Source organism: Rissa tridactyla, chromosome 1, assembly GCF_028500815.1.
Source record: "Rissa tridactyla isolate bRisTri1 chromosome 1, bRisTri1.patW.cur.20221130, whole genome shotgun sequence".
NCBI classification, from domain to species: domain Eukaryota; kingdom Metazoa; phylum Chordata; class Aves; order Charadriiformes; family Laridae; genus Rissa; species Rissa tridactyla.
In genome coordinates this window covers 209,019,475-209,281,659 of record NC_071466.1, presented here as the reverse complement: position 1 = coordinate 209,281,659, position 262,185 = coordinate 209,019,475, and the positions used below count along the sequence as shown (strand labels likewise).

Genomic DNA, 262,185 nt, shown 5'->3' with positions numbered 1-262,185 from the left:
GAAGAATGATAGACTATTTCCCTTCTGAAATTCTATATTTAAAATTCTGGCTTAGGTGGTTGCTCACAGGTTGCATTTATCAGTTACTGAAAAAGAAGGAACAGTAGCAAATTTGAAACTACCTGCTCACCAAAGATTTTGAAATATCTTTGTCCTGAACAATAGCAATTAGAAACACATGTAGGATAAAAGGCAATTTGTAACCAAGTGTGCAATAAAAAAAAATCACTCAAAAAGATCAGCTTTCATGCTTCACCTCACTGGATGTGCAAAAGTCCCTTTAGCAACTATCCTTAGTATAGTATATCCTGAAAATACCTTTTTTATGAGAACAGCAACAATCCCATATTTGTTCTCTCTCTTTCTTTTAGATCAGTTTTAGACAGGCAAGAAGGAATGATTTTCTGGAATAGGACTAAAAATATTTCCTGTATGAATCAGATTTCCTATGTTACTGTAAGCAAACCACTTACGGAATAAATAGTGGTCAAGTATTAACTAGAATTTTTTGATAGTGAGTGCAAGGTACATACCTCTTCTTTGTACCTTTGCAAATCACACCTTGTATCTCTCTTGACTGACAATAATACGGATCACCAACATGTTGCAAATATCCTGCACCAATCAAGTGAACTAAAATAAGAACCATTTTGTGTTTGCCATTCTGCTGTTTCTTTCTGCTCCCTGCCTGTAATACAATTTTGTGACATAGGGGAATTTTCTGGGGATCCCCAAACAGTCTCGTCATCCTCTGATCTCCTGTAGCAATTGGTTCCCTCACCCCCCACCCCCTGCAATGCCAAGCAGCACAGCAGCAGGCATTGACTTATTTCTTCATGCTTGACAGGAATTTTTCCTAGGATAAAATGTACTTCAAGAAAAATTCTGGTTATTTCAGACAGTCTCTAAACAATTAGTCATAGCTTTCTTGGGATGGTAACCAGACAAATATTCAAATCCTGTCTTCTATGATGATGGAGAATCCATAGTCAGCAAAGGTCTAGATCAACCAGGAGTCCTGTTGAAGCAAAACAGGAGGCTGACAAAAAGAGCCTTGCAGGCCATGTTGCCAAGAGGGGACTTGTTCAAACTACATTCATTGCTGGTGAAAGTCACAGATGTGAGGCACCGTAGGAACAGATGACAAGTAGGGTGATGAGTGAAGGTGCAGAAAGGTTCAAGCTCCCATAAAGTCCTACAGAAATAGCTCCTTAAGTAAAAATTTTGCAACATTAGCAGTCATCTCAAATCCTTAGGTGAACAAAGTCTTACTGTCTGAAAATACTGTCCTGAGCTCAAGATCTTCCTATTACGGACAGACAGTACTTAACCCCACTCCAGATAAGGATCCAACATTACTGGAGGCAGACTTGTTGTCCAGCTGGTTATTCTTTGCAGGTCTGCAAGGACTCTTTTTTCCTTGCCAGTCTCAGCCTGTAAGTAATAACATTTCCTACTGAGTCCCTGTATTTAAATATGTACAAAGCATGAGTATGTCACATTTGTTGTGGCGGTGGTGTGTTTCATTGTGCTTTGTCGTGGAGATGCATGGGAAGTGGCTGGATAGCACAACAAATTATCTTGTTCAAGCACAAGTTATCTTGTTCTCATCTGGTTCAACCAGATGCTGCTTCAGAGTATCAGGCAGCTACGCAACATATGCTGTGCACTAAATAGTCTAAGTGACTGGCCCATTGTGAAAGTGATCTTCTTCTGACCACTGGCAAACACATATCTTTTATCTAGTTCAGAAAGAAAGACAAGAAACAGTCATATTTACGTGGTAATTGTCTGTCAAGTCACTGTAAATAGCAATCATAAGATTGTCTTAATTATTACAACAGTAATTTTTTTCTTTACACCTGTTTTCTTTTCATGGGTCCAGAATCATTCAAGGGCTTTTCTTTTTGTGGTTGGGTTTTTTGTTTTTCCCCAGTTTGATCTAGCTGGAAAATTCTCTTTTCAAGATTGTCTCTAAGCAACTGGGTATTAAACTCACCAGAGAAACAAGTTTGCATCACCAAGTCAAAATGCATAATGAAATACAGCTTTCTCTTGAAACCACAGTACAAAACAAACCAGCTTTGGTGCACTAATATTTGTTTAGTTCAGACCCTGTTTGTCTTGGAGAGACAGCCCTGATCTTCTTGTCTGTTAAAAATAAGGTAACAGCAAATGAGATCAAAACAAACAGGCAGAAATATCCAAAGAAGAATTAGACATAGTCTGAGCGAGTGACATGGAAGTATGGTCACACTGTCCCAGCAGCCATCACCCTGCTTTTCTTATGTACCACCTAAGAACGGAGAAATCCAAACCATGACAGGTTACCAGAGCAGCAGGGCACATACCAAGTGATAACATCTTTGCAGATATTCTTCACAAGCGTACCAGTACATATCATGCAAGTGTAAACTGTATAGCTATACCCATGCACAGACACAATTTCAATCATATGTAGTGTATAGTCCACATATTCCATATATAACATTTATTACACATCTCCAGTGTTCATTAAAATGGGCTAGCTAAAATTTGTGCAAGTGTTTATGACAGGGTCAACAACATTTTTCAGTTAAACCATAATAGAACCCATAAATTTAGAAAAGGGTGAAGTTTTTGAATAAGAAAGCATTTAAGAGTGCTTTTGATGCAGTTAATGTTCCCTTTCATTACCATTCTTTCCTGTATCCTGGTACTGATTTACATCTTTAGTGACCCTTATTTGGTACAAGTCAGCTATTTCTTGCTGCAGCTGTCTACAGGAACTGTGTGTTGCACATCACAGATGTTGCATCACTTTTCCAAATTATGTATACACTGAAACTTAATGTCATATCAGGCAGAGGAGAATACATAGGAAATAGACTTCAGGACTCGAAATAGTCTTTGGATTCCTGTCACTCCATATAGCTGTCATGTTGATTTATCTAACACTTTATTTCAGATACTGTAATTTTTCTGCTTGCAAAACCTTTCTTCATAAGGTAGCTCAGCTTGATAGCTCAGAAAACTCAGACTGTTTGCACTAAAAAGGGCATAAGATGTTCTAACAAATCTTAAAGTCACAGCAGGAAATAGCAAACTTCAGAACTTTCAGCATTTGGCTTTGATTGAGGTAAGAATCAAAAAGCTTGGACAGACAACTGAACCAGTCTGACATCTTGAGTTAGTGATGTGAGGTTAGGAGTCTCCATTTTCAAGCTTTCTCAAAATATTTTTATCCCTTTGCTGTGTTCCTGGCAGAAAACTGCAAAAGAATGAGCTCTATTCATGGAAATGACAAGGCATCTGTGATTTCATTGCTACAAAATATTATTAAGGCCAAAATATTACATTATTTAAAACAAGACTAGGCATTTATATACAAAGCAGAAAAATTCAGAATGATTCCTCTAAATATTAACCCTAGTGTTCTGGAACATACCAAAAATTATAAGGAAGGTAAATCTTCATGAATGGCATAAACCATCCCTTTATAAAAAATGATTAGCAAGAGTTGCCAAAGGAGCCTTTAAGTAATACCACTAGGTTACACTGTAATTGCTCTATTGCAATACTTCTGTCTTTTTCACCACTAGTCCTGTGTTGAGATAGAGTTCAATGTGAGACTGTTTCTTACACCATTTTCCACCTGAAGCCATGGGGGGCACAGGGCACGTTGTTCTGCAGAGAAGCCCCTGTGTATAGCGCCTCTGTGGAAAGCTGAACACAGAAAACTGGCCATTGACCCTCCCTTCTCTTTTTTCATCTAGAGGCATCACCAAATTACGCATGTCTGTCCCTCATGGTGGCATACAGACACTGTACATTATTGACCTAGAAGAAAGCCAGTGATTATGATAAATGTAAACATTCTTTTTTTTTCCAGAAAATGGGCTTGAACTGTAAACTGTTCATAGAAGCTGTAGAAATGAGGGCTGTAGACGTACCTGGATGCAGAAATGGCAGACAAACCTGTCCATACACAGTATTCATTTTTCTCCTAGACATTTTCTTTCCATTTTTTTCCCGTTTTCTTTCTTCTCCTTTTTGATTGTCAGCTCCGCAATAAAAGTTCTGGTTGATTTAAACAAGTAATTGGATTAATTTAAGCACACAAAGATCTGGGATGAATATCCAGAAAAGTTCCTGAGAGCAAACCGAATGATCGGCAAAGTCTCCCAAGGGAAGCTGTAGAAACTCTGTTACTTGGGTATCTTAAATTAAAGCGTACTCTGGGGAACAGTTTTGGAAGATCGGCTTGATGACTTACTAGGACATTCCCATCATTAAGCCTGGAAAGGCAGTCATTATCACCAAGAGTAGAAACACGGTTCATTAAAGTTTATAACAAAAGCTGAAATACTTACCTGTGTGACATGAATGCTGATGAAACAGAAAATAATATAAAACCCACCAGACACTGAGGGAGTCTCAACTCTCCTTTAAAGAACTGGGGAAGAATGGTGCAATATGAAGTTTGGTTCTTTTCACTGGCCCATGTGGTTGCTGTACACCTCACGTACAGCCTGACCTGAGGGTTTAAGCAGTTGCATTCCATTCACCTTAGCGAGCACACAAGGCTGCATGTCCATATCATTGTATTTCCATGCTCCTTAAAAAGATAAATATATTTTATAACAGGGATTTATAGCCGGCTCAACAGGCAGTAAGACACATTGCAAAATTATGTGAAGGAAAACAGAAAAAAAAAAAAAAAAGCATTTATGAAAGCAGCTCAGTAAGTGAGTAAGTGAAAGTTGCGGAATGGCCATTTATATTTTTAAATTTACAGGCAACATTTTTCTGCTCTGCCCTGCCATCCCCTCTTCAGATTTAGGCTTCTCATCCAGGACAAATGAAGCTGGTGAGATCTGATGTTAGCCGACAAATAGTGGCAAGGGCCACTTTCAAGACAGAAGTCCCTTGTTTTGGCTGCTTTAAAGCACTCTACAGTATATCTGAACTAAGAAGGGTGGATAGGGCATTGGCTTTGCATTCAGGATAATACGCCCAGTCACAGCTTTTGTAAGAAACCCCATAAATCATTCAAGCATTGGTCCATAAAGACATTTAAGAGCATCACTTCTATAATTTCAGACAGAAGTGACTGGCTAACACCCTGAAGGATCAAATATTAGTTTCCTTGTGCCTAATTCTGTACACAGAATGGGGGTAGTAGTACTTCCTACCTCACAGGGTATAAATACATCAAGATGAAGACATTTCAGCACTGTGTCAATAGCGCCATAAGGTCCCTAAAGTAGTTAGGTTGCATAGCACACGCTGACACTAACGCACCAGGGACTCTAGCCCAGTGACTTTAATTCTGCATTGCAAACTGTGATAACAGGCTCATTTAACTCAAGGAGAATTTTACTTAGACACTGTCATGTGCTTAGCATACTACAGAAATATTAAGCAAGACTTAAAGAAGATTTAAAGAAGAAAATATTTCATTTTGCATGAATAATTTGAAATTAAAAAAATGATTAAAATATCTTAAAGTAATGACTTAGTCAACCCTGAATCCTTCACTAATCTATAATTATAGCTACCTGCCGCTACAAATTCTTCAGTGTCCAGGTACTGTTTATAAAGTACATAAAATCTAATTTTGATTTGATTAAAATTTCATTTTCCACCTTAATTATATCAGGCAGGGTTAATCTGACAGTTAGAAAGTCCTATGTGCAGTAATTTTATGTAGGGGATTTAATTAAGCCTAGGGAAATGGCGTTTTAATTAGCTACATAAGATTTATTCGAGGTGGAAATTCTTAGATTGACTGGTGCCAGAAGCTGTTTGACATTTGTGCTGTTATCAGCAGAGGAGGGCATGGTACTTATTTTGGAGCAATCCTCACTGCTAAGTGACTAAATCTAAAGTAACCTGAAATCTGAAGTAACCTGAAAATCTGCACAATGCTGGTTCAATGCCTGTGCCTAAAAAGATCCACTTACTTACAAAAAGCTTTCCTTACTGGTGGGACTCACTTCAATGAGGAGGCAAGAGAAGAAGAGAAGGGAGATTTAGCACGTGAGCGTTTAATTGTTAGCATGCCGAGACAATGTCCAATTTAGGTTATGGCTTGCACTAGGGACTATTTACAGTAAGCAGTATGAAAAAGGTTTCTGCACTGGTGTTGGCTGAAGGGAACACAGCAATGGCCACAAAGATGCACAGATGTGATCTGAGCCGCTTCACTTGCTCACAGAGCTGGAGACCAGCCCTTGGCCCATTTTCCTTACTACCATGAATGTATCCTTTGGCTCTGCTACCTGCCTTCTGTCACTCCTTCATCAAGCCTGGGGAAGGGGCTGATGACAGTAAGAGCATCTTGCTGAGTGAACCTGGCTCTTGCAAGGTCTTGGCAAGAGAGGAGACAAAACTGGCAGCAGTTGCAGCCCTGACTTCATTGCCTTTATCCCTTCTGAGAGACCAAGAGTGTAACTCCTTTCTGCCAGCAGTACACCTCAGATCTGTAGACATCCCTTCCTGCCATAGGTCCTCAAAATGTGCCTGCAGGACCTTGCTATACCACCTCTGTCAGGCGTTCCTTGTTTTCCTAATATTTCTCCAGTATTGCAGCAGCTGTTCCCGGAGCTCCCGGGAGCCTAATGCAAATGGACTCGTCCCCCATCATTCTTGGGGACTACTGACACCTACTCCATTACAAAGCTCTTCAGCAAGGAACAGGGCACCTGGAAGACATTAGTCAATCATTTTTAATATCTTTCTGTCGGGAGAGCTGGAAGGACTGGTAATTCAAGTTTATTTGGATACAGTAAAGGGATTCCTGCACAGATTTGCTAAAGGCTTTTAAAAATATATATATTTAACAGTTCAGCCTCAAGCTAAGGTTAAATACCATAAGCTGTTAAACTTATCAGTGCACTTATCTGCTGTTACCAGGTGTGTTTTTCAAGCGAAGCTCAACAACAAAATGTTTGGAGACTACTCATTAAACTCACAGTGACAGCCTTGACATGACCACAAAAGCCACATTTCTGCTCCGGATGTTGAATTTTACATCCAGCAATGCAAAAGGAGGTATTTTTGAACTTATTATCCAAGTATTCCCCTACTTAGGAAACATCCTTCTGTAGACTGTAAAGCCCCCATTTTAAAACACTTAGTGCAATTGTAAAAACGAAATGTATGCAGAACTTCGGAAAATCTGGACTGAAAAAGAGACAAACTTTGCAGCCACATTCAGCTGCCATCATTGTAGATTTCATAGTCTAAGTACAGTATTTGGAGAGATTTCTAAGATTTGAGTATGCAGGAAGGAAATGAGAGATTCAGTAAGTAACACTGTAACATTTTTTTGCAGTAGTTGCTAAGAAAACACTGTGTTTCTTGCATGTCATCTTTCAGAAAATATAGATCTTGACTGTAAGAAAGTCAGAAAACATCTCATAGGATCTGTTTGCAGAGCTTTTTCCTTGATGGCCTAGCTAAATTCTCTTTGAGTGATCACATTTTTCCTATGCAAAATTACTCTGTAATTTCATTGGTTTACATTACTCTTGATTTCCTTTCCTAAACATGGTATGTAATGCTGATGGCAGAGAGATGTCACATTCACTATCCTTATACATATGGAGAGATACATAAAACAACTTGCAAAGTGTTTTGTGGTTCTATAGAGTGAAAGGTATGTAATAAAAATAAGGTATTATGTTTTAATGAGATTCTCACAAAATGCAACTTCCAGGAATGATGTCACTTTTTTAGCTGGAAGATCTTGGCTGACCTGGTAATGCCATTTCTGGAAATCCAAAGGTAAGTAAAACATGCAAGACTACAAATAATTCAGCAGCATTCAATGGTTTTGTGATAGAGTAGATAGGGCATGCGTAATTCCAGTCTATTTCCTGCCAAATGTTAAGTGGTACTGATGGTAGGTAAGACACAACAATGGATTTTCAACTCATAGGATTATTTCTGTACTTTTTGTACAAGTTGTGTGTGCGTCTTTGTGGTAGACTTAGTTCCTGTGAAACGTTGCAATCGTCGCACCAGATATCATTAGCAAATCCTGCTGCATCCAAACAGTTCTGAGTTAAGTTTTCTGGACTATAAGCAAGCAAAGATGTTTAGGAACATAGTTCTGTGAAATGTTCTTGTGTTTGTACTGTATTTAGCATCTACACTTCCAAGATTTAGGATCTACACCCCCAAGCAGGAGTCGTCAGTGTGCAAGCAGTACAAATTACAAATAATAATAATGTTGGAACAGCCAGGGTGTCTGGGTTACTGTCACTGTCAATGACCACTGCTTGCTGCTTTTATTGATACTATAAAAAAAGCTCCACAGAGAATAATATTTAATAGTCTGGCTATGAAGAAATTTTCTTCCTGGTTTCCATTAGTTTACTGAAGCTTTAAAGATGGTACCCCACTTCTTCATTTATTTGGCTTTCATATTATCTCTTCTAAATAAATAAATATTTGTATAATATGTTTTGACTTTATGAGTTGGATTTGTTCCACCATAACTTAGGAAGAATAATGCAAATGCTAAGATTTTGGAGAGGTATCTGAGAGGTATTCTACTGTAGCTTGAGGCCTTATTTTTATTAGAAAGTGTGTTTTGTTCCTATCTGAAGAAGGATTTTTTTCTTCCTATTTGGTTTGGACATTTCATATTGTTCTGTTATACGGAAAGGATAATGTTTTTTCTTCTTATTATTATTGTTATTCAAAATAACTTCATGAAAAATTCTCAGCATGAACGACAACCTTATTTTCTCTGCAATAAAGTTGCTACTGGTCTGGAATCCTGAGCTGCTTCTCTTGTCAAAGGCCTCTTTCTCCTAACAGGAATTTTCCTTGTGGAAATACCATCTGATCCGTATCAAGCAAAGGACCCTGAAGTAATCTTTCATTTATCAATACTTACCATCACAGCCAGCTGTAAGAATAGGTAAAAAAAAGGTTATTCTTCTAAAAAGCAGACTTCTGTGAGCTGTAAAAAACCCCTGTGGTTGCTGCAGAGCTGGAGCGACAGGTCAGGGTTATCAAATAACCCTTCCCGAAAGCAACGTCCTCCTTCTTCCATACAGCATGCAGCACAGCTGGCCATATAGCTATACCATTGGGTGTAGTTGCACCCAGACCTACATTGGTACTCCATGCTGACAAAGCTGAAGCTGTTTCTGTCCAGATATTATTTTATCTTATTACTGCAATAAATGATTTGTGCTCTTAAAAGCCTAGCTGAAGAGGCAGAGTGACCTGTAGCAAGGTGCTGATGAAGACACTCAGCTTCTGTCTGCAGAGCCATAGTGAGCGGGGTGAGAGGCCGTGGCTCTCAGTGCCATTTTGAATGGGACATGGCAATACAGGGAACATGCTGGTCCTCACACTCACCAAGCTGGGGTCACAGAGGTGGGGAGGCAGTAAGGGTAAAATACACCACCACACGCCAAACAGGAAAGGGTTACTGTCTACCTGCCTGATGTATGACTCATGTCAGGAGCTAAAGCTGGCCTCTGTCTGTGGGCTATGAAAAACAAGAGAAAAACTGTCCAAGAGGAAAAGTTGCGTCATTTTGTTGGAGCAATAAATTGTTTTCTGAGAGTAGGGCCTGAAACAACGCTGGTTGTGGTATTGGTGCCTTCCTGAGTAAGTGTCCTTCCACCCAGCAGAGCCACAAGCAAGAGTCACTGCAGATTCACAGAGGGCATACAGGACGTGGGATGCAAGAGGGGAGGGGGAAGGAGAATGTTTTCCCTCTGCAGAGAACAGATTTATACATGATAATGTCAGAAACATATTGATAATGTCTGAACTCCAACCATAAACAAATGAAGAAGTCTAATCATGTATTTGTTCCTCTGAATATTTCATATGCTTCAATGACCTGAATAAGTTAGTGTTTACATAGTAAAACTCAGCCTTTTCAGCATATTTATGCTTCTGAAACCTTTGAGGATTTCAACAGAAGTGACCATGTCTGTTTTCAATAGAGGTCAAGAGAGCATATGTGTGCAACAAAATACTTTCGGGGGAATTGGTCTTGTACTTTAGTCTCATTGAATCTTGCTTGCTGCTTAGACTTCCCTTTCTCTTGCTTGCTGGTTAGACTTCCCTTTCTTATAACAGCCAGAAAGGTCCAGGAATTTAGCATTAAAATGTCCCCAAATTGATCAAGTTATTGAAGGCCTCTCCTTATTTTCCCTTCAATCTTCTTTTGCACAAGTGGCTTGGTCTCCCATACTTTTCTCTGTCCTGTCCTTGTCCCAACCATGTAACATGGGACTCCCAGTTCTTCAGGAAATCCTACCTAGGTGTCTGGCAGCTTCAGGGCCCTATGTTAGGGATCAGATCTTGGAGGATATGGGGACAGTAGAAGCTTTGGATTTTGCTGGGTTACTCTTTTCTGCATCATTCAATATCAGCATCCTAAGAAGACCATGGGGCTTCTAGGCAGAAATCTCCTGTTACTGGACCATAGCATGGCAATATAGATGTTTGAAAACATATAGCAGGACTATTGAATTTTTGGTCAAACACCTGCTGTAACCTACCTCCTCTGAGGAGGTCACCAAGCTAACAAATACGTCTTGTGAGCTGGATACGTGTTTATATCATCAGCAGGTCCACTTCAGTTTATGCTATCAGTTGTGTTACTAGGCCTAATATTTCCAGGGATTTTGGTATGGGTTATGCTTTCAGAAAGTGCTGAAAATTAGACTTCACGGTGAAAATTGCCAAAAAAATTTCAAGACACTTTTAAAAATCTTTGATACAGAGAACAAGAAGGAAGAAACAGCTTCCAAAATTCAGGGTATTGCAGTGGCTAGAAACAAAACTAGATCAAGTCATGGCCTTTGTGAAGCCAACAAGGAGATCATAGCAGACCTCCCAAGAGATTAGATGTTGTTAGTTGCAGCAACCTCTCTTGTGTGGATCTAGTCAGCCTTTACGCTGTCAGGCGAAAGAGGAGCCTTCTCATTGGAAAGGCCCAATGCAGACAGATCTACATTGCTTGTGTGTAACTACATATGGATTTAATCTTGCCACCAAACCTAACGTGCGTCTGTATCAGATGTTAATGTAATTTACCATATCAATTCAGAGTTCAGTGAAGCAAGTTACTCATGAAAACTTAATCTTCATCTCTATTCCCTTTATGTTTTATTTTCCCCCTTCCCCTACAATGATTTTTATCTGCCTCAGATTTCAGCACCTCTGTCAAGCAGTCTGCAATGTTTCAGGTTTTATATCATTTTACCTTTCAAATATAACTACAGGGGAGTCATGTATTGGGATTACCTCACTAGGCTTGGCTGATCTATGTGATTGTAGCTTTTCAAGTATCCAGTTAACCAACAGCAATACTAAATGGGTAGTGAGCTTTTTATTGATCCAGGCAGTTCTGCATTAAAAAAAGGGAAGCATATGCTTGCATGCAAATGTGTTCTGATACGGTCTTCACTTATCTTCTAAACTCTACAAATAGGGGACAAGCAGTAGGGAAAAAATATTTATTTATTTATTCAAATTGAGGATGCATTAATTGATTTGATTGAATGAAAGAACACGACTTGAAGATTTCCATAGAAAAGAACCAAATCCAAAACCCTTTTATTAAAAAAAGGTTTGAAAGCCTTCAGTTAATTTTTATTGAATGACTTATATTTATACTTTGCTATAAGCAGGAACTCGAGTTTCAGACTGCCAAGAACACAGGATGGGATCATGTGGTTATTGGCTGGTCTACCCTTCAGCACAACAAAGTAGTCATTGAAGCATTTACTTTTGAAATGGTTCAGTTTATCCGCATTGACCAACACTGGTTAGTGTAAATGGCTCAGCCTGCCCACACACGCCACTCACAAAATTCCAGACACATTTCCTCCTTTTCTATACTGTACTTGGCATTTTTCAGGATATTACCTTTTTTTAAATAGCTTTTTAAGAAATAAAATTCAAAAGAGGGGTGGTGTGTTTCTCTTAAGTGTTAAGTTTGTAAAGAAATTCTGAAGATTCTAAGCAAAAGTCTAAATAGCTTCAAAAGGCATCCAATAGAGAAGAATGTATTTTTACTCTTTGTTTGTTTGGTTTTTTTTCCTGAGTTTGACAAGTGCTTAGACATTTCTTTATGATTCGAGAGATGGAGGTTCAATTCTCTGCTGCAGAATATTTTGTGTGACTGTAGGCAAATCACTTAGCTGCGGTGAAAAATGAATATACAACTATAAATACAAATCCAAAAGAATATAAAGGCAATAAAATTAAGTGAGAATAATTATATCAAAGATTGTGATATATCTATCACAAAAATATTGCTGTAGTTATCAATATATGTCATGTCATACTGAAGACTATGTAAAATATAGTGATATTTATATCACTATATAGATATAGTGAAATATATGTAACTATGTGTTATAAATGAAAATAAAGATTAACACTGGGAAGTTATTTCAGTACAAATCTCTAAAATAATTTCTTGTGATCAAATAAGTTGCATCTTTCAAGATTAAGTGCGTCCAAAATGACTGATTTCTTATGAAAGCTGCACTGTACTGGGTAGTTTGAATTACTATCTCTGCTACCTGTTGAAACAGCTATTGCAGGGTGAAAACTGGTTGGTTTAGCATTGTTAATATTTCTGTTTAATGCTGCTTTTCAAATGATCGAGAAGCTCAGTTGGGGCAGACTCAAGACACCGTAAGGCTCATTCATTGAAATAATAATGCCTAGACTGCTTAGCACTGCCTGAGAACTTGAATGAGTGTGAAACATTGGCATGTCCTGTGTCTGGACTCCAAGGACAGGAATCATCTCTCCAGATGTGGACATCTTCTTTTGAGTTAGTCCTGCTCAGCCCCTTTCTGGTTAATGAAAAGACATAGACATTTCCATTTCATGCTATAATAATTTCCTACATCTTCTAGGCCTTTTTCTCCCTGCTGTCTTTACAGGATAATACCAAGCTCAGAGAAAAAGCCTACATTTTAGATACCTGAAGTGAAATTAATTAAATCCCATGCTCCCCTTGCTCACAGATCAGGAAAGAACAACTGGAGGTGATCATCAATAACAGCCTGAAACTGTCCTGCACAGAGTTGACAAAAGCCCTAGAGTTTATATACTTGCACTAGTGAAGTCTCACGTAAAAGACTTTCAGATGCTTTAACTGATGCTGATGGGATATTCTAAGTGGCAGAAATGTTACTAGAGAACAGCAGCAAAAAGCAGTTCTAAAAATGCTACTTGCTGCCTCTTGTGTATCTCATTTCAACATTGCGTGATAAGTCAGTGTTGCAACTCTTGTAGCTTCTGTTTTATCTCAAGCTATCATAATACTTTGTGACAATGGATTCAGTTCATGGGGACTGAGAATATGTCTTCCTATTTTATCTGAAGCATCATGTATTTGAAATCACTGTTGTGAACCGTGGAACAACCTACTAGGCAGCTGGAGTGCTCTCATGCAGCCTCTCCTTTATGTCTGTCTCCAACCGAATGTATCTGCAAGTTCCAGGTAAAAGACTGCCAAGGTAAGCAAACAATCCAACTCCATCCAATCTTACAACCATCAAGAGAGGTGCAGGGACTTCCTCTAACATGCCAGGAGGCTTCCTTCCAGGCTTTATCCGAATGTCTGGCCAACTGCAGCTATGGCAGTTTATGTTCTATAAAGTGGAATATCATTCCATCACCCTGACCTTTTTTTTTTTTTTGACTAAAACAAGTTCAACAGTTTAAATAGCAGATCTTTGCTAGCCTTAGGGTCCTTATTTTGTCTGAAATGAGTGAGTTCAGTTGGCAGTTCTGTGGAATGGAGAAAGAGCTGAAGAGATAGGCAAGTGGGAGCAGGCTGAAAGGAACATCTTTTCAGGCAGCGTGGGTGAAATTGAAAGAGAAGACAGAAGTAATTTTTTACTAACTCGTGACTTCAGCAAAACATTCTGCAACTCTTTTTGACTCATTTTTAGCCAGATAGGGAAATCAGTAGAGGTTCTGGCAACATAAACTCCCAGAGGGATCCCTCAGTGAAAATCGTATAGCAACTTAATTTTGTTCTCACTGAAATCAGTGTCAGACTGCTACAGGACTGCAGGGATGGGTTAGGATGGGTTCGTTATGCAGACAGTTATTCCATTGGCATGTTCAAAACATAACCTCTCCTTGTAAAGGGAAACCCTACTGAAGGAAATGTGGTGGAGTTTCTGTAAACTCCAAATAATAAAGAGTTTTCTCCATCTGTCTCCAGTGACTCACTTCTTCTATGTGCATTTTCATGAAGTGTAAAGAGAGAGTAATTTTGGAAGATCTTAAATTTAGCTAAGATCATCCCTTAAGGCTTTGAAAGACCTTTGAAAACCTGTACAAAAGTAGAAACACGAGAAGAGTTCTGATTCTTGAAACAAGCACAAACAAGGAAACCTTGATTTCTAATACAAACCTGTTCAGCAACATATTCTTGATAAAGAACTAAGTTTCTGGCATTTCTATTGAATTTCAGTTGAATTCCTTTTGGCTGCATTTAGTAAGTTTTGGGTCTGTATTTGTTTTTAAACAATATATTGAATGCTTCTTCGTTCTGTAGGTGTTAAAGGAATACAAATAATGAATAACAATAATAATTACCTGCCATCCCCTAAAAAGTCTTATGAAGCTCATTTTGTTGAAAAGACCTGTAAACAAGTCTCAAAGAATATCAGCCAGCATCCAGAATATGCCTGGGGACTGTGTCGTACGAATAACTCTTCAGTGAGTTCTAATAGCTGTTTTCTGTTTAACAGAACACTGCTGCTCTGTCTTCAAAATTAATTGAGCTTTCACTAACCCTGAGATTTTGCTCTTCATTTATCGTCAGACTAAAACTGTACTTTATTTCCTTCAGTATAAGGCATTGTCATTTAGAATCAGAACTGGATCAGAATTTTCTTACCTTGTCCATCTCTAAAATGAAGTTCTATGTCTGCCTATAGCCGTGGCATTATTTCTTGATCCCATGGTTAAAAAGCTTTCCACAGAGCCTCAACACAGCATGTAACTCAGAATCAATTTCTGAAAGACAAAAATATTGTCTGTAGCTACTTAAATCATTTCATTATGGCTGGTAAGCCTATAAAGCACCTCTAATTTGGCCTTTATCCGAATATCATTCTCAACCATGACTCACTTCAATACGGTTGAAAGGATAGACATTATGTTTCAGTGCAAGGTATTTCTTTCTCCCACATCTGAATTGTAGAAACATTTAATCACCCACAAAGTGACCATTCACTGGTCTGAAAGTTGATTCTGTTCTTATATTGCTATAATAGTTCTTCAGCTATATGAGTGTCCTGGAAAAGAAAATTATCCAGCTGGTCACATTTCACTTGGAGATGTAGTCTCAACATTTTGCAGAGTATGCTGCATGTTTTGGAGGAAAATGCCTTTTTATTCTGGAAATTAAACTGTTTTAAACTACTCTAGGCAACGTCAGCCTCTAAAAATATTACTGTCAACATATGAAAACCAAGGTAATTTGTTCTGTACATAAATTCATGGCAGAGCTTCAGAGAAATTTATAGGGGAAGTAAACATCCTCCTCCCTTATACGCTATCCTTCAGCAGTCTTTAATTCACAAAGAGCTCTTTCAAGTTTTCTGCCACATAGCCTTCTGTAAAGTGTCACTGAAAATGTCTTCTTTCTCTTATCTCATAAGTTCATGGATAATTTTAATGGATGGAATAAAGTTTTGTTTAATTTGGTTATAGACTTTTTTGAGTCCCAACAGGTATACATTTCTTTTTCATGTGCTAATCGGTTTTGTTTTTTTTTTCAATTATTGGTACTAAATTTAATCTATTCCTCCAAAGCATTATATACAATATGTTTCCTGTCAGTTCTGTCTGCTACTTTGTATGTCAATTGAAGAGACATTTCACAGGCATGTCTGTTAATTAGAATGCCCTGACAGAAACTTGTGACACAAAAATGTGTAAAGTCAGATCTAATTTCTACCAAAATCTTTGGGTTACTGTGTTAATGGCTGCAATAATCACTTAATTCTTATGTCGCATTCTTGCTAAGTCTTACTAGTTAAGTTTCCATATAACCTCAATGAAAAGTGATCCATGATTGATATCACTGTTACTCTCAATCACCTTTGGAGGAGCTAAAACTCAAAATATGCCTTGGGTATGAAAAAGAAATAAGAAAATGTTAACATATTGCCAGAGACTGCAGTATGAGGAATACTGACAGAGACTTAAACGAAGTTAGGACATTTTGCTTCAGTCTCATAATCTGCTTCTCCCATGAAGATGAAGGCAAAAGTGAGAGAACCAGAGGTGTAAGAAACAGCTGAGATTTAGATAAGCAGAAACCGATGTGTTAATGGTTTTGCCATTATTCTGCTTGCTGTCCCTTTGGTGAACATACCCTAGTTCTGAAAAGGCTTCTTTGAGTCACTTACTGAGATAATGTGTTTAAAGGATAAAGAGACTTGCTGTGTTAACTCAAGTGGGTAATAAGGGCTGCTACCCTGGGATCCAGTCCAAGAGCAGATTGCAAAATTGCGAAGGTGCAATCATACTCTGACAGAAGTGAAGGAAACCTGTCACGTCAGGGGGGCGATCAGGAGGATTAAATGGGATCTCCAGAAAAACTCATGAATGATTCACTTCTTGATTCATCAGGTTCAAATTCAGAAAGGAAAATACATCCGTTTGTGTTGGCCCTTATCCAAGATATTTCCCTACATTTTTTAATCAAAATGGAAAATAAAATTGATTTCAGGTTCAACAAAAGAAGTTAGATAAATTCCCCAGTGTACTGGGGAACTAACTTTATTTCCTTCTTTTCTGAAGATGTATTTCACTGTTGAGGAGTTTGCCTTGCTGTCATGTTATCAGGGGTCTATGTGGCCCTGCTGGAGCAGGGGGGTTGGACCAGGTGACCTCCAGAGGTGTCTTCCAACACCAACCTTTCTGTTATTCTGTGCTATGATACAGACCATTCTGCAGTGAATTGTTCATCTCTCCTCTTCTACTTTATGTGAGAATTTATCTATTAATTAGAGGAAAACTGAAAGCTATCAGTACAACAGAGACACCTAAACAAGAATCTCTAATTAACTATTCTAGGCTTCTAGCTGCTTTTTCAAAAGGGTATGTTTCTCCTATAAACTCTATATCCATATAATGGCCTCAAGAGATGTCTTTGATATGCTGTGAGATTACAAGCGGCCCTCAAAAGCTTAGTTGCCCATCCTGGGTATCACTTGCATTAACAAGTCTTTAACCTCACTTTTTATTTTCCCCATTTAATTCTGCATCTAAATAACTATTCAAGATAAACAAGTGCCATAAAAAAGATTGAGGGCAACCTGTCATTAAATAGTTGACAGAATCATCCTCAATTTGAATATAGCTATTATTGCTTTTCCTGTGGTCAAAACTTAAAAATCAGTCAGGAATGAAGTAGTTTTTTGATGACAGAGACAAGAGAGGAAGGATGGTTTAAGGCTCTAAGTGGTCTTCCTCTCCACTCTGTGTAAGAGCAACTGGTTTATATCCAGAATCCAGCACTTACCTATATTAATTTTTGCTTTCCAGCAACTTTATTGCCTACCTTTCCAAATCTTATTTCAAATTGGAAGCACTCAAAGGTACTGAAAAATCATGTCATTATTTGCTTTTCTTAATTCTAGAGCAAGAGGATGGCTAACTTTTAATAAAAGTCTTCTGACAAATGAAAATTTCTCTAGCATTTGATATGTCTTTGATTTTTTTTTCTTTTCTTTTTTCTTTTTTTTTTTTTTCCTGGAGCTAGTTGCTTAATAGGCTACAAGGAGGTTTTCCACCTGGTGTTATTTCTCATTTACTAAGCATGCTGTACCGCATATTGAAATCAGTAGAAGATTGAAATTGACATCAAGGGTTAAGTTGCACTGATGTGTAACCACTTATTATTTTACAGGTAAATGTACCAACTAGCACCCTTATCACAAAAGATATTACATTGTGCAACACATTTTTCAGTGTCTGAAAACATTAAATATGCAATTTCCTTACAAGAAACCTGGATGTGCAATTTCTGTGTTTAATTTTTAGTATCTTTTTAATTCCATAAGAAAACTTTATAGAAAATAAATAATCACAGTTTATATTGAGCAGAATTGAGTCAGACCAGGCTATCATTAAAAAATGAACATGTTGCTAAAACGAAGTCTCTTACGTTATTTTTTTTGCCAAATTCTTCTGGGGGCATTCCTAGCTTTCAACTTTCTTCTGCTTTTTAACCTGTCAGGACCAATTTCAGAGATATACACAAGCATAATCTGAAGTGCTGTTGCTATTACACTACAAAGTTAGTCTTTCTACATTACCGATGTAAAGCAAGTCTGAAAATTAGTCATATTGTGTATATTTCCTCAAATATACAAATACTTCATATTTCCACCATTCAAATTATAGATTAATAATAATTATAAACTAGCTTTGTAAAGTAACACAACTTTTTTAGATTAACCATGTGAAGCTCTGTTTCAAAAGACTTTCAAATAATATTCTTCCATGCCACATCCTGCTCAGATACTGAAAAAAACCCTATACTCTCAAAAATCTCTGGTGTCAGTCAGGTGGTATTGGATGTATTACTTCAGGTTGTAATCATATTTACTTCTTAAAGCATAGTTACAGTATTAAATGGACTGTTACTACTGCTTTCTTAGATACAAGTAATTGCTGAACAATAAAAATGTGAGGATATATAATAGACTGTATAATGTAGGCATCATGTTAGAGCTCCTGTGTTATATGGTGAAGATAATTCTATTGTTGGAGCTTAACTAATAATAGGAGTACATCAAATATTCTATAAATACAGTAGAGAGAAGTACCTAACTTAGCTCTTATTTATGAGAAATTAGTCTTCAACTCCCAATAATACCCCCATAAATCCTTAGTATTTAAAAGTTGACTTCCTTTTTTTTTTTTGTATTGCTCAATTCTAGTTCACTTGTCACTCAGTGCTTAAAAAAAATTAATTAAAAAAATAATTTCCTTTCCCTTCATTTTCCTTAAAATATTAAAAGCTGTGTACAATCATAAAAGAAATGTCTTAGGCAAGTAGTCTGGGGAAAAGAAGGAAATCTCATTAATGAATGCATTAAAAAAAAACCCAAAAAACCAAACCCAAACCTCAACAAAACCCCTCAAACTTCTAAAAAGCTACTGCCAGAAGTGAAAGAAATTGCTTTTGCCTAAGGCTGGATTTGCTGCTTAAGGCTTTTCTTCCTCCATCATTTCCTCTGCAAAGTGCAGATTATTTCACCATCAAAAGCAGCGCATAGTGTGTGATTTTACTTTTTTGGCATTCAGGAATAGAAATTTTACTACCTTCCTGAAAATGTTCATGTTTTTACTTGGCTGCTTCTTTTTTGTTAAAGTTCTGAAAAGTTTCTCAGTGGCGTAGGGCTTCTTTCCTGGATTTTTTTTCTATGCAGGTAGCAAAATAGTAATGTAAAGATGTGGGAGCTTTCATTATTTATCAAGAAGTTTTGATAATTAGTATTTTTTGGAGGTGTTCTAGAGGAAAATTATGGTCAAAGTACAAGTTTTAATATTATTGTTCAGCAAATAAAGTATGCTTCATCTTTTCTATGTTTGAAATAATCCCTTTTTGCAATTATACATCAAATGAGCTGTTTGGATTTATGATACCCAAGTGACCTGGTACCTAAACTAACTGGAATCATTGGAGTTTATGGCATTAAGTCATACTAGGGAAGAATAAGGACTAGACCCAAAAAGAGGCTAGAGACAGAGGTATACTGCACACCACCAGAGTTTCATGCATAGATCACCCCACTAAATCTGGAAGTGATAATAATACGCCTTACTATGGTGCTGCACTCACACAGACGCAACTGTGCTGCTTTTGGGATGTGACCTAGGTGAAGTCCTTAGATTAGTTTCTGTTGCAAAGCTATTTTCGGCTGCAGCATGAAGGAACTAGAGGATCTGAGCATGAGTCATTATTTGATAGGACACAGAAGTAACATAACAAGGAATAAATACATTTCACAACTGGTTGAAACTAAATCTTTAATAAGAGGTACCTAATTAAACAACATTTAGAATGTACTCCTAAAATACTATTATAGGTTTTATTGTTTCTTGATTTTTTAATTACCAATACAGCTCATCTGCTCCAATAAGTCTTCCTTGAAGTTTGGTCAACCTAAAGGTCTACAAGGCCTGAAGATTTGGCCAAATGTGGCCTAATCTGTCCCAGAGTGGGATTCATCCTATCATCTTAGAATTCCACACATGGATATTATTACTCATGATTGACATCCCTGGATCTCTTCTCAGTTAAAGGAGAGAAGTGGGGATCTCCAGGAAGGTTTCATCTCTTATCCTAAAATAGACATGCAAAATTAGCCTGATGTATTGCACTCTGGAGCCGCCTCTTTCTCTCTCTACCACCCTCTGGTCCTAAATTAAATTCTTGTCTACACATGTAGCTTGGAAGCATGTTCTGGCATTTCTGGGGTGAATTTTATCTGATCTGTCTTAGATGTCTTCTTCAGAGTGAGACGAACCATGCCCTACAAGTACCTACTTCACTCCATTGACTATAAACAAGATCTAAATGACTCCTTATGTAGGCTGCTACGTTTTGCCAGATGACTCCCATACATTCACTGTCTAATGTAGAGCGCATAGCTGGAGGCAGAGTTAGATCATTTCAGAATAATGAATATCCCCAGTGGTTTATATACCCTCTCTGGGGCTATATATAACTAAGCATTTGTTGAAGCTGTTCTGATATACGTTAGCAGCCAAACTGGCACTAAGATCAAGGGAGAAGAGAGATATCCTAAACCACATTTCATATTTCTGCTTCTGGCCAGTCCTGAGAACAGGTCACGTTCATTGAATCCATACTTCATGAGATATATATCTGAACTCAGGAAAAGCTTTATCCAAACCCACTTTTTGTCACAGGAAAAACTCAGTGTTGTGTGCCAGACCTAAATTTGATGGCATTCCAGCCTGCAGAACACAAGGATGATTTTGTGCAAGTTTGGCCAAGTTAGATATGAAAGCCTAGACGGTATAGATGTAATACTTAAGTCTGTGGTGCTTTGTGAGGTGATTTTAGAGGTGAGGAAATTTTAGAGGAAATCAAACTACCTTTTCACAGAATTGCTTGTAAAGACTATCAAAGAGAAATCTAGCCACTTGCTACTTATTTTCATAGTTTGGTAACACTAAGCTGTTAAGAAAGCTTGAGATGCTAACGTAATGACTTTTATTAGTCTTTTTATATTTTTTTTGGCTTCTCATCCCTCATTAACTTCACTCATTTAAAGCAGCATAAAAGAGAGCAATATCATCTTCATATTAGGCAGACAGAAAACAGAAGGCGTCAGAATGTTTCCTAAGGAATAACCAACAGGCCAGTGGAAAATTCGGAATTACAGAACCTGTTTTTTTAAGCTCTAGGACAGGCTTCTTTACATGAAACAACACCCCTCACACTGGAACTAATATAAAGCGTGTGCACATGCATTCAAGCATGTCTAAATCATCAGGATGTTGACATGACAGCATTTAATCTTCCAGACTAAATTATATTCTCTTTCCATTGCATGGTGCCTTAAAAGCCGGTAGAGAATATGTTCTCAGTCAATTAATTTGCTTTCAGAAATGTGGAGACTGAATATATTCCTGAAAAATTGTATCTGTCACAAGGGCACGCAGATCGCAATGCTGCTAGTTGGCCTGAGCTGTTGCTGAATTGTTCTAATCGGTGCTCAATACATTGCCTGGCACAATTCAATGCTATAGGCTACAACCTGATTAATTTTTCTTGATATCACATGTGTAGGCGCAGATACAAAATACCATAGTGTTTTGAACTGACTCCTCATTTTAGTTGTCGGTGTTCAAAAGCAGATAGAGAATGAAAACCCAGTTAAAATTAAGTGTTTAGAAATGAGTAGTTAATGAAGAAATAGATAGCAGGGCAACTGAGAGTGTACTCTGTTACAAACAGGTAGAAAAATTATTACTCTCTGAAGAATGAAATGATTCAAGAAAGAAATATAAGATATGAATTGTGTGATAGAGTGGTAATAAACACAGAAGATTACCTAGTAAAGGAACAGAACTTCAATAAACTTGCTGCATTTACTGGGCCCCAAAGCTTTGGACTTAACAGCTCAAGAGCTTTGTGTGTCACTTTTAGAGACAGCTGAACTAGTTAAAGGAAAGTTTGGAAAAACATATTCAAAGAGCATTTAAAAAACGAGAGCTTGCACATGCCAAGCATTACTCCATGGAGACTTGGAAAGGCCAAGAAACAGGCTCTGCAGAGAGGCCACCTTGCACTGTGGTTACTTCGCACTGCCCCCAGGCTCTGCACACAATCCAGGCACTGTCAGTGACAGCTCCACCGATCCTGGCTTGAGTAATGTGAACTAGTTTTGGCTGGAGCTGTAAATACTTCATTGCTTCCATGACTTTGTCTTGTTTGAGATACAGTAAAGCAACCAGGAGACGTTAGCTGTATTTCACTTGTCCATATGTCCTGGAGGAGTTCAAGGGGGATGAACAGAGGAATCCCCTCTTCTATACGTCTTCCGTGTTACAAGACTGTCATTAAAAAGTCACTTTGTCTAAGTTAACTTAAGATACAGCTACACTGTCTTTAAATTAGGCTTGCTTGCACTCAAGGTTTCATTGGAGATTCTAGACCCAAGTGGCTTAAATTTCTTTAACCATACAATCTGTACCACCAAGGTTTGACAGGGAACATGTTTGGCTTTCCCAGAGCAGAGTTAACATATGAACCAACACACGGGCAGTGGAATAATGTAGAATTTGTACTTGAATGTGAGCTATAAACTAACATGTAAATTAACATGATAAGGCAGATATAGTCTTAGCTCTTCTTGGTGACTTTTAGGTTTCTACATAACATCATTATGGAACGAAAATTTTAAAATCATAAATTTGTTATACAGAAGCTTTAGCTATGCTTTTGATCAGAGTTAAATTGTGTTTATTCTATAGAATCCAAAATATATACAAATATATATCTTATGTCTTTGTATCATAGAAACAATCTCTTCTATCTAAACCACAGAGAGCTTCCATCTGTGTCAGCTTTAGGCAGACCTAAAATAGATAAACAAATGTGTAGCCTCTCCTTCTTTCCCTCATCAATGTCATCCTTAGGAGCCCCATTTATCCGATTCTCCACTTTTTTTAACATTGCCTTCTACATACTGTGCTTTGCAAAGCCATCCACAAAAGCGCTGCCCTTTCTCCACTGGTTACTCAGCCTCTTCTGCTGTCCAGCCTAATGCTGCAATTGCTTTCCGTACTCAGTTATGCCACACAAAAGTACCCGTGGAAAGTGCACATAATGGTATTACTGTTTTTCCTGCCAGGTTCTCCACCCTTTCCATACTTTTTCCTGTCCTTCTTGATTTATGTTAGTGTTCTGCATTGATAGGTTAAAGATTGTGCCATTTACAGTATTGCTGACCTCAGACACTCGAAAGGAATGTGTTAGTCCCTGAATAATAATGAGCTTGGTTTTAAAAATACATATTTGCATGATCATATTTATACATTTTATTTGCCCTCTGCAATTTTACATGAGACTTTGCAGTTAACATTTTAACCATGAGGGCTAAGGTTGTTTTTAGGTTGTTTTCTTTAATATGAAAGCTGAGATTCTTATATACAAATATTACTCTAGGAGCTGAACATTAGAGAAAATATCAGATATCCCAAAAGCCATGATTAAATTGAAATACAGTATTTATTTGTGTTGGGAAGACATCTGTTTGAACACTAAAGTTTTACTGCACCGTTATTTATCCTCCAAGATCACAGATCTCAAAGCTCTCCTTTTGACTGAATTCTTTGTCTACTGATCAAGAGATGATAGATCCACAAAAGCTGATCCTCTGATGAAGTTCTCCACCCTTAAAGGAAGAGGGAAGTCCAAGACTATCACCCTTTCAAAGTTATTTTCTACTTTGGCAACTAATTATCAAAGGAGGTGTTCACAGCAGTTTACCAATCTTTCAACCTTTTTTTTTTCCTTATTGCAGCTGAAACAAGAACTTGAAGCTGGGTGTACAAAGAGTGAGAAAGAGGATTCCTAGCTAAGACTGAAAATTTTGTTGCATGAAAATCCTGTGATGCAGATCTCTGAGGGAAGACTGAGAGGTGGAACTGGACCTTAGACGTCATATGAAACTACTGTTTTATTTGGAGAGAATGAGAGTAAATGGGAAAACAAATAGCTGACATGCTTAATTCCCAATGAACATAATAGTAGCAGGTGTGTTCCATTAATGTGCGGTATTACCATTATATACAAAGGATTTAGTACTGGAAATCTGTTTTTCTGGTGCTACCAAGAAGTTCAAATCTGCTTTCATGGCTTTCCTTTTTAATGCATATGGTGGGAGGGTGGGTATCTAACACTGTGTGTGCCTGCAGGTGTCTATCTAAAAAGCGCAGCCTGGTAGATGTGATTGTAAGCAAATATATTTTATTAATACCTCTCACCCATCCAAATAATCATAGAATAGAATAGAATCATAGAATCTTCATGGTTGAAAAGGACCTTTGAGATCATCGAGTCCAACCATACACACACAAAAAAACCCCCTACAATCTCTGTCGCTAGAGCATGCCCTGAAGTGCCTCATCTAGATGTTTCTTAAACACCTCTAGGGATGGTGACTCAACCACCTCCCTGGGCAGGCTGTTCCAGTGCCTGGCCACTCTTGCAGTAAAGTAATTCCTCCTAATATCTAATCTAAACCTCCCCTGCCGCAACTTCAGACCATTTTCTCTGGTCCTGTCATTATTCACCCAGGAGAAGAGGCCAACACCCACCTCTCTCCAACCTCCTTTCAGGTAGTTGTAGAGGGCAATGAGGTCTCCCCTCAGCCTCCTCTTCTCCAAGCTAAACATGCCCAGCTCCCTCAGCCTCTCCTCATATGACTTGGTCTCCGGACCCCTCACCAGCCTCGTAGCTCTCCTCTGGACACGCTCCAGTACCTCAATGTCCCTCTTGTACAGAGGGGCCCAGAACTGAACACAGCACTCGAGGTGAGGCCTCACCAGGGCCGAGTACAGAGGCACCATCACTTCCCTGCTCCTGCTGGCCACGCCATTCCTGATACAAGCCAGAATGCTGTTGGCCTTCTTGGCCACCTGGGCACACTGCTGGCTCCTGTTAAGCTGGATGTCCACCAGCACCCCCAGGTGCTTTTCTCCCAGGCAGCTTTCCAGCCACTCTTCCCCAAGCCTGTAGCGTTGCTTGGGGTTGTTGTGACCAAAATGCAGGACCCGGCTCTTGGCCTTATTAAACCTCATACAGTTGGCCTTGGCCCATCGATCCAGCCTGTCCAGGTCCCTCTGTAGAGCCTTCCTACCCTCAAGCAGATCAACACTCCCACCTAGTTTGGTGTCATCTGCAAACTTACTGAGGCTGCACTCAATCCCCTCATCCAGATCATTGATAAAGATATTAAACAGAACTGTCCCCAAAACTGAGCCCTGAGGGACACCACTGGTGACCAACCGCCAAGAGGATTTCACCCCCTCAATCACAACTCTCTGGGCACGGCCATCCAGCCAGTTTTTAACCTAGCGAAGAGTACACTTGTCTATGCCATGATTCGCCAGCTTCTCCAGGAGAATGCTGTGGGGGACTGTGTCAAAGGCCTTACCAAAGTCCAGATAGACATCGTCCACAGCCTTCCCTGTGTCCAGAAGGCGGGTCACATGGTCATAAAAAGAGATCAAGTTGGTTAAGCAGGACCTCCCCTTCCTAAACCCATGCTGGTTGGCCCTGATCCCTTGTCTGCCCTGCACTTGTTGTGAGAGCTCACTCAAGATGATCCTCTCCGTGATCTTTCCTGGTACTGAGGTCAGGCTGACAGGCCTGTAGTTCCCTGGATACTCCTTCCGACCCTTCTTGTAGATGGGCGTCACACTAGCCACCCTCCAGTCACCTGGTACCTCCCCTGTTGACCAGAATTGTTGATAAATGATGGAGAGAGGCTTGGAGAGCTCTCCCAGCAGCACCCCTGTTGGGTGAATCCCATCCGGCCCCATAGGCTTATGTGCGTCTAGGTGCAGAAGCAGATCATTGACTACTTCCTCCTGGATTATGGGTGGGTTGTTCTGCTCTCCATCCTTATCTTCCAGCTCAGAAGGCTGAGCACCCTGGGGATAGCTGGTCTGACTATTGAAGACGGAGGCAAAGAAGGCATTAAGTAACTCAGCCTCCTCCTCGACCTTGATTGCAACTTTCCCCCTGGCATCCAGTGAGGAATGGAGATTCTCCCTGGTTCTCTTTTTGTTGATGTATTTATAAAAACTTTTTTTGTTGTCCCTTATGTTAGTGGCCAAGTTGAGCTCCAGCTGGGCTTTTGCATTCCTAATTTTCTCTCTTTATAACCTAACGAGATCTCTGTACTCCTGCTGAGTTGCCTGTCCCTTCTTCCAAAGGTGGTAAACCCTCCTTTTATTCCTAAATCCCATCAAAAGTTCCTTGTTCATCCAGGCTGGCCATTTTCCCCGCCCTTTGATCTTGTGATACTTGGGAACAGCCTGCTCCTGGGCCTTTAAGATTTCCTTCTTGAAGAGTGTCCAGCCTTCCTGGACCCCTTTGCCCTTCAGGACTATCTCCCAAGGGACTCTCTCAACCGGTGTTCAGAACAGGCTAAAGTCTGCCCTCCAGAAGTCCAAGGTGGAGGTTTTGCTAACCCCGCTCCTTACATCGCTACAAACTGAAAACTTGACTATGTCATGATCATTAAACCCAAGACAGCCTCTGACCACCACATCTCCCACTAGTCCTTCTCTGTTTGTGAACAGTAGGTCTAGCGAAGCACCTCCCCTGCTAGGCTCACCAACCAGTTGTGTCAGGAAGTTATCTTCCATGCACTCGAGGAACCTCCTAGCCTGCCTACTCTCTGCTGTGTTATATTTCCAGCAGATACCCGGCAGGTTGAAGTCCCCAACCAGAACAAGGGCTGGCGATTGTAAGACTTCATCCAGCCACTTATAGAATACTTCATCTGTCTCCTCATCCTGGCCGGGTGGTCTATAGCATACTCCCAGCACAACATCTCCCTTAATTCCCTTCCCCTTCATCCTTACCCATAAACACTCGACTTTATCATCATTGGAATCTAGCTCTATACAATCAAAACATTCCCTAATATACAGAGCCACACCCCCACCTCTCCTCCCTTGCCTATCCCTTCTGAAGAGCTTATAGCCATTCATTGCAGCATTCCAGTCGTGACAGTCATCCCACCACGTTTCCATGATGGCGACTACGTCATAGCTGTCCCGCTGCACAATGGCTTCCAGCTCATCTCGTTTGTTGCCCATGCTACGTGCCTTCGTGTAGATGCACTTGAGCTGGGCTACCGATTTCACCCCCATCCTTGGCCCTTTATCCCTAGGCTCATTACTACTGGGCCTGGTTTTATCCCCTTCCCTCTTCAATTCTAGTTTAAAGCCTTGTCCATGAGCCTTGCTAACTCTTGGCCTAGTACCCTGTTCCCCTTTCAGGATAGCGTTTTCCCATTCTTAGCGAGCAGGCCTGGTGTCCTGTAGATCAAACTATGATCATAGAACCCAAAACCCTGCTGGTAGCACCAGTTTTGGAGCCAGGTATTGATCTGTCTGATTTTCTTGTTAACCCATTCGTCAGTCCCCAAAACTGGAGGGACAGAAGAGAACACAATTTGTGCTCCCGAGCCCTTGACAAGCCGTCCCAAGGCCCTGAAATCTTTCCTCATTGCCCTCAGACTTCTACTCTCCAGCTCCTCACTGTCTGCTTGTAAGATCAAAAGGGGGTAATAACCTCAGGGCCGTATCAGGTCAGGAAGCTTCCTGGTTATATCCCGAACACGGTCCCCAGGGAGGCAGCAGACCTCCTTGTGGGAAGGTCCAGCCTGCATATGGGACCCCCAGTTTCCCTCAGAATGGAACCCCCTATGACTATTGCCCTCCTCATGCTCTTCACAGAAGCAGTCTTAATGCGTGGAACTGGCTGCTTTGGCAACTACCTGGATGGTGCTTTATCAGCATCCTTAATTCCCTTGTTGTCTGTCTCCAGAGGCCCATATCTGTTCTGTACGGGCACCTGGGGAGGCATGGGGGGTCTGGAGTGGGATCTCCTGCTGGCCCAAGCAGGTACCTGCTTCCATTCCCCCCCATCCTCTCCTAGCTCCCCTCCTTCTGCCTGGTGACAAGAGGGCAGGGGATCCTCTACCTCTCGTGGAGCCTCCTCCTGCTGCTTTTTCCCTAAGGATGGCAGGGTGTGGCTCCACCAATCAATCTCCCTTTCACACTCCCAAATGGTCCTCAGTCTTTCCATTTCCTCCTTAAGTTCAGCCACCAGGCTGAGCAGATCATTTACCTGGTCGCAGCACACGCAGGAGCTGTCTTTGCTGTCCTCCTGCCAGAGTGACAGACATTCCATGCAGCCCGTCACCTGGACAGCTGCATGTCTCTCCGTCACGTCCGTTTGGGCCGCTTTATTCCTTTTGCCTTTGGTTACAGACTGAGTGGAGACCATGTTTTCTTTGTAGTCAACCTAGCCTGCCTGCCTGTTTGCTCTCCCCTTGTTCCTCCACACAAATGATTAAAATAATTAATAAACACAAATGATTAAAATTTAGATTTGGATTTTTCTTTCACTTTTGTCAAACTAATCCCAAAGTCTTTCAAATACTCATACCTATGATTAATATATGTAATAATACTTTCATTAATTGTAGTGGCAGTATGCTATGCATAACATTAAATACCTGCAGGATTATGTTATTGTTATGTTATAGTTTTATTAGGTGCAAATGAATAAATATGAGAGGTCAAATCCAAACGTGCAGATTTCAATTCTTGGTCAGAAAAACTTACAGGAAAATCAATGTACCAGGTTTAACGTGATTGAAAATGTTCCGAATTTTGTAAAATACATTTAGGACCTTGTGTTTAGGACCTTGTTGCATTTGCTGCATTATGCAGCAAAGGTTAGTGGGGGATAGCTCTGTGGTGCAGAGCTATAGACTAAATATTTCCAAATAAAGATCAAAATGTGCAATTGGTGAAAGGCCTTATGTTCACCCCAGCTATCAAGTTGTGCAAGAAAACCATCTGTTTGAGCACTCTAGATGAAGCTCTGGCATGAGAACCTACACGTTACTCTGCATGATGAACAGTGAAAAGATTCACAGCAGCAGAAAGAACATCTTTATGTAATTTTCAGAGAAGAATGGCTAGCTGATGTTTTAAATGGTGATAAGACAAAATGATTAGATTGGGTGGAGGAAAGTCACTTTTAATATCTGGCAGTGGAATGCAATTTCAATTCAACAGCAGCAGTGCTCTTGGGAGATTTGACCAAAGGGGAGTACTGGAAAAAGATAAAGGTCAAGGGATGGTGGACTAGGCTGTGGGAATCGTGTAGATAAAATTCCAAATCTGGATGAGCAGTATCTCAGCTTTTTGGCCTCCTTTCATTCCATTCAAAATACAGCTGCAAAGATTTTCTATCTTGCTCTTTCCTTATTTCCTTACACATTAAGTTCAAGCTTCTCTTCCTCATTATCGAAACACTTCACAGGTCCACTTCTGGTTGCACCACTGCCCTCCTCACCTCTTCCTGCTCTCTGCAGCCTGCCAGCTCTCCTTTTCTGACTGCTCTCTTTGTCTTCCGAATCCACTGAACATTTTGCACCTTTTTTACTATGCCACCCTGTAGCTCTGGAACAGCCTTCTGATTATTCCGGGCCAAACTCAGTTCCTCTGCTGCCCTCAAAACCTTCTTTAAAAATACCTGACATTTGATGTTTTGGTGTATCAGGCTTTCTTCCCTTGAGTTGATATATAGAGGGATAACTTTCATGTGTAATTTCTGGCAGCCCACATCCACATACGGAAGAAGAGGAGATAATGAGCCAGATTTCATGAATGAAGGTATAAGGGGTCTCAGTACTTAGCAAACCACCGCAGCCTAGGAATGGAGGCAACTACAAGATTTTAAACATGTGGAGTTAAAACAAGCTGAAAGGGTGTAGGGACACTCTTATTCAGTTTGCTTCAGTCTTGATTTTAATTCATTTAAACCGCAGCTTACTTTGAAGCCAGCAAAAACCACACCGATCCATATGAGGGTGAAATATAGCAGCTTGCATGAATTAATAAATTACACTTTCATAGCACTTTTCATCAGCACATGTGAAAACACTTCATAGGGAATACGGCTGGACTGTTCCCACTTTGAAGAAGGAGAGACTGAAGTACAGAGACTTGAAATCCTTTTCCAAGGACACAACAGTCAGTAGCAGAGAGGTAGAAATAAATACAGGTCGCCTGAATTCCAGCTTTGAGGTCTATCCACTACAGCATGTGGCCAACTGTCTGTTGTATCCTACTTCTAGCAAAGCCTTATAACTGTAGGATACAATGAGAGAACAAAATTCAGTGGTCAGACCACGAGGTCACTTTTTCTCTCAGGTTATAAGATGTTTATGAACTGGGCCATAAGGTTTGGAACAGGCTTCTAAAGTAAAGCAAATAAAAGCTTTGTCTTATTTTTATTTTCAAGTAATTGAATTCACATTTTTGTTGCATAGGGGTAAGTAAATCGCCTTAATTGGGTTCTTTCCTCTAAGAATGAAAAAGAAGTCAGAAACATTTCCTCATAAAATGTTAAAAAACAAATATCCTCCTCTCCAAGAACGAAGAACCATTAACCCTGCCTAGTGGCTCGTGCCCATTGCTTTCTGGTTTGTCTGGCCGGGTTCAGTAGGAAAATAGTTTTGATTTGAACACTTTTGGAGTTATTAGGAAAAAAAATCTCTTTGGAAAATGAGAAAGTCAGGTAATGCTTAACTTATGCACTCACTTATATTCATTTATGAATTCCAGTAACATGGGCATAAGACTGAAATAAAAGCACCCATTTTAGACAGCTATAAATAAACTGGAAATGCAGTCCTGCCGACAGAAAGAGCTCATGGGGCTCTTTATTTTTGGTTTGCCACTGAAAAGAAGCTCTTGCCTTTCACATATGTTTTACAATGAAACTGTGTTCAGGCTAGATAGTGCTATAAGGTCAATATATATATTTGGAAAAGAAAACTTGCGGAAGACATATGAACAATTTCCTTTGTTTAATACAGAGGGTTGTGTTGGGATCTCCTAAGAGAATGTATTGGTGGTTTGATTCAAAAAATGAGTAAAAACACGACCTTTTGAGAACCAAAGGTTAATCTAACAAAACAGCATCCAGAGGAGATGTTATAACTACTCAGAAACCCCACAGAATAGCCTGAGGCAATAACTCCCAAACAGTGAAGAGAGTTTTCATCCTACCCAAGTAGGATAAAAACTTCTATTTTTGATAAAAAAAAAATATTCCTAGCTGGAATATAGACTTTAATTCAAGGCTACATATACTGTCAGCAAGATGCATATAGGTTCTCTGCTTCGGTCCCCCAGGCTCTCAGGCACTTTGGGAGTAAAAACTAGCCATTCTGTGAGTTTCAGGTTTTTTATTAAATTAAAAAAGAGCATGAATAATTTAGCCTACCTTGTGTTTTTTTTTATTTTGATGTCAAAGGCATAGTTATTAACTTTTCGCTGTTGAATGTTAGTTTGTAGAATATGCAATTTGTACTGTAATTCACACAGACCAGTGTGCAAAGTCCCTATAAAAATCGAGCAAATCAGAGTGTAAGTACAACAGGTAAATCCAGTGGAGTATACTTTTAACCAATGTTAATATTTTAATTAATATTTAACAATAAAAAGAGTTTGTGATTCTGAAACATAGTAACAGTAGTTTTGGTAGTGTGATGATACCAGCTAGCAATCTCATTCTCCTAACAAGCAGAGGTTGTGAATGAGGATAGTGTACAGTTTCCTCAGATACTTCTTAAAATGGTGATGGTATTTATTTACATATGCATTTTTTTAGGGTGCTCAGAAGATTATATATGTAGCCGTAGAAGTTTTTTTTGCACAGGTTTTCTACAGAGGCAAATTCTCTTACTATAGAATCCTAAAATATTGATGATTATTGCAGGATCTGATTTATGCAGACACAACAGAAACTGTATATCACATTTGTCTAAATAGATAGTTTTGAAACGACTATGATATGAATTTGTGTCCTGGAATTTTCTGGACAAAAACTTATAAAACTAAAGATTTCATGTGCCTTTGAGATTAAAAAAAAAAATCAAAACCTACATAAAGTTATCCTAGAATTTTCTGTGTAGCATAAAAAAATACTGTCTGTCCAGTAACCCTTTGCAGGCTATTTCATTACTAAGAAAACCAGTGGTTTCCAATCAGTATTTTTTTTCACAGTGGTGCATTTTACAGCCAGGCTTCTTCCATCCTTGCATGGGTTACCTCCAACTGAAAGAGTGCCACCTGCACTCCTGCCTCTTTCTCTCCTTCAGCTCTTGACTGGATACTTTTTAAAATTGCCACTATAGACTGTGATGTAAAAGAAGAGCATTGGCAAAATGATTAACTGTAAGTAGAGGAACAGATGTTTGCTCTCTGGAAAAGCTTAATCATTTGGGATTGGGTAAACCAATTATTATGTTTTTCAGTTTTGGCTTCACTGCAGTTCTTCATGAAACTCTGTGATTAGTCTTTCTATGTTATACTTCCCAACAGTAAAAAACTTTACTTCCTGACAGATGTTGACAGGAAGTACTGAAACATGAATACAGCCTGCAAGTGTCTCCTGCTATTTCTAGCAAATCTGTGTTAGACACCTGATTTCCCAACTCTTTTTTCTTTTTTCTTTTTCTTTTTCGTTTTTTTCTTCTTCTTTTTCTTTTTCTTCTTCTTTTTCTTTTTCTTTTCCTTTTTCTTCTTTTTCTTTTTCTTTTTTCTCTTTTTTCCTTTTTCTTTTCCTTTTTCTTCTTTTTCTTTTCCTTTTTCTTTTCCTTTTTCTTCTTTTTCTTTTCCTTTTTCTTTTCCCTTTTACTTTCCTTTTTCCTTTACTTTTTCTTTTTTTCCTTTTCTTTTCCTTTTTCCTTTTCATGTTCTTTTTCTTTTTTTTCCTTTTTCTTTTCTTCTTTTCCTTTTCCTCTAAATTAGTTTCTCTAAGAACTGCTTAAGAGGGTACTGGTGAATGTAAATGTAAAAATTTTATTAAGCACCTGCAATATGTAGTTTGGCTTTCAAAATTCTTCTTAGTAAGTATTTATTTTTGAATGTCCAAGAATAGTAATGCAAATTATTTCCAGCAGCTGTCCGAGTCTGCAACATCATGTTGCATATCTGGATCCATTAATGTTTAACAATGTCAGTATACAATGTAACTATGTAAAAATATATAACTATATACTAACAATGTTAGTATATAACTATAGAACAATGTTAGCATACAGTTTTTAAAAGCAAGCAAACGATTTATGATAGACAAACTTGAATGAATGCTGAAGCTGCGCACCAAAAATTCTTAAGAAAAAAAGTACGTCAGTTTCTAGTTTAACTTACCTAAAAATATACACTAACCAGCATATAGTAAGGGAATTTGGCATAGGATTTGTAAATACAAAAATAACAGGCTAGAAAAACTGTTCTTTTTGTGTGTCCCATATTCCTTCTTGCTCAGCTGTGTGTGTCCTGTAGGGCATTTGGAAGCAAAGCCATCTAAACAACTTGGACTTATTAAGAACGTATTTACTTCACAGAAATACTCCTGAACAATATGAGAAAATGGGATGTGTTTTGTGTTTGGAAGTGAAAAATAGCACCTGGTATGCAAAGTGACTGTCTGTTTATTGTTGACAAATCAAGGTAGATGGAGCACAGCTTTCCCATCCCTTCCGAAATAGCTCATTTACTGTGGTGTTGGGATTATAAAATGCACTCTGTTTCTCTCTCCACTCCTTCCTGGAGAGACACGAATCATGCTGGAAGTATGGTTCTTATGTCTAAGCAGTGTTTAGGGTCATCAGCCTCCTCACTATATTTAATTGTCTCATCAACAGGAAGGGGGCAAATGCACTTGGCTGCTCCATTTTTAATTAATTATCCAAATGAGTTAGTGCCTGCGAAAGAAAACCAGGCAGAGAGGAGAGTGAGAACCTCTGTTTATAGGTAAAAAGAGGCTTCCTGCAGCTCCAGGACCAATGCTGTCGAGCGGTGTTTCTGGTCTTCCAGTAACATAGATAACAGGAATAAAAAGAAATAGTAATAATTTCATCTATAGATTTACCATATTACTGAAAAGCTGAACCCTTTTTCTGGGTTTCATTGTAAAGGTTGTAGATCTCTACCAGACTGTCTTTCTGTACGAAGCCCATAGGACATCTTTAAAACATTTATCACACTGTCAGATTCAGTTGAAATTGGTCAATGTGTTCAGGAGCTATTTAGAGGGCACATAGGCAGACAGACACATAGAAATATCTCTTCTATTTCCTTAGAAATTAGCCTAAAAACAGGAGCTGAAGTTGAGTTCTTCACTTTCTCTTCTGTTTCAAAATAAGTGACCTATCTATCAAAAATGCTTGAGTACATAGCACCCTTCATTATATCAGAAATATGATGCCTGAGGAAAAAGCGTAAGAAATATTTCTGAAGCTGTTGCACCTCTAATTTAAAAGAAAATCCCTGTTTACCATCCGCAGTTAAAGAAGAGCTAAGCCTATCAGTACTGGCAAGCTAATTGCTTGGGATTTAATGTACCGTTAATGCTTTTAATTGTATAGATAATCCTATCTACCACATCTCGTTTGTTTTCTTCTTTTGGGACTCCTGGGATAAGGAGTTATTTCATCTTTCAATAGGCTGTGTAGCTATGAAACAGATTTTTATGTTTTTTCTGCAGTTATATCAATAAATCATTTATATTAGCAATGCAAAAAAAAAAAATGCCCTCAGCAAAAAGCTCTATGGTTTGGTAAATCAAACAGCAGAGTGAGGTTCAAGAAACAAAGACATGCTAGAATAAAATCCTAGCATTTGTTTCTCTCTAAAATGGGGATAATGATAACAGGATTTCAATGTACAGTGTATTGGTATTTATAGGTAAAGTGCAGTAAGAAAAAGTGATGCCTTATTACAAACTGATTTGTTAAAATTAATATGGTTTAATGTTCATAGAAAGTCACAGAAGATGGTTATGAATAGAAGTTGGTCCCTTCTGCCAACATCATTACTATAGACATATACAGACTCAGCAAGCTGGTTGAAAAAATCAAGTATCAAATACGTGAAAGGTGTTGCATTGCACAGTTGTGTGAAGATTAAAAAAGTTTTGGTCCTTCTAGCAAGTAGGAAAGGAGTTTAATAATCCGATATTATTACTCTTTAAACATGCATTCCATTGAAACCGTAAAGAATGACACAGGTAGCCTGACTGGACTAAGCTTTGATTATTAGTACTGATAAATTGGAATAGATCTGAATTCTTCCTGAATGAAAGATAGAAGGCTAATCCTTTTGCCATGTGGTTTGGAAACACTATTACCCTTACAGTCTCAGATGTTGGTCTCAAGTGATCATTATAGTTGTGCAATATAAACTATCCCCTGTGGCTCATTAATTAACTTAGAGGTTAGAGAGATAACTGAACTGTTATTAAAACAAAAGACTTGAGAATTGCCCAAGTAATAGCAAAAAGAGAGATCTGGAAGGAATAAGAAAAGCTTTCTGAAAGAATTGGTAATGGGATCTAACAACTTGAGAACCATTAGAAAGAATCGGGTTCTCTGCTAGAAAAACAAGTGGGAACAATTTTCCACAATTTGGCAAACAGTCATTAATTATACTGAAGAGACAGGAAATATAGAATAGACTTTTAACTTTATGTGGCTTATACTATGGTAACTTAAGGATGAATTGTTTAAATAACTTTAAGGCTTGGAACTTAATGAAACAGGGGGAAATGGTTTGTGCCCAGGGTAAACTTGACAGCACAGAATGCTGGGCCTCTGCTGACTTATCAATCAGACTTGCAGAACCAATATAAAATGATTTTCTGACATATTAATTTATCCACAGGTGACTGTTAGGGGATTTTGTATCTATATTACTAAGCACTCTCCACTCATTAATCTTTGTATGATATACAAATATAAAAGCGAGCCTTATGCCTCATAAGCTACTATTCTTCAACAATGAACTGTGAATAGATATTTTTCAGTGGAGTATCAAATACAAGAGATATTGTTTATGGGCCAAAATTTATTTTTTCTTGATTCTATTTTAGAAATAGAACTGACTTTCTACTCCAGGATGAAACTTTCCTCACATTTGACATCAAAGTTTTTAGTTGGCGAAAAAAAAATAATTCCACTAATAAAGAATAATAATGAATTATAGGAACAGTAACCTTTGCAACTGCCTTGGAAAGTAGTATTTCGTTTTAATGACACTTTAATGTGTTTCCAAAGACAAAGAAGAGAAGAAATGCATGGTTTTTTAGTGAGTTATTCCAAATAGGCCTTCTTGCAAGCCTGCAAACTAAGGTGTTCACTAAACTTTGTTCTTATCTGTGAAGGTAAACATTACCCTAAATACTTGTAGTGTTAGGACTTTACATAATAACTGCAAAAAGCCTTCCAAACATTCTAGAAAAACAAACCATAGAGCAGAAAACAATTTGAGGTAGGTATTCTTAGAACGCACTCACAAAACATTCCATACATTTCAAGGATTATACGTGGAATTTAGCTAGTACACACACAAAATTTCTACAGCTGAGTCAAAAAAATAAATAAATATGCCTTTCCCACTCAAAGCCATACTGGTACATTTATCAGTAATGTTTCCTTTAAGTCATCAGTGAATAATTCAAATCTTTCCTTTCATTTTTTGACCAGTGATTGTGTTTTTTATGATTATTTCATAGGAGTATCAATAATGATGGCAGTTTTATGCTATCTTTATATAATGATCCAGGAAACAGCGATACCAGTGACTAACCTCCAGTACATACCATGAATACTACCACCTTATTACATTTTAATGAGGATAATTTCTAACATTTTATTTCTGTTCAAATAGCTTTGAGAAATGCAGAGGGATATGAAGGGCCTTGCAGTCCTCCCATTAGCATCACAGACAGCAGTGTGTTCAGATTTGATTGTGGGACATGGGAGCGCCTTTGTGGTTGCGCACCTTCCTTTCCTAATCAGATTAAGCATATGTTTGTCTCCATTTTTATTAGGGTTGAAATAGGAGAAGTGTTCATAGTGAAAGCTTTGTACTTTCTAACCACGACATTCACCTGAAACTCAGTTCTCATTGAATTAATCACTGTAGTGGTAAATAATTTGAGCAGGTACTACTTTAGAAAACGTCAAGACAGATTTTTAAATTTATCTTGATAACCATTTCATTTTTAGGTATTTAGGAATGATGGAGTGTCCCAGTAGGTGTGCATTTACTTTATTAGTTATGCAAACAGCTTATTTTCTAGCTCCTCATGCAGAGAAACAAATCAGGAAGAAACAGTCAAAAAAAGATTACGTGACTTTCACAGGTGTCAGTGAATGACTGAATCAGGAACTACCAGAAAATGTATTTCTTTCAAACAAACTGCCTTGCTTTTTTTTTCATGGTCTAATTGCTAATGCAGCCCTCTCAGCGAAGCCCAGGAAATTCTAGGGCTGTATGTTTACCCCCGTGTGTAGTCATAAGCTGTACACTGGAATAGCAATAAGATACCATGAGATGGGTACAAGGAGTAGGTGAACTGGTTACATCCCAGTCAATGTGACTACGTGTACAGCTATTTGTTCCAATTAAGTGTAGGCATCTGAGACATTTAAATTAGCAGCCAAGTTTCCCGAAGCTCTTTCTATGATCAGTGGAGAGATGCAACCCTTTCCATGGCAATTTAGACTGAATCTCTAGCAGTTCTTTAAATCCATTATTAGCGGTACTGCCTTCTCGAGATGCCTGTTTCTTTTCCCCCAAGCACGGATAAACCGAAGGTGGGTAGGCTGTTAAATTAGCACCTGCAGCCGCAGGAACTAATCCTGCCCTCAGTGTCCATAGCAGCTGTGTGCTGTAACTCCGGTGGGACATGGAGAAGACAAGTAGCTGAAGTTTCCTTCAGTGTTTGAGTGGAGGACCTTTTTTCCCGTGTTTTTCCCCCAGCTCACTGAGGTAACTCTAGCCGAAATGCCAACAGAGTGTAACATGCACGATATATCCGCATCCAGGGAAGAAAATTCTTCCTATTTCACTAATTTCCAGAAGATTTTCCTTTTTGACTGATTTCCAGATTTCCAGAACATTTGTCATTGCTCTTGGCATTGGAGTTGTGCTTTCCTATTCACCCAAGAAATAATTAGGACAATAAACAATAATTTCCAGATTGTATTTAATTTTAATACTCTTTAGGTGTTTTAGACACACAATAAATTCAAGGACATGTTTTTCTTAAAGGAAGTTATGCCTGCTGCTTCTTAGAACCCTAGTCTGCTACAACAGGATATTTAAGCATGTGTTTTTAGACAACCCAGCTGCAAGAGCATCAAGTATCAAGAATCTGGGAGTAAATTTTTGAGAAATTGTTTTTATTTGATAAAAACAACAGTGGATTTTAGAAGGTTTTACAACCTGATTTTTCATCCTGTGAATGTATGAATAATGTAATAGGAAAATACTGTTTGGATTGATGAGCTTCCAGTCTGTAAGATTTTGATAAATTTCTAGCTTTGAATGTCAGTAACGTGTAATGGCAAGTAATACAACTACGTGGAAGTTGGAGAAAAATAATGAAATAACAAAAAGTTCATTCTGAAAGGAGAACTAATAATAGAGTCAGCTAGACCTGATACTTTATTCTACGAAGAAAGGACACTGTTCTGGTTCTCTGAACACAGGAAGAATTTAACAGAGTCATTCCTGAGTTTGTGTTTCTATGTGTCTCTTCAAAGGCTCACTGCCTCTCTTTGTTTAGACAGTGGTACCTTAACAATGGGTTTCTGTCAGGTTTGTGATCCCATTTTAGGCTTTGGAAGTCAAGAATCTTACAAAAAGTAAAATATTCATGCCAGTATTTGGTGTAATGAGCCTAAATTTTCACTGGAAATATTTGGGAACTGTTGGTCACTTCTTAACTGTCACAGTCTGACCTGCAACCATTTTATATTGTATTTGAAGATATGATTTTAATTGAAGCTGAGGTAAGAGATTATTTAGTACAGAATAAATTGCATTTCAGGGAAAATATAACTTCTTGTATAATACAAGCTTCAGTAAATGTGAATTTACAATTAAACGATAAATTTGATTTTAAATCTCTTAGCTGTTAATAATTGGAAGGAGACATCTAATTCATGCAGCTAAATTTACCAGTAAAATGAAGTGTCACTGAAGTCTTTTTAAATCTGTGAACTATATTATCCATCACTTTGAACTATGTTAACCATTACTTGTAAAAACCAAACAATGTGGCTTGTAGCATCATGCAAGAGGATTTCTGCTGTCTATCTTTATATAGAACAGAACAAGCCCAATGTAACCACGTAATTATTAGTTATGCAAATATGTAGAAACTTGATCCAAGGAGCAAACATTTCCAATGTTTGCCCAACAAATAAACCTCTAGTCTCCAAACCGGCTGAAGCCAGTTCAGAAAACATCCCCCTTTAACACTTTATTATATTCTCCAGAATCCCCCCAAAATTTTGATTCATTACCTTCACAAAACACACAGCTGAACCAACTGCTGCCGCAAGCTGAAGTGTGCACACACTTTAAAGGTGATTCACTGCTGGTGGCACTGAACAACAGTGTTTTTCCAATGGCAAAAGGGAGTAGGGAAGACTGCAACGCCGGTGGGCAGAGAAGACCAGAGGCCTTCAATTAGCAGAAGCGTATACATCCTCTGCGCTTTGAAGGCTGTGATAAATTGTATAAACTTGGCATTGAGGACTTGGCATTGCAGACTTGGCATTAGACGTATGCTGTCAAGTCTGAAAGGTACAGGCATATGGTAAGCACTCAAATATCTCCTGCTTAAGGGTATGGGAAGCAACAAGGAAGAACTGGTAGCACATGTTTCTTTAGGATGCATGTGTATTTAGGTCCTACGGAAGGACCCACAGCTTTAATGACAACTACTAACATTTAAGCTATGCAAGTTCCTTTAAACCTACCTCACCTGTAGAGCTTTCTGTGTAATCCAGCCATTTCCTCAACATCTCAAGATAACCTTGTCTTTTCCGTATAATTAGACAGGACAGATACAGAAAAGGTCATAAAGCTGATTCTCTAACCATTTAAAATTACAAGTTTTCTTAATAAAAGAGTTGGTTGGTGTAATTAAAATTATCCATTGATATTTTTTCTCTAAAACCTCAAATTAGTGACAAGGATCTGTAGAAAGAAATTGGGAAGTTTAGAGTGTGTGGCTGGGATAAAATAACTCCAGTTCGAAAAGTATCCTACGAATGAATATAATTACTTCAAAAATCCAGTGTGACTGTTTTCACTATTTCAGAAATGCAGACATAAACAATCCTGTTTCATTTATTTGGGACTTCTGTTGCAATATATGGGATTTCTATTACCCATTCACTGGTCTAAGCAAATTGTTTTGTTGTTGTTTTTTTTTTTTTTGATAAAATTTTTTACATATTTTATATAGTTGACTGACAGAAAAATGACATTTTTCAGGATCTGACCCTGCAGTTTCTACTCAGATGGCCTATCGCAGTGGACTCCTTGGAAATTTTGTCCTAAAGAGCTCAAATCATTTTTCCTTGTTTTTTTTTCCTTAATGTAGTTTATTATGCAGTTCTTCCTAAACATTCCTAAAGGCACGGATAGTAATTTGCACCTAGGGATGAGATGATACAACACGAGGACAGGTTATCATGGGAATGACAGACTTAAAAAGACAGTAGAAAAAAATTGCAAGACAATTCAGAAATTATTTTCTGATTCAAGTAAAGTTTTATGTACAAAAGCAGGTCATTTATTGCAAATTTTGTAACAGCATAAGTGGAATTGTTAGAGTCTAACTGTATACAAAAATATTTGCTACTAAAGTGATTAGAAATGCTTTTCTAATAATAGGGGGAATCTTTCTAATAAAGATAGGGGAGTATTTATCCTGTACATTTTTTAATATATTCCAAAATGGATGGAACATGACACAGTACATGGCGGGATACCCTGCCGCAATGTGATGCAAAATTCATTCAAATGAACAGAAAGATTCACAGTTATTTCAGTGTCTTCATATTGAGATCATAATAACTTAGCAGCAGGGTAGGTCTAAGTCAGATCTTTTCAAGTTATCAAATATCCAGAGGTTTATCCTGGACCTCCGTTTCCTTTTTTTCTCACACGTTCTCTCAAATGGTTGCCTGTTGCCTCCCAAGACTTTGGCTTTTTTCCCTGCTTTCCTGTCTTAGCCAGTGCTTGACACACTACTTATTTTCTTTCCTCAGTGTGGTCCACAAAACAGCTTTTTCCGCTACTCTTTCTCAAGGACCCTGCCTCCTTTCTGAATATTAATCACTCAATGAATTAAGTCACGTATAGGGAATGATCTGATCCTCCCCATATGTGCTGTGGTATAGTCTTAGTTTATTACATGTCTAATGGTGACCAACACCTGCAGAGCTGGAGGAAACTAAAAGACAAAAGAGCTGATGATACATATTTAAAGATATGCATACGTAAGAACAGTGAAGTAATATAAGGGAAACTATTACACTGACTGGATAATACAAAATTCATTGAAATAAATTGAAAGATTCCAAATTTACAATAAAATATTAATTATAATATCAATGCATATATGAACAAATGAAAAAAGTTTTAAAGAACAAGGATTATCTCTTATTAGAGAGATAGATAGATAATAGAGTTATTACTGAATTATTTTATAATGTAATGGCTATGTTGAATATATTTTATATTAATTAGGTGGGTTTTTTCACGTCCCATGAATATCCAAAACTTGTTATTGGGATTGAAATCAAAGTCTCCTATAATACCACCTTCTCTATTTAAAGATTAATGGATTTATGCCTAAGTGACTGGTTAGTGATCACGACCATAATTCATCTTTTCCAAACTTTACAGTTGTTATAAAGTTACCAGTATTTAGTGAAAATAAGATGACCTTTTCTAAAAATAGAAACACAATGTATGAAATGAGAGGCAGCAAAGATTTACAGCTGGAGGGAGAAAAAATCGAAGTTCTTAGTGCTGCAGTATGCCATTTTTGTTACACTTTTACTAGAAAACTCTAGAAAAGGATCAGATACAAAGGCTCTTATTTGGCAAAAATACATCCATTGATTTGCTTTTCTTTTTTATTGCTGTGAGCCAAATCCTACTCTGTCCAGCACATGCATGTTTATTTCTTGTCTGAACATAATACTCACGAAGTATTTTATAGTATTGAAGAAAGAGACAGAAAGGAACACAGTTCCAAGTGTTTCTTGATAAAAGCGTCCATAATTTAAGTAATAAAATGCATGCTGTAACATGTAGTGTGTGCTAGCAGATGTCTTGCTATTTATTTGCTGTTTCCCCTTGCCTTGTGAGAATCCACACACCTTGTACCTGAAGATGATCTTGTTCCTCCATGCAAAAGAACTTCTTACCCTCTCTAAATTCAGACACTCTAATAAGAAAAAAAAAACAACAAAACAAAACAAAACACCAAAACCAGGATTTTGTATGTAGATTTTTTTTTTCTGTAAGCACACATCAGGATTGAATCCCTACACTTAGAGATTGTTAAGGAACTAACATTTCTCCATGGACCTAATTGACCATTGTAAGAAATATAAAGTATTCAAGAGAGAAAGGGAATAATTTCTTCACCAAGATAACAAGTGTTATGCTGTACTTCCTCTGACTCTTAAGAGAAAAACTTATAAATAGGCATGAGAACCTATAGCATTTTTACTGCTCTTCATTCCTTACCCTTTGAGAGCTTTTCTTACATGGTAGCATGATGTAATCAGACTGGAAATTTCAGTCTTTGCAGAATCTGTGCTTAAAATAGGGCTATGACAAACAGAAGCAGCAACACTAGAAAAGTTTTAGTTTGGTAGAAATAAGATTGTATTCTAATGTATCTATTTAATGCCTAAGTAACAGAATTTTCATCTTTAAAATCATGAATGGTAAGAGAGTGAATGCTGACTGTTGTTCACCTTCTCTTCCACTAAGAAAACCAGGGAACATCAAACAAAATGAAAGGAAAGGTAACAAACAAATAAACAGGGGTGTTGTCTCTTAAATGAAATTATGAAGGCTGTAAACTATGGAACTTCTTGCCATCGCTTGTTGGTGGTAAATTCTACATGAATACGGAGGAAGGCTGAGAATGTTCATGGAAGTGAAAGCCATCAAGGACGTCATTTTTATCTCAGGAAGACCAAGAATCAAACTGTTGAAAGTATTATGGGTTTACATAGTTTTAGTTTTACTCTCTTTTTATGTTCTGTTTAGACATTGTCATCAGATTCTATTGGAAATAATGTGTTGGGTGGGCTAAATAGACTTTTGATAAGATGTAATACATCTGTTATATACTTTAACAAGTTTCTCAATGATTACAAAATGCCTTGGTAAAGCTTCTTTGAAATGATGCTTTTAAATGATATTAATTAAATCTTTTAGCAAATATTTTCCAACAGAATTTAGATATTGGACTTGCCTTCAGTCTGTGAATGGTAAAAAAGTCTTAAAATAAGTCATAATGAAAAACTAGAAAACTGATTGTCCCACTGTGGTAAATTTGCAAAAGCTATAATTTCACCTGAAGCCATAACAAGAGCTTGAAAATACAGGAATAAAACCTAAAGTGTAATGGAGAGGTTGTTTTAGGAGAAAACTTTGATCAATATTTCATAGGTGTTTATCTGTTTTGGTATTTCATGCCTTTTGTGCTGTGTCCTCCCATGTTAGTCTCTTCTTTGAAGTTCTGAGTTACACAACCAAGTGCAGAGGTCAGAGCGATGCATTCCCGTTTCAGTCACACCTTTGGCTTTCAATAATCCTCATTTCAATTTGTCTACTATTCATTGTCAAGATCTGGTTGAGATTCCTTCGGTCTTGCTCTGCAAGGCCAACTTTATTGCCACAGTGGGAACAGCTACAAGGTCTAAAAAGTGTGATATCAAAACCTCACAAGCCATTAAAAAGTTATAGACTCTGACTAAGGGATTAACAGTAATTTGCATTGTTTTTCACGGCAGATTTTCAGTTAGCCCAGGAGAAGTTATTTAGTTGAGATTTTTACTTAATTTTTTTTAATATTCATGGAAATAAATTAACAGAATGAAACCTGCAACTACAGTGGTGTATTTTCATTATCCTTCACAACTACATTTCTGTTTTTTTCCACTCCTAGATCTTTCCAGTAATTTAGCATTAGGCAGAGTTACGTATCTAAAGAAAACTATTGTTTCCTATTTGTATTGCTGATTTTTGGTTTGTATTTCCTCTTGGCGGTTATTGAAATCCATGATTCCTTTCCTCCATTCAAACAGCCTACTACGAGCTACTCTCTGCATTAGTGACACAGCACCTTGCAGCCAGAGGGCCCTCTGTACACAAGTTAGGCAACAAGGATTTCTCTAATTCACCTTCCCTCTTCATCTCCCAGCTGCACGCTGTATTACTGCCATTCCCCCCCATGGAAACAGAGCATATTATCTGTACTAGCCCTAGCACAGAATTTCCATAAGAATTAAATATGAGCTTTTGTCTACAGAAATACAGCCTTTTACACATTGACTTAAAAATAAACAATAGCTAAGACTTCTTATCCCCGAATTTTCAGTAAAGGCATAAGTATCAAAATTATTGTGTCACTTGTATGTGCTGCGTAGGAGACTTGGCTTGTTAGTCTGTGCGCAAAGGAATGCAAATGACGTATTTGCTACCCCGCGCCTCACCCAGGTCTTTGTAGCAACAGTAGGTTTTTATCCTGGGGTGGACCACACAGGATTCACAACAAAATTTCCCTGTTGCATAACACTGTTTCATCTTTCAGTAGGAAGCCAAAGACTAAATGAAACTCCATTTTAAAGTAAATATATCTTAATAAACTACACTTTTGTGAATGATTTGCTCGTGGGACAGGACTTTGTACCTCTACAGTTCAGGATTAGTCTGGAAGGAAACTGAAAGGAGCGGAGTGGTGTGATTTATATAACGAGCAGTAGGAAAAGAAAGGCAGTTCAATAATTAGTCTGGTATAAACTCTATATGGTATAAGTAATGAACTAACAGTTCTAATATTTTTCAGCTAGTTAGTTTCCTGATTCTATTTTGGTCTTTGTATGCATAATTAATTCCCCTGGGATCAGTTAGGCATCTCTGTCACCCTACAAACATTAATGAATGTGTCCTTAAAACAGACTGTGAAGTGGGGAAGTACTGTTAATTCCTATTTTAGAGTTGGGTGCTAGGGCACCAAAGAAAGGCAATTTATATAGACTCAGGAAATTTGTGGCAGAGCTGAAAACTAAAGGGGAATCTTACACTTTTTTTTCATTTTTTCTCTATTTTGTAGCCACAGGGAACCAATTTTAATGATACAAAATTTAGGCAAATTTGTTTCAACAGCTTATAAATTATTAATATTTTCATCAAAAGATTTCATAAGGTCGTATTGAATGAATGTCTAATTTAGTGTAGCCACTCATTATGCACCACATACTGTAACTGGTCATTATATCCCATATGTACTATACCCTATCCTAGGCCACGATTCACACCACTGCAATTGTTGGCAGCATCCCTAAAACTGGTAGACCTGGTCCCAGTAATGGTGTCAGACAAACCATGACCTGTATGAAGTTGTCCTTTCCACTATGCAAAGAAAAGGATTAAAATGTGTCTTCAGGAAGACACTGGGGATTCTTCTGTGCAGTACAAAGTCAGCACAGATGGATCTGTATTTCTCCTTTCACAATGAAAGGGAAATATCCCACAGAAGGAATAAGAAGAGGTGGCTGAGCAGATCTTGGTGGTCTCCAAGTTTGTCAGGTGAAACACACGCAGACAGCCCCTCTCCATTCCACGTAAATTCTCTCCACCGAGGAGTATAACTTCCATGTCTTCTTCACTTGTCATAAAATAGCTTCTAAGTGTTGCAGTTACAGTAACTTGCAATGATCAATAAAAGAAGCTGAGCCTCAAAACATAATTATCTCGACAGCTGTGCAATGTTCTTGAAGACCATTATCTTTATATTAGGTAAAGGAAGAATGCGATTCCAAATTTCTTATAAGCAAGATCTTGCTTTCTTGAAGTTGAAATAGTTTAGGAAGTATGAACTCAGCAAATATATTGCTGACTTATTGAGTTAATCATCCCACTTCAGATATACAATTCACGTGTCATAAACAGCATCTTCATCAGTATGTCTTTTGTATCTACTTTTTCTTAAAGGGCCTATGACTGACATTCTTATCTGATACATTTCTGGAAATAAGTTTTCCTTTTCTGGCTTTTATTCCAATAAAGGAGAACACATCTAGTTAGATTTCAAGTGCTTTTACATCTTGAACGTTGTTTCATAAGGTTGTTTGGTTTAAGAAAAGGAAAATAATACAAACATATTCTGACTTGATATTGTAAACATTCAATGCAAACAAAAACCAACAAAAAAAAAAAAAGGAATTTCCAGTGTTTTGTGAAGCTAATGAAGGCTGGATTTGTGTTCTCTCAAACTTTTCTGCAGCAGTAACCATGGCAGAACACAGGCAACAATTGGGAAAGATTTAACATGTGCTGCGGATAATCCAGAAGTACACACGCTCTTTGTTGCCATATTGGCAGGCCAGCCATCTGTCTGAGTGCAATATATAGTTCTGTCTGTCTGATCTATGAGTCCTATCTGTCTGAATTTGATCTGCCTTTCCCACAACGGGACTGCTAATTCAAATCTCTTTCCAGTAGGCAGATGGCTATTTTCACAAAACTTGTAGAAATTTAATGCTTTTTTAGACTTTCTCTTTCTTTCAAGTTTGTTTGAAATGCTCAAAGGTGATCAGGAAAAGAATGCAGGGAGACAAATTAACAGATGGATAGAGAGGCAGCTAATGCAAATGCACATACCTTAATTCATGGGGAAATAGTGGGAGCTCAACGATGGCAACAGAATTGACGGTCTTTAGTAAGATTAGAGAAGTACCCAAACTTGTACCCTTCAGATCATGCAGATGTAGGGAATGTCATAGTATGCAATTAGCAAGGCAAATTTCTAAATAAGTGCAGCTTACAGAATGTAGAGTCAAAATGTTCATACACTGAAATTGTACTGCACTGCTTAAATAAGAATTCAAAACTCCTAAATGTTAGTTTAATAGTAACATTACCTTTGCCTTGTAGATGGGTGCAGTGGGAGAGGGCAATCAGCCCTCTCTAGGGAAGTGATTTCCAAGGATTACGATACAGGACTGGTTTGCTCTGGTTTAGATGTAGCCTGGATAATGAAGTTGGGTCCATACAGAATCCTTAGAAAGAAAAATCAGCTGAAGGCAGTATTCTTCATCCCGCAGAGTCCCTAATGTAGAGAACTATGTAAAGGAAGGTGGATAATGGGACACATTGCTGGTATACAAGCAGACAACATCCACGCATTTTCTTCTTTATGAGAAGCCCTAGGGAACCTCTAGAATTGGAATCATCTGGAAAGACAATGTTTTTTTCTTGTAGAAGGTAATTTACTGATCTTACATCCTAAAAATGAGCTCTCTTCAGTCATTGTAACCTGAGGCAACTGGCTTTGAGTTCCTCAGCTTGACATGTATGCATAAACATTTAGGTGGTCATGGGAAAGAGTCTCTTAAGTCACATTGGTGACTTATGCATCTTACCACTAAGGTGACTACTGCTTTTAGGCCATTAAAATAACCTAGACATTTTTTAAAATAAGTCTTAGTCCTATTCATTTGATTAAAACTTTACCACATATAAGTTGATCTGTGTAGCTGATGCAACCTAGTTGTAAAAAGCTACTCTGCCTTTTCTACTGCTCGTCTTTTTTTTTTGGGTTTTGGGCTTTTTTTGGTTGTTTGGATTTTTTTACTTACACCTTAATGACTAATCAAAGGTCTAGAATGAAGTTAGAATGTAGAGGCTGGCATATAATTCTCCCAACAGATCCTCTTTCTTCTGTATTTGTTGGTCCTTTGGTTGCTGTCAGTACTGTCTTGGTCATTTCTGTGTCTTATTAACTAAACACTGTAACATATTATTGAAATCAGTTTTCGTATTTTGTTTGATGAAATAAGATAGTTGGCAGGCATAATAAATGTAACTTTCATCTCGGCTTATGTTGAAAAGCTTCTGTCCCTTTAAAATATTAGGTGTATTCAGTTAGCTAAAAATTGTGCTGCAGTAATATAATATATCATCTTTCTAATAAAACACAGACTGGAATGTATGTATCTGTTTGTTGTCTTCACAGTTTCACAGTTGTTGAGAAACAGAATTTCTCCTTTAGTTCCCAGTCATAGACTTCTGGAGAATATTTCCAGAACTATAGATTCAATTGTTTTCTGCTGTTCTTGCAGTGAACAAAAATAGCTGATTTTGATTATACCATTTCCCTTTTGATCCAAAGATTCAAAACAGAAGATACTTTCAGATTCAAGGGTGAGGGAGGTTACATTCCTCCTCATTATTTTATAGCTCAGGCTAGTTGGTGCAATCGATTGGTCCTCTTTAAAAATATCTTGGTCAACTTCTATGCTGGTGAAGACCAACTTTTAAACAGCAGCGTAGGATCTAACATAGTAAGGCACGAGCTCCTTAACATGGAAAATGGCTTTGACAGAGGCTCTTTAATTCAAAATTGTAAGAAAGATGGGGACAGACTTTTTAGAATGGCCTGTTGCGATAGGACAAGGGATAATGGTTTTAAATTAAAAGAAGGTAATTTCAAACTATATTATATGTGTGGCTTTTTATTTGTATTTGACTTCTTAATAAAGCATCTCTATCATCAGTTTTGTAGTGCCTTTGTATTTTAATGTACCTGAATTGACGCGAATCCTACCAGCTGTGGGGGAGCAAAAGCTAACAGGACAATAACATATATCCTCTACATAAAGCATTATAGGCAATAATTAATACTTTCTGTCACATGAAAGGGAAAAAAATTGTTGTCTTAAGGGACAGCTTAGGGTCAATTATTTAGGGCCTTGCTTATCATTACAAATCAACTGCTGTGGATCCAGGTGCTGTTCCCTTTTATACTTCTACATCCAGAATCTTACCCATAGACTCCATGGGGAATGCTATGCAAAATTTTGAGGTCTTTTTATTTAATGAAAAGTTTTCACAACTGGCCATTCCAGGTTCTAGAGTTATCATTTACCAGATGTGTCCTTAAGATATTTAAAAGATCCTTCTAAATACTCTACTTACTAAGATTGCAGAGAGTGGTGTTTTGAAATGACATTTCAGGTAATTTTTTTTTAATGAGAAATAATATATCCCATTATCAGTGCAGTTCTCAGTCCAGATGTGTTTCTCCTTTAAATTTATTGGGATTTTCCCTGAATAACGGGGTTTTTTTTAGTAGATCGGAGGAACACCTAAGAATAATTTCTTATGGCTACTTGAAATAAAATACTTTTACATATTAAAAGGAAGGAAGCAAGCCCAGCAACATTTATTTCATTATTTTTAATCTCAGTAAAAATTTTCTGCTGTGTTTTTTCCTGCTTTACAAAAAAAATTTCCATCTATCATTAGTCTTTTACAGAAAGATGAATGAATCTACAACTGTTAAACCCTTTTAAAGAGATCAGCTCTCATCCGAGGTCAATCGGAAGTCAAACCGGACATTTTTTAAGCAATTGAATAGGAGAATATTCCATTATAGATGTCAAGATGAGATGTGACTAATGTTATAAAAGTTAAAGGTTAGGGGCTAATCCACTGAGAAGTCATTCATGGATCATATTTAAATTGCTTCAGACACTTTTAAAAAGTGTATTCCCTCATAAGATCTCTGCTGTCTTACAATAGCTGCAGCTGCACGTGTAAGCAGACTTCCCTTACTATCTGTGTTAGCATTCAAATTGCTGAATTAGTCTTTTCCTTAAAAATAGAAGAAAGGCTTTGTTGATTAATTAAAAACAATCTCTTCCAAAATATATTAGTTTAGTAAGACCAATATTTTTTTTAAATCCATTCACTCTTTCTGGAAGATCTTCTAAATAAAAAGGCAACCCAAATAAAAGAGGTATCTGAGTGAGCAGAATTCTGAGTGTTAACGTGGTGAACAAATTCTAGTATAAGAAAGACTATTTGCTATTTGTAAAAGTATGTACATTTAATAAAACTGCTTTAAAGAATCTATTTTGATGGAAGAAGTTAAGTTGTATATAGCCTTTTTTTTCAAATGGAAGCTGCCAGAAGATCAAATTAAATAAACAGTTGAAAAAAATTAAGAATGATTTAATGAATTTAAGCTGTTCTTGGTTTAAGCGGAAAACGTGTCAGTGTTTGTTTATGAGCAGAAGGTACTGATGAAAAATAGCAGCATAGCAAGCATTTCAGGACTAAGCCATGCCCTTCGATGTCCTTGCACTACATACATGGAAGTTTTAGTGGGAAGAATGTCATTGTCCAAACTGGATTATGGCCAAATTACAATGAATCCTCCTTGATATATTGTTATAGTGATTTCAAGAAAAAAATAGTGTAATTCAATGAATAAATGTAGATGTCTGCTGTAGATGTATGATCTAGTCACCAGTGTTCTCTTTATAGACATTAAACCTATATAGACATATAATTTTCATCCTAAAATATTAAAATATATTAATTAAATCCAAGGTATCTACCCAAAATAATGATAACCAGTTTGGGTAGAGATGACGGAGTGCTTCAGTTGCTTTTCTACAGTCTAACATGGCAGAGAAAGAGAAGTTTCCTTTTCTACTACAACCTTTGCAAATCTGCCTTATTAAAAGATACTCAGATGAAAGACTTTGTGAAGAAGAGGAGGATTTAACTCCTGATGAATATCCTGCATATCATAAAGACACTGGAAATTGTTGAATTTCATCTGAGCAAAAAAGAAAATGTAACTGTTAATTATTACAGTCATGTCTGGCCAGACAGGTGTATACTGACAGCTCACATTTGAAATACACCTTTTGAGGAATACCTCTAGAGTTTCCATTTGGGAAAATAAAGAAAACACTTTGCTTATACTCTGTGTGTTGCTCTAATCTTTCGGGACTTTAAAAAGTTTTCTGAATCTATCTGTGGAGACAAGCTTTGAGGTTAAGTGCTTGAAAGACAAATAAATTGAACAAAATGTTTATGCAATAATAGCTCTGTGTATTTGATTTGGAAAGGAGGGGAAAGTGTCTATTTTCCCTTTGGGGATTTTTTGAACAACTAACTTTCTAACTATACTAATATTTGTGGCTGTTTGAAACCATACAGCTGGCTTTTTTGTTGCCTTTGAACTGCATTGTCAAACATAAGCTAAGAACTGTGTGATCCCTCATCTATTTTCATCTTCAGTCCCAGAATGTGTCATAACAGTGTTGGTAATTGTTCTGATTTTCACAGTTTCATGATGCTTTATATTAAGTCCATTGGGTAAAATACTTTTTGAAGAATCATAATTTATGACAGTTTCCAGCCCTTTTTCCTACAATCATATAATCAAAGGTTGGAAAAGGCCTTTGGTGGTCATCAGGTCAGCCCCAACACTCGAAGCAGGGCTGATTATAAACTGCGTAGCTCAAGATAGCAATAAGATGTCCTCTCTGCCTTCTCTTTCTAAAGATGAACAAGTGCAGTTCTCAGCTTCTGCTCACATATCACATGCTGCAACCCTGTAATCACCTTCATGGTCTTCTCCTAGACTCGCTCAAGTGAAAGCAAGAAGAAAAGAAGTGAAAGATTAACTTAATGTTTTCACTGTTTCTCAGATGCAAAGTGGTTGGGGAAGATTTCTTCATCCCTTAGATTTTAATTTCAATATACTTGCTCTCTTTCCCTTGTTGGAGATTTCAGTGCTTCCATGAGATAGGACGCAAAGCAAACAAGCAGTTGAGACACTGGTTTGGGTGAGATTCCTGCCTGTGAAACAATTCCTGCCTCTGAATGAAAACACATTTCCTCACGTGTTCCTCTTTGTGATTCCGTGTATTTCTTGTGCTTTTTCACTTGGACTGCAACTCTTTGGAGGTTAGGACTGTTTCATCCTGCCTCAGCAGCACCTAGTATAAAGAAGCCATGCTCTTGCAATACTGACCTTGATGCTGTGGCACTGCTTTCCCTGCCCCTTGTCCTTTGTTTCAGAGGTGGAATAAGTAATGCCTCAGAAATGTGTCCTCTCAGCCACGGTGTCTCCTGAAGCTCTCCTGACTTCCATGCCACACATTCCAAGTGCCTTAATGCACTTCCCAGCCTCAGCATACAATTAATAAAAGTCTACAGTTCCTGCTATGAGCAATTACTGAATCTCTCTGCTCAAAATATGCTCTGTTCAGCTGGAGTACCCCACTCAGAGTTTATTAAGGCTTGGCTCTGTTATCATCTGTTTCCCAGCCAGGAACTATGAGAGTTATGACACAGGAGGAAAACTAAAAAAGCAGAACTGACATTGATTTCCATGTGTGCATGATCTTGCTCCAAAGACTAGTAACATAGCAACAAGGGTTGGATTTTTTTTCCCCATCTTTTTTTCCATGTTTATATAGTCCTATTCATCTTTTTTAAGACTGTGGTTTAAGTTGTATGCTTCCTTCAGGGCATTGTGCTTATATTCAAAATAGAGGATGAGTTCACAATACCTTGTTCACAGTACTCACTTCCAAATGTATTATGCTTATGATAGTTAAACCCTGATGTAGCATCTGGTTTTGATGGAGTTTCTGCTTTTATTCACTAATGCTGTTGGTCTGACCAGGTCATCATGTGTGACTTCATCTGATATCAAACAGCATGGTTTAATTAGTTTATTTTACATCTGAACCTCAAACATCTCCATTTCACTCTTGACAACACTCTTGTGTAACATTCTTCCGTAACATCAATCAAGAGTAAGCTGATTTTTAAAGGTGCATTTTATTTCCACCCTCCACTCAGGTTCCCTTTTCATGTCAATACATTATTATCCTCTCCTAACCTTAGCAGTGGAGCAGAGCTACCAAGTTATGTATGAGCATTAAGACATGTAACACAATAATAGCAAAGTCGCAGCCAAATTTTTGGGTATCCCACTCCCTGAACACTTTATGTACTCAGGGTAGACATCGTGTCTCATTAGCTGGTGCATGAGGCTACCGTGCACTACAGAGGGGAGTTTCCAGGTAGCTCCGTGCTCAAGAAGTTGAACAGTCAGAAACGATAAAGCAGCATACGGTGTTTTAACATTTACCCTTCTGACAATTTGGCAGGTACGTGTCTCAGCTCAGAATTCAAAGCTATGAAACTTCTCAAAGATTTTTTTTTTCCCCAAGAGGAAAAAGTGAGGATGAAATCCTTGACAAGATACAATTTTCTTCTTATACTGACTGTTTAGAGAACTTTCTGATAGTGAAGCTGAGGTTGAAATCCTTTATTAAAGGGAAAATGCTCCCATGTCTGTTATTTTTATCACCTAACTTCACTACACAGCTAAGCAGATTTTACTGTGAAAAAGAGACAGGATGAACCAGAGCAAGAACCTACTTACATAATGACCTAGTTATTTGTAGCAATTTTGGTATCTGCTTATGAGAAAAATCAAGCTCCTGAAAGAAAAAAAATCCTGTCTGTAAGTGCTTTATCAAACCATACTAAGGTGAAATACTTCCTAGTACAAAATTTTAGTCCTTCTCCCTCAGACAAAAAGTTTGAGTCTTTCAGAACAAAGTAATCCCACAGAAGCTCAAGGTATCAATCATGCTCATTCTGTCAACCTAAACCCTCTTGCCAGAGCCAGCCTGCCTTCACTCCCCTTCGACCAAGCTTCTAGCAGGCTTTTATGAGGACCAGGTGATCTTCAAGCTATTATTTGATCCCCCATCTCACATGTACAATTTGGAGGCAGCTGATTAGTTGCAGATGGAGCGGGTTTAAATTTTAAGCACTTGAAGAACTACCACCATTGGTAGTACCTAATGCCAGATTTCAACTAAGTGCCAGGGCTCTGATCATTTGTTTGATCTCCAGATGTGCACATATTCAGAAATTGTTAATTTTGTAGTTTCTAACTATCTCATAAAGCTTTCCTGTACTTGGGCAGGGGCCAAAACCCATATAGCTTTCAGTTAGCTTAATTATGCATGGTGACAAGAATCAGGAGGACAAAAGATATAACAGACACTAGATTTGAATGTTACTGAATTTCAGTAACTTCAGTTGTCAAAAAAGATTCTCAGCAGTAGGGACTGGTTGCATAATTCTCTCACTGGAGCTCAGCACAAGTAAGAAAGAGGAGGTTTTGTGTTTCTGTTATCGGTGAAAAATTTTTAAAAGGAAAACTGAACCTATTAGGATTTGCAGGTAGCGAATTTCTGTCTGTCCCCAGAGAGGACTATATTAGGACTGCTTTGGAACTGTGTATTTACAGGTGGCATCTGTTATTTTGAAGAAACAAGCAAGTAGTAAAACTGATGAGACTTAAATACCTTGTTTCTTTTAAACAATTTTCTTTTTGGCCAGAAATTGTGTTACTGCAGCCAGAGATTATGCTGTTTGCTACAAATTAAAGAATTCTTCTATCTTTTTGATTCCTGGGAAACTAGAACAGAAATACCTATGAAGAAGATATACTGACAAATTCAAACAGACATTTTGGTGTTCTAAATAATTTATTGATACTTAGAAAAGAACAGATAAATACGCAGGTGGCTAATTTTTAATGTGAGCCTCTCAATGATTTACTAAGAACATCTGCCGGTTGGTTTATATGTGTTCTGTTCAGTACTCAAATTCTCATACAGAAGTTGTCCTGAAGGAATGAGATAACTGCTTCAGAGCAGGCGTGATGTACACATTGCAACGCACATGCCAGTGCTGATAGAGAGATTAAGTTTCTCTCAAGGATTGTCAAGTACAAATGGCCTTTTATTTTTTTTTCTTTTAGTCATGCCTAAGTTTAGTTGGAGGGTGAAAAATACAGAGAAAGGATTTGGTGGAGACTTTGAGCAGACATAAATTGTATAGCTCTCCATGAACACATGGATGAAAAGACTTTTATGAGCTAGTAAAACTTTCTTCAATAGTCTGTTGCAATTTCAGCAAGGTAGCTTTCGTATACGGTTTACTTTGACTGTATATATGATTCCACTTACTTTGGCTGAACTCAAGCAAAACTCGTGAATAAATTTAGTCTACAGTGGAAGTCAAATAAAATTGCAATGCTAAGTATATGAGGCTGAGGGTAGTTCTTATCAAAGTAACTTGGGCATACTAATGTGACTATAATAGAGAACTGAGCCTTTGGTGTACTCACATGTCACTAAAGTCAGTCTTCACCCTGAAACACAGGATTTTGCAGTAGATTATAGCTGTCACTTGCCAGTATGTCCAAACAGACCAGGTTGTTAAAGTTAAGGATGGGGGCAAGTGCTCCCTGAAAGGCAGCTGCTCGATGGAGGAACTCAGGAATACAAACCCTATCCAGTGCTGTGGCAGGCACTACAGTAAAGCACTTAAATACCTCTGTAACTTAAAGCAAACAGTGCAGTCCCCCTAATTTCTAAAAGCGTTCTCCTGTGCCTTAGAGGAAGCCCACATTTCACCCCTTTGCTGTCCAAAGTAAGAATACCCAGGTATAAGTTTTGAATCTTTAAAACAGAATTGAGCTATCTTTAATTTTTTTTTTTTTTTTTTTACTTCGCTGTTACTCCTCTTTGGATGATTTTTTGGACTGGGAAGCCCATTACAAATACAAGTAGTGTACACAATTATTCAACTAATTTGTTTGATATATTTGTGCAACTAGTAAGTAGTAACATTTCTCTACTAATATTCTTGTGCTGAAATCCCCAAAAGATACTTCAGCAAATAATGCAGTTATACTTAAAATAACTGAAAGAACCCAAATCACTGTCATGAATTTATTACTACTTAATGACTTCAATATTTTCCATTATTTTGTTCTGAGCAAAAGAACTTCTCTTGTCATTGCTTGGCCTGGATACAAAATGAAGGTTTCTATCCCATTGTACCAAATATACCAATACACCACTATTCTTTATTAAAGCTATGCACTGAACAAAAGAAAGTGCTTTTCTTGATGACTTATAAGGCAGGACTGAATTCGTCTTATTCTTCTGTTTCTTTTGCGAAGCTAACATGAGTTAAAAAAGGTTAAGTTTATTTTTATCATTACGTCAAGTTCATTTGTTACAGAATGGGAATCTGAAATCTTAGAAACTGAAGACAAAGAATTCAAATAATTCCCAGGATCCAGACCACTGAGCTCATCTGTATAACTATCTTTTGTGCGTTGCTTCAAAAGGTTGAGCTACCCCTGAGTACCTTGAAAACAGCAGGGAAACCAAGTAAATAATAAATTAACCCACCCACTTACAAGATTCTTCTTCCCTCCTCTCTCAAAAAATCCTACCCAAACCTCCCAAACCATAAAAAGGAACTGTGAAGGTAGAAGGCTGAAAAAAAAAATCTCAAATGGAAGCTGTTTGTGTTTAGTATATCTTTTGTCAGTTAAGCTTACAGCTTTTATTTGACTAAAAGGAAGCAAAGCTACAATGCTTATCTTCCTATCTTCTCACTAGTGTCCTTCAGGAAGATATTCCAAACAAAATCATTCACAGCTAACTGGGGATGAAAGGATGATATAAATAGGACATAGTGACTGTGCTTTTGCCCTTTGAGATTCTGCATATTCTAATCTGTTTTTACTTAGTGTCCACCTGGCTTATTGTCTTTAGCTCTTTCACATTTTTTGACCACATTTAATGTCATCCTGAAAAAAAGAAAGCAATCCCAGGTATTATAGCCAGTATTGTAGAACAAAGGGGAAAATAGAGTTTCAGTATGCAGACCAACACTGACTAAAAGTACTGCTACCTTGTATAAACACATGAAAGCAAAAAAAGTTTAAGCTCTGTATGAGCCCTGGACAGATATTTTTGTCTGCAGCAGGTGTAACATTTTAGAATTTTCTTTAACATTCTTGGTAGGAAAGCCTTCAATAAAGCAGCCTCTCCACTTCTCAAGCTGAAGTTAAATAAATAAAAAGCCATTTAATGGTTGCTATTAATGCATGTTGACATAGTAGGTAATGGCTGATTCAACATTAAAAAGCTAATGAAAATCAATGTAAGGATGATGCATGATCTGGCAAATACACCTTTGACTTTCTACTGTATAACTTTGTATCATGAAATCTTGAGGAGCTCTTATCTGCCAATAAATCAGAAAAAAAAAAAAAGATTAATGAGATTGTTTTGACTTTAACATTTTCTCATTTGTCTTTATTCTCTAGTTAGGCTTTGAGTCATCAAAGCAGTTAATCAAAGCCCTAAATTTAAGCATAACAGTGTTAAGCAGATGTTTCAAAGTAAGCCACCTTGCCATTGTCTTTTGTTAAATTGGAAAGGGATTATCAGGTAGCATGATGTGATATATCACGATCCTTTAGTTAAAGCACACAGTATGAGACACGTGTACCTCTGCTGTAGTGGTGGTAGACAGTCCAACACAGCCTTTGCACCAGCTGCATCATCTGCCAAAAGTGCCTGTAGGTGGGGACCACAGATGGGGAGACAATTAACACTTTCTACTTCATCCAAGGTCTTCCTTCCACCCCTTAGTGGTTTCATCTAAGTGATCTCTACTGATATAACCATCAGGCTGAACAACTCTGCACTTTCCTTTTTGCCTGCCTACCCTGCAGTCAAAGGTGTAATTTCAGGATGCGTAGGCATATTGGGACTGGTGTAAACCAGCTGCCCCACGGACCTGTAAACAGCACAAAATGGCAAAAACATTACACAGCTGAACAAATACTGCAAGTCTAAAGGCACAATATTCCACATCCTAGGTGTATGATAAAATCAATCAGAGGTAGTTTTACATATGTTTCAGCACATATTCAAGGCACAGAACAGACATACCCTAAGCATATAGTATTGAAAAGGATTAGGGAACAAACTACTCCCTAGAAGATGACAAACACGAGCTGCAGTACTAAAAATCATTGCTTAAATAAAAGCAAGCTGTTGTGGGCCCAACTCAGCATCCTTTCTCTACAAACAGCCTGTGCCAAAGTCAGTGGGAGAGCTTGCCTTTACAAATATGGAAAGATCATGTCAATTCCTTCCAATAATAGTCATTACTCTTTAAAAATATGTGAGGAGTAATAAAAAAAGCAAACAGTGTTTGAAAGCTAGTGTTACTTTTACCCCTGGTGTAGGAAATTTGAATGCTGTATATTTCTTCAAATAATAAAATTCATCATTTTTTCACTCTATAAAATAATTAAATCACCTGGTAAACTTTCATATTTGTTTTCTTTATTCTTGTTTCTAACCCGAAAATCTACGTGTTCTTTGTTTAAAAAAACCTGTAACATTCTTTCACATATTCCTCCATTACTATGAATCCAGGCACAATAACTTTGTGTTATTCCATCATCCAACAAGACAGATACATGTATGTGTCTGTCAATGTGTCAGGGCACAGGTCCTGCCCAGGATATCACAGATGAAGATGGAAGCATAACACATAGAGTAATCCCATTTCTCCAGGCCTTGAATCTCCACCCTATTTTCCACCCTTTAAAGGTGGAATGGTTTCTGCTCCCTCAAGCCTTTAATGGTCTCAATTTTCTTTTGTTAATATATACTCAAAATCTACTGAGTACTTCAAACCTCTAAAGATTTGTTAAAAGTATCATTTTATTTAACTTTCCAATCCTTTCACATTCCTATTCATAAAATTGTTAGGTTTAAATCCTGGACTGTTTCAAGTCATTGACAAAATTTGCAATGAGTACATTTACAGCTGCAGCTTCAACCTATTTTTATATTTGATAAATATTTCATGAAAGACAGTGTATTTAGCAAAAGTTGAGATACTCTGACATGTTGGTACATACTTTTGGTCATCCGTTTTTGTTTTTCAACTTCTTTGTCTTCCAGAGTTGCAAAGCTGCTATTTTAAGCATGTGTTACAGCAATGGAACCACATGCTGTACAAATTTCTAGCAGTAGCAGGTGTATGTGTCATGTCAAGTTATATTTTGCGGTATAACGACAAAGTATGATTGGAAACAAAAGATGTATACTACTAAAATCTCATTCAGATTTGATTTTCTGTGAAATGCTGGCAGTGAAAATAGATGTTTTCATTATCTGTCAATAAACACAGACTCCTCATCATAATGTGTGTTCCATGTTAATAGTCTTGAAACATAATTTATGCATAGGTGACTATCAGAATGGTCTCTCCAGGAACTCTCCTTGAACATGTATCTCTCAGATTGCACTTACTGCTTTTTGCAGCCACAGACAAAACAAGGTAGGCAAATTATACTGTTCTGTTTTCTAGATTTCAAGAATGAGGGAAGAAATTAATGTAAATGTCATAATTTCATTAAACAGTACCAAATGAAGGCATATAATAATGATAAAATTATTTTTTTAACCTGAGCTTATACGTTTGGAAGATTCTTTCCATAAAAAGCCTTAAAAGAAGCAGAAAATATTTATACCCTAACATTGCAGACTCCCTGTATATTTTATTTTTTTTTTTAAGATGGCAATAGTTCATCCTTGAAATCAGTGAGATTTGCCCCCAGGTGTCTTCTGGCTTTTGCTTTATCCTCAGGATCTGAGATGAAGCACTTAGTTTGGTAACTAGAAATTTGAGTGCCACAGAATCACAGAATCACAGAACGGTAGGAGTTGGAAGGGGCCTCTGGAAATCATCTACCCCCCTGCCAGAGCAGGGTCACCCAGAGCAGGTTGCACAGGAACGTGTCCAGGAGGGTTTGGAATGTCTCCAGAGACGGAGACTCCACCACCTCTCTGGGCAGCCTGTGCCAGGGCTCTGCCACCCTCAAAGTAAAGAAGTTCCTCCTCATGTTGAGATGAGACTTTCTATGTTCAAGTTTGTGCCCGTTACCTCTTGTCTCTGGGCACCACTGAAAAAAGACCTGCCCTATATATGTGTCATATGACCTCAGTACTCACTACTTCCTGTTTTTGTTGTCTGGATCAAAGAGCCTCAAGAAGTGAAACATCTTGGGACTAAGTTTATTGTAGTAAGGTTTTGCTTAGCTCCCATAGTTACTAGACTAAACTACCTCACTCCTAGTGCTTTTTTTCAGAGAAGCCAGTAAGTGTGGCTGTCATCACTTTTATGCTTTCATTTATGCCATTTTCCAGGTTTGCAGATGGAGCTGTTATTGTCTGAGAAGTTTTAATAAAGTATTTTGGCTTGATATATTTACTGCTATAAATGTTTTGATATAATATTATACTTAAAATAATAACAATATGTTACGTGTTATTATTGAACATAGTGTGAACAGAGAGGTTAATGTAAAGAGTACTGCATAAAGTTACACAGTATATGAAGGAAAATAAAGCTTCACTGTTGCTTGACACCTTAAGCGTGACATTTTCCTTATATATTTTATTTGTGAGTCTGTTACTCAATTAGTTTCTGCTTTCAGTCAGTCTTGAACTGTTACTGTAAGAATAAAAAAATGTCTTTACACACAGACTGTACATAATTCTCTGCCAATGCAGAATTACTGTAGTGTGATTTCATGTAGATTATTGTTTGCTTTGGCAGTTTTTTCTCTTTTTGACATTTTTCCACTGCTTGTTGAATGTATCTTCTTTTTGACAACTACCATAACTTAGGTGCAAAGTGAAAAGATGCTCCAGCACTGAAACTTAGAAGAGAAAAAAAGACCTAGATTTTGTTACAGTTCATTAACATGTTCCAGACAGCTCAAATGTTGATGTTAGGTAAATATGCTTGGGTTCAGATCTTTCCTGTTGGAATAAATTAAAGATTATCTTTCTCCTATTTTCTACATCCCTTTTTCAATGTTAATGTATATTTTTAAATTATATAAACTCAAATATCACTCATTAAATGTGATGCATATGTTCTTGTTGATCAAGGACACATCATTGCTTTAAAAAGTTATGTTCAAAGATCTTTTGTTGAGCTTGTTGTGTGGCTTTCATTAAGAAATGGATCATCAATAATGTTTTTTGCCTTTCTTTTTTTTTTTTTTTATAAACTCAAACCTGAAACTTTACAAATGGAGATGATATATTCCCATATAGGTTTTACTTTCACCAAAGTCAGGAAGTTCATAATGATGGTTCCCACCACAACTGTAGCTTGGCCTCAAACATATATTTAGTACTTTATCAGATATGTTGTTAAATTTCTATGTTAATACAAACTAAAAAGTATATAAAGTATATAAAAGCACATTTCCTGTAATTTCAGCTTAATATTTTCAATCATAATGTTGCTTTGTTAGATTTTTGCAATTTATTTTCCAGTAACTTGCAAGATATTACACCTGAAAATTTCAAGAGGATATTCCAAACTCATGATAGAATCTATACTTGCAGATTTCTCATTCCAGAGCCGTAGATTTGGGGGTCACTCCTATATGAATTAGCTTCAGTGCCATAAACTTTAGTCTGGCTGAAAGAATACATCAAATCAGGTAATCCTCCCATTTAACTTACTCTCAGACATAAACAGATTAGGGCATACGGTTGACACATTTACTTGACTCTTTTCATTGGTGATAATGTTTTGTTAGTTGGTTGGTAATTGATTATCAAGTATACGAAGGGAGGTTTCGGTCTGCAATACTTAAGGATATCATGAAGCTCTAGCAACAAAAATCACAGCTTTTATATTGCCTAAGGAGCTGAAGAATGTTCTGTCTTGGCAAATACATGGACCGAAAAAGCTGGTGGATTCACCCTTTTCCAGGCTATGTGATGAGGTGTGGTTTGTGATTTTCTGGCAGTTCCTAGCTATTGAGTGACTGCTGTCAACTAGAGTAAGTTTCAGGGAAACTTTGTGGATAAATGGTTATTTACTTTCCTTCAATGTGCAGCTGAATGTAGTTCAACAGAAACTTAAGAAATGAGTCCACAGTTTGCATCCAGCTAGCACTGTATCAATCATAATTTGGAAAGAAACTGTGGAGCTGTCTAATGTCTATGATTAGGGATTTTCCCACTTTTCTGCTGACAGTGTCATAAGACGGTAAATGTGTCATCATCTTCAGGTGAAGATTTGCATTCCCTATTTAAGTCTCAGGAATTTGATAAAAGTAAGAAATCAGAGTTGTTCAGTGTTTATGTAGGAATGCTTTCTGAGGAAGCCAAAGATAAAGATAATATCTTTATCAATGATGTGGATGAGGAGATTGAGTGCACCCTCAGTAAGTTTGCAGACGACACCAAACTAGGTGGGAGTGTTGATCTGCTTGAGGGTAGAAAGGTGTTATAGAGGGATCTGGACAGGCTGGATAAATGGGCCAAGGCCAATGGTATGAGGTTTAATAAGGCCAAGTGCCGGGTCCTGCATTTCAGTCACAACAATCCCAAGCAACACTACAGGCTTGGGGAAGAGTGGCTGGAAAGCTGCCCAGCAGAAAAGGACCTGGGGGTGCTGGTCAGCGTCTGGCTGAATGTGAACCAGTGATGTGCCCAGGTGGCCAAGAAGGCCAACAGCATCCTGGCTTGTATAGTGATCTTGAAGTGATCGTCCCCCTGTACTTGGCACTGGTGAGGCTCCACCTCGAGTACCGTGTCCAGTTTTGGGCCCCTCACCACAAAAAAAGACATTGAGATGCTGGAGTGTGTTCAGAGAAGGGCAACAAAGCTGCTGAGGGTTCTGGAGAATAAGTCTTATGAGGAGCATCTGAGGGAGCTGGGGTTGTTAGCCTGGAGAAAAGGAGGCTGAGGGGAGACCTTATCCCTCTCTACAACTACCTGAAAGGAGCTTGTAGCAAGGTGGGGATTGGTCTCTTCTCCCAAGTAACAGGCAATAGACAAGAGGAAACAGACTCAAGATGCACGGGGAAGGTTTAGACTGGATATTAGGAAAAATTTTTACACCAAAAGGGTTATTAAGCATTGAACAGGCTGCCCAGGGAAGAGGTCGAGGCACCGTCCCTGAAGGTATTTAAAAGACAGGTGGACATAGTGCTTAGAGGTATGGTTTAGTGGTGTTTTTTGTCGGAGTTAGGTTGATGGTTGGACTCAATGATCTGAGACATCCCTTCCAACCTAGGCAATTCTATGATTCTATGATTCTAATATACTTTAGGACATGAGCAAAGTAAAACATCAGATCATTTGTATCGGTTTGATAGGAATGGCCAACAGTCAACACGCTATCACAGCAACATGACAGAAAAAGAAAAAAAGGAAAGGAAATGTTAAGGGTTTTTTTGTTCTCTCACATTTTGCATTTCTGAGGCATCCTTTCTCCTTTCAACAATCTTTATGGATCACCAGCAACACAACACAGCTTTGGCTTTCTTATGGTAGAAACACTAACTCCTGATCCCTCTCCAGAATTTCTATTCTAAAATTACAACATATCATCTTTACATCCTTTTTTAGGACAATTTTATGGGATAATTTTATCTTGCACAACTGAAGATGTGTCATATTATTGCTGAGAGTATTTCCAAGGGATTCCTCTAATTATATTATGTGGGTGGAGGGGGAGAGTTGGGCTTGTTAGAATAAAATGGAGCACAGGATTCTGAATGTGGGTGTCTGCTAGAAAAAGACTGTGTTAGCAGGTCATCGTTTCAAGCTGTAAGAATTTAGGAATACTTTGTTTTAAAATGTTAGAGACTGCTGAATGCACTAGTTCAATGAACGCGAGGCTGTTGTGACTCCATGTTCCAAGTTTCAGCAAGGCTGAGCATGAATGAGTGTCCTTGTCCAGGGAAGTGGTAGATTCCCCAACACTGGACACAGTTTTAGAAAAAAATGCAAGGTTTGGTCTCATTTGAATACTGTTGAATAGTTACCTGATCTGTTTTTCGAAGAAGTCTCCCTCTGGTCCTTGGTAGCAAGGTAAATGGGCCTCACAGGGGACTTACTGACCCTAGTGTCTTCTTTTCAACTGCAGCCAAATCTTCAAATCACAAACCATACAGTCTGCAGCAATGAGTTAACTTCCCATAGAGAAATATCCTTCTTTCACCCCATACAATAAAATTTTATAAAATGCTATTAAACCTGTATGACTAAAATATAAGGGAGAGGGCTTGATTTTACTTTGTGTAAGAATGAAGCATAAGTTAATTTTTACAGGATGATATAGGTTCTAATTTTTTTGTGGGGTTGTTTGTTGTTTTTTTTTCATATGCAAATGACACTTTCTTGTGATGGAGACATTTAATGAGACTATATTGGTCTTAATAAACTCTGGAAAGGAAAAAATATTTGATCAGGTAGGTAGTATGGAACACTCCTTCAAGTCTGAAAGTAAGTTCACTCTCCTGTGATGTAAGAACAATGGTAGGGCCATCAGACTGTACAGTGCAGCCCACTAACATCGTATCATTAGCTTTCTTTTTGTATTTCAGCACCCACTACACGGTTATTAAGCTGTAGACTTTCCAACATAAGTCATTTTGACACCATTATTGTTTTCGTTACATAGTAGTCTATAGAAATAGTGCATCACTATATGTTATTTTAAATATTTTATGAAGAGTTTGTGCTTTGGGAACTTTATTTTTCACTATGTAGCATTCAGACTATGTATTACTGTATATCATACATGTGTTTCATTTAAAATGTATATGGTTTCAGTGCACTTTGTGCCAGAACATGAATTATAAACCAAGTAGCACTTCATAAGTTTGAGAAACATAAAATGTTGCAGAAGCCAGATGCTTTCTGGGGAGTATGTAGGAACTTCATTACTTAATTTCCCTTTTGTCCTTAAACAGTAGTTAAGAAGAAGACACAGTGGTTCTCATTTGTAATTGTGTCCCTTTCCCACAGACCAAAGTAACAAAATCCGGTAAAGCCTGATAAAAAGAGAATTTCCAACTTCAAGAGGATTCTATATTGATCTGTTGATCTATCTATATGATCTATATTGATGTAATGGCTACAGCATGCCCTTATAAAGACCTGCAACATAAGTGGAGGGCAAGCTAAAAAGACATTAATACCTATAAACTGTTGGTCTAAAATATGAGCTGAAGCATATCAATAAAAAAATTCTGAGGAAAATAGTGGATAATTAAGAATGTAGAGAGAATAAGAATGCCCTCAGTGCAAAAGAGGAATCAGCAATTTTTGTGATGTTATGAGAAATGAAGAGAGTTATGAAGCAAATAAATGTGTGGGAAAAAAAATAAAAATAGTAGAATCGTAGAATCATAGAGTCATAGAATCTTCATGGTTGGAAAGGACCTTTGAGATCATCGAGTCCAACCAAACCCCCTACAATCTCTGCCACTAGAGCATGCCCTGAAGTGCCTCATCTAGACATTTCTTAAATACCTCTAGGGATGGTGACTCAACCACCTCCCTGGGCAGGCTGTTCCAGTGCCTGACCACTCTTGCAGTAAAGTAATTGCTCCTAATATCTAATCTAAACCTCCCCTGCCGCAACTTCAGACCATTTCCTCTGGTCCTGTCATTATTCACTTGGGAGAAGAGGCCAACACCCACCTCTCTCCAACCTCCTTTCAGGTAGTTGTAGAGGGCAATGAGGTCTCCCCTCAGCCTCCTCTTCTCCAAGCTAAACATGCCCAGCTCCCTCAGCCTCTCCTCATACGACCTGGTCTCCAGACCCCTCACCAGCCTGGTAGCTCTCCTCTGGACATGCTCCAGTACCTCAATGTCCCTCTTGTACAGAGGGGCCCAGAACTGAACACAGTACTCGAGGTGAGGCCGCACCAGTGCCGAGTACAGAGGCTCCATCACTTCTCTGCTCCTGCTGGCCACGCCATTCCTGATACAAGCCAGAATGCTGTTGGCCTTCTTGGCCACCTGGGCACACTGCTGGCTCCTGTTAAGCTGGATGTCCACCAGCACCCCCAGGTGCTTTTCTCCCAGGCAGCTTTCCAGCCACTCTTCCCCAAGCCAGTAGCGTTGCTTGGGGTTGTTGTGACCAAAATGCAGGACCCGGCACTTGGCCTTATTAAACCTCATGCAATTGGCCTTGGCCCATCGATCCAGCCTGTCCAGGTCCCTCTGTAGAGCCTTCCTACCCTCAAGCAGATCAACACTCCCACCTAGTTTGGTGTCATCTGCAAACTTACTGAGGCTGCACTCAATCCCCTCATCCAGATCATCGATAGAGATATTAAACTGGTCCCAAACTGAGCCCTGAGGGACACCACTGGTGACCAGCCTCCAAGAGGATTTCACCCCATTAATCACAACTTACTGGGCACGGCCATCCAGCCAGTTTTTAACCCAGCAAAAAGTACACTTGTCTATGCCATGATTCGCCAGCTTCTCCAGGAGAATGCTGTGGGGGACGGTGTCAAAGGCCTTACCAAAGTCCAGATAGACAACGTCCACTGCCTTCGTCCACAGCCTTCATCCACAGCCTTGCTAGGAAAGCAACTGTCAGTGGAAAAGGCCTGGAAAGAAACACATAATTTAGAAGAGCAGGTAAATGTAGAAAAGAAAACTAATTAAATGGAGAAATTAAACTATACCTAGACACAGTATCAAAGAACAAGTTAATAGCTAAGCAAGAAATAACCTTGGGGAGAAGAGTGATTAAGCACACAAAATTCGAGTCCACATGATTTTCCAATATACAACAGTACATGGACAGATTTGGAATGAACCAAGATGCTTCTTCTGAGCTTGAAATACTTCCCACTTTTTAGAAGACCGAGATTAGTTTTTATCTGAGTGGTGCAGAAATGCCCTTGCCTCTGAATGACACTGAGCATTGTCAAAATCTTGAATCCGATGATCTGAAATTTGGAAAAAGATGAATTATTGTGCAGGTGCCTTTTGTGGAATCTTTTCAGCTAGAGAAAATATTTACTGTTTTATTCTTGCTTATTTTCTTACTATTTCCCCTGGAGAGCTAGCAAGAGCAGCATTGCTAATTACCTTTCTTAGCCAAACTTTTGAAAGAGACAGGCTTGCGCAGGCTTAGTTAGAGAGCTGCAGAGAGGGGTGTAGAAGCAGAAAACATTAAAAATACTGTTAGTGAAAGAGTTCTAGCAAAAGTTGAGAAAACTGAATCAAAAGACAAAATTATGCAGGGTTTGAAAGAAAAAAAAGTTTTGGGATCCACACTATAGTGAAATTAGTTAGAAAGTTTTATTTTGTGTTTCCTCTGCAGAAAAGAACAGAATTTTGGAGATGAGAAGTTTTTAATATTTCTGTGTGTCTTCTCCCATCATCTGTGATGAAGAATTCTCATCTGGGAAATTATCCATCAAAAATACACGTTTAAATAACAGTATTATCAATCCGTGTGGTGATATTTGGTAGCCAACATTTCTTCATGAAAAAGAGACGGCAAAGAACAAGCTTGTGAAAACACATATAGGAGAATGACTATTACAGAGAAGTATTTTGGTTGAATGAGAAATTTAACTCAAGAAAAAAATTTCAAAAGTACAGTATTGTACAGTACAGTACAAAAGTACACAATTTCAAAAATTTATATATAAGATTTATAACCCATTAGTACTTTTGACTACATCTACGTAGCAGACTTAGAATGGGATCTAAACTCAGTCAAATGTTAGTTTAATGAATTAGTGGCCAACACAAACTGGAGTTACTGACCCTTCACGTGCTGTATGCTCATGGTGAACGTGAGGCTAAGTGTGTTAATAATATTTACGTTAAAGTGCTTCACCTCATATTTGTGAGATGGTTTGCATTGGTTTTCATCAGCATTATATTTGAGCCCAGTACCTGTAAAGCAGTGTAACACAGAACTCATCTTCTCTAAGGTTAGCCGTTTCATCGGGGTCTATCATTGAGCTATTCCAAGGCTGATTCATCCCCTTCTGAAACAGGAGTCTAAGAGTGAAATGAACCACCAATTTTAGTCTGGTGATACCTTCTCCCTCACCTCTCAGTGCTGGGGAATCCTGGCCAATGAAGATGAAAGTTCAGTGAGATTTATCTTTACCCTCAAGCATTTACCAAATTCTTTGTATCAAGTTTAACATGAGATTCTGGGAAAAGTAAAAAGATAACTTGTGGTTTCTGCACTCTACTGGGTGTAAGGATAGGATAGTTCACCACCAGAGCTAGTGGCAGCAGATGGGACAGCTAGGTTCAGTGTAAAGCACCATCTGAAAAAATACAGCCACAGCTTTGCACTTGGTGGGGACATCACTCTTTTCTAACTATGGCTTTCCAGACCTTCCACCAAGCATTGTCATCCAGTGAGAACCGGTAAATGCAAATAAATTCATAACAGTTCAAAGGATTAATATAATGGTAATTTCTGCATTGTATGTTTACTGAATATATAAGTCTATGTTAAAATACAATTAATTAAACAGCCTCTGATAATGAAAGAATTATCAAGGCTAAGTTTACTTGCGCAAACACAAATAACCATCTAGTGCATATACATGTGTTACGCCCTTTCGCAGAAGCAAAATTAGTCAATCCATATCATATTTCAAATGAAAAAGAATATCTCTTATTTCCTAATTTTGAGAGTTCATAATTTACAGATATTTTTGGATGTGTAGGATCAACACTTCAAAAACCAGACTCATTTAAGTAACAACTCTGTTGCATTACCACTCTCGGCCACTAGCAAGTTCGAACTGTAGATTCATTGTTCAGACATGTCTACGAGCACAGGTAACCACCTATTAACTGTCTGTAATCACAGGTTGTTATTCTTTACATGTGTGAGATAAATGAATACTCATACATTTTGCCCTGGATTTCACTACAGAAGATGATGAAGCACAAATGCAGAGCTCAAGCCATGCTCGTCATTTCCTCTCCAACCTTCTCATCTCCTTCAAGGTTCAAGTGGCACCTTTCAGGTCCTGCTGATTCCACTTCTCCCAAATTTTATTCTCACCAGAGAGCCCCTTGCCTCTTTCTGTTTCAGTCCAATTTCCTTTGTATGTGTGGTGGCTTTATTGCCACAGCTGTCTCTGCACCAAAGACAAAGGTCATATTCCAACCTTTTTTCTTCCCTACCATTTTGAATGATGAAGGAAATACCTTCTCAAAGAAAGGGATGATAAGAATTTAACATAGTCACATGGTTTTATTCTCAGACTTATTGTCAGCCTGTTACAGGTTTTCTTTTTGTTTCATTAACAAACTGAAACAAAGCCTTCGGAGGTGTGACTGAAACCTTCAGAGCAAAGGTATGACCTATGGCAGACTTGTGGAAGTTCACCGTAAAATACTAGTTTTGTCAAAACTGTAAACAACTAAACATAAAGTTTCATGATGGAAATTACTGGGTGCTCTTAATAACAAGAAGTGGTATACCACCCCTGAATATGAAAGTGTGTGAACTGCATTTATGCTTTGGCAGTAGATTTCCTGAAGTAGCTGTTAAAGGAGTTTGTTCCCAGGTCATCTCTGCCCATCTCTGCTTTCTTTGGTGCTGAAATCCCTCTGACAGGTTTCCAGTACTCATGTTTCCCTTTCACCTGACTTCCCAAAACACGCTAATCTTGCAGCCAGGACTCTCTGGCCACACACGAGTTGTGATTTACTGCTGTGAGATTTTGATGCCAAGGCCAGGATGTATTTTTCCACCAAGAATAGCACACGGAATGTGGCAAGCTTCCTGTCTGGTCTCACTGCTTTTGCCGTTTTGGACTGGCATAAGAGGCCGCTGCAGAAAGGCTCAGCTCATGAGCTGTCTTTTGTCCTGCTGCCATTTTCCTTTGACTTCAATCTGAAAAACTTGTTCCATTCTGAATGGTTTATTACTAGCCGGGGCTTACAAAAATAGCATAAAGAGACTATTTTATGCAAGGAAAATACACTTTTACTTCCAATGTGCTCTTGATATACTTCGTAAGTCAATACGTTAAGTTGTGAAACTTGTTATTTTTGTTCTCATATTTTTTATTGTAAATTGCAAAATTGTTGTATTTTTAAAAGTATTTGGAGAAAAAATAGGTTCCTTTCACAAAAACTGCTATAGCTCTTTGTTTGCACATACATATAACAGGGCAGCATTTTCTGCTATGCAGAGAACTGGACTGAAAATTTTACCTAGCTCTTACTCTACCTTTGGATTGCTAGATAACTTTAGGGAAGAAATTTTCCGTTTCCGTGCTTTAATTTCTCTTCAGGGTCACTCCGAAGAAGTTAGAGCTTTAAACAAAATTTAATAACTGAATGGTCAAGCTGTGAGATTGGAGTGCCGCAGATGGTGTATCCCATGTTCAGTATGTGATTTATCACATGATAGTATTTGCAAATGGAAACATCTCTAGCTGGCAACAGTCCTGTATTTTTATCTGTGTGAGTGAGCCAAGAAAAGTAGTTATTATTTATTTGACTTCCTTTATTCGTATAGGAGAAGAAGTTTCAACAAAAAAGTCACTTATTATGAGACCCCCTTAGGCCTGATGAATTTACAGTCACCTAAGATGAAAAGGGAAGAGGAAGAAGCACTGTTATCTCATTTCAAGAGGTAGAGAGTTATGGGCTTAGACACATGGACAAGTTCCCACGGAGATTGGGAACAAGTTACTGAATAGCAACCAACATGTTGTAACTGTCCTTTTGTGTTCTCTTGGTTTGTGGCAAATGAGGAGTAATTAAAATAATCCTTATCCTCTTTCATCACATATTTTGTTGAGGACCAAAGAAATGTAAATCAGTTCACACTTGTCACAGGCTAAGAGATTGAAGATAAACGTTGTTCCAGATCAGCTATATTGGGTAACTCATTATGGCACCATGACTTTCCACGTGTCTGTGACTTGAGACCTAGGTTGACTTTCTGTGCCAAACACGGAGTTTACGCTTGTGTAGACTTCTTACTCCTATGTCTAGCCTAAAGACAAAATCAATGTCACTTTCATATTTTGTCAGTGCCAGCCATGACGCAAAGAGTAACTCAAGAAAACCTAGCCCTAAGCTCTAGCTGGCCTGACGGGGGAGGGGGGAAGTTATCAAATGCATTGAAAGAACTAGATTTCCAGCTGTCATTTGTAGACTCAAGAAGCTTGGATATTCAGATAAGCAAATAGCATTTGGAATATTTAGTCAGTGAAAGTAAAGTTGAAACTTTTGGGTGCTAGCCAGTTCTCCATCGCTATTCATTATTATTAACATGGTGTTATTCCAAACAACAATCTTTTATTTGACAAGATTGTGATTGCACCTAATAATGTATCTTGAGGACAAGAGAAAAATTCTAGCAATGCATCTGAAGCAGCTGCTCAGTTTTAGTATGGTCACTGTGATCTTTAAATCATTACTCCTACATGCTGTGTGTTTCTTTTTTGATTTGTGGGGAATAAAGGTTTTTGGTTTGTGGTTGTTTTTTTTTTTTTTCTCAGAATAGAGTTTGACACTGGGAAGAGAAACTGGGATCGTTAATGCTCGGTCAGAACACCAGCATAATGAATTACAATTTTTCTTCTTCCAACACACTACCAATTGTTTGGGCTCAGGAGAAAGAGGTTATCAGCTCTTAATTTCTGTAGCATGTGGCTGGTAGTATATACATAGCCTTTGTGTTTCAGAAAAAGGGGGGCGGAGGTGGGTTAAAAATTATAATAAGCGAGATTTGATGAAAGTAAATTCATAATTTATTCTTTCCTTACAAATGTCTCAGTACCACTTGGTGAAAATCTTGCACTCTGGTTCTTTTGGTTGCTTAAAAAATACAGGAGTGTTAAAATCCATAATGTCCATGACTCCTGGACCAATCTGTGGTCCATTTTCTGCTGAAGTAATCTCTGGAAGTACATGTAACAGCAGTAACAGTTCCTCATGAGCAATAAAGAGGAGCCAACACAGACAGACCACTAACTACAGAAGTTTATTGCACAGTCTATTCACATTATCTAATTTAAGCTAAACTCAGTGCCTGGAAATAACTCTATTTAACTGTCTTTGAAACAAACTGTCTGGAAGAAGATTCCATAGTGTGTAAAAGTATCATCTTCTTTTGGGTGGAATCAATGATTTATTTCAGCACTTGCTTGGTTGTGCTTCAGAACTTCCTTGACTTCTTTTCCCATCTTCCCCAAATTCTATCCTCCAAACCACAGTCTTTTATGCATTTCAGTCTTTATTATGGGTGAGATTTATATGTTCTTGGTCATACGTTTTCCTCTTTCAGGAAGATTGGGTGAGATGGGTATACCTGAGGACAAAGAGAGAAAGTATCAGAGACTTCAGGAAGTGACAGGCAAAAGCCTGCAAACGTGGGGCTGGGGAAATGTGGCTCAGAGATGATGAAGGTGCTGTGAAAAACAGGGACTGATCAGCCCAGATTTAGATGAAACAAAATGAGAAATTCCCTAGTGATTAGAGCATAAAAAAAGTTCACTGCGTTTCAAAGACCATTGAGTTAATTACAACATCGTATGAAAGCGAAGTTCCACCTGCAAGGATGTATGAGGAAAGAGGAAGTTGGTGCATAAATATTTCTTATTTCTTTTCTGTAATCCTTGGATAAAAAACAGTTCTAAAATATTCCTCTGTATAAAAAGAATTCACAAACTCTAGTTTTCTTTCTTATAAAAATGTAATTATATTGATTTTAAAAGCCTTGTGCTCTTCTTCAGGGAGCTCATTATAAGGGAAAGGTCTAGATAGGTCTACTTCAAAGCATCCTATCAATATTTTTCAAAGAAAAGTCTCTCATCTGAAGTCTGCACTATCACTTCTCTCTTTCTCTGTCTTTCTCCCTGTGTGTATGTGTCTGTATGCATACATATCTATGTATGTGCAACTATATGTTTGTATGCATGTGTATACACGTCGATATATCTATGTAAACATATGTGAAGATATATATACATTCTTAAGTACATCTATTACCTCAGTCAACAGAAAGTTGCTTAAGGAAGTGTCATTTTAATTAATTTGTTATTTGCAAAACATTATTGAAAAATATATTTCACATGTAAATGCATATCATACTGATTTGGCAAGAACAAAGCCAGTTAATTGATCCCAGTTGCAATGAACAGAATTTCTCTCCCACCATTTCACTCCTGCTTATGAAGGTACCTTCTGAAGTTAAAATCGCACATGTGGCATAGACCTGTATTTAAGCAAATGAGTTCTGTTAGCGTAGTCATTAGGGTTAAATTTATACGAACAGGAGACCAGGAGCAGTCTATTAGTCCCAGTGGATTCCTTCAGTTTGGATTCACAATTTGTGTAAGTTATGATAACAGTCTAATTAGTGCTTTGGACGTACAGTTTTCCACTTGGCAGATAGACTACAATAGCTCTTTCAGAAATTCTACTCATTACGTCTTATTAGTATCAGGCAAGACAATATAAATCTCATTTCACCAGAGATTTATAAGAACTCCTAGTGGGAAGCGGTCCTTTTTCAAATGACCCCTGGTTTCTTTTTCTGTGTGCCAGCTGGATATTTCTAGAATACAGTCTTTTATACAAAGTATAGCTCATAGCAGTATCTAAAAATGTCAGTGTCTGAGAGAGTAAATAGCATTTCTAATCTAAATTTAAATCTAAAACTTCTTTGGGGAAAAAAAGTGATGCTAACATTAATATTTCACCAAATGACTATCAAAATGAAAACATTTTTAGTATATATTTCCTAATTACACTCTAAAAAATTCTAAATGCCTTAACTGCAACTCATTTTCATTCACATGTGAAGCTGAAAGTCTTTCTGAACATATGGATTCTGGACAGGAACTTTGAGTTTAGGTCAAAAGAAGTGTTTATTTGTTCTATTAAAAAAATTGTTCTATTTTTTATTAAACTAGAAATTCAGAAATCACCAAAGCTTTACGCAGTTGATCTGTTTTTAGAGAAGCAGGGTTTGATTTTTAATTGTCCTGGAATTAACATGTCTTCATTTTTGTTGGCTTTTATGGGAATACAGCAAGTCTAATTAAGTGTTGAGAAAGTATTAAAATTCTTAAGATACCTTTATCTTATATAGTGAAAAAAGAAAATTGAAAATACTATTAATTCTGCTTTGAGTATGAATAGCTGTTTTATAAGCACAAGTTTCCCATACTAGAAAATTAGTCAGCTTATTCCAAACCACAGGCAGAGGGTGACCCAGCATGTTCAGTGTTGGGAACTGGAGCTTGAACTCAGAGCCATGACTTGGTAGAAATCCCATAGCTAGATTTGTACTACAACCACCTGGATCCGGGATAAGCTGCACAGAGAATAATTTCAGTATAAGGTATGGTAATGGTTCATTTATCATAACTTTCTACACTGTTACTGTGGTTTTTGCTGCCTTTGATGACCAAATCTGAACAACGTTAATTACACTGTGTATGGTGTCATGCCATTTGAAAGAGGTTTGTGTGAATAAGAAGAAAGTAATGGGCCTCTGTGTTTCATATTGCATTGGCAGGAAAGTGCACATGATTTGGTAAGTTCAGTATTCATGGAGCATATTCTATATTCCGTGTGAATTATACGAGTGTCCAAACTTTCCATGCAGTGACAAATCCTACAGAAAGTACTTGATATTTGTTTTTAGGAATGAACGTGGTTCCTATTGCACTGTAAGAGATTCTGTGTGTCTTGATTGCAGTTCACATCTTTAGTGCTAGCAAAACAACCTATTTCTCTGTATGAAAACAGAGAGGCTAAAATGCCTTTACTTACATCCGCATGGGCCAATGACTCATGCTGTATTTTAGAAACAGGCCAATTTTCAGTCTTTGATCACTGTCAGCTGAATAATGATTTGCAAAGCCAAAAAAGAACAAAAAGTGTGATTTCCTCATCTGTTAAAGCTAAGTACAGTGTACTTAGTTACAATGAAAATCAAGTGCACAGAGCCAAATTCTGGTTACATACAACAAACTTCATTTGCAATAAACCCTTTGAATGTATTTATGGTAAAGTACATGTAAGCAGATGCATTTCCCAGTTGCTCTGAACAAGGAATGAAAGCAAAGTCTATAAATCAATGAACTGTTCATTTTACCTGAACACAGGTAATTTAAACCAAAGGTCTCAATTGCCTTATATCTTGGATATCTTTTACCCCCCATTTGTTTTTAGTTTCTTATTTTTTTTTATTTGGTAGCCTTTTACTTTCCTGCTGCATATATGGGAATCATAGAATGGTTTCGGTTGGAAGGGACCTTTAAAGATCACCTAGTCCAACCCCCTGCCATAGGCGGGGACATCTTTCACTAGATCAGGTTGTTCAAAACCCCACCAACCTGACCTTGAACACTTCCACTGATGGGACAGCAACAACATCTCTGGACAACCTGTTTCACTGTCTCACCACCCTCCTTGTAAAAAGTTTGTTCCTTCTTTCCAATCTAAATCTACTCTCAGTTTAAAACCTTTGCCCCTTGTCCTGTCACTACAGGCCTCGGTAAAGGTCCCTCCGTCATTCTTCTAATCCCCCTTTAAGTACTGAAAGGCTGCAATAAGGTCTCTCCAGAGCCTTCTCTTCTCCAGGCTGAACAACCCCAACTCAGTTTTTCTTCATAGGAGAGGTGCTCCAGCCCTCTGACCACTTTTATGCTGATTCCCCAAGACCTGGATAAAATCAATGCAGAGACTTACAAGACACACATAAGGTATTTTCTTTCCACAGATTTAACAGAAAATAGACTTCCTTACCAACATCTAGGGTGCCAAAGAAGCCCTGATTTATGATAAACATATCTAGTAATATTTTGGGGGGTTTACAGGAACTTTCCGGTTTCAAAGCAAAACCCAGCTGAAAGCATGTCTTCAAAAAATGTCTCTTCTTTTAAAAAAGGGGTTGTATTTAGAACTTATCCCAACATAATTGTACTGATTCTCTGCAGAAACCACCACTGTTCTACACCTTGTAGTTTTTTCTAGTTAGTCAGGTGGGTTATGAATCATAAGTACTAGGTGGGTTATGAATCATAAGTACTGTCACAGGAGTAGCACAAAGTACAACAAAACACTCGTCAGCTTGCAGAACGCATTGCACAGACTTTGGGATGTCCATCCCCACAGTCACAGTTGCTCTACAGGAAGAGAAATTAAACTGATACTACTGGCACCAACAGTCTCTGAGCCCACATTAAAAGATAGGAGGACTCCACTCTCTGCTCCCAGATCTCTTCCTGAGTGCCCCATAGTTGTTGCCTGGCTCTGTACCCCTGGATTTCTGGATTTCTTTTCAAATAAAAGGAAGGGAAGAAACCAACACTCATTACAATGCATCCGCTAATCGGCACAGCTTGGTGGCCTACCACAGGGTATAGCTGCACCACACATGGTTAGTTATGCACGCTGTACCACGTGGCCTGAGGTTACTTGCGAGGAATAATGCAGATAGAAAATGGACAATGCTTTTGCAATGAGCTTTTTACGGCTGTACAGAGCTCTGTTGACTTTGGGGTTGTGCTGGGGTCCAGAATTCTGCCTCATATGGCATCAAAGTCATACAGAGTTTGAAAGAAAAGGTAAAAGAACTTTTCCCTGTTTTACCAGCTGCCTGCAACGCCTGCTGATTCCATGCAAACTGAACTCAAAATGTCACCTTCTTTTTAATTACAAAGCCAAGACTCAAACTATGCTTAGCAAAATATAAAAATAGAAATCTCTGCAGACAAGATACCATTACCCAATGTCTTGTTAGTAATTCATTTGTTTTAGAAGGAATTGCCAAGAACAAGTCACTGTTAATTGTATAGCAGGTTATATTTACTTTTCACAAGAATGTCAGATGGAACTGCATTTTCAAAACCCTTTTTATAAGTAAATCTCAAACTTTCCAGTCTTGTCTAAAAAAGGAAGTTAGTGTTCAGTAAGGTAGGATGTAATTTTACGGTACACTAGTTATCCCACGTTAACTCCAATGTGAACAGTCCAGCTCTAGAAGTAGGTAATGTGCCAGAAATTACTATATTAATTTACACAAAAAAAATTTCCTGTGAAGAAAATGCCTCAGGCACCTTTTATTCAACAAAAACCTGCTTTTTTTTTCACTGAAGCTGTATTTTACTGCAAGATTTCTATGTCTGTGCTGTAGAAACTCAATTTGCTGGAGCAGTTGCAAGAAAAACTTAATGAATACGGCAGCATCTTAACTTTACATCTTGCAATGCAACACCCCCCACTTCCCAGTAGATCCCAGCACGTGACTCTCAAAATGGTACAGAGACGGGGGAGCAAGGAAAGCCATCCTCAGAGAATTATATGAGCTGCCATGAGATCTTACCTACACCAACTATGGCAGCCTAGTTAATACTCAGGGAGCTCCTACCTTTCCAGGGATGACCAGCCACTTTGATCAAAGAACTAAGACTGTTCTAGTTGCAGCATGGATGACATCATAATGCCGGGAAGAAATGTGGAACTTCCATAATATCCGTCTCATTTCAAATGAATAAATTCTTGCATTTGCTCAGTGAATTCACCACAGCAGTGAATATCTCTCATCCTATTTATGCTTTTTATATCCTTAGGAATTATAAACCTGCATTCACACACCATTCATAGCAATTCATTATTACTTGAAGGAAAAACTAACGAAACTTAGATACTGGGTTGCACACAGTCATTGTACATGCACTGAGCAAGAGAATCAACATGTAAATGTGTCTAAAAAAGTACACTAAGTCCTTTGAATTTTAAAGTTATATTCACATATCCATATAATTAGTATTACAGCTACAATGAACCCCCCCCAAAGCCTCAATAAACAATAAGAATTTTATATTAGCAACAAAGTTTATGGTGACAAGCCAGCCTTTTATATACAATAGATCTCAAAGACCTTTTTGATTTCTTCAAAGTCATTATGTCATCGCTATTCAGGAAAAAGGAGAGCCACTATTGATTTTATTTTTTCTCCATAAATTGTCCAGCAGCAGAAGTGGGAAGTGCATTAGCCTATATAAAAGGTTAGTAAACCATACCTGTCTCAGTAATTGAGTTTTGTCGTTGAAAACGGCACATTCAGTCACATCTACTTGTGGCCAGACTCAGTGACCCCTTGTAGCTCCCTCAAGTAGCAACTTCATATTTTCAAAGCATTTAACAGTCACTGCTAATTTCTTCCTCTTGCAACCCAGACAAATGTTATTTTAATTTTTTTTTTTTTTTTTTTTTTTACAGGAGGAAGCAAGTAGGGCAAAGAAATTAGGATTGTTCTCCAAGCTAAAACAAAATTTTCTGGGAGACACGGGACTACCCCTGAAGAGTCTTGGTTTCCTGGACTGTGCTCAGGCCACTTTCTCACTTTCCTTCAAATAATACAAGTATAAGCACTCATCTGTTGGCTTAATATATATTTTCTGAGCTTAAAGTCTATGGTGTTAACATCACATTGTTAACCTTTTTTCTCTTTTTTATTTCAGCATTAAACTACAAACCTTTACAGTAATGCTTCGGGACAGAAGGAGGCCATGCAGTCCACTGCAGTCGTTCCCAGTAACACATCCCTAATGTTTTCATTGCTTCAAAGTGCTTCTCTAACACTTTTTGAATGATCACAGCTGTGGTTTCTGGTGCCATCTCAGATGATCCATTCTCCATGTTAATTATCCCTTTGCATTCTGCTGATTGTCATAGTGTCTGATCTTCACTTGTTTGACCTTGTGTCTGTCAGCATTAAAAATTACAAAGTTCTATGTAACTTTATCGTATTTCTTAATTGTGTCTTTTCTCTTGAATGTTTGCATTGCACAGAGAAGCATGAAAAGGGGTTATAACCCTGAACTTTTGTGTATTAAAGCCTGACTCCCTGCACATGAACTTAAGATGGATGGAGATGAGAATCCAGGTTTCAGATACCTTGAGTTACTTGACAACGCTTAGTAAGAATTTCTATTCTACATTCCTCTACTTAGGCGAGGAAATGCCTTTTCCGTGGGTACAAGAAGCCAGATATTAAAATTCAGAGGCCAGATTGATACTATATCTCCCACAGACTTTGAAGGAAATTTCTTTTGACTGTGGAAAGCTGACTGACAGAGCATTTCTTCCTTGCCAGTTGCACCGCAGCAATGACCCTTTCAATTATAATAATACTTAAAGTTTTAGGCTTATGTCTACATTTCACATTCCACGTCTAGTTCGGTGAAAGATAGTGGTTACGATCAACCACATATATGTTGTGATTTGAGACCATCTAGTGTGGCACCCCAGCAGGGCAGCGCTGAAGCAATCAGGACAGCAACATTTAACAGTTCATGAAATTTCACATTGAAGTCTGGACTACCAGAGAACCCAAGAACAGAAGAGCTTACAGAGATGACTTTAAGGATGGGAGGCATCCTGTGATCTAGCTCCAGCAGCAGTGTGCAGATGCAACAAGGTGATTTGCATTTATGTTTTTAGTATTTTTCTTTCCTGCTTGTAGTTCGGGAGAACCTGCCTAAATATGGAAGCTCCAGGTACTCGGCAGAGCCCCACATGAAGGCAAATTTCAGCCAGTTACCTGCCTCTGGTTAGGCATCTGCTTTTGTTCCCATTGTGTTCCTATGAATACTATGGAAAAGGCTGGCTGGGGGATCACTGTCTCTCATAAAGGCACAACACCGACAACCATGTATTCTGCCACATTTTGCCTCTTTGCGAGGCCATGGCTCCTAGACTGGCTCCCAGATGCTCTCAGCTCTGAGAGTTTACACCTCTTCTACAGGCACTATCTTCTTTCTGTAAGAGGCAGCAGATATAAATTAAAATGTTTATATCCTGAAAAGTATTTTCTGCATTCATTTCCTGTTCATTTTTCCTAAACATTTAGTATTTACCATTCACTATACATTAATAGCATAGCTATTACTCAAACTCATATTTTGTTTCTCTATTTATTTCTAGAAGAAATACTTTGTGTTGCCCCTACATACTCACTCTCCCAAAATTCTTTTTTCAAAGACTTTTTGAATCCTTTCTCCCTAATTTTCAGTATCTTGCTTATCTGTTCTGCTATTTTAAAATATAAATAGTGCATAAGAGTCTCCCCTCTGTCTCAGCAGCTTTCCGCTATCTTTTTTCCTTATCTCCATCTGTAGAGTTTTTGCATCGTTCAGAAATGGACTTCAGGCACAGTAAACGTCTTTTACTTTGGATACTTGGTAAACCTTTGGCATCACGAAAATTAATGAAGTTCAAGGAAAACTAAAGTTCACTCAAATATGTATTTCTTGCTGTCCATCCTGATTCTTCTCAACCCATTCAATTCTTTCTTCTAATTATGCTCTGAAAAGACACCTTGCGAGCTGAAAAAGAACAGAATGGTATTGTGGCTCTATTTGATAACTTTCAGTATTGCCTTGCTGAGTTTCATAAATATGTTTTCTTGTTCCGTTGTTTGTAATCTGCAAATTGCAGAATTATCTCCCAGTGTGATCTAATCACTGAATCGTAGTGAGAAGATTTTGCCAGCTTCCATTTCTTTTTCCTGATTAATATTTTCTTCATGTCCTAGAGGTTTGTGTGGTTTGTGGATGCTGTGGAACAGTTCTCAGCTCATCTTTTGATCCTGCAGTTTTCAAAATTGTCCTCCTTTCATGGCTGGATTCAGCTTGAATTTTAATGTATCTCCCCAGTGCCTTCAAAGGCCACAATGAGCACATTTAGATGATATTTTTGTATTTGCCAAACATGCCTGGATGGCATTTACCCCTAAATGGCAAGAGGTAAGCATCTCTGCCTGGGGGCCTGTCCCTCCCTCAGCTCCAAGCCAGCCCACAGCCATGCAAAGTCCAACAGGCCAAAAGGCAGGAGGTATGAGCTCAAGCTTGGGAGAATTTAACTACACTCCTATGGCTCACCTTTGACTCTGTACATTGGCAGTCTTCTCTGCCTGCTTACAAAATATTATATTACCAGATTCTTTATGAACCTGGTCCTTCTTCTGCCTCCCTGCTTAAGACCGCAGTGAGCGTCTGATGCCATATGCCAACATTATGCATTACTGTTAACTTGGCAATGCATGATAGTGATTCCCATTTAAAATGCGATGTCCCTCCATTCCCTCAGGAAATTAGCTCTTAATATGCCTTTTATAACATATTCAAATTTCCCTTTCTTTGGGGATTTGGACTCCAAACGCATTGGAATATCCCAAACATGCCGGTTAGCTTCCAGGCAATGTCCAGTCTTTCTCCAGAAGTTAGACTGCACACATATCCGTTATTTCTTGACAAACAGTAAGTCTCTTAGCCATCTCTGTCAAAACAGTAAATTGTAACATCCTGACTTAAGGCTGCAAATGTGTCCAGAGATGACTTTCCCTGGTTTGTATCACATTTAGACAACCACAGAGTTAGCAGTGGTGAACTATGTGTGAGCTTTGTCTGATTTGTGTCTTTCTTATAACATCTATGGCATGTCTTACATTTTATTCAACATGGTTGTAGCTATTGATCTCTCTTCTAACTGTGGTGAGGTGTTAAAAATTAGAGCTTCTATATATCTGTCTCCACATTCTGTGCTCTACAGCAGTCGTTTACCAGTATGTGAGTCTGAGTGTGACTCATTTCCGTGAAAATGAAAAAGTCTTCTTCCACTTGACAGTAGCTGTGGATGGGGAACTGCACTCTTCCTTCACATTTTTTTTTTGACTGGTTTAGAGGTTTGAGTTGGGTTTGGCTTAGCCTGAAACCTCCACGAGATCTGTTCTTGCTGTCCTTCTCAGAGAAGCCGTTTTGCACTGTAACTTAGTAGAGCACTTGGTGTGCATTCACAATTTTTTTTTTAAACTGTATAACCTGAACATGGTTCTCATTGCTGGTCTTTTATGCTGCGCTTGTTTCCACAGCATGCGTCTCAGTTCTTGCATAATGTAACTTTTCCCATCAACTTGTAAGCAGCTAAGGAGTCAGAGCTGAATAAATCTGAAATAAAGGCTGTTATGTGTGATGTAAATAGATGTGAACTGGCAATTTAATATTGCCCTTTCATTTTTCCATACTGTATAGGACTAAGAAAGCCGAATCTGGCAGAAACTATGCAGTGTTCACAACTAACAAGTAAGCTTTGAATCTAAACTTGATAATTTATGTGTGTGCAAGTCCATGCCTGTGAGTGAGATGAAATGATTTAGTATAATGGCAGCACAGACTCTAATCTACAGAATTTTAAGACTCAGATTTGTAGCCACTGAAATGCAAAGCAACATATGCTTCACCAATGGATTAATAAACTAAACTAAGATTTAGCCAAAGATCTATATAAAGTACTAGCAATATTTGTACATATATTCTCTGTTATACATATTATTTGAATGATAAACTGAAACCACTGATGAAAAATTAAAATGAGACCTGTACAGTTTTAAACTACTCTTAAAATATAACATCCTGTTACTAGATAGTTTACAGACAAATTATTGGACTCAATAGAGGGGAAATTCTTTTGCCTGTGTTATACAGGAGGTCAGGTTTGATGATCGAATGGTCCCTTCTGGCCTTAAAAGCTATGAATCTACTCCTTTTCTACAATGTACACATAAAAGGTCAAATTTCCAAGACTGGAATATTTCACTGAAGGACCAGAAGCTCCCTAAGATATCTTTAAAATAACGAGGGGGGTAAAAAAGACATGAAATTAGGACAAGAGAAAGAATACAAGATAAACTAAACTAAGGATTTTCTATCTTTCCCCCTACAAATGAGAATAAAACATTAAATATCAGAGCATGCCATGTGCTTCCAGAAGTACTTATGTGGCAGCGTTTAAAAAACAACTCCAGCAGACAGCTCAAGCTAGTCTGTTTTGCAAGGAATGTTTATGCATAATCTCTCACCTAACAAGAACCTGAAATTCTTTACTCGGGGGAAAAATATTTTGTGAACTGAATGTGTACATGTCACCCCATGTAAATACATAAACATAGTGAAGGAGTTGCAGTGAGAAATACCAGGATCAAAATAGCTACTAGCTACCGAACAACATTACCACAGTCGCGGTATTAACATCCACCCTCCCATACCACCCTGAGGGTGAAATATCTACAGAACAACGTTTTCATTTTTGGAGTTTATATTCTAATCTCTGTAGTGACTTCAGTGTTTAGAGCAAGTCTCAATGAAGGTCACCCTTTAAAAAAGGTGTACACGCTTTTGAGGCACGTTTTAGATTTTGTTTCTGTGTCTTATTTATAAAGACATTATTCACTAAAAGTGAAGTTCTACTACTTTAACCCTGTATAGTTATTTGGTGGCACTGTGAAAAAAAAGCCCCACTCAACTGCAAACGGTACAAGCCTATACTCTTAACAATCAGTACATAATTTAGGTTCCTCCAAATATTTGCATTTCTCATAGATGACTTATCAAATACAAACAGTAATGAACATTCCTTCTCCTCCATCTTGGTGAGCTCAGCTTCTTTGCAACATTTACTCTTTTATAATAAGAGATTTCTAAACTGTAAAAGAAAAAAGATACATTAAAACAATACACATGCTACACGTTCGTTCCCTCCATCCATATGATCTTTATTTTGTGCCCCATTAACCTCCACCACTTGACAAGGGTTTAATTTCTAATCCATACCACTATTTTCTGACAAACTCTCTGTGCCTGCAGATAAGGCAGAAGTAGAAAGACATGATATTTGGAAGAATAAATGCTGAGCTGGAGAACACAGTAAGAGGTGGTTTATTTAAATGACAGTCTTTCATATAGCAGCTCTTATCCAAAGACCCAAGAGCACTCAAATTTTACAGGCTATATGCTAGATCACTGTATCCATTATTGAAATTCAGCTACGGCTGGAGAAAGAATAGTACAGCGTTGTGAACATATATCAAGATGACACAGAAGGTAGGAGAGTAATAAGGAATCTTCATAACAGTGTAAGAAATGTAGAAGCAATTAGTTAAGTGAAATTTAGTCAAGATACAAGAATTACGGTACTGTGTCACTCAAATCTAGCTTTATAACACTTACATCTTACTCAAAGGATAATATCTCTCAGAATTTCTGTAAAGATATATTGTGCTTCTATTTAGTATAATATATTTTGCGTTCCTCATTATTATTAAAAGCAACTAATTACTGCAGATAAATTCCCTGATATGAGTGGGTCAGAGTTTTACTTGCTGTGCAAAGATTTGTGAAGTTTTTTGCAGGATTAATAGTTTCATTTCTAAATCTAAAAAATAAGATTTTTTGGTGAACTGCTTATACTCGGAAAGCAGTCAGAAACAATGCTGTAAATCTTGTTTTCCAAGGTACCTGAGCTAAATCCATTTAGGCTCATATTATGCAAGTTTTAAAAATAAGATGAAGAATGGAACTCTTATTCTGTTTAAATAGAATTCTTATTTTAGAACTAGCTGTGATAACATCATAAAATTTCTTGCTGGGTCCATTTCTGTAAAAACACAAAGCAGGTTTTATACAACTTCTCTTCCCTATACCCCAACACCCCCAACCCATACTTAGGAAAGGGAAATTCTTGACAGAAAGCCCTCATTGGCAATGACCATCTGTCTTTGTGTTCACTGGTAGGTGCTAATTGGCACGAGTGAAAGGAGGTGGTAATAAACACTTAGCCCGGTGTAGCCAGGCCTATTTGACTGAAAAAGGAAAATTCTTTGAACTTTACTGGATCTTCAACAAGTAGAGCTTTGCAGGGTAACAAATGCTTAGATTTTTACCAATGTTAACAACACAGTAGTTGTGTCTATAGGGATATGGAAAAACATACAGGTCTGACTCCGTGATCGGTTTTATAGCGAAGGAAAAAGAATTTAAGTTCTGGTACATTTTCAGCCGTTAACATGGCTTTTGTTTTAACACTCACCACCCCAAAGGAACACTTTTGGTGCTTGTAGCCTACAAGCAGAATTATGTTTTAGAGAACAGAGGCTTTGGTGTACCCTATACCTTCGTACAATGCCCTGATTTCACTGGAAGTTTCTCAAATGTCATAGGGTTTAAGAGTAAGGTTGAAACGTGAAAAAGGAAAGTGAAAATCACAGTGTCACTCTGTACATGTGTTTTGTATATGAATGGCACAACATGGCAGTCATACTTAACGTATGTGCTCAATAGCACATTTGTTTCCACCAATCTGAAATTCATAACACTGAATTCAATAAGCTAACTCAAGGCAGGGAGCAACTGGAAGAATCAGATCTGTTTGATATCTTTAAATGTATCTTTAAATATTTTATTTTTGCCTAACTGGAAAGCTAATCTGAGCCTTTTTAGGTATGAGTTCTACAGAATAAATTTTAAAATCCCTCAAGAATATCTCTTCAGCAAGAGTAACAGGTTGTGCTGAAAAATCATAGTATGATCTTTTGAAACTGTTAGATAATAGAACTATGTTGGAGTGATATTTAGTACTGCTAAATACTAAAGCCAATAAAAATATTTTAGGACTTAACAAAAAAAAAAGAAGTATTGACTAATTTTGAGTGCTAATTGTCTGTGATTTTTAAGTTATCCTTATTGTACTCATCAGTGTTCAACAAGCACCTCGGGATTTCAGATTAGAAGTCTAATTTTTGTATGTAAAAACATAGGTGAGACAAAATTAATCTCTAGTTTCTGTTTGCAGCAATGCTATTACTCCTCTACCCCTGCTAAATCCATTCCTGCCTTATGCTTATCGTTCTCCATGTGAGTTCAAGCCATAAATAAATTAATAGATGTAAATTCAAAATTTGTGACCTTTTCCTTCTTTCAGTTCTTTTGCAAATTTCAATCATCACCGGAACAGTATTTCACAAAGTATCTGCGTAGCACACAGCATAAGAAGGACTACATCTTAGCTGGTGATTCCATTTGCTACTGACATCAAGAAAAGAGCCTATATCGTTCATTTCATATGCCATTATAGATCTGACCCCAAACACCTAGAATTCTCAGCTACATCACGGTTCTAGAAGATTAGAGAAAGAAAATAAATTTCTAAATTTACATATTTGCAAAGTGACACTTGCTGGTAAAGTTTTCAGAATCTTATTATGTTTCTTCAGTTGGAAGGTTTATAAAAGCTGCTTCATCCATATTAAATTCTAAAGTGAAATAGATTTATGTGGGAGAGAACTTCATCTCAGTTTAACATCAGTACAGTACCCCAAAGGATCACAGTTCATGTCTAATTGAGCTTTTGCAGCACAGTCACAATCACCTACATGAGGAGATAAAAAAGATGTCATAACTCTAAAAGAGAAATTACTTTATTCTGTCCCACTTATTCCTTCCCTCTTGCTTTTCGCTCCTTCCTCTTCCACCTCATTTAGAGCAACAACACACTGCATTTTAAACATTCCCACAACAGTTACTTAGAGATATTTTCCTACTGACAACCTTGTTTATCAATACTTGAAAAACTTAAAATTATGTCTGGCCTTTGTTCTATACTAAAAATGAGAATGTTTTTTTGCAATTCCTATTGAACTCCTCCTGTAAGAAATTAAACCACTCAGTTCTGGCGGTTGGGAAGAGCACTGTAATGCTGATTAACAGCGTTAGCACTGTGGCTGCCACATAAAATTTAAAGACCCCTATAGCTGAGTGTATGGACTTCTCCAACTTAAAGTATGAAAATCAGCCTCCACTATTCAGTCCATAATACCTCTTATCTTCTGTGGAATGGGCAAAGAATGAAGATCCCTACCACATGGTTTCTAGTAGCCTACTTTAGATCATCCTTTTAGCAAAAATACTCCAGGGTAACATTTTTAGTAATATTAACTTACCAGGAAAAAGCAGAGTTATTGGAGAAGCATTAGCATATTTTTTTTCCGTGTTGCACTGATCAACCATAACGATTCTATTATCTTACAGTAATGTGAAATATATACTACTCACTATCAAAATATGGTACAATGCCTTCCATTAGATTAATGGAAACAGGGTGCTCAGACTAGCTCTGTCAAGAGTGCTGCCTTCGGTCTGGGTGTAACAATTTCTCTCAACCTCCTCACCTGTTCCAAATTCCCTGCAGAAATGTGATCATATCTAAAGCCGTCAAATGACAGCGGTGCATTTTAGGTAGGAAATGTTTTGCAAGTCTACTTATTACAGTGTAGAAAAGTTGGTGTTACGTGTTTTGCCCAAAAGGCCTTGCATTTAATATCTGCAATTACTTGCTGTGTCTTTCTGAAATACTTACAAGAAAAAAACCCACACTTGTTATTTCTCCTCAAATCATGTCTTCTCTCATTTTCTTTGGATGACTGTATTGAATCAATCCAGTTGTTAGAGGGTGATTGAGGAAGACGTTCAATCAGATAGCTTTTAAGGTAGGAACAATTGGGGATTAACACTGACAAGCAGGAATTAGTGCCCAAAACCAAGAAGAGAGTCCAGATTAAGTAGGAACAAAGGGCACATTTTTTTGTCTGATGCAATGCAGCATTTCCCTCCCAGATCCGGAGCTTAATTTTTTTGTGATAGTTTTACAAAGAAGAAATGAACAGGCCTTATTGTATAATATTTATGGATCTTGGCTCTCTACTTACTTTCATTCTTTTTTTTTTCTTTTCTTGAAAAACTATACTGTGACACAGTTAATATCTTCATGTGCCAAGAACTTTAGCTTGTTGCTAGTTAATTTTATCAGTCAAGAACAACTTGAGTTAACTCAGTCAGTAAATCACTGTCTTAATGCTACACTGCTACATTAGACCAAATGTTTACCTTCTTAAATACCGAATAGAATGTGTTCAGTTGTCTAATAGCACAAGTAACCTTGAATATGATTATCACACTCATATGTCAACACATTACTAACATGTTTGGCCCTAGTTTGAGAACAACTGGTAGCATATAACGATTTTACTTAATGCTTTCAGTAGTGAACTTAAATGGGACAAAACCAAGTCATCTAAATAAAAGAAGGTGGCGGCTACACGGCATCCATAGAGTGTTGCTGCGATACTTTCCTACTGAAACTTTTTCCATGTCGAAAGCAATCTAACTGACGCTGAACAGGGACATCGGGGAGCCTTCTGTGGAGAATGGTTATACACTAGTTTGATGGGACTTAGAGCAAATTGCAAGTGTCAAAAAGATTTTTATTTCTAGATTTTGAGGGAGCTTTTAGAGAAGCAAATAAAGAGTGCTACAGCTGCGTGAGAAAGGGAACAAGGAAAATCTGAAATACCAATGTACTTACAAGGGGAAAAAAATCTTCTGGCTTTCAACTGCCACAACATTGGTAACTTTGTGATTGATATTCAGTATGCACAGTCCTAAAAATAAAACAACGCACATTTTGAATGCTGTCTGTTGGGATACACATGATTCTACATTTTTATGTTTTTGGGTCCAGACAGTGAATCTTGTGTTATGATTTTACAATTATAACGTGATTCATAGCTTTAAAGTCATTAGGATTAATATCAGTAAAACCAGTTAAGATCCATATTCAGAATAAAATTAAATTTTTTAAAAAAGAAGTTTTGTCTGGAGTGGAGATGTGCCTTGAGTATGTAATCATTTTTTTTCTATTTTCCATCTGACTTACAGTCTATTATTACATGTTGCTGGTAGCAACCTTAAAGCCAAAGAATGGCTTTGTATTCCACAATCCCTTTGGAAGTTAAGCTCCTCAGAAGGATGGCTGACTGTTACATAAATCAGATTTTACATAAATCAGTCTTGATAAAAGAACCATTATAACTGTACCCTGTTTGGGGGTATGCTATCCATTAGGAAACAAACAGCTTTTTCCAGCCACATGTAAGGAAGTGCCAGCCTGTCCTCAGTGCCTCCACAACTGTTTCTAGGGGTTCTGATGGTTATAATGCATGATGCTTGCCAAGTGCACCCAAGCCTCCTGGAAAGTAGCTATAGCAATGAAAGAATATGTCAGACAGGCCAAAATCAACTGTCATTGCAAACATCAGGAATGTTGCACTGGATAATGGTCATTGTTAGACACAGAAGAGCCTTAGCTGAAATCCTCTGTGGTCATTAAGGAAAAAAAAATAGAATAGGTTTAAATATTGATTTATAACTCATGGGAATCAAAAAAGGATTTAACAACCTGGAAAATACCCGCAGAATAAAAGGCCTGAGATCAGTCTCTATGCACAAAGCTTTGCCTCCAGCTTGGTAAGCATTGGCATGTTCCTAGAAGAGAACAAACATATGCTATATCAGACCCTGTTATAGGTCTCTGATGAGAATGTCTCTCATAAATACCTTAAGTGCCATAAACTGATATAGTCTTACCTCCTGAATAATACAGGATATATATATACATTTTTCAGGTGTAATTCAATATTAAAAATAATCTAGTTTTTCCTGTACGCAAGCTAAATGTCACTATATGTGACTAAAGCACAGCTTCCAAAATGCACTTAGTTTTATTTTGAGGAATTTGAAGTGTTGAATCCAACATGTTCTAATCTGTAACATGATTGTGTTAAGAAAGGATAATGACCTTTTTTTTTTTATTTATTTTTTTTCTGTAAAATTTGTTGTTATGGACGCTCATTATGCCTTTCACCATAAAAGATATCCTTCATATTTTTATTCTCATTTTGCAAAGTCTTAAACACTGGAAATCCTACTGATAAATAGCCATAATTTATGTGAATCTGTCTTTTTGTCTTGTTGTTAATCATTGCTTATGATGATATTAAAGAAATACACAACCTTTACTGACATCTTAACTTTGGAAGTACCAGAGCAAATATTGGAAGTGTCTCTCCTCGCATTAACAGCACCTGATTCAGCTTTCAAAGTATAGCTTGAAAACTTGAAGGAATCATGCAGCCAGTAGACTCTTTTCAGGACCAGTGTAAGATGTGTGCAATCATTTCAGGCTCTCTGTATTTGGATTTTCTTAAAAACAGATGAATGACTTCAATTAGACTGAGTATCACCTATGACCAGGAATAGTCTCAGAGAAATAAATGGGACTACTTGTGAAATAAGGATCTAATTTAGGTCAGGGTGAGGTGACATAGCTTGGTACTTGCTTTGCCAGTTTAGCAGGCAATTTATTTTTGGACTGTTTTCTTGAAAGTTAAAAAATTTCTATCTATCTTTTGTGCAGTTTTGTTAAGACTGATCAACATGCCAAAGCTGCCTAAGAAAGTGAACTGGCACTCAAGTAAAATCATTGGCATAATAAAAATAAATGTAAAGATCTTTCTTGTCAGCAATTAATTTATCTTTTCTCTTCTTCTGCTCTCTGAAACACCTCTTTCCTGATCTTGACAGAATAAGGAAATACCAGTGCATTTGAGCTATCAGAGAATGTACTATAAAGCAAAAGCAATTTAAATCTTTTGGATATAAGTAACATAGGCAGGACTATCAGTTTCTGACTGACTTTTTCTCCTTGATATGAGAATATATATTTGAAGTGTTTTGTTGTGTTTTTTTTTTTTTTTTTTATTCTGGCTAGTAATTCTCATCAAACAAGGAGCCAGGAATACTCTCCTGTGAAAAATTACTCCATGCTTCCCATTAGTTTTCTTGCATCTTTCTCTGAATTACCTGGTTCCCACCACTGTAGAGGAAAAAATTCTAAACTTGACAAGAGTGATTCACTATAATAGTTGTTGTATTTTAGGAAGTGTATTAGTCATTGACAGCAAATAAAAATATTCATGATGCTGCACAGCCATGCTCTTGCATTTTCTAGAAAGTATTTGTTCCTATGTAAGTTGAGGATGGTACTCAATCATTTTATGTTCACTTCTTACTTCTATATCTGAAACAAATGATTGGGTTATCCTGAAGACGCAAGTAATCTAGCTACACTCTGAACATATTTTATTTCATTATGAGTAATTTTAAAAACTGAATTTTTATTTTCTAGAAGTCTAATAAGTGTCATTATAGAGTATACAGGTCCTATAACTTACCAGTTTCATCCATTATACTATTCACTATGCTAACTCTGCACAAAATTTTATTTTTTTCTTTTTCTCAGCAACCACCTATAATGTCTATGCATAGAAATTAGGCCATTAGGTTAGGCTGCTGCTTCTAAGTCAAGAAGGGTTTATTCACTAAGATGGGGAAAAAATATCTTGCCAAATCAAGACTGCACTGCTTTTAAATGCCCAGTAGTTACCAGCTGCAAATAGACATTCTTCCTCCTGCCGCTCTCCCTTGCCTGTTTATCAACTCCATAAATTTCCCATGAGGTTTCATTGATTTGGTGGGAGGGGAGGAATCTACATTTCAGAGGAAACACCCTTTCTATTGGCAGGGACTTCATGAAACCACCCTTCTTTTGTGTTGTTGATTAAATTGCCAGGTTAAACAGCGAGAGGAAAGGCAACAGGGCATTGCTGTTAGTGTTTTATACAGCATAAAAAGCAAAGAAGCATTCAAAGTGATATTAAATGATGTTGATGAAGCAGAATTGTGAATGTTATGTCACTGAATAAATAGCACAGTGCCATTTATATAAAAACAAGGATAAAATATTCCATATAACTCTGAAGACATTTTAAAAAAAATATTCCAAGAGCCTAACAAAATATTGGACTATAATTTTACATGATGTCAAGAGTTAACACACGTAGACCAAAAAATCTGGAGTCCATCTGAGCTAAAAGACAGCAAGACAAAAATGAAACTAAGCATTTTGCTTTTAAGGGTCTTCAACATGAAAGTTGAGAAATCTTCAACAACCACGTGGAAATTTTCTGCCTGCTTGGAAACTTCCGATTTCAACTTTCTAAGCATGGAAATGATCATAAATAAAAGAAAGCGATATATTTTTTGCTGTAAGCAGCACTGGTCCATAATAAAGAAAAATCTATTTTTGAACTTGTTTCATAGTTTGTTTTTCAGGCTTAGACTTTTCTTCTCATTAACTTCATGTTTCATCCCAGGGTAGAAGGGTATCTACTTGGGCATAGTATAAGAAAAGAGAATGTACAGGACCATTACCTAACCACATTTGCCACACGTCAGGCTGCGTATTACAGACTGTGTGAAAAGGAGACAGGAACCTTGCCAAGCAGAGCTCTTGCTAGCTGAAGCTCCCCAAGGCACTGTGGTATCACACTATCTCTACAGCAAAGGAGCTCTCAAAAGCTCTAAGTCAGTCACTGGCTCTGGCAGGTGGGTGGCTGTCCTTAGAAAAGAGCCTAGAACAATGTAATTTGGAGTAATTAATCTCCAAGTGGTTGATTACTCTCTTTACATAAAAGTTGTTCTCCTTACCATGTTGCAGTTTCCTGTACAAATACTGTATGATATATCCTAGGAAAACTAAATATGTTACTTCAGATATATATTTTTTTTATTATTTATTTTTTTTCTTCTTTTTCTTCTTCTCTTTAAATAGAATTAGACAGCACTGTGGTCTATCTATGTAATCAGGAAAAAGCAGGCTTCATGTCTGCAGAGGAAAAAACAGATCGTGTGAAAACAATTATTTTTTTTAAGTTACAAGTAGAACACTTGAAAACTGTGATATTTCACCTTCAAATCTGTAGAATTTGATGGGATTATTGGGTAAGGGGTCTGTATTCTGTCTCGTCACTGTTTAAATGCTTTCTAATTACTATCAATGTCTAACTTAAATAGAATAGATATTTTAGAAAATCAGATTTTTTTATAGAAATAAGTCATTTGTATTGATCATTAATTTCTTACCTATCTACCTAATGACAAGCTGAATTAATATTCCATGGACTTTGCAACTAAAGACTTGTGTGAAACCTAGGCACAAGTGATTATATGAGTAAAGATTCCTGTGTACAATGTTAAAAAATGTGTGCAATATTAAAGAAGTCAATGCATCTACTTATTTGGCTTATAATTTCTCATGCAATAATTTTATATTTGAATCTTCAGTGTCAAATGCTGAAGATCAGCTTTGAACTAAATGGTCTTGTAGATAAAAAGGAAATAGCAATATGAGGGAATCATTAAGAAAAATTAAAACATATGGTGATATAATTTATTCCAAATATGAGTAACTGTCAGCTAAGGAGTGAGAGTTTCCAATTTTAGAAAGTGAATTCTGTGACAAATCAAAAGCAATGTCAGCAGTTAAAAAGTTGTATAGTTTGAATCTAGTATTTAGCTGCTTTCATATTTTTTCTCTGTTTTATCAGAAAATGTTTTGGGTTTCTATGGAAATTAATAAAAGAAAACCTCGCAAGTTCTGTGCTGTGTTAAATGGATCATTATTACAATTACTATTCTCATATGCCTACAGAACAGTATTACAATTACCATTCTGTTGTACCTACAGAATTTTAAAACTTGTAGCATCTTTGTACTAGGGGTCAAAATTTAATACAAAAATAAGTGTCAGTCAAATTTATCACAGGATATATAAAGTACAGCAAATGTAAAGGTGTATGGGTTGGTATCAGAAATGTATCTTCCTTGGTTTGTAGCAGATACTGGGAGAAGAAGGGCTAATACAATTTCTTTTCAATATATTTGATATCTTGGGCATTCTGGAGACAATTGAGTGCAAAAGAAAATAATAAAAAATAGCTTCTGTCTATTTATATGCCAGTATTTGAGATTGGGACCTATACTATTCGTCCACACTCAGGTGTGTCATAAAAAACGTTCTGTCAAACAGTTGAAAAAGGGAGGAAGGAAAGAAAAAAAAAATGACCTTTTCAGGTCATTCAGATTCGCATAGGAAGGCAGCGAAGCAGAACCACATCACATTGACTTGTTGGACTGTGCCACAATTTGTCACTCCATTCTAGTGCAAACTTCATCGGTTTTGTACCATTATAAAAGCAGAAATCAATGCAAAAGAAAAAGTCTTTCATATGAACAGTACTGACAGATACAGTAGTTCTATAAAGATTTCTCCTGTAACATTTTCTTTTAAAGGAAAAGCAACATTCCTTCTTACTGAATATTATGTTAGTTTTACCACGTCTAACATAAATAACACATCGTAGTTTTATGGTTCACTTACAGAGCTACTACTCTTTTTATGCTTTTGTGCAGTATGAGCATGATCTCTACTTTGATAATTAATAACATCTGCCTGTCTTGCATGACAAATGATCTTTCTTAAACCCAAGTTGTCTCATTTCCACAAGTTTTGCATGGGACTCCTAGAAAAAGTTTTAAAATATTTAGGTTTGTGAAACTTTCTAAAGAGCTTCAAGGTTCTGTGAAAGCAGGTTATCTTAAACTTTTAAATCTGAAAGAACACAGTTTATTTAAAATTCAGCTTGTTTCTGTCATGGTTGTTTAAGTAGGGAATATACGAATAGGAAGAATTAGTCTTACACTGTGATGTGTAAAGTATTTTGAATTTAAACATGTATAAACTTTTATAAGATGATTCTCTATCCAAAAAAGTCTTGGTATCTTCAGAGTCCATAAATATTCAAATTAATATCTTTGCTGTACACTTTTGACATGAAAAGTAATATCTCTGTTTTTTCTTATGGGAAACCTCAGACATAAAGAAATGAAGTGACGCAAACAAATATCACAAAAGCAGAGCCAGGAATTGAATCTGGATCTCTTGAATGCTAATTCTGTGGTTTTATTTGCTGAATTAGCCCTTTAGGAAAGAAATTATAAGAAGCTGTTTAGCATCTTCCATTTGATATTCCTGCAGTTGTTCTTTTGGTTCCCAATAAAGCTGTCACATGGCTTAGAAAGCAGCAAAAATCTGCATATTCATTTCAGGAATTGAAAGGAAGCAGGTGGCTAGTTGTTATTAAAATAAATTCAATTCTTCTGGACTTTGACACTAACTTGCTATTGTTTATAGCCATCTGATGAACTAAGAAAAAAAGAGTTGCACGATTCATGATGCTATCTAATGTCTGCCAATTGGAAGAAATGGTCTTGTCATTAGGAATCACATTTTCTGGTGAAAAATGCAATATATAGTCAGTATTTTGGGGACACTGATTGCATTCTTGATGAACTTGAGCAATTCAGGTAGATTTTAGCTCAGCTACATTTAGCTGCTTAAATAGGTATAGACATCTGTAGACCGTAAATGTCTAAACATCCTTAAGGTCAGTAAAGAGATGTACCTTCAATACAGCTTAAAATAGGTTTCTGAGACTTAACACTAGTAGTTGACTAATATTAAGGTGAAAATAGCTCTGTGTTCGTGCAAGGTCTATTTAAGCTACATGACCAAGATATCAGATATACCCCAAGGGGAGAAGAAGCCAGAAGAGAAGAAGATGTCTCGTCACCAGGTGGGGCAAGGAAGTCAAAAATGAAAATGACAAATAGAGAGATCTGAGGCATACTTGGCTTTGTATGTGTTACACTTAAGAGGTAATTATTTTAAAATTAATTCTATCCCTAGAAAAAAATAAAATAAAATAAGACTGCTAAGCAGTTATATTTATCCTCTAGGAATTAAGTCGTTGCTCTGTTTATCTGCCTGTTTAAGTGTGCTCTTTTCTTCCTTGGAGGAAAATTTTGTTTGTTAAACAAGGTTTGTTAAATCTTTTTTTGTCAGGTTAGAAAATCAGCTTATTGAGCAGCAGAAGTGTTTGTATAATTTTCCCAGGTTTCTGGATAGACCCAGTGTTTTTGTAGTGGCCCCTATAAAATTTAAACCCAGCTCTGGTTGCTGCTGGTCAGATTTTGGCAGAAGGAAACATTGTACCAATATCTCATGATCTTCACACTGAGGATTCAAAATCATAACCCTGTTCTCCAAAACAGAAACAAACTTTACAAATAAAAGCCCTTTCCAATATTTTTTTTATTTGATGATTTTTTAACTGTAGAAAACATCCATATGAAGAAACTCTATAGAAAGGGAAGAAAATGGTAGGGGAGGTATGAGGGAGACTGAAATATGTGCCTAAAAGCAAGTTATCTGCAATAAAAGGGAAATAATTATTAAGTAGTCCAAACACTTCACATTTTACTTTTATGATGTTTTTATTATAAGGGAATATAATCCAAAATATCCAGTGAGGGTTGGAATCACATGTCAATATCTGGTGTTAATAAAAATATCTTTAATAGACGGAACTCAGACACAAATGTTATGTTATTTGTAAGATGGAAAGAAATGAGGAATTCCAGCCTGAAAAAGAGTAGCATTTTGGGGCATTTTGGTCAATGCAGTATCACAATGTTGCTATGAGCCTTTACAGTAGACTAAAGACCAGGAAATTTAAATGGGCTTTTTGCTACCAGGGGGTCAATTAAAAGTTGACCCCCAGGGACGAAGGGCAGCCTGAGTTAAGGAGAAGATCCAAATTGAAACCAGGTCTCAAAACTATTACTGATTATTATTTTTTATTCTTCCTAAATGCTTTGTATTCTCTATGTTTCAAATAACACAGAGTAAAAGTACAAATTTATGAAGAATACAGTTCCAAAATTAATACAGGCTACGGAGTTAAACTTCTGATTCAAATTCACAACTTGCAGAGTACTAAATATTTTAGAGATTTGTTCCAGGACAAATCCAGTCCAGAACATTAGAAGCTACAACAGGCTAATTTCTGGTTTTATCTTCCAGAGGTGAGTGTGAAATATTTGGGCTGAGTCCCGTTTTCAGCTAGATTTAGTACCCTAAAATGACATGAGATGTCTTGTGGTGGCCTCAGTAAAAGACAACAAAGATATATTTGATTGCATAAAATCATGTGGCTCTTATGAACAAGATTGATGGTGTGTTTTTTCCCTCATCAATACTGAGGTGCACTTGAGCACCAAAATGTACACTGTCTCTCTCTCTCTGTGGTGTTGCTTCTAAAATTAAATGAAGATACTTAGACCCAAAAGCTGACAAAGCAACTCCTTTTTGAACTGATGGCTTGTCCTGCTGCTGTGGCTGTGGAGGCAAAGTAGCCTGTAAACATGAACCATCCATGCCCATTCTTTTCATAGCCACAGTCATTGGGACCTTCCTACTGCAATATGGCAGTTTCTATGTTCCTTTTAGCTCCTTTGAAACCTCCTACTGTACTTTTGCCTTCACTTTTCTCACATCCTATCCTAAAAACACATTCTGTCATTAACTGAAATGACATTTCTCAATTTCAATATACATCTATCTTCACCTCTTTGCATTGTCTCCTCTTTGACAGTTTTTGGCAGCAAGGCTCTCTCTTCCCCTCTTTTGTCTAAAGGAATATAGAATCATTTCTGGTGATTTCTATTTGTGTTTGTTGTTTGTTTCAAACCAGACACCACTCTTCATAAGTGTTAATTTCCCACAAAAATGACTGAGAAAGATGATGCTGGTGAATAAATGCCCAGTAAAGGTCTGAAATTACTGAATGCAGAAAACATAGTTGGTTAATATATTTCTCAGATCATGGGTTTTGGGGGTCAAATTTGTGCGTCTTCCATAGAAATTATAAGAAAATAATGATAAGGTCCTGAGAGCATTAAAATCTGGAGGAAATCTTTATCTTAAGACAGATTCCTGAGCATATATATGGAAAGAACTAGTTCAATGACACAAACTTAGAATTAAGTCTTTCCAAAAGTTAAGTGCCACTGAAAGACATGTGTGAGTATACAATTTTATTTTTAGGGAGATCATTTAAAGATATTTTAAAAACAGGATATTAGCTGTGGAAAATTACTGGCCCTTGAACTGAAATAAATAAAATATGACCTTCAGTACAAAATAATTCCTCCCATCTTACAGCTATTCAAACAGTGGAGTCAATTGGTCATTTTTTGGGTGTTCAGCCCTCAGAAAAATAAGCTCCCAGCTATGGCTGATCAAGATTTATGTATTTATAAATATATACTTTTAGTTGGCAGGCTTTCTTGGTCAAGCACACCCCTTTTTTAGAAGAAAATGGCACATTTCCATAAAAGTGACAAGTAATGGTAATCTTTCTCAGACAGGCTTCCATTCTGCTGAGTGTTTTAGTCTGATGATCTGAACATGGGAACAGAGTGCCAGATCTGCTAAGGTCCTGTGAATAGTGCTATGTGAATAATTGTATTTCAGTACTTTAAAAGTGAAAATGAAGTTTTAAGTTGAATAAAATGTGAAATTCTTTTTCTCTTTCTCAAAAAATAAGTGTGTTTCTCCTGTGAACCTCAGAGGAAAGGCCCAACTAAGTCTATGTCAGATAATCTTCTTGTTTGAGGTGGGCATGCAAAAATACTGGATCATGGTTCAACTTTATGCACTGCCTAATTAAAAAAACAAAACAAACAAACAAAAACAACATCAAGACAACACTTTAGCTTCATGGGTTTAAATCAAATTGTGACATAGTTTAAGGTGGTATCTTTCACATCTGGACATCTAATCACTGGTCTATTGGATCAACATAGGTAAGATACACCCTCTCGCTTTAGAAGTTTTATGAGCCTAATCACTTCCTCACTATTTCCATGAAAAGTAGTTGTATCTGAAATGATTCAATTAACTTGATGTGAATTTGTCAGCAGCCAGGAGACAACTTAGTCTTTTTTACCATTTTGTATACCATTAAAAAGACCTGTCATCTATGCTATGTGAGTTCCAGGAGTTTAATTTTGGATTAGTTCTAGTCTGATTCCCTGGACTGGTGCCCAGTAACAGTAGGAGCATGTTGGGTGCAATCCTGGAATGTATCTTCCAGTTTAGTTTCATCAGAAAGGAATCCAGTTTGCATCTTCTCCCACTGCTCTGCAATGTGAACTGAAGCGTGTTATGTGAATCAGAAGGTTCACTCCAAAGTCATAGTCCTGTCAGAACAAAAGTGCTCATGTAGACAGATGCACCCTTAAACTAGTACCTTGTTTCTCCCCAGGCAAAGTTTTAGTGCGGTTGAAACGGGGTATAAATTCTCCAGGTTATACTATTTACTTTTCTTCTATATAAAATAATTCATGACACTCTTTTCTTTGGATTCATAACAATCATTTTAACGTAGGCTTCAGGTGAATCTTCTCAAACTCGAACATCCTTTGACCTTGAGACCAGAAATGACCTACGGTGATTGTAGATTATGGCACTAGGAATGAAATAAGGAAGGAGTCAAATGAAGTCCCAAACCTTTCAAAGAGGAAAGCAGTAATTTCAGTTACAAACAGGTTGTTTTTTTTCCACTGACACAGTTAGAAAAAGGACAGAAAAGTCCCTTGAATAAGGCATATTCAAGAAACTTCGTAAGTGGTATAGAGAAACTGTGTGGATTACAAAGATATGGTCAGAAACTGAAGAATAGCTAGAGTTGTGTGATGACAGAAGTGACTAACCTAGCCTTCTAAATCGTATTTATTTCCAGGAAAGGGAAATAACTGGTAGGCGCTGATTAGAATTTGTTCTCACAAAATAGTATGTGACTGCGAAAAGCTTGCACAGCATAAACAGAGATAGGCAATTGCCTACAAGTGCGTCCTGCAAGAGCCAACAGACAGTCCCCTTCGCCTGCAGCTGGGATGGAAGGAATCTTCAAGCCTATCTATCTACTCATGCGCAGGCTGGGGGAGGCAGGAACATGTTTTCCACAGCAGAAGTTTCTGGATCTCATGCTGACCCTGACCTTATGAAGAGGAGGAACCCGATCCACCCCCATTCTCTGTAAAAGCAGCTCAGCCCGAGATACACAGAAAGATGTATAGGAGAGGTGTCAGTGGCACGGAAAAAGGCAGGGTGCTTACTCTGCAGTGGGAGCGCGGAGCTGCTGCAGCAGGGAAGGCAGAGGGGTCTGCAGGTATGGGGAGGAGGGAATGGCTCCTCTCCCACAGATGAAAAGGGAGAACAAAAGAGAAAGGTCCTTGCCCTCACTCCTGTCCCTCTAAAATATCTTGGAATCCACCTCAGTCTCTTTTCATTGAGCCAGTTTAGGACTCATTAGTATTCCTGTTGCTCCCTGACTCTTTTTTGGACTGTTCCAACCAGGTCTCTCCAGTTCAGGAGACAACTCCCTCCAGGGATGCCTCTGGGCAGGTGGCACAAAAAGGGTGCACCTGTTTTTATCCTATACAGTCCTTCAACTCTATCTCTGTAGGCTTCGCAACCCCAGAAAGGCTCACAAGCCTTCATAACTCACCCAATGACGTGCAATTTTGTTTCATAAACCTTAATTTTGTTTCATAAAAATGCCAAACTAGTGAACTGCAACACAAGCCCCAAGGTATCATTAGACAGTTTGAGACTAATAAAACACACGGGGTGATAATCACACCTCTGGAACCAGGACTTTGGTCCACACTTTATGTAAGGTGGATGTAGCCAATCTGCAGTACAGTGCATTAACCCTAAGCAGTGTGGACATAGGTCAGTTTGTGCCAACCCTCGACCCTCTTAGCATTGGAGAGGTACCTTCCAATCCCACTTCCACCCCGGCCCCCTTTGCCTGCTTCACTTCTCTGAAACATTCTCTGCCCAACTGACTCCATAAAACCTCAGTTTTCCACCACCTCAGGACTCATTTTTTACTGTACAGATGCAAAAAAACATGATTTCTATTTGGAATCAGTTTTGCAGAAATTATCATCTGTTTTGGGGGAATTCCTGAAACATGAAAAACAAGTTTAAAACTGAGGAAGGATTAGTTTGGTTTTTTTCTAACACTGTTACTGGGAACAACATTTCTTTGGTTTATTTCCTATTTTTCTATAATTAATAAATTCATGATTTTGAACTTTGACCCAGCAAATCACTTAACCGTGTGTTTAACTTAAAGCACGTGAATGATGCTGTTGAAATCAGTGGGACTGTTTGCAGTCTGAAGGATAAGTCTGAAGTATTTCCTTGGATTACTGGAATAAAGAAGTGGATTTTATCTATTGTGTTTTCAGTTCTCACAAACAGTGTTGCAACTAATTTGATGCAACCCCAGAAATTCAGTCTGGGGAATTTAACACATAAAATAGGGGGATTTTTTGAATGAATGTTTTTAGCATATTCGCATTCCTCACCAATAGAGTTATAATTTCAGGATATTTGGGGTTCCTAGCTGTCCCTATTAATAGATATTGAATCAAGTCATTTCATACAACCAGAAAATGAGGCCATCCTGTTTCTGGCCTTTCTGGTGATGCAATAATTTGGCTCTGAAACCTTAGGAAAATATAACTGAAGGAATAAGAGCTATGCAGACTGCAGAAGAGATACACAGTAACCAAAATGAGAGGGTTCTGCATTTTACAGACCACTTTTGTATTCCAGATGATTTAACAACTGCCTAATATTTTCATTATCGTTATTTTTAAAAATTTTATCATAGTAACTGCAATTGTAATTGTGCTGAGCATCAACTAGCACAGCAACATCACACTGTATAACTTGCTGTATTGTAAATCAGGGCTTCCCCCAGGCAGCCATAATTTGTATGTCCTTCTGGTTTTGCCTACTTTAGCTTTTCTATTTTAGGGAATACACATGTGCTTTGTGTTAGAGCAGGGAAGTCGTAGCAAACTAAACTACAGTCTATGGTGGCTTTCCCTTTTGGGTCATGCCCTCCTTTGGTGTTGGAGGAAGATGGTCACTCATAAAAACAAATTATGATTCAGAGAATCCCTACAGAGAAATTAACCAGAGAAGTGTGGTTTTCACTGTGCCCTCACCAAGTATACAAAGTCCCTATATAAATAGTCTTGTACTTGTCTAATTAATCAGCTCTCTAATCCTTGCCTTGCCCATTACATACAGAGTGGTTTTGTTAATCCAAAATAGACATGGTCCTGAGCCACAACATTTATAAGATCATAGCATCTAGGGATGGAAAACAACTGATACATCATCCGGTACACCTCCCCAGCAGGGCAGGGTAGCCTAGTTAAAAATGACCCAAATAACATGGTTTTAACCACATCCCGAGCAAGCTAGTCAGCTGTCTAGTTCATCCTGCTGCCACGATGCTTTCCTTGATTTTTCTTGATACCCTGTTTCATAGCTCCAGCTTCTCACTTGGAATTCAGCTCAGCTATGGTGAGGGAGTGAATCTCCCTTGCTTGAGGACAACTTTCCACATTCATACAATTGCTCACCTCCTGTTCATGCTTCTGTCTTGTTGATGTTCTTTTGAATTGGGGAAATTTGTGTATATGAAATGTCTGTATCAGCCAACACAGCCTTAGGATTTGATTTTTTATGTTTTTCTCACATCTGGCTATACTACTGCACTTTTCCTGCACAGCTGCAAAACTGGATTTCTAAGTAGTTATTCTAATGACTGTAACCATTGATTTTGTTACTGGAACAACGTCAAGTGACTATGAAGATGGCAGTATTTTAGCAGATGAGGGTAATACTTGTCCACCCTTAATAATGATATAAATGATCTCAACAGGCAGACAATAGATTTCCCTTAGATAAAGTATTCACTTATCTAGTTGCAAAATAGGCTGACATTCCTCTCTCATTTCTTCAAGTTCTTAATTTAAAGGATTGACTTAATGCTGTTTGATACCCTGTCCAGATATTTCTTGAAAGCTGAAGTTGTTGGCTGTTCAATAAAGAAAATGTATTAAAGCCTCTGCTTGCTTTTTTTTCTCTTCTTTCTTTCTTTTTTTTTTTTCTTTAAGTGAATATGTTGGTGGTTCAAACAAATATCTGCCTAGGCGGATGTCAAAAGTGAAATCCAATAATAATGACTTTTTTGATGATACTAATGAAGCAGATGGCAAAAAAAAAAAAATGTCTATGGTGTAAGGAACACCCAAGTTCTGAATGCAAAGCCAGATCTTCTTGTTTCAACTACCACACAACAAAGGGTAATAAGTCATTCAGACAGAGTTCTCTTATATAGAGATATTATTGGCCATGGGTGCGTATGCGTGTGCACGTGTGGTAAAGCAGTTAGAAATACAGCAATGGATTTTTTTTTGTTTTTCTCTGTTGAAACTGAGGATCTTGTTAATGCTGAGATTTCTAAAGACCTTAAAGGAAATAAGACTGTTCAGTCCCCACCACACTGGGCTCCTCATTCCTTTGAGATGTTTTGTACAGAATTTGAAAGGTTCGACATCTCCTGCACTTCCCAAAGCTGTCTATGGCTAGAGCGAGATCAGCCGCTGCTCACCAGGAATTGCTGCAAAATACTGGGGATTTCTGTGCTTCAGTGCTCATCATCACAGTACCTAAATATTAGCTGCCTGACAACTGTAAAGGGATTCAAAGCAGGATATTTACCTATGAGCGTCTTTAAACCAAGGAGACAATTAATGCTTTAACCACTGTGACACAGAAGCATATCAGCTAAGCTTCTTTCTGTATTTCAGTTGAACACAGACAGCTTGTTTCCAAGCATGCTCCATATTAAACACCTGAAAGTCTGTCTTTAGATTTCCTTCATCTTTTCTTCAGTTTCTGGGCCCACGTTGCTGTCACAGGAAATCTAATTCATTCCTGAAAGCAGATTATGTCCCACTGATGCAAATCACAGCATATACTAATTCTTGTTCTCTGCTTTTGGGATCTGTCATGGTGTATGTCTTCTACTAATAGGTCTAAGTGAAAATATGAACTAAGTGTAGCCCAGGACTTATGTCCAGGCCGATGATGTCATCACCTTGCTCATGTAGGGATGTGGAATCCATTAGCAGGCAATAAAACTGGAACTGATTTTCAAATATTTTGCATCAAAATGCATCTGCAGTTTTTAAAACCTGCAACCGATTTGTGGTCAAAATGGTTTATTTTTAACAAATGCTTTCCATTTCACCTTTAAGATGATAATTACATTTAAAGATGGCTGTAGGCTTCAGACAGAAAATTTGTAGGTTATATCTTTGTGTGTCTGATCAAGGAAAGTAAACTTCTGTTTACAGCTGCCTCTGATGATGGCCAAACCACTTCATTCTTCCGTAAGAAATTAATAGCTAAGAACCGAAGCATCTAAATGGCACCTTTAAGGCATAAAATGTCATTCTTACATAACCAGTGTTTTGTTTGTTGCTTTGTTTCTTCTTTAAATAGTGAAGAATCAAGAATCAACTGGAAGCAAAAATCATTTAAAAGGAGAACTACACAGTATTCGCATTGTTCGTTTGGGATAAAAAAGGGCATAATTAACTTTTAATAAAATATATTCCTCATTCTGAGTTAATAGGAGATATCTGAGAGCCACAATTACTTAATATTAGACTTTTGACCATTACATTTTTATTTCCTGCTCAGTGATCAGTGGAAAATATGATATGCCATATTTCATCTTGATCTTCAACAAACAACTAACTGTTTCATGTATTATTTTTTTCTTTTGAGAGACTTCAGCAATTATTTAGTAGCAAAAATATCAAAAATATATCCCCCTAGAGAAATCAGTAATTTGATTTTCATCCATAACTAACCGTATAGATTGCTGTGACCCATGTACTGATCTTAAGTCAGGCACGTGGAGTTGATTTCAGGAATAAGATACGCTGATATGCCTTTTTTATTAGTGCAACCTATAAAAAAATCCTTCAGTAGGGCTGCATTTGAAGAAAGAAACATTTATTCCACCTGATTTTTATAGGTTAACCAAAGTATACGATCTATGTCCCAAGTAGTATTGACATTCACCTGTAATTAGTCATAGAAATGACGTTACTGCAAACAACAATGTTCCGAGGACAGTATGTTTCAATATTTACTTGTCAAAACCCAGTCTTTCTGGAATTAAGAGGAATTTAATTTAATTGAGAATTCTTTTTTTCCTCCAGAGCATTAATTTACCATGTAATTTTGTGGCTAGTTTGAAGTACAGGTTCATGTTCAGTCAAACTCCTTTACTTAATGAATATTGTCTAAATTTGATCTTGGATCAAAGGGAGAATTCACTGTGTATAAAACAAGAGAAATAACACTTCCCCGTCCTGGAAACATTACATATAAACACATCTACTTTCAAACAGGGTTAGGATCCAAATTTTGCAGACAAAAGCAAAAGCCTAAAACATTTCTAGTCTGACAATTCTATATGAGGACTAAGTTTTATTATTATTTCCTCTTATTTCCTTGTATCAAACAGGTTCTGGCAACATTCTTTTGCTATCAGTTAGCATATCCTCCTGAGGGTCAGTGGGGTCATCTGAGTGGTGGTTCTGCTCCTTTCGTTGAGAGAGATCCCAGAAGATATTATTGAGCGATTACTCACCTGTTGGATCAGCTTTTTTGTGTTCTTGTTGTGTCTTGTCAGTGCTCTTACTTCCTGGGTCCACAGAATTCTTTACGGGTTGATTGCGAGTTATGAGGCTGCAGAACCCGCACCGCGCCGATGCCAAGCAGTTTTGTGCTACTGTTTCTTCCTGTACTGCTGACACAAGAGAGCCAGTTACCAGTTTGTAACGGAGACTGGAGCAGACATGAATTCCCACCTCAAAGGCAGAGATAAGACGGAGATAACAATTACATGATATATAGAACTTTCCTTCATCTCCTACATCTGTTGTAGGGATTTCTGTATGATAGAATTTGAAAGCTGATGTGTCAAGAAGAACTGCAATGCCCAGTAGATAAGTAGTGACATAAAAAAGTTTTACAGATGAAGTACTGTAAAAGAAGTGTCTTTAATACTTTGTCTACTAAATTAAGGAAGATATGATTACCTTTGCAACACAGCTACCACAAGCTACAGTACAGATAACGCAGATACAGACATCATTAACTTCAGGGAAGGCCACACAGCTCCTCTTGGGGTTGCACACCTTCTTTTGATCTGCAAGTATAGTCCAATAAAGAAAGAGAATTCCTCCCGCAGCTCAGTGTATCATCATCAGAAGAAGGAGGCAGTCTTGTAACTTTTAAACCTAGTTTGAAGTTATGGTTATGGCAATTCTCGGACCACCCTAGCTTTAAAATTTCTAAACACTTCATTTTGCTTTATAGTGATAATGTTTAGAATTTGTTACTGGTGCTAGTAGCTGCAGATCTACTTATTTATATCCTGCTCCTGCGTTTACATTTCACTCTATCAGTTAAACTTAAACCAGTTCACACAATATGTCAGAAGTATTTTGTGTTAGAGAGTTGAGATTTACAGGCTCAATGACTTCATTAGAATTGCTCTGGGTCTGCAGCGGCTGCAGCAAATCAAACTATGGTTCACAGACTTTACATAGCAATTCACAATTAATTTGTAGTTCTTTTAATTGACTTCTTTACTGTACATAAACAATGCAAATATACACAACCTTATTTTTTTCCTTTTCTATTAGGAAAACCTGTTGTCTTCCTATTTAGGACAGCATAATTATAGGGATTCTACCCCAGCAATCAAATACAGGGTTTGCATTATGAATTTTCAAATAATCTTTACTTACGGGTTTCCAGGCACAATTTTTTACTTATCTGTCAGCATTTACTTAACTGGAGATTTTACTACTGAAACAAACTCATGTCTGACAGAGGTCTGTTGTGTTTGCCTTATTAACAGAAAAAAAGCAGTAAACCCACCTTGTTTACTCTTCAGAGACCCAGCACCGTACTGCATGCGGGCTCCACAGCCCTGGGGCATCTGTGTTTGTTCTCATCTAAGACTGAATCCTAATATTTGAACATCTTTGTTGCCATCCTTCTACCACTGTTTGAAATCCTTCAGGAAGAAGTCGCTGAAAATACCCCTTGAGGCAAGACCATATGCCTATTTAATTGAAAAGATGCTGAGGCAAGGAGCTTGACTGCCTTGCCTGGGGCCACACGTTTCTCTTGAAATTGCGTGTACCTTTCCGATACTTGCTTTGTATCAAAATTTGTTGTGTGAGGGTGGAGGGTGGTGTAAGGTTTGTGATCCTTATGTAGCAACCTGAGAAAAACAAAGTGGGGAATCACCCTGTGAGAACATTCACTTTTCTTAGGGGGAAAAAAAAAAAATCATGGTCCTGCATATACTGATACATCTATTCTGTTAGGTCTCTTTCCAGTGTGGGCATCTTTCCCTGTGCTTAGCAGCCATTCCCAGCTTTCCCATGCCGGCACCTCTTGCTGACAGCCAAAGCCTTAACGTCGAGTGGCAGCTCCATCTCCTGCTTCTGCACCTTTGCTCGGCAGCCCTTCCCTCGGCAGGCAGGGGAAGGAGCCTGAGGCACCCGCACGGCCCACCCTGCTAGAGAATCAGATTTCAGACAGAAAAAAAAAAGCTTTGTCCTTGGGCACAAATATGAAAATCAGCTTGTTCGGGTATTTCTGACTCTACTGGAGCTCCAGCCCTGGGTCACGTTGTGTTTGTAGGGAGCCAAGGAGCTGTGTAATGGCTGGGGATGTGTGGGGTTAGAACAGCGTGTGAGTGCATGTGAGTTGATGTTGGCGGGGAATTGCCCTTATTTGTGTGTATGGCTTGTTTGAATAGACCTGCTGCACCCTATGTCTTATCTAAATACAAAATAAGGCCCATAGTCTCCAGCAGCTCCCTTGTCCCTTCCGCTCCCCAGTTCCCTTTCCCCAGCTGGAAAATTAAACCAGAAGTTTAAAGCTGGGGAAATTGTTTTGAACTTGCCGCACTAATTTTTTGGTTCCACCTGAGGATACCTGAAGTCTAACTGTTCAGTCTGGTGAGCATCTACAACCTTAGCTGCAGCCTGGGAAAATTAATAAATAAAATGCTACTACAGCTTGGAGGGAGTTCTAGAGAGAGGCAGGATTTGGGGGTATGCACTCATGTTTTCTTTATTCACTAAATATGGTTTTAGTTTTCATACTTTGAGCTCACATTTATATTTTTTTGTCCTTTTTGAAAATACTTATATTAAATTAGAAGGAGTGTTAAGTTTTCCATATCTGGATCCTTCAAAGAAAAAATTCCCTTTGGACTATCTCAGGATTGAAATTGTTTAAATTTTGCAGACTTACATTGAGGAAGAATGAGTCTCTGAGAATTACGCTAATTGAACCTTTTGTTTTGTTTTGTTTGGGAGGAATACAAATATTTCAATAAGAACTCACAGAATCACATCCAAAGACAAATGAAAATTTTCAGAGAATCTTCACTAATGTCAACAGGCAGCAGATCATACTCATTTACAGCACATTTTAATGGTCAAACGCCACACATTTGTATGCCTCAGTACTACAGAAAGGTGCCAATAATAATAATCCCATCGGGTAGATGATAAACTCATGCGTGTTGAGGTCAGTGCTTGGAGGCAGAGCCTGCATTGCCTTCTCCACTGACAATGTCTCCAGCACACATGCTGAGCTACTGCCAGACAACCGGCATATCAGCATAAAACTCAGTGCAACCTGCAGTTGTGCGCAAGAAGTGGAGCAAATATCTGTGTGATTTAGCTCTTGCTCCTGTGGTTTAACTGCTGTTGGCACAGTTTCCAGCTGATTTAAAGCAAGCCCAGGTATGTGTACGTGACCTGCTCTTGGAGAACTAACAGGTAGACATGACCTCCTCCCCACTCCTGATTATACAGCCTGCAGGAGTCCTTGGGCATTCTCATGATTTACTTCTGTCTTTTCACCAAAGTTGCATTTTTTTTTTCCTCTCCTAGTTGTTCATATTTTTTATTCTTGAACAGATCTGTCTTCTCCCACCCAAGCATCCTGCCATTACAATGATTAGCAATGATTAGCATTTCCCTATATTATTGCATTAGGGTCTTTTCAGTTTGGTGGCACACAGAAATTTCTTACTAAATCTTTCTCTCCACATATCATTATCTTTTGTTGGCTACAAAATTTATTTGAGTGCTTTATTGTCAAATGCATATATTAGTTTTCTTTTTCTTTTCTTTGTGATTCTTTTTCTATATAAAACAATGGGAAGTATAAAGACTTAATATGACTTTAATGCTCCATCCCATTAAAAAAAGTGCAATTGTTAATGACTAAAATGCACCTCAGAAAATTCTAAATGATTCTATGCATGAGGTCTTAATTACAGAGAACTTTATTCTTTAATTAATGTATTCCAGACTTAGGTGTATGTCTTGATTTATAAAAATTTAGTTCTTGCCATGGGTATATTTTTAAGTTACAAATCATGCGAAAAAGAGATGAAGTTTTCTGGTATTTGTGAGCTGCAATATAAGGGGTAGCTGCTTGATACTTGTAAATCTGATGCTGTTTATCATGTTATCACAGCACTTCACTCAGGCTTTTTTTTTCTTCCTTTTTTTTTTTAAATGCTGCCCAATCCTACAGGCACCTAATTAGATAAGTAATTTTACTGACATCTATAGATGACCTAAGGATCCAGACTCACAGACATTTAAAATGTAACGGGGAGAAGCCACTGTGTAAAACCACATTTGGAAAAAAAAAATAAAAAAGCTAAATCTTTTTCTTTAAAGCAAGAAAGGACATACGACTGGAATCTTTTTATTCTGATCCACTTAGTAGCATGCTGTTTAATGACTCTAAGTGATAATGTACTTAAATAGTTAATTCAAGGGTTAATCCTCCTCTAAAACTGAGCTGGGAACAAAAGCTGAAATGACTTTTCAAAAGGGAGGGACAGGAGGAATTCTGACCCTTCTCCCGGTGCTTTACAACGAGAAACCACAAAGCAATTGAGGAATCAGTGCACGGCACGTGGATTAAAATGCTTCTTGGAGCTGCTAGTACTGTACATTGCCTCAACCCTCCCTGAACTTTCTCAGTAAATACAGCAGCCTGACAGCCCGGCTTCCCCGCTGGGTGGATCCTGCAACTCCAGGAGGGAATGGCACTTCTTGTTTTTAATTAGCAAAGGTGAAAGGTGAATTAAAACTAGCTGTTTGGCAAGTCAGAGCAAGGGGCTGAGTTCTGAAGAGCACCAAGGAGGAGGGTGCTTTCTTCTTTTTTTTTTTTTTCCCTCTCTTTTTTTTTTTCCCTCCCTCCTTCTCTGAATGAATTGCCTTGCAGGAGGGACTGAAAATACAGCTTCTTCCTGAATCCACTGGCAGAGTTACTAAAGAGAGCTCAAGACACAACACTGCAGAGTAACGCCTTGGAATGTCCTCGCACTTTATAAACAATTGTCCTAGGGAGGGAATATTTTTACATGACATTTGCACAGCTTGACAAATGGCTAGCAGAGGCTGTGTGCTTCTCTGATGAACGTTGAATTTCCCATAGAGATACCCCACAAACTGACCAAAGAGAGATCTAACTGCACTGGGAAAGTAGAAGTGGAACTTGGAGCCTTAAAAAAAACCTGCCAAAACAACAAACAAACAGCAGCAGTTAAGTGAAGAGCGCAAGAATCTGATCTTGGGCAGGATGGCATCTGCCCAGGACATTTTAATCCTGGCACTATATGGCTTGTTACTAGAGTTACCGACTGGATGTCATGCAACAGATACGAGGCAGCCAAGGTTACGTCTGTCACATAAAGGTAGGTCAGTGTGTCAGGTTTTTAAAGACTTTATGCTAATGCAAGTTCATTAACTTCATTGAAAGTATTGCATTGGAGTTAAATTATGGTCCTTTGACACAGCAAAATATTCCTGTTCAGAAATCTTGTGAATTGTTTCCTTGTATTAAACTGTATCCATAATTAAATTTACTGAATTCAGGAAGATTAAAGCACTTACAGGGATTATTTTAGGCTACTGAAATGTTCTTCTACCTGAAAGTGTATTAGATTTGCTTGTCATTCTGTCTTATCCTCCATGCTGTAAGAAGGATGTCTGGTCTCTTATTAGAGGGAGAGAAATGGAAAGATAAGCTGAAATTATTGCTGAATAAATATACTTTTATGCATCAAACAATTAAATGTCTGTTTCACTTTTAGAATTCTATCTATCTACGAATATAGCTAAGGCAAAAAGACTGAATTCCTGTGCAACCATATGATTCATTTTCTAAACTAGCAAGTGTCATCACACTATAATTAAAATGACTAACTGCCAATGTAAGTCTGCTTGCAGTTTAACTGAGTTACCCAAAGAAAAAAATGTTATTTTTTCTGGCATATGTATATACAGTACTTATAACTCTCCTTTTTTGTTTTAAACCATTTAAGTTTCAGTTTACCTGAAGCCTGAACATTTCTTCCTTAGCTCCTTCAGTGTCTCCTTGTTCAGTTCTGGATTGCATGTGATTTAAACTCTTCCCTATGATTTGGCTTTAATCTGGTGTATATATAAAAATACTTGTGCAGAACCATGACATTTCAGTTCTCTGCAGCAGTACATACATTTGTAGACTATGTACTTAGAAATATATGACACGCAGTTATTGCAGTAGGAGTGAAAAAATCTAAGTGTGCAAGATAAATTGATGATTGGCCAGTCAGTAATGTTTTGATATTACCTCGTATGCAAAGATGAAAAGAAAATGCCTTTTTGCTGACCTAGTTGGGAATGAGCAAATGCCAATTTACTCAAGAACATTTCTCTGGTTATGAAAGTGATAACTAAGCTGCATCAGTGTGAAGTACATTAGAATACCTATTTTAAGCACGGCTAAGATTTAAGAATTAGCATCAGCTACAGCTCCACGTGTAGACAGCTTTAGTCTAAACAAGGTTTAATTGTGTTTTATATAGCAAGCTAAATTACCAATTATACAGAAAGGAGAAGCTGAATAGGATAATTGGTCTGAACGTCTTGCTAGGAAGCTGTAAGAAATGGGGTTTGCTTTTATAGGGCAGTGAAACACATTTTAAAGAAAGAAAGATTTGTCATGGAAAGCTGTCTTGTAAGTAAACAATTAGTTGCTCTGGATTAAATAAATTATATTACCCCCTTTAATATATAAACTACTTTTTTATCCCATGGTTTCAGAATACAGCAGGAATGAGTGGCAAATGCTGATTATGTAATCCTTTCACATCTCTTGCTGTTGAAAATGTGCATTTGAAGATTGATTTATTTCTAGGTGTAATTACTAAGGCTGTCATTATTCTTGATATTTGTTTGCTTATGATGGGGTAAGGGAGATGTGAAAATCCCAGTAAATGAGACAAATAGACCTACTGTTACGTTGGTTCAGGACTCTGGCTTAGCTGCCAGTTTTGGCAACCTCCCCATGATGGTGCTGCAACTATTAACTGCTTCTCTGCTCACTTGTGGAAGTAATTGTTTTTCCGCTGGCTGGAATCAATGTACATTTCACTGCAGACTACTTCCATTTTCAGCAGGGAGCCACTAATTTGGCCCCAGCGCATCATAACTCTGATATTTTCAAGGAGATTTTAAAACACCCATCTCTCACAGAGGGCCAAACCTCCCCTGCCTGATGTCAGTTTGCTCAGACGCAATGACACAGAAAGATCTGTCCCAAGTAAATTCTCTACCGTGGACACACACATCACCACCTTATATTTTGCCTTGTACAATACCCTGTCACGTTTTCCACGCTTGGGAAATGTGACTGAGTTTACAAGCTGGGTTGCAGTCTGTGGGTGCATGACCACGGATCCTGAGTCAAAGGTTGGAAATGGCATACCTGCCTTCACCCTGGGAACAGCTATTGCAACCCTCCCAGCCAAAAGAATGTAGCGACCAAGCATGAAGACAATGAGTAAATGTCGTTGCTGCATTCACTAATCAAACAGGAACAGCAGGAGGGTCCCTCATCTTAATTGCATTTACCCCAGAGAGAGGCTGCAGTGGGTACCAGTGAGGCACAAGGTAGTTAGGAGGAAGCGGTCGTGTATCCTCTTTACAAAGCTGCTCCAGCCTGGCCTGGGAGCTGCCGTGTGGTACAGATGATGAAGCCCATATGTGTAAATTTTCAGTGTGGAGGAGCTGTAAATTCAGTTTAAAATTTCACTGCAAAGACCCTGAAACATGAAAGTAAGCACGCCTGCTCACTGCCTCCCTTTGTAACTGTGGATGCTGGTGGTTAATTGGGATTCAGGCCATGGCAAGAAAGGCTAGCGCTGACTGGTAAACTCAAAGCTGCTATGGCGAGTATAATGAGGTTCATGGACATGAGAATACTTTGTTACGGAATAAGTATTTAAAACTAGTCTGTTTTAAAATCTTGTTACTTTGAAGAGCCAAGAGAGAGCTTCCAGAAATTAGAAAAAGAGACTCTTTCATTCTTATAAATTCACAAATTCTCACTTTTTTTTTTCTTTCTTTAAAAGTGATGCTCAGTGAAAGCGTAGTGAACTGACAGTGAATGAGAACCTTTTGCTCTCACAGCAAAGCAGGCTTCACCTGCAGCACACACATGCCTCCAAACCCACTGCAACAAGATCAGGTCCTAACCCTTGCGCAGAGGGGTCGCCTGATGGATAGGAATACCACAATCCCCTTGCCAATTAAGGGATATAATGCGCAACCCCTGCTTGACTCTGTGGTCATTTACTCAGCTTCAGTGGGAGTTAATGGAAGTCCTGCATTCTTGAACTACTGTTAAACCTGTCAATTTAATGCAAACTGTAACAGTGATTTTTGGTAAGGTAGAGGATGGCCTTTATTCACAGTAAACTCATACATGAGAATTTTCCCATTCCTTTATATGAATTAGATGTTATCTTCTAATCAATCTAAAGGGATTAGAATTAAACCTACAACCACCTAACAGTCATTTTATGGTTCTAACTTAGTTTTTAGTAAGATGAACTATATTTATATCCAGGACTTGAAGGTGTTTTCCTCAAACCGCCAGCATGTGTCTATCAGAAAATTTACACCGCAATTAGTACCACTTGTGGTATTAGTGGTATGGTTGCACAAAAGGTTAGTGTTTGATGATGACCAAAGAAGATCTTGCTTGGAGTAATAATGTACTCCAATAGCTTCATGTTGATTTGTAGATATGAAAAAGTATTATCGCTCGCTTAGTAACACAGAGAAATAAAGTTTCTACATTATTAAGTTATAGGTTGACAACTACATTTAAAAATCATTAGCTCATTTTACGTACGCTACAGGCTCTGCCTAATGAGGTGTTAATGGAAGCCAAGCTTCAGCCCCTATTCTTTATAGGCTGCTGGTTAAATTCTTTCCCAGTATCCCACAGTTCAAGTTCTCGCAATGGGAAATATATAATTAAGGTGAAATCAGCACACACTGCATGTTAAAAAGAAACTATTTACATTACAGATTGAAATGGATTGGGTTTCCAGAGGACAGAAGGGATATATTTATATAAGCCTAACAGAGCTACACTCAGGCATGTAGGCCTGAAGAGCCCATGAAGGATGTAATTGTATAATTCAAGCATTACGCATGGTTTGCAGTGTATTTCTAACTGTTTTGTTTGGGTTTTTTCCTCCTACTTTGTGAATATGGTAAAGACTGAAGGTAACAGTATGAAAATGAGATGTTGAGGACTTCCAGCGGTCTGTACAATTTTGTCGCTGCAACGGGATCTGGCATAGTCGGTTACGTGCAGAGATTTGCAGATCATGAAGGATCTGTTTCTGTTTTACCCACTTTTTCCATTGCACTTGAGTGATTTGAGGGATTTTGCCATCACCTGATCTCAGGTTGTGTAGCTATGCACTGGACATTCCTCTTGTCTGGAAAAGGTGTGGTTAGGTAGCTGTTGTGCCTGCCTTATCCATCCAAATATCTCCGTTTTACCTGCTGTGGGAACTGCTTGCTGCTTACTATAGTAGAGTCAAGCTGCAGCAGGCAGAAGGAGCAGACTGAATTTAGAAGGAAACAATCTGGAATAGAAACTTTATTCTCCAAGCATAAATATTTCAAACAATAGCAGCAGACAACTAAGGAAGGGAGAGCTAAAATGTTGCAGAAGAAAAGTGATACTCTCCATGTTCATATACAGATTTTAACGTGTAGCACGTGTAATATAAAACATTGAATGTATAAGAATCCAGGTTTGTTAGGACTGGCTAATCATCTTTGAGGGCTGCTGAGGTCTGTTAGAGCAGAAAAAACGTTTCATTGCCATTTGCAGCAGCCAGACTCTCAGCATACCTACTTTAACTTTCTTGATAATTGTAATTTAGAATTCAATTTAATTAACACCAAGAATTTCATCATGCTTATCCATGATATCTTATTGTGTCCACTCTCTAGCTAGGTGGCAGCAAAATTTACTCAGCGACTGATGACTAAATTGGATAACAAAAATGTAGGGAATTTTTGGACAGGCATTTGTGAATTCTGAAGTAGGTAAATGTACTTAATGCAAGTATAGTATTTTCAATTAGCCGTCACCTGGCCACATAAATCATGGCTAATTAATGACTAGCCACATAACCCATAACTGAATCATGACTGATTCAGTTTCATGCATGAAAATGTTTTCTATTTTTAGCAGCTTTCAATGTAATAGAATTTTGGTTTTGAATGACTAGGAGGGACTACTTTTTCTACCAAGGTGAATTCCAATTTGAGAAAGATGTTAATTCATGTTAGATATACATCACCTTGAATTTGTACCAGAATAAGGATTTAGCTTGTGGTCTCTGCTTACATATAGTCCAGAGAAGTCTGTATTAAAAAAAAAAAAAAGATGTATGATTAGGTGTATGTATATACACACACACGTATACGTATCTATAAAATATATGTGTATATATATAACAGATTGAATTTTGGATTTTTCTTACAGTGAATTAAAGAGCAGTATAATTCCAAGGGTTTAGGAACTAAAGGCCTGTATTATCCTGTATTATGGCTCCAGGTCTAAATATGTTTGGGTATAAGGGCTGATAACCAGGATTCCGAGTGTTTGGAAAAACCACATGACCGGCAGTCTCTTCTTACCCAAATTCTCGAGGCCACAGAGAACTGAATGTCAGCTTGGAAATGTCTTAGGGAAAGATACACAAATATGTCTGGGCCACCTGTGGGGTAGAGAGGAGAGCTTTTGCTCTCCCACCGGACAGACAATTGGTTCTTCACCAACAATCAGGACAAGCTTTATGTTTATTATTCATCCGTACCACAAGAGGTGGCAGCAAGTTCAGGAGTGTTTCCAAGTAATCCTGGAGGGACTTGCTCACCAAGACAGGAATATTTTTGGCAGAGAAGCTATGCTAGCTCCTTTCATAGCTGCATTTTGTTGACAAAGGCTTCTGTAAGTATTGCTGTAGCAGAACTCTGAAGCGATAAGCACCACCACGGGGGATGCAAGAAGCAGACTGTTTGCTGCGTAACATCAATCACTTTCCCGCTTTTGCTTTAAAGAACTAAGTACCATCTGAAGGTGCAAGACCAGAATATCCTGCATGCTGCTGCTTCTATGCAGCTACCTCCCTGCTTTCAAAGTGATAACACCATCTGCTATTTTAAATTCTTCATCAGATATTGTACTTACTATTATTTCCCTGAAAGAAAGCTTTATATTTTACTTAAAACAGGATTAATGCTGTTTGTATGTTTTACAGTAATCTGTGCAAGGGTGAGCATCTGTTTAAAGCCTTTTGAGAAACTTTCAGTCAATAAATATTCACAAAGTGTGCAATGGGAACACTAAATATTATTAAAACTGCCACCCTGGTTTTCTTCATGTAGCCAGGCAAATATGATGAAGTTATAGCATGCAACCAACATTAATTAGAAAAATCTTAATTTCTTAAAGAAATTCATAGCCTGCAGGGATAAAGATAATAATCTTTGCTTTACAGAAAAAAGCCCTCTTCACTTGACTATACCATTTAAAATGTTTTGTGTTGGTTAGTTAATGTTTGGCATTTAAATAATCAGTTAAGGATTCATGATTAAACATGAAAGAAAATATTAAAAGAGAAAAACTATGAAAATATTGCATTATATAAAAAATCTGTAGTGTAGTTTGGCTATAATTCCAAATGCCTGTAAAGAAGGGATGTAAAAGACTGATAAAACAATATTTCAGAAGTTTTTAAAATAAATTCCATCTTTAAATTGATGAAAAATTTAAATTGTCATCACTGAGATTCAGTCTGAGGAACTGAATGAGTTTACTACATACGTTAAACCAAATAAAACTATCATGATTCCCTCAGAGCATAGTTTCATTAACAAATGTCACGAACCTATTGTTTCCCCACTGTTATCATTGCACATTGACAAATTCCTTTTTCCCTTGATCTTGGTTCTTCTGATCATCCTCAAGGCTACAAATTCTCATTTTGGAAGAGAGATTTCACCTTGTTAACCAATTCAATCGAAGGCTGACATCACTGTGTTTCTCCTCTAACCATCTTCTCTTAGTTTTGATGAAGCTATAAATTGAGATGCTTTCACTCAGGCTGCATCCCTTTGGCAAACTGTTTTATAGCACTCTGAAGACTTCTTTTTTTTTTTTTTTCCCCTTTCAAAGCAATGTAAAGCAGGAACATATCATTATATACTCAGTTTTTTCTGATTTTTTTTTCAGTTTTTCTGTGATGATTTTCATGCCTATAAACATCACCTAAGAAAAAGTGTTTTGAGGTTTCTTTTTTTTTTTTTACGAAACAACATTACAAACACAAGGAAGGGCTTCTCTGGTTTTTTTTTTTGTTTTGTTTTTTTTTTCCCTCAGGGTTTCTCTGTGACATTTCTTGAAGTTAGACCTTTTCAGAGGATTTGTAAATTGCAGCGCATTATGATCAGGGGTCTGGATTTAGCTGCACTGCTCCAGGTGAATGTATCATCTTAGTGATGAATCTCTTTTCTTCTATTCTACTCTCATTCTTATTTTACATGTAATTTGCAGGACCTCCGGAATATAATGGCATGTCAAAGGTTCCTTTTACAGTTTCTGTGCAAGTAGGTACAGGAGGTCTGTAACCACAAAGATGTCAACAAAGTGATGCCTTCCAAACACCTTGGCCCTGGCATGACACACAGACTGTGTGTGTAGCCAGCAGCTGCAAAACTTGGATCACTCATGTAGCTGAAAAATAATTTTTGATGGAATAAAAGTTGAATCTCATCTTTAAATTGCTTTTTATTAGTCTCAGGTGAAAGCAGATAATTGGTAGTTATTTATGTCATGTCTTGCTACCCGTCTCAATATAATACTTTGTGTGCGTTATTACCTCTTCTGTCAATCAGATTCTGCTCAACTCTTCTTAAAAGTCAACAAGAGTCTTCCAGTTACATATAATTACCTAAGATTTGTCCTTGAATGCAGCGCAATGTTTCAGACTGAAACTTCATTTGCCTGGTAGAAATGCCATTCATTTACTTCGTACACTTCCTGGTACAAAATCAATGAAGTTTACCCGGAAACAGCAATACTCTCTGCCATATTGTCCCTGCCTTCCATGAGAAACTTGCTGCCATAGCACTTTCTGTAACTCACCTGCCTGTTACTGGTTGAATCCTGGTACTTAGAACTCCAGTATCAAGGGATGGATTAAAAACTGAATTTTTCAATGTTTCTGCAGGTTAAAAAATCAACACAAAGGGAGCCCTGTAACAGTGTAATGGCAAAGACTTATTTGCCACAGACATGCAACATCATCTAACTTCTAAAATTGCATTATTGTTCTTAGTTGAATTTGCTTGATATGAGCTTTTCATATCAGAAACCTAGTAGTGAAGGATATGTTCCCAGTCAAGGAAGATTGTATGACAGACATGAGACTTTTGTGCTTTGTGTGATCTATTGTAATATAGTTCAAAGGATCCCTATGGATATTAAATGTCAAAATACAGAAGAAATAAAAGGTAGAAAAATTCATTTACAAAAAAACCCAAAAACCTCCCAAAAACCAAACTCAACCGAACAAAGCCTCTTAGCCAAAAACAGGAGAAAGAAAAAAAAATGTTTTCTCATATCCCTTTGGTCTAAGCAGATGATGTTCGTTATTTATAAGAATTTGATGACAGGCAGTATATAGTCCTCTTTAGACTGTGATTTGGCAACAGCAGCTAAGGAAAAAAAAAGAAAAAGATGTTTATGATCCTTCTGAAATCATGTTGCTAACATTTCTACTTCATCGGTACTGAAGAATTTCAGGTATTAGGAAATCCACTCATTCACTGCAGCATATGAAGTTTATCCTCTCTTTCTATACCTTTAAATCCCCCCAAATATATTTTTACTTACAAATTTAAATTATTCTTGACTAGATCCCTCTAGTATGATGATGGGGTTTCTTTTGCAAACTATTTGCAACATAATTCTCTAAACCAAGGAACCAATGATTGGAAGACAGGCATTCAGTGAAAGAAGACTTCACTCCTCTTAACCTCCTTAATGTATCTATTCTCTACTTCTTCTCTGTTTATTTTTATCTAAAGGATTCCTGACTTCATACTGTGAAGCAATTGAGGCTTCTGTGGGGAGTCAAACAATGGTCTTTTTACTGTTGCTAAGTTTGCTTTATAGGCTTTTTCTTACAACACATTTGTTTAATAGGCCTAGTAAAATGGTGAATACAGCTGTAAATATATCTTTTATTTGTTGATGTGCAATAAACATCACAGGGACGTTGGCCTTTTCTTATTGTGATCTTCCTGACACTGGTGAAAGGAAATTGTACAAAATGAATGAAAAGTGCCTTAAACTGATTTCAGAAAACAACAGTCCCCAAATACCTAGAGGTCAGTACCTTGTTTCTCTTTTAACAGATGGTTTCTCCCAGCAGTGTTACTAAAACTTAATAATAGTAAAATAATAGGTTGCTTGATGTGAGGGAATTATTCCAGATAGCACTATTCACTGAGGTCATCACTGAAGGTCATTTTTCAGCCACAAAGCTAAAGGTTAGCAAGTGTTGCTCAATTCCATGAGCTCCTGCATCTCTTTATTTATGATTAAGCTGAGTGCTTTCCCGTGGGTGTGTGGTAAAAGCCAAGAGTAAAGGAAAATAAACCCATTCCTTCATGTATTAAATATTTCATGTCAGTTGATTGAGAATGGTATGATGCAAAGCTTGAAAATATGTGTTGTCTGGAAGCCCAGAAAGACGTAAGCTGTTCTACAAGGTCTTGTTCTTATTAGTGTTGCTGAAAAAATGCCTTGTCTTTATGTGCCTGTGTTTACATGCAGTAAGTCATTATTTTCTCTTCTCTGCTTATCTTAGGCATGGCCATGTCCTTCTGCATATTTTCAGGTTACACAAGCATCTGGGATAGTAGTATCTAAACACACTATTGAGGAAGTGTTAAGTATTCAGCAGGTTGAGCATTTATTATAGCTCAGAACCAGGCTGTAAACAGTCCCAAGCTCGTTATTGATTCCATAGTACTCCTTATTGAGTGGCTGCAGCTTCTGTGGGTCAACACTCAAACACTGCAATGGGTTATTTCATTTCTAAAATACTTGAATTCTTGTCGAAAAAATGCTTCACATTTAGAAGATAAAATAAGCAGTTACAGTAAAGAGTGGTTCTCCAACAACAGCTTTGAATGCAGCACAATGTCCTTACATTCTACTGCAAAACTTATGAAACCTTTAATAGAAAAATAGAACAGAAACCTTATTTCACTGTTACTAAGGACAATGGCAAACCTCCCACAAACTTCTGTGCCTAACGAGTTGATAAGATACTCCTCGTTCCTGACTTCAGTTTCTGAACAAGGTGATCCGTTTGGTTGCTGCACTTAGCCTGGAAGTGTATTTCAGTCTCTCCTGAGTATAAAAGGAGAATAATAGTCAGCTTAAACCAGAGGCCTAGCTTACACTCAGATAAAAGTATGTGAGATGGACTTGGGATGAATGTCTGACGATAGGTCTGCGATGTTACACGTCCGAGGATTAACCCCTTCAACTGAGAATGACTTTACTGGAGCGCTTACAAGCTGCATCACAATTGCCTTGATAAAGTATAAGTGAAGATATTATTACTAAGTAGTGTGTCTTTGATCTAATAATGGTCTGGAAGATGAGGACAAAGGGGGAGTCACTTGAGCAGTGACTTGAGCAATGTAAATGGCTACCAAAGCTGCTGGACACAGCTATCTCTGGACCGCAGTAATGACTCGGACGTGTTCTACATCTGCTTCTGTGCACAATATGCTTACTTTGTTTAAGCACATTATGCTAATTTAGGGTAAGCATGATATGGTGACTAAGGTTAAGCACCTTTCAGAACAGTTTAAACTAAACCGATGCACTTCATATTGAAATAGATGAGCCTTTCGCAGCTGCCTGCCAGAGATCAGATCTAGCCAAGAAGCAGTAATAAAGTTTGGTTATATATAAGATGTTTAAGTTATTTCCGCTACGCACAAAGCAGCCTTATAGACCATATCCTAAATCTTTGATTCTATAAGTACTTGATCATGTGTGATCCTTTAATCATACAAATGACTCCATTGATTAAAAGTTAAGTTGGGGTTTGTTTGCAAGATCAAAGTCTACGGCACAGATTCTTTGTGGCCATCCCTGTAGCGTGATTGATTAAAACCAATCATGACAGAAGTGGTTCTATTTTGCCCATACCCTAGGCATTACAAAGCAACATGACACTCTGACAATTTTGATTTATGTGTATAATTTCACTTTCCATTTTATTCTTTGGTTAAAACACTTATGAAAAGGCTTGAGACTTACAACTTGCCATGCTCCTTTGTTATGAGGAAAATGGTATTTTCAGAAAATGCTTCTTTGAGGATTTTATAGAGCACTTTAACATGTGTGGGTACCTGTCGTTCAGAATTGTGAAATAGATGTTACAAGTGCTACATGTGGTCTCTGTAATTTTCTTGACACAGATCAAGCCCTTACTTTGCTGGAAAACACAACAAATTACTTCATAATATCAGGTTAATGGATTAGATTTTTTTTGTGGTTTCACATTTACTGCTTTAATGTGTAATAGCACTAAAACCCTTGAGCTGTAAAATTAGATCTCTGGGCTGTTGAAAACTCCTTGTACTCTTAATTCAAAAGTATAACAAAACCAAAATCTTACAGCATGGAGATTTGAAAATAATAATAACTGATGTTTATACATTCTTGTGAAACAGCTCCTGAAGTGTGCTGGGAATTTGATAGCAGCATAGAAATGCTCTACCTTGGGATTTCTGAAAGGTATTGACACGTAGATATTTGATACTATTGCCTGGGAGTGTTGCAGGACCCATGGGGAATATCTGAGAGTTAGAGTTGTCATGCCTGAGCATGTTTTATATTTTAAATGGTGTAAACTATAAATTAACACAAAGCAAGTAGATTTCTAATCTATGATGAAAAGGTACTTCAGAGTTTTCCTGAATTAGTCATACATCCTATCCATGACTGTAGTCCTGCTATGACCTTGTTGGCGTGGTTTGGCTTCTGTGTTTAACTGTTGGCAACATGATGATCAAGTTTCTACAGATGTGGATTTCTGTGCAAACTCTGAATCAGCGGTTTTGCTTTGTAAGTGTTTGGTCCTTCGGTCTGTAAGGTTTGCTCTTGTCAGACATTGTAATACTGATGGCAGAGGTCAGCTATTGCTGCATCCACCCGAGTCCCATACTTACTGTTGTAACTGAATTACAGTGGCACAGGGTAATAACATGTTTCTGTTGTCATCTTGAAGTTCTGCAGTTTCTTTCACAGGGATTTTAATAATGCTGATACTACTTAGTCACCACAGGATTGTTTACAGGCCTTTAAAAATGCATCTGAGAGCACTAAAGGGTGGAGGTGCATCCTGAGAGCAGTTTGCATAACTGGATTAGAAAGCCTTCAGGCTGACCTTACCGTTGTTGTTTGGACAAGACTTGTTTTTAACCAATCAGTTCCTAACCTAAGCAGTTACTGATTTTTACCCTTGTAAAGACCTCACACCTGCTGAAAATGTAGATGGGGAACCTCAATAAAGACTTCATAACTGCTAGTAGCTATCTTAGATGGTGAACTCCAGAGATCTGATATGATGCTTATAGAAGCTGTAGTACCCATAAGCCATGTCTGTGTGCAATTTTAAACCAAATCCTTCTAAATCTGAAATATTTCATTTGAGAAGGAAGAGCTACAGTCCCTTTCTTTCATTGAGAGTTTTCCTGTCTTGCCAATTGGATCAACAATAATGTGTTAATAATCTATTAGATTTGAGAAATCTGAATTCACTTTGAAGTTTTATGAAAAACTTTCAACAAGCTTCTGGGATCCTCAAGTATTTAAGTCTTGCTAAATCTCATATTTTTTTTTCCCAGTGGAATTATGTAACCTAATTGTGAGAATAAAATTTCCTCCCAACTACCTATTTTTTTGCTTAGTTAGTTAGACTGAAATTTCTATGAGCAGCGTGACAATGGCAGTAAGAATTATTAACAAGGACATGCCTCAATAGGAGGCAATCATTAAAGCAGAAAATAACATGAAAAGAGAAATAAATGTATTCTAGTCTCCCATACGCTTATATCTCATGTCCCTTGGGCTTTCTCTGTTCTTTCCCCTACTGAAATAGTTTGAGATCTTCCTGTCTTTATCAGTAGTTTTTTTAGTATCTCCAGTTCTTAAGAAATCACTTAATCCTTCCAAAGTCATACTCACCTTTCCTCAACCCTGATGTTTTCCTACTGCAGCACACGTAAAGGTATACCAGGCAGTAAAGTCTCCCTTAGAGCAACTCCCTCCCTCTCATGTAACCTTCAATGGTATTCCTGCAACTCTTTATATTCATTAACCAATTTTTGTCTCCCTGGGTGCACAAATAAGTAGCAGAAGTATGTTTGTTTCTGCATGTGCTTGTTGACCAGCCGGTTTGCATGTACTAATGGACCAGTTGCCTGTTAATCGGATTTGTTGGATAACGACTTTGTTCTTCCTTTTTGGTTAAGGAACCACTGGAGTATTTCCAATTCTTAAACTGCTGGTTTTCATGAAACTTAGAAAAACTTAACATTTTTAAGACTGCTTTTACTCCCCACCCTTTTCCCAAGAAATTTGAAATTGCTTAGAGGGATCTCATGTGTCATAGAGAACAAACTGCTAAATGGATTGTGTCACCAATGAGCAGTGATTAAAAAAGCCTCATTTTATTAGGAAATGAGACTGTTGTTTTTGTCACAAGAGAATCAAATAATCTTTACCATGATAGTTCGTCATCTTCTTAGTCCTTCCAAATTGGTATTTCTGTAGTGAAGTCAAATAACCTCCTGTCGATTTAGTGTCGATGCAATTATCTTTTCCAGTAGTTCCTATGGAAATTTCAGTCTTCTCCTTTGTTACAGGTAGCTGTTCCTAGGAAATCCAATTGATCACCAAGCACAATTGAGGCAGCAGATATTTTCTTATTACATGAGTTAAAGGCACTAGGTCTGCTTTCTTTATAAATAATTGGGGACAGTGCAATGAATATATGGAAGAGATTTTCTGTGGCAACCCCTGCTTTCAGATGAGTTATTATCCCAGCGCTTCCCTGTAGAATTTTGACATGATCTTATTCCCAGGGGAGTGTTAGAGATGTACACACATGGAGCTTTCTAGAGAGAGAACATTAAAGCAAGAAGCCAAGGAATGAAGAAGACTGTCCAGGTCAATACAGTGTTAAAGGAAAAGAACATCTGGAAAAAAAGATGACATAAGGTCTATCTGACTGTTGAAGATTAAAGAGTACTTACTAGAAAAACATACAGACTGGAAGTTTTAGAGAAGACCAGATAGGTAGCCTAGTGAAACAGGGCTTTATCTAACCTAAATCAATCCCACTATATCATTATCAGCTAGTTTTCACCAATAGACTTGGTAATATGAACAGTTAAAAAAAAATACTTATCAGGCTAGCAGCTGACAAGTGTGTAGACAAGCAAGATTAAACATAAAATCTATGGGTATCTGAACGTATTCTAATTTAGGAGTAATAACAAAAAAACATTCTCTGTTTACTTTGCAGTATCTTAGATGGTGTCACTCATCTCTGAGTGATAAACTATTAATAAATTGTTTTATGTTCTGCTAACAAGCAGTTTTATTTATCACTAACCTCCAAAGTACTTAAATACAGCAGCATTTTATTTAAAGTGCTTTGAGATAGTAAGTCAGATAAATGAACCTTTTTCCTTTTATTGATTGTACTGTAAATGCATTCCAAAAATTCTAGTTTGCAGATGAAACCACATTTCTCCTTAGGCTGCTGCCACTTATTCTTTCGCAATGTTTATCTAGATACTGTTAATTACCTTCTATTTTGCAGATAGTTTAGGAATGTTAAAACAAGCCTTGTTGTTTCTCAATTCCCAGAAACAGTAGCAACACTTTTAAAGAAAAAATGGCAAGTGTTGTCTTTCAACTCTAGTTTCCACAGGAATGCTTATTTTTGCTAGCAATTAAGTATTTAATTCAAAAATTCCATATGAACTGTCTTAGCGATGCTGAGACTTCCATATTAATAAATTAAGGTACAGCATTTTCCTTTCAAGTTTTAGGTACTGAAATCTAAAGATGTTTAAGAATATAAGCATTATTTTTTTTAAAATTATAGTGTTCAGCATTGCAAAGAATTCTTGAAAACAGAAAACCCCAAATACTGGGAAAAAAAAGGACAGTACATTTAAACAGCTTTGCGTTTATTTCTTGAAACACTATATGCTTTCCTGGAAAGCCTTATCCTCCATTTTGCCTGAGTTTTGCAAAAATTCTTTTTGATAAATGTCAATAAGTACTGATAACTCCCTAATATATTATAAGTGATTTTAAGTGGTACTTTTTCTCTAGGACCTTAACTTATTACTACTTGGAGCAAGTATGTCTTGAACAGGTATTTATGTAAATGATTGTGGTGAAGAACAACTGCAAGGAAATGTTCAGTGGCTCATTTGTTGCAAGGTAGCCCAGGGGTCACATGCATCCTTCTGCAGACTTTTTGTCTGGTCTTGAGTTTGACTACTCATTCTTCAGATTTCACTGCAGCTTTGCAAATCACAGACACAGGACTCAGGGACACACTCAGTTTGCAATGGACTTGCAATGCAAGTCATGTGGGATCTGGGTGCAAGTTCATGGCCTGCAGCAAATATAAATTAAAGCAACTTATCATTTGTCATTGTAATTTGGGGCCAAAATTACTTTGATTCTAAGGCATCCAGTTATCACAAGTTAGCTGGTTCATGTTAACTTGTCATCTCACCATAACTTGGTCATGCATCAAATCCCCATCAGTTCACATGTCATAGTTGGTTCTCTTCTGTTGGCCTCAGTGGACTGTTTCTTTTTTAAAAATGGTTTCTGCTTGACTCAAAAAAACCTCTAAGACTCATGCTGCTTTGCTTTGTGGGTTTTTTAAAATTCATTTTCCTGAATGTGTATGATTGGTGTAACTTCCAGCTAGTAATACAAGGATTTAAATTAACTTTCAAATTATTTTGATCTTTTTCATTTTATTTTTGTATATATTTTGCTTTTGATTTTGAATGTCTTCTGAAGTTTCATATTATAAGGTTAATTTCTTTTTCTTTTTTCTTTTTTAATATTATTCCCCCTCTAAGAGAGCTAAATTTAATTCTGATGTAGTCACTATTACTTAATGTAACTACTTTTTCATTTTTTTACTAGCTCTTCCTTTGATATGTTCCAAAACAAACCATTCCAAGAAGGAAAAATTTAACAGGCAAAATAGAACTACCTTAAATGTTTTCTTTATTATGCCAGCTAATCAGTTTACAAAAGAGACGTCCAAGACATTTTCTAATGTGATTTTATTCTTTTGTGTGGCCTCATTGACCTCAGCCAAGACTGTGTCATTAACATTCTCTCCAGTAGGAGTAGTACCATATCCATATGGTACTCTCTATGTTCTCTGCAGACATCAGTTTAAGAAAGAAATACATTTCTCATATTTAGAGTATATTTACTCCATTTCTGCAGTTCTTGTTTGTTGACTATAGCAGTGTTCCTGCACATTGTTTTGTGGTATATGTCTCTTCCTCAATTTTGGGGGGTCTGGATGAAGAAAAACATAAGATTTTATAAAAAGAGGGGGTTTTATCCTGTCTGCTTTTCTTGAGTGAAACTTCCTTTTACTATATTTGAATATATTCAAATATAATAAATAACAATATTCAAATATAGACAATACAGAAAGCAACCATTAAATTTTTAAATCAAGGTAGAGGCTTTACTTTGACTTACTAAGCCAATTTAGCACCAAAAAAAATTGGTTAATTTCAATGAGTTGTTATGTTTTTATTGCACATGCTTAAAACCTCTAGAAACTATCATGATTCGTTTAGAGTATTTTTTATTTAAAGTCTAGATAAGGAGCAGGTTTACAAAAATGAGTTGTTTTGTTACTGGAAGATATTGGATATTGAGACTGTAATGATTGAAGCATAGCACTGAAGCGGTACCATATCAGTATTCCTGGTAGCCTGACTGACAAAAAACTGTCAGTAATAGACCTTTTCATTCTGTAGAGTATTAAAGCTTTTGTTTCCCTGTAGAGATTTTTAAGGAAGATTAGGAAAGATAATTGACTTCTTAAATAGGGCTTGATTGATTTGGAAAAATATTTATTTAACTAAGTGGTAGAAATAGTGGAAATAAGTAATTATGGTTCTGATTATTAGCCCTTGCACAGCTTATGTTTTGATATGTATGCAACACTGTAGGCATGGCGAAGAGACTGAAGATCTGCCTGGTGGAAAAAGACCTGGGGGTGTTGGTCAACAGCCAGCTGAATATGAGCCAGCAGTGTGCCCAGGCGGCCAAGAAGGCCAACAGCATCCTGGCTTGTATCAGAAACAGTGTGGCCAGCAGGACTAGGGAAGTGATTGTCCCCCTGTACTCGGCACTGGTGAGGCCGTACCTCTAGTACTGTGTCCAGTTCTGGACCTCTCACTACACAAGGGACATTGAGGTGCTGGAGCATGTCCAAAGAATGACAACGAAGCTGGTGAAAGGTCTAGAGCACAAGTCTTCTAAGGAACAGCTGTGGGAGCTGGGGTCGTTTAGCCTGGAAAAAAGGAGGCTGAGGGGAGACCTTATCGCTCTCTACAACTACCTGAAAGGAGTTTGTAGATGGGTGGGCGTTGGTCTCTTCTCCCAAGTAACAGGCAATAGACATGAGGAAACAGCCTCAAGTTCTGCCAGGGGAGGTTTAGGTTGGATATTAGGAAAAAGTTCTTCACTGAAAGGGCTGTCAAGCATTGTAACAGGCTGCCAGGGAAGTGGTGGAATCACCATCCCTGGAGGTATTTAAAAAATGTATAGATGTGGCACTTAAGGACATGGTTTAGTGGTGGACTTGGTAGTGTTAGGTTAATAGTTAGACTTGATGATCTTAAGGGTCTTTTCCAACCTAAATGATTCCATAATTCTGTATTTTCTGGTGTTTGAAAAGACACAGGGCCACCCTTTGTTTTAATCCTGTCCATATGTTCCTAATCCCATGATTCAGGCTCTAGACCACTTTCTGAGGGTGAGAAATTTGTTTTTTTTCTCTTGATTGATAATTTGGATTCAAGTTTTAAGGGTTTTGTGATTTCCCCCCCCCCCCCCTTGTGTTGTTTTTTTACTTTTTTTTTTCTTTCTTCTAAGAAGCACTGGAGAATGGCAAAAAGTAGAACCAGGCTTCATGCTTCTCTCGGCATAAAATTGTCAGGTACCTATTTATTATGTCCTTCTCACATAATCAGTATTAAACTGACAACCAGATTTGGTATCAAAATAAATATTCAGCTTTTCCCCAATTTTCTCCTCCTTCTTTGTGATGCTGGCACTTCTTCAGATCAGCTATAACTTTAATCTAACAAACTCCTGCCAATACAGTCATTGGCAACATGCTTGAACTACCTTCCTTTGGTACTTTTCATTTACAGCTTTGCCTGTGGTGTTCAGATTGTTATAGGAAATTGGAAACTGTGTTGTGGTCTGTAGCCCGTACTGATGTCTGGAATATTAGTAACTCCTGGGAGTCCTCCTAAACCACGCACTTGTTGTAGGGTTACTTTAGTTAGGTGGAACTGGACATATGTCTTTCCAAATTTTCATTACATTAATTTTTAAGATTTGTCAATGCCAATGGGAATAGAGACATCAAATTGTCAGTCAACTTCAGAATATACCAATATTTCTAAATGGTGTGCATTTCAGACCAGCAGTTGCTATAATGCTATTAAACTAGTCAGATAAGGAGGAACCCCTACAATTTTTTTGACAAATTATATGTTACTTAAAACATTTAAGCCGAGATTAGAACATGTTTGTTGGTAGTGGAATTGCTTGTCTTTTGGTTCCAAAAGCTGATGACTTTTTTCAGAAATCAGCTTTATTTTTTATTTGCTCCTTTAAACTTCCACTGCAACCCGAAAAAAGTCTAAAGAATTCCAGTAGTAGAAAGTTGTGTGTTAACTCTGAGAGATGGACAAACACTGACTGAATCCTTAGTTAAAATGACTAAACTTTGGATCTAAGACAAATGCAATCTCTCAATTTGCAGTAAGTTCCTGGGTAAAATTTATATGTCTTAATTAATAGACTATATTTTTGGTATACTGTTCAGGTTATCCTGAGTTTTACAGCAAATGAAACTTTTTTCCGTCCTTGGATAATCTGGAAAGAGAGTGACATAATCAAACAGAACAATAGATCATTCATGACTACTGAATAAGTGGCATGTTTTTGTTTTCTCAAGCTGAGCATTTCTAAACTGAATACTCTTTTGTGTCTGTTTCTGTGTTAAAAGCATACATTCCTTTGGATAAGGATTTTATAATGATGACTGATGATATAAGAATATATGAGATTTGTTCTGAGTTGTAGAAATCAGTGCATAATGAATTCAGAAAATATCCGATGAATAATGCATTGTATTCTATGTAATTTCAAGACTGACTTGTCTTTCAGCTGATGAACAGATAGTTCTAGAAAAATATCCTAGAGGAAAAGGGGAAGAAAAAGGACAAGGAGGCCCTACTTGTATATACATCACATTTGTATTAAATTTTGTATGCATTAAGGTCAGCTGAACAAGATTCGAGCTATATATCGCATGCTGAAGCTCAAGTTCAGCATATCCTCTGAACATGTGTTTGGGACTTCTGTGAACATATCCTCTGACATTTTAGTGCTTCAGTTGGCTGAAACTCTTCTGATCTTTTCCAAATTTTGAGGGAACTTGTGTTTTTTGGAAGCTTAATTAGTTTTGTTTTCACTGCATCCTCACTGCAAAATCAGGACAGAACTAGCTCACATACCACAGCCCAAGCTGGGCTTTTCACTTTGCTTGAAGAATTCCTAAACTTGGCCTTGGGTTTGTTGTATGACTAAAAACTGAGTAAAAGCCCAAATTAACAGTGTACTGTAGATGTGCGATCCTTTCAAATGTTATTTCTTTCTTTCTCTTTGTAGGTAACTAAATCTCCTCAAGGTATTAGAAACATGCTGATGAATTTGTACCATTTGGGAAGTAAAGCTGACTTTAGGCCCTGGTGGTTACTAATTATATTCAGGCAGAGTATTCCCTTCTGATTCATAAAATAGTATGACTAAGTAATTTTTCTGGGGTTTTGTGAATCCACACCCATTTTCTGGTTGTTTATGACTCTACAGTCTTTTCCTATAGTTATGTGCACTTAGGATCTGTGGTTGCATCTATGTTGGAAAAGAAATAGTCTGAAAGCACCCTCTGAAACAATTTCAGGGTCCAGGAGGGAAAGAATGGGACAAAGTCATTCCCTGACCTGCCCACCCATAATTTCCACCCTCCCCACCCCCCCCCCCCCAGAAAAAAAAAGAAAGAAAACCAAAAAAGAAACCCCCCAAACCAAAACAACATCAAAACCAACCACATCTAGAAATCGACTGGAGTTTGATTCAGTATGGTACAGCTTAATGTGTTGAAATTGGGTAAGGCTTTGCCACTGTGACACATTTCCTCTGGCATGGGTACTTAAAATTATCTCAGCAGGCTTTGGGCCCATACATACTCCCACCACACCTCATCACAACCAGAATCATGATAGATATACAAGATTCACACCTTGTTATGAGAATCCACAGCTGCCTTATTATTTACAGGGTCCAGGTCCTCATAGCAGAAAGTCAGAGAGAAGCAACTGAAAAAAACCAAAACGCTGAGCTTCATCTGGACTGATAGATCAATATCAGCCATGTAGATAATCTCAACCTACGTTAGTTGTATTTTTAATGTTGCAGAGTTAGAGACAGATAAGCACTGCAGAAATGGGAAGTCTTTCTGATTTTTCAGCTCTGTATTCAGTGGGAGAGATGGGTTATCTTCCTCAGTAGGACACTCATTCTAACTAAAATGCTAATTATTTTTCTGTGGGATCACAATCCTTCATTTGAGGTGAAAGTATAACATCTGAGAGACCTGTTGGATAGATTTTGTGTCTGAAAGCTTGTTGCTTTTTCCAACTGTTTTAGCTGTTGGAAGCTGTAGCCTCTTTGTTTTCGTTACCTACATTCTCAGAAAATCATAACCACACTCCACAACTAAAATTTAGGAAGTGATTGACTTATTTTAAAACTAGTCTTTAGCAAAGATTCATATAATAAAACCCTCCAAAACAATTACTTTGTTGAAATGAAAATGAAAACAAAGAACAGCAATGTTGCGGGATATTAAATATTTAGATAATTTATCTAAATATCTTTGCTATTTCCCTTATGCCTTGTTTTTACCCTTGTAGTTATAACTGGGATCATAAATAGAAGTGTGACAATATTCTAAAGGAAGATATAGAATTACAAAAAATCCTTCAAATATGATTTCCTTTGCATATCCGTCCCATCTTAAATCAGTCCAATAACTCTGAATTTCATACATTGGTAGTTCTGCACTTGGGAATACTGTTTGAGGTAAGCAATTTTAGGACAAATTGGCTATTTGGAACTGCTGGAATGGAAATCAATGTTGCCTTTCCGCAGCTACAGTTGGTCATCTCAAGCTGACACGCATAAGTACATTGAAAACAGATTTGAACTGAAGAACTATGTTGCATTATACCGCATTATGCTTTGATAGGATCTGACACAACCTTAAATGCCAAGTTCTCTCTTGGCATGATGAATACAATTTTTCAAAATAGCTGGGGTTTTTTAGTGACTCACATTTGACAAGGAACTATGAGTTTCTCTTTACTTGAAATATTGTGATATTTTTGTTCTATTTATTATTATTGTTTCAAATAACAGCAATAGCTGCAAAAAAAATTCAGTCTGGTCCCAGATAGACGCAATGTAGATGGAGCAGAATGTGTATGTTTATGTGTCTGTACATTTTTTTCTCCTTATCAATACACAGCTCAGCCTATGGAAAATAACCATGAACAGCAATGAGGCAGATCTCATGAATTTTTTACACATGATCTTGCAAAAGCTATACCCTTGGTCAAATGAAAACATAAATTTCGTTATAGGTTAATACTGCTTCTTTTTGAAAGACGTAACCATAATAAATACAGATATAAAATAATCTTACCACAAAAACTATTCTCACTTTTCAGATTACATGAATGATCTTTAGAGATAAAGTCCATATACTGCCTAGGTCCTGATTTGAATACCTTGTCATTTATGATTTGGTTCTTTGTTCTACAAGAACCAAATCATAAATGGATTTAATAATGGATTTAATAATTAATTAAATATAATATTTGCTGTCTTTATTAAATATTGTATTTTGCAGTGTGTTATTTTGATACTTATAAAGCATGATAGCTGTTTTTCTGTTCATCCCAGTAAGCAGCTTTATAAATTGTTTATTGGTTTTGTGACTATATTAAGACATTTAACACTTGGCTATTTGTAGTCCTTGGATAGCTACATACAATATTTCAATACTATATCTTGGTGTTTAAAGAAGTCTTCCTTGTCGTTTTAACACCACTTGAAGTTCTGATGCCAGATTCCTTAAACCTATGGGGCTGTCTGGAAAATAGATGAACTGTTTTAATACAAAGGTTAGCATATCTTAGCTGAGTAACCTTTGTAGTTCACCCTGCCAGGGAAGAGCCATTAACCACTTTGTCCGCCTCCCATCAGCAAATCCAGACCTTCAAAAGATGCTGTAGATGACTCTGTGACTTAAGCAACAAATCTCATGTTTTCAATTTTCTCTTCAAGACTTCAATTTTGAGTAGCCTGCAGGACACTGAAATCCTGCACAGAGTGTAACAATTGCCGTTCACTACATGAAATGGAGAAGCAGAGATCCCTGGTGTTTCAGCTTACTAGGGAGTAGATCCATGGAGTATAGCCAGTTTCCTGCACTATTAATTAAGTCAAGGATAGAGTTTTCTACTTCACTATGGATCAGTTAGGCAGTTTATCATTATTACTGATCTGAAAAAACACATCTGTCTACATCTCGTGGAGCGATATTTTTTTCACCCTATATATTGAAATAACATATGTCTTTCACCAGCAGGAAGTCCTGTTGTTCGCCTGCAGTGATAAGTAGCTGCACTTTTTCAGAGAGAACGTGGTGTTCACAGTTAAAAAAGGCTGTCCAGTTTTCTTTTCTCCGACTCAGCGTATTCAGTTGACTAGCCGAGTTCTGCTTTAACAAAAGGAATTGTAATGACTGCAATCTCAAGCACAGTCAGACAAAAGTGGGGCCTCCAGAGGAGAAAGTCAATATAAGTATTGGAAGAGTTTGCTTAGGAGATTGCACAACCTGTTTTGCAGCAACAATTGTTTCAGTAAGAGCATGTCTCTGTCTCAACCTGTACCTGATCATCTTGAGGTGATTGACTGTAAAAAGACGTTTGGGCAAGTGTGCAGTAATAAGCCCTGAGCAATTTTTGTCCACACCTGGCTGTTTCTATAACCTTTCTACAGAAAAGAAACCTGAAGAATCTGAGACAAATTTTGTGATCTGGCTTAACTATTTGTTTTAAGTATTGGTACAAACATAGTTTCACAACTTCTGTGTGATAAATCAATGTAAAGTTTGTAGCAGTACAGTAGAAATCAGGGCTGGTGATGACAATGATGATCATTTTATCCTTTAATGAATGCTGTTATGTAAAATGAGTCTAGTCTACACCTGGCATTTCAATCATCATACTTCAAAACACTTTTTTTTCCTGGAGTGACTACACACTTATTCATGAAGCAAGTATTTCAATAGCACCACACTTCTCTCTGAAAAAATAGTTTTCCAATTTGAGATACTGAGTAATCCAGGAATTAAAATTTTCTTTGTTATGCTGCATGTGCATAAATTTCCACTTACACTTTCTCTGCTTATGCCAGGTACTGGCGTTTCCCAGTACTTAATTTTAATATAGTCAGACTCACTACTGTTACCAGTCAGTGCAAATTAAATTGCATTCAAATTGCAAATCCATTGCAATTTACATTACCATTCAGCGTAAGTTGATGTATCATCCATGACTTCAGTGGCTCTACAATGATTTCACTATTTCACATCAGTGCAGGTTCAGTCTACATATTCCTTCCTTAGACTTGCAGAGATGTGCTGGGCCAGCCCATGTGCGTAGTGACGGATGATAATTAAGACCATTTCCCAAATATAAATGAAACCATTACAGTATTTTGTTTTAAAAAGAAGATATTAAAATCGCAATAAACTGAATTGGAGCATAGCAGATATTTTTTCTGTATCAAAGTGAACATAGTTCTCATAAAAAATGCCCATCATCCTGGCAAAGATAAGACTTTTGCAAGACCATTTGGAAGAAAGCCCCTCAGGCATGCTCCCAGTCACATTAATTCTTCAGATTCAATTCCTAGAGAAATTTCTAGTCACTCTAACTGCAGAACAGGTGTAAAAAGGAAAGACTGCAGTAAAGCAAGTCATCCTACATGTGCTAGTATGGATTAATAATGTTTTTTTTCTTGACCCCATAAAAGCATATATTTTTTGCTTGACACCTGTCAGAAAGTTGGCAGGGAATAGGGTGGTAGGCATACAGTATTGTAACTGTGGATTAGCTAAATAGGCTCAAATAACGTTTTGCAAGAGCCAGTGGAGGCCTTTGCTCTGTCTGGGACCTGATGTGTCACCAAGAACAACCTGTACCGAAGGTTGGCATCTGCTTGACATTTTCAAACCCTCTTGCACTGAGGCAATCATCCCACCTGGCTACCAAGTGCAGCGTTGTGCTTATCATTTCCACTCAGTCTTTAGCCCCACTTATGAGTCCAAGAGGGAATGATTTATTCACTATGTTCACTAGTAACTTGAGTCAGTAAAGTAAAGATAAATTCTTCATTGTGTTAGGTATTGAACAAACATTTATTAGCCCAGGATGCGGTTGGCTTTCTGGGCTGCAAGTGTGCGTTGCCTGCTCATGTTGGGCATCTCATCCACCAGCACCCTCAAGCACCCACCACCTTCTCCTCAGGGCTGCTCTCAAACCATTCTCCGCCCAGCCTGTATTTGTGCTTGGGATTGCCATGACCCAGGTGCAGGACCTTGCACTTGGCCTGGTTGAACTTCATAAGGTTCGCACAGGCCCACCTCTCAAGCCTGTCAAGGTCCCTATGGACGGCATCCCTTCCCTCCAGTGTGTCAGCCGCTCCACACAGCTTGGTGTTGTCAGCAAACTTGCTGCGGGTGCACTCAATCCCACTGTCCATGTCACCAACAAAGGTGTTAAACAGCACAGGTCCCAGTACTGACCCCTGAGGAACACCATTCGTCACCAGTTTCCATGTGGACATTGAGCCATTGACTGCAACCCTTTGAGTGTGGCCATCTAGCCAGTTCCTTATCCACCGAGTGGTCTACCCATCAAATCCATGCTTTTCCAATTTAGAGACCAGGATGTCATGCAGGACAGTGTCAAACACTTTGCGTAAGTCCAGGTAGATGACGTCGGTTGCTCTTCCCTTATCCACCAATGCCGTGGCAACATCATAGAAGGCCACCAAATTTGTCAGGCACAATTTGCCTTTGGTGAAGCCATGTTGGCTATAGAATCATAGAATCATAGAATCTTCATGGTTGGAAAGGGCCTTTGAGATCATCGAGTCCAACCATACACACACACACAAAAAAACCAAACCAAACCAAAACAAAACCCCCTACAATCTCTGCCACTAAAGCATGCCCTGAAGTGCCAAATCTAGATGTTTCTTAAACACTTCTAGGGATGGTGACTGAACCACCTCCCTGGGCAGGCTGTTCCAGTGCCTGACCACTCTTGCAGTAAAGTAATTGCTCCTAATATCTAATCTAAACCTCCCCTGCTGCAACTTCAGACCATTTCCTGTGGTCCTGTCATTATTCACTTGGGAGAAGAGGCCAACACCCACCTCTCTCCAACCTCCTTTCAGGTAGTTGTAGAGGGCAATGAGGTCTCCCCTCAGCCTCCTCTTCTCCAAGCTAAACATGCCCAGCTCCCTCAGCCTCTCCTCATACGACCTGGTCTCCAGACCCCTCACCAGCCTCGTAGCTCTCCTCTGGACACGCTCCAGTACCTCAATGTCCCTCTTGTACAGAGGGGCCCAGAACTGAACACAGTACTCGAGGTGAGGCCTCACCAGGGCCGAGTACAGAGGCACCATCACTTCCCTGCTCCTGCTGGCCACGCTATTTCTGACACAAGCCAGAATGCTGTTGGCCTTCTTGGCCACCTGGGCACACTGCTGGCTCATGTTAAGCTGGATGTCCACCAGCACCCCCAGCGCCTTTTCTGCCGGGCAGCTTTCCAGCCACTCTTCCCCAAGCCTGTAGCGTTGCTTGGGGTTGTTGTGACCGAAATGCAGGACCCGGCTCTTGGCCTTATTAATCCTCATACAGTTGGCCTTGGCCCATCGATCCAGCCTGTCCAGGTCCCTCTGTAGAACCTTCCTACCCTCAAGCAGATCAACACTCCCTCCTAGTTTGGTGTCACCTGCAAACTTACTGAGGGTGCACTCAATCCCCTCATCACCAATCCCCTGTCACCAATCACCTCCTTATTTTCCATGTGCCTTAGCAGAGATTGCAGGAGGATCTGCTCCGTGATCTTGCCAGGCACAGAGGTGAGACTGACCAGTCTGTAGTTCCCTGGGTCATCCTTTTTTCCCTTTTTGAAAATGGGGGTTATGTTTCCTCTTTTCCAATCAGCAGGAACTTCACCAGACTGCCATGACTTTTCAAATATAATGGAAAACGGGTTGGCAACTTCATCTGCCAGCTCCCTCAGGACCCATGGATGGGTTTCGTCTGGTCCCATGGACTTATGCACCTTCAGATTCCTCAAATGGTCCCGAACCTGATCTTCTCCTACAGTGGGCAGTTCTTCATTCTCATAGACCCTGCCTTTGCATCCTGCAACTTGGATGGTGTGGTTGGAGCCCTTGCTGGTGAAGACCGAGGCGAAAAAGTCATTCAGCACCTCAGCCTTCTCCATATCCCGGGTGACTAGGTCACTTGTCTCCTTCCTGAGAGGGCCCACATCTTTCCTAGTCTTGCCTTTACCCCTGATGTACTTATAGAAGTTTTTGTTGTTGTCCTTGACGCCCCTAGCCATAGCAGCCCTCCAGTACCTAAAGGGGGCCTACAGGAGGGATGGGGAAGGACTTTTTATCAGGGTAAGGACACAGAGTAAGGGCCTCAAACTGAAAGAGGGGAGATTTAGATTGGATATCAGGAAGAAATTCTTTATGGTAAGGGTGGTGAGGCACTGGAACAAGTTGCCCAGAGAAGCTGTGGATGCCCCATCCCTGGAGGTGTTCAAGGCCAGGCTGGATGAGGCTTTGAGCAGCCTGGTCCAGAGGGAGGTGTCCCTGCCCATGGCAGAGTGGTTGGAACTAGATGAGCTTTAAGGTCCCTTCCAACCTGGACCATTCTGTGATTCTGTGTGTGATTCTGTAAAAAAAAAAAAAAAGAAAAAAAAATCAAAAAAAGAGAGGATGGTAAACGCACCTATCTCCCAGTTTAGATAGGAGTGCCTAAACACCAATTAGGAAATACTACTGCCTACCTGGAAGATTGTTTTCACAGCTATTGGAGCCAAATTAGAGGCATGAAGCTTAAGAGCCTCATAACGTAGACTTTTCAGTTGTCTTGGTGGATGTTGAGGTATAATTTTACATGATTGTCTGTGTCTAGGTAGAAGTTGAAAACTGACCTCACTAATTGATATATGTGGAAATATTATATGTGTATTCTGTTGCATACTGTTAGCTAGTCTTAGCTAATATGAGGACATAATTCTGTCTTTAGGTTCTCATTATATATATTGGTCATATAATGTTATATACATATATATTACATGTATTGTTAAATGACGTTAAGTTTTTCTCAATAAACATATATGTCTAACTACAAATATTTATCTAGCAGTGCCTATAATGTGACATTTCCTATGAGAATATCTCTGGTACAAGAAATAGACTTTTCATATCTCTGATTATTGAAATAGTACAGCCTGTACTGCGTACACATGATCAGAATAGATTGGTTTAAAGTTCTCTTATATCCTTCAGATTTCTGAGACATTTCTTATTTGGCATAATTCAGTCCAGCTCTGCTGAATGCATACTCACGTACAGGCTTAGTACAATTTCACTGTCAATAGACTCCTAATTTATAAAGGCAGTTCTGATACCTTTTCATCACTACTGTTCAGTTTTCATCTAATGCATATTTTTTTTCATTGGACTCTGAGCAAACATATGAAATATATCATTTCAGCTGCTACTGCATGCCTGAATTTAAAAAGAAAGAAAAAATGTAGGAAGTTTTATCCTGTATAACCACCGCATATTTTTTCCATCCTCAGTGAAAAAAAATAATTCTGGTTGAAAAGGATACTCTGCTGTGTATAGCATAATGTTTTCTCTGATTTTAATGGATTTCACTGTTTTAGAAAGCACTGGAAATGGAAAACTTTAGACACTAACAAGTAAAATCACATCACATTGCTTTTATTAAAAGCAAAAAACCCTTAGAAAAGAGAGCAGAAAGAAGCATAGATTCAGCAGTGTTCCTTTCTTTGGAAAGAAAGAGATTTCCAGGATATATTTTCTTTAGAAACATATGTAAGTATGCTTAATTAACATACTCAGACAGAGACATTTAATTATGAACAATTAGTTTTCAACTGAGTGAAACAGCTGTCACTTTAATAGTTTGTATAAATCTAGGGACTCTGCATGCATTCACTTATCATAAAGCATTAATGTGACTTGATATTTGATATAACATCTGAAAACTTTCTGGGATCCATCCAGCTATGCTTTGACATTTTTAGCACCATTCCCACTTATGTTCTAAGTCGAAGTCTCACATATATAGATACATAACTGCAAGTACAATGTTTAAGATGCCATGTCTGGAATATCATAGAATTTTAACAAGAGATTCCACTCAATCCATTTGCACTAGTGATAACTATGTTAGCAGAATCATCCCTACTGACTTACAGCTTCATAAAAAGTAATTACTAATGTGAATTGATTTTGCAATTTTTTGTGGAAAGGATTTTTTGATGGAAGTACCCAAGAAGTGGGATTATTAATAGAAATTTTTTATTTCATAAAATATCAAAAATGTATTTTCCACAAAGAAATTGAATCAGCACGTTTCTTTTCAGGAAAATGCAACCTGAAAACAGCATATACTTTTCTTAACCATTTTATTTTGAGTTAAACACTAGACTACTCCTCCTGTTGGTGACTTGCATTTTTAAAGAAGTTTCCCATCAAACACTCAGATTCTTCTTTGGCTCAAGTACATTATAGCTAAATACAACATAACTCTAGATCAGTGGTTGTGCCTGTGTGAGTTTGTTACTGAAACATTCACAGTAGCTGACATTTTCAATGAAGGCTGTGGGATTTCAGTGACCAAGTCCTTACCTAATCCACTTAAATCCCTTTGAAAATCCTACCACTAAGTATTGAATTCTCCTAATGAATAATTTCTGAAAGTACTCGTGTACTTCTCAAATGATATATAATGTAGCCCTTTGAAATACGCTTGTCTTTGAGGGGAACAACAGGCCATTTTCAAGTGATATTCATTAACTATTCAAATAAACTAGTTGACTTTTTAATTATTTTATGTACAGTTCTACTTTTTTGCTGCACATGTAGCAGCAGTTCAACAACATGTTTAATTATCTTCTGAGAAAGTTATAAAAACAATTCTAAAAGTATATAAAAAAGTATGAATTATTAAAAGACGGCTAAAAAAATGACTATACTTACATCTAGCAATATAATCTAGCACAGTTTCTATTTATCATTCTCCCTAAAATGTTTTTTATATTTTTAAATTATATTTTAAATCATATATCAGTTTTGTATCAAATATTCATAAACATACAAATTTAAAGCATGCTTTTCTAAGATTAGTTGAATAACAATAGTCTGGCCATTCCATCTCAACATGAGGGAAAACTTTACTTTGAGGGTGGCAGAGCATTGGCACAGGCTGCCCAGAGAGGTGGTGGAGTCTCCGTCTCTGGAGACATTCAAAACCCGCCTGGACGCGTTCCCGTGCAACCTGCTCTGGGTGACCCTGCTCTGGCAGGGGGTTGGAATAGAGGATCTCTGAAGGTCCCTTCCAGCCCCTACAATTCTGTGATTCTGTGATATCTATATGTCTTCAGTTATTAACATTTTTAATGTTATTATTCCCTTTATCCGTTATGGGTGTAAGTAAGATTAGGGTGACATTTGTACAAAACTGTAGCAAGATTCTCCTGTTCCTGGGGAGCACAACTTGGGTTTTGTCTAAAAATATCCATAGTTTTAAAGTCAGTTTTGGTTACATAACAATATACTGTCTGTTCTTGCTGGAAAAATAAGTATTAGAGCAATTTACTACTATTCTGGCAAAATCCATAGGATTTAATGAGATGGTTCTCATTTTTGTAATGTTGTAATCCAATCCAATCTAACTTTAAAATGTTATTCTTCTGAGCATTTAATTCAGTTTTTATATGCAGAGGTCAAATTCTTTGCTTATATTGGTTTAATTACACTGAAAAAAATGTAGTTGTCTGCAGTGTATACGAGTGCACAGACACGAATGATGCTATATGAGATTTACACAGACAAAACAGGGTTCAAAATCTAGCTTATGAATTTATAATTACACATTACAGAAGGCCAAACACAACCATATGTATGGTTCACTGCAGCCATTTGACATCATCGATGTTGACTTTTGAGCCATTCATTTTTAACAAGATATATCCTGTTTTCCCTTTACCTTCATAATCAGATCTGTAAAGTTACTTTTTTTGTTTGATTGAAAAAGAGCATGGAGACCCCACATTCAGGCAGCAGCTAATTGACTCTTAAACTTTTCTTGCTACCAAGAAAAGCAATCTAATTTTGTTCATAATGTGATCTTAGAAACCCCTAATCATGGTGTTATTGTTGGGTGGTCGAAACGGTATATTGTTTGTTAGTATTTAACTGAACTGAGTTAAATTTCTGTGGAAACAAAAATGATATGGAAGCAGAGCTAGCAGGTTATTCACTCAGTATGAACATAGCTAATTATAACATTTCTAAGAGAAACTATCATATTCTTGCTTGATTCTCAAATATAACACCCCTTTTTGTAAATAAGAATCTCATGTTTTAATTCTATTTCACTGTTTGCAACAGAATCGTCGATTGGAAGGGGCAATAGAAACTTATGTTTTTAGCATCAATCTGTATATTGATCTGATAACTCTGTATTCTTACATTTTACCCTTCAGTTCCCTTCAGATTTGTGTGATGTCTTGTAAAGCAAGAGAGATATATACTTGTAAATTAAAAAACAGAAAGAAAAACATTCTCCATAGATGAGAAGAGGGTCTGTCTTTATTTTTCTCTTGATCTTTTAACATAGTCAGAACACCACGATCTATGAAAATGAGAATATATGTATTGTTTTGCTAAAGAACTCAATCCTCATCTTAGCTGACCCCTAAACTTTACCTGAGGGTTTGGTTTTGCATTGTCAGAAAGTCTTTGCAACACATTAATGAGTGTGGTGAGTTGTTCATACTAGTGAAAGAATTCTCGTCAACATTTTGATATATATATTTATTTTTTTTTAATGTACTTACTTTATGACTGTGGTAACCACTGTTTTCTGTGAGATCCCTGAATAATGACATTTAAGTTTAGCCTTGGAGTCAAATGGTCCCATGCAAGGTCTTGGACTTAGGAGTTCTCCTTGTCATCAACACTTTTAAAATATTCATTTAGAGAACTACTCATCTAATCAATGAGTACACTGGAAAAAGATTACCGGCATTCAACATTGGAAAGATCACCAACATCTAATTTCTCTTTTATTGATTCTCTACTTGTTCCAGCATTCTAGCTACCAGCCCCATTCAGTTTTGGAGAACTTTGAGTTCCTTACTTAGAACTAAAGTTCCATTTTGGGAGCAGCCACAATACAAGAGTTTTCATCTTCTCACTTACTGATAAAGGTGCCTGCTCTTGAAAGTCTTATCATGAATAAATAACCAGATTGAGGTAGTATTTTGAATATCTCTTGTATATCAGTTCATTTGAAATATCAAAAGCTTTTCAAAGCTAAAACAAGGCCCTTTTTTTTTATTTCGGGGAGGGTTATTTTAAATATTAGTTTTACAAGACATTGTAGCACTATTTAGTTAGGAACATGGAAAACAGAGAAGGGAATAAGGCTTGTCTACTAATTGTAAAATATCTTGAATTCCCCTTGCTCATCTCTGAAAAAAACACAGCCTACTAAAAAGCAAGATGAGAGTAAAAGGTTTAAAAAACTGAAGGGTTTTAGACTTTATTATTTGCAGTGGTTAAAACCTAGTTGTAATGGAAATCCAGTGGGTATAAAAAGTGAAAATATAAAATGGAAGTTTAAAATTATACATAAGTAGCATTATTCAAGCAAGAGTAAAATTTGATGTCAGAATGACACAGATGCTTATAGTTGGAACTAAAATGTAACATTTTGTAGCACTATGCTGTGGACATTATTTGAGTGGTACTGAAGATTAAATTGATTTAAATTATACTTAGCTATTATAACTATTAATTTCTGTATCTCAACTATTTGTATTTTAACTTTACTTTTCCCTTGGAGATCTCAGAACACTTTAGAAGATGTTAAATATATGGTGCTCATTTAATCAGTCATCTGCCTGGTTTAGTCATTTGGAAAGCTAAGATGTGTCTTCTGTATTTATATAATTTTTGGTGCCCTCTTCAAGGCAGAGGTCAAAATAACAACACACCTGTGCATGGCAACTGTGAAAAGTCAGTCAGTATAAACTACCTGTGTTAGTGCCACATCTGAAAAATTATTATTAGCCATGTGTCTAAATTATAGAGGCAAGTGACAAGAACTTGAGAATCTTGTATCCCAGTCCCCTTCCCTTTCTAGCTAAACCACTTTTGCAATCCAAAAAAAATAATTCTCCCCCCACTTTACTCCCACCCCATGGAGCACTCCAAGCTCCAGTAACTCTCAAGTATACTTAGTTAAGCTTGTATGTTTCTTATTATAGAAATATTTTCTAGTAGAGGATATAAATTCATTGAAACAGAGCCATTTCCAGTTTGCAAACTATACAGGCTTTGCCAGTGAAGGCATCTTTAAGAAATGCATTAAAAATCTTGAAGAGTGACATTTTATGGTGTCTCTGCCCAGTTCCAAGAGCTATAATTTAAAAACTATTCAGCTGATGGCCTTCAGATTTAATTTGATTTTTAAGTCACAAAGTGCTATTAAAAAAAAACACCTCCAAAATGCTTAATCTTTTATTTACAAGTTATTTCATCAGCAATTTTAAATGGGAGGGTTATATTCCATGTGCTGATTTTTTGTTTGTTTATTTATTATCTTATCTCTTCATCAAGTTCACGAAATAATCAGAAAGAATTTACAGTTGGGGAGAGATGAATTGTGGAAAATTTTATCATAATGGGTAAAATAATTGAAAGCAACTGGCCAGTAAGTAATAAAGCAGAAATATTCTACAGTAAGTAGCTCTATCATTAAATAACTATAGGATGAATTTTCTTTCATTCAGTCTGCCCTCTCTTTCCAGAACAAATGCCTCATTAGGGCCAGAAATTACAAGAAGTTTGATTTTAGAAGGTATTTGGACAAATATGAGACAATATGAGAACAACGGAGAAGTTAAATCCCCCTTCTCTGTTATAATTTAAATAAAAAAAAAATGGAATAAATTATGTATACTGCTATCTCCCCAATGCGAGATATGAGAGAATGAACCAGAAAAAAAGACATCTCAAGATGTTTGCTGATTTAATAAAAATTCCTGTGCTCCACTACTTAATTGAGACTCTTGTCCTCTGCAATGAAGGCTAAGGCCCTAGGTTAGTGCTCAGTCACCTGTTACCTGTGTAAGTTATGTATCTCAGTAGACTGAAAACAGCCATCAATCTGTCAAATATACTATTTAAGTCGGAAACAAACTCAGGAATTGCACTGTTCTAGTCCATAGGAAAAAAGGTCAACATTGTAGTCCCGGTCCCCAGGTAAATGATGACTTCAGACATCTGCAAGACAGGGCTATGAACCTTTTTATTTTTTAAAGGTAATCAGCTACTTTTGAAATAAGAGGTCTCAATTTTCCTCTCTTGACATAGCTTCATTCCCACCTAACTTAATAGGTAGAACTTTTCTTTATTTGAGATTTAAGAGGTCTGAAAACAACTTCCTTCCTTGGCTGATGACAATTCAACCTTTTATCCTACACCTGCAATGGAGACTTTTGATATTGTGTAGGGGACCCTTGCCTTTCCTCCCACTGCAGCTATCACTTTTATAAAAACATTCCAGTCGTCAAAGAGAGGATACAAGTGAAAGTAAGGCTAGCATATGGTAACCTGAAAGGTACCGCAATGCCCTGGCTAAGGAAATTCTGGACATCCAGAATCTGAAGTCCTCCACATATTTAGGCAGTTGTCTGCATCCTAGCTTTAAATATTTAAAACTAAATTTCTAACTATTTTTTTAACTGTTATCATCATTTCAGAATTTTATTACACAGCTAGTAAAAACTGCATGTATCATCTGTACTGTAGCACTGAGTTTAGCTTTCTCCGAGACTGCTGTAACCTTGCCTTGCTTTTCACATCAATTCCTATTTTAAATTCTCTGCAGGAGGCCGGTCATTTAAAAGTGTGCAAGGATGTTGATGTATTATTAAGTTATTCTAATAGGTTATTCTCAGAGCTTTAAAAATCAGTATTTGCAGTGAAAATATGAGTCTGGGAGAGGCAGATCCTACTTATCTGCTAACTGATTGAGACTGGGGATTTGGTGATTCAGAAGTTCATTTTTAATTGCTTTGAAGACTTTTCAGCTTTCACAGGCCTGTTCTGGAAAAGAATGTTTGCTTTTGCTGACAAATGAGAAAAAACAACGATGGATAAATGTATTAAATAAAGCAATGTCTGGACACTAAATTTTCCTTTGGTCTGGGTGCCTATTAGCCAATGTCAGTCCCTGGGAGATTTGCTGCCAGTAGCTAGTTATATTTGTTTATTTATATATCAGAAGTGGTTTTGCTTCTTGAATCACTGAAACCCGAGTGCAGTTTAGAGTTTCTTCTGGGCTCTCTATCTCAGATCTTAATGAGGATGGTTAGATTAAGACTAAGAGTTTAAATGCCCACCTGAAAGGGTAAAAACAGGACAACCCACAACTGGTTTATATTCCAGTGACAGGACAAGGGGCAATGGGCACAAGCTGGAACATAGGAAGTTCCGTTCAAATACACGGAAAAACTTCTTTACAGTGAGGGTGACAGAGCACTGGAACAGGCTGCCCAGGGAGGTTGTGGAGTCCCCTTCTCTGGAGATTTTCAAGACCCGCCTGGATGCAGCCCTGAGGGATGTGGCTTAGGCAATCCTGCTCTAGCAGGGGAGTTGGACTAGATGATCTCTAGAGGTCCCTTCCAACTCTGAAGATTCCGTGATTCCGTGATTCCGTGATTCCTTCATGAGCTTCCCAGGCTGTCAGGGCTGCCTGGAGCACTGAGCTGGCTCTGCCTGTCCAGCCCAGGTAACACGGTGCAGACAGGGAATTATCCCTGCCTTTGGCTTGGTTCCTCCGCTTGCTGGCCAATGTAGCTGAGCTGGCATGGAGGTGGGACAGTCAGTTATTTCTGGGAAAGGCCATAAGCAAATGGAAAGGCTGTGGGAGCAAGGAGAAAGCAAGGGAGGAATAATGACTCAGAGGGATGTTTGTGAGTCACGGTGTTTCCCTGGGCTACCCAGGAGTTACACGCAGGCTCCTACTTGGAGGAAAATTAAGGGCATAATCTTGTTCAACAGCAAAGTGAGCACTCAGAACTTGAGCTTAGAAGTATGGGTTTGCAAAGAGTGACTTGTTAATGATGTTTGTGTTTTTGTGTGCTTTCAACTTGAGTTGAGGGCATCTGAAGTAGCTCTGATGAAGTCATTAGCAAATCTGAGATCATGATTCTGCTTCATTCCTTCCATTGTGTTCATTATGAATCTCACAGAAGTAGAACTACAACTCTATACATCACAATAGAAGTATAAAGACGTGGTTTCACACTCTAGAAGGCCTGCAGCCTCACTGATGGCCATCTGCCAGCTGAAACTGAGTTTTAAACACCCATTTAGTGATGGTGCAGCTGAGTGTTTCCTAGGAGCAGGAATAATTTTTTCTACAGCTTCACTCTACTCTAATGGAGACTGTTAAGTGTCCCTGTATTTCCGTGCATGTTGAAATACATTCATGTTCAAATATTCTAATAGAGCTAAAATGTTAACATTTCTGTGAATATATCTACAGAGGAAATACACTTTGGTCCCACAGTTATCCATGATAAATCCCTACAACTCAGTATCAATCCATTCCTCCCTAGGATGGCAATTATGCTTAACTAATGTCCTAAATAAGGATGCTCATATGAATCAGAGCATACACCTACAGAAGACCAGTGGCAACCTTTCTCTTTGTCTTACTGAATAGCTGCCTTGGTGAAGGAAGCAAAATGTGCAACAGCTTGTGGCTCCTATTTCCCGTGCCTTATTCTCATAATCTGAAAAACAGCTAATCTTTGTGTACACCTGATTTGCTGCTTTTACATCGATGTGGGGGAAAGACATCTTAGCTTTTGCTCGCTCTCACCATAATCACTCTAAGAACTGGTCCTAGCAGACTTCCAAGCATTAAAATTTCAGTGATTTGTTGGAAGAATCTCTATAAAGGCCCTTAAAGCTTCATTTCAAGTGTTTCTAGTAAAATGAGACGAAAGTGTACCCTTGAACCGATACAATCCAGCATTAGGTAATAATTTGGTGCTCTTGAAGTTCAGTGAGAAATTTGTGAGGCACTGGGCTCCAGGTGCCCATTTGAAAAAAAAACACCTTGGCATCAGATGAAGGGCAGGTAGCTGGCAGCTTAATTTTCCAGTGATCATATATTCTTCTGATACAGTAAGATGAAGATAACAGTGTTAAGATGAAGATAATAGTTTGTGCATTTGTGTTTATGTGTTTATATGTATATTGACGTAGTGTGTATATGAGTGTATATATATACACATATTTCTTTAATGTGTATCTGTACACATGTATACATAGATATAATGCATATGTGCATAAACACATATCTCCACATTTTTGGTTTATAAAGTTTCATTCTTGTTTAAATATACACCTTCTATGAAAGCCCTTGCAGTAATTGTTCCTGTGCTGTGGGTTAGCACTGTACTGTATTTGCTTACGGTTAAAATCCTGTGCAGAAGTTCTATGGAGTTTTTCACTTAGAACAAAATAGGTATTCAGTATTTAGTTACCTTTTCCAGCCAGTTTTTTATAAATATATATTTTTATCATTCACATGTTTCTATTTAACTAAAAAAAGAGGCAACTAATGTGGCAAAATTCTTACACATAGAACAGAAATCCAAGATCAGTTATTTCTTTATGTACATTATTTGAAGTATAAACGTTTTCCATATCTTTAAATATCAGCATTTCATACCAAGAAATTTACATTTTTATAAGGAAGCTTCCCATTAAAAACAGTTCTGTCCCCAAGCCCTGAGGTTTCATCCAGCTTCGCAGTTTGAGCGGTCATACTCCTCCGAGGGAGAAAATCCCTCTTTTGGGGAAACAAGAAAGATAATACATGCATTCATAGTCTAAAATCTGTGCAGTAAGCTTCAAGTTTAACATTCAGCTTCCTTAAGAAAGTAGAAAGACGCTTCTGTTTGTGGTATAAATACACATGAAAATGTTTCCAAATGAAGACTTTCCACCCTGCCTGAAACCAGAACATATGTAATTCCATTTATTTAGGAACAGTTTCTGAAACTCTTTTGTGTTCTGATTTACTAGGAAAAAATTGCCAGGTTTGCATTTTTCATTTACGTTAGTGCAAAAGTCATTTTTCATCAACCTTCAAGGTATAAAAGGGAAGAACCTTGCAATTACCCTTTTTTTCTTTCTTTTGGTGTAAGAAAGAAGCTGACCCACACTGACAGTAATGAAAGAAAAGCACCAAGAGTTATTTCTTAGCGAACCTTGACATAATCTTTTCATCTCATCCCCACGTTTTGCTGCAGTCAGATATCAGCTTTAGCCAGTTTGCGTGAGTCAGAATGTCCCAGTAGCATGGGCTGCACATGCCAGTGCTGCAAACTATTAAAACTTTTGAAAAACCTTTGTTTCAAGGAATTTTAATTATGGCTCACAAGGTCATTCATGTTGAGACTTTATATCACGGGCCAAACTTCAGATCTTCGTGAATGAGGCAAGAGGTTAGCATGTGTAAGTGTATCCCTGTTGCAGAGTTCATATGCTGCTGATTATAAGCTTGTAAACAAATCCTTCATATCTCTCCTGTCTGAAACAGCTTTATAAGAAGTTTATTTTTTAGAAAAATAAGAACAGGTGACAAGGACAAATTGTCCTGAAGTATGTGCAAGAAAGCTAAACCCCCAATTTCTGATGAAAAAGAGATTATAATCAGAGATATCAGATCTCTTTAGACTATGCTCTTAGGTCATGTCACAGTTCTGCTGTCAATGAACGCTCGTGCTTGGCTTCAGTGAGATACAGGATGACTTCCCTTTTCATTTTTCTCAGCATCTGATCTCCCCTCTTTTCTCTCTTTCTCCATGCAGATGTACTTTTTATAGACTATACTTGAGTTGAAAACACTGAATCAAACTCCTTGCTTGCCAGATTATAAATTCCTTCACGTATTTGGCAATTTGAATGAGCAAAATGTTTATGAATGCTACCATCTCTCAAGGGACTTAGACAAGGTGTATAAAATTTTAATCCATGTTCTCCTTTGGATATTATTCATTTGCATGCAGTAGAAATCATAGTGATGTTTCTGCTATTTATTCTCCACTTTTTATTTTACAGACAACCATGTGTAGAGTCTGTTTGGTCAGTGGAGCAACGCTGCATATATGTTGTATACTGCTTTTTTATTTGAAAAGGCATAGTTATTTTTTTCTGTCTTTTTTTGAAAAGAACTGTTCTAGCTCATCTGCCTCTCTCACTTTATTTGACATATGCGACTTGTCTTGTGCCTTAAGAATTAATTTGGCTCACTTGTGTAATTTGCTCTTTTAGCCTGCTCTTATCATCTTTGCTTCAGAGAACATTTATGTCTTCAACTGAGACTAAATTGTGTTAATTAGGAAAATATCTAATGGCAACTTGCCCATCACCATGCCTGAATGGCCATGTGAAGTTAAAAAAAAAGAAAAAAAAAAAGCACTGTTTCTCTTGAATTCATAGGAAGTCCTTCCAAAAATGCCGGCATTGAGTAATTTATCTTTTTTAGACACTGGCAATATAGCAGACAAAGACATAATAAGAGAGAATTGGATGGGAAATTATGTAGACACTTTCCTTTTTTTTTTTTTTTTTTTTTTTTAAATAATGAGAATAATTAATTATTGGGAGAATTTTCTAGCCAAAGTGACGAAGCAGCTATAGCTGAGTGTCCTTCTAAATCATGTACTTGAGCTCATCAGGAAGTTATTAGGCTTGATGTAGAAATTACTTAATTAAATTTTATGCCCTGTGTAATGAAAGAGGTCAAACTTAATAGTCACAGTAATCCTTTTTGGTCCTCACTTGCAGGTGAAATTGTGGTCAAGTGAATCCAGGGCCTAACGCCTATTGATTTCAATAAGAAAATTATTTAATCCAATACATTTATGAATAAAACTTTCACTTAAGTTAGGTGGAGACAGAAGCAGAAAGTATTAGAGATAATTTATTTTTACTCTATTGGGTTATGTAATCAGGTGTTATGAAGCAGAATGAGAAGTGGCTACAATGGTAAACACATATTTATGGTTTTGCTATGGCAATTAAGAGTTATATTCCTAATTCTACTTTGTAGCAAAGGATTCAGAAGTGCTTTGTAAACTCATAAACCAAATCCAAATTTCGCTCAGTAACGAAACAAAGTTGTCCCTTCAGTAAAAATACTTTGTTTGACTATTTTGATAGCTTTGTGCACTGCTGGTTTTGTGGTAGTGATATGGTATACTAATAATTGGAAAATGGACTCATAGACATATGAAATGAAAGCCCTTCAGTGTGAAATGTGAGTCGTGACAACAGTAGCTGTGAAACAGCTCTGAAAAGCCTGAAAATTTATTTGCATATCTTCTGCTGATCTGTTACTTTCAGCAACAGTTCTGGATCTGGGGCAGTTCTGCACATAAGGAACTTGAAAGTAAAACAAAGAGGTGTCCCAATGGGCACTGTGGTAGCTTTAATATTGAGACAACAACTCAGACAGTTTTCATATGATTGCAATGAGAGGTGCCTCCAGAAGCTTCAGATAAACTGTGAGTTCCTGCTGAGAGTAACAACCTCTATTTCAGCTTATTTCAGTTTGGATCTAGTTTTTCCACCTTATGGAACAGTTTTTCTTGGTATCAATATTACGTTTTCAACTATGATTAATGGTTTGAGATGATTTAGTTTAGACCCAGAGCATCTTTGCACAACTGGAAGAATATCTGTTTCTTAGGCTGTACATTAAGAGTTTCATGGAGTCATAAATCAGTAGTAATAAAAAAAAAAAAAAAGCTTATTTGAAATGGAATGGAATGGAGTGGAATATTCAGTTAGAAGGAATCTACAAAAATCGTCTACTCCAACTGCCTGACCACATCAGGGCTGACCAAAAATAACTAAGCGTTAATATCTTCGTAACAAAATATTTTGTAATTTGTTTGGGCATTAGTTTCATTCTCAATGAATTCATTACAGAAGCCCTTAGGTATGGTGTCAAAGTGTTAGCTATCTACTGAGTTAATGCCCAGTTAATGCTCCTCTGAGGAGACGGACTCAATGATGTAAAAGGTTTTGTTATTATTATCTTGTGTGTCTTTACTGAGAGACAAAAACAATAAAAGTATACCCTTTATCATAGAATCGTAGAATGGTTAGAGTTGGAAGGGACCTTAAATATCATCTAGTTCTAAGCCCCCTGCCATGGGCAGGGACACTTCCCACTAGACCAGGTCGTTCAAAGCCCCATCCAATCTGCCCTTTATCATGTTGAGAAAACAGCTGAATGTCCCTATGGAAATTTAGCATCTTTCCATTTGCCTTTTCTTAGCTTATTATGACTTACACAACTTACAATGAACCTGCTAAGATTTTACTTAATATTGGGCTATAATATTTACTATATTGAATATTTTGATAGTATGTGTATGTATACACGTCATATATATTATATGCTGAGGAGCAGATCTTAATCCTCTTCTAGTCAATTACAGAACTCTCTGACTTCCCTGAGACAGAGGTTTAGGTCTTTGCTGCTTTTTCTCTTTTGCAAGTTAATGTCTATATTTTTAGCTCCTTCATATAATGTAGTAGAGAGAATCGTGCAATTTAGAATCTAGCAGGGGTCAGTCTGCTGTTGTGACCTCTAATTGCTTCTGTCTTAAAACATTTCGCTATTTCTAAGATGTGTAATTTTTTTTTTCTTTTCAATGCACATGAAAAGGGATAATGTTAGCGTTTTGCAGTTAATTCAATTACTTTCCACTTGTGAAAATGCTGACAGGATTTCCGACCACTGGAAGAAGTGCCCTGACTGTTAGATGTGATTGGCAGCCCAGACATAACTTATAAATTGCAGCTGAAATTAAAGCATTTTATCTTCACTCATATATATCCTTCATGACAAACCGTTCAGCAATACTTTTAAGCCATTATTTCAGTGAATTGATTTTCAACAGCAATTAATGACCAATTTGTTAGATAATGTTCTCAGTCAAATCACAGAGTCAGGATCTGCTTCAGTAATGGACAAGTCTTCAATGCACTTCTGCACATAAGTCATAGATGTTTTTTTTAAAATACTATAGATAATTTTTTTTTCAGATTTACACCATCTGCAATGCCACTATTATCAGAAGACTGTGCCCTGTCCATTCCATATAAACTAAAAATATGAAAAAAGAAAGCTTATTCAAAAAGAAAAGTGCCATTGCCTGCATGCTGGAGAAAATACCTTGCCATGTTAAAACCATTATTTTTAAAAAATGTTATTTAAAGGTAATAGTAAGAACTTGCCAATAGTGTAATAAGATAGTCATTTGGAAAATAAAGCTCGTCAAAAGCAATTATGAAACACACAGAAGAAAAAAAGACCTACTTTAAAATATGGTTAGCTAAGGCTTATAGTCGTTACATCTAACTTTATTTAAAGAGCTCAGATTTTCTCGATAGTCTATGGAAAGAAAGAGACACTTCCAAAGGTAATTCGTGTGGTAGGTGGTCTGAATTTCCATGTATCAAGTGACTACCTTTTGTGGTGAGGTATACAGAGGTGGAGGATCACTCTGTACCTGTTTAGGCTGGGCATCTGAGTTTTAGACAGCAAACATCAAGGGACATTAGCCTCTATTAACTCACTTCTGATGATATTAGCATGAGTTTATTACTTTAAAATGTAGAAGAAAGAGGAGAAACTATGAAAGGTGAAAATGCCAGTATGGCAAATCAATGATTTAATCCCGTCTTGGATTTTGCAGACATGTGCATGAACCCTACATTAAAACCTAACAGAATAGATAATAGCCACATATTGGAGTCATATTTCAGAATCCTGAAAAGACATAAAAAGGGGGAAATTTAAAGGATAGGAGAAAAATTTGAAAAGTATGAAGACAAGTAATGGCCTAAAGGAGCAAAAGATACATTTTAGTATTGTGGGCAACAATATTTATTTTTCCTTTGTTTCATTTTTTTTTAATTATTTTTAATTTGGCATATCTATCCTGAGCAGATAAATAGCAATCAACCAATGGTGAGGGCTTTCTTAATTGAAGACTGTCTGGCCAGTTGGTGCAGCCAGCTGCAGGAAGAGAAAGTCTGACTGGGACCACCCTGAACTCTCCTGAGTTTCACGGTTTGCAGAAGCAGATTTCTCTATCTATTAATTTTCCAGCTCTCTATGGGGAAGAAATGAACAGTTTCTTCTCAAGGCAACTGAGGTCTACTTGTTGACTTCTTGTCCCTCCTCAAGGAATAAAGGGAAACTGATGCACCTCAAAATTTGAAAAGCAGAGCTGAGGTTGAGTTGCCGTACCCCTTGCCTTGACATAGTATGGAATATCCGTTGAAATACCCTAGATATGCAGAAGATGTGTTTATGTTTTCAGCAGTGAACATCCAAAATATCATTACAGCTGATTTTTAACTGAAAAATATTGTCCTAAAGATGTGAAAGGAATTATTAAATCACATTAAATCTATACACAACTAAATGTTGTCAATGCACATGCTGTTCAAATTTATTTTTTTGTTTTTTATATATTTTTTATAATACAAACTCAATTATCTTCAAATACAAGATAATAAGAGATATGAGGATTAAAACTTATTAAGGAAAATTAAAGGAAAGAATAGATAATTTAAACCTCCCTTAGTACCATGAAAACTGATAAGATGATTTTATATTATTTTAATCAAATTTGCTTTTGCACTCTGATTTTTTTTAGTTAATAATTTCTACTTTTTTCAGTTACTTGGCTTCTAGAATGGTAATTAAATATACACAGTGGTTCATCCCTTTAGAAAGGAGTCAAAATGTTTCATTCATTTGAGAAATATCTCGATTGCTAAAGATGCATTTGTAGTCCAATAAGTAACTTGTTCTTAAGATATAAAATAGAGCATTTGTTACATATCTCACAGGGTTATTTTGCAATATCACTTTAACTAGCAAACAGTTGCAAGGTATATAGTGTAATTGCTTTTGTCATTTTAGTGCCTACAAGCCAAAACAAGTAAATATTTTTTATAAACGTTTATTTGTTATGTCTGTGTCTAATTAAATTTAGGGATATGATTTTCCCCATCATCATGTGCTTTTGATTACAGTGATACGTGCATTAGCCTGTATTTTGGAGGATTTAAGTCTTAAATATTCACCATCTGTTAATAAAAGAGATTATCTCTCTGCATTTTGGAACAGGTATAGACTAATTAGAAACAATTGGTATTTTTTTAATTTTTTTTTTTTCTCATTAAGGAACTCTTGAACGTAGGAGTTACACAGTCAGAAATGTATCTTCTGGCTGAGTGCAGTTTTATTGGATCATTACTTAATCCATCAAAGATGTTGATTATATCTTTTAATAACTGGAATAGTTGGGACTGAAAAAAGAGATTGATTGAATGATATGGAAGTTTTAGCACAAAGCAGGCATTTTAAATCTAAGATGTTGCCTGAAAGGGGAGAAATTGCCTGAAGGCTATGGAGAAAGCATTATGGTATTTCAGTGACATATTTCCTTACTGCTACTTCAGCACGGTTTACAGCTGGCTGCTTCTGTTTGTGCTTGCAGAGTCTTCTAAGGATTATGAGATTATTTGTGTTGACTAAAATAAAATAAAGTGAAACTTAAGATTTCTGTGCAAACTTTGTATTGCTAAAATTATAGAGATGTATTCCTATGAGTATCTCTACAGCAGTAATTAGTGGACTCCACTGCCTCAGTGATACCAGTTTTGAGACGAGTACAGTGATATAAAAAGACTGTGTGAGGCAGCCCGAAAACAAACCTCCTCTCTGAAGTAAATGCATTCTGACAGGAAGAACAAGAATGTATCAATTTAAATTGTGATGAGTAACTTATGGAGACAATTTGTGATTACTAATCTCTTGGTGAGCCTTAGAAAATTTATAAAGCCACATAAAAAATCCTTCTCGAATGTTATATGGCAAGATATAATTTATGAATTTATCAGAAGATAATGACTTGTTTGGTGCAAAATGGATGGCACATAGAAATAAGCTCTTATAGAGTAAAATGACATTGGCCATAAACCTACCATGAATTATCACGATTACGTATATATATATGGATTTACTTTTGTTTAAAGACAAATAAAATCAATTTATTTCAGGGGCAACCCGTTCAATAAAAAGAAGAGTTGGAACTGATATTTTAATTTTACGTGTGTAATATTTGTAAACATTCTACATTAAGAGGCCATAACATCTTAGGTGAGAATGAGTATGGTCTTGGATTTTTTACTTGTTTCTTAATATTCCATGTACATGAATTTACCTTTTCAAAGGCAGGTTTCATTATTTTAAAACATGCACAGACATATAGGCTGCGTCAGTACAGAATATACAGTTTCATTTGGACTTTTCTCATAGACCATTTTAGATGGTTTAACAAGCTAGGTGAAAGAAGTCTTGTGAAATCCTCCAGTTGATTCAGAAGTGACAGTTCTCATTCTGAATTATGTGAGAACATTTTTATAGGTTGCCTAATCTCTGAAGCCTTGGCAAATTGTAATCCAAGATCTTAAGTGCTGCATGAATTTGTGTGATCTGTTCCTCATTGATGTTAGGTTTTCCACAGGCATTGGAGGAGACTGGAGTTGTAGCCAAATATTTTCCATAATCAGCCAAACTTCTATCAGTTTTAATAGCACCCCCTTTGCTGTCTGTGGACCAGCTATGGGCAGACCTCAAGACACTACGTGTTTTCAGCAGGTAATGTGGCTGTCAGATGAATTTCAGTATTCAGTGTGACAGGCTTAGCTTCGGCCTCAGTGATTTCTTTTATCCCTAGTAAGTGCTGAATCAGGAGAATGTTATTTTATTTACTCTGATGAGATTTGAGATGCTGAAGGTGACCTGAAGAGCCAGCAACAATTGGGCTTTTAAGATTACAACACGAAGTCGTTGGACATGTTAGTTATGTTCACTAATATATTGTTAATCTCAATATTGTGTCATGGGAATTTTGAAATACGCTCCATAGAGGATCTGTAATAGCTTTCCAAATACTTCCTTGGAAAACTATCCTATAATCAGAGTAAGAACTAAGAAATATGGAACAAAAAAGCTTTCAGCCAAGGTTTAACCCTCTTCATATTGTTTTCTTAGATAAAAAACTTCAAACAAAACTGAAGACTGAAAGCATGAATGACAAATTTTGCCTCCTAAAGCTCTGGTTCTAGTTCCAGCACATTGGTATTTATTATTTTATTTCTATCTCTATGTTTTCAGATCTTTTGATCTACTGATAACCTGTTAAACTTAAGCTAACTTCCAGGAAAACACAAAAGTAAAACATTATTCTTAGACAGATTGTGCCAAATATTCTAACAGAGTAACTGAAAGGGATCTGGAAGCTTTGCTTTAATGACGCTCAGGAGGTAGTGCTGCAGCTCAACTATGCATGAATAGGTGATAATGGACATTTAGGCAAAATTTCGAGTTTAATCTATATCTAGCAGGACAGCATACTTTTGCTTACTTATCACAGAATCATACTGGAAATGTTTCACATACTTTATAGCTTTTTCATGCATTGGCTTGATAACGTGAGTAACCTGAGGTCTTGAGAGGAAAAATAATGTGTGAACAGTCAGTCCCCCAAAAAAAAAAATACCAAAACCATAGTCTGTGTACCAAGATGAGCATATTCTGAAATCCAAGGACATTAAAAACAGATGGGTCAACACTGTTAGATAAGGAGTCTTTAAAACTCAGGTTTTACCTTTGGAACTGCAAGTGAATTGTAGGGATGGGGGTAATGAAGCCTATCATATCAGTACTATGCGTATAAATAGGACTTCCAAATTCTTGTGCCAAAAGCTATACCTGAGCTTGTCATATGGGTATCCATTATAACCAGTGAAAAGAAATAAGCACTTCTAGAGTGCCATTAATCTCAGCAATGCCGGACGTATTTAAAGATGAGGTGAACAGCTAACTCCCTAGAACATCTCACTTCTCTGTTGTGGAGAGATTAGACGGCTAGATTCTATCTACATATCAGACTTCTGAAGTTGCGTGTACTACCTTTATGTCAGATTTTGTAAGGTGTTAAACATATATCTGCAGGGAAAAAAATGTTTCTAAGCTTAATTTTTTTGGAGCTGTGATGCAAGGACAATGTCATTAACCTGTCCTCTAAATGGGGTCCTGAGATCTTATTTGAGAAGTGCTATGAATTAAAGTATTCTATAAATGCAAAAGTGAAAGCAGAGCCCAGTATTCTGTCTCCTTTGGCTGTGCAAGCATTGCCAAATGCCTGCTTCCCTGGAAGATTTTACAGCACCCCTAGCAATTTTTAATGCACTTGACTGAAAACAATTGAAATTGCAATTGAATTGCAGTTGCTACAAAAGCTTGAGTTACCACTGCAATTTCTGATGGCAATTTCCTTGGCACTTAGTGAGGTTTTGAAAAGTACTTTAGTTGCAATTAATAGAAATAATGGTGTATCTGTAATTTCCTTTGGCCTAAAACCAAAATAGCCTTGACTCTGATTGACATATATTCTAATAACATTCTAATGAATGTTAAGTACTACTTTTTTCTTTTCTTTTTTTAAATTAAGTAAATGGGGTTGAATGTCTTTATTAGTACAAGACATGAAGCATGCAATTATTTGGCTAGCAAGTAAATAGTAACTGGCAAACTGTGTAGACAATCTGGAGCTCAGATATTTGGACCTTCCTGGTGGTCCCAAAGTCTGCAGTGAAGACTGAATGGCATGGGACTGAACTATTCTTGCAGCTGAGTGGGTGGTTCTTTGCAGTTCAGAGCGAAGACAAATAACTAGCAAAGGCAGCAAAATATTTACTGCCACTACCCACTACACATACTGTCATCATACATAATGTACTGGCATTGTGACTGAAAATAACTTTCCTGGCTCAAAGACTATCAAAGTAGCACATTCTCTATCAATAATATAAGATGTTTGTACACCAAACAACATGGAAACAACATCTCATATAACATCATAACCACATCTGTGTCACTACATTCATTGTAGGAGTCAGAGCTTACGTTCATCTTCTCGAAATTCAGGCACCCTGTAATGCTTAAATTAGTATTATGGTTTTCCTAAGCTGCTTATGCAGTCAGTGGAAAAGGATGGGCCTTTCCAGAGGTGAATGTTGATCTTAAGTAGGCTGAATTACTCTTTGGAGAGGCATATTTCTCTCCATTGACAAATAGGGAATTTAGTTACTGGGTATGTAGCTTGAGTGCCTCTGATAAGGTCTTGCTTGGGGTGGAATGACTCTGAATCCAAATGACTCAAAAAATTATTGAGGATGGTGCAAAGGAAATGATAAAACATCCGGGATCTGGAGGACTGAAATGGTCTTCTACATTCAGCAGTCAGAAAAAATTGCTTTTCTTTTTTTCCCCCCTTGAGGTTCCTCTGAAATTCAATCCAATATTAGTGCTGAGTATGACAACCTTCAGCCAGTTAAATATGCCAAGTTTAACGAAAAGCACTTGATTTGTCCTAGTAACTGACTTGTTGGGTTTTATCTTTAAACAACTAGTCTTCTGTTATAGGAGGTGAAATAATGCAAGTTTCTAATCCATCAAAAAAACAATTCAATCAATATGCAACCTATCTTCACTGTCTTCTCGTGAAAAAGAAATCACAGTGGACATAGCAAGACAAACAATAATGTTTAACTGTTCTGGTGGTTTCTTCTCACCTTTTAGAATAAGATCCAGCCTGTTGCAATCACACATATGTTGACCTTTAGGAGCCCATAAGTTATCTAAATTCCAAACTATAAATCAGTGATTAGTGTATTCAATTAATCAAGAAATGTCATCAGATCCTGTATCTCGCACCCTGAAAGGTGTCTGCAACCTCTGGATTAAAAAAGTAAAATTTGTTCTTGGAAGCAGGAACCAGAACCTTGGAGTCTTCCCTCCAAAACAATGAACTAACTGTTAGGCTAGGGTCAATGTTTGCTCATTTCGCTGCACAAGCCCTCTCCATTTTCACTGACCGACCTCTAGCAACTGCATTGCACCCTGCCTCATAAAAGTTCGCACTGATTTCCCTGAAGTCTCCTAATGAGTGGTTAATGATAAGTAAGAATGTCTTAATCAAAATAAGGAAAGTTAAGAGCTGAATTTTAGGTATGTGTCCCCAGTTCATATATACATACACATACATATATATATATATAAAAAATATAAACATAAATATACACATAAAAATAAATAATAAAATTCTAAAATTATACAACAATTTTGATGAAGCTCACTGCTAAAGGTTCCTAATCTAATCTCCTGGAGTATCTGACTAGCTGTTACTGTTCCTGGCATTTAAGAACTTTGTGGTCTTCATTTTAAAGCACAAGTATATATTTATGTATTTACACCCTTGAGCTACACCATCAAAGGCATCTTTGTAAGCTACAATTTTTAGTAAAAATAAATTAAAATTGTTCTGAATGCTACTGAAATAACAAACTGAGGCAATCCATCTGGAATTCATTTTACTTCATATTACGGGCTTTGTGTCACTGCTGTCCAATTTGACATCGAAAAGCACAAAAAATAACATTGACATAAGGATATAGTTATGTTTATACGTACAGAAGTGGATTTTTTTTCTGTTATTTTCAGAGTAGTATCCTTAGAATTGGCACCCTCAACTGGCTTTCAGAAAAAAGTATCTGTAGCAGGCATGTTAAAATGCGGCAGCAAAAGCCTATGAAATGAAAAAGCTGTCGGTTCAGCTACTGTTCTTAGTCAAGTACTTCCGTTGTACCCAATGGGAGGCTGGAACTGGGAGACATGCTTTCCTAGACTTGCTTTGAGCAAAAAGGTAGAGTACACGTCTGCTGGCTGCATCAATGCTTTTTTTCTTAGGATCCATTAAGTCGTGCCCATTAAAGTCAGTAGGGGCTTTTTTCTTTGATATGCCTAGTCTGTCTCCATCAAAGCAGAATAAAATCTGTTTTTTCTTTTTTATTTCCTGCCACATTCAATACGCTTATATAATACATATTTTTTTTAAACGTCTAGGAAGTTTAGCCTTCACAGTGGCTGCGCCTGTAAGATCTTTAGGTGTCTGAAACAAAGAAGATAAAGGAGAAGGAAATTAGATCACTGTTCAGTAAGGATTAGGCAGAACTTAGAGATGATGTAAGTATAACCCAAAGCTAAATGAAAATTCGCTTTCAGTATGGGCAGTAATATCAAATATGGGAATAAAGGATTATTAATAACAATAGATTTATACAAGGGAAGTATCTTTATTTGATTTAGGAAAAAAAACCAAACAAACGAAACATAAGGAGTTTGATAACGTCAAGTCAGAAAACAGTGCCTTCTTCGACGTAAACTATAGGCTTTTCCAGCTATCAAAAAGTAAGGTTCCCAGTCCGTTCAAGAGAGAAAATAGGTATCTCATTTAATTCCAAATATGTCTGTGTGTATATATACATACAGGTACATATGTATGAAGTGATTTACTCTTCACATATGCTTATGTCTTCCTACTGACTATTTGGATCCTAAAAGGCTACTTTACACTAGATGCCTACATTCTGTTTTGCTAAATTTAGGTGGAGTATCTTTTCAACTTAAAGCAAAATACACAGTCCTTAAAAGATGGAATGAAATCGACAGCAAGATGACACTGAAGACAGTTTCATCAAAGATAAATACAATTACTTGTACTAATTTATTGTTATTTGATATATGATTCATTTCTTCAGACAGATGAAAGGTAGTAGAGCAAATGCGTCTAGACTTCAGTAAAATATTTAATATAGTGCTATGAGATGCTATTAGTCAGCTAAAGGGTTGGGGTTGGACAGGTATTAGCACAGACCTTATAAAATAAATAAAGGAAGGAGAGTAACTGGGCTTGAAGAAGGGCTTTTTTTTGGAATTTCAGAGGGTTATTCATGGAATGCATCTTATTTAATAGACTCATTTATGGACTTGGCATAAAAACAAGCAGTGTGCTAATGAAAGTAACAGATAATGCACAAAATAGACGACCTTAAGAAAAAAAGCGTTAGACTGAAATAAATGGAATGAAATTTTAATAATACTGAATGCTTGGTGGTGAACATAAAGGTCCATAACAAATGACTCTATTCAAAGCTTAGCCAAGACTTTTGGGACCCACAGGGAGGGAGAAAACAGAAGTCTAAGGGCTGATCCCAGAGACATTATTAGCTAGACAGTGGAATTGGCCACGAAAAGAAAAATGGGTTCCTAAAATCTATTGAGCAAAGTAGTTCCAATGGAATTGGGAAATACTGTTATACGAGGCATGGGTAAGGCTGCTAACAGATGCCAGCCCAACACCAGTGAGGATGCTGAGCACTACTTCCCGTATCAAGGTTTAAGACAAGCTTCGTTGTTACCTACCAGGGCTGAGCCCATGGGCCAGGACTCCAAAACTTCAAGAAGTTTTGTGCAGCTCTGTAAAACTTCTCTGGGTCCCTACTTCTGATGCCAGAACCCACAGCAAAGCTCTGTGAACACATGGTGTCCCTGATGTGGCTCAGGTGCCAGGAGTTACTGGCTTTTACTCAGGAAAAAAGCTAGAGTAGCATGATCTGAAAGAAGTCTGAGGTTGGTGGTGCACAGGGCTCGTGGAGCGCAGTACAAGTGCGTGGTGCAGTGTCCTCTCCTTTCCTTCCACACAGATGATCTCCCACTCATCACAGCTCATGCCATAGAAAAATCCTCTTTGAGTTGTTTAGTAGCAAGGCAGTAGTAAGCAGCTGAAAAACTGTAAATTTAGAAACACGACCCCAGCTAAAAATCATAATCAGTAAAAGAAAATGAACTCTGGGGGACAAAGAAGCTAATTTTATACAAAATGTATCAAGGACTAAGGCAAGGAGAAAAGTGAAACAGAGAATATATTCTATTACAACAGCGTTTTCCCTAAATAGACTTTGTTTCAGAATTTTCCATGTGATATCAGCAGGTCTTATAAATGAAACAGAATGAACGTGCCACTAAAATGTGACCAGAATGGAATACAGCTACATTTATGCTGATAGAACATATTTCCGTGCAAACAATGGTTAGGTATAAACAGCAGGGAGTCCATTTATATGTTTATCTACTCTGTGAGTTACTGTTCACTAATTAGCAGCAGATGAGATATATTCTCCCTTTTCTGTAATTTTCTTTCTTTCCCTTTTATTTTTTTCTTTTTTCCCCCTGTTCTCTATGTCTTTGTATTTTGTGGTTTTGGCCTCTAGAGAGATTTCTTTGTATAATTTACCTGGTTTTAAGTGTAATAAGTTTTCAGTGTCATAACATACACTTTCTTAAATAATTGCAATTTCTTTTCTGCTTTATAGAATTACATGAATGAATTCTCAAGGGGAAATGTTAGTGTAAAGTACAGGGATATGTATAGCAACCTTAGGTCAGTATTTCTCTTTTTTTTCCCATTTGTACTTTAAGCAAGGTTACGAAATTTAATACAGCAAAGAGTAGTTGAAGATGATAAAGGTAAATAACAGACCTGTACAGAATACTATATTATTTACATTCTTAGTACTGTATTTTAGTAATGGATTTCATTTATATTTTTCTCCTGGGAAAATGGTCTTCAAATATATTAAAGTAAATGAGAGAAACACCATTTTAAAGCTCCTAGAATATCTGCACCTTTCCCTGAAAGGTATAACAATTTTTCAGAATTCTAGAAAGCTTCAATGATGAGACGGGATTTTTTCAAAACGTGCAAAATTTTTACATGCATGTGACATAGAGCTTTACATCACAAATAGTTGTATTTTCAAAGGAATTTAGGTCCCTGAAAATGTATCAAAGTCAATCTAGCCAGACTGGAAATAATGGGATTTGGTTGCCTAACGTCTTACGGGTACTTTTGAAAATTTTAGTAGGCTCCCAGTTTCTAAACAATTATGAAAAATCTTACCAATCTCTGTGTTTTTCAACCAAAATTGTGTTATCTAGCATTGAATATCAACATAATGCTTTATTAATTTAAATGGCTTCATAAGCTCATTTTTTAAGGTTTTCTATTGTTGGTATTCAAATAATTTTATGTTTTATGCTTTGATACTGCTAACGAAGATTTTGTTCTAGTGACACGTTTTTCACAACACGAGTAAACTGAGAAAAAGCCAAATATTTTCTTGAAGAGGAACTTTCAGACTTCAACTGGTGGAGGTGTGCCATGGGAATATTTGCTTTTTATTAATACTTAAACTATTGAAGAAAATAATATCTTGGAGCTGATATCTTAGCCTAGGTTAATAATGTAATTTTCTTCTTACTTAAGATTAATCACTGTGGGTTTTGTTTGTCCCAATCTTATGGGAATATATTTAAATGTGATCTAGTTATGAAGGACCTAATTAAATGTAACAGTTAACAGAGAGTTGGGAAAGATTTTATATTCTCAAATACTTTAGGTAAGTGAATATGAAGACAAATATACAGCATTGTTTAAAATTATATCCACATGATAAAGTGGAAGTGCACTGAAAGGATTATGTGCTTTCAGCAACCTACAGGACTGAAGGTTTTACTTACACAACTGAGTGTATTAATAGAATTAGCTATGAGCTATTAATGCTATTGACATTAGCACTTATTTATGAATGACAATAGCAATCCATTTTCATGCTTCTAGATGTGCATTATATACCAGAAGACTCTGGGGCAACACACGTACTATGTCAGTCACGCAGTATTAGAATTATCCATAGTTCCTGAAGCATCAGATTTTTGCCAGGGTCAGCAATACAATACCAGACAAGATAAGCAAATGATTTAACTTAAAACTAATCTTGCATTTTTTTTTTTAGTATCAGAAAAATATTTCAGAACAATTACCTACATGGACTTGAGGCAGTGGAAAATATATCTGTAATCCTCTTGTGGGGCTAATTAACTCCTTTGTGTTACTTTGATGTGGTTTTGTAGCTTAGATTGTTTAATTTTGGATTATGCAATTCAGCATGTCTACATTATAGAGTGGAAAATGTAGCACTATGCCTACAGCAAAAAGTGAGTGAGGATATATTGGCACAGCAATGTTGTTCCCGTAGCACACTCAAGCTTATTATTCATTCCTTAAATGAGAAAAGTTGGCTTTTGCAAATAAGATGGTGATTTATCACATAGTTGAAGTGAGAAGGCAAAGGTTGAGTAAGAGGTTGGCAGCATTACACTACTATGGTTTATAATATAGATTATATTAATATACACAAAAAAGGGAAAAGCTTGAAATTCTAAATAATGTATTCATAATAACAGCAATCATTTGTAGATTACTCCTTAAGGAGACATAGTAAATGGCTCTCTCCCCTGCCCAAAACCCACATCCTTTAAATATGCTGAGTAGTGTATCTGAGGCTCTGCTCAAAGCAGGAATCCCCACATCAGTACATAACCCTAACAGTTCTGGATGTGGGGGGCACTGATGACAGAAACAAAAAACATTGAAGCAAAATTCTGACTACAACCTTCAGATTCTGCTCTTGGCTCTAGAACAAGTCACAGTTGCTAAGTTACTTATAAAAAATAACATATTTTTCATGCAACTGTACTGTTTTCCCTAGGGACCAGAGTGTTTGTGCCTAGGCACAATATGATGTGCTTTATGAATATATACCTACTGTAGAACATATGTTTATCTGATGAGGAGACCACAATGGGTAAAAGTGACCTATATTATTTCACTATCTTCAGTGTAGTTACAATTTCCATGCTTTGAAGCAATCATTTCATATATTGTCAGTGTGAACTACCTGTTTTGTTAGATCCTAGAAACCTTTCCCATGATACAGATTTCCTGGGGGCTGCCCACGCCCTCAGAATGAGATTTGGATTAATTCAAATAAAAGAAATTCTATAATTTTGCATTCCATACTCAAGTGTTGCCGGCATTAAACAAGGTTATTATTATTATTGAGCTATGTGGTCAGCCTAAGTATGTCAAAGCAGCTCCTAACTAGATTTTAATTAACAGATTACAGATATGCTGTTCTTAAACTGTTGCTGATGGTAACTGAAGTTACCACTGCTCGTTAACATTATTGTGGTAACTTTATCTGTGCTCATTATGGCCCCTAGGTAGGATGCAGCAAGTGAATGTTTCCCTGCTATTTCTTCAAACTCAAAGGCAAAGAACTTTTGTTGTACGTATGTGAGATGCTTGGGACAATAGAAACTCTTCTCCCTTCGGTCTCTCACCTCCATTGTAATAAGTCAGTTAAATAATAATTATTCTATTCTGGAATAGAATAGACATGCAATAAAATAAGAAATTATCCAAATTAAAACAAACCTGGCCATGATAAATTTAGCAAAGATTACATATAATTTTAAAAAGCAAATACAGAGCACAAGCACCCACTGAAGCACTGACCTGTGATTATCCCTAGTATTAAAATTTTTATGTTCTTCTTGGCAACTGTGAAAACTAGCACTCTTCCAAATAATATTTGGGCATAGTTCAGGAGACAGTACAACAAGGACCATTCTACATAGGGGGTTTGGATGACGTTATGTTGCTTGGAGATGAAGAGAGTGGAACAGTTTAGCTTTATGGATGTATGCCATGTGGCCTCTGAGCCATAAAATGGTTTTATTTAGTAATATTTATGCAGCCAAGGAGACCACAGTCTTTCACACTAGCATGGCCTATTACAGCATTAATACTTCTCAAACAGAAGTGCTGGCTGTAGTTTCACAGCCATACAGGTTGTGTTGTAATTGCATCAGCTACAGCTCTTTGTTATTGATATTGTTATCTTATTTGAGAATAAGTGGCTAAATGCAATTTAAATAATGCTGACAAGTTCCAAATATAACTAATTAATTTTCTCCTATAAGCAGACTGTTAATACAGAGTTGTTCACTATGTTCACTTTTTAGTACAAATGAATTTTAATTCAGTCTCTGAAAACTATCTCTTGGTTTGTTCATTTACATTTCATAATTGAATGGAATGCAGAATAGAGAAAACATGATTGAGAATGACTTTCCTCCATAAATTTTTATTAAATATCATAATTTTTTTTGCCAAGATGATCCAAGTCATCCCTGATTCCAGACATTGTAATTTACTATGCTATAGTTTCCGGCATTCATCAGCATGCGACAGAAAAATAACAACATTTTGAGCTTTTTGATCACGTGAAAACATTTGTCAAGCTGACATTTTGGCTACTTCACAAAAATGCATGAAGTCCATCAACAGTGCTTAAAAAAGGTATAAAGTAAAGCTCTTTTTATGCCATTTTGAGATATGTGATTAATAGGATATAGCCTAGTTTGATTAATCTATTCATTCATAGTATCTCATACTTGACATTTGTACCTAGCGGCTTCATTTATGAGAATTTTTCTTATAGCATTTATATACAAAAGGGAATTAATCATCCCTCCAGTTAGTCACCTTTTTGTCACTTACCCACCAGAAAGCCTTGGCTTTCCAGGGAGTGTTTCCACTAAACACTCTTGCTGCCATAATATTTGGTTTTTCCACCACACACTCAGTTTTCATCTCTCTTGGCAAAACTATTTTTTGTTCTACAACTTCTGTGAAGCGTAATGCTAACAAAGTATTTGAACTGAAAAAGCCACTGCTAGTCTATTTTCCATTTCACATGTAATGAAAATAATCTGAATTTTAGTTGACACACATGCACTAATGGTGTCCATTCAAGAGAAAAAAAAAAAATAAACCCAAGCATCAGCAGTGCTGGAATCCTATACTTGTGTTTGACAAACAACTTCAGTGTTTGGTGACAGATTACATGGCTCGACTATATGCCTGGAAGCAGTAAAGACTGAAAAGAACTGAGTTAAACTACAATAAGGGAGAGCATCCACCTATACAAAAGCCAAATTTAAGCTATTATTTTACTTCATTCCAATTGTGGATAATCCCACAGAAGCAAAATGCTCACAGAGAAGTGCAGAAGAGACAAAAGAACCAGTAAAGGTCTGTGACAACCTCTGAACCTTTCACCAAGGCTTCTTCAACTTTTGACTCTGCTTTTATTCCAACTTGCATCAGCACCAGCACTGCAAGTTATGCTCTTTCCATGCTAACAACTATCTCTGGTGTTGGCACACACGAAGAACAAAGAGAAGCTGCTGCATGGTGTGCAGTGGGCCACATCCCTATAATGAAAGAAAAAAGGGCTAAAAGTTTTTCAAAAGCTGTTATAAAACTGAACTGAGAAAATTAACGTGTGACTCGCCAACTAGTTCAGAGTGAAAGAAGAAATCATTACAGAAACCGTAGGAAAATTAACTTAGTTTTAAGTTTCATGAGGGAAGACATTAAACACTTCTGTGTTGTGGGAGAGCAACAGAGTATTTGTAACTATGAAGTGAGCTCATTAAAAGTCTGCCACTGAATCTGTCTCTTAAAACACGCACCATCGTATCTGTAAGTGAGGATGCTTGTTGGTAGTAATAATTATTGCTCACAGCACTAATAATGGATGTTTTCCCAGCAGTCAGTGCATGTTCTTTTCAAGACATGAAAAGTTTTAGTCTCAGTCATCTTCTTCTTGCCTCATTCCCCTTGCTTTTTCAAAGACAACTTCCCTCTCCCTGCTTTGAAGCCGAGAGGCTCATTTCTTTTGAACTTGTAGGTGAATAAAATACCTGGCTAGCAACCTGCCAACCATAGATCAGCTTCCAGTTTTGGGGTAGACTTTTACATAAGCTGGAATACTTTCAGAGTTTGTTAGCTCACCAAGTCTAAATCGCAGATTCCTGTGTGCTGAGCACTGTGTAGACTATGTAGACTGTGTAATTACCCGGCACAGAAACCCTATTGTTGCCGTGTAATTCGTTGGTTTTTCTGGGCAGTGCTGCTGGTGCTACTTAATATGTCTTAAACAACCGTTTCCAAATCTCTCTATTTCCTGCTCTTTCCTCAAGGAAGTCAGCACAAAACTGGAGATTCTCAGCAGCTCTGAAAGTAAAACCTGCTACCCCGCCCGAGCATAGACTGAAATGACAACATGTGAAGATCAGTTTTAAAATGATGGGGATTTTTCCACCTCTCATATGCAGCTCAGGTGCCACTGTCCACACCATTAGCGACTATATCATTCCCCGTGCACACATAATTAAGCAAACTCTAATAACCTTCTATTTACAGTAAGAGACAGGAGACCTTACCGAAGCTATACCAGTACATATTTTAATGCCTTTATTGCATTTTTAATTGAAATTGATCTCCCCTTAACACTCTACACTTAACCTCTAGGTACAATACAGTGTACAAGAGTTTTGAGATAGTCGCACGTTAATGGTGTGTAGTTAGGCATAAAGCCAAAGCTAAGTGCTCCTAGCTTCTGTGGAGAAGAATATCCTCCAAGGAATGCAAATATTTATATTCAGAAGGTATCCTTAGCAGCAAGTGATTCAGCCTTCAACAACCCCCAGTTCTTCAGAAGAAGGAAGCAGATTATTTTATAATGTTAGTGAATTATTAGTATTCTATTTCTATTGATTTGTATGCACGAGTAAATAAATATGCACTCTAGTACCACCACTTTTCCGTGTTTACAATATATTAAGCAACGTTTAACTGATACAAATCCTCGAGATTGACAGGGATTTTCTCTTAGGTAGTTTGTGCTAAAAAATATGTGATGTGCATAGATCTGTTTGCTGTTCACACCATTTTAAAAAGTGATAAATAAAACAAAAAAAAAACCCTCAGTTTTCACACTTGTGACCAATGGTGGATACAACCAAAACATGTGCTTTCTTTCAGCAGTTCAAAAATTTCATTTGATTGAGGTTTGCTGGCCATCCACAAGCTTCCAGATATCTCCAGCCTCTTCTGTGCGCGTTTTGCTTCTGTCAGAAAAAACTTTGCACATAACTAGTCATAATTTTAGAAGGTCAGTAGCTTACGCCAAAATTAATTTATGAAAGGAACAAAAGCTAATACACTGTGTAACTAAGCACTGCACAACCTGAGTAGTCAAATATATGTGTCAGATCATGGAGTCAGCTTAAAAATCAGAAGCATTGACATTAAAGTATTTTAAAAATAATGAATTGAAAAGAAATTAAATGAAATTTGATTGTTTATTTTTCTTTTTTTTTTTTTTTTTGGCTTCAAGATCTTCATGGTCCTGTGACACTTTCAGCATCTTCTTCCCAACCACAAAAGAAACTTGCAGTTTAAAAAGATTAGCTTCTCACATACACTCAGCACCTCAGTCATAAGGACTTTCAGAAAAGTCATTGCTGCAACAGTCAGATGAAAATGATGGAAGCTGACAGTGTTGTAAAACAGGTTATAAATTGAGTATAAGCAATATATTACACCTGCATTGGCAATTTTAGTCTATGTGAGTACAACACCCATAAGGCTCTCCTAACATAAAGTTCGTAAAATTAGGAAGCTGTAGTTTTATGGAAAAAATAAGACAGCCTTCATGTCACTTAACAGACTGTCACTGGACTCTGGTTACAGAAAAATGGGAGATATAACCAGTTAATTTTTTTTTGTTTGCTTCACTGAGGAATTTTTGCATTATACATATTCCATTATCCCCTTCTAAAAATGAAAGTGTAGATATCCTATATCTGGCTGGTTGTCTGAAGAAGAGCTGCAAAACAACAGAAATACTCTGATTTGAAAAGAAAGCCAAGTATTGCACATCAACATATATTATGTTTCTAAACCATATGTACTAGAAATGTATTGAAATAACATGGAGTAAAACATTACAATTCTATTACACCATGAGTCATAACGTAGTGTGATGTAGCATTAATATAAACATTTAAGTTAATTCTCTGACTAGAAATACTTCTAAGTGAAAAGTATTTTTAAATATTACTGCACTCTTTTGTGACTTTCTTGTACTGAATGCTAAGTGCCTAGTTGCTCAGGGAATAAGAGGTATTTAATAGAAGTGGAGATAAGGATAGGTAAAAAAACAATTCTATCATTGCAGAAAAAGCATTTCATGGTGCTGCTGATGGTGCTATTCAACTAATGCTTCTATTGAATCATTATTTTAATTTGCAAGATATTGTTCACAATTAACAACACAAAGAAAAATCACATACATCTATAAGCAAAAAGCTTTCCCATTAATAAGAAAAGGCATAAAGCAGGCATTGTCTTTCTCTTAGTTCTGTCTGTCATTTCTAATAAAGATTGAACAATATAAATTCATGCTAAAATTAATCTTTTCTTTACAATAAGAAGGCTCTATAGTGCAGAAAAAATGATAAAATTTTTTGGTCTCGCTGTTTCTCAATCAAAGGGCATATCAGTTACTTTATATTACTGCAACATTCCAAGCATTAAATTAAATTACAGACAATAGAATCAAGTACAGTTTACATCTGTGGGGCATTAAAAAATGAGGCACGTTCAGCAGTTTATTTATTCCCAGTAGAAATATCCCTGCTATAATAGTGCTCTTAAAACATTCTTTCCTACCAGACTTTGCTGTTTCAAATGCATTCCTCAGGCAATGTACATATTTAGTTTTTAAATGTGACATGTAGAAATCAACCTTGATTTTCTTGGTTGGCTTGACTTTCTTTAGTTGTGCTACAGTTTAAGTAACCTTATCACTCCTGAGTTCTAACCTTGCTACTGGACCTATACAAACAGCCTGAAGCATGCTTATTCAACAGAGCTACAAATAAGCACCAAAGGCCCACCTGTGTTAATACGTTTTGAAGGCTTCTGCCACTTATTACAAGTGATTAATGTGTAAGGAGAAGCCAAATACTGGGGAGGCTGAACCTGCAGTCTTTAGCCTAAACACATGAATCTGTACCATCTGAACTTAAAATTATACTGTTGGTTCAATATCATTAGAGCTCACTGCAGTCGTGAAAAAAGGGCTGTAAAGATTACTGGTAGGTATGGATGCCCGTTTCTTAATTTATATTAAAATTGTTTAGTAAATCAGAATTATTTTGAATTTTAATAGTAGGCATCATATCTACTTGTTCCTAACACTGGAAAATTCTTTCTTTAATTTAAATCAGCGGACTGTATAAATAAATCAGAAACAGAAATGCAGTGCATCTAGGGACAGATTCTACACAGGTATAAACTTCATTTATGCCAGGGGAAATAGGCTAACTGAAATGAGCTTCACCCTTCCACGACTGGCCCTCAGAATCTGTTTCAGGAGTGCAAAAATACTTGCAATTTATAAAACTAACTTTTGCACAATGTTCATGCCATCTTCTTTTGCTGATGATGTCTTTTGCCTGGAGATACTAAGGCCGAATGGCACATTTGAAATTGAATCCCTACCTATGTTGGATCCATCCTTTTCAGGATTTGTTACACTACAGTCTAACCACATAGATTTTTATTCCTGTTTTTCCCCCAAAACACTCATTGGAACTCAAGAAAAAAATGCCAGTACCTGCATAGAGTTTGTAGCTTAATGTGAAATTTAGTGTTTATAACTGTGTGTTGAGTTCTGTGACCGAAAGCCCAAATTGGGCGGTATTGGAAGACATATGAAGGTGATTAAGCATAAATGAATCCAAATTTCTTAGAACTCTTCTGTAATGAAACTTCTGAATGTTTACAGTAATATTCTGGAGAGTTGCTCTACTTGTTTTTTCATTTAAAGCTCTCTGACATAAGAATGTAAAAAGGAGGTAGAGTAAATATTTAACATGAAGGGATTCCTTAGACATCCTTGGTACAACTTACTTGAAGCAGAGGATGGTGTTTCAAGAGACATAATTTGTGTTAAAGTGCTGATGTTTATATTTTTGGTATAAATGCAACAGGGGCAGCTGGACTTAGTGGAAGTCACAGCTGCTTTGATAATGTCAAGGCACCTATGCAAACACCGTGGCTTCTAGATTTCAGGACAGACAGCCTCTATACTGTCACCTTACTATAACAGCATATGTAAACCCTTATTGTAGTAACCCACCAACAGAAACACAGTGAAAATAATTCTTTCTAAAGGACCTGCCTTCTGATTTTTATCCCTTCCAAAAAAGAGCAAGAAAACAAGCAGTGCAAATTCAAAAAAAATTAGGCTCTGAAATAATTTAATAATTGATACAGAGACACTGACCAACTGAGCTATGAATTACCAAAATGCTAAATTCTACAGGGAAGAAAAAAAAATTGTTTCAAATTGCTATTTAGTGGGGTTTTTTAAAGCTATTCTAGATTCTATTGTACTATAAAATGAGACCTTTGTCTGAAATAACATTTTATATATTCATATACACATACATATATCCATGCACACAAACGCATATTCTGCGGGTCACCGGATATTTTCCTGATGCCTGTACTCCCAAGGAGAGGGATGTAAATATCCTTTTTTATCTTACTGTTACATAGAAATATTTTACTTGGAAAGGTGACCCGTGCAACTACTGACCTGGTATCAATATCCTGTGAGTACAGAAAACTCCGTTCTTTAGTGTAAATTGTACCATGGCAAATGAAGATGAGGAAATAACCTGGAAGATAGCTAATCCTTTTCCAACTACTGCATGGCTGTTAACTAGAGTAAATTGTCAAATTCTTCCTCCTGTTTTTTTTTTTTTAATTGGCTCATCTAGTAGCAGTTCTGGAGCTTGCCTTTGCAGATTATTCCGAAGCTAATAGATCTGACTGTCACATTATTTGTATCCTTACTATTAAATGACCCAACGCAATTCCTCCTCTTGTCCTTGCAGTGTTTGCTGTTTTCTTTCTGTTTTTTTTTCTTTTTTCCTTTTTTCTTTCAAAAGCAAGTTTTCGATTGTACTGTGTTTTAACAACTTTAGTTTCTGTTGCTTCCAACAGTGGGAAATGGGGAGAGAATGTTTTATACTTATCTTGGACTCGAACTTGAACAAGTGTATGAGGTTATAAAAGATGTAATGAAGCCCATTTTTGTTTGGTTTTCTTGTGATACAAATATAACGTACATTGTAGCCCATGTGGTCTCTTAGTGCCAACCATCCACTGGTACCCAAGAGTTGTTTATGAAACTCTTAGATTGGGAAATATTTTCCTCGGCAAGAGAGCCTGCTCAACTCAGAAACTGTTTATATAGATGGTACTTATTTCCGTGAATAAAGCTGGCATAAATAAACTAGATATATTGCTTTAACATCTACACAAGTGGGCATTTTCTAATGCTTTTCCTGCTTTTTGTTTTTCTTTATAAAGGAAGCTGTCTCACTGTCTCCAGACCAGATCCTATTTTATAATATCCTACAAGGATCAGAACAGAATAAAATATTCCCAATTCTTTAATTCTTAAAGAGAGAAAATTCCCTTGAACTTCAGTTAAGCTTATATAGTAAGTGTCAGAACTACTTAAGTGTAACATTTTCCTCTGAAGTATTAATGAAATATAATATAAACAATTAAATAGCTTCCAGTTAAATAATATATGTTTAGGACCTGTTCATTCCCAAGTGTACTTACTTGTGGCAGTTTGATAAATATATTATTCTGTGACAAGCATACAGTTCATGATAGTTTTTTTACATATTTCCCATAGTATCAGGAATGGAGAATTGTATTGTGATAGATAAATACTAGGGCAATATGCAGCATCTATTACAAAATTAGCACATCCTCAGATAGCCCCATGCTCATAAATAATGTGCAAAATATGAATTTCTGTTTCTATTGTATTCTAAACAGAAACATAGCTGTCAGATTCAGTAATATTGTACTTGGGATATATCATTCTAATATAATATCTTCACATTTTTCATATTTATATTTAGACTAATTTTGGAAGTAATCTTCATACCTCAAAAGTCAATATTTAGAAATCGTCTTGTAATCCTGTAAAAGGTTTCTATGTGTTGTATTCTACTTGTCTTTTCTTCTCTGCAACTTTCTGTCCGTACACACTACTATGAAAAATCCATAGCAGCTAAACTAATTAAATGCTCTTTTTGCAAAAGCCCTTTTTGTTTTAGAGGTAGCTGAATTTTATTAGAGACTAAAATTTTTGATAGAAGGAATAACAGTAGGTCCTTTTGAACTATGTAGAAGTTCTTTGCTGGGTATATGGATTCTGGGTTTGGTTTTTTGGGTTTTGTTTTGGGTTTTGTTGTTTTGTTTTTTTTCCTCTATGAAACATTATGAAGTCATGGAAACCGAATGTTTTCATTGATTAATATTTTGACCAAAAAAAAAGGATATTTAGATATTTTAAATTGAGACTTCTATTTTGTCCAAAAAGCATTTCATTTTGAAATGTTAGTTGACTTCCAATAAAAAGATGACACCACTTTAATCAAAATAAAATATGTAAAACTATCAAAATAGTTCCATCACATCAATGTGAAAATAACAGGCTTTTTCAGTGTTTTAAAATGTTCTGTATCTGAAGATTTTATTCCAGTTTGTCATGGAAACATTTTTCAAAGTCTTTAAAAACCCTTTCAGTGCTAGGAAAATATTCCCTCCCATTTCTAATACCTTGAGTGTGTTCTGCTCCCTTTTTTCTGAGGGCAAACTCTAATTACAGGATAGTAGCCTTCTGAGTCACCCATTGTACTTGCATTTAAAATATGAAGTGTCCAATAGTTACGTACAAACTTCCTGAATGATCATTGCAAATGAAGTAAAACTAAATCTAAAGCTAAATCTCTGGGGTCCCCAGCACAAGAAAGACATGGTCTTGTTACAGTGGCTCCAGAGAAGAGCCACAAAAATGGCCAGAGGTTTGGAACACCTCCCCTACGAAGAAGGGCTGAGAGAGTTGCGGTTGTTCAGCCTGGAGAAGAGAAGGCTCTGGGGAGATTTTATTGAGGCCTTTCAATATATAAAGGCGGCTTATAAGAAAGAAGGAGAAAGACTTTTTGCCAGAGGTTGCAGTGATATGACAAGGGATAATTATTTAAAACTAAAAGATGGTAGATTTAGATTAGTTAAGAAGAAGAAATATTTTACAATGGGGCTAGTGAGACAGGGGAACAGGTTTCCCAGAGAAGTTGTGGATGCCCCATTCCTGGAAGGTTGGATGGGGCTTTGAGCAACCTGGTCTTATGAAAAATGTCCCTGCCCATGGCAGGGAGTTTTGAACTAGGTAATCTTTGAAGTTCCTTTCCAGCCCAAAGCATTCTATGATTCTATGATCTAATTCCTAGGTCACTATGGACTTCTGCGCAACATTCTAGTATACAAAAATAAATCTGCTGTATAACCCCCCATTTCCATAGTACCTCTATAATTCTAAAGATCAATAACCCTTGTGAGAATTAAAGGCTATTAATGAAATTATCTCATATTCTACCTACTGTACAGTCAGCTATAAGAAAAAAAGACAGGTCGACCCCAGAATATCTGAAGTTAAGCACCAATGCTAAACCAAGCATCAAGATGACAGTGAATTTGTAATGGTACAGTGAAGAAAAGTTAAGAGGGGAACACCCTGTAAGCGTACAGTGTTCATACATACTATGCAAAATGAATCAGGACAGAATCATACTGCGACAATGTTCCATTATGAAGGGACAGGGGTTGTTGGGCTTTTTACGGTTACCATCAGGTCAAATGAGGATATAGAGATGTTACTTGTCATTTTGGGACACTGTTTCTTGCTTCTACATGTAGATTTCTCTACAGTCTGACTGGGTTTTTATTACCACTGGGTATTTTTCTAAAAGCATCTGAAGGGTTTAAAAGCACAAATTACATCTAAAATCCAGGAAGATCTATTGTCTGACTCTGTTAGATGCTCAAATCTACCATAAGAAAAGATAATGTTTAAGTCAAGTGTACAATAAACTTCTAAACAAGCACCAGGATTTCCCCCCTGCCTTGCAAAATCTGCCAGAAACGAATGAATAGTGTGGAAAAAGGAGGGGGAGGATGGGTGCACATATTTGTGAAGGTTTAAAGATAATATGCAATGCTTCATAATACAATTCATAATAGTTATGTGGCCACTAGCAGCTGCCTAATATTGACTTTTATTCTCCGGTTACGCTACTTAAGATCAATTCTGTTGAGTTCTACCAGCTCAAAGGCAAATGGCAGAAGCATGTCTCTGGTTTTGACTCTAATATTTGAAAAGCGTTATTGATTCTGAAAGGTTTCAAATCTGTCCCAAGCTATTCAAATAAAGTTTTCTCTGTCTCTTTCTTCCAAGGCATTTAACCTAGCCAGCATTTTACAGATAATTAGGCATATTAGGGGAAAAACAGTAGAGACAACAAAGATTCTTAAAGAAGACAGTTATTTCTATGCATTGCCCTGCATTGCAGTTCTTAAAATTGCAAACACTGGCAAAGTACAACTTTAGTTTATGTATAGAATGCATTTTGGGGTGGAATTTATCTACATTTAACTGTGTATCTAAAACTTAGTAGAAATCCTTAAAATTTCGGGTATAAAAACTTTTAGATTATATGTGTTTAGATTCTTTTATAAAGGAATTTTAAAATCCCATTTAGGAATCCCTCTTTCTCTTGTTCTGACAAAAAAAGACAGCTGGATAAATACCTTAAACTAGACACCTGACTTTGAATAAAGCAAAAGCTGAATATGACATATACCACCTACAATAGAAGAGCTTGAATTCTTTATAAAAATCCATCTCCATAATTTAAGGGATATATATATGGATATTTATATATAAAATGGATATATTAATGGATATATATGGATATAATATAATGGATTTATAAAAATCCATCCACAATTAAAATAAAGCCAACAAACAGACCTTTGATATTTTCATTAATATTCAAAAGCATCAGGAAAGGTAGGATCAAATCGTTGATACATTAGTGCTAGATGCCTCAAATTAGGTAGGTCTTCTGAAGACAGTGATGTTTAACAGCTGAATACTTGTTTCTTTCCTGTGAATTAAATCTTTGCAGAGAAGTTATTCTGTTCAATTAAAGAGAAGAGACTTTGGGGTAACAATATACTCATTTCCATATAAATCCATTCCCTGTTGTTTAAAGTTGCTGTGCTCAGTAAAACTTGGGTTCATTTCAGTGTGTGAGGTAGCAAATCTTTCTAAACTCACCTATGGAGTATTATCTCAAACTCGGCATCTGCTGTAAGTAATTGATTTGGCAGGAAAAATATTTTGAAAGCTTCCTTTTATCTTTTTAGTTATTTCCATCCCAATTTTCCCTCTGCCTTTTGCTTTCTTTACAATGCCTCCTTTCTCCTTCATTCTGTTTTTTATCGTGTTGATGATTCCAGATAGCCTTACGTATACTGTCAATCACATGCCATCCTGCCTAAGAGCATATGCCCCTAAAAAAATCACATGGGATAGCTCATTTTTATCCATCTTTTTCAAAGGAAATTCAATTTAACAGTCATTTTGAATTGCATAAAACCCTGACTATTGGCATCTTCGTTTTAAATGAAAGCACCAGATTCTCTTTCTGTCAAAACACTAGATTTCTCCGTAGGAAGAATTCTACCCTTCCCAGATTGGTGTGGTAATAAGCATGTAGTAAGTGGTACACCTTAATAAATCAAGTCCTCAGGAGACTGGACTGTCTGTGTTTCATCAGAAGAGGGCTGTGATTATTTGAACCATATGTATCTTCTAAAGCTCAAGAGTTTTATAAATTGACTCTTTCACTTGTTAACACTATTAAGATATTAAACATAATGTAAAACATCTTTTGGGAGTATAATTTAAAGGGGACATTTCTTTGTATGCTTACTACTGTAGCAATAAATTGGATAAAATAGATAATGTGCTCAAAGACTATTTCATGGATGCTTGTGTCATCCTTAGACTGGAAAAAATTAATATTAAAAATTTTCCAATTTATATTTCTGCTGGAACATTTTGATAGAAAAATGTATTTCTGAAGCTTTCTATCATGCATTCTCCATTTAGAACAAAATGTCTAACATTAATAAATGTTTTTAGTATTCACATTATCACTTATTATCACCTACTTAAAATGCTTCATTAAAAAGATAAGGATCATTAGGATTTGAAGTCACTAGAGAGTTTTAGCAGCCATATCATACTGGTTTAATATTGCTAGCAAGAATAAACATCTACCCTACCTGGGACTGAGACCTGGGGACTCGTAACAGCAATGGTATTATGTCATTCTGCATAAGTAATGAATATGGTTTAATATTTTCTATTGCAACCACTTTTTTGAACTGTGTTGTCAGGGAGCAGTTTGGGGAAGTGTGTACCCTTTCTGAGAAAAATCACACTGGAAAGCTAAACAAATTTTTTTGATTAATAGAGTCCCTGGTGTGAGGAGTATGTCAACTTGACCATAGCAAATTTGTTTTAATGCACACAAAAAATTGCTGTCTAATACTGAAAAGAATCAAAAAAATAAATGATCCATCACTCAGTAAACAATATCTAGCTAACTGGAAACAGATATGGAATCAATATAGTAAAGTTAATTTTCAATCTTTGAAAATCAGTATTCACTGAATTATTATTGTTAAATATTATCATTAAAAGCATGTTGTGAATGCATGGAAGAAAATATGCTTTAAATAAAAATTTAACGTTGGAATTATGAAGATTCCCTCTCATTCTGAGTTGATTCCCTGTCTGTTGTTTCTCAGGTTCAGATAAAATATGGGAGGAAAACTATTATTAATATACTGTTTCACATCTATTTCATCGATATTGATGTGATTACCTAGCTTAAAGTTAATGAACTCAACTGGGAAAAATGTCAGATAAGCTCTGGATTAGATTTTGTATCAGAAGCCATAGTAGCTTACTACTGGTGTAATGAAAATCAATAATAACGTCCAGAAATTGGTAGGATCACATATATTGCTGTCAGAAAACAAATAGTGCTTCAACATACACTACAATTAAGCAGGTGCTGTAAATGTTTTCAGCTGATTCACAAAGAAGTTTTCCTCTAATACAGTCTGTAAATTGGCCATCATTACTAGGTAGGTTTGATGAAATGTGAAAAATACCAAGATTTTATCACACTGCATTGAATTTCCTTTTAAGAATTAGTAACATTAAATTGAATACCATATATTTTTTATTGGACTGGCGTGTGCTTCTAGAAAAGGATGTTAAAATTGAAGTACACCCAGCTTGTATGAAGATTGTGTGATTATTTTTAATTTAGTGTGCGTTGTAGAAGTTTCCAGAAAGAACTAGAAACATTATGAAATACTGTGTAAACATACACTTTGTTTTCTTCAGTACTATGGTTCATCTCAATACTATAAGCCCTGGTAGATTTGTAATGGTTATATTTCTGTTGTTTAGTAACTAAAACCAGATCAATGATAGTGGGACTAACTGAGTATGTTATTTTGCCAGCAGGGAAGAAAAACTAAATATTTGCTAGATGTCACAGAGTGTATATACGTCACATCATATATGTGACATATAATGATTTGAAGTGGAAATGTCAAGGATTAGGAGAGGAGCTCCTAGACTTTCAAGTTCCACTGAATTTTTTCCACCATAAACTGAGTAGAATTAGAAGAAACAAAAATACACTGTATGATTTATTACATGTTCCAGTTATAGTTTTTTACACTATTCTTAGAAAAAAAGAGAGAAGAGAGTTTTGTATTGCATACAGATTTAAAATATTATTGTCTCCTCAAAGCGTACCTTTTAATTTCAGAAACTTTTGCCTCTGTAATTTAAACAAACTCACAGGGAAAGTTCTTTGTTTGAAGTTTTCACTATAATTTAAACTTCATCACTAGATCCACACATTCGGAGGAAGAGCACCAAACAAACAAAATTATTCGTGGACTTTGCTGCACCGGCTCGCTTCACGAAGCCAATTACATTCTCCAAATATAGCTAGATAGCCAAACTCACCTGCTGCTAAGAGCAGAGGTTGAATCATGTGAGAGTAGTTATGGACTAATGGGTTTTTGCTTGTCATTACTAGACTTTGCTTTCTGTCTCCTACCCTGCCAAGTTTCTGAGGCATCTGCCTGGCAGCCACACAGATAAAACCTCAAGCAGCGAAAGTTCATACTTCAGTCTCCCTCATAGCCTTTTAAGTTTATCTCCTATTGATTCATGTTGCCCAAATAAGATACTAAAATATCTTAAGAACTGTGTTTTAAAAGTATAGTGGCAACTTTCAGCGTTACTACTACCAAGATTTTTTAGTTAGTTTGCTGTTTGCAATTATTTCTGCCTTTAAAGTTCTTGGCTCAGATTTTGCTAGCAAACCTCGTGTGGCAGCAGTGACTTCAGCCATCTCTGGCCAATCTACACTATTGCTCAACTGGTTCAGTTGCTTGCTGGCTCACCTGAGTTAGTGTGTGCTTCCGCTAGTTGGCAATTACTATCATGGCTCTATAATTAATTTTGCAGCTATATAGATGACTCATGACTGTGAGCACAGGAAAGTAAAAAATGCTACTGCATTACTTCATCTTCAGCAGCATAGTTTTTTTGGAGTGAGTTTTTATCTCTATTTTTTTCCCAGGGAAGAAAACTTCTGCTTCCTGTTACCAATTTTATACGGAATATTGTCAGTTAGAGGTCTTAACCTTGTCAGAAAGATCCAACCACTTGTAAGATTATATTTTTGTCCTTGTGATGGATGACTCTTTAGAGTATCCTTGAATATAAAGATATTACTTTAAGGCAGTAATCTGCCTTAAAGTACTGGTGGTTTAAAACTGAAGGATACTTGCATTGCCTGATGTTGCTGTTAACCTGTGCCTCATAAACTGTCACAGATATTTAAGGCTCTCTCTTATGTCTCCTTTTTAGTTTTTCTCCTTTTTAGTTTTCCTCCTTTTTGTTTCTGTCCCTTTCTTGTCACGTGTAAGCAGATTTTGATTATCACTTTTCAGCTATATAGCAAAAAGCTGAACTAAATAAATTACATAAGGCTCACCAAATTCTTATAAATATTTATATTCAAGGACTAATAGTTGCTGGTAATTGGAAACACAGATTGTCACTCAGGTGTTCACATTACCTAGACTTTATATCTGTGGCCTTTTATATTATTGATGGGGACAGAAGGCAACCCCAGTCATTACCCCTTCCTGTAAGGCAGCACTGAGACGTCCACCTTACGCACGCAACATGTTCAAAGTGCCAGACTCATTTGTCAGTGCCCTGCATCTGGAAAACATCTTTGCCAGAAGAATGTTCTGCAGAATGAAGTAGTGTGGGAGGTGAGACTATGTTTCTGTAGAATTTAAAAGGGGAACCAAAGACTTTTATGAGGGCAAAAAAGGGCAAAAGCAATAGACTTGTGCAGTTGTGAGGACGTAATGCTATGAAAAACAGAGCAGAGCAACAGCAACTTTTTCACTGCCTGAGAAAAAAAAAATAAATCTATCATTATATTTGTCTATATTCAAGATTCAAAGTTACATCTTACTGACTACATGCTTAATTTCTGAGAACATGTTATACAGGAGAACTCACTACGCTCTGGCTGCTGTGGAGCAGCAATGAGGTTTTTGTGTTTAATATCCTAAGCATATTTTAGTTATTAAGCATTTATATTAAAAAAAAATCCAAATAACATAATAAAAGGGTGACTTTTTTTTTTTTTAATAGAAGAAATGGCTGTTTTAACACAGTCTTAGGAGTTAGAAATAATTAAATGCTGATCAGTAAAACATTAAAGAAATCAGCTAGTATGAATATAATTGACATTGTTTGACAAATGGCTAACGCAATCCATCTTGTCGAAGAAGATATAATATGAATATATTCACCAAAGTAGATTTACTATAAGAGAAATTGTGGTAAGCAAGATCACTCTGAATATTTGCCAGCAAGCTCCGGCAGACAGATAACAAACCTTCAGGTCTGTTCTCAGCATTTAAAACAGCAAGAAATAAGGTTTGTTCTCTTAAGAAATGTAATCTGTATGTCCAGACCTGCTTTAAGGCTTTCACAGGTAAGTGAAGTGCCATATAGGAATATGTAAATATTGAAGCAGTCCTTCCTTTGTTGAGTAAAATGTTGTTTGTACTGTAATAGTGTAGTTTTAGTTTTGGTGTTGAGTTTTTAGATTAAAATGGCAAAACACTATAGTACAAAAGCTGAACATCACTATTTCAAATTTGGGGATCAGTACATCGAGGCAACTTGAAGCTCTTTTTTTATCAAAAGATGGGAATAGGAATGGTCTTTTGTCCTGTGTGTTGAGCATTAGCAGTATATTCTCCTTGAACAATTCATCCTCTTTTTCTCTTGCTTTTTATTTCTTTGCACAGGATCTTTATAGAGGAAGGGCTTTTTGTCACAAAAATCTATAGAAACTCCATAAAAGGAAGGGTTTTACTCAGCTGAAATCTTTAGACATTCCCACGTGAGAGAAGAGCTGAGGGTTTCTATTCCATGTGCTAGAACAGTTTATATACTTTATCCACTAACTGTTTAATATAAAATGCATAGACTATTTTGAGCACTAGAACCAGAGCCTCTTTCCCAGAAAAGCAATTTTTCTACTAAATTAGAGTCATGCTGCTGCTAGTTCAGTCTTCCTGAAGCTTGACTATTTTGTTGCACAGCTTCAACAGGAAATAGGAAAAGCATCCACCCTTCCCTACCAATCGAGCAGCTAATAGCTTGTGATTAGACCTCTTTATGGAAGGAGAAAGGTCTGGGTTTCAATCCATTTAGAAAGGGAAATTGAACTCATGTCTGCTATTTCTCAGGTGACCGATTTAGGCACTAGAATATTTTACAAACCTTAAGCAGCACTATATTTTCTCTGGCCAGGTTCTCAAAGAAAATTGCAGTTGCACCTGATCTTGTAAATATGATCTTGTAAGTATGATAGATGTGCTCAGCATAAATGGAGCTATTAAATCCTAGAAGAACAACCTCTTTTTGGGTTATGCTCGAGTTTAGGCATTAATTTTTCAAATTAAGGGTGTGGGCATGAGCAGGAGCACAACTCTTGATACCTTGTGGAGTCTAAAGTCACAAGGTGACCCTTGCAAGCATAAGCTTCTTCAAGGTAATTGAGGGTAGATTTTTGGTGAAAGTTGCTTTGAGCTTTAAATTTAAGTGTTTGGCTCTGAATTGGGCCCTGATTTAAATGATTGAGGGTATCTCAACACTGCAGAGTGCAACAGTTCATAAACTAACAATTCACCAAATGCGTGTGCAGGCTGTGCAACCTGCGGCTGCAGCAGCTCAAGTCTGGAAGCAGTCCAGCCACATTCCTGCAGTGCTGCATCAAAGCCAAACAGCTTTGCTGAAGGGGCATAGCACTATGGGAATGACATTCTGCTGCTTCAAAACCTGGGTCATTTACACCAAGCCAGATCATGGCGAGATTCAGTTGCCTAGAAATAACGGTCATCTAGTGCCATTTTAGACTCCCACCCGTTCTCCTGGAATTCAGAAGGTGCTGTATCCTGTTTACCTACACTATCATAATATCTCAGATATCTTACAATGTCCAGAAATCCTAGTATCTTTCAAAGGAACTACATAATACTAGTACATTTGTGTTTCAGTAAAAAACCACTCCCCAGGTCCCACTCCTTGGTGTTATCCAGCCCTTCCGGATGTCAGGTTCATTTCTGTACTTGTCTCTACACCCATGGCGAAAACCGTATCTTTGCTGGAGGTAGTCCTAGAAATATATCTTTTTACAAGTTTGATCTTGAAGGGTGTTTAATATTCCCAACTTTCATTTAAGACAATGAGAGTTGCAGGTGTACTCAGCAGGACTGAGCCTTACAAGAGTAGTAACCAGTTTATGTGGTCAGGTAGAAGACTGTTCATTGTGCCTTGTGTTCTCATTGAGAACACATGCGTGATATCTCTGATCTATGTAAAGAAATATTCTCTCATTTATGAAAAATTTGCCTTCAGGATAACATGGAAATAAATCAGGGGAAGATAGTACAGTATCCTTTTGTGGCTTGTATATAACTAGAAGTTCAAATGCAATTCTTTTAACTCCAAGACTGACTCAAAAATAAAATATATTGGATGTTTTATATTCTTGCAAATAAAAAATAGCTTTATTTAGGACCAAAAGAATATATCTAGTTCTGCTTTCATTCTGTTTCTAATCTGATCACAAACAAGCAATGTTCTTCTGGAACAGCAATCTGCTGGATTTGCTTGGCAAGAGAAGCTTGCTTTGAAAGCACCATTTCCACACTGCTATGCAGTTTTGTGCTGAGTGTATCACTGTCAAAAAATGTAAATATGTCCACTGGTCAGTAAGCAAATCTTAGACAAAAACGACTCTTATTTTGCTCATCATGATATTCCTTTCTGTGATTTAGTTTTTCCATTTGTTAAATGAGGCCAATCACACTCAGGTACAAAGTGTTTTGACCTCTACTGTTAAAAAAATGTTATGGAAAGCCTAGATATTAACATTATGCACAGCTATTTAATCAATAGATTCTTTTTGAAGATAGCTCAGGAAATATATCAGTTGTGAGGCTGAATTTCTAGTACGACTGCTTTGATAGAAATGTTATCATCTAGGCAAACAGCTTTCAGAAACCAGTTGCTTTCAGCTTCTCTTGATCTGAATCAAATCTAGTCAACAGATGGAATAAAACCTATATTTATCCTATTATTAAATTCTCTTATCATCACACACACAATATAAATAATAATTTAAAAGAAAAAGAAATTGTGTCAATTTGTTGGATAAAATTAATATCCTCATTGAAAGATAATTTTTTTTTTGCCTTGGCTCAAAATATTTGTTCTCTTTTCTGTACTTTAGGATATAAGTAAGGCATATCATAAGGAAAATTGGTCACGTTAGAACTTTTTCTGGGTAAGGTAGATTTGAATTCAAATATAGAATTCAGATGTTATTGGTTTGTAACGTCCTTTTCTCAGGGAACACAGGATCAATTTTTAACAATGATTATGAATTTTGGTGGTTTAATATTTTGGTACCTTACGAGGCTGCATTCTCAGGTTAAAGATATACATCATTTTCTGAAAATCACAGCATATATGGATGGCATTATGGTATCCCAAGTGGACGCCATAGTGATAGACCTGTGCAAGGACTTTCTCTAACAGGTAGGACCAGCGCTTTTGCAGAGACCAGTGGTGGCCTCTATGTGGCTGACAAGGTGCAGCACAGACGAATGAACACAACTATTGGTGTGGCACAGAGCTCAAGCCTTCATCCCAATGGCATGGGGGCCCATTTATTGTCTTCACTAGCTCTGAAACAATCCCATTTCTCCCAGCATCAGCTGTTGGGCTACATCCAAATAAATGGAACAATTATGCTTAGGGATAGCTGTGAGGATAAGCTAAAATGAATTTAGTTCCTTTTACCAAGACTGATTTTTGTTTCTTCAAAATAAAACGATTTGCCAAAATGTAGACATAGGAATATAGCTTCTTTCCCCCAGTCCCAGCTCTGCTGTTTCAGAGGCAGTCCTAAGGTACTCTTTGTAATGACTTCTTTTGAGGCTTCCTGACAGCAAAATGGTTTTCGGCCTCTCTGCCCTGCTACGAGCCGGGCTGTGTTCTGCACCATCTGCTTGAGAGTGCAGAAACACCCCTGTGCTTGCCTCTTTCTTCCTTCCTGAGGCCTGATTCCAAGTTTCTGCAACATTACCCAGGATGAATTTCCTTTTCTCTGAGGAAGTGACTTTAGCCTGGATCATGTGCAGCTAAGCCCCAACTCCCCTTATCTGGTCAGCGTATTTCTTGACAAAGTCAGTAATCACTTGGAAAATTATTAATATGCATTTTACAGATTTCATACTGTTCTCACTGAATTTAGAGACAGTATTTTCAGTGAACTGAGTGGAGACAGTGCTGGGCTTAAAACAAGCAATCACTTTTCTCCTCAAAAAGCAAAACCAGAACAACATTGTGCATACAGTAAAAACCTGTAGTTTGACATGCCTGAGGGAAAGACAAGGAGACAATTTCCAGTAATTTTTTCAATTTCCATCAGTTCATTCATTTTTTCCCTGTTTGCAGTTAATGTGCTAAGCAGTGGGTTTTTTTATTTTTCAGAAAATGTTAAGAGGAAAACTTATTTTCCCCCATCCCCATCTCATGATATATTGACCACAAAGATTATGATGTAAAGATTCACACACGAATCTCCTGGAGAGCTGGCTCATCTTGAAAATTGTTCCCAGGTGTTTTGTGTCTCTTTCTTACTCAAAGATTATGATTAGCATTTTAATGTCCTGCAACTTCTTGTCTAGGTCCCTAGGAGGATATGAAAATGAAGCTATAAAAGCTAAGCTGTTTGGTATTTATCACGCACACTCTGGTTGTATTTCAGAGCTCTGGGATTTAAACAGGACGTCAGTCTTTCATAGCCCATTTGGATATCTTGGTCTTCATATAATGCTGCTGGATGAGTATCAAGAGCGACTGTTCGTGGGAGGAAGAGACCTCTTGTATTCCCTGAGTTTGGATCGAGTCAGCGACAACTACCGAGAGGTGGAGTAAAAAGCTATGTATATTAGTCACTTTATGTTGTAATGTGTAGCATAAAATATCAGAGTTTGCACAACTGGAAATGAGATAATGGAGTTTTTGTAGATGTTTCATGCACGAACCATAAGGTCATGTTTATATTTGAGAAAAATACATTAATTACCATTTTCTTCCCCAGTAATAACCCATAAGGGTCACTCTAGGTGAAGAGATCTGGGTGTCACGTATGTATTTCTTACTGTTTTTCAGCACGTTTACAGAAGTTTAGGGCATCTCACACTTTGTGCATACCTCATTTCTGCATCTCTGCTATATAATCAAGATATAATTTCTCCCTGGTATTTGTGGTGAACTTTTCCACAGAAAATAAATAAATAAATAAATAAATTAGCACATAAACTATAAGAGATATTCAATAGTAACATAAACCGTGCAGCTAATTTCTAGCCTTCTTTAGAAACTGGACTTTGCATTGGCTTTGAGCCAGAGGTGCTATTAAGTACTTTCTGAAAGTGGCATTTGAAGTCTACTCAGTGGTCTGTGGGAGGAAGGTTGTTTAAGCTATAATCCTACCAGAGAGACTGGTACATTGTAGAAACCACAGCTGACTGGCAAACTGGCAATTGAAGTGGAGAGGCCAGAGTCTGAGGTGATATGAGTCTTGGCTTCCTTACTCAATTCTGCCCTTGGAACCTAGGATTGAAAGCATGCAGTGGCAATGGAAGCTGGAGGAGCCATTGCTCCTGCCTCAACGATCTTGACTGTGGACAAACAGTGTCTTGAAATATTTCAGTGTTTTTCTTATCTGCTTTCTGAAATTTCCCCAAGGTATTTTGATACATTTGCATTCATTCTCAAATAAGTAAATGAATGAAAAAGTGGGTAAATAAAGCCCCTCTGGAGAAATATGATTGTGTTGATTTCCATACTGCACTGACCACTGATGTTTCAAATGCTTTTCTTTCAACCCCCTTGCTGTAAGTGAATATCACTTTTCTCATGCCAACACTCTGGTCAACTTTACTATAAGCAACCTTGCTTATCTCCAAGTGTAATGAGTGTATTCCTCTACTGTGAACAGATATAATATGCTTTATCCTTTTTATAAACAGTTGGGGAAAGGCAATTCTAGATATGGGGAAATGGATATACTCAGGGAGGCCATTTGAGAATTTATCTACATTTAAAAATATAAAATATATTTTTTTTAACTCCTCAGAGAGCACTGTTAAATACTGAGTTTTGCTCCTCCACAGTGAGATATGAGTTAACTCTTTTTCCATTTGATAAAAATTATTAATATCCTGTGACAAGATATTAGAGCTCAGGGACATGAAAACTTTTAGGGAGCAGTTGTTTCTATAAAATTAGCTTTTTTCCCCCCTCTCTTCTTCCCCCTTTGGTAGTAAATCTGTATGAGGAAAGATGACAGGATAGAGCACTTTATGCTTCTGTCCAACCACCATTGTCCCATCTGGACACACTCTTGAAGTTCGTTGCTCTCCTTCGTGTTATTTTTAGATGGAAGATCAACCATTTACTCTGAAACCATACTCTCTGTCTTGAGACCTGTTTGCAGAGTATGAAAAATTAATGGAAGCTCTTCTTGCCTGCTTGCCTGCTTTTATGATGTGCGGAAGATGAGAAACTGGAATAAATGGAGCTTCACCTAGCATGTTTAGAAACATGACCTCACTGGGACTTAGCTCCCTTGAGTGCAAATGTCATGATCCTTTTCTCTTTTCCCAGTGTTCACTCAGTGCAGATCTCATTCAGTGATAGCTGGGGAAAACTTGATTGTCCTTCAGCACTATCAGCAAAAGTGTGGAATGAGACATTTCTGTTATACGAGAGCTTAATTACTGCGGTAAACTGAGGGAAGTTCCTGGAATTGAGAGACTGGTTAATTCATTATTACCAAAGTTCTCCACTAATCTGCCTCTAACTGTGTGTTGGTTAGCCTTTGACCTTTTCTTTCAGACTGAAGACTTTAGCTTAATTAATCTAAAACCCCAGTTATAACCTAGTGGCAGTATAAGAGTGGAGGCAAGTTCCTGAGTTTTATTCTCTCCCTGGTAACCAGGATGAGTCACTAGCTGCAAAAGAGATATTTCATGAAGTTGGTAGCTTTGGGGATGATTTGCATAGATCTTTTTCACCTTCTGTGTTCTAGAGAACCGTTCATGTGTTTTAATTCATTGCCATCCCTTTTCCACAATTTGGAATGTGAATATGCTCTCTAAAAACCAAAGTGAAACACATTCCCGATTAAAGATGTGTCCCTTCTGCTGTAAAATGTTCTTGTAATTCAGTTCTAGCAAGTGTGTTAGAAGACTCCCAAAGAAAAACAACAAAATGCCTACTGATCATAAAATGCTTTTGCATTGAGACCTATTGACTGCCAAAGTAATCCAGCATTTCCAAAAAACTCAACTCGTGATGCATATGAGGTATGCATCATATAAATCCACATGTACTAGACTAAATTCTTCCTTAAGGTTCAATTCTCTTTGGCTTTCAAATACAAAGCAGCCCTCTGAAGTGTAGATTATAGCTTTTTCACATAAGCTGTTAGCTGTTTGTGTACATATCTACCAACATTACGTTAAACATATATTTTTCTGACCACTTGTCATATCCAGTAAAGAAAAGATACACACAAAATGGTAAAAATCTTTCAGGGAAGAAAACTACTACTGTCATTCTTGCATTGGTTGGGGAATTCAGCAGTCTGGGTTGAGATCGCAAATGTGGCACAGACTTTTCCATGTCATCTTGGACAAAGACAGTCTCACTTCTCAATTGGTCAAATTATATTTCCTTTGCCTACTTTGCATTTTTTGTACCCTTTGTATCTCTCCTTTAGTATAACACATACAGAAAATTTCTTGCTTAGAGTATTTAACATATCTTACCATAAATTTTTGAAACATAGTTACTCTTGCGCTTTGTTTTCTGTACGAAGAATGCCCTAACACTAACAGCAGCAAGAATAAGGGAGATTATGGAATGTGGATTTACAGAGAATTAAAGCCATACAAGTACTTGAAACCTTGTGTAAAGTCAAAGCTTTGGAGGTACCCTCCACGTGACCTTTGCTTTCCCTAATTTCTCATTCCCTTTAACACCACCTTTGGAATCAAACTTTACGCATATTTGGGATTTGATCCAAAGTCTTTAAGGCTTGTAACGATCTAACACACTGATAGAGAATTTTCTTTGATATCCGGTGCCAAATTTATTTTTAAAAGTATTTCAGCTCATTGTAATTGGTGCCAGAACAGATCTTTGTTGACAGCAAACTTGAACGAATGCCAGTAGTCCACCACCACTGATCTAACAGCTCATAGAGAGGGATGACCTTTGGTTCTCCTTTTCGTCTCTTGTTGGACTGAAAATAAACTGCCCTTCCTGTTTGTCCACAAACTCCTTATAGACACTCTTTCTTGCTAGCTTCTGCTTCAAAGGGCTCATGAAGGGCTTGCTCTGAAGAGAAGCCTTACTACTTTGGTAAATAGACTTGTGCAGGCAGGTTTCAATGTGCTGTTTCTGATCCAGTACGAGACAGCTCCAGATTAGGATTTATGTCTCTGTTGTAATAAACTATAGAGCCCTCATAACATTGTCTGCCTCTAGTGAAGCTAGCTATGTTTTCACACCAGAGCTGGCTGAACACAAGTCTGCAAGAGCTGGGCTTGCTTGTATCTCCTTCGAAAACCATGCAGGAATGTGCATATATTCAAACTGAAATAAGAAGCACACAGTTTAGCACTGAGTTTGATTATCCGTTGGAATTACGTCCCAGGAGGCACGGTGGCTATGTGTTTGTTGATACAAATACTGGATATATATAGTATCCAGTCATAACCAGATATTTTTGCAGAATTTGTGCTTCAGCCAAACACAAGTTACACTTGTGTAATTAAGCACTATTTATTGACTTAAACCAGTGATGGGATAGTTGAATTGCTTAATTGCTTTGTCAGTAGTTCAGACTAGCTCACACAGTAGTCTATTTTGGCCTGAAGCGTTATAAAGCTCATATAATTTCTTGAACTGAGTTTTCATTAGACATGCAATCCTGTTTTTTAAGGCTGGTGGCTGAATAGGGAAGCTGTTTGGAGACACTAATTAGCATTCAAGCTCCAATTAAAATTTTCCCCCTATGTGAATTTGCTCAGTAGCTGTTTTCTGTACTGCCTCATAATTCCATTTTTTCCCATGAGGAGTACATTTAAAAGTAGCTTTTTCCTGTCTTTTAAATACAATGTTAAAATTACATCATCCAGGTCTCAAGAATGATAATACTTTGGTGCAAGATGAGAAAACATCACTAACCAAGCAATTTAAAAATTTACTTCACAGTCACCTGCAAGGGTGAAAAGTTTTGAAAAATTATGTCCAAGCCAATAATTATGTCAAGCAGGCCAGTGAAATGTGTGTTAGTGTGATGTTATTCCAGCCTAGATGCACAGGAAAATTCCCCAACAATAGTTATTGACAGCTTGCCAAAAGATTTTAATCCTGGCAAAGAATCAGTTGAAAGTTAAAGCTGGTAGTTGTCATAACTTTAAAGTATAAACATCAGGAAAAAATAATATGTGGCAGGTTAAAGGCTACCATTACAGCTGATTAATATCTGGATTTCCATGCAGTGCAAACACATCCTATGTTATGCTAGTTAAGTAAAACAGCAATAATTACACAACTATAATTAAGTACCGTAAGTACACCTTGATAAATTATTACTACCTTGAGCCACTTACTATCTTTTCAAATGATCATAACAGACCAAGCAGCTCTTCTCAGTTGTTTTAACTGAGCTAAGAAATCTTCATGAAAATTTCAAGATTAAAAACACTAAAATACATTTTTTTTATGTTTTGCAGAACATTTTTTTACCATGCATGTTTTTAACTACTGCGTTTAGACCCAAGATGCATGTAAAATCAAATTTTGAAATTTAGTATGATAGCAAAATCTGATATGCAGAGGCTTTTTTAGTCTCTAGTCTAAAATAATCTTGAAGATATTAAGAACTTAATGCTCATTTATGTTAAGACTCATAAGTCTCGTAAGAGTTATGGGTCTTAAAAAATAATTTCTGGATAAAAAACCTTCTTTAGGAGCCTCATATGTAGTACTAAAGTCATAATTCAGACACAACTACTTCAGGGAATTAACATGGGCTTGCCTTATAGGTAGGTAATATACTACGAGCATCTAAAAGAGATTCCTGCACCTCTGCACAACCTGTGGAAAATGTAAAGTGATGTCTGCCTTTTTTACTCCTTCTAGTAGGCATCTTTTGCTAAGATAAGCCATTGTAAGTATCCCGATAGGAAATACACATATGGCTGAACCAAGACACAATCGGGGCTTTGTTTGGAGAAAGATTTTTGCGGGAGTCACTTTGGAGAGCAAATACCTAGCAGAAGTGGTAGACACAGGGACAGAGGGTAGCTCCTGTTACACATTAACCTTTTGATGAGAGCAACTTGCCCAGGAAGCAAAGCTCTGCATCTCCGATGCAAGAAGTTTGTGCACACATTCCCTGCTTCTCGTTAGATCACAGAACAGATCATCCCAGAAGATATGTTGAAACATATGGAAGACAGCGAGGTGATTAGAGACAGCCAACATGGCTTGACCAAGGACAAATAGTTCCTGACTAACCTAGTGGCCTTCTATAGTGGAGTGACTGCATCAGTGGACAGGGGAAAAGCTACAGATTTCATCCCCCTAGATTTCTGTAAGGCCTATGATTCCTACCTCTAAACTGGAGAGATATGGATTTGATGGATGCCCTACTACGTGGATAAGGAATTGGCTGGATGGCCACATCCAAAGAGTTACAGTCAAAGTCTCAATGTCCAAGTGGAAACGGATAATGAGTTGTGTCCCTCAAGGGTCCATATTGGGAACATAACTATTTAATATCTTCATCAACAACACAGACAGTGAGACTGAGTGTACCCTCAGCAAGTTTGTGGATGACACCAAGCTGAGTGGTGAATTTGATACACATGAGGGAAGCGATGTCATCCAGAGGGACCTGGACAAGCTGGAGGAGTGGGCCCATGTGAACCTCATGAAGTTCAAGGAGGCCAAGTGCAAGATCCTGCACCTGGGTCAGGGCAATCCTCAGTATCCATACAGACTGGGGGATGAATATCCATTCATCCATTCATCCATTGAGACCAGTCCTATGGAGAAGCACTTGTTGATGAAAAATTAGACATGGGCTGGTAGTGTGCGCTTGCAGCCCAGAAGGCCAGTCGTATCCTGGGCTGCACCACAAGAAGCGTGGCCAGCAGGTCAAGGGAGGTGATTCTGCCTTCTTGCTCTGCTCTGGTGAGACCCCCACCTGGAGTACTGTGTCCAGCCCTGGGGTCCCCAGCACAAGCAAGATCTGTTAGAGCAGGTCCACAGGAGGACAATGAAAATGACCAGAAGGCTGGAGCACCCCTCCTATGAAGAAAGGCTGAGAGAGTTGTGGTTGTTCAGCCTCAAAAAGAGAAGGCTCTAGGGAGACCTTATTGAAGCCTTATTTGAGGGGCTTCTAAGAAACACAGAGACTTTTTACCAGGGGCTGTAGTGATATGACAAGAGACAAAGGTTTTAAACTGAAAGAGGCTAGACTTAGATTAGACATAAAGAAGAAATTTTTTACGATGAGGCTGGTGTGACACTGGAACAGGTTGTCCAGAGAAGTTGTGGCTGCCCCACCATTGGAAGTGTTGAACTAGATGATCTTTGAAGGTCCATTCCAACCCAAAACATTCTATGATTCTATGGTTCATTCTATGATTCTATGGTCCATTCTATGATTCTATGGTCCATACTGTGGTACGGACTAAATTCTTGCTGCTTACACTGCAGCTGCTTTTTAATATCCAGAGAAAGCAGGGGCATTGGGTTACCTCTTTGGCTTTTTTCTCTTAATTCTGTGTACGCATTTAATTCAGTATGTAGGAAGTGGAAAATGTGCATATAAAATGTTTTCAATAGCATTGGGACTAAGTATCCAAACACAATAATAAACACTTACACACATATTTAATATTAGGTTACGAAGTCAAGGGTTTTATTCCCTCTGTGTTTGTTCTGTTCCTAATAACCACCTACACCTGATATGGGCAGAAGCCCCCATTTTAGCCTGCTAGTTCGAACATTTCTTTGGGAAGTGGAAGCTGTGAGTTGAAACTTTTAGGCTCAGGAGGTCCTAGATTTCGTATCTCGTAACTTCTAGGCTTTGGTTGCCTATTCAGTCCTTGACCGGTGACTAAAATATATGACTATGGACCCTGAGTTTTGCACTGAATGAACCAGGAATGGTCTGACCTGGACGACTGGATGAGTGCCCTCATGGCAGTTCAGGAAAGTTCAGGTACTTCCCCAGACCACACAGCAGCAATACAGAGCCTAGATGAGAATTACTTCTGATCATATGTAGAGGACTATAAGACCATCTGACTGGAAACAAATGTTCTGATTAATTTTGTGTTCCTTGCAGGATTTAGGTGGTGTCTGAACGTAAGTGGACTGATTCAGACAATGACACCTAAATACTGACACAGGCTGCTGAAGTTGACAAGAATATAGCTGACCTCTTGCTTTTAAGCACTAGGCCTCCAGGACTTATAATTTATCCCCACCTTTCTTGTACTTTACTTTTCCTATAATTTATCCCCAGATTTTCTTGGGTTAGAATTATTTCAAGAAAACTAAGTTAATTCAATTACAAAAAAAGGAAGAAAAAAAAAAAAAGCCTAGCAGAAGAAGGACTTAATTTTAAAATGTTTTCCAGATAGGACAATAATTTGTGATTGGACTATTGACAAGAATGTCTTAATGATGACATCCATTTTTTGATACTTGGTTTCAGCCAAGCCTGACAACAACGAAGGGAACATGTTTTTGTTTTCACTTTTAAAAGTTCTAAGAAATGAAGTAATCATTCCAGTCTGCTCAGTCATGTTTTAACATTGTTTTCACCCAAACAAATCATGTATCTAGAATGAAACATAAATTTGATACAGTAGGGAACTAAAAAAGTTCTCGTTTGTGTAATTTGGCTTCACTTCTAGTAAGTGACTGCGAAGAGCTGGTCCTACTCCCATAAGGTTAATTGCTGACCCTCATTAACTTCACTGAAAACCATTTTCTTTCCTAAGCGTCACTTAAAGCAGGAAATCAGTAGTTCAAAATTATAATTCTGTGTTGAAAGTCACTGACAATTTAGTGGAGATATTTCTACTGAATTTATATAAAATGTTCATTACATTAAATTCCTTTAAATTCTGGTGGCTAATATAGTTTGCTGAGTTACCCTAAGCAAAAAAGTTATGTTTTGACAAAAATATTTCTTACCTTATTGTAAAATTTTATAGATATTTAAAAATAAAACTGGAATATTTTACTTGACAACTGTTCAAATGATAACAGAAACTTGATTAAAATTTATAACATAAAATTAAAAGTGTATATATAGTATCCTAAGTCAAGTATAAAGACAAGTGCAAGGTCCTGCACCTGGGACAACATAACCAAAGCGCCCAGTACAGGCTGGGGTCTGTGTGGCTGGGGAGCGGCCTTGCTGAGAGGGACCTGGGGGTCCTGGTCAACATCAAGCTGAACATGGGTCAGCAGCACTGCTGCAGCAAGAAAGACAAATTGTATCCTGGCCTACATCCGCAGAGGCATTACTAGCAGTGATAGAAATGTGATCATCCCACTCTACTCAGAACTCCTCGGGCCTCAGCTGGAGTAGCGTGTCCAGTTCTGGTCCCCACAATTCAAGAAAGATGTGGAAAGACAGGAAGGCATCCAAAGGAGGGTCACAGACATGATCAAAGGGCTGAAGAACTTGCCTTATGAGGAAAAACTGAAGGAGTTAGGTCTTTTGTCCCTGGAGAAGAAAAGGCTCAGGGGGAGCTCATCACAGTATTCCAGTACTTAAAGGGCAGCTACAAAGAGGACAGAGGCTCTCTCTTCGCAAGGAACCATATGGAGAAGACAAGGGGAAATGGCTACAAGTTGTACCAGGAGATACTAAAGGAATTTTTTTCAGTGAGAACGATCAATCACTGAAACAACCTCCCCAGGGACATGGTGCGGTCTTCGTTACTGGAGACTTTAAAGATACAATAGGACAGAGTGCTAGATAATCTCATCTAGGCTCCCTTTCCCATGAAAGGTTGTACCACATGATCTTTCGAGGTCCCTTTCAACCTGGGCTGTTCTACGATTCTTGATTCTATAATTGTGTTCTGTGAGACTTTCGCATGAAAAATAATGGAAAAACTGGATTGAAATGATCTGACTGCCAATTGAATGACTTTATATGTTTGGGTGTGTTTTTTTTTTCCTCAGATCCATTGGCCTAGTACACCTCTGCAGGCAGAAGAATGCATAATTAAAGGAAGAGATGCTGTAAGTATCATTAATTACAAATCAAATATACTTTAATTATACTAGTGTCTGATCCAAAACAAGGATTCAGGCATCCCTAAACTTCAGAGAGATCACAGTGCAGATATAATACTAAGTGTTGCAGCTTAAAAATGTGTAACTACTGTGAAAACACACTAAATTATTAGTTTAATTGCTTTCCAAACCAGCTCATAAACAGGCAATGAACACTTTTGATCATCTGAACTTTCTCCTAATTCTTTTTCTGTTGATATTCAAGAAAGTACCTTAATAATTCTCCCTTCCCATTTCTGTTCCCTTTCATTTTCATACACATGGGATACCTTGTCTATTCAAACTTTTCCACATTCTAATTTATCTTTAAAATTCACATTCTCCAGAATAATTTCAAAAAAACAGTTAAATTATTAGTAATTATAAAATATACTCCAAATTGTTTTGCCCTATAGGTTTTTTTGGTATATTAATAAAAATATTCTGTTTTAATGAGCCCGAAACTGTTCTGTTCTTGTGATTCAGTGCTTTGACTGTAATCAGTTCCCGGGGAAAGACCTGAAAGCTCACTGACATACAGCAGCTGATACCATTGGCACCACAGGATGAAAGTTCTACTGGATGGGAGCTCTCTTTAATTTTGCAGTGCACCAACCTCATTATCTGCACCTTATAAACACACAGCAAGTACAACACCTAATAAATCCCACAACTGAGAGAGCTCACGCTGTACCAAAGGATTTGAAAATGATGATAGTTTTACAACAACATTGACAGGAACGTAGGACATAGAAGGACACATGCACAGTTTTCCCACACAAACACAGCAAACGGGCAGTCTTGACGATAACCACAACATATTCCCAGTGAAGATTAGGAAGCTATAAAGATTCCTGTTGAAGTAAAAGCATGAGAACTGCCCACATCAAGGGAATCGGTGAACCAAATTGGAAAACAGTAATAATAATAATAATAATAAAAAACAACATGATACTTTACTCCTCACACACACCTGGCCTAGAACTGATCCTTTTTGAGGTATCTTGGAAGTTCATTGCATTTTTGTGGATGCTTTTGTACCCTTGAGGATTTCAGGTGGCTTTGGTTGAAAATAGTGTTTTTCTACATTATCCAAACTTTGTGGACATATTAAATAAATCCGAAACCTAAATTCTTTGAGCTTTATTTAATACTACCTCTCAGCATAGGCTGTTATTACAGCTAAAGCTCTGTCATCTTTCCTTCACCACTACATGATGGCATTTATTTTCTGATGTTTTGACAATATTCTTTGGATTAAATAAGTATGGAAATAGATACTGCTGTTCCAACATAATGTAAATGTATCCCTCTCAGACTCATGAGGTTCCCTAAAATTCAAAATCTTTTACAATCCAGTTTGTCATTATGAGTCTTCAAATTTGCATTGTAATGAATATGATCATTTAAAAAACCTCATGTGTTTCCCACATCTCTCTGTACTGTGAAAGTTAGGTGTCTCTATTTTTTAAAAGAAAACTACAGAATTTTTAAATAATCACAAGATTCCAGAACAGGACTCTTTAAGAAAAAGATGTTAACATTGTAAAAGCTGGAAATATTGTAACACCAAACAATAGCAAAGAATATTCCAATCCTCACATGAGACCTAATTATGTGTAGGACTATGTGAATGAGTAAAACTAATTAATTCCAAGGAAACCTTAGAAATTTTCATTAGCATGCTCAGTATTCAGTAAGCTAAATTGCTCAACCTGAAAGGAATCTAAATTAGAATCAAAAACTTTCCTATCACTTTTCTTTTCACCTTTATTTTTTGTAGCCATAAACCAATATTAGCTTAATGGCATTATGTCTTAAAATCAACCTTTGCTATTTCTAAATTCTGAATGATGTATTTCACACCATAAAGTCTCAGAAAAAAAAATTACTTATCAGTGCTCTTTGAAACCTTTTTACTTATTTCCATGCTGTTTCTTTCTTTAGTTTCCTTTGCAAAAGATCCTTTACTCAGTGAATAATTAATATTTAGTAGAACTGAAAATGTTGTAATAATGATCTCAGTGTTGGGGTACTTCATGTGTTCTCTCCTACCTCTTTCTATATAACAGAACAGGCTACTTTTACAAGCTCTTACAACCTTTAAAAGTTATCAGTTCATCTTGTAGTAGTAAAACTGCAAGTACTGTAGTCATAAACACGGTTTCAGAGAGCTTGTAACAGACTGGCTGGGACAGTCAGAAAAGCCTTGTCTTAACCTTGTCTGTGCATCATCTTAAACTCAGGACACACTTTTCTGCTCTGGATCAAGCCAAGGGAAAAAATCCTTCTGCTCTCATCCAGTGTGACAGGAAACACACCTGTTGGCCTGTGGTGTGAGAGCTTTTGATCTTTTCAATTATTTTATCAGAACTGGAAATCATTCAGATATAAAAATCGAATTCTGTAGTGATGACTAACTCTTTTACACTGAGAAGTTTCAGATGAATAGAATTACACAGATCTATTAATATGTCTAGGGAATCTCCTAAAGACAACCACAACATTTAATTAATTAATAGAGTAGGAAGAAAAATTATTTTAATGTTCCTTTGGCTGATGCATCTCTTCCTTGTTATGTGTACAGGATATTATTAATGGAGCCAGCAGCAATGCCTAGTTGCCTGACACTTCCCAGAATAGCACCTTTTTCATTTGTATATAAATGATAAATCTAGCCATTTGGAATGACTTTTTTCTATATTTGGTATCTGCCTCATCCTGTTTTTTTTCTGCAGAAATTTTCAGGCATTTCTATGAAAACACACATGAGAAAAAATGTGTAATTTTTGCCCCTTTTTAAAAATTCCTAATATCTCTCTTCCTGCCAGTGCTTTTGAGATGAAAATCAAGACCTGCAGGAACATGTGGCTAAAAAGGGAAACTATGTAGTAAAGACCAGACCGCCACTGAGAGTGAACAGAGGGGATAAGTCAGAAAGGTCATATTTGGAGGGGAGGGAGAATCAGGAACAGCATCAGTGCCCAGTAAAGCATCTATTTAAAAACTGCAAAGCATCATAAAATTCCTAGGTATTACCATTCTACTACCACGAGTCATCAAGTGTTTGTGAAATGCACACGCAAAGTGGGCACCTCTGTCTTTGGGTGCTGATCCATGTATAGAGGATCACATCCTGCTATCCTCACCTCATTCTTCTCTCAATTTGTCTGACAATTCAAGCAGCATTTTTTCAGCAGGTCTGAAAATTTTTGTCCAGGTGAGAGACCATGTGGAGAATTTTTTTCTTACAATCCTTATTTATTTGTTGGAGCAGTTGGAAGACTTGCACTGAATGACACAAGGGTTTAAAGAAAGAAGAGAGATGGTTTCTTAGTTTTGAACTCTATATGGATTTGCAAGAGCTGAATTCTGTCCATGGCCCTGACTCATCCTCTGTGACATTAAGTTCTTGCAGATGGTTAATAAGACCCAGGACTGTTCTCATATAAATATAGCAGTCTGAAAACCAGAGTAGTCATCAGTGAAGGACAGAAAATTTTCAAAAAGGAAATTGCTCCCCTCTGTTTTACACATTCATTTTAAGATAGAACGAATTGCCTTTTGGAGATGTCTGGACTTCTTCAATGACTATTGAAAAAATCCTAGGAGAATAGTATAAATTACATATCTAAACTTCTGAATAGCTAAAATTAGCTAAAATTAATGCCATTGTAATTGTCGTCTTGAACTTTGTGTGACTGTCTTAAAACCCAGGGTCTGAGTTGCAGAAATATTGAGCAATGAATGGAAATTAATAAGAATTTTGATCCAAATGCAGAAATCTGTAAAACCAAGTCCCAGGAGTCACAAAATCAATGAATACTTTTATCTCACTGTCTCCATTCATGGTTTCGCACAGGAAGGATAATGACCGCACATCTCAAAGGGATGTTTGAAAATGTTTTAATTGTAATATTTATGAAGCTGCAAATACACTAATGAGTCCCGGAGTATTGCCCTGGGGGAAATGAATCATTTCTTCTTCAAAGGAGGGGGAACAGTGGGAACAGATAAAGCATAAGGCTATATAATATAAGAAAATATTGATTAGCAATTAACTACAAAAGAAAGTAATGGTCCAGTGGGGTCTTATGGAAAAAGGTAAGAAAAAAGTGTTATTTTTCTTGAGATAAAGTTTATTTAACCTGAGAGAGAAATCATTTGCTGACTATTTATATCTCATGCTGAATCCAATGTCTAGCGCATCTAATAATGCTTAGTAAAACAAATATTTATATTTGCAGAGTATCTCTGAGATTAAGGAAGCTCAAAAGTGTGTTTTATAACTTAATAACTCCTAACTGGTTAAGTATCTAAAATAAATTGTGATAAATCTCTTCTTTAAACTTTTTTCATGTCAAAAATGTTCATCCATGAAATTGGTGGCACTGAGGTACAGAGTGAAGTGGAGAACTAAGATGTTATATTTAACAGAATAGAAAGTTTCAATATGCAGAATATCACCTGAGGGCACCTAAGATATTTATTTTTAAAAAAAAAAACTAATATTTTCCTGTTTATTTTTTATATAAACTAGGATGAATGTGCAAATTACATCCGTGTCCTTCACCGATACAACAGAACACATCTTCTGGCTTGTGGAACAGGAGCTTTTGATCCGGTCTGTACTTTTATTAGAGCTGGACATCCATCAGAGGTAAGAAACTTGTTTTACAGTAGTGACTTTTTTGGTCTGGATTCCAGAAAAGCCTCTATGGTTAAAAATAAATATTTAAATTCAGATGCTTAGACTTCTCATACAAACCATACAAGAGATATTTCCCCTGATGAAATGTAATGCTGATCTAAAATTCAGTTTGTGACTGGAGGAACTCACCAATGAGTGACTAGAACCACATCGCCAGAAACAGTCTCCAAGGAGCCAACCTATGCTGTGCACCTCCAACTGCTGTTAAAATCAGAAACATCTCAGAAGTTAAGACGCCAGCATAGCACTTACATTTGAAGTTATTTGAATTGTAGAAACACAGTGTCATCTGAAATTGAGGAAGGAACTAAATAAAAAGCAATTTTAAAATAAGGCAGCTTTACATGTCATCTTTGCTCCTCTCATGAACCTCCTGTCAGGCTTCCTGGTACAGTTTAAAGGAAGCAATGTCTGTATATTTAGGAACACTATTTAAGAAAACATAAGCAACAGGCTAATAAAAATAGAAACCAAACAAACAAAAAATGAGAAACAAGACTTGTATATAAGAATGTGTGGCCCACATGGTCCTCCCCTTATGTATCACTGTCCTTCCTTCCCTTCTTTTTGTTTATTCTTCTTTCTTGTCAAACTGAAGTTCTAAAATTTTACCCATACTGAAGTCATGGGAAAATTACCATTTCTCTGTTTGTGTAGGCCAACAGGAAGTATATTTTCTACACTAGTAAGTAGTTATATTAGTTTTCATTATCTGAAAAGCTGACCATCGGGATTAAATAAGACAGGTGTCATGTGTATGGTAGGTTAAAAATAACACATGGTATGTGAGTGAGTGGGCAAATGGTAATTTTGCTTTCTTTGACTGATAAGGACATCATGTCACTGCAGGAAGTGAAGAGACAAGATCCTTCCTCAGAAAATTGCTGTTCGGTCTCTGTTTGGTGATTTTGTTATTTGGTCAGAGTATCCTGATCCACTGACTTCCGATTACTGTCCCTCCATTTCTGCCACCTCAGCTCTCTTGCCTTTTTTCTCACTCGCTGACTGTCAAGGAAAGGAGATTAACACACGAAAAAGTCTTAAAAATATAATGATGCTATTCAATTTTGAAACAAGACCTTTATTAAAAACCAGTAAAACTCAGACTTTAATTTGAAGGGTAAGTGCTGGTTTATAATATGCCATTATATACAGTTAAATGCAGTTCATAATATGGATCTGGCTGAAAGGAACGTTTCTTACATATTGTTGACATTTTTTATTAAATGTATTGAACTTCAATATAAGTAAAATCTAACTTTGTTCTGCAAAATAAGTTGTTTCTGAACGGCTTCTCTTTAAGTAGCACATGGTGTATTCAAGGCTTATATACATTTGAACAATGACACTTTGCAGACATGTTGAGGTATAAAGGGTGGGAGGTAAAACGGAAGCCCTTATAGCAGACCTATGTATCTAGATACCTGGCTAACACAGCCTATGAAGCTAGATTCACTCTTCCATATGGACCCACGAATCAGCAGTATCAGCACAGAGGAAATACTTGCTCTGTGGTCAGGGACATTAACCACAAGTTTCAGTAGTGCTCCCTGAGCTGATGGTGAAAGGGAAGGCGCAACCCTCTTAAAGTACAAACTGTGTATAAATACAACTTAGGGATACAGACATTTAAGAACATGAAAGAATAGCAGGACTGTATTTTCTACAACCTTATCTCTCTCAATTTACTGAGAAGGCCAAAGAGAAACAATCTGATGGAACAAAATATCCAGTTGTGGCTCCTGTTCTTGGTGCTCACTAGTCCTATTTTGCAGGAAAATGTATTTCATTGTTGGCTTGCAATGAAAGTTCATATCAAGTCATCCATTTCTGAAAAGCCATTTGGTAAGAAAACAAAGCATTACTGTTTTTCCTTTGAACAGTGAGAATATCCCAAAGCCATGATCATAATCATACTGTTCGGCATCCTGATCTAGTATCTAGCATGCTTTTTGTGAGGTGCAATCCAGTTAGGAAAAGGAACATTCTGCCTCCTGTATAAAGTCTTACATGCTTTTGCAACTACAAATTCATACTTATCAAAACCAGGTTTGAGCTGTGTCTCGCAGAACACTGAGCTCTTGTCAACAAATAGTGAAGCCAAAAGGAGATTTTTGACTCCAAAAATAGGCAGAATTTCATTGCTTCATTGTCAGATCATTACTCCTTGGAACTTACTGAAAATCAGAACATCTAAGTTTCTCAAAAAACACAGTAAAAATGCCCATTCCCCTAACCAGTCTCTCTAGAAAATATTAATGCAATTTACTATGTAGTAATTGAAATGTGCTTTGAAATCTTTCACAATCAAATAGTACCATGATACATTATATACGTTTAAATGCTTCTTTCATGCTTTTCATTGTTTATAGAAATTTAATGATACCTTGTATTTTGTCTTAATATAAATAATTATATTTGAATATGTTGATCATATTAAACAACAAGCAATAAATTTTGGATTTATTGAATTCTACCTCAAACTTGTGTTGCACCACCAGGGTCTAACCAAATATATTTTTCTAAATCAAATTATTTATAAATTCTATGATAAATTATATATCCATTTGAAACATTAAATATATAATGGTTTAATGCAGTCCTTCTATTTTAATATTGGTTTAATTGATATTGCTTTGGAATTCCAGGTTGTTCACTTTCATAAAGCTGTTGTCAGATATTACCTTTCTAAAAATATACAAGTATAGTCACTGACAGTAACATGCAGTTTTTTATCTTTTTCTCTCTTTCTAATTACTTTGACTCTGATGAACGTCGCTTCCCCAAATTTAAACACTTCAGCAAATTACCCAGTGTTTTTCTGCCATTTAGAAATAAACTACAAATTGGGAAAAATAGGAGTGCTGACTTTGCAGACAGAGCAACTACTGGTGTTTGCAAAAGAACACATTACAGAATCTTGTCCAAAAAACATAAGCAAGTTAGTTGCCAGACAGTGAGTGAGTTCTTTATCACTGACCTCATGAAATACTTCCAAATGTCAAAAATCTATGCAGGTCAGAAAAGGCTGGATTCCTCCAGTTTCTATTTGTCTATCATCCATAAATGAAGGAGAGTTCTTTTCATTAAAATCAATATGGTTTTTCCTGAAGAAAGCAAGAGTCAGAGACCCTCCACCGCAAATTTCCAATGATGAATCGAATATGCCTCCTTCCCATGTGCTCTGTGAGAACAAATCTGAGATAAGTCCTCAAACCAAGTACAGTAGATGAAGAAAAGTGCAGAAAAAAAATTTACTCTGTCTCCATTCTCACCAAATCAACATTTGGCACTTCCGTTGCCTTTCATGCTGACAGGGAAAAAAACAACCAAAACAACAACAGGAAAAAAAGCATCTGTATCCAGTCTCTTCCTTTTGCACTGATATAAACTCAGTTTTGGCAGTAGAAGGCAAATGGTGGAAGAAGTGCTTTCTGTCTCAGTCTATGTTTCTTCACATCTAGCTGCTAGTAGAACAGTACTCCACTACTGTCCTATGTAGCTTAAAATACCCTAGGTGAATTATGACCAATTTAGATAAATCAGATGAGCTATCTGCAGTCAGGCAATGATTTTATCTTAATGAATTATCTATTTAGCAGAGCAACAGGTTTTAAGGGTGCTCCAGAGGCCTTCTTATGATCCAAACTGCCTTATATCCAAACTCACAAAGCACCTTTAACAATTCCAGAGAGGAGTTCCACTAAACATGGCTAAAGATATTACTGTGCATCCATAGAACCTGCAAAAACAGTGGAAATTCCAAAAGAAAACATTATGCAGAAATAATACCCTAAAGTTTTGCATACTATATGGTGATGAGACAGGCCTGATTTCTGGGGGGAAAGCATCTCTGCATGACAAAACCTGTTGAGGGAATGAAAGTTGTGGGAAAGGACAGTGCCTGAAGAGTTTTTCTTCCAGCACTTGCTGTAAATTTTTAACATTGAGCTGGCAGAGTACCATTTTCAGTGTCCCATCTAACTGAGTTAACTGCCTACAGCTGTATTTCTCCACCTCAGAAAGCTGATGGACTAAGTCACCCTTTCCACAAAATGCACTGGCGGTTTCTGGGAGTCTCCCTTAGATGTCCCTAATCTGATGTATTGCATATGATGCTATTTCCTCTTCAATTAGCCAGATGAGATTCTGCTTATCAGGGAACAACAGCTCTAAATTCTAAGTCTTTAAGGCCTGTTAAGGAGGAATTGCCTTCAGTGAAGCAGCAAGTGTATTTGCTTGGAGGATAGTTCAGTCAAGCTGGAATTTCTTCTTTCTAGTCTTAGTCCTTAATATTTCGTTGGATGTGGGGAGGGGCGCTTCTTTTTTACATAGTCTGTGATTCAAAGCAAAAACAGGATAAGGTTCAACTGTGCAATAAGCTTTCCATTTGCCTCTCTCCCCAGGCAAATGGAGGCAATGTGAGGTCCTCAGCTCTTGCTTTAACAAATTGATGTGAATTGTCATGGAAGTTAAGAGAGAATGTTCCAGTCATATCTCAGTTTGTTATATGACATAATTTTTCTGTTCTTGACCAGCATTTGGTAATATCACCATTCTTTCTGCTTTGTTATGAAACAAAACCATATACATACTTATATCTACTATTTTAGGATATTGTTTCTGACATATCTTTTTATAATCAAGACAAACAACGATTTGCCCGGTTACTCCCTCTCCATGTTTTTTCCTATTACCTCATCTCCGTTCTCAGTTTGCAGAAGATTAAGGAGGAGGAACATCTGGTTTCACTGACCAAAGAGAAGTGGGTGTTGGTCAATCCTTCATTAGATTCTTGCCCTGAAAATATTCACTCAGAGACACAGTGTCCCTCTGCATGGATAAACAGCCACCAGTTAGATCAACTTGATCTATTTATGGAATTGAATCTGCAATCTTAAATACTACAAAATTGCTTATTTATTGCAGTGCTGCGAATCTATAGTTCATGTGAAACTAGTCATTAAGCTCGAAGATGTTTAAACCAATACCAGGTGTTCATATATATGAAATGCTGCCAAATAAGCAATACAATGTCATAGAATTTTTTACCAGAGAGGTTCTTTACATCATCTAGGCTAAATGCCCACATCACAGGCTGACAAACTGCATCAAAAGATCCAAAAGCCCCAAGTTTCAGTTAGGTTAAAGCATTTTAGGTTTTGGAAGTTAAATATGCAAACATTTTGAGAGAGATTAAAACGGTAACTAAACTCCAAATAGGCAGGAAATTAATCAGGTGAGCATTACCCGTAAGCTCACAGCACACAACAAAGGTGCTCCGCTGCAAAAGGGGAAAAGAAAAAGCTGAAGACCCACATCAACCCTAACCTGAAGAAGTATTTTTTACTGAACCCATGGCTTATCTATGTTCTCCTAAGAGAATGAGAAAGTACTAGCCAAACAACACATTAAATAGATTTTCTGCACCAGCGCAAATAACAACCCAACCTCCGTGACTGGCCAATCTCTGCACCTTCAAAAAAAAATAAGACAAACATCCTCTTGTGAAACAGGGTGAAAACTTTCCTTACAAACCAATTGTGAGAAATTAAAGTTCAAGAGTTTTGTCTATAATGACCTTAATGAACAGCGGTATATGTGAACATCAGCAAGGAAAATGAAGAAAGGGCGACTCTGTTCTTCCCATGCTTTGCTAGGAAAGCCATAATGGGTATTGCATAAATAGAAACAAAGGCCAGAAGAGGCCATCAGAACATTTTATGTGGTCAGTCACACACTGCATGGGTAATTTCTCCCAGATATTGAATTCAAACATATTCAGCAAAATATGTATTGTCATTTCAAAGAATCCAGATAATGGTAACTCCTCTATTTCTCTGGTAAGCTGTCCTAATATTTAATTACTTTCAATGTTAGGAAATAGCCCCTTACTCAAGGTTAATTTTATCTAAGTTCAACTTCCTGTCATTTGACCTTGATATGCCTTTGATAGTAAAGTTGAAAAGTCTCCCACTATCTTTTCCACATCTTTTCCACATGTAAGTACCTATGCACAAAGATCAAGCCACCTCTTTACTTTTTTTGATAAGCTGAATAAATATAGCTCCTTAAACCTCCTATCACAAGGATTCCTCAATCATGTTTGTGTCCTTCCTGTGAACTCTCTGCAGTATTTTCACATGTTCTGGAAGTGCGGACACTAGAACCAGACATGCTATTTGATGGTGTGTATACAGGGAAGGTCACTTCCCTACCTCTGTTTGAGATTCCTCTTTTCATAGACTCAAGTGCTGAGTTCTTGGCACAGCATCACAATGAGAAATCTCATTTTAGTATTTTGCACTTGACCCAAAGTTCTCTGGAGCACAGAGTTATCCTAGTTTACGCACTGAGTTGAGGCACCTAATTAACTGTCTCATATGACAAGGTCAATGACGAGATTTCTAGAGATGCCTGTCACTGTCAGCTCTAACAAGGCACCTGGTATGCCAATGATCCTAAATGAGGCACCTCAGTCTAAAGCATGAAGATAGCCTCACTCCACCTTCTAGGGCATTCTCTATTGCAAGAGAGTGCACCTTGCTTACAGTTCTATTAAAATCTACTTTGTTAGCTTCTAATCTTTAACTTGGTATTCAGAGCATTCCATAACCCGAATGCACCCAGAGCTCTCATTAACCTTTCCCCTTCATTATTTATGCCTCCCCAGTCTTTTTGTAAAATTTACTAGGAAAGAGATCATACTATTTTTTTTAAAATCACTGCTAAATTGAAAATTCTTCTATCAAAAACAAAATTTAAGGAAACCTTTAGTAAAGAAGGAGTCATCAATGCATACCTAGTAACAACTGTACTTCGATATATGTCAGTAGTTTATATTTCTTAATAATGCTACAATGGACATTGTTTCATCACATAGCTATGTACTAAGTCAAATGCCCGGAAGAAAGCCAAGCATTCTGTATCAGCACAGCTGTTCTTATCAGTCAGTCTTACACATTGTAACAGGCAACAGGTTTGTTTGACAGTACTCTCCATCCATAAAATGAGATGAATGACATTCATTACTTTTGAGTACTGTCTAAATATGGCCGTACTTAAAGTTTAAGTTCAATTTGGCAGATTAGTAGAGAATGTGAATTGATCAGCCATATGAAATGAATTTTCCATCGTATTAAACCTGCCCTTTGCAAGATTAAAGACAGATGGTAAGGAGAGAACGAATCAGTACAGAGGAATAATACTATTATCCCAAAGAGAAAGAAATACTCCACCTGTGTGGTAATTTGGTGGGGGTAGGTAAAATATTCCAGCTCTCATCATAATGATTTTTAGATTCTGCCACCTTTATTTATGAGAGAAAGTAGTTTTCTAAGTGAGGGCCGCTGGTGAAGTCTATGGCATTGTTTGAGGAGTGGAGGTACTGCTCAATGAGATGTTAGCCATCATAATTAAAACCAGCAAAAAAGAAACAATGACAGAGTTTAGTTAATATTTTTGCAGGTTTATAAAATGCACCCTTATTATTCTATAACTGTTCTATAACTTATGACTGATAATTATTCTTATTTGACTGAGATCTATCCAGGAGAATTATTCCAGATTAAAAAGTGAACTAAAAAGAAGTATTGCAGTTCATACGTGTCATCAAGAGGCAGTGGATCCACTCCTCCGCCCTTTCTTCCAGAATGGCCTAGTTTGGCATGCCCTGTTGAAGCTCTGCAAAAGGACTGTTGTTTATCTAAGGCTCCACACCACAGAGACAGACAGAACTTCCCCAGGGCATCTGCTTTCCTTCTGAAATCCATTCTCAGTTGAATGTAACTGTTGTCCTCTCCATACCCAATGCATCTGTTGCTCCATCCATCACCCAAGCCTAGACTGTAAGCTCAAACCAGAGACCTGTATCGTTCCTTTTTTAATTTTTTTTTCATGACCTTTGTCCTTAGTTGTTATGATAGCAATCATTAGAGGAGAGGACTTTATTTGGTATTTGCTCTGATGTGACCCTCGTAATCTCAAAACCAGTATTACTGTCAAAATCAAGGAAAAAGGAAAGTCTTGGCTAGCCAGGCTCTGCGTGAAGAACACGTTTCCTCACAGAAATCCCCTCACTTCTGTATAGCAATTTTGTACTATCTTTAGCTCCTCTTTCACCTGGTCATACGACTATATCTCCGTATACAGCTATTCAAACTTTTTAATTCTAGAGACCCCTTATGTGGTCCCTGGAATTTTCATACATACTATCCCACTAGTGCAATGTAATCATAATGTGTTTTGCTAAAGGTCCTATTCTATGCCATAGGACCCTAATGAGTTTATGTGTCCAGCTAAGGTCATGCAAAGGTGTGTCTCCCAAAATTCTGACCAAGTCAGCCATTTCTGCTTAAACACTCTGAACTGCTAAGGATAAATGGCTGTGATTTCTATATGCAGGCTTGGGGTGGTTTGATTGTTGGTTTTTTTTGTTATTGCCAGAGTATTTCACATACATTAAATCAGGAAAATATATTATTTCTGTCACTTTAGGCCAGATATTTTGACACAAGTCACAAATTGCTAATCCTTTAGCAAACCCAGACAGCAGTCTGACATAGCTCCAGATTTTAAACATGTTTTCACATTGGAGCCCAATGTGTCTTAATCATTTAACTGTGGAATAAAATGCATAGACCTGAAAAATACATCTGAATTTTTAGGGAGGATTTAATGTCCGTAATATTTTATGCACTCGCATCCCATAGGACGATTGATCTTTTCAGTATGTCACTGAATAGTAAAGAGGATTGAAAACAGATCCTCAGAAGAAATACCACCTCCCAAATAATCTTAATTATGTCAAGTAGCAAAGAACTGACTATTTCAGCCAGTTCTTTGAGGACTCTATTCCTAATATTGTATCCCCATTTGGCTCAGGAAATGAGTGAACATGGAAGGTGTAATTTTCAAAGTTAGTAATCCTCTGACAATAAGCAGAGCAATTTTTTGCCTGTGCTTAGATCCTTTTGAAAATTAGCATTTGGATATTTTTAAGAAGATATTGCATCTTGAAAGGTTCTTTTACTGTTGGAGTATCCTAGTTTTACTTACCCATATATCTGCATGCCTGTGTTATGCTGACTTAAATAGGCCAATAATTTGCAATAGGAACTCATTAAAGTATTCATAGAACAGCATCCTTTACATAACTCCATGGTATTGATGAATTGTCTATTGGTTTTAGATTTTTAATTTCTTGAATGAGTGAGTTGGATTTATATCAATTAGGCTGTTACCTAATATTTGGAACTATAGTTATCACATACTGCCAATACACCTTTTTCTTGTCACCAAAATTTAGTCTGCTTAAATACAAAAAGCCATGTGATGTGAGATGTCTTTTCAGGCCTGACAAGTATGTTATTTTCTTTTGTTATGCAAAGACAAAATATTCTCCTGTATATCTCTTTTACGACATATCTTCTTGATGAGGCAAGTGTACAGATTAAGACAGGTCATGCAGTTGAGAGTTCATTTTGAAGACTTATATTTGAATTATATTTTCTACTGATTTACAGACATGTTCTGTGATTTTTCAGATTTTTTTTTAATGGGGAAGCCAAGGTTCATTCTTCCTAAAAGAAGCCTCTGCATAGTGTATTCAGTGTGTCTCTCCATGTCAAAATAAAAATGTAAAGATAAATGAGTTTACAAAAAAAACCCCAAGAAAATAAGTGAAAAAATGTTTTGAGAATATAAATAACAAAAGAATATTTGCAAAAAAGTGTCATGTGAATTTATATAAAACCATTATAGTGCAAAAGACAGTGGAAATCAAGATGAGACTTTGTGCACTGCACTTCACTTTCTATTGTGGTCACAAAATTTCTCTGAATTCACTCAGTATTCAATTTCTCACATGAGAATAAAAAGCCGGTTACACCAATGAAAAGATCTACAAATCTTACATTTGATTCATTTTGAAATAAATTCTTTGGCTCCTCATGTTAGACTGTGCGAGTACGCATGGGTACATATGGATGTGCGAAATGCCAGACTAAAGGTGCAATGTTAAAATTAAACCAGACTTAAAATTTATATGAATAAATGGGAAAGTGCCTATGGGTAACAAATGTTTCTTTGTTTAGAAATAGCACGCTTACTATGTTAAATATTTTGAAATTTTATTTTCTACAGAATAAAGTCTGTTACTGTCTTAGATATTTCCTAAATTGCATTAATTTCCATGGTACTAAAGACTGTCAATAAAGCTGCAGCAGAGTCCCACTGCATATTTAATTTGGTGAAGTTTTTAAATCACGGTTTTACCCATGTGTTAATTTATTGTTTTGTCACTTTGGTTTTAAGATAGTATTAATTAAAAAAAAAAAAAAGAGTACATGGAACCAGTGAATCCAAGAACAATATCTTCTATTTTGGAATAAGGATCTCAGTGTCATTCTCACCAAGAATAAGGGTAAAATTGCAACGGACTTCAATGGAAACAGAATTGTGAGAGGATGTAACCCTGCAAGCGAAAACCTCACAGCTTTTGTACAGGGGTTCAAGGAAAGCTTCTGCACATGCTGTCTTCAGAGTAGGGATGGGAACATCCCCTTGGCAACCCTCTCCCTCCCGTACCCTCTCCATTGCAGCTCTCCCTCTTGCTCTGGGCTTCAGTCTCCAACTCTGATGACCCTTGCTGAAAGCCCACTCTACCAGTCACTCAGTCAGCCAGACGGTCCATTAGAATGTCCCTTCCCTGTGGATTCAGCGTGTCCCAGTGTGTCCCATCCCTTCCCAAGAGTCGTCTTCGTCAAACAGCGCAATATGATCAAATAAGGTGAATCTTTGATGTTCACAATCCCTTTTTTGATGCTTTAGGAATTACTTGAACAGCAAAAAGAGCACATCATATGACACTAACACCACAGGGCTTTATTAAGGATTTTAAAAGAATGTTTCTCATAGTTTCGCACAAACAATGCATCCCTATTTTACACTTTTCCATTCAATGCAATTTGCATATGAACCCTGTTATTCATAGTTGTCTTTAAAAAAGTCTCAAATATATGACCCCTAGTAAACAAAATGCAACAGCTCTTTCACTTAATGTCATTCTTACTCTAAGGTTGAATAACTATGAGATCATTAATGCTAAGAATGAATTTTGTCCAGTGAATTACAGTAAGTAGTACAGCCAGTGTTAAAAACTATATTCACAAAAATCTGCACAGTCTCTCCCCACAATACTCTCAATATGATTTACTATCCTGCAATATAAGTATCATGGACTTCTTAAAAAACGAAAACCACAACCAAATCCAAAACACCAAAAAGCGACCAAAAAAGGTACCAACTACAAAAAGGCACAGGTCTCCTGGAGAGCAGACCTTGGCTATACTGTTGGAGCACATGCTTTCACAGTTAAGTATGTAATTAAAGGTTTTGAAATGGTTTAAATTTCCTTTTACAAAAATCCAGATAAGTTTTACTTTCGTGTTACCTGGAAAATAATAAAAATTGCAAGTGAAAAAAATCCCCTTACAGAAAATCGAATTATTTTTTCTCATAAAAAATATTATTGTAGAAAAATCCGACCAAAGCCTCTATATTTTTAAGTCCCTCATTTAGTGAAAAGATACAGCCTTTGTATTAACATTGAGAATAGACTTAGGTACTTTGCTGAATGGGAATGGAAGTAAGCATATGTTTTAAATTAGTCACATGCATAAATGCTGTCTTGAACCAGAGCAAAGCAGCACTTGGCATTAGAGAAAGCAATTTTCTGCAACAAAAGTTAAATGTAGCCTTTAAATTTTAATGGCTCTGATTGACCTTTTCTTTCATTATTATTTATAGCCTACATTATTCTTCATTGTCTGGAATTATCAATTCATACCGAGTTAATGATAAAATGCTTGATGCCCTTGGAAATATCTTCTATTTCTTTTTAAACAACATTATTACTTTAATAATAGTTGAAAGTGTATTATGTTTTCTAAGTTGTAGGTATCATAAATCAAACCCCAGAACCCCATTTATTTTCCCAAACTACATGTAGAAATTTGTAATTCCACTCCCAGCTCTCCATATGTGTTTTTTCATAATTTTTACCCTAATCACTGAAAAGCACACGTGAAATAAATTGCATGTTCAATAGCTGTGTTGGATAATCTGTGAGGAAACTGTCAGTTTTCTTCTGACATTTTTCAAGAGATTCCAATGTCACAAGCAGCAAGGAGGGTTAGAATTATGATATTAGCCTTCAAAGCTGATTATTAATGTGTAACGCTTATTTCATTTAAACTGGCATCCCGTGGAAGCTGACACATCTAACACCTGATCTTCAGTTGCTTACCCCAGTGATGGAAATAACTTATTGCAACCATGGAATATTTGGTATGCTGTCCTAAAAGGTGAAGGAGGAAAATCTCTCTTGAGGGAGTCATTGCTTATATTTCAGTGACTTTTTCAGACAGTTACATGCATCTGCAAGCATTTATGATACACATCCTGCTTTATATCAAAACTGGTGAGATCCACTTAGAAACTTCTCCAAGTTGCACTGAAATCCAAATTTTTGTCTACCTTCAGTGTTAGCACTAGATTGTATATTTAAGCTACAATCGTTATTCAGAAATTCCAGCTGTTAAAATGCAGATAAAGAAAGGATACTCTGCATACTGCCTAACATTTTAATTCTGTCAGCATATAATTAGCGGTTTTAAACACATTCATGTCATGAATGTTAAAAGAGATGGGTTTATCTTTACGATTGATTTCATTCTGATTCTCAGGGGAACAGTTAGCTACATTAGTAGCTTTTTCATTGTGATAGTATAATTTGGTGTACAGTGACACAAAATCTTTCCACATCATCTGGAAGACTTAAATACCAGCCAAGTCTCCCTGGTCTGACTATCAGTGGCATTTGACCAGGGGAAGACCTGATTATGGTGGTTTATGGTGGTTTATGATGCTTTAGTGGGATCGTGTCTTGTTCTACAGCAAAAAAAATCACTTTCTCTTCCCTATGTAGGAAGAAATATGAGCCATACACTACAAACCATGAAGTATGGATAATGCAACTTCTTCAAGTATTGTTTCAAAATAATTTTGTTTCCACTTCTGATCAATTTACCTGAGTATGTTTTTTCTGTAATCGGTTTAGAATTTGTTACTTTTTCCTTTCATAGACAAATACCTTGTTGTTTTATTGTGGGGAAAAGTCTACCCCACAGAAAGCATTAAGACTAGAAAAATCTATCATATTTTAACTCTCAGTTTATCTCTCCTCTTATTCTACATCTTTATCTCAAAGAATTGTGTTGGTTTTTGTTTATTTAACTGGTGCATTGACAATTAGTTTAGTTGAGATCCCAGAAGAAAAACTTTTTAATGAGTAACTTTATTTTTAATACCTGATTAGAGAATAAATGACATCAGAGTCAGATTGTTTTTAGAAATATTTCCTTTACAGCATACTTTAAGACAATTATGACTTCCTAGTCCTTTTGCACAGTTTCACAAGGTTTTTCTTTCCCTTCCTGAGTTCTCAATAGTCTTTTTTTTTTCTGCTGTTGACCCAAAATGTTATGGTACTTAGTTTTGAAAAATACCTGGTATGTGATGTTTGAAAAGTATGGAATGGAGCTGAGATTTCCACACACAGAGAAATATTTCTTCATTGTTTGACATTTATGCAACAGCAGAGGGGGAATAGTTACTACTGATGTGCCATTGAAGCTGATACAGCAGAAAATAATGTTCCTGCACCACCAGTCTCTACCCAGGATGATTATTTTCTGCTGCATCAGCTTTAACATCAGGCACTAACTTGCCAGGTTTAGGCCAACACAGGGACTTCTGGAGAGGTGAGATTCTGAATGCCTTCTTACCTCATGGGTTTTAGGACTGTTACTTAAATTTTGTGTGGTTTTTGCTTGCTATTTTTATTTTGGAGTGGCTTTTTTCACTTCAAGTAGACATGAAGCAGATGTTTTATTTTTCCAGAACTGCATTCTGGGTTATATCCCATTTTTATGGAAACTCTCTAACTAATGTGAATCTTACTTTTTGATCAGAAGTTGCAGCAAAATGGCATGTATTATTTAGACCAGTGGGAGCAGAAGATAAGTACATCAGCTTGGCTGATCTGGGGATTAAGGAGTGAATAATGTTTTGAAGGGCATGGGCTTGTGACAAATTCAAGAATAACTGTTTTAAATGAAATGCAGAGAAATACTCAATTACTCATCAATGAGTGGGCACAAAAGTTCTACAACTTTCCCACTTTTTTTTATATATTTTTTCTTTTCATCCTTGAAAAAAATTATTTCATTATTATTATTATCTTACCAGTTTTCCATTCCATGTGATGGTCAGTATCTCTTCTGCTTCTTTGCTCCTTGTTTTTTATGATCTTTTCAGGAGAGCATAACTGTCATGAGTGGAGCTACCTGAAGAGAAGAGAGCATTAGTTTTGCTTTGGGGGCAATTGCACTTGTTTGGAAAAAGACACATTTGTAGGTCGTAGGGTGGGATAGGTGGACATACAGGTAAGTGATCTGAAGGAGAGTGGGGAATACAGCATTGCGGAGAGGCGGCATGTAGTCAGGTTTCTGTATCTCTCAAAAGCAAAACTTTCTAAGGACCGAGCTGCATATGCTACAACCCCCAAAAATTACATGAATATAACCAACAGCAGAAAAAAGAACGTGCTATAAAGACATAAGGACTAAAAGGACTACATATACTTGAATAAACACTACCAGGACACTATTTTGTCCAGTCTAGATATACCAAGCTCTTTTCTGTGTAAATACTGAGTTATTCTAATAAGTATCTGTAAAGTCAGGTCTAATAAAACCTGATTTTTATGGTTAAAAAATCTTCTGGGACCTCTTTGAGAATGTTTGCTGTAAGGGAGAGATCCAGGCAGACCCTCCTCAAAATTCTGGGTTATTTGGGGTCCTGTCACATGTAATTTTGTGCCTCACAAAACATTTGCCTTAACGTATTCACAATGTGAACCCAGTTTACTGAACAGTTTACTGAACAGGTAGGTTGCATTTATTCGATATATGTGTATAATCTGCTTTTCAATAGACTTTTGAATAAAACTGTTACACAGAACTGGAACTGCTAGACTATCAAAATGTTTACCAATCACATTCTTGATGGCCGGGTGGCATGTTTTTTATGAAGCTTTTATAGCTTTCTCTCTATTTGCCCGCCCCCATCCCCGTGTTTCGTAGTATGCTTTTTTGTTAATATGTACATTAAAAAATATTGTGCTATCAATTGATATTTTAATCAGACATTAATGGGCTCTTTTGAGAAAGCTGGGACAAATGTAGCACTGCAAATTAAAATTTAAATTGTAAATTCTTTCCCAGCCTTTAAAGCCTTACACAGGCAAATTAAACTAAGTTGCCAATATTTTTTTTTATACTGATATTCTGTTAAATCCACTGCAGAAATCACATCTGCTCTGAAAACCATAACTGGGGATAAATTCCTAAACATACTTTTACGAAAAAGAGATATAAACATCTCAAAGCTACCAAGAGAAGATAACACAGCATGATATATTTAACAACTACTGCAAAAAAATGTTTAAAGAGGGAAAATACATTCCATGGCTAGATATCTATTTAATGTTTAGATAATTTGGAGAAAAGATAGAGGAATCTTCACTCCCTACTCCCACAGAAATGAAACAAGTGCAATTTTAGTGCATATTTTACTGCTTCTTTTTGGGCAGTGCACACAAAGATGACTTGTAGAAACCCAGAGAATTTTTACTAGTACATCCGTGAGCAACCATAATTGTGTTTTTTCCCTAATGAATTCAATCCATTACAAAGGTATAACAAATTTAAAGCTCGTCTCGAAGCACCATTTTCTTTGCCTGTAGCGTTTACGCTGTTTTCTGTGATTTTTTTTTTTTTTAAAGGATCATCTGTTTCAACTGGAATCGCACAAATTTGAGAGAGGACGAGGCAGGTGCCCTTTTGACCCCAGTTCTTCCTTCACCTCCATCTTAATTGGTAATGATCTTTATGTCACAAGCTTCACAGTCCTTTCAATCTGTCATTCTGAGTCTCTTTCTTCAGCACACCGAGGTGTTGTCAGTCTTCCATTGCAACCTTCTACATGTCAGACTTAATCCTCACGGTGCTGCCCACATTAATATTACATCCCAGGCAGCATTAACTCCAGCAAGGGTGTCTCACTGAAGTCAGTAGATGTTATATGACATGTGCCTGAAGAGATAATTGTTGTGTAATTCTGCAAATAATCATTTCCCACTTTCCTTCAAACCAAGGCAATATGTCTAGCTTAGTCTTTTACACCACTGAGACAAATACACAAAATTTACTATTTTTCATCTACTGAGATGTAATCCAAATAACAAGCATGTTGTAAAAATATGAATTTAAATTTTTTTTTTATCAAGCATTTATTGTTTATATAAATTATGGCTTTTGAGATCAAAATAGTTTTTTTTCAATGCTGTCTTCTAACAAAACCATCCAAAACTACTTATTCTTTGTTAGGAGAGTTGATCTTGTACTTGACAGTTACAAAAATAGAATTCAGTCTAAGACCTGCAGTGCCAGAAAGCTGTGCTGAGATAGTGCTCCTCTGTGCCTTGCTGGTAAGTATATCTGTAGGGCTGGGACCTTTGAAGTTGTAGCATAGCGAACCATATGCTTGTTTCTTCTCTAATGTTTTCACGAAAACATTTTGTGAGATCAAGCAAACATAGTCTTGGCAATATTATAGTACATTGACTAAAAATAGACTGGAACAGCAGGTAAAAGGCAAAAGCTAGATGCACTTAGGGAGTAACACAGTGATTTCTGTTCTTCGAAAACATAAATAAGACGAAAATTGAGCATTCAAAAGGACTAGTCATCAAAAGAAAGAGCTAGAAAAAGAGGCTAAAGATCAAATAAATTTTCAACTTTTCAAGGATAAAAAAATAGGAGATTTTAGGACCATTTGAAATTAACATTTGACTTCATATCTTAAATTCAGACAGCTAAAGTCTCTGATTGTGAACTACTATGATATATACCTCACCCATGGTGGTGAGGAAGTATTGGTCATGAGTGACAGATGCATTTTTACGTGCTAGGTTTATTTGTTCCTTTACAATAACGAATTGCTTACAGGATGAATCTTCACCCGTAATGCAGCCATTCATCAAAATATTGTTCATTCCCATTAAAAAAAAATAAATTACAGCTCAAATTCTTAAGAGTTAGTGGGTTAAGAAGTCATGAAAGAATCAGAAAAGACTGCTGTATTTTGACTGACCTTCCAAAATCCATGAAGCACAGATTGTTACGCTTTTCTTCCACCCTTATTTCTAAATTGTTTCTACAGTTTTTAACAGATTCCAGTCTTAGCTCAGCCTGGGAACAAAGACTCATCCCATGGAATTTGCTGTAGGCCTGAAACCTCATGGTCTAATCTTGAAGTCCTTCTCAACCTTTCCTCAGACAGAACTAAGTAAATAAATTAACCTGATCATGTTCCTACTGTGAGATCAATGTGAATTTTATTTGCTTAAATGGAAGCCAGATTGTCCTACTGAGCACTTAAAGACTAATGGTTAGTCCTTGTGTTTCTGGCCTATTCATTAGTTTCCCTGGATTATGGGAGGTCCTATGATCCTCACAGTTTTATCTAAAAGAGAAATCCATTAAATAAGACCTTCCCTGATAAATATTGTTTAGAGTCTTGGACATCCACTGACAAAGACTTATAAAATCAGTCTCACAAAACCAACAATTCTGTAATATGGCAAGACTACAGAAGAAAATAATACATTTTTATCAGATCACTGATACAACACCGAAAAAAGAAACTTGTGCCCCTTCATCAAAACTAATATCACCTGAGAAAGCTATTTAAAGGCTGTTTTTCTAGGCCTCCTTTGGGAAATCTATAATTTCAAGGGATCATAGAATGATATTTTAAAAACATAACAAAATTTTTCAGAGTTTTGTATTTTATCTATGCTTTTATACTTTTTATGTTATTGGAATGAAACGCTTCCAACACTTAGAAAAAATATCCTATAGAAGTTTGTATTTCTATGTATTCTACTATATTCTACTAACTTCTACTAACCAAGGACACACAGTTTACAGAAGGAAAAGAATTAATGCTGATCCTTAGATTCCGGAACGTATATCCTTTATCTCTGTAGATGTTAATTTGAAATGCGTAGAAGATATAGATGCAATTAACGAACATTAAAGAATCTTTTAATTTACATTTGAAAATGAGACTGAGGCCTATAATGCCAAGTACAGTCTGAAGGAAGGGATGCTGAGCCCTGACTCCAGCTCATGGCGGCCATGACCCCATGACAGGAGATGACAATAACACCATGCACCCTGCAGGACTAGTATTCCAGTTTTTCCTCCAATGCTTGGAGGTTTCCTTCCTCTTCATGCGCTCCAGTTTTCTCAGAAAGTGAAATCTGCTCCTGGTATGGAGTCAGAATGCCCTTGGATGCTGTACCCCAGAGCTGCCTCCACCCTTCCATGTAGATTCAGCCAACATGCAAGTCCTTGAGAAGGTTTTATGCAAACCTATTAGCAAAGACTTTCACACCCCAGCATCCTCTTCTTCCTAACTAAACAATACAAAACCAACCTCCATCTCTGCAACTCACATTAACACAAAAGCCTACACCAGTGCGGCTATTGACTAACAGTGAAGATTAGACTAATGAGGAAACTTTACATACCTCTGATAAAAGTTTAAAAGCTTTTAAAATCTTGATCTTGAAAGATCATTTGCACCATCATTAATTAGAACCAGATCTAGCTAGATTAATTTAGGAAGAAAGAGAATCTCTTGTTCTGTATCTCTTCACGTATTTCAACACATAAGTTAAAAAGCCCACTTCAAGAAAATAATAATTCGTGACTTGGCTTTAAAACTAAATATCCGTGCTGTCATAAGTTTTATTACAGGTTATCTGACCCAGTGGTAAAGTAGCTTGTGGTGAATTCCTCAATTTATGAACAATTAACTTTTAGCAATTTATTGTCAGCATCAGGAAACAGAATAGATGTTGGATGGCCGACAGGCTATATAAAATGTATGCGTTTAGATAAGTAGCATATAAAACTTTTGGACTTCTATTTCCAATGAACTCTCCCATCTGCTTTCAATAGCCAAAGCTATTTTTGATATCAGATCATGCACACTGATTAGCTTAGACCATACTAGCTCTTGAAAGCTGAGAAATTAGTTTATGTTTATGTTTTGTTACCTGCAATATATCACAAGCAACTGGTGAAAAACTTAAACTACATTTTAATATGTTTTTCTATCCAGGGAATCCATTCCGATAATATTTTCTGTTTTTACAGTTTTAAAACAGTTTCATGTATTTGTATCTTTTCTTTTACTTTAGACATAGAGCTAAAATTAATATGTTTTCTCTTAAAACAGAAGACAGAATACTTGACTGACAGAAAGAAAATACAAATATACGGAGGAAGTGTATCAGCTAAGCAATAGCTAATTTCTTTGAATTTTTTTTTCTACTGTGAAAAGTATTACTTGCTAAAAATGTGAATTGGCATTCCAATTTTAGTTGTCATGTGAGTAATAACTGGTTGATAGTCAAAGAAATGCACGAAAGGTGCTGCTTATTTCCACTCATTATGTTCTACTCCTTTATTCAAAATAGACCTAGTCCACTTTGTAGAAAGGGATATAATGAGGATTTTACACAAAAAGGTCTTCCGATGGACAATAGCATAGGTTTGCATTACCTTCCAATTTCAAGCAGGTACACAAAACATGACAATATCAAGCAAAGGAAACCCACTTCTAAAGTAGAAGCAGCCTATTTATAGAAATACCTTGTATATATTAAGGTTTTTTCTTCTCCTTTTCTTCTTTTTTCTTCAATCTGTTTTACTTTAAGGGTTGTTGTCTAGGAACTGTTGGTTTAAGAAGAAAAAGTTTGTATTTGATTTTGTTAATATTTTGGTCTCAGAAAAGGGCAAAAAGTGAAGGTACCTTTTAAGTGGTCCCGTTTCAACTTTTATGTATATGTTTGCTTGAAAAGAATACTAGCTAAAAAGTATGCATGTATCACTTGAGTTAAAACTGGGGTTTGAGGCCCATGGGTTTTATTTTTTGTTTGTTTAAATAAGGAAAGAAGAAAGTTTCTATTCTTGGTTCAGCAGGATTAACCAGGCTGTGTTAAAGCTTAATTTTTGGGAATTAATCTTTCAAATAGGTGTGAAGGTGAGGTTAGACTGGAAGAGGGGAAGAGTGTTGAAGGTGTGTGAAACTGCTCCGTTGATTTTCACTGGAAGATACTGGTTTATTAGTGTGATGTGCAGCAGTATAAAACCCTGCAAGCAAGACAGGAGAGAGCTGATACACAGTTTTACCTTTTTCAATGCAGGACAAAAGAGTAGAAATCTTGACAGGATTTTTCAAACCTTAACCTCAGGTTGTCTCCAAACTAGAATTAGTCAGCACGTGTAAAAACCTAGCACTGTTCAAAATTGCTAACGTGAATTTACAGGATGTGCAAAAGACTATTGAAGAGGAAAAAAGATCCTCTGTCAAAAGCGCAAAAGATCTCGGAATTATGTTGAATGTTCTTGTGCTCACTCATCAGTATTGTCTCATCACTTTCCTGCGGCAAGGTGACCTGTCTGCTCACACTTGATTCTTGTCTTATGTTTAGTTTAGTAACACTTCAGGATAAAAATCAGATTTAATTTCTGTGTCTGTACAATATCTTTCATGGAACAACAGCCTTTCAAGACTGGAACTTCCATTTTCTCCCCCAAGGATCTCACAGGTGAAATCAGTAGTAACTTCCTTGGTATATGTTAGAATGCCATACCAGCAGGTTATTTACGTATACTAACATTTTATAGCTATGTCAAACAGGAGGAACAGGCTTCATATCCAAACTTCTGAACATCTGGACTTATTAATGTCAATCCTGATCACTAGCAATATGTGACAAAACATTTACCCTTCACTGATGCATTTTCCAAGATTCACTACGGTGTTGAAAGGACAAAAGCATAATGTTTTGTATTACACATCACCATAATTAAAAAAACCCAAAACAAAACAACATTCAGTCCAAGATACTTTTCCAACAGAATTCTTAAAGGGGGATTTATGACTAATGTAACTCATTAATTGGGGTTGTGAAGATTGTTTGTAACATTATTCAGGCACTGGCAAATTCTGTTGTTTAAGCAGCTCTGTGTTTAAAAAATACTCTCTATTAGTTTTGGGTATAACTGATGCTATAATTTATACTTACTTTTCATTTCACTTGCAAGTACTTTACATTGAATTATGACCATGTATTTTACAAGGCAAAATTCATTCTTTACATGGTGAAGCCTAAGGCAAAAAACCCCTACACTCAGCTCTGAATCAGCAGAGGTGGCTGAACTAGCCCCAGCTGCCAAACTCTAAACTTTCAGAATCATTATTGAGAATTATGGTACCATTCAATTCATACGTATCTCTTAAGAGAAACAAAATCCACACTTAGAAGGAGACCAACAAGCATATTTTTTGCTTTTGCTATAATCCTTTATAAATGCCAGCAAGCAGTATTTGAATGGATCAGTCATGTTTATTTTGATGAGGGGGTAGGAAGCCTTGTCACCGAAACCTCCACTCAGATTAGCCATGAACTGGAAATAATTTATTTCCCTCTTCTTGTGCAGTTTAATTCCTGCTGTTATTTTCTAACATAAGGATGCCACCTAGTGACAATAGCTGTCTGTTTCTTAAATTGAGCCTAAAAATTTCTAATCTAAATCCACAAGGGTATGAACTATATTATTCTTAATGCTTGATCAGTTAAGGGGAATTACGCCCATGCATAACTAAAAGGTAGAGTTATTGTTGGCATTTCAGTAAAGTAAAATATAACCAATACCACAATTTTAGATGGCTCAGATAGAGATAGGCTGGATTTTTGAACAAATGTATGATACACTTGTACCCAACTACACATATATTTTCAACAGTTATTGGCAATCAGCATATTATTCCTAATATTTTCCTATGCTTGCTTAATTGGTGAAATGCCACCTGAACCCTTTGAAAATGGGTTTGAATTTATGTTCCCATAAATTTTTCAGGAATTATTCATCACGGATTGTGCAGGATGGATGAGATCTCAGGTCCTGTTCCTACTCTGGTGAATATTTTAAGGATATGAAAAAAAGTTATTGCTGGACCAGAGAAAAACAGGCTCTCATTCTCTGTCTAGTAAACACCTAAGCCCCTCAGCCAGCAAGTTATACCCCAGCTGCAGTTATTTCAGGTAAAGTGGAACAGCTCCAGTAGGCTGACTGGAAAACCTTCTCAGCCTAATAAAACTTGTACTTGTTTATAGAAAACACTTCCAAGGTAGCAGGTACTGCTTCTTATCACTCCAGATGGGGAGATGACTGCATCCAGACCTCCAGAATTTTCAGAATGTGCTTCCCTAACGAATCTTTTTCTCAGACACGTTTTGCACAGAGACAAATCTGGTAACTATGCTCAGGAAACACTCCCCTGTTTGAGGTCCAACCTGCGGATTCAGGTATGGTTTAGCCTTGAGCTGTATCCATGCGTTGTAGCCCAAATCAGTGGTTTAGTGCAGCTATCGCTATTCTTTTCCTTTGCACTGCATCCTCTGAAATGTGTGGCTGCATTTCCATCCCTTTTTCTGGGTCCCATTATTTCTGGCTCATCATAAACCCAACATGTCCCTTCCAGTTCTGGGACCAAGCAATTCGCAGCTTCTCATTATCAAGACTGGGGCACGTCTGGTCAAAGTCTTTGCACCAGTGAAGATTTTAGGTGTCAACAAAGGGTAGGTGCCTCTAGGACTAGGCACAAACTGAACGACAGTGAGATCTTTGAACTTAAGTGTCTGATGTGGCAGGTGTTACTGTGGCAGATATGTTTAGACATTATTTTAATGCCTTCACGTTTTGTGTGTGGATCTATCTTGAAATCATTAAGTCAGTTTCAAAAATGAGGCCAAGCCCATGAATGAAATTTAAAATTCTTGTCCTCATACTGTTCCAACCGTAAATGTTGCAGTGCTGGTAGAAACAATGTCCATATGCTCTTTAGACTATGTGTAACTTACTGAGACATCTTCTTACCTGAATTTGAGCAAATACAGGTGAGCCATGTTTATAATGCAGTTCCTATCACATGCAATGAAATTAGTAAGTAGAGTATTATCAAGTTGTTTTGGTTCTGTTTTGTTTTTTGCTGTATGACCTGCAGGTGGTGAACTTTTTACTGGCCTCTACAATGACTACTGGGGAAGAGACGCTGCTCTATTTCGTACCATGAATCGCATGGCCCATCTCCGAACTGAACCTGATAGTGAGCGCCTGTTGAAAGGTATGGGAGGGAGGAGAAGGAAGAACACAGAACCAGAAGTGTGTCAGATGACTAAAGAATTTCTGTTTAACCAGAAATTAAAATGATATAGTTCATGCACAAATATACCCATTTGGGGATGAGTTTGTTTAAACTTTTTCCATTAAATTTTTCATGAACCTTCTGCCAGGATGAACTTATTGAAATCTTCACTTTGTTTACATATTGAGTTTAACAAATGGAACTTTTATGTCCTTAATTTTTTCACTTTTAAAATTGCTTTTAATTTATTCTCTGGATACTCTATACTATTTCATGATATGCCGATATAATTAAAATAATATTTTAAAAAACTCTATTTAATTAATGGGAGCTTCTACTTAGAACACAATACTCTTTTTCTAGCTGAGATCATTCTGTCTTTATGCTGCAATAAAACAAGTCATTTTTTGCAAAGTTGTGTAGTAAAGAGATGTCATGCAGTAACACAAAATAACAAACATACAATGATCATAGAGTTAAATGAAATAAAAAGTGTGTAATTTCAAAGAAGAAAATCAAAGTGTTCCACAAGAAAAATATTGAGCAAAATCGTGTATTGGAAAATTTAGAAATTGTTTCATACTCTTCAATGTCAAATGTAACCAAATTTCAAAGTGTTGACATTTCTGTGAAATGGAGAGTCAGAATCTTGATTCGTTTTGCTCCAAAAGTATTGCAATGTTTCGTCACAACGTTGATATCATTGCTGCTAATGTTTTGCAAGAAGAGTCAATAATTGCCTTTTACTGTGATTCATATGGTGAGCATCATGTTTTCAGTGAAAGGACATAGAAGTTTTCTCTCAAATAAGAAGAAAGAAAATAGTTCTGCTGCATACTTCTTCCAACATGAATCTGACCTCAGACTTGAATTAAATTAGGGGTTTGTTTTTTGGTTTTTTTCGTTTATTTTAATATGTTTAGAACATGCTTAGATATGCTGTTATCCTAATACTTAGAGCTTTGCTGAACTGAGTGTTTAGACTGGTGATATATACGTGGGCAGCAACAATCAGGTGGATCTTCACAGTATGTAAATTAAGTTTCACTTCTTTGTCTCTTGAGGGTTTCATTATTTCAAATATATAGAGTTCTCTAAATTATGGCCAAAAACTTTGATTTTCATTTTGTCTATACCTGAAATTTAAATTTGCAGAAAGGGAATATTTTAAAATGTATATTAAAAACACTTCAGAAAATTAGCAAGAGCTGTATCAATGTCTTGAAATGCAATGACTGTTTCCATAGAGAACAGGAAGTTAGAAAATATTTGCATTACCTACTGCTTGTTAAGAAATCATATTAATTGTAAGAACGACATTCTTATTTAAAGAACTTGTAAAAACTTTGCTACAATTCAGTGAGATGAAATCATTCACAGCTCTGCTTGGTGTGAGGTTAAAAGGCATACAGGCATGGACTGAAGCCTGAACTTAGATTTCAATCTTGCAGCAAAATGTTAAAACAGGAGAAACTGATACGGTTTTTATTTCTTGCAAAGATACACAATGCATCTTCTATCCATGAATATATATGTTCATGTAACATCTATTTGCTGAAATACCAGAGCTTTATCTAAAAGGCTGTTTGTCCAAAGTTGACATTCCTACACCTGGTTTGTACGGGATCAGAGATTGTTATGTAAATATTAGTGCCAGGTTTTAGCTCAATCCAAACTAAAATACATAAAGCCCAGAGAACAGGACTAGAAAAAAGGTCTTTTTCTTGCACACATACAAAGGAATATTGATTTGTGAATTGGAGCTATAAAAATAGTTTGACATTAATGTATTCCACATGTTCTATAGGTACCTACCCACAAAAAAATAGCTTTTTTTCCCCCCTTCTACCACCTTATTCCCCTTAGGTAGCTCTCTGACTGATAGATCCCTGATTCTTTAATTTTTTTTCTTTTCTACCAGCTGATTTTAAGAACTGAAAAATAAGAGAATGTTTTAATAAATTTGAATTCCATTCATTTTGTTTTCTTTTAAAGAACCAAAATTCGTTGGCTCATACATGATTCCTGACAATGAAGACCACGATGATAACAAAGTATATTTCTTCTTTACTGAAAAAGCGTTAGAGGCCGAGACAAGCACTCATGCCATATATACGAGAGTGGGACGCGTATGCGCGGTAAGATCCTTTTCTCCCAGCTAAATGAAAAAAAGTATGTTCCTTTCTTTGGTCCTTTTCCCCAGGCAAATATGGCATCTGTTAATGTATGTGAGATTAAGTTATAGGTCTGAAGGAAAACCCTCTATCTAAACAGTCTCAAGCATTAGAAAATTCAAAAGCAGTCCAAAATCTGGGCTTGAAGTCAAATTTTGCTGAGAGAGGAGGGCAAAGTTTAGAAATCTTGCTATTCAACTCCATCCCTCTTTGTGCTAATATATAGTAACAGTAATAGCAGTTGCCCACAGGAGTCTTTTGCCATCCATATTCTCAATTCAGATCAAGGGTCCATCACCCTTAGTATTGGCTGTAGGTCCAGGGTCTCTTGCAGCTCTCACAGCTGACATAAATTGATGTCCTCTCACATTCCTGGTGACAGGACCAGCCCAGACACCAGTTCTCTCTGACACCTCCTCTTGCCTTCCTATTCTATCAGCAAGGAGGAGACTTAACTCACCTGCGTGTGTGGAGGATTGATGGCTATCCTATCAGACAGCACAGATTGAAACACATGAAATTCTATCTGAATGTAAAAATACATGTTTTTACTGCCAGGGTGATTGAACACTGATACAGGCTGGACAGAGTCTCTATCCTCAGAGATACTCAAAACCCAGCTGAACATGGATCTGGGCAATTTCCTGAAAAACTAGCTTAAAGAAGCTTACTTTGAGCAGGGCAGTTGGCCTAGATGATATCCAGGGGTCCCTGATAAATTCAACTATCCAGCAATTCTGTAAATTTTGAAAACCTCTTTCTGATGCATGAACAATAGGAGGGGTGCAATGTCAGCCATCTATAGAGTGTTTTATAAATAATAGCTAACTAGCGTTTTCATTTCATCATTCTTCTCAACAGCAACTAAAGAAAATTGTGCAGATAGGAAACTAGAACAAAGGATTGAATTGCTCAGCAAATTATTGTTGCAGCCAGGCATAAGGTTTACCAGAAGGAGCAGAAAAGTCATGAGGAGAGACCTTGCTTCCCTCCACTACCCTACATGATTACCCATTTCCCACACAGGCCACATTCCTGGTGTGTTGATCCCATCTCTTTTCGACTCCCTGGCCCCAAACACAGGCAGTTGCTGGAGAGGACCACTATTAACACATGATCTCCCAGACTGAGCTGCCCATAATTGGTCCTCTCTGAAAACTGATGAAGTTTGGGTGCATTCCTTTTCTATTAATTGAACTACAATAAAGCTGATGAGAGAAGGTCTCCCATTCCCTTTGGGACTACAGCTGCTGATTAAAGGAAAGAATGAGAAGTTTATTTCTTAGCATCTGATTTTGTTTCAAAAAAAAATGCATTCTTTCCTCCTAACTGTAGGGGATACATTCCTAATACCAGAACACTACCTATTAACATTTCTTAAGGAATATTCATGTATAACTTAAAACATTTGAAGTATGCAAAGTACCAAACTGCAGTTTGGTAATGTTCACAAAGCCAGGGCACTCTCTCAATTCAAGCCTGCATCATGATCTGAAGTAGAATTCTTTGCCCTGTGTTCTGGTAGATGTCTGAATAGATTATTTTAATTGTTCCCTCTCGTCCGAAATATATCCACCTGAATGTCTTATCTCTACCCTTGGGTTAAACAAAAATCCCACAGACCTTTCTCTTCCACTTGTCCAAAACTCCAAATGCTTTATCATCCAGACATTAACTTCAAATCTGCATGCTATAATTCAAATTTGATTTAATAAATACAAAAAATTGCTATCTCAGGATTCAAGAACTGGGGTGGGTTTTTTTTCCCAGCTTTTACATTTTCATCTGAGCAGTAAAAGGTTTTGCAACACAGAGACACTGACTCTGTATATTTCTACTTTTCTGGGGAAAACACATCTCTGTTCTTGTAAGATCCCAATCTGAAGCTGAGGAAATCAATTAATTTCAGTAGCTAAGAGTGAAGTTGCAAGAAGAGTTTTGCAAGCCTAATACAGAGCCTTGAGCACTCAGGTACCCGAATATAAGGCCACAGCTTTAAGGATGCTACCCAAAGGGTACAGAGTCCAATCACTAAGCAGTACTGAATGCTCCCTTTTCTTGAGAGTCTGACAGTCGCAACAGCAAGAAAAAGATGTGACAACCATAGCAAAGCACAAATTATTTAAAGGTGTTGAGAAATTGTTAGAGCACCGTGTAGACATTTGCCTCAGACTTGCCCCAGATGTACCAGCTCCACCCAAGGCTTCAGTTTCCAAATGTGTTGATCCAACTGCACTGAGCTCCTACAGCAAAGCTAAACTTTGCTAATGTACTCAGTACATCCAGTTAACAAAAATGAGAAATAAAAAAGCTTTATAACAGCTGTATCATTAAAACTACACATGGATGCGGTACAGAATAAAAAAAATCTTATAGACCCACAGCTCTTAATGAGACCTGGACTTGATCAGTGCAATCCTACTTGAAAACTGACTCCAGAGAAATAATACTTGTAATAGGCATGTGGTTTGAAAATGCGTGCTTTTGACATTAAAAGATGCAATAAGCAGCTAATTCAGCAGAGATGTTTGTGCTTCTAGACTTACTCATTCAAATTACTATCAGCATTTGTTTCTTTCTATGCAGAATGACATGGGAGGCCAGCGAATGCTCGTGAATAAATGGAGCACTTTCCTCAAAACCAGGCTGGTTTGCTCTGTGCCCGGGAGAAACGGAATTGATACGCATTTTGATGAATTAGGTAAACATCATAGACTGCAACAAACTTAAAACCACCATACAAAACATATACTTTCATGATAACACATCTTACTGTCAAATATTGTACTTGTATTCATTAACAGGGAATGGCTATTAGTGTTCTGTTTCCAGTGTAGATGAAGATCTGTACGTATGGACCTGACTATCATCAATTTTGCCTTTACTTATTGCATTGTTTATAAAGATTGCTTTTCAGATCTGCTTAAAATTAAGTAACATGTATGAGTAAAATAGGATTGCACTTTTAACAAGCAATGAAGTTTCTCTTCCGGGGATGAGAAAAGTAATTTCTTACCAATAACATTGCATTTAAATTTTACAGAGGATGTGTTTCTGCTGCAAACTCGTGATAACAAAAATCCAGTGATATTTGCCCTCTTCAACACTACAAGGTAAACAACTAGAAGAAATAATAGCAGCAACAGAGGAATGTTTGAACAGCCTATTGCAGAGATAGAAGCTGCATGATAAATATCCCTTAGCAAATATATAGTAAACAGTTTAATCCCTGTTCTATTCACAGTGGGCTTCCTTGTTAATGTAAAAACTGCTCTGTGACACTCAAGGGCTTGAAGTCTCATTCAGTGATCCAGTCTATCTGGATCATAAATTAATTAAATGTTTCTCTGCTTGAAAATTTCCTAGTGCCCAAGTGTATGCACTCCTGCATGCTTATAAGAGCAGCCACTTATCAGAGCCACCTGTTTTCCTTTACAAGCTCCACTGTAATGCAAGTTTAAGTAGATAGCAGCTTAAATTCCTACCAACTTCTTAGAGAACACTGAAATACCAGCTGTGATGTTGCTGATGGTCTCCTTTTCCACAGTAGCCTGGTTCAAGTGCGAGCACGCAGTACCTGTTTCTTGGAGATCCAACTGCTAGTTTAGGATGTAACTGGTAGAGAAGAGCAACTGTGCTTTTGCCACTATTTCACTCTCCTGATTTATTTTTTTGGAATAAAACAAGGCAGACCTGGCCCTCTAGGGATGCAGGCACCTAACATTTCCTACTGGCTCCCTGTGCCATTAGAGAGAGGTGGGCAGCTAATTAAAATGATATGGATCGCCTTCTGGAGTCTTCAGAGATAATGTCTTTGTAGAGAGCACCGATACTTCATTAAAAAATAACAAATTGCTTCTCTGGAACTAAGTGCATAAAATTTAAAAGTAAAAAGGATACTTTTATGTGGTTTGATCTACATAGGGTGATTTTGATGATCCAACTAATAACACCAACCAAGATTCCCACTCAATATAAGAAGACTGTTCATTTCAGTCAGCATTGGATGATTCCCATCTTTCCAAAGTAACAACAACAGGAAAAATCTTAGAGAATAAAAATGTTTAACTGTTTAAGTCACTACTCAAATTCATATAAGACCTGTGTTTAGTTCATTGCACTTCTTCTATGCTTATAAACAAGCAATTTAGAGCCTGTGTTCACCATCTTCAAATTTTGGGATAAAAACCTGGAGCTTCCTCAGAGAAATGTTATAAATATTATAACATTTTAATGTTATATATTTATATATATTTAATTTAATAACATTTAATATGAATATTAAAACATTAAAGAATTTGTAAAGAGCATTGGACATAGTAATTACAAGAAAAGCATTTAGGAAACAATAATTATTTTTTTTCTCCCTGAATGCTGTTGAAATGTGACTTATTTTTAATTACCTAATAATATCAGTATTATGTGTACAGAAAGTGACATATTGCTTTAATAATGTCTTTGAATTTTACTTCACAGCAATATATTTAGAGGATATGCTATATGTGTTTACCACATGGCAAGCGTCCGAGCAGCTTTCAATGGACCTTATGCTCATAAAGAAGGACCTGAGTACCACTGGGCTCTATACGAAGGAAAAGTACCTTATCCTAGGCCTGGTTCAGTAAGTACAATCTACTTTCCACTACTTTACTGTGTAAATTAAGTAGGAAAGAAAAAGCAGACTGCTGCTAATGTACAAATCTTCACAATCCAGGATATATTTATTTAAATATATACATACTGTAGCATTTCTGCAAAAGTGTGGAATGGCTGAGCAATAAGTTTAATCAAGTACTAGAACCATACGTTTCCCAATGGAAAACAGTGAAATAAAGTGTAAAAGATTTTTCAAAATCCTGTTGGGGCTTGATTTTAGCAACCTTGACTTAAGGTGCTAAGGTCCCAAAGTTAGGATTGCTGGCAATAGGGGTAGAAAGAGGCACCTTTAGAAGGTGGGTCAGATGCTGCATTCAAAAGCAATAAAGTGCAAAAGTGCATTACCTAGGAAGGAACCTCAATTTCTATTGAATCTAGAATAACTGTTCTTCTAAATTTGGCTGATGACATATCTTTGCATCTGAACCTTGATAACTTTAATCTAACTGCCAAAGAAATAAATGAAAAATCAAATCAATTTAAGTGCATAGAGTGAACCGTGAGGCTTTTTTCTAATGGAACTTCTTGGTGAATGGGTTGTCCCTACTGACTTCTCTTGAGAAAATAAAGCTAGGATGAGCTAAAAATACGTAACTATATTCACAAAAATATTTTCCGATATAAATAAGCTTATTATTGGAAAAAAGTAAACTTACACAAGGCAATTCACTTTCCCTCTATTGCCTGCTGAAACTGGGGCATTTAACAAGTGTTAAAGGAAGGGAAAAAAAAAACAACCCTATTTCAAGATCAGATCGTTCTGGTTCCTTTTTTCTATCTCTTTTTCAAAAAGGATCAAATTTCAATATTGCAATAATTTAGATCACGCACAGGTTGGAAACAAGACAAAGATTTTAACAAAAGTAACTAATCAGAATAAACACATTTTTAGATAAGGTGTAAATCCTCCATCGCCAGTCCTTCTTTCAGGACTGGTTCTTTATAGAAGCAATGGTCTAGCATCCTCACAATTCCTTGGTTTGCTTTCAGACATCACAATCCAAGATTTTTTTGCCTTCAAATCAGGTTCCTGGGCTTATTAACATTCTTGTTCTTAACTTTTACAATGAATATAGAAATATTAAAACAATGTTGCAAAGAACCAAACTCAGCAAAATCACTCATGCTTTCTGCTAACTCATTTTCTCATGAGTTTCTTTAAAACCTTCTTTTTTTTTTTTCCGATGGACATTAAGTGAAGAAAAGAGACAAGACATATTTTGAAAATGTAATTAATTGGGCAACTGTTGTAGCATACTTTGTAGCATATTCTCAGGTGCTGTCACGTAGAGAAGTGTTTCTGGCTGGCACTTAGATTTTTAATTTGGTAAACAGAAGTTCTGGAGGAAATCACAAACACTTTGACACAGGTCATTGATTTCTACAAGGAATTTTCAATTTCTATGTTGATTTCTCAAAGGCATCACAAGTAATCTTCATTTCAAACCCTTTTCCTGTTTCTTTTTAGGTGTTTCTGAAGTTTCTGTCCCTGTAGTATCTTATCCCAGGGCTTTCCCATGCCAGCTCAGGGGGTGAGGAGAGCAGTCCCCCTTCACTGCCTGTCTCTGCGGCTTGAGGGTGCCCTTTGCATGGCAGGGGTCTGGCAGCATTGCACAGGCGGGGCATGACCAGGGCCTCCCTCACCTTCCCCTTCCTGCTGCGAGTCAGGAGGAGTCCCACAGCAGGCAATGCCAGGCTAACCCAGACAAGCATCACACCCAGGATTTCTTCTGCTCCCTGTGCTTTTGGGGAATACAACTACTTACCCACCCATGGCAATTGCCATCTCTTGCAAAGCTGCTTTTGTTTATGCTCGCTGAAGGTCTACCCCTTATCATGTCTGCATTGTGCAGATTTTTGACTCTGGGAGATGCAAAGACATTTCTAATACCCGTTTGGTTAAACGCCGTCCCCCCCCAGCTCTCACACTTCACGTCTTTATCCTCTCGCAGGCCAGGGGCTCGCTCTCTTGAGCTTACGGTGGAATAAACAGTTGCTGTTGCTTCAGTGTTGTTTTCCCTTTGCTAACTGAATCAATATTCTCTTTTATACTAAAAGCATTCATTTTCAGAAATGAACATTGCATACAATTCATTTATCACTGAATCGCAGAAATGAGAGGTGAAAATGCCTATTAGCTTATCAAGTCCATGCCAGTACAGCCTTTCTCCCCGTGGTATGATTTCGAATGCATGTCCTCTCTCATTTTAAATTAATGTTTTCCTCTGCTTCTCTTGGGGTTAGAGACATAAGTCAAAATGCTGAAGTGGATGTTCCAAAAAAGAGATTACCTGGGATTTAAACACTATGAATATGATTTGACCATCTTGGCCAATAAGCTACCACTGTATCAGTGCTGACATTAATACCAAATGTTTTTTTGTCTTTGATGTGGATCAAAGTAAGTAATCGATGTTGAGTCAGTACAGGAAAACAGATAAGTAAATTATTAAATTTTGAGCAAAACTGTTTAATTCAAAGGAATTATTAATTTCCTATTTGACATTTTGTATAGCAAATCTGCAGTTTTTACAGTTTTACCAAATAATGAGACAGTACCATGCATGGATTGCAGAATGGATGTACCTTTTACAAAGATGATACAGTTCAAATTCTTTAAGTGGTATTCAGTTTTTTCTTTTTTTTTTTTTTTCCAGGCTGTTAAAACACAACACATATGTTCTTTGGACTAATGTTAAACACAGGCAGGAATTCAGTATTAATGACTGCAATCATTACATTGATATCTCCTATCACTGAAGATTAAATGTTTTGGGGTTTTTTTGGCAAGAAGGAGAGAACACTGAGACAACACTTCAGCAAAGTTGACAGTGATTTACAGAAAGGTTGCCCTAAGTTCCACTGGCTTTCGATGCTTCTCTGCCTTGGCTCTGAATGGCCACATTTGGGGCAGACTGGATTGTAGCCTCCCCAACAGGCAAGGCATAGGAGCTGAAACAGATGTAAAAGAAGAGAGCAAGTGATTTTCCCAATGTCATGGAAGAAGTTAGCTGAGGAACTAGGTCTTTCCTGGGTGTTAATCGATTTAATCACATTTATTGTGATTAAATCTATATGTTGCAGAGCACGTCAGAGGCTGAAGTGGCTGGCTCTGCTAGCTAACAGGGGATTAATTGATTCATTTTTGGCTGCTCGTTTAGGGCACAGTTTCAAGATCTTTTCAATGCTTTTCCAGTAGCAAGAAGAGAGAGCATGTTTCGGGCTGTAGCCCACAGTGTTAGGTTTCACACTCCAAAGAAAAGGTCAGCATATTGGTAAGCTGAATCCCACTACTCTTCCCATTACAGGAGTGACAGTGACAAGAGGCCAAAAATAACCTACTATTAGGCATCTCTGAGAGTCAGCGCTCTTTGAACTTAGCTATTGAATGGGTAAAGATGGAGTCTGTAAGGAACAGGAGTACAGTTTAAAGCTAAACATACAGAAAACCACTGTTCAGAGCCACACTGGTTCTGGCAGACTATGCAATCTGCTGCTCTCTGAAGTCTGCTTGAAGCACTGCTTCTGCCATAATCTCTGCTCCTGTTTTGTGATTCATTTAGTGCATTTAGACTGTGATGCTTCTGGGAATGACATCAGTTACCTCAAAAATGGTGTTGATTGATAGCCTTCAGAGATAGCTGCATCTACTGTTTCCTTTCTAGACTTCCTGATTTTATTTAATTAAAAAAGAAAAGCCTGTGAAGGATTATTTTTATTAAATCTCGCCAGGGCTAGAACTTTGCAAAGGGAACCTGGCAATGTCTATTCACTTCATAAACTGTGCAGTGCATGGAAAGCAGAGGCTTAGCCTGTCTTCATGCTCCAGCTCTGTATCTTTATTGCAAACAGCCGGTGAAATTCCATCACTAGGTTGATTAGACAATTACTTTAAAGTCAACACTGAACAAGTACTTTCCTGTAGCTAAGCCCCCAAAGTGGAAACAAACATTGCCCCAGTTGACAAGTGCAGGAGTTTGTTATTGTCAATTACAGCTGACCACGAGTTTAAAATTACTGTTTCCAGTAAACATAAAGAATATTTTATTTCATTTTATTGATTGAAAAATCCAACTTAAATAGAGAAAGGCTGCTACTGTGGCTTTGCTTGAAATGCTTCTTAAAACCACACTGTCTTATGAATATGTGGAGAAAGTAAACAGTTACTGAGATATTTCCAGCTTGATCATAAATGGTTTCAATTAGACATCATGAAGCAAATTGGAAATGTAGAATCTATTTCAGTTAGGGAACACTATATCCTTTGCAAAGCATCCTAAAATTAACTTCTCTGTTTAACACATTAAATTATCCCTAATTGCACATTTGACCAAAGGAGTAAGCCTCTTTTAATCAATCATTGACAAAAAGTGTATTTACTTTGCAAAACAGTAGATTGGTCAATGCAAACATTGGTATTTCAAGCTAAACTGTGATATATAATACTGTCATCATAAATTAGGAATTAGAATCAAAGGTAATACTATTAGAATGCCTGAGATCAAGAATCTGCTGCTGCTGGCATCATTTTGGCTTTGAGCAACCTGGTCTAATGGAAGTTGTCCCTGCCCATGGCGGGGGGATGGAACTAGGTGATCTTTAAGGCCCCTTCCAACTCTAACCGTTTTATGATTCTATGATTTTTAAGTGTGTTTAATTTCTTATGGTAATACATTTTGCAATCAGAAGTAATTAGACTAGAGATTGATTTCAAGCATTAGTATACTACTGACTTCACATGGCTGTCCCTCTCCTGGGATAGGAACCCCCTTTCTCCTAACTCTGTCAGTGGTCATTTTGATTACATCTTCAATCTGAATTTGGGGAAGACATTAGCACTATGGTTTTTGTAAAAATCTAAAAGTGTCACTATTTATTTTGCTTTTAGTATGCCAGACAAGAAGGAGGTCCCTCTTTCTAAACATGACAGTGCCAAGACTCTGTTCTCCATTCCCTTTCTTGGCTTCTCAACGATTAAAAATCTAAACATGCATAAGGCATAGAGTTCACTGTCCCAATTCCTACTGTGGTCTTCTGTGCCTGTTTTTACGACAGGTTTTCTGTAGACTTGTCATTACCCCTGAAAACAAGACCGGTCTCTGACAATTTATTTGGCAAACCTTCAGGATAATCTGTGTTTTCTATTTTTGCAGTGTGCCAGCAAGGTGAATGGCGGTCTGTACACCACCACCAAAGATTATCCTGATGAAGCCGTCCATTTTGCCAGAAGTCATCCACTGATGTACCAGCCCATCAAGCCTGTTCATAAAAGACCAATACTAGTTAAAACAGATGGAAAGTACAATCTTAAACAAATAGCAGTGGACAGAGTAGAAGCTGAAGATGGGCAATACGATGTATTGTTCATTGGCACAGGTAAATTAAAAAAAGCAAGGAAGAACATTTATTTTTATTTTTTTTTACCTCCAGGATGAATGAAATTAAGTTGTGCATAGTCCAAAAAAAAAAAAAATCGATACAACATTCCTCTTTAACAATCGTTCTTTGCATGACTGTGCCAGCCTTCAATTTAAAGAAAAATTTAGTCATTCTAGAAATGTGTTTCACTGTGCTGATAATATTATATACAAATATAATAGTAGGAAAACATTTAAAAGACTAGGGAGGGAGAGACACTTAAGTATGGGATTCACTTTTTTTTTTCCCCCGCTCCAAATAAGAATCTTAAATTAAATTCCTGAGCAACTGGCTTTATTATTAAAACTTCAGAACACAATCATGTATATGAGCATAGTTTTGAGCTGAAACCTAGACTCTGAGAGAAACACAGGTGATACGATTTTCAAAAATATCAGTTCAAGTTACTGACTTTATTACAAAGTTTGTTTTCACCAGTTCTGGAGACCACAAGTCTAGCTGATACCATGAAAAAGAAACTACCAGCTTCCAGACTTGGGTTACAACACAGTTTAAGGGAGGAAGGAGGAAATACCCAAGTTTCTTAAAAAGAAACTGTTAGATGCTTTCTGCCAAGTTTTCTTGTCTTTCTTTTGTGTGTTTTCATAAGATACATAGAGCTTGTTTAAAAACGATTTTTTAAACATCTACCAAAATATATGAACAAGGTGAAATATCTCACAGACCTGCTGTAACTCTAAGTAGCCAGAGAAAAAAAACCACATTCTAATGGTATTTGAAAAACAAGAAAACATAAGAAAATAAGAGGATTTTGGAACAAGAAAAGACTTCAGTCACATCTAATCTGCCTGGAAAAAGACCAAGGATTCATACATTCACATTTTATCAATTTAACAACAGGAGTGGTATCACAAATCATTTTGACCATTTGTCTAGGAAAGCAGTTACAGTGAATTATTTTTTACTAATGAAATTCCTCTGATAAGCACATTTCAGTGTTGAGAACATTCAAAAGAAGCATACTTGTAGAATAGCAAAGGCTTATTTATATTAGCGCTATTTTCTAAGCTTTTAAATGACCTCAGTATGGTCTCGGTATTGGACTTAGTGTCGTCTATAGAATATTATGCCATGTGTCACTTATTTCCCCACAGCGGATTTTATAACGGTGACTAGAATTTTTGTATTTTCCACTTGCATTTGTGATCTGAATATTATATCAAATACTCTTGTACACAAGTCCTCTGTTCAGCAAAGTTGAATCCAAAGGGACTTAAGGCTGTACTTTAGAGCAGTGCTGGACTGGCACCCAACAGCTACTTAGTCTTCTCCAGTTGTCTAATCTCAGGTGACAAGAAATTCCAGCGTAGGAATTTGGGTTTTAGAAACTCTAAAATGAACCCTGCAATCTCTGTTCTGGCAAAGTTCCCATCAAAAAACTCACTGCTGCTCTTAGCAATATAAAGTTAGAAAGGGTTAATCTTCTCTGATTCAAGTCCAACACCTGCTTTGTAACATAAGTAAGTAAACAGGGTCTTACAGCCAAGCAGAAGTTTTCTTAGAGTAGCAGTGCACGATAGAAAGGTTCATCAAAGGCAAAGTCTGAACGTCAGGGCAAACTTTCACGTGTCTGTTTGCAGGATTTGAAGAGGGACTTACTTATGAAAATCAGAGCTCAAAATGCAATTTCTTTTTACGGTTGCATCACAAAATGGATACCTTTGATTAGATATTCTCTTTGAGAAATGGTGTATGACCCCAGCTTACTGGTGCCTCTTTACGTTTGCCCCTTTGATCTTTAGCTGAACATTTTTCCCAGTGCTTGTCTGCTTAATATTTCCCCTGTAAATCAAAGGTGACTGAAAGTAACAGAAGAAAGGAAGTGATATTTGCCATTGTTGATGACAGATTTTCAGATTAAGGAAAGCAAGACTATTCTAACAATAGTCAGCAAGACAAAGCTGAAGTGGTGGAAGACCAGATGCTATTCATGTGTTTTAATTTCCTGCAAGAGTTGTACTGACAGAAAGGCTGATAGATCTAAACTACAATGTGCCTTAGACTTTTTGAATGTGCAGATTTTTTTTGCTGTTGTTCATCTTCCTTGGATTGACACCTTCAGCTCAACAGAAGCTTGGTGTTCCCCTAGAGGGGGGTGACAACTTTGGACAATGAACCCCTGAAAGTGTTTCTACTCTTGCCTGGAGGAACGGAGATGCTGCCAGCAATTAAGGATAGTTATCAATTTCCTAATTAGTGTAAACACTCTGATCCTATAATTAAAGCCACTTTGCACTCTCTTGCCTTGATGGAGTCAGCTCCTGCATACTCTCATTTCTTTTTCTGAGATTTGGTCACTCTCTTTGATTCTTCTGCAGCCCACAAAGAGATTATGACCCAGAGTTTGAAAAATACAAATCAATTAATCATATAGCTCAGGGGTTGACTCTTATTTGCAGTTGACTCTCATTTGCCAGGGAAAAATTGTCATACGTGTTTATTTTCTACGAGTAAGAATCCTCATCAATAAAAGCAATATGCAACTGCCTGTATATATTGATGAATTTCTATCCGTTATCAATTTGAAGAAGTCATTTAATGTATTCGAAGGCCATATAAATGTTTCCACCAATTATAACCTTTTGTTTTGGTTTTTTGTTTTGTTGTTGCTTCTTTTTTTTTTTAAAATTTATTCCCAGATAATGGAATTGTGCTGAAAGTCATCACAATTTACAATCAAGAGACAGAATCAATGGAAGAAGTGATTCTTGAAGAGCTGCAAGTATTCAAGGTGAACGTGCTGAATATAAAGCATATATACAATTGTCTCAAATTTTCTGTAGAATCAAAATGTCAAAAAATCTGAAGACAGGCAAATATACAATAGTTGTATGTAAGAAATTTTCTAATAATCTTGTTATTTTATGACAGGAAATCTTCGTTTTCAACTCAAGTTTTTCTGAGATTGTTATAGCCCAAGTACAGAAGTGTACGGCAGCAAACCAGGACTACTGTCTTTCTGTATACATGCTTAGAGGTTCTAGTGTGACTTTCAATTAAGAACTTACTGCATTTTATTTCAATTTTCCTTCATATCCAATTAATTATTTAAAGGATTATAAATGCATGCACAGAAATGTGCTTACTACAACCTTGGAAGCTTAAATGAGGTCCAGATGGAAGAAGTCCAATCCTCAGAGAGAGTGAATCAATTAATCTGTCTTTACAGTAGAAAAACCTGAGTCCTAGTGAGGCAAAACTCCATTCTGTTTAAGAATAACCCATGACTAAAACTCAGTACTTGGTATGTGGCAAAGCTAAAACAATTAAATTCTCTCAGTGAGTATTCACATCACACCGTGTTAGCCACATCAAGTAGGAGGGTACCCTACTTGCAACCATAGGGAAAATCCAGGGAAAGTCCAAATGTAGATACTTAAATCTGACACCTGCATTTAGTATTGACTTGTTGCCTGGGGGGAGAATCACAGAAATTGCCTCCTTGATAAAGCTGGTTTTCAATAGACCTATTAGGGGGTATGTCTTGCCATTGCTCCAGGAAATCTGAGCAGAGGGCAGAGAGGAAAATGGTAAGAGGAAGAATTCCTGCTATTTTTATCTTATCTTCAATGAATGTTTTCTTATAAAGAACACTCCACTTATCACTCTCAAGTAGGACAAAAGGGATTCAGTGGTGGCAAGAGCTAATGTCATGTTTGACAGGGAAATTGTAGTGTTCCTGTGGCTCCGATAATCCTGAATTAAGTGTTGGCTGGTTGTTTTTAAATAAACTCTTTTAAAGCAATACTTCTGAAACATACAATTTCTTCACATCTTTCTGTTGCATCAGAACTTAGAGAAAGTCAAAGTTTTTAACAAAGCTGAATATAATAAGTAAATATCAACACTATTTTACCTAATTTATTGTCATAGCAAAAATGTATTCTTTTTTCTAAGCAAGGAAATTTTTCATATTTTCTAGGTGCCAGTTCCTATTATTTCTATGGAAATATCTTCAAAAAGGGTAAGTGTTTGACAATTTTGAAATGTGAAGATTACATCTCAACTGTAATGAAGCTGTAAACTGTATAGAGATAGATACATAGATAGACCGATGGATGTACATCATCTATAACGTGGTCTTATACATGTAATCCTTTTGTGCTCTATTCCTTTATGAAGCATTTATGTATTTCAATTCTAATGTTAAATCTTCTTAGTTCACACTATCATTCATATCAAAGTAAGCCAAACCCAATTTGTTTCATGAGTTACCGGCATAGTAACCACAGTAGGGATTAGCTTCTTTGATATGACAACTCACAGAAAAGTTCCTCGCTGATAAATGCAGACAGACTTCAGCCCCATGGGGATATCAGTGCAAAATGCCTTGCTGGCTCTCACCCTATTCAGTTGCCCATGAAAGGCAGGGCTGTTTGGATCTGACTCAATTTTGAGTTTCTGCTAATATAAGCACCCAATTTATTACTCTTGTAGGTAGATTCTCTTCTGTACCATATCATAGACATCAGTACCATATCACCATATCATCTCAGGATGGGGTCATTATAAACATCCCAGGACAGTTATATCTTAATAGATCTTAGACATCCAATGCAATACGGGTTCACATAAACATAATGAAGCACAAGTAACAAAGAATGAAAAATGCTCTAAAAGAAGACATGAGTGTGTCCCAAATATTTTAGTCTTGGTGTCCAGTCAAGTTGTATTTTTTCTGCAGGTAACGTAGAAAGACAGACAACTCTGATGGTGAATCAGAGGATCTTAGGTGTAAGAATTCTGAATTATTTCCTGGATCAATTTTTTTTTTTTTCCACAGAGTGTGAAAGCAGCTCTGGGTTATCTAACACTGCACCTAAGTGAGTGCAGTCTAAGTGAGTCTTTGGAGAAAGTCTTCAGTGTCATTTCACATATTTGCCTTAGCTTTAGCTCTCAGTGAAATGTCATGGTAAAAGGGTTATGTCGAAAGGGTAAAAAGGAGATATTGTATAAAAAGCGAAGTAGTCTTCCTCCATTACATCCAGCTCCCAGGAGATCCACTAACTCTACTAATTCAAGAAGTATCTGGAAAATCTGGACAGTATTATAAAAAAGCTTCCAGAGAACCACAGTGGTTGAAGAACAAACCTTCTTGTGAGAAGTAAAAGTAGCTTAACTTTTTCAAGGTCTCAGAGAAAAGAGTTAGAGAAAACAGGATAGCCAGATATAAAATTTTACCCAACAAAGTGACTACCTAGTGTATGTGTATAGTGATTCTTGAATGTTGATGGCAAAGCAATATCAAGGTTAAGTAACCAAGTTCAGCTTGTTGAATGTAGATAAACTTAATCTTGAAATAGGATACAGTTTTCTGGTACTGAGGACAATTAAATGTTGGAATACATATAAGGAGCAGGGTTGGCACCAAGTAATTTTGTCTTTACAATGAGATCTGTAAGCAGAAGTATAACTTTGTTGAGTTTATGTGAAAAAGTTATGTGGCTTCTCTGCTCAAACGTTTTGGCTGGTCTCTTTTGACCTTAGAGTTTGTGAGCCTGTGGAGACCTCCTTGCTAGCTTTGTCTCAATATCCTCATAACACTAACCAGTCTTCACTAAGTCAGTGGTACAATAAAATATCCTGTTGCGGGGCTGAGCTAGTTATCTGCAAAGGCTGGGAAGGAATGTTCTTCTTTGATGTTTGGTTGGCTAGATATCAGATGCTTTTTGCCCTCCTGTGATGAACCAAGACTTAAAGTAGTCTTTACCCCTGCTAAAAGATGAAAGAGAAAAATCTCATCTTGTATGTCTCATTGAAAGTGTTGTTCGTTCATGTCTTCTGGGACAGTCACATGGCAGCCTTTGCAGACAAGAAAGAATTTCCCTCAAACAAGGATCCTAGGTTTCTTCTTCATTCCAGTTAGCAGACTGAGTTCCTGCTACTATCATCTGGTTTATCTCAGCTGAGAAAGCCTTCAAGCATTGCTGTTACCGGCCTCTCCTAGTCTTTTCTTCTGGCATTTCTAAGAGTAAAATTTTTGTGACCTAAACAGGAGGTGTAATTAGGAACAAAAAAGAACTATCTATCTCGATTAAATTTCATATTTTGCGACAGGCAAGCCAGACTAAATGAGCTGCCTGTATTTTCCAGCTTTAAGAATTTTAATATACCAGATTTTGAAAGTGGGCCTAAAAGTGGGAGTTATGGACTAAATTTGGCCATTAGGATAAGCACAGTTTATGTGTTCATTAGGAATCCTTTTTCTGACTGGTAAAACCATGGAAGTGAGCCATGCATGAGCAGTTCCTACTGCAGTGCACACTGCATATTTCTGTGTTCACTCCATTTACATTCACCAGCAACAAGATTTTTTATCAAATCCCTGTAAATTCAAGATATTATCCTCTGAATGTATTATATCAGCAGCTCATGAGTCAGATAGATTGATTGTCTTTCACTTGATTTGAAAAGGACATTTATGAGAACTCAGAAGATTCAAACAGCCTCAACACTAATGCTGAAAAAAACCTAAACTCTAAAAATAAATATGAAAGAGTAGATTGTGACCAGTTAATTTGTAAGGAAAGACTGCACAGCACCAGGAAAAAAAAATATCTCTCTTGTGCACTGAGGGATTATACGAATCATAGTACTACTGTTCATGTGTATATGTGACCGTATTGTAAGTACCCACATCAAGAGTTAAATTTGCTTGATGACTCCCATTTTAACATTGAGATTGCTTAAAACTTTTGCAAATTTGAACTTCTTTGTTTAGAGTCTTTCATGTCAAGTTGTTTTTTGGTTGTTTTTTTTTTGGCAGATCTGTTAGGCGACAGAGAAATGTGAAGAGGGAGGCATTGTAAAGTATCTTGAGGAAGAAAAAGAAACTTAAACCCCTGCCTATTCAAACAAAAAGCTTACAAAGCTGAAACTTCAGAAGTGAGGAAATGCCAAAATAAACTTGCTCATTTTACCTTCTTTATGCTCCTCTGTCCTCATGCAGGAGAGTTTAGTCTGTAATCAGATGTTTTATTATAGAGTAACTCTGCCTCCCTCAGGGCACAGGCTGGATGCACAACTGGAAAGGAACGATAAAGCTAACATTTTTTAATAACTCCATTGGTAACAGAAGTTTTAGTGGAAGTTCCAGGAATTTAATCATATGTGGTGTGTTTTTTATAGCAACAGCTCTACGTTGGATCTGAGTCAGTCATAGCGCAAGTGAAGTTCCACCAGTGTGACATGTACGGCACCGCCTGTGCTGACTGCTGCCTCGCTCGAGATCCGTACTGCGCTTGGGATGGGATCTCCTGCTCCCGATACTATCCCACAGGAATGCAGGCAAAGAGGTGAGAACTGTTGCTCTCCGTGATATCCTTTTTGCAAAGTACCTATGCGAAGAGTTCCTACCGCAACACAAAGCACTTCATACTTCCCCCTCATAAAAATAACTGAGCAGTGAGAAGATGTATTAGCTGCTAACTTATTAGCGCAACCTCAGGGGACTGCAAATGAGCCAAATTAACAGGCTGGCATAAAACAATGCAGTACCAGGAATATTTTTATGAATGAAGCAAAGTCACTTAGCAATTATTCGCAGTAAGTTTCAAACAAACCTCAATTTCCTTATACATCTTTTGGTGTGCAAAGGAAAGATTCTTTACAACATGAGACCTATTTTGGTAGAATTATACAGCAAATATATCACACTGCAATAACGTATGCAACAGAATTTCCAAAAAAAAAGCAAAGAATACTAGACCAGACTATCTGCAAAAGCTAAGGTTAGGCTTCATCTTTCTCCAGTGAGTTTATAAAGAAAAGCTACTCTATAGAGGCTAGTTCAAAGCACAAACATAATTCAGGTGCTTTAATTCTTCCCTTGGGGAGACTTCTTCTCTCTGTCACCACTCACTTATTCATGGCTCTTGGCCTTCACTCTTTTGTGCAGTAATTTCCCATATAGCTGTCATATTCCCTTCTCTCTCAAACCCAGGTTATCCAATTCAGCTACACATAGAATGTGCATATTTTAATCCAGACCTTTTCACAAGACTTTAAATCAGCTTTGCCACTAGAGAGAGTGATTTCTAGCATTAGCAGCAAAACTTTGATTATGTGTAATTTAAATCCTTTCTGTAGCTTTTTTACAATTACTGTTTCTGCAAATATATGCTTATATATATTAGACCTACATGGACTGCAAGGATTAGAATAAATTGAATAACTTCTGGAAACAGTTTTGAAAAACAGTGGAGATGGTTCAGTCAAAACCAAGTCGTAGTATCTCAGAAGAATTATTATTTCTTAAGGGAAAAAACCAGGAATGTGGGGGTTTCTATTTATTTTTTTTTTTCATCCTGCACACCTTATCTTTCCATGAACCCGGATGCACTCAAACAAATGCACTGCTGACCATAGCCAGGCACAACAGACATTTCTGTGGATTTGTCTAAAAGATAATAAACACAGTCATGTTACGTTGGGTAACACGACTTTTTGAGTAAGGCACATTAAGAAGTAAAAATGAGAAATACAGCCAATGACTCAGTATAATTAAGAATCTCTTGGACTTATTACACTAAGGCATAGGTTAAACCAAGTAGGAAATCTACACCACTTTTACAATCATGATCATATAGTCTTCTCATGCCTTTTGCAAGCAGACCTAAGGGAGGAAGTAGGCTCTGGTTGTCTGGTCATTGTGGGAAGATTCTGGCTAAAATTTTCAGGCCCCACATTAAGAAAGATGAGCAGCTATATAGTGGGCCAGGGAGATGAATTTCCTACAGTATAAGTAGAAATTGGATTATCGTAATTATAAAGCGTTTGGGTTACGCATCTAGTGATGTAAAAGTCATTTGGGGAAGGGGTCATTTGGAGGGCTTAAAAAATTTCCTACCAACCTACTGGGATTGTATTAGCTTTTATGTTGTTCTGCAGGCTACTTATTGTCTAAGAAAAGATAAGAGAAACTCACTCGGTCCTGAACTCTGTTGTACATTTTTAGCATATTTCTCACCTAAGACAATTTCCAGAGCAGCAGCCCTTAAGTCCCCTGATACACGCATTGATCCAGGGCTGAGTGATACGGGCAGCACCCCAGGCACCTTCCTGTGCCTTACCTCCCCAACATTCAGCAGGTCAGTCTCTAAAAGAAGAAAATACTGCTGTTATCACCCTCCTTCTCTTAAGATAAGCGCTGCAGCAGTGGAGAAGGGATTTGCACTCAATTGAATGTTCTTGAAGTCTGCAAAACTTGTTTTACATATAAGAGTTTGAGGAACAGCCAGCAAGAGCTAATAATGTTGAGAGGGATGGATGGCAGTTGCTTTGTTCACTTTAGCTCACAGTTGATGCTCAGAGCATTTAAAGTTATGAGCTTACGCTAGCTGTGTGATACATGGAGAGGCAAGGAAAGCTACTCAGGACACATGTACGGAAGTTGTTTTAAGTTCCCTCCTGCTGGGTACCAGGTGGAGAACACTGCTGGAAAATGCAGATCTCAGTAGACAACATGGAGTTTTCTGATACCAAACGACCCTGAGCAGGCAACAACTCTGCCATGGCCATCCTGGGCTACCGATAAAATTAATGCTATGTCCCAGAGCGTGCACATCTTGATTTGGCTTTATCTCAGTGCTCCAGATTTCTTCTTAAGCTGTACTGAGTAGTACAAGGGGGGTTGCAGAGCACTCGTTCCCCCTGTTCCTGGCAGCCCTCACTTCATCAGGAGTTGTGGAGCTGTGCCTTACAATACAGCACACTTGAGTTGGCTTTAATACCACCTCTATGTGTTCAAACGTGGCCCTCATACAGCCCCTTTAGGTGGGCTTTTGGCTTGTAAGAGAAGCTCTGCTAGTACAGCAACAGCACTGCTAAGCGCTCCCTTTTTAATTCCAGTCCTATCGGGGAAGAGTTGAACTGAAGTAGGGATGTACAGTGTGTCCTCCCCACTTTGATTCAAATGCTCTCTGCTTTAGATCCTAATGCCTCCAAGGTATGACAAGTGTTTAGAGAAACATGAAATAGAAAAACTGTAAGCTGAGGTATGTACAGGCTACAGAGAGAACTGCAGCATAACTACCAAACACCCTCTGCTTGACAGCTGGTACTAATTTGTTGAATTATGAAAGCTTATATTACAAATCGTTGTAAATTCATAGCCTGGATAATTAATAGATATAGGATTTAATTAAGGACAAATGAAAACTGAGCTCAAAATCCCATACCTTGATGCTGGCAGAGGAGCACACTACGATGTCGTGGTAGTTACAGGTGTACGGTCCCTGCATACTGCAAATACTTCAGATGCCAGAAAGAAATTATATTGCACTCAACTTCCATGAAGTGTGCTTGAGAAAGCAGAAAGGTCCGGGGCTTAAAGAAATGCTTTAGTTCACTATTACCTCTGCAATCTGATTTAGGCAGGTTCAATTTTTATCTAAACAAGCACTAAATTCTACAAGTGAGATTCTTTGCCGTGCCAGCTCACCGTCCAGGCTGAAAAAGGGCTGAAGTAATTTAAAGATGTCTTTCAGCTTGGGTAGGTCTGTTAACCTGTGATTCCTTAGCTAACTTTAAGAAGCTGACAGTCTCGCTCCTGCCTCCTCTCCCTCTCTGGCCTCTTTCTCCATCACCCACTCCCCCAGCAAACACACAAACACATGCTTCATCTCTCATGGTTAGCAAGGCAGCTCCGATCAGATGTGTTTTTTCCCAAATCTATGTTGTTTTTTTTTTCCCGCGAAGCCTCCTGCCCTTCCTTGCTGCCTGCCTGTGCTGGGGAGCCCAGGCTGGACGTGGGTGGTGGAGCCGCAGAGACGGCAGCCTCCCGCCAGGGGGCGCCACGGGGCAGGGGGCGGGGTTCAAGGGCTGCCCCCGCCTGGCAGCTCAGTGGCCGTGCTAACCCATGCTCAGGTGTAACATACGGTTGGGCAAACCCAAATTCAGTCTATGATTTACTTCTGCAAACCGCAACGATGCCTTCTCTCCCTGAGACTTTTCGACTATGCCTCATCTGTCCCTGGGAAATAATAAAGAAACATGAGGATGATGGTGGTGATGATGATGACAACGACTATTGCTTTCTTGCAAATCATTTTTATTAAGTTCCTGAAAGCACAGAGTTGCAAACTGAAATCTAAATTCATGAAGCTGTAGATTGCAAAAGACACTTCCATCTATTCAGCACGTTTGCTAGTGCCTGAAAATTGTTGCTTATAGTAGTTTATCTCAGGAATTGTCTGGCACTCTATTCTTCATGGAATTCTGAATGAAAAGATTACTAAGAAAAAAATAACAAATACCAGGCTTATGTCAGTACTTGTGAAATAAGTTTATCTCCCAGCACCTCCCTCTCCTTCAACACCTCTCCCCATTTTTTCCTTCTCTTCAGAAAAAGTAGCAAGCAAAGGTAAATGTATCTTCCCCAGTCTTCACGCTCACAACAGCAAAACTCCACCAAAAAAACATTTGTTTTTCTTGAGTGGTTCTAACAACTGGAGAAATATTCTGTCTTACAGGACTAGGATGTTCTTAGCTCTACAATGATCTTCAGGAACTGTACAGTAAATAGTACATGCCTGCTAACTGTCCTGTTCCTGCTAGATAGGGCTGCTGGGCCTGACAGCAGTGGTGTTTTCTTCTTTGGTTTTTCAAGGCTAATGTCTACACTATTTATGTGTATTTGTGCGAGAGAATGTCTCTTGTTTGCATATACAGATATGCAAAGCTGGTGGCAGCATTATTCAGCACTGACACTGCAGAGTTATCAGTAAGCAGGGCTGCAGCATCTATACATTACAATGAGAACTCCCAGGGCGTGACAAATCCCTGTTGCTATCTCAGAATCTCAGCTTCCATTTAATAACATGCATGTATTTTTAGTGCTTCTGCCTAAAAGGCCGACGTAGTCCTCACTGAATTTGCAGATTCCCCTGAGACAATGGCAAAATGTTGGCTCTGCTATTCTGAATACCAGTAAAACTTAAAGATGTCCTGTTGGTCCGCCAGCACACCTGGATCAGAATTCCCTACGGGTGACAGAACTCAGAAAACAATCACTGTCTACTTCCAGTTTAGAAATGCAATGAGTAACATCCACGGGCAAGACCTTTAACTAGTATAAATCTACAGAGTTTCAATAAATTAAATTTGTGCCAAATAAAATTCTGCCTTTTGTGTTCACATAGCACTGGAGAAAAGCATTGTTTAAGCAGTAAATGCAAAGAATAACAAAACTGCTTGGCTTTGTGTGTTTCTATCATGTGTGATTTATACTGCACACATACCTGCTGTGTAAGGTTTGCCGCATTGCATATTTCTGTTAGTCTGTTATGTATGACATTGGTAATACTGTGTAGACTGGCTCTTTATGCAAATATAGGAAAGGTATCCTTAGTACAACTAAATCTCAGGTTGTTGGAAAAACTACATCTGGCAAGATATGGCATTCCAAAAGGCTTTTTTGTTTCCCTAGTAAGCAATCTTAATTTTATTTATCAGGACTCTCAGAGCAAAAAGTTGCCATACAAAAGCACGATTCTTCTGGGAATGCACCGTACAATTATGGTTTTCATTATTTTTCTGTAAATGTATATACAAACCCCAGAGCCCAAAATTCACAACAATTTTTCTGTCAAAAGTAATTGTGTTATTTCCAGGTCTCAGCCTAGGGCTCCCAGGTTCTGACCACAGCTCTGCCACTAGCTCAATTTCTAGGCATGGGCAAGTCACGAATATGTCTGTTTCCCTATTGAGAAAAATGAGTTTTACAACTATCTGCTACACTGATGTAATAAAATAAAGTATTTGCTCTGTGCTTGAGATTCCCAAGTGAAAAAAAAAAAATAACATGAGAGTGAAGGATAAAAGAACTACCATTCACCTACATGGCTAACTGTTCTAAATTTAAAAAGAAAAAATTCCTTGGCTTCCAGAGAGAGAGAACCCAAAGACAGGCTACAGGTCCCTTTGACTCTTCCTTACACTGAATGTTGCCCAGTTGGTTCAGAGAATCTCATTTTAGTATCTATGTGTAGTTATGTATGAACTGGACATATAGTTGTGCTTTTTCCCCAGACAAGTATGTTTCTTTTTTTCAGACGTGTGATTTCCAACAGGTTGAGTAGAAAGAAAATATCCATACATAAATGAGTACTTCTCACAACAGTACTAAATTTTTAGGAATCAGGATTTAGCTCCTTATGGTTTTAATGAATGACACATCATAAACCCAACAATCTGTAAGCTAAACATGTTCATCTCAAACAGTTCCATTTTTTTCCCCTCCAGACGTTTCCGCAGACAAGACGTTCGACACGGAAATGCAGCGCAGCAGTGCTTTGGCCAGCAGTTCATCGGTAATCTACTCACACGTTTACAAATTGCTAGCAAATGCCTGGAGCAGAGAGCACAGACTTTGCCAAGAGTATGAGCCAGACCATGATCTCACCTGAGTTTTTTTACTGGCTTACTCCTTATAATAAGGAATTATGGTAAATTATAAGAGTCATGGGGATGAGTCCATGTTATCCAGGTCTAAGAATGACACTCCTTCCACACTGTTCATGGAGTTCTGCAGCCCTGTCATTCAAACTAGGGATGTGGCTAATGCATCTCAAGGGCTTCCAACGGAAACGCAAGTGGAGAGATGGAGCAGGGATAAGAAACAACAGGGCTGCATCCTGAAATGTGTATGAAATGCTGCCAGGACACTCAGCCAGAGCTGAGGGAGCTCCATAGCACAGACATGGGCAATGACATGTCAGAACACAAATGTGTATTTATGATCATTATCGAGATTTGTCCCAAAAAAAGATAGATTACTGTGTCTAATGCTGTTGTCCAAACCTTGGAAAGTGATGATTTCAAAGACTGGTCTTGGGAAAAGCAAAACAAACAGAAAGCAGTTGCCTGGGCATCCTCAATATTTTGCAGGATAACACCCAATGCATTTAAAAAGAAAAAAATCAAATATAAAAAGTTCTTTCAGATAGATAGTCACAGAAAATATATTTTAGATATTAAATATCAGATAGATATCTTACCAGAGAAAGGTTCATTAAAATTGGACACCATTGGAGGATATAGTAGATTTTGAAAAAGTATATTCCAACATGAAATATTAATCATACAGTAAGTTTGAAATGCAACAGAGAAATCACAATGTTACAAAATCCTGTATTTTTTAGGGTATAAAACTGATTGGTCTCAAGAATATTTCTCACTGCTGTGGAATAAAATTATTTCATTAATGAGGCAATTGGTCTCCTCCAGTATAACATCTAGTTTATCTTCCTCCAGATGTTTTGTTGGATGGAAAAGCAGAATCGAGATTTGATTTATGTCATTCACCTTGCTTTTATTAGCACCCTTGGACCAAAACTATACATTCATTTTGTACATGGATATGTATAATATTGGTTAGGGTATTTATAGTTTTTAAGAGTTTCATTCTGCAAAAGGCTATGTGCTCTCATTTTTATCCCTAAAAATATTTAATTATTTATTATATTTAAGCATGTATTGAATCCTTCTCTTTCACTGAATGAAAATGAAATAGATGAACTGTTCATAAGAACCAGGCACAAACAATTAGCAGAGTGAAAGCCTGAGATCTGTTTCTCTGTGTATAATCTAAACTGAATCATGGCATAATTTGGTCTATTTATCTTATGGCCAGATCCTGTGAGAGTCTGAGATGATGGGAAAATTCACTTAGCAGGTCAGATGTCCCCTAGACACTACTTTTCAGTCATTATCTGGTTGGATCTGGATTAAGCATCATTCTTAAAAGTAAATGTACTCTGAATATGGAGCGTAACTGTCCTGGTTAGAGGTCCAAACCACAACGGTAACAAGAATTGGCAGAAACGCATACTCTTAAAACATTTATTTTCCTTCCAGGTGAAGTCCTGGAGAAGACTGAGGAGCGACTTGTTTATGGAATAGAGTACAACAGCACACTTCTGGAGTGCACCCCTCGGACCTTACAAGCAAAAGTAATCTGGTTTGTCCAACGAGCGCATGAAGCTAAGAAGGAAGAGGTAAATATTCTTATAGCCTAACCTTTTAACTAAAAGAGCCCGTGCTTAGGAATATTACATCTTCACTGAAAGGCCTGTCCTCAGTTGCTGAAATGTACATGGGTGTAAGGGAAAATCATATTGTCCATCTGCTCTCTTGAACTAATAGACCTGAGAATTTCATCTGGGGTTTGCATTCAGCATCTTGAATACAGATGTTAGAAATGTAGCAAAACTTGATTTAAGATCTCAAACCAAAAGAGAATCCAACACTTCTCTTGGTATGTTATTGCAGAGGTGAAATGTGTACATATTACTCCCAATCTTAGTCTAGTTTAACATCTATTCATTCTTGCTGTCTCACACATTACATGACAGAACCTTCTCAAAATGGGTGTTCGTGGATTGTCTGCCTCTTTTACATAAATTTCCCTATTATGAAACAGACTCTAACCTTCCAGTGTGTCTTTATACTACTAGGGTGAATTTGTTTTAATGTTTCCTCCTGCAAGTTATTCCATTTTTCATTAATAACTATATAGTCATTAAAAAAAGATAATTTCAAGCAGAGAGAAGCAGAATAATAGTCACAGAATCACAGAATAGTTTGCGTTGGAAGGGACCTTCAAATATCATTTAGTCCAACCCCCCTGCCATGGGCAGGGACATCTTTCACTAGAACTGGTTACTCAAAGCACCGTCCAAGCTAACCTTGAACACTTCCAATGATGGGACAGCCACAACTTCTCTGGAAAACCTGTTCCAGTGTCTTACCACTCTCAGACTAAAATATTTCTTCCTTATGTCCAATCTATTTCAGTTTAAAATCATTATCCCGTGTCTTATCACTACAGGCCCTGGTAAAAAGTCTCTCCATCTTTCTTATAGCCCCCCTTTATATATTGAAACACTGCTATATGGTACCCCCAGAGCCTTCACTTCTCCAGGCTGAACAATTACAACTCTCTCAGCCTTTCTTCACAGGAGAGGTGTTCCAGCCTTCTGACCATTTTCATGGCCCTCCTCTGCAGTCACTCCAACAGGTCCATGTTCTTCTCATGTTGGAGGCCCCAGAGCTGGACATAGTACTCCAGGTAGGGTCACACAAGAGCAGAGTAGAGGGGCAGAATCACCTCCCTTGACCTGCTGGCCACACTTCTTATGATGCAGTCCAGGATACGGTTGGCTTTCTGGGCTGCGAGCACACATTGCTGGCTCATGTCCAATGGGCTGCGAGCACACATTGCTGGCTCATGTCCAATTTCCCATCCACCAATATACCCAGATCCTTCTCTGGTAGGCTGCTTTCAATCCATTCATCCCCCAGTACTTCTCTTCTGCTTTATATTCAGCATCTTATAGTTAAATAGAAAGATGGAGATTTCATTCTCCTGGGCACTTCTGCTGGCTGGATTAGACAGCTCGGTGCTTCCTGCTTGCTAGCATCTGCGAATGCATCACAGTTAATAACTTAGCTCTCAGGAGCTGTGGGGGAACTCAAACACCACACTCAGAACTGAGGCTTTAAGATTGCAATGCTCCTGCAATTAGAAATAAAAATATCTATGAGTGCCGCCTCAAAAACATTTGTCAATGTATAAGAGCATTCACAGGGACAGTTATTGGAGGTCATCTGGCAAATGCCCATTTGTTTTCTATCCAGTAGCTTATTTGCACGTTTCAACCTGATTTCCCTCTGAGGTTTAGCCACAAGTGACTAACCCATGCTGGGAAAACAGGAAACTATCTGCTGCGCTATCTGTTCTATCATGTTTGCCAGGTTCTCTAGATCGCTTTCCTTTCACAGATCTACTTCTTTACTTCAAGTAAATATTTTCTTTACTTAAAAAATGTGAATTAAAGGATCATGGATCCCTAATTGTCCTCTCGAAATGTAACATTACATTGATGAAAGTACATTTCAGAAATAACTGCACTGATTCAATGTAATACTAAAGGCCTGTGCTCTATAACTGCATCAATTTGTTTTTTAGGTGAAGACAGATGATCGAATAATCAAAATGGACCTTGGCCTCTTATTCCTGAAGCTGCATCGGCTGGATGCAGGGACCTATTTTTGTCAGACGGTGGAACACAGCATTGTTCACACTGTCAGAAAAATCACCCTGGAAATAGTTGAGGAAGAGCGTGTAGATGAAATGTTCAATAAAGACTATGAGGAGGAGATACCTCACAAAATGCCATGCCCAATGCAGAGCAGTATACCTCAGGCATCAAAGCCATGGTACAAGGAATTTCTTCAACTAATAGGTTATAGCAACTTTCAGAGGGTGGAGGAATACTGTGAAAAAGTGTGGTGTACAGATAAGAAGAGAAAAAAGCTGAAAATGTCTCCATCGAAGTGGAAATACGCCAACCCTCAGGAGAAGAAGGCCAGGATCAGGCCAGAGCATTACCGGTTGCCCAGGAACATAGCTGACTCTTGATGGACAAAAATCCATCTTTGTTTCTGGGCAAAATTTTATTTGGACTTAAGTAAGAGGGAGAAATCAGTCTTGGTTTTGGTAATTGACACAGGTTTATATATATAAAATATCGGGACTGAGAACAAAAATGCTATAGTAAGTTATACTGTACACTCATGACGACTGTTTAGAAGCATTTGAAACAAAATCTTCTTAACTTTCTGATTCTAAGTAGGTCAATGCAATCAGAGTTTTGCATTAGGGAGGACGTGACAATCTTCAGACTTTGAGTGCTTGAATCAGTTTCCTGTGTGGACCATGCTTGCGCTGTATATTGTTGCATATGATGGCATATTTAAGCAAATTCAAATAGCTAAACATTCACAAGAAGATGAAAAGTATAACATGTGTCTCTTCTTCATTTCACAAATTTCTCATGCTTCTGAAAGCGGCACATCTTAAGATCTTTCCTTTTGATTGTGACCTGTCTGAGTTTATCACTGAGAACAATGAGTTGTGTTAATACAGTGTACTGCTATTTCTAAAGATAATGAAGGGAAACTCTATTTACTTCCCACCATTTTTTGTCTTATCAGTCATTTATGAAGCGCAGTGTGCTCTCACGGCTAAATATTATTTCCTAGTAACTCGATGTAAGTCAAATGCATGCTGAGAACACAAAGAGAATAAAATTATTCAACTTATCTATATAAAAAGTTGGAACGATGGTTTAGATAGAAAACGAGTCTATCTTGTCTCTAGTAATGGACGTTGCCTTAGTAATGACACGAATAAGGGGAGTGCCCTCTTGTGGCAAAACAAGGCAAAACCCGATTTTATCGTTATTTTCTGAAGAAATGTGTAAAGCAAAGAAGTATTACCCAGATGCACAGCTGGTTTGTTTTCAACACACACTTCTAGTCTCCATGCGCTAAATCCACAGATTTAGAAGGCAGTGTTGGAAGTCATTTATGCTGGAAAGACAGCATTTAAAGTAAGAAATGTTTTATGCTGTTAAGGTACTTTGGGGGTAAAATGCTGTCATAAAAAGTTAGGATGTAGATTAAAAACAAGAACAGCATTATGCAGCTGTGTCTGATCCAGGCTAATCTTTTCCTGATATGTGATCTCTGGCCAAAAGGGCTGCTTTGCTGCTCCTGTGAGCGATACCAGGAGAGATCAAAGAACTAAGTCACTTAGAATCTAGGTCTTTCAAGATTTACTTAAAAAATAAAAAGAAAGGAAAAATGTCTTTCTGTAAGAACAAGAAACCAGATGCAGAAAATGTAGAAAAACTAGCATTTCACTAAGTGAGAAATCTGATATTACAACATGATTTGGATTTATTTTTTTTTTTAATTGGAAATTTAAAAAAAAAAAAAGATAGGGAAGTTATAAACACAAATGAGTCACAAATTAGTTAACTCTTCAAATGACAACATGATGCCAAGAGTGGAAATAGTCAAGATGATACAGATTTCGATGCCACCAAGAAAACATACAAGGGATTCATCAGCCACAAAGAGGTTCATGTTGACCTTCAACTTCTAATCAGGAAACAGTATTTAACTTAGCGTGAATTCACAGCCTGGATAACAGAGATTTGCTAGGTTTGCTGTGTTAACAAACACAGCAATCAGTGCTCACCCAGTGTTTTCCAAACAGGTTGTGTGTGAGAGATCTCACTGTTTCTGGAGATCTGCAAGCTTTGCTGTGCTCCTCTGGCAACGGGGACTGTCCTGGTGTTTGAAAGGAGCCCGTGGGCACACTGTCAGCAACCAGAGTATAAGGAAAATAGGGTTTCACCTTATGTCGGTATAACGGCAGATAAATCTTTCCGTCAGCCAGTTGTGTTAAGGAAATCAATTTACCTGCGGGTTTTTGCACTTTGTTTAGCTAGATTGCCTGTCTAAGAGATGGGACCAGACACTGTGTGCAGCCTTGCATGAATTCATGTAGTTGCAAACTTTGTTCTGATACGGGAGACTGGGTAAGTTCACTTTTCTGTGACAGTTTAATGGAACTTAGTTGCAGTTAGGATCCTTGCTTGTTTACAGTTATATGGAAAGCGCTAGCACTGAAGGCTGTGTCAGAGAGAACATACACAGAATAAGCATCTCTGATTTATACTTAATCCCCTATACAATCCTTGCTGGTATCCTTGGTGGAAAACTTAAAACATCACTGAAATCCTTTTCTGATGAATTGTGGAGTCCACTTATTTTCAACAGTAATGGGAGTTATATTTTACTTTTTTCTGATTCATTTGCTAGTATCTAGTGCTAAATGTACCATTAATGGACTATTAGAAAGGAATAACAGCATCTCAGCCTGATGGAACAAATGTAACTTTGTGTCTCATTCTCTGAGATTTCAGGTGGAAATCATGTAATATGCAAATCATGATTCCTAATGTAATACAAGAGCGTGTATTTTTAGCTCCCCATCCCTTTAGTGGTTACAAGTGGAGAATTGCATTAAATTTTTATTTACCTTTTAAATTTAAATTTCTAGCTCACACCTTGCAACTTTCATGGTTGCAACGCCTGTGAGAATTCAGAACTACAAAGTCTTGTTCAAAGAGTGCTGTGACATCTATGGAAGAAGAGAAAGAGTGATAATGCATTTTGGAAGGATACGCACAAGTGTGCTCGTACACAGACAATGTTATTTAAAATGCTTCTTTGTATATTTGGGGGGCATTGTCTGCTTCTTTTCATTATGAGTTTGATGTATTTTGTATGTGCATGAAGTGGTCAGATTATAAATATAATTAAGAAACATATTTGGCTGAATTAATCTGTGTTATTTCTCATAACTTCCTTTCACCAGACAACGTGAGTATGTGCAAATCACTAGTCACACGTTGTTATTTACAGATGCCCTTCACCGTGCATTTTATGAGCAGAGATCTCAGATCAGGACAGATGGATGTTAGTATACAGTTGCCAAGTGGGAAACTGTGGCACAGGGTAATGAGTAGATTTAGTCTGTTAATGTCAGGTAGATTTTGGAAAGCTAGGATTAGATCAGCATCTGCTGCATTAATGTATTTCAAGAGTGGAACATGGTCGCTTAAACCCAGAAGATTCTAATTGATGGAAATTCACTGAGAAACGACAAGGGACAAGCCAGATTGCTGTTGGGACATCAAGCCAGGAGAGTGCTAGCCTACTGTGAAATTCCTGGCTTGTATATCTCAAAATAGGCTTTTAGGATCTACAGAACTTTTCTGTAGCATAAAACAGATCTCTTGATGTAGGCAAGAGAGAAAAATAGTTGCCACCCATCCAGGTGCCTGAACAACAGAGTTAACAGTTATATATTCAAAAGTGCTTAGATTAACATGACATAGTTATAGAATTTCTCTTGTTCTTTTATTTTCTTTTAATTTTGGGGGAAAGAATCAATTTTTTTTCCCCTAAAAAAGCAGTCTGTTAGTTTCCCTTTTTAAAAAGTCTATTAATCTCTTTAGTCAACCTTGGAGCAGTGAAGCTGGAGTTATTTATGCAACTTTATGTCTCCGAGTCCAGAAGGCACAAATGCCTCTGAAAGCTGCACTGTCCAGATAAGAGACACTGAAAGTGAGTTTTTCTACATCTGTAACCTAGCAAGATGTCTGCAATTCCTATCAGCCCTGGAATCCTGTTCAGTTCACCAAATTACTGCTTTTAAAGGAGGATTCACGTCCAGTTAACACAAGTATTTATCATAAATGAAGCCATGATTGACAAGTCTTTCCTTTGGGTAATATTTACTTTCCCCACTAGTAATGAGCATTTTTTTTCAATTTTAATTTTTTAAGGAAATAAAATATCTGACTAGCACTATAAACAGAAAAATGGCAGAGCTAGCTATGTCAAATAAAGCTACCAGTCGCTATGAGTTAATCAACATTTCACAGTGATAAATGTATTTCTAAACAAATTTACCAAACATCAACCTAATCCATCACTGTAATCCCATTTCACAAAACAACTTTGCCCCTTTGAGAGATGACTCTTATCTAATCTTGAACCAGGAAATATATTGTTAAACCTTTGCTCATATGTGCTCACAGTTTGCTGAAGTGAGAAGTGCTATGTAGCAGGACTGAGCATGGTTGAATGTAGTTTGAGCATGGGAGCCTTAGCTGCCCAGTTCCTAGATTCCACGAGACTTTTATCCATATCTAGAAAGAGCAGATTTAACTGCAGGAAGAGAAGCCTGGCTCCATTAATTGTTTGGTGAGTCACAGATCCTGTTTCAGAACGTCTGTGGGCTGAAGAGCCATTGTGAATAACTTGTTTCAGTAGACTTCCCCAATTGCAACACCCAGAAAACTCCATTGAGACAAAACATCTCTTTCCTTGTGATGTCAGGTAATTCAACTGCAGAGTTTCATGCCTTTGAGAGTGTTTTTGCACATCTTTGAAAAGCTGCATTTTAAGAAGTGTAGTCTGGGATTACCTTTAATGTGAGTGCATTTGTATATAAATTGTGAGCTCTCGGAACATCTCTAGTCAGTTTGAAATTCATCATATCCAACAAAATCACACATATAGCCCATGATGACTTTATCTCACTCTGAAGAATCACACTCACCCAGTTCCCTCAACATGGTTTTCAAACATATCTGTGAAGGCACATAACAACGTCAATCATCATCATCATCCTCACCATCATCAACATAAGCCTCAAAAGCTGTAGCTCGCTGTCTTGTCCTCTTCCCAATAATGAGAGATGAAATTTGCAGACCAATGGGCATAATTAATGCACCATGAGCATTTTCTGCATTTTAATTTGCTAAATGCATTAAAAAGTGCTATTAATAATTAGAATTTGAAGAATGCACCGTGGACCTTGTTAAATGAAGGTAATGGAAATATTCCACCTGTAGCTTTAACTCAGGCATACAGATCATTACTATTAAATTTACTACATTTTCTTCTGCTTAAACGTGTTACTTTTACTACATTATTATATTGCAGTCATTAAAAATAATGAATATTTTATTGTGCTTTTTATGTTCAAAAGTTGTTTAGTTTCACAACAGCCACCAGAGGGATGAGAATACTTTTTAGTGTCTCTCACTCCGTTGTTTACAGGAGCAGAAAAGGCCTGTGGCCAGACAAAGCTCCCCCTCGATACAATGCGGTGTCGCGCTGCAGCGATGTACAGAGCAGCGCCAGGCGAATGGGCAAGTTAAACCAACACAGTGCGATGCCACGCAGAGATGCCAGCTTGTGCTCCAAAAGCAGTGCGTAAGGGCATGTTTGTACTAACCAACACTGTTTTCAGACAGTGTCAGTTTAGTGTGCATCGACACATCCTGCTCAGTCTTTCCTTCTACAGGGTAGAAACTTTTGGAAGAGGGTAAAAGTGAAAAATCAGAGGTTAGTAAGTCTATCAAGGAATATAAAGCCTCTTTAAGGCCATTCGTGGCCTTGTCAGACTGAGTTGAGAGTGCAGTCCATATTAATATTTAAAGCATAAGAGCCTGTGGTTGTTCAGGCTTCTTTGGTTTAATTCTACTTTTTGTGGGGAGAGGAGGGAAGGTGTTGCGTTTATTTTTTCTTTTTTTCTCCCTTGTAATTGTTGGAGAAAAATAGATATTTTTAGATTGCAATCTATCAGGTCCTTTTTAGATGTGTTCAGTAGGATGAGATGATCCATCAGATTCATCAGATTAATTCTACCATGATGCTTTAAGGTAATCAGAAAGTCCATTTCAAGCTAATTTTTGTCTAAGAGTAAATAGTCCAAAACATCAGAGCTATCAATATAGCTGAAAATATGGTAACTAATTCTAAGCAGTTTTGTCTCGGAGAGTTGACAAATAAAGACAGTGGGGAGGATGAAGTTGATAGCATTCAATAAGAAATAAATATGTACTGGGGAATGGTTTTGGAAGGAGGGGATTTGGAGGGAGGGGGTTTGGGTTTGTTTTTTTTTTTCTTTCCTTTTAAAAAGCAGAAATCATTACATGATGTACTCTCATTTATTCAGAGGTCATTTTTCATTAGAAACTAATTTTATTAAGAAATTATTATTTAGATTTGCTTGGAAAGTAGGGGAATTAGATGCTCACTCACTTTTATACCACATTTCTGTGAAAAAAGCTATTCATAAACCTGAAGTGCAACTTCCAAAGAATACCTGCCTTTCTATCTTCCTGACTTTTAATCATCTTGAAAAAGAGCAGAGATTTTTTTCACATCTAAAAAATATAGAATTTTTTTTTTATGTGCACTGACCTTTTAAGAGTGTGCACATGGTAAAAATTACTTCAACCTCCAGAATATAAAATATTCTCTTGAAATTATGAATGTTCCAGCTTAGAACATTACCATTTCTGTTCTGCACTCTGGCTTTTTGACTGTTTTTCGCACCTTTGTGGCATTGTTTTGTGAATTCCATTAAATGTTACACCAGGCACACAGAACTGTGAGCTGGCAGGTGAATATTCAGTTGTGAGTTATTTATATTCGTGTGGGGTTAGTGGCTATAATGATTTGAGAACTGCTTACCCACAGAAGCTTTTAGAAAAGATCTTGAACTGTGATTTGTTATCATAGTCCCTGTGCCTGGGTGGATTATGAATTGTGGGAAAATTTCTCATTTCTTAAAGAATATGCTCCAGAAAAGCAGAAACACCTCTTTTAGCTTTTGGGAAAAAAAAAAAAAAAATCATCATGTTTCCTATCTCATCTATCCTTTTCAAGGCACTTTAAATGCACAAATTAGGGAACTGCACAGTAGAGGAAACTGTTGCAAGGGTGTTTTTTCTGGGGCTTCTTCGGTGCTTCCCGGCTTGTTAATATGGTCGCCTGCTGTGTCTTTGGTGGTGAACAGTCAGTTTGAGCTAAAGCCCTCCCAGTCCTCTTCTGTAGCTGCCAATGGGGCTGAAGCTGCCAAGACAGTTGCCACTTCTACAGCTTGTGTCAGGGAGCATGGCCCAGTAGAGATTACTGTCACCTCTGGATGTTTTCAGTGTGTTCAAAGTCAACCCTGCTCTGATCCAGGGCATTAGACAACACGTGGATTGTGCAGTCTTGTGAGGGTCATTGCAAAAGGTATATGACAAAAGCAAACAGTGCTGGGTTAGAGGATGCATTGGTGGGAGAGTGTTGGATGTAGGATGACTGGTAGGGAAGCGGATGGGAGATGTCGAGAACCATTTCTCATTCACAATGACTACTTGCAATTCACCGCATTTCATAGAATCATAGAATCATAGGGTTGGAAGGGACCTCTGGAGATCATCTAGTCCAAACCCCCTGCCACAGCAGGGTCACCCAGAACAGGTTGCACAGGAACACGTCCAGGTGGGTTTTGAACGTCTCCAGAGTTGGAGACTCCACTACCTCTCTGGGCAGCCTGTGCCAGTGCTCTGCCACCCTCAAAGGAAAGAAGTTCCTCCTCATGTTTAGGTGGAACTCCCTACGCTCAAGTTTGTGCCCATTACCTCTTGTCCTGTCCCTGGGCACCACTGAAAAGAGCCTGGCCCCATCCTCCTGACACCCACCCTTTAAGTATTTATAAGTGTTGATAAGGTCCCCCCTCAGCCGTCTTTTTTCCAGACTGAAGAGACCCAAATCCCTCAGTCTTTCTTCATAAGAGAGGTGTTCCAGTCCCCTAATCATCTTGGTGGCTCTCTACTGCACCCTCTCCAGCAGTTCCCTGTCCCTCTTGAACCGCGGAGCCCAGAACTGGACACAGTACTCCAGGTGCGGCCTCACCAAGGCAGAGTAGAGGGGGAGGATGACCTCCCTCGACCTGCTGGACACACTCTTCTTGATGCACCCCAGGATGCCATTGGCCTTTTTGGCCACAAGGGCACATTGCTGGCTCATGGTCATCCTGTTGTCCACCAGGACTCCCAGGTCTCTTTCAGCTGAGCTGCTCTCCAGCAGGTCGGCCCCCAACCTGTACTGGTGCATGGGGTTATTCCTCCCCAGGTGCAGCGCCCTACACTTGCCCTTATTGAATTTCATAAGGTTCCTCTTTGCCCAAATCTCCAGCCTGTCCAGGTCTCTCTGTATGGCGGCACAGCCTTCCGGTGTGTCAGCCACCCCCCCCAGCTTTGTGTCATCAGCAAACTTGCTGAGGGTGCACTCTATCCCCTCATCCAGGTCATTGATGAATACATTGAAGAGGACTGGACCCAGTACTGACCCCTGGGGAACACCACTCATCACTGACCGTCAACTAGACTCTGTGCCCCTAATCACGACCCTCTGAGCTCTGTCTTTCAACCAGTTATCTATCCACCTTACTGTCCATTCATCAAGCCCACTCTTCCTAAGCTTCCCTATGAGAATGCTGTGGGAGACCGTGTCAAACGCCTTGCTTAAGTCAAGGTAGACCACATCCACCACCCTCCCCTCATCTATCCATCCAGTCATGCCATCATAGAAGGCTATCAGATTAGTCAGACATGATTTCCCCTTGGTGAATCCATGTTGAGTACTTCTGATAGCTTTCTTTTCCTCCACATGCCTTGAGATGACGCCCAGAATGAGCTGTTCCATCATCTTTCCAGGGATGGAGGTGAGGTTGACTGGCCTGTAGTTCCCTGGCTCCTCCTTCTTGCCTTTTTTGAAGACTGGAGTGACGTTGGCTTTCCTCCAGTCCTCAGGCACCTTGCCTGTTCTCCAGGACCTTTCAAAGATGATGGAGAGCAGCCCAGCAATGACTTCTGCCAGCTCCCTCAGCACTCTCGATGCATCCCATCAGGGCCCATGGACTTGTGAATAT

General features: G+C 37.3%; 1 protein-coding gene and 1 long non-coding RNA gene across 3 annotated transcripts; one reads left to right on the top strand and one right to left on the bottom strand.

The window, feature by feature from the left end:
- Positions 1-88,273: 88,273 nt before the first annotated feature.
- Positions 88,274-105,606, bottom strand: LOC128904573 (uncharacterized). The gene is made up of 4 exons (XR_008464542.1): positions 105,500-105,606; positions 105,049-105,204; positions 89,100-89,185; positions 88,274-88,302 (listed from the first exon to the last, which is right to left on the bottom strand). It is a non-coding gene; the product is annotated as an uncharacterized LOC128904573 (long non-coding RNA).
- Positions 105,607-109,769: 4,163 nt separating this feature from the next.
- Positions 109,770-256,196, top strand: SEMA3E (semaphorin 3E). 2 transcript variants are annotated; one of them, XM_054188495.1, is made up of 17 exons: positions 109,770-110,211; positions 186,028-186,188; positions 195,561-195,620; positions 200,194-200,313; positions 216,272-216,365; positions 223,636-223,755; positions 225,772-225,914; positions 228,537-228,651; positions 228,994-229,063; positions 230,427-230,571; positions 235,760-235,982; positions 238,685-238,776; positions 239,968-240,009; positions 243,174-243,340; positions 249,288-249,355; positions 250,902-251,041; positions 253,015-256,196. In XM_054188495.1, the coding sequence occupies exons 1-17, from the start codon at positions 110,097-110,099 to the stop codon at positions 253,465-253,467; spliced, it is 2,328 nt and encodes a 775-aa protein (XP_054044470.1). In that variant the 5' UTR covers positions 109,770-110,096; the 3' UTR covers positions 253,468-256,196. The 2 variants fall into 2 exon arrangements, with proteins under 2 accessions (XP_054044470.1, XP_054044471.1); XM_054188496.1 differs by lacking the exon at positions 186,028-186,188.
- The last annotated feature ends 5,989 nt before the right edge of the window (positions 256,197-262,185 follow it).

What these genes read in the sequence shown, in the direction of transcription:
- SEMA3E (XM_054188495.1), top strand. Translation starts at nt 110,097, where the DNA reads ATGGCATCTGCCCAGGACATTTTAATCCTGGCACTATATGGCTTGTTA. An exon ending in AAGAGCTGCAAGTATTCAAG is followed by an intron (nt 238,777 to 239,967) that starts GTGAACGTGCTG and finishes CATATTTTCTAG; the next exon opens with GTGCCAGTTCCTATTATTTC. An exon ending in TGGAAATATCTTCAAAAAGG is followed by an intron (nt 240,010 to 243,173) that starts GTAAGTGTTTGA and finishes TGTTTTTTATAG; the next exon opens with CAACAGCTCTACGTTGGATC.